This window comes from Diabrotica virgifera, chromosome 7 (assembly GCF_917563875.1).
Source record: "Diabrotica virgifera virgifera chromosome 7, PGI_DIABVI_V3a".
In the NCBI taxonomy this organism is placed as follows: Eukaryota; Metazoa; Arthropoda; class Insecta; order Coleoptera; family Chrysomelidae; genus Diabrotica; species Diabrotica virgifera.
In genome coordinates, this window is record NC_065449.1 from 15,650,212 (window position 1) to 15,879,652 (window position 229,441).

The window sequence follows — 229,441 nt, forward strand, 5'->3', positions numbered from 1 at the left end:
GATGAACTAACGGATGAAGGGAAAAGAAGGAGAGGATGATGAAAGTGATCCATTTAAAAGAAGCCGCAGAGTAGAGCGGTCTCCAGAAAAGACGGAAGATGACAGAAAAATGGACAGGGTTATGAAATTGTTGGAAGATTTAGCATCCGATGTGAAGGATATTAAAAGGGAACAAGGAATTTATGCAGAACTTAGAGCATTGAGGAAAGAAAATAAAAAAAATGTGAAAGAAAACGAAGAAATAAAAAAAGAGAATGAGCAAGCTAAAGAGATGTACGAAATTTAACCAGTAGAGTTGAGTATTTAGAGAAAGAAAGCAAAAAAGACAACGTGGTTATAACCGGTGTTAAGATAGATACGCATGACTCAGACATTTTAAAAGAGGTGATGGAAAACATGATTGAGAAGACTGAATATAAAAGTGGATATTAAAACAGCTGTAAAATTAGGAGAGGAAAAATATTTACTGCACTTGGAAACCGCGGACAAGAGGAAGGTAATGCAAAATATGAAAAAACTAAGGGATTTTAAGGAAGAACGGATTTATATAAATGATGATCTAACAGTAGCAGAGATGGAAATGAAGAGCGAATTACGGAAAAAAGCTCAAGAAGCTAGGAGCGGGGGCAAGGCAGTGAAGCTGGGGTTCAGGAAGCTCATAATAGAAGGAAAAACTTGTGAGATGAAACAGAAAAGGCGGAAATTTGGATCAACCAAGACACTAGAGGAGTCCGCGTGGAGGGGACAACAAGATGACAAAAAAAAACGCTATGAACAAGGATCTGAGAGAACACACGAATGACAAAGTAAGAGGGAAAAAACAGAGAAACAAAGAGCCCATTCTTAGAATAGGAACGTGTAACATGAGGAGTACATATAAAACTGGTGCTTTGAAGCAGATAGTGACAGTGATGAAGCAGTATAAGTTGGATGTGTTAGCAATGTAAGAAACGAAGCAGAAGGGTGACAGTGTGATAACAGTGGACGGTTACAGTTTTTTCAATAGTGGAGGCGCCGATAGAATGCTGGGTACAGGTTTTGTGGTGAGTGAGAGGCTGCAGAGGGCCGTGGTAGCCTTTGAAGGTGTATCAGAAAGGAGCTGTATGCTGAGAATCAGAGGTAAGACTAGAAAGCTAAGTTTATTAAATTTGCATGCCCCTTCAGAAACCAAAGATCAAGAAACAAGAGATGAATTTTATGGTATTATAGAATGTGTTTACAATAGAATACCAAAGTATGATGTTCAAATAATTGAATCGTTTATTTCAGAAAGGAGTCAAGTCACAAAAACCCGCTTTTGAGAAAAACAAAAAAAAACGTGTTTACATCCAACAAAATTTTTATTTATATAAAAAAAAATTCTCTCTAATAACCTGTAGTGTTTGTCAAAAAGTATCGTATTTTTCAAAAATTTATCTTGTTAATTTGTTTAAGAAAAAAATAAATAATTTGTTGCACTTGGCCCTTTTCTGAAACAAAGTTGGTGTTTACATTCAACAAAAATTTTATTTATTATATAAAATAAAAATTCTCACTACTAACCTCTAATGTTTGTCAAAAAGTATTATATTTTTCAAAAATGTATCTTGTTAATTTGTTTAAGAAAAAAATAAATAATTTTTTGCACTTGGCCCCTTTCTGAAATAAAGTTGGTGGTTACACAATTTTTAAGCAAGGAGTCATGCGTTGCGTTGTTGCATGGCTCCTTTCTGCACTAAACGCTAATTTCTCTGCGCTGCCAATGCAACACCAATGGCAGCAATTGATTCCTTTTTGCAACAAAAGCTGTATTTACGTTTAAATTAAAAAATTCCACCAAAAACTCATTTTGTCAAAATTAGTCACTTGACCCCTTTCTGAAATAAACGATTCAATTATAGGGGACCTTAATGCTAAAGTGGGTAATGAGAACAGGTACAGGAAGACCACAGGTGGAAGGAGTAAGCACCAAGAAAGTAACGACAACGGCAAGATGCTGATAGGCTTTGCACAGGAGAATAATGAGTACATACTTTGATCATAAGGCAATACATAAAGAGACATGGATTTCACCAGATGGCCAAACAAGGAATCAAATTGACCATATTTTGATTGAAGCTAAACATGCGAAACAGATAACAGATGTAAGAAGCTATCGAGGAGCTGATATGGATTCCGACCATATATTGTTGATAGCAAAAATAAGAGAAAGTATGCCGAAACCGAGAGGTCAATTGGAAAGTCGAAAAAATACGATGTTGCCGAATTGAACAACGAGGACATTGCAAAGAGCTTTGAAGCAGAAATTACGGACAAGCTTAGAGGTAGGCAGTACCATGACAATATAGAAACGGAGTGGACAGAAATTGAGGAATCTTTGAAGGAATCAGCAAGTAAGCACCTGGGACAAGTAAGAAGAAAACAGGAAAAAGAATGGTTCGATGATGACTGTAGAAAAAGGTTAGAGAAAAGGAATCAGGCACGACAAAGAATGATAGATGAGCCAAGTGAAAAGAATAGAAATAAATATGAAGAAGAGAGGAGAAACACAAAAAGAATGTGTAGATATAAAAAGCGGGATCACATGAGTAAAAAGCTTGAAGATATTGAGCAACACTATATCAACAAGAACATTAGAAATTTCTACCAAGAAGCAAAAAGAAGTAAAGAACGGGAGGCGCATTGAAAAAACAGACAGAGCCATGTCGATACAAAAAGAAGAAGAAGTTGTATTGTTTTTAAAACGAATATATACCACTAATAATTATTAATCTACGTAAGCTTAAGTTGTTAGCTCTCTGCTTATAACAAAACGCCGCACACTCTCCTATAACCCTTTAAAATATGTTACTGTTTTGCTAGCTAATTAGCGATAACGCTAATTATAATTTATATACATTACACATTTGTACAAGCACGCTTGACTTAATCGATATCCAACACGATATAACATAAACATATTTTGCAACACCACCAAATGTTGAATGTTCGACTCCGTAATTAAATCATTAACTACCAAGGCCGTCTGCCAACAAACGAAATAGTGCAGTGTATAAAGGTAAAAATCAACCATTAGCTCCGATTTTGGGTGAACATCCACCGATTTTCATGAAAATTGCTTGCGCTTTTACCCTGGGGTGAATGCCACTCCTTCTCTCACCCATTCTCTATTATGGTAGGGGAGCCCAAGCGAAGCGGGGATTTTGGGTGTCGGAAAATAACATGGGGAGAAACCTTGTAGGTACCCTGTAAATGTAAACCTGCCATATTAATGGACTCTTAATACAGGGACGTGCGTTGGGAGCAGAGATGGGGTCGTGGGTTTTACTTATAATCTTAAAAATCAACTATTATCTATAACCTCCATAGATTTAAAAAAAAATGGTGAGTGATTAGAACATACCTCAAGAAACAAAAGTAACATGGTGCCAACTTGCTCTTTTACCCTGGATGAGGTGGATGCCACCCCTTCTCGGGGGTGAAAATTATTTTATTAAAAATAGCCCCATATAATCGATAGAGGGACAAATTCTAATCAAATTTTTTTATATGAAATTTTCAAAATAAATCGATAGGTACCTACTTTTTGAGTTATTAAAGATCAAAGATTTTGATTTTTCGTGAAACAATGCATGTAAGCGGTTTTTCATAACTCAAAAGATATATTTTTTAAATTTTTTAATAATAAATTCCTTACTTGAAAAACGTATTAATATAAATTCAAAGTAGTACCTATATACTTGATTAAATGTACCTAGGTATATTTTTATTCATCGAGTACCTACCTACTCAAATTTAAGTGCTTAAATAACGGGAAAACAGAAAACTATGCATTTTGTAACATATAGGTATTTACTCAACAGTTGCCAAAGTACTCAGAAATATATATCAAATAAACACCAGAAGTTGATACCACCAAAATTTATGCTCCAAAAAATTTTCCAAAAAAATTTTATGGTTTTTTATTAGAATAACTCCGTTAATTTTTATGATATTAGAGGTTCATCCAGAACATTTGAAATGTAATTTCAAGGGCTAATACAGTCGAATTATTATTTTTATGCTTTGAAATCCCTTATTTTTTAAAGATAAAAGATTAAAGGGCCCCAGTTACAAATGGTTCTCGCAGTAAAATTTTCTCGTACTTTCCATATCTGTCTGTCCTTGGCTGCGCTTTTCCAGTGAGTTCCTGCAGCTTTTATAATGTCGGCCTTTCATCGCATCTGAAGTCTTCCTCTTCCTCTTCTTCCTGTCCATGGTCTCCAGTTTTGTATTTCAGCATTCCATATTTTATCTTCCTGTCTCGCATTGTGACCCGCTAATCTCCACTTTAGCCCTGTTATATTATTATGTTCAGTTACATTTTCAACGAAAACATTTCGTTTATAAATTCGCAAAAGTGTGTGTGTTATTGCGTTGTCACTCCTGCAATACTCAGATCAGATTTATCGATGGATTCTTATGTAGTTTTTTCTTCTGAATCCAAATCTGAAAACGGCATTTCGATATTTCTAACCGTCTTCGAGATAATCGACCTCAAAGTACTCGAGGTCTAAAATGTGACGTCACAATCGTTTTATTTTCTGCCGACACACTTACTACACGTCCAGCTGAAATCGTTGCTATTAAGTATAGCCCAATAAATGACCGTTTTGAAGTGTAATTTCCAGGGGCAACTCCGAATTGCATGAAAATTTGGATTTAGGTTCTACTTACCCTCCACTTCAAAGTTGAATTTGTGCCGTTGGTTGCTTTTACTTGTGGGGTGACATTTACCCCTTCTCGGGGGGTGAAAAACGCGTGTTTAAAATAAGGCCAGAAATAGATAAATTGACTTATTTTAAGCGCCTTTCCTTCTATAAAGTTTTTTACGTAAGTCATTGTTATTCGCGATTTAAAATGTTGATTTTTCGACAAAAAAAACTACGTTTTCAGACGGTTTTTCGCAAATAACTCAAAAAGTAAATATTTTATCGAAAAAAATACTGTTAGCAAAAGTGTAGCCTATAAAAAACGAAAAAAATGGTGTACCAGTAAAGTCTACAAATTGAGTAGAAGCAAAGTTGTAGCTCATGAAAAATACGTTGTTATTCGTCTAATTCCAAATCGAATAATTCAAGGCGAAATCACCGAAGAAAGAAGCGTTCTTCGGGAAAACCTTATTAACATTTTTAAAGTATTGAAAAAAAGCTTATTATTTGTTTTTTACAAAAGTTTACAGTGTCAAAAATAAACGAGTTACACTGAAAAAAAAAGTTGGCCCCTTTTTTTTGGTAAAAAAATCGTGAAAACCTCCCTCTATTTAGCACCCTAAATGAAATTAATCGTTTGGCTTTACCATCTATTTTAACTGTATGTGTATTGTTTATATGATCTGTAAGTTTGATTGGTTTGAAGTGCTTATTTTTGAAAACATTTGGTTTTATAGTAAAAAAAATTTTCTACAAATTTTTGAAAAATTTCATTTTTTCAAAATAACTTAAAAAGTATTAGTGATAAGAAAAATCTTAAAGTGTAAAAAAATGTAGGTTTTGCTATTATAAATATGCTAGTTTCATTTTGTTTCTCCGTAAGACAAAAATTGGTTAAGATATGGCTGTTCAAAATTTGCATACACTCGTGATTAGTGACCCATTCAAGCTTTGTCAATTATAACCCTTTCAAAAATAAACACTTTAAACCGGTGAGACTGACAGATCATATAAAAAATAGATAGGTAAGTAAATTGTTTGTAAAGCGGTAGCGATTAATTTCATTTGGGGAGCTAAACACGGCGAGATTTTCATGATTTTTTACAAAAAAAAGAGGGCCAACTTTATTTTGAGCTTAACTCGCTTATTTTTAACGCTAAAACTTTTGTTAACAATTAAAACAAAGCTTTTTATAAACACTTTAAAAATGTTTAAATGGGGTTTTCCCGAAAAGTGCTTAATTTTTCGGTGATTTCACCTTGAAATATTCGATTTGGAATTAGACAAATAAGAACGTATTTTTCATGAGCTACAACTTTGTTTTTATTTGATTGATAGACTTTAGTGATACACCATTTTTTTGGGTTTTTTATAAGCTACAATTTTGCTCAAGATATTTTTTCGACAAAATCTTTACTTTTTGAGTTATTTGTGAAAAACCGTCTGAAAACGTAGTTTTTTTGTCGAAAAATCAACATTTTCAATGGCAAATAACTCAAAAGTATTGACTTACGTAAAAAACTCTATAGAACAAAAGTTGCTTAAAATCAGTCAATTTATCCACTTCCGGTCTTATCTTGAACGTATGTTTTTTCACCCCCTAGAAGGGGTGACTGTCACCCCCCAAGTAAAAGCAACCAACGGCACAATTTCAACTTTGAAGTGGAGGGTAAGTAGAACCTAAATCCAAATTTTCATGCAATTCGGAGTTGCCCCTGAAAATTACACGGTATCGCCGAATTTGCCGTTCATTTACTGGGCTAGTAGGCTAGTTTTTTAATCTCGATTTGTTAAGCAAAGCATAGGTTATTTACATTTGAGTTTGACACTTCGTGAATGTCAAACTAAATTTTAAATTAAGTATTAATAAAACATCAATGACATTTGATAGTGAATTTAATTATTATATAAAATAAATAAGATGTTCAAAAATACAATTTGAGTATATTTTAAAAGCGATAATTTATTAACAGCTTTAAAAAGATTTATACGAGTATACGGCCTCCCCTTTATGATAAATGGACTGTTCCATTTACTATGGAATTAAAAAATAGTCGGTTTGCTAAACTCGACACAACTGGCTAGTGATGTTAGTAGGTAATTTTTTTGTTTTTTGCGAATTTTGCCAAAATTGGCAAAATTACTAATTATTTAGTAATTATTAACTAATTATAGTAATTATTTTTTTTACCAAATTGGCAAAATTATTGACTAAAATCACTAACCAGTTTTGTCTGAGTTTAGCGAACCGACAATATATGAAATAATATTGTTTGGTATAAAAAATTATGGTGTGATATGAGCAATATACATCCTTCTAATGGAAAACAATATTTGAAGATTTTTCTCAAATTATGGATACCAACAACATTTTCATTTATAACTCTTTTATTTTTAATTTGACGAAGAAAAGTTATTCTTTATAAAAAGCTCTTCATGTTCTAAGATTTATGATGCAACCATCATAATATGTAAAATTTTATTAATTTTATACGAGGTACCTATATAAATAATATGAATTTCGATCAAGAGTAAACTACCTTCATAGTTCATAACATTTAAATTAGAATGATATAATTGCACATTAAAACATAATTATTAATTCTAAACTACTTTTCATAATAGCTATTTTCCATATATGAATTAAAATACGTAAATAAACAAAGTTTTCGTTATGATAAGGCTCGCATTTTCAGCTTGTTTACTGTTGTTTTCTCTCTTATATCCATTTGTTTACTCAAACAAAGAACTCAAAAAACTCAAAAAGTATTGATTTATTTTCATAATTTGATATAACAAAGTTTGCTTAGAATTTGCCCATCTGTCGATTTATGGAGTTATTTTAATAAAATAATTTTCACCCACGAGAAGGGGTGGCATCCCTCCAGGATAAAAGCGCAAGTTGGCACCATTTCACTTTTGTTTATTTAGGTATCATCTAACTCACTCCTCACCTCAATTTTCATAAAAATCGATAAAGGTTCAACAAAATCGGAGGTGAAAACCTTCTGTGACTGCACTATCTGCTAACAGTGAAAATATCGATTTAACTTTTTAATTTTTTTAGCGCATTTTATCACATGTTCCGTTACTGAAATTATGTTTCTATGGAAACCCATATTGTGATTAATATTTCAGTTTTTATGACACGTATAAACACCAAATAACATTAAAAAGCGTTTTATATTTATACAGAATATACAGATATTTAAATTGCCAAACTTTGATTATATTTATGGCGAGAGCTCCTAGAGATGGCATTGGAATATTAACGAAGTTAAACGATTGCACTACTTGTGAAAGCATACAAAATATAGCTCCTTCCCCATCTCCTTGTGAGCTATCGCGCTCTGAAAACTTCAACACATCATCGCAAAATATAGAAATCAAAGACGCAAGTGACAAAAATGACTCGTCTATCGTTAGTGACAGTGATAGTGAAGAAATAAGTTACGATGATGATTTCGAGCCCTTAGAAGCAGACGATGATGATAAAGGGCATGGAGATTCTCGAAGTGTCCGAAGTATCAGTTCGCAAAGTCAAAGTTCGTTCTGCGCGTCTACTACATTAAAACTTCCAAATAGAACATTCCCTGATTCAGAAATACGAGAGATTGAGCGCCAAAATGACATTTTGATGAAGAAAATTCTTTCAAATAACAGAAGACCCAATCAATATAAACCAAGATCTACTGACTTCAGATTGCCTTCCAGTGCAGCTGTTAACCGCAAACGGCAAGAAGCGAAAATTGCTAGAGAAAATCAAATTTTATTAAGGAAAATCCAAACTGTTAAGTCTTCTTTTCAGAAATAAAATGCTGTTAGTATTACTCATAATGTTTTATTTTTATGCACTATATTTGGAAAGGTAAGTTGAGTACTAGTTTTATGAGATATTTGTGTTAAGGTCAACATCCATGGCTCTTGAAGGTATCCGATTTTGAAAAAGACGCGGGGATGATCTTGAAGTTAAAGTCAGGTTTACAATAGGCTAATATCCAGTGATAATCATTCTTGATCTAGGTGATATTTAAATTTTAAATACACATATAAATATATAAATATTTAAGCTAATAGTAAAATATGTAATAATTAATCTAAAGACCACTGCCATGCAAATCAAAATCATTTTTATTCAAAATTCATTGTTTGAACTATAATTGTGCACTCAGTTGCATACTTTCGGGCAAAACCGCTGCATTGCCAAACATAAAAATATCTTATTTCCGTTTAATTTGTCCTTTTTTTCTAAACAAAAAGCAAGTGTTTTTTTACAGTTGAAAGTGTTAAATGTGGTAATTTTTATCATTGTTAAATTAATAAAAGGAAAACTATTGATTCTTAATTTTAGAATCGGCAGGCCGCGTCCCACCATCAAATAATTTGATCAAACTGGTTTGAGCAAACGGAAAGTGACAGTTAGTGACGTCACATCCTGAGTGTTCATTGTGGATAATAATGAAAAATTTTAATTTTAAATAAAGTACAAACAAGTTAGACAACTCAATACAAAAAATTTGATCAAACTAGACTGATAGTGAGAGCACAGATTTTTAGAATTTCAAAAAAACTGCAATTGTGACGTCACTTTGACGTACTTCCGGAGTTTGCTCAAACTGTTTGATCAAATTATTTGATGGTGAGACGCTTAGACAAGGAAAGAGAGAGGACGAGTAATCCTATGACCAAAAGTGAAGCCAAACCGTCACCAGAGATTTTGATCATCGACGTATCTTTGGGGTATTGAAATGAAAACATGAAATGCATTTAAAATGAAAAATTGGTGTACGGTAAATGTTTTATTAAGTTGCTCATATTACGTACATATGTTTCAATACATACATATGTTTTTATTACGAATTTTAGATGAGGATTTACTTTATTTTTTATGAAATTTTAACCTTCAACGAACACCCACCACTGGCAACCCATTGTTATATTTGACGTGACTGCCATGTTTTTGGTGACAAACAAACCAAAAACTGGCTTCACTTTTGGAACATGTGTATTAAATGAGTGTTAAGACCGCGTCCCACCATCAAATAATTTGATCAAACTGGTTTGAGCAAACTGAAAGTGACAGTTAGTGACGTCACATCCTGAGTGTTCATTGTGGATAATAATGAAAAATTTTAATTTTAAATAAAGTACAAACAAGTTAGACAACTCAATACAAAAAATTTGATCAAACTAGACTGATAGTGAGAGCACAGATTTTTAGAATTTCAAAAAAACTGCAATTGTGACGTCACTTTGACGTACTTCCTCAAGTACGTCAAGTTTGCTCAAACTGTTTGATCAAATTATTTGATGGTGAGACGCGGCCTTTACCCGTCCTCTCTCTTTCCTTGTCTAAGGTGAGACGCGGCCTTTAGGAACGTAAAATGATATAGTGTATTTTCTGTTGCATACTTTAAGGAAAATGATTTCGGTTTTAGAACAGTTTTTTACTTTTAACACTTTTAATAAATATGACAAAAGATCGTCTTATTTTTGTGCCTATATAAATATTTTATGTAATAATTCAAAGACTGAAGACCAAAAATGAGTTGTTCTTGGAAATCTTGAGAAGACCCGTTCACACCGCTACAACAACATCGTATTCCAAAACTGTCAACCTCAACCTTGACAGTTTCAGTCAGAGCAAGTGGTAAAATGTCAGGATAAAAATTATAAAAAATATTATGATAATAAGTTTTGGCTCTAATTTATTTGTATATTTTATAAAAAGTTTCGTTCTGCGATAATCTTGCTTAAGCATGCACTCAAGGGGCCTTATTTTTTGGATAGTTTTTAACGTGTACCTCAAATATGTATCATCAAATGAATACAGTGTTCCCCAACCTGCAGATACTGCTAGGACTAGCGAAAATTATAGAAGTAGTTATTATTCGGGAAGTGCGGCTTCAGTTTTCGAAGGTAAGTTAAATAATTTCCATAAAAACCCAGGATAAAAGGCTTTTATTTTAGGAAAGTTCGATACCTGCAATGAAGAAGATTTTGCTTGCTTAGCGATGGCTCAAAAGGATAAACTAGGACTTGAGGCTATAAAACAGTTGCACAAGCAATTGGACGACGATAAAGATGGGACCATAGATCTATCAGAATCTGATGATGTAAGTAATAAAAAGTTCATAATTACAATTATATTTACTTATAAAGCGGACAATAAATATTAATAGTGATAATTAATGCTATGTATGGGTTCAGGTGTTAATTTTACCTCCCATGAGGAATTTTACTTCTAAGAAACAGTATCGTTAATAATAAAAATACAGCTATTGTACATGACATATCTTATAACAGGCAATGTAAACAGATGAAACCTAGGAAATGTAAAAAAGGATATAATCATTTTCGTATAAATCTTTCATCTACTTATATCTAACACTAACTACATGATGTGTATCTATATATCGTCGGTATACTGCAAAAACTGACCAAGTCAAATTTTGTCAGTTTTGAGTTAACTTGACTAAGTCACTAAGAAACGATGTTAGTTTTACCAGAAAAATCGACCAAGTCGTTTAAACGTAATACAACAGTCAAACAAAACTCGTCTATAATGACTATGTGCATAAGACAATTTTTTGTTACATACAAAACTGACTAAGTCAACTTAGTCAATTTTGGCTGTCAGCAGATTGCACTTGTCCGTTTATTGCGTATCGTTAGTTTATGATTCAGAACTGTTTAGACTTTAAAAAGAGTACGATATTTTATACTTTAACAGTAAGATTTATAAAGTATATTGCAAATACCACCCTCTGATGTGCCACAACTATACTATTCTTTTAAATTGTGTGTTTACAACTTTACAATCTATGAAGCGGCACCTTCAAATAATGCGCAATGTTATACTTGGACAGAGATTAATGGTCAACGTGGAAGCTCTGAAATTGGAATAGCATTGATCAAGTGGATAAAAACTCTGCAATCACATGATCAAAAGGCATCACAGAGATCAGTTTATATTCTGACTTATCAAAAATTTTTATATTCGTTCATTGCCGCATTAATTTGTATGTTGTTGTAACACACACATTAAGATTTTGTAGCATAATTTTATGGAGAAAGGACATTCGTACATGGAGGTAAACTCAATGCACAGTGCCATATAGTGTGTTAATAGAAATGTTGCCATTTTTACAATAAACGATCTGTTGAATATTTTCAAGCTAGCCCGTTCTACAAGACGCAACAAAAAGAGCGGTGATTACAGAGTTGAAGAATTATTACGGTTTTCAGACTTTTTCGATCTTAAGCACAGATGTTCTTAAAAAACAGACTAAGATTAAAATTTAAACAAAATATCGTGATTAAAATTAAAAGTTATGCATTACTCTTAGAGTATGTGGCAAGGTCAGACCAGCTGTTATTCCTAAGAACATTCCAATGTTATACAAAAGAGTTTTGTCTATACCAGAGCAAAATAAAAACAGCCTCCTTGCGTAGAAACAAAATTATTCCGCAAGAGTTCCATGAGTGGTATAAATCGATTCCAGTAGTCAAAAAAAGTTTTCATACCTTAACCAGCTTCTTCTGAAAGCAACGACACAGAAACTGATTAGATTTTAATTTTTTTTTATGTACAGACCGTAGTTAATAAATATAATTTCCTAATACGGTGTCGCTTATATTGACCAAGTCAAATTTCTAATTATTTTCGACAACAAAAAGTGACCAAGTACAATTTTTTTTTAATTGTTCAAAGTCCACAATGTTTAAATATCGTGGTTAAAAACTAAAGTTTCTAATACACAGGATATCAAAATTGCAGTCATAAATAGCTAATATCCGATTTTATAAACAACTTTCAAGTTAAACTTTAATTTCTCGAAAACAGTAATTTTTGACTTGGTCAGTTTTTGCAGTATACCGACGATATTTTATACACATCTCTTATTCAAGTAGTGTCTGAATGGGATTCTAGTTTTTTCATTTCATTCAATGGGTGTATAGGTAAGTACAGTGGAACCTCGATTATCCGTCTCTCCAGTAACCGTCACCTCTGTTAACCGTCAGGGTACATACATAAGTTGTATTGACTACATAAGCAAAAATTTTAATGTAAAAAAATAAAAAAAGTTTGTTTGATTTGTGATGAGGACACAAATGGATATCCATTGCTGATAGATAAAGAAATCGTTGAAATGTCAACAGAGGCGGACCAAACAGATTCAGAAGCTGACACAGACTTGGAATTTAACTGTAGCTATGTTGATGAACCTATTGTAACTGACAAAGATTTGCGTAAATAATCTAGAGAAGCTGCATCGCATATGCCATGCAATAATTCATCTAGTGGTATTCTCAACAAGAAGAAGCCAATAAAGTAGATTGCATGATTTTATGCTGATTAAGATATTCAGCCGTCGCAAAATGTGAAGCAACAGTAAAACAAACACATATTTCAGAATATTTTAAATTGATTCTACTGTACGAACACAAATCCCTCTTATTTATTTATTTTTATTTATTTATTTATTTAACCTCCTTTAATACACAAAATAATTGTTATTACATTAAAAGAGTGCTTACTACTGCTAAAAACTCATTCCTATATTAAGTACTAAACCTAAACAGAATAGAACAAGTAAAAACAAGTAAAAAAACACTACAAATACATCTAGACAAATAATTACATCTAAATACAAATAAATACATCTAAATAAAATTTTACGACAACAACTTTTATGGACTAGAAATTTGTTTCAGAAGCAACTTTTATTTGTTTCACAGAAGAATTTAAAAAGTCTATATCACAGTCGTGTATATCACAGAACAGTCGTTTGTTATTAATTCTTAAATGTGTTTTTGGAACATGAAATTTAATATTATTTATAAAAAAACAATCTTTATATTTAATGTGATTTACAACATAGTATATAAAAAGGGCTGAATGAAAATGTCTTCTATTATCCAGTCGCTGAACTTTAAAACAAGTTAGCATAGCATTATAGGAAATCATGTAGGGATAGATACCAAACTTTCTGACATAAAGAAACCTCAAGAATCGTTTTTGAACCTTTTCAATCAGATCAACATTGAATTCGGCTTGTGGTGCCCATATAATAGAGGCATACTCCAAGTGAGGTCTTACCAGTGCATTGTATATGGATATTAGAGTTTCAGTTCTTTTAAAAAAGTTGAATTACGAATTATGAAGCCAAGATTTCTGTATGCCTTTCCAATGATGATCCGATAATGTTCACTAAATCTCAAATTTTGCTGAAACATTACTCCAAGATCTTTGCAAGTGTTCTTTCTTCCAAGTACAGTGTTAGAAATTTTGTATTGGTTCTCCACGTATTGTGTTGTTCGAGTGATAGTAAAAACATGACATTTAGAAGTGTTTAGAAACATTTTGTTGTCATCAAACCATTGACTTACTGAGTTCAGATCACATTGCAGCATCTCAGAGTCCTGTAGAGTTGAAATTTCTCGAAAAATCTTAAAATCATCTGCAAATAGCAGGCTTGCCGAAAACTTCACACAGTGAGGCAAATCATTGATAAATATAGCGAACAGAAGAGGACCCAAGTTGCTACCTTGTGGTACCCCTGATGTTGACATAAATGGCTTAGATAAACTGTTCCCTACTTTGACTTGATTTAACCTATCAGAAAGGTATGACCTCAGAAACATACATGCTTCTGAATCAAAATCAAATTTGCTTAGTTTTTCAATAAGTATAGAGTGATCAATCTTATCAAAAGCTTTGGTGCAGTCGGTAAAAGTTACTTCCAGCTGAGTTTTATTATTTATGGCCTCTGCTGCAAAACTTGTAAAAACACACAAATTTGACACAGTGGACTTCCCTGGTAAGAAACCATGTTGTTCTGGACAGAACCTATCTCCAAAGTAATTTAAAATATTGTTATAAAGCACGTTCTCGAATATCTTAGCAATTGAATTGATGACAGATATAGGCCAATAGTTCTCAATGTTACCAGCATTACCTGATTTAAATATAGGTGTTATAACTGCATGCTTTAAGCTATCTGGAAATTTACTTTGCTTTAGGGACAAATTAAAAATTAGTGTAAGAGGGACAGAAAGGGCCTCTGCTCAACCTTTAAAAATGTATGCTGGTATATTGTCCTTACCTGTGGCTTTTTTTGGTTTTAGTCTTTTGATGCTTTGGAGAACATTCGTAACTGTTACTTTTGAAAAGTGAAAAGCCCCCTGATTCAGTGTACTATTTAGACTATTTGATCTTTGTAATACAGAGCCAAAATATTCTGCAAAAACATTGGCAATATCATGACAGCCACTTATGTCCACACCCCTATACTGCCGTGCTAAGCCCAAAGGCGGTAACTGATTTTTTATTGAAAATGAGATTGTTGTATTTCTACGTAGATTATAGGTATTTAGAATATTTTTACCAAGTCCTTAGAGTTGTAGAACTATTATAATGGGTATCTAGAATATATTTACAAAGTCTTTGGAGTTGTAGAAGCATTATAATATAATCAAACCTACCTAGAAATACAAAAATATCATTTTCGATAAAAAATCAGTTACCGCCTTTCGGCTTAGCACGGCAGTATAAGAGACCTCTGTTGGAATTTTATTATTTACACCACGGGATTTTATAAAGGACCAAAAACTACTAGGGTCAGTTTGTACATTATTCTCAATATTTATATTGTGACACCTATATGCTTCCCTACTAAGCTGTTTCACTTCTCGTCTCAGTGATTTATATTCATCCAAAACCAAAGCATTTGCAGATTTATTTACCTGCCTATGAAGACGATTCTTACGTTTAATCTTCGATATAAGTTCCGAAGTAAAGAAGATTGGATACCTGTTTGTTGTTCTTAATACATTCCTTGACTGTTTTTTGGGTATTGACTGATCAATACATGCATACAGCTTTTCATAAAACAACTGCATACATACATCCACATTAAAGCACCCCTCCAGCTCTGTCCAATCCATATCTTGAATGAGGCCATACAAAAGGTGAAAATCACCCTTTGCATAGTCATAGAAAAATGAATTTTTGATACAATTCTCGGTTGAATCTAAAAAATTAAATGTGACTATAAATTCAAGACAAGGATGATATATGTCCTCATTAACAAGTGGTACATTGCATTTTATTAAATTATTGACATTCATGTTTGAAAATACTAAATCTAACTTTCTTTGCATATGATTATACACTGAGTTATGTTGGGTAAGGTTATGTATATCAATAAAATTAGTTAACAAATCACATTTTGCACAGCCCCTGTTATCATATAAAGGCAAATTAAAATCACCTAACAACAAAAAATTTACATTAGTACCCAAAATATCATCAAAAATAGATAAAAACTTTACATAATCATCATCACATGTATTAGGAGGCAAATATGTAAGACATAAATAGAAAAATACATTTTTAATTTTGACTTTTAGTAGTAAGCACTCAATATGACAACTTACATTAATTTGAACTGGTTCGACCCTAAATTTCTTCTTTACTGCCAGCACGACACCACCACCCCTGGTTTGGTCATTACTCCTGTCTTTCCTAAATACAGTATATCGTTGATCTACCAGTTCAGTATCCTTTATCCCTTCTGTCAGCCAACTTTCAGTTATTGCAATAAAATCATAATTTTCTACTGCAACTGCAGCAAAAAAATCGTGGCACTTCGTTCTCAATCCTCTGGCATTTTGATAATAAAACTTTAGGTTTCTGTTGGAGCTATTACTTGATCCACTTCCTGAGGGTCCGTGCGAATTTGTGTACTTATATTGTCAAACAAACCATACAAATGAAATTTAAGAGTTGTACTATGAATTTTTAATTTTTTTTAATGTTCTGTTAACCATCTTTTCGATTATTCGTCATACCCTTGGTCCGGTGCCCTGACGGATAATAGAGGTTCTACTGTACATATCTCACTAAAAGTCATCATTATTCTTCTTTTGGCATCATAACCCTGTATGGACCTTTGCCACTCTGGCTATGTCCTTCCATTAAGACCTTTTTTGTGCCCTTTTCCTTGATTGTTACATTCATAGATTTCAGATGATCTTCCATTCTTAGCCTCCTTTTTTTCGTCCTCGTATCTGCTTCTATTTTAATATTTTCTTTGTTGTTTTTTGTTGTATCTTGCCGCTGTACATGTCCTAGTCATGACAGTTTTTGACTTTTCATAAATCTTACAATATCGTACTCTTCATTTAATTTAATGGCTAAAAAGGACAGACTAGTACTTGAAGCTATAAAACAGTTGCACAAGCAATTGGACGACGATAAAGATGGGACCATAGATCTATCAGAATCTGATGATGTAAGTACATACATAAAAACTTCAATATTATAATATAAATGTAAGGTAATGCAATTTTTTAGAAACAAACATCCGATTTCATTTGAATACCATATTGGACCGAATATTTTGGAGGTAATCACAACATTTAAGGATCTTGGGGTAATTTTTGACCCTACAGTAAGCTTCAGGGACCACTTTTCTTACGTTTCTAATAGATCCGTGAAACTTTTAGGTTTCATGAAACGTAGTCTCTCTGAATTTGATATTTATTATCTCAAAAATATCTACTGCTCCCTTATTAGATCGGTATTAGCAATATTTGGTCTCCGCATTATAACTGCTACAAAGATCTATTAGAAAGAGTACAGAGAAAGTTCTTAAGATTTATTGCTTTTAAATTGAGAATACCTGTAAACGAAATTGAATACATTGTTTTACAATCTTTACGTAAATTGCCTACTCTTGAAGAAAGGCGAATATTGCTAGATGTAGCATTTATATATAAATTAATACGAGGAGGCATTGATGCTAGTGCTCTTTTGGAAAAGGTTTACTTCCTTACTCCCTGTAGAGACACCAGATCCCAAGACTTATTTTATTTAGAATTTCATAATCGAACTTATACTGTAAATAAACCCTTACAGAGAATGTGTAGAAATGCAAACAAATTTAATAATTATGATTTTTTTCATTTATCACTAAGTACTATTAAGAATGAGATCGAAAATACCTTTTTATGTAATCACAGTGTGCTTTAATAGTTTAGTTAAATTTAAGTTGATTTGTAAAAATGGCAAGTCTGTAAATAAACATTACATTACATTACATAATTATTTTCACTTATAAAGCTGCCAATAAATATTAATAGTGATAATTAGTGCTATACTGGGTTCAGGTGTTAACTTTACCTCCCATGAGAGTATATTAAAAACACAGTATCATTAATAATAAAAAATACATACAGCTTTTATCTGTTAAATCATCATATAACAGGCATTGCAAACTGACGAAGTGTAAAAAAGATATTAATAGTTTTCTTATAAAACGTTTATATTTTGACTTACCTGTTCTTTGTTTCATTGGCCAAACTTCACTGCCATATGTGATTACACTTTTATGATCTGTTTGTTCGCTTTAGATATTGTTTTGTCCTACAGAATGCCATTTATCATAGATAAGTCTTTTCTACCCTGTATCTTTCTGTTTTTTATAGTAGTATAGAGTGTTCCATCTTATGTTATCTTTATGCCCAGGTACTTGTATTCATTACAGTATTTAATTTCTACTGCATCGTCTAATGTAATGGACTGCTTTGTCCGTCCAGTACACATGGCTTGTGTTTTCTTAATGCTAACTTCGAGACCCCATTTGTTATATTCTTCCATTACCTTTGGCATCATATAACTGAAGTCATCATGATCCTGAGCAATCAGAATTTGATCATCAGCAAAACATAAATTTGTTAGATTAGGTGTAATAAAACATATTTTTTTAATATTAATATTTATCATTTTTATATTGCCATAATGAAAATAAAAAATTAGTCTTTATTCTCACATGGTGAGGCATTACGACATTTAGAATTGCACATTACATTAGATCTTTTAAATTTACATAATTTTGAAGAGAACTTTTTATTGCAATAGAATTTCAAAAAAAAGTTAGGAACTTCTAGGTTTGAGTAAAAACATTTTAGTCAAAAGCCAAAAATAGAATTTATTTTGGGGTTTACCCAAAGGTTTTGGTTAAACCTAGTATAAACTAGTCATACCAAGAAAATACTGTATATTGAACTTTGACTATAACATATACATCTCCCTAAAAGTCATCATTATCTTAAAAAACTACTACTATTGAATACAATATAAATAATCTTGGTGTTTTTTTGTATTTATCCATTAACCATTTTTTTATCACTATCAAATATTGTCAGTAAAAGCTGATAAGCCAATCTTAGATTACAATACTGCATACTCATTGAATTAACTAAATTTAGTTGCGATTTATATACATTGACTGACCCAGCTCAGCTTCGCTGTGGCTTGTGGCTTGGTTATTATACAATTATTGATATTACATTCAAATCATTTAATACTGTTAAATAAATATCATGAAATCCATTCCTAAGATCTTTCAAGAGATTAGCATCAAACAATAAAATTTGTGATATTGGCATCAAAAAATTTTGATTTTTATAAAATTTGTTATTGGTTACTTTAATATGAATTAAATTCCATAAAGGAGGTATCAAAAGGTTGATTTTTACTCCAAATAAAAAAATATACCTATATACCTATATTATTCTAAATTATACCTATTAACATTAACAGAATTAACCAATCTTTCCGATTATTTAAGGGAAGTGGATGGGAAGTTTTGAAATTGTTACTCTGTATATATTTTTCATTATAAATTGTTTAGATTTATATTTGGTGTATGATTAAATGAACATCTTTTCACCACATGCCAAGAAAAGTATAATAAAATAATATGATTACAACTTTGTAGCATATTTAGTGTTAAAAAAAACTAAAAATTGTAAATATCCAATATTGAGTTCGTGAATGAAAATAAAAAGATTCATGTATTTGATAATTTGACCTTGACTGATAGTAGAACAGACTTGGCTATCAGGCAATATTTCTAAAGTTATGTTGATATGCTTTTGAGTCTATTTCCAGGTTTTCTTATTGATTATTTCTCCAATGAGTACCTATAGTTTGAACAATTTGTTGCATCCCAGTTTTTGAACAATTGTATTTTTATTCGACTTTGAGGGTTTACACACAGGGTGTCCAGAAAATCTCTTGACAAACTCAGATAATTTTAAGACAATTTAACCCAATTCAACTAGTCCGCAAATGCTTCCTAATGGAGCTAGAGCTCTTTGACGATGGCATCTTGTAATTAGTTTTTTTTAAATACCTCCAGAACGCTTCTATTTAGAAAAACAAAAACTGCATAAAAACCTACATATCTTCCAGAGATAAATTGATTACTTCAATTGAGAATTTCTATGGTCTGTTTTTAAACAAAGAGTAGTCATTCAAATTTACTGTGTCGTAATGCTTGTTTGTAATTGGTCCAACCTCAGACAAGTGTACTCCACTGTTATGAAATTTTGACACTAATGACATTTATGTTTTTACACTACTGACATTTCATGAGGTTAATTAAATTATATCGGCGATTTTTTGTGTTTTCTGCATTATTCCTTTAATTTTTAGATTTTTAGTCTACTATTATAAAAACAGTTGTTGTTAGAACTCTTTAGCGACGAAGGCCGATATGATCAACCAAAAAGAAGATATATTTGGTGATTTTTCTAGTGACTTTCTTGGGTGTGAATCTGTCTTTTAGTTTACTCCTGCTGATTTAAAAACAAACCATAGTATCAGTCATAAGGGCCTGTTTTAAGTAGGGCAACGGCTATTTTATCGCATACCTTTTTTGTCTTTAACTTTTAAGCATTTTTGACGGTGAAATATTAAATTGTAAGGAATTTTACTACTAAAAGGTACTCTTGCTTTAAGTCGGTAGGATACATCGTTTTTTGAGAAAAACCGATTTGAGAATTTTTCGTTTAAAAAATTTTTGAAAAGGATTAAAAAAAACGTTCAATTCTATTGGAATAATCTCCTTCCATCTCTTTCTAGTTATTCCAAATAGTCTCTAACTGTTTTCTATTTTTTTTTTCATATATTAGTGGTTTGTTTGAATATTATACTAGGGATCTAATATTTGTTTACAGTGTATTAATTATATTCTATTTGTAAGTGTATACTATTGTCTATTTGTAATTCTATCGTCGCGTCCCTTGTATTTTGAAAGTGTTTCTGTTTGTTATTGAAATATGTGTTATTAATTCTATAAATACACTAAATAAACAATTTAGGAGACAGAATACAGTTCCATTGCATAGTAGCAAAAAATAGCTGGTTTTTGAATCATAAAAAGATAAACTGTGTATATTTATGCAGCTAGATTATAAAAGATACAGAATTTTACACATTAAAAGCTTTTATTTGAATTGTCGTTGCTCATAAAGAACAAACAGTTTAATATTGTTTGAACTAACACTTATTTTTACATTGTTGTTTTTGAAAATTTATGTTAAAACGAACAAAACAGGTGCGGCGTATCACATAGTTTATAATTAATTTAAGAATTAAGTTTGAAATGGATCCATCAGTATTAAAATAATAAAGATATTGCAGCAGTTAATCAATGAAAAATGTTCATGTTTAGACCAGTACAGTCGTCAGAGATTTGATCTCTAAAAACGAGACGAACTAGCTGAATTTTGCTGATAATGTAATAGTCTAAGAGCTAGTGAACCCTCCGACTAACGGTCTTCCTGTAAGGCTAGAAATTTGTATAGTGATAAAGTGATAATTCATAGCACACCAAGGCTAAAAACCATGACCTGGCAGGCATCAGTCCTGCACGTGTATCTACCAGGTGAATCTAAAAGTGCATAGTTTAGGGGTAAAATAAACTTTGTCCTGCAAGGTTTAAATTTAAGCATGTGTTTGAGTAAGTCATTTAGAAGAAATGTGTACAATGACACAGGCAATTCTGAATAGCATTAGACCTTGCCAGGCGAGGGGAAAGATTGGGGTTTTTTCCTAAAATTATTTTTTTTGCATCGAATAAAGTTTTTAGGTTTTTTGTATCGTTCCAAACAGAAAAGGTCTTTAGTGACTTTTCTCTTAGGTTCATAGTTTTTGACATATAAGCTATTAAAAAGTTTAAAAATTGCGAAATTGGCCATTTTTAACCCTGAATCGGACATTTAACTGAAAATTTCAATGTTGACAAGGTAGGCAGATATTCTTTAAACACCGTTTGATGAAATCCCGAAGAGTTTTTTGCAATAAAACATCGAAAACCCCTTTGTTTTTTAATTGCTAATCAAGCGGGCGCGACACTGTGGTATAAGTGAGGAATTTTGAGTTTGCGTAAATTCATTATCTCGAGAATGGGCAAATTTAGTGACGTCATCCATCTGGGCGTGATGACGTAATCGATGATTTTTTTGAATGGGAGTAGGGGTCGTGTGATAGCTCATTTGAAAGGTTATTTAATTCTCTATTCAGTAATATAAAAGTTAGCATCATTATTTATACAGGGTGTGCAAAAAAATTTTCTTTTTTTTTGTGTAAATTAATTTAATAAAAAAATGTTTTTTTTGTACACACTGTATAAATAATTATGTTAATGTTTATATTACTGAATAGAGAATGAAATAATCTTTCAAATGAGCTGCCACACAATCCCTACTCTCATTTAAAAAATCATCGATTACGTCATCACGCCCAGATGGATGACGTCACTAGTATTACATATACACCAAAAAGTCCTAATTTAAAAATAAAAATCGACCTGTCTGAGGATTTCTCTTCAAATTCGCCCATTCTCGGGAGAATGGATTTATGCAAACTCAAACGTCCTCACTTATACTACAGTGTCGCGCCCGCTTGATTAGCAATTAAAAAACAAAGGGATTTTCGATATTGTATTGCAAAAAAATCTTTGGGATTTCATCAATCGATGTTTAAAGAATATCTACCTACCTTGGCAACATTGAAATTTTCAGTTGAATGTCCGATTCAGGGTTAAAAATGGCCGATTTCGCAATTTTTAAATCGCTTTTATGTCAAAAACTATTAACCTAAGAGAAAAGTCACTAAAGACCTTTTCTGTTTGGAATGATTCAAAAAACCTAGAAAACAAAATAATTTTATGAAAAAACCCTAATCTTTCCCCCCGCCTGGCAAGGTCTTATGCTGTTCAGAATTGCCTGTCATTGTACACATTTCTTCTAAATGACTTACTCAAACACATACTTAAATTTAAACTTTACAGGAGAAAGTTTATTTTTCCCCTAAACTATGCATTTTTCGATTCACCTGGTAGATACACGTGCAGGGCTGATGCCTGCCAGGTCATGGTTTTTGGCCTTGGTGTGCTATGAATTATCACTATACAAATTTCTAGCCTTACAGGAAGACCGTTAGTCGGAGGGTTCACTAGCTTTTAGACTATAAATTTTGGGACCCCAAAAAAGTTTGTCACATTTACCCCTTGGCTTCCACCTAAACCTACCCCTAGTAGGTGGGGGAACATCGATTTACAAAGATTCTGTACTCTGTAGAAAAAAATGTTTCAAACAAGAAATGTAGCTGAGATAGTTTTGAACAAAAATGTTTATTAGCACCTTTTGTGTAGAATAAACCGTTCTCTCAGAAACAACGCTTGAAGCAGGAAGCAGTCGGCGATTTTGAATGTCATTTACGCACGCGAAATTAATTTTTTAAATAAAACATATCACCTCGACGGTAAAAATTCTTGCATTTTGCTACAAAGCAGGTTCCATAAAAGTTGGTAAATAAATAAACGTTGCACAATTTTTCCATTTTGTACTATTCTCATCAGATTAATACAATTTATCACTTCCATTGACCGGTCACCGTGAAATTTTCATTGTTAGACCTAATCTTCAAAATTTAAATTCAAAGTTTAAATTTTTGAAAAATTTAAACGCAAAATGAAAGATTACATTATTACCGAGGGCCGAAAGTCCCTTAGAATAAACAAAAACTGAAATATAAGACGGCTCTTGTTTCGTTTTACAACGAAATAATTATTTATTTCCCATTTTTGTTTTCAGTAAACAAAGCTAGCTAACAATGCCCTTTCATTAACTTTCTAATAAATTTTCCAGAGTTTGGAAAATCGATACGAGTTACAATCATCATTTTCTTTACCTTATCCCTATGCGGGGTCGGCTTCCCTAATTGCATTTCTCCACACAATTCTATCTTGGGTCATATCAATATTAATCCCCTTTAACAACATGTCCTGCCTAATCGTCTCCCCCCACGTCTTCTTTGGTCTTCCTCTCCTACTCCTTCCAGGAATCTGCACATCAGCAATTCTTCGTATTGGGTGATTAGCGTCTCGACGTTGAACATGACCAAACCATCTTAACCTATGCTCTCTCATTTTGGCATCAATTGGTACCACACCTAGACTTCTGACTAAAATACTCGTTTCTAATTTTATCCTTTTTTGTCACTCTACTCATCCATCTAAGCATTCTCATTTCCGCCACATGCATTCGTTGTTCTTCTTTCTTTTCCACTGCTCAACATTCAGTTCCGTAAATCATAGCCGGTCTTATGGCTGTTTTATAGAATTTTCCCTTCAACTTCATTGGAATTTTCCTGTCACATAGCACACCACTCGCTTCCTTCCACTTGATCCATCCAGTCCTAATTCTATTGCATGCGTCTCCATCTATTTCTCCATTACTCTAATACCGATCCTAGGTGCTTAAAACTATTGCTTTTTACAATCAGTTCACCATCCCAACATACCATTTTATCTGTAGTAACTCCATATTTAAATGAACATTGCAAAGACTCTGTATTTGTCCTACTAAGTTTTAAACCTTTTTCCTCCAGAGCTTGTCTCCACTCTTCCAGTTTTTGTTCTAAGTATCTTTCACTACTTCCTACTAACACGACATCATCAGCACGGCTTCAACTCCGTGGCTATGTTAGTCGTAGCCCTGAAAGACAGGGTCTTCTGACATTTTTGTCACAAATTGTCGCATTGCTCCTATAGTAGTGATCCTTTCCCAAGTTAATTTGCTATTTTTGTTTAACTTGGCTACACGTACTGATAACGATGAACTAGTCAGAACTATGTATTTAAGGTTGCCTTCCACCTTTTTTGTCTATTTTTCTTTGTATTTACATTGTGATATTTTTTGCTAATGATTTTTCCTTCTCTATGTTTCCATGTATATATTATATATATTTAAGTAATACCTACTCCACGTTTTTATTGAGCATTAACGGAAAAGGGTAATTAATGCCCAATATATAAAGATAACCTTATCGCTAGCAAATGAATAAAACTCTCTTGCCATTGTATATGTATCAGTATTTGCAAATTTTGGGTTTATTCACGTTGTGCTCGTGTGCAATGAAAAAATCGTTTTAATCGTCTGGTTATTTCTTATTTCATTATCCCTCACGATGTGGCCAAAAGTGATTGTCGGATTATCAGTGAAAATGTACTTTAGGAAAGTACGCAGGCAAAAAAAATGTGCGAATTTCGATTGAACGGTGCATTAGGGTTATCTGAATGGAAAATTGACTTGCTATGTCGATATATGTACTTGTGATAAAATTGTTTGCGATGTTAATTGTCGGTAGCAACTGTGATGTGTCCTTAATGGAAGAGAGAAGGAGTTTAATGCAAAAGGTAATGTTTTAACGAATCAAATGGTGTACCTACGTGGTTATGATTAGCAACAAATGAACAAACTAGGTACCATCAGGTACAAACATCTGTTTCATCTTATGCAACAATGTTTCAATAACAGTAAGGTCTGTATTGTTCGAAGGCCATTCTTCTTCTTCTTTATGTGCCGTCTTCTACCGAAGGTTGGCGACCATCAAACGATAGGTTTCTCTGTTTTGTGCCGCATGTATTATGTTCGCAGCTTCTGGTATTTGAAACCATTCTCTCAAGTTTCTCAGCCAGGATTTCTTCTTCCTGCCCAAACCTCTTCTACCTTCAATCTTGCCTTCGACGATAAGCTGTAGCAGACTGTACTTATCATTACGGAACACATGGCCCAGGTATGACGCTTTCCTCCTTTTAACAGTTGTTAACAATTCCAACTCTTTACCCATTCGTCTCAATACCTCTGTGTTGGTCACTCTGTCTGTCCAAGGAATTCTCAGTATGCGTCGATACAGCCACATTTCTAGAGCCGCTAACTTCTTTATAGTTGCTGCTGTTAACGTCCACCCTTCTACTCCGTAAAGTAGCGTAGAGAGTACATAGCATTTTGTGGCGCGCCATCGGAGGTTAACGCTTAGGTTGCGGTTGCTTAAGAGCTTTCTCATTTTTATGAATTTGGATCTTGCTATTTCAATTCGGATCCTAATCTCTACGTCTGGGTCCCACTTATCATTTACTGTATATCCCAGATATTTAAATCGGTGTACTCTTTCAATACGTTCGGCTTCAATATTCAGGTCGATATGTTGAATGTTCTTTTTACTGATCACCATAAATTTAGGCTTATACCGAAGGCCATTACAGAACTTTAATGTTTTTGCCTCCAAACCATTTTTAGTTACAAGTCAAAAGCTTTCAACTTAATAAAATATTTAAAAATATTTAAAATAGTATCAAATTGAAAACTTATTGGACAATTTTCCTGGTAACACCTCCACAGCTTTTACAATTTGCAAGGGAATTCTACAATTTGCAACTCACAACCCCGTCTGTTCAGCGTGGTGAATTCCAACGGAAAATAGACCTATGTTACTCTATTAGGAATGGACCTTGTTACTCTCTAAATAGGTCAATTTTCCGTTGGAATTTACCACGCTGAACAGACGGGGTTGTGAATTGCAAACTGTAGAATTACCTCGTGTCTTTTTTACTTCAGCATCCATCTGGCTTGCAAATTGTAGAAGCCGTGGAGGTGTTACCAGGAAAATGGTCCAATAAGTTTTCAATTTGATATTATTTTAAATATTTTTAAATATTTTGAAAGCTTTTGACTTGTATCTAGCAGGTGCCGCCAGGCACCTACTACCATCACGTTAGTTGCAATGCGGGACTAATAGACTGGGTGATTTAAGCTTGGTTCAGAGATAGCAACTTATGTATTCTCTGATGAGCCACTAAAAAAAGGCGAAATCGAGGATAAGAGTGCTGGTTGCGCTCTCTGAACTAAGTAAAAATTATAGTCCAGGGCGCATCTGTTTTGAGATAGACGTTGAGAGGTGACTCAATTTTTTTTTTTGCAGAAATTGCTTGAAAATAACTCAAATAATAATATTTGAGTTATCCTCCCACTCAAAATTGTCCGGAACATTGTTTAAATTATCAAAAGGTCAAAATATGAAGGAACAATTCGATTTTTTTATTGGTTTTTTGATTATAACTTTAAAACTATTCATTTCTGAGAAAAGTTGTACTGACATAAAAGTTACGTAATTAAATTTGCCTCAGTATAGAATTGGTTAAAAATTTAAAAAATAGTCACCCTTGTTGCAAAATAACAATAATTGCGAAAAAACCATACAAAAACAAGTACATATTCGCATTTTACGCTTTTCAACCCCAAACCATACATACTCATAGACGTTTCACGACCATGTTAATCTTTCGGATCGAATTAACGCCATCTCTTGATTGGAATGGGAATTAAATTGACTAATTTTAGTTACGTGGGAATTTCAAATTATAAATTTTGGGGGATTTTTGATGAAATTTCGCAGGAAATTAAAACAACAGAAAGACAATTCAATGTTTTATTCAATATTTTCCTGAAAACTTCAAATATTCCAATTTGTTTTCAAAATGCTAAACACTACTGCCATGTGTCACATGAAAGCACTGATGTGTAATATTGAGTTGAATGAAAATTTTTGAAAGAATCTTGTAGGATGATTGTTTAGATAAATATTACCTTATAATCTTTTACAAACTTCCAAAAATATATAGGCCCGAAATGTTGATGACACACTTGTCTATTAAAATAAATTGCTTCAGGATCTATTATATTGTTTTTTTAAATGTGGAGAAACACAACACGGGATGATCAATGTACACTAAAAATTCTATTCATTAAAACGGAGAGGAGGTTAATACAATTGATTATTGATTAAAATTGTGATTAAATCTAATTAAAAACGTAACACCACTATAATAAAATAATTAAGCCACAAACTGTAAAATTAAAAGTAAATAACAAATTAATTTAATTGTCAACTGTCAGTTGTTAAATTTGACAAGAGAATTGACTGACAGCGACATCTCTTGATTGGAATGGTAACTAATTTGCTGTCTTGACCTTGACAATTTACGTGAAACGTCTATGAGTATGTATGATTTGTGTTTTCAACCATTTATGCTAAATTTAGGACCTTCCTATTTTACCCAGAAAAACTTTATGATATAGTAAAACATCACTGTAAATTTCATTAAGATCGGTTTAATAGATTTTGCAAAATAAATTTTGCAATTCAGCTTTCGCAAAAAAATTCATTTTTTTTAAATGTTGCAGGACTGAAAATAAAGCAGATAGAAAGTTGAATTTTTTTTTGCTTATATAAGTGTACTGTACCTTTCATTTGCAATTTGCAAAATTAAAATCCAATCCAATTTCTTCCAATCTTTATCTAATATATTATTTTCTTACTCTATATTTTGTTGTATTTTAATATTTTAATTCCACAAAAATCAAACTAATTTTATTATTGTTTGTGAAATATTGTTTAAACAATTGCATATGTTTAAAAATAATAAACTTTTATTCTCTAAGTTAAAATATGTATATGACCAAAGAAAGTTTTTGCTAAAAAAAGTGTTATTTCAGAGGATAGAGTATGTGTTTTTATTTTGCAATAAACAAATTTATTTATATCGAAATGTAATAAAAATCAAAATGTATCAATCATTATCAAAGGTGATTGGAATGCCCAATCAGAGCAAATTATCCGCTGTCTTGCGCGTAGCACCAATAATTAATGTTTATTTAAAAAAATTCCTGAAGCCGTCGTAGTTTATCGATTTTAATTTTGCACATTGCAAATGAAAGGTACAGTACACTTCTATATGCAAAAAAAATTTCAACTTGCTATCTGCTTTATTTTCAGTCGTGTAACATTTTGAAAAACGAATTTTTTTTGCGAAAGCTGGATTGCAAAATTTATTTTGCAAAATCTATTGAACCGATCTTAATGAAATTTACAGTATTGTTTTACTGTATCATAAAGTTTTTCTAGGTGAAATATGAAGGTCCTAAGTGTAGCATAAATGGTTGAAAAACGTAAAATGCGAATACTGGTTTTTGTATGGTTTTTTCGCAATTATGGCTGTTTTGCAACAAGGGTGACTATTTTTTAAATTTTTAACCAATTCTATATTGTAGGAAATTTAATTACGCAACTTTTATTTCAGTACAGCTTTTCTCGGAAATGAATACTTGTAAAGTTATAATCAAAAAACGAAGAAAAAAATCGAATTTTTCCTTAATTTTTTTGACATTTTGATTATTTAAACAATGTTCCCGACCTTTTTGAGAGGGAGGATAACTCAAATATTATTATTTGAGTTATTTTCAAGCAATTTCTGCAAAAAAAATTTGAGTCACCTCTCAACGTCCAAATGTACTAATATTTTTACAGATGCGCCCTGGTCTATTAAGACAGTTTTGGCTTCGCATTGCAACTGAATAAAAATGGTATATATTTTTATTTTTCATTTTTTAGTTGTTTTAATCGTATGGCATGCAGCACCGTTCTGTTGGAATATAAAAAACAGGTCCGAGTAGAGATCATGAGAACTTGATATAAGATTATTTTTCCAAATGTCTTGATACTTTGCTGCGTTAATTGTCGTCTTCCACCACCTCATATCTTCCTAGACCCGCTGATGACGTGCATTCTTAAACCATAATTCCTTTGGAAAACTTTACAGTTCTTTTGAGGCAATCTTTATGGAATGCTTCATTTTTACTTCTGATAATCCGTTTTCGAAAGCCCCTACGCAAACATGAAATTTCGATTCGTCACCGAATATTACTCTGGACCAGTTATCAACGGTCTATGAAATCTTTTTGCCCAATTTAAGCGATTTGTATTTTGCTTCTCTGTTAGTAGATGTTTTTCTTTCGCCTAAAACTTATGAGTAATGAAAAAATTACGCATTCAATAAAAAATACGATTCAACCTTATAAAAACTGAGTATAAAAAATAAACAGACTAGTTTACTATCATGTACAAACAAAAATTTATTATTTGTTTAATTTTTATAATCTTTCATTTTCTCCAGCTTCTTTTGGACGTTTCTCTGCTACTTTTTCCAAGTTGTCAGCATTTCAGGAGTCTTTTGTATAATCCATTATGTTGACCAATCTTTATACGTAACGGCAAGATGCTACAGTGGTGATATTTTAAACAGAAAATCATATCTTTTGGTTTTTGGTGAACTATAGCGCCATGTTTTTTAACATTTTGTTTTTTTATTCATTCGCTTAGGTTGGATAATAAAAAAGTTAGGTACTTAACAACTCTCCATGTTCGTCAACACTACAGGGTGTTTTCTAAATAAGTGCGACAAACTTTAAGGGGGCAATTCTACATGAAAAAATAATGACCGTTTGCTTTATAAATATATGTCCGCAAATAGGGATTGCGTACATAAACATGAATTATTTAGTTTTATGTAAGTGATACCTTAAAAACATAGGCCTAACCTACTTCGCACAGAACTGCACATACAGTTGAGTCCGCGAGTCTTTACCCGTGCGTCATCATTTAAAGCATACGAAATAAGTCGGAAATCTATTTCACCCAACAACAACTGACATAAAGTGGCTACTGCTCCGATTATGGGTTTTATTATAAAATTTGACGTTATCAAATATATAGAATGTCAAATGTAAGTTTTGCTTCAAAATTTTTGTGCAGAATTACAGCTATATTTGAAGTAGCTTAATAAATTCTTTTATTATTATTGATTAATAAATAAATAAACAATTGATAAAAAAATTCAATAACATATTTTATTTTTGTTATTTTATTCACTTTGACGGAAATCTAAACACAATCATTTCTTTACTGTGTGAATGACGTTAGCTTTGTATGTTTTAAATATTAATTGCCAAAATATAATTATTTACCTTAAAATTTCAAAGCCCAATATAAAATTAGTTGTGAAAACAACTGTTTGTGTAATATAGAGAAACTTTAAAACGCAAAAATTCGACAAAACCCGCAAAAAATTCAACTGACTGACAGCCACAAAGGTAAACAAAGCAGAAACGTCAAATAAATTGTGCTAAAATATGAAAACATACCGAATCGTCTTTTTTTATACCTATCTCTTTTCAATGCACTGAGTCTAGATGGTTCATAAAAATAACATGTGTTTTTACTTAATAACAAACGGCAGCTGGTTTGTCATGAGTTTCATGCGTGGAAGAGAATGATGCTAGATAAAAAGTATGTGTTTTATCTCGCCAGGTATTAATGACGCACGGGTAAAGACTCGCGGACTCAACTGTATAGCAGCCGGTTGCGGAGAAAGCCCTTCCGGCCTCTGTGCTGGTGGTTTTAAGGTCATCAATCAAATAGTCACAGACCATTGACAAACTATCGCCTTTCACTCCTTCGGGCTCATAAACCGCCATATCCTTTTCCAAAATCTTTTCGTAATCTTTTTGAGAATCAGTTTTTTGACTATAAATGTTTTCTGTTTCTCGTTTCAATTCAATCTCAAGTTCTTGTTCCAAAGTAAAATTCATAGGCTCCGGATTAGTTGTTTAGTCCTTCGTCATACTTTTTTTGATTTTGTAAATACACTAATGTACCTGTAATCTCATAGATACGTCGTTTCGTGATTCTGTTGCGTAGTGCTTCCGATAGATCGGCATTAAGGCTAAAGTCCTGGCTATTTAGTTTGTCTAAGACAAATTTCATGGTTGTGTCGGCCGTTATCAAAGTGGAATCTATTCTGTAAAGAGCATCTACAGCCGGTTAAAAGTGGCGATTAACTCATTGATTATTGACCACTCGCCTGCAGAGAATTTTATCGCAGAGTCAATGTATATCAACGCTTTATCGATGCAAACCTTTAAGCTACAGAAACTTTCCAGCATACTGAGCTACTGCCAGGGCGATAGAATGGCAAGTTGCCAACTCACGGCTTTGAATAAAGAGACTAATGAAGACATTAAGTAACTTATCTCGAATTTTACACGTTTGCGGATCCGCGCTGCTGGATGCAGCATGATTTGCTGGATCCAGCTGGATTGCTGGATGCTGGATCCAGCAATTGCAATCTCTATCCGCAAATGCTTCGTTTCCGAGATAGGGGGTGATGTTTTTCTTACAAACTGACGATTTATTTATTGCTCTAAAACCGGTTAAGATATGCAAATGAAATTTGGTGGGTTGTAAGTGGTAGTATGCGCGCCAATGGTGAATATTAAATTCCTAATTCAGTGGTCGTTTGCCAAAAGCAGATATGTGTCCATTTTTGGTACTTTTCAGGAGAGCAAATTCAAATTTCCACGACGGCCATAAAATTACAGTTTTTTCTTATATGTCAACTCACATGAATAGATGTATAAACATTAAACTCAAAACCAAATATGATATTTCTAAAATTGTGATTTTATGGAGATCATGGGCATTTGAATTTGCTCTTCTAAAAAATATCGAAAGTGGACATATCAGCTTTTAGCAAACGGCCACTCAATTGTATATAAAAAATGCACCGGTTGCATATCTCAACCGGTTTTAGAGCAATAAATAAATCCTCAGTTTGTAAGAAAAATTTCAAATCCCCCTATCTCGGAAACGAAGCATTTGCGAACATACGATTATAAAGCAAACTGTCATGATTTTTTCATGAGAAACGGTAATGAGACCCATTAAAGTTTGCAGTGTTTATTTAAAAACACCCTGTATTGACGAAAAACAAGATTAGTTGTTAAAGTACCTAACTTTTTTATGGTCCAACATAAGCGAATGAATCAAAGATAGTATGGTATAGTTAGACCCAAACCCAGACATCCAAAGTGAAAGTTATCCTCCAACACCAAATTGTTCTATATGGTCCACATAATGTTCAGAAAAAAGTCACACCATTTTGAGCGTCGGGTTTGGGGGGGGGGGGAAAGAGGGGAGAAATCTGCAAATTCGTAGTTTTTTAGGTTTTTCGTCAATATTTCTAAAACTAAGCTGTTTAGCACGAACAACCCTCTATACAAAATTGTTCTTCATTAAATTTTAAACAAAAAAGGCTCTATGCATAACCCTTCTAAAATGAACGGTTCCAAAGTTACGGAGGTAGTAGAGTATAATTGGTCCAAAAAAAGGCCCAACTCAGACATCCAAAGTAAAAGTTTTCCTTCAACACCAAATTGCTCTATATGGTCCACATATTGTTCAGTAAAAAGTTACGCCATTTTGAGCGTCGGGTTTGGGGGGTAGAGGGGGGAGAAATCGGTAAATTCGTAGTTTTTTAAGATTTTCGTCAATATTTCTAAAACTATGCTTTAGCGTAAGGAATGTTCTATAGAAAAATGTTCTACATAAAATTTAAAACAAAAAAGGTTTATACATAATTGTTATAAAATCAACGGTTCCAGAGTTACGGAGGGTGAAATGTGGAGGTTTTCGATACTTTTTATATTTACCGATTTCTCCCCCCTCTCCTCCCCAAACCCGACGCTCAAAATGGTGTGACTTTTTTCTGAACATTATGTGGACCATATAGAACAATTTGGTGTTGGAGGATAACTTTCACTTTGGATGTCTGGGTTTTTGGTATAGTTATATCATAAATATTGCCCAAAAGATATAAAAAGTATCGAAAATCTCGACTTTTCACCCTCCGTAACTCTGGAACCGTTGATTTTATAACAATTATGTATAGAACATTTTTTGTTTTAAATTTCATGTAGAATATTTTTGTATATAACATTGTTTACGCTAAAGCATAGTTTTAGAAATATTGACGAAAAACGTAAAAAAACTACAAATTTACCGGCTTCTCTCCCATCTCCCTCCTAAACCGGACGCTCAAAATGGTGTAACTTTTTACTGAACAATATGTGGACCATATAGAACGTTTTGGTGTTGGAGGAAAACTTTTACTTTGAATGTTTGGGTTAGGCCTTTTTTTGGACCAGTTATACAATACTACCTCTGTAACTTTGGAACCATTCATTTTAGGAAGATTATGCATAGTAGGGTTACCATACGTCCGGATTTCGTCCGGACAGTCCGGATTTGAAAGACATGTCCGGATTGGTGTCCGGATATGAGAAATGTCCGGATTTTTTTCTTTACTAAAAAAAAATGGAAAACACTTGGTCCAACGGTGGGAAATTTCATTCTGCGATAAATCAAATGCTTAAGGCTACAAGGTGATTCTACCTGGAAAGAGATGGAAGAGAGCGCTTTAACCATAGTCAGCATTGTACCGAATTCTGTCGATGTGGATGAATTATTTGATGAGCACTCGTCACTTCTCCAAGTTCTAAAAAAGCTGAAACCTAAATGAACCTACCTAAAGAAGAAACCCCAAACACTCATGACAAATGACAAGAAATATTTGAAGCATTTTCTAATAGTAGGGGAGGGAAGTATGCTAAATTTGCAGTTACTCGAGCGTTATGGAGACCTATTGGGTTGTGAAGATTAGGTCCTCAAACCAAAAAAAGTTAAGTAAAGTTTTCCATTTTAGTGGGAGCTTGAGGGTGTAAACAATTATCAAAAATGTAAAAAAAAACAGTCACATGGAAATACTCGAGCGCGTCAGATTTTCATAGTGTATACCCACTATGTCTTTCTGATAACCAAAAGACATTAATCTGACGAGTAGTGAGGGGAACGTTGACGTAAAAAGAGGAAGAAAAAAACAAAAAAAAAGAAGTTATTCGAGCGTGTCAGATATTCAGAGTGGGTGTTAAGTGAACTCAAAAAAGTATCTTATTCAAATATCTGACGATTTGGACGGGGCCAAAAGTCATGGCCGATTTTTAAAGATGTTAAAAAAAAATGCGACCTTGAAATACTCGAGCGTGTCAGATTTTCATACAGTTGGTTCGACTTGATGTCCTAATCGTCCTTAATAATAATCTGACAATTATATGGAGGACAATTGTTAATCTGACAATTTGAAAAAATTTATTTTTGTATTTTTTTATTACTGGATGTTGAAAATAATATACATATATATGTACAATTATATTTTTATTGATATAAAACTAGGTGAAGAAATGTTAAAATTAAGTATTTTATTCTTCATCCTCACTGGATTCGTCTTCGAAGTTGGTTTCCATTCGGTCACTTTCTTTGTAATCTCGTGTTTCTGTAATCAGGAATGTTTATGAACTTATGAATAATTTTGTATTTATTTTATTGTTGTACGTCGCCGAACTCTGGGAAATATACCAAAGAAACAAATTAAAGATTAAGGCCATGGAAATGAATTATTGTAGACGACGTTCCGGCTCACTAGACTTGATAGGATGAGAAGCGAAGATATTACAAAAAAAATGGAAATTGATCTAGATAATATAATAGACACGATCGAAGCCAAAAGAATTAATTGGTATGGACCCCTTCAGATAATGCCTGAAAATAGTATACAAAAAAATGGACTCCGCCCACTAGAAGTCTTCACCTTTTTTGTTAATAACTCCGTTAATATTTATTTTACGGTAAAATGTTACCGGAGTAAAGCTATAGAGAATTCCATTAGCACCAAAAAACAGTGTTTTGTAAAACCAACAGTTTGTAAGATATAAAAAACATTTGCACCCCTTTTTTCATGATGGCGGCAGAGACTGGTGGCTACCCAGTGGCGGTTGAGTTTAAAAAATAAAACTGTGTTTTCTAAAAAATGCAAACCTAAATCCGATTTTTCAATGTGTTAATCTATTACACTAACACTTGCTCTTCTACTGTTGGTCTAACAGTCTGCACTGTGGATGTGCTAGAAATTGATTTTAGGGATTTTCTTGAGCAAGTTCTGGTGTATCATCACATTTCTCTGCACTTTCTGGTGTAATTCCATTTTGCCTTTGAAAATCGGGCGGCATTTTTATAGCCGTAAACAGTTTGTAACAGTGGGAGGGAATGATAATAGCTATTAAATATAGCGTTTAAAGATGTTTCGTTAGAAAATCGACCGTAGCATAAGCGTCGCTACAACTTCTTTAAACCGGTTTCACTTTACGATACTCCAAAATAGTTATACATTTTTTTAAAGTTTTCGGTGTAAACTTCTGAAATTTTTCACACGTTTCTTCTCCACAAAATAGACATTTCACACCTACATCACTCATTATTGTGATGCATACAAAACTTACCGCATTAAATTCACAAAGTTGTGTTGATAGACAACAATCAAATTTATTGAATTCTCCCTGACGACGCATTACGTTTACAGAAAAAAAAGCTGTCCGTGATTATTTTAAGTACATAGAAATTTTATGTAAGTATTCGATGACGGGTAGTTTTATATTAAAACTACTTCAACTTATGGATATATAATGGGTTGACGTTTATAATACGCTGAATAAACAGCCAATAAATGATACAAATAAAGAAAATTTAATGCAACAGTACTTTCCAGGAGACGCAGAATGGAAAATGCAGTTCTCGGCAGCTGTACGCTCCCCTTTATTTATTGTTTTAGCTACATCGCCCCATGAAAATCGTCAGATTATATTTTTTCCCTAATCCTTAAAGGGTTTCCTTCAAAATAAAAAAAAAATGCATGGCGCTCGAGTATTTCAAGTTGACGTTTTTTTTTACAACTTTGTGACTCGCCCATTTCGTTAGGTCCCGCTCAAATCGTCAGATTATTAAAATATACACTGTTCTACATGTACTTAACTTACCTTATCTTAATCTGACGCGCTCGAATATTTCGGAGGATAAATTTTTTTTACTAATCTGACGGACTGCCCTCAACGTAGTCCCCTGTATTAAGAGTCCATATATGGTAGGGGTACATTTAGAGGGTACAATGTTTCTCTCATATGATAATCTGACGCGCTCGAGTAACTGCAAAAATCCCCGCTTGGGCTCCCCTACCAAAAAGCAACGTTTCTTTTACGAATATTTTTAAAATAGAAGAATTCATCTTTTGTCTGCCTGGTACATCGGCTCCTACTGAACGTATCTTTTCAATGATGAATTTTATATGGACGGCTGAAAGAGGAAGATTATCTCTGCCTGTTATAAAGGAGCTTCTATTAAAGTAAATTTTGTTAAGTCATGTTCCGAATTCCATGACAAAATAAAAAATGACAAGCCACTTTTGAGAAAAATTATGTCTTCTGAAAAGTATGAAAGAAGAACAGATGAAGAACATCCTATCCCTGGGCCCAGTACAAACTAAGCATTTTGCATATGTAGGTACAATGTAGGGGTAGCAACACAGTCAAATTCACATTTTACATTTTCTGCAACCCCTTGGACTACCCCTGTCCGGATTTGACCTTAATAAATTATGGTAACCCTATGCATAGGACCTTTTTTATTTCAAATTTAATGTAGAACAATTTTGTATAGAGGGTTGTTCATGCTTAACCGCATAGTTTTAGAAATATTGGCGAAAATCTTAAAAAACTACGAATTTACCGATTTCTCCCCCCTCTACCCCCCAAACCCGACGCTCAAAATGGTGTGACTTTTTTCTGGACATTGTGTGGACCATATAGAACAATTTGGTGTTGAAGGATAACTTTCACTTTGGATGTCTGGGACTCAGAGGCGGCTCTAGCCCATGTAGCGCCCGTGTGCAATTGATGCCCTGGCGCCCTTTTAGTCCTTGGGCCCGCACATAAAATTAGTATTAATGACCACACCGTCGAAACTTTTTGTACTTGTTGTTTGGGTGGAGTGGGACAAATTTGGAGCTTGGCGCATTATGGTAGTGGGGCGTTTGTCTGTCAAGCTGTCACGAAGTTATCAATTTTATACAAGAGAAAAATTTATAACCACATTGGTCATTTTATTTTAATCAATGGTTTTTATCATGTAAACAGCGAAAACAATTTTCTTTTTATTCTTCTTCCTCTTTATAAGCAATGTTGCTTGTTCATTGGCGGATTGATGGCGGATACCTCTATGGAAGGTTGTCACTCCATCTTTTATGCGGTCGGCCGATACTTCTTCTACCGATTGGTGATTTATCTCGTGCTATTTTGACCACACGTGTCTCCCCAATTCTGGTTATGTGGTTGTTCCATTATTTTTTTCTATTTAGGGTCCATTCGTTTATACACTGTACGTTACATTGTCTTCTAATATCTTCGCTCCTCTTTCGATCTCTCAGTGTATTTCCTGTAATTCTTCTTTTCTTCGAAAACAATTTTGTCGGACAAAAATATTGGGCCATATGACGCGTCAGACACGCTAAATATGTCAAATTTATGAAAATAATAAATTTATTATCACATGGCTAATTTTAACACAATCTACCATAAAACATATTTACAATAATGTGGTAACCTTGTCGGACAATATTCACGGGGCATATGCGCAGTGGGAAATGCCGAAGGTGTCAAGGTGCCGAAGATGTCAATTTCCTGGATTTTTTTCTTTAGTACCACAGATGTCATTTTTATTTTGTACTGTTTTTTTTACATGAGTAATGCATATTGGATCACTTATCGAACAAAAATAATAGGTCCAAAAATTTTAAAATTTTTTTCAGGTAAATCGATTTAAAAGTAACCGAGAAACACTGTTTTAAAAATTTTTTTGACAATGCCTCCTCTTAATGGCATCGATAACCTAAAAGAATTAAGTTTTTTGTTCGTTTGCCCCAACATTTTTTCAGACAATTACATTTTTTGTTTAAGAATATAATTATTTGTAATCTACTATTTTTGTCGGAAAAATGGTTGTGAAGATAAAGGACGCACGAACTCAGCATAGACTAAAAGTATAGTTTACTAATAAAAATTAAATTTTTTGTCCGGCTGTTGATTTGTCCCAATATTTTTGTCGGACAGTTAGATTTTTTGATTTAGAATATAATTACTTATAACCTCCTATATTTGTCGGAAAATGGTTGTAAATAAAAAAATCCAGGAAATTGACATCTTCGGCGCATGCGACTGCGCATAAGCCCCGTGAAAATGTCCCGACAAGGTTACCACATTATTGTAAAAATGTTTTATGGTAGATTCTGCTAAAATCCGCCATGTGGTAATAAATTTATTATTTTCATAAATTTTACATATTTAGCGTGTCCGACGCGTCATATGGCCCAATATTTTTGTCCGACAAAATTGTTTTCGCTGTTTGTATGATAAAAACCATTAGTTAAAATAAAATGCCCAATGGGGTTATACATTTTTTTCTTGCATAAAATTGACAACATCGTTACAGCTTGACAGACAAACGCCCCACTACCATAATGCGCCAAGCTCCTTTGTCCGACTCCGCCCAAATAACAAATACAAAAGTTTCGACGGTGTGGTCGCTAATAATTTTATATGTGGGCACGAGGACTATTTGGTAGACGCGCAGTCAAAATGGAATAGTCGAATGTACCTACCTAGTACTAGTATATAGGGTACAGGGGGTGTTATGTACGCTTATAATGTACACAAAAATCCAGATGCAAATAGTGCAATATAAATGATGTCGGGAGCCAATATGTATTCATACCGTCAGAACAACCTACCCGAATCTAATCTACGATAAACTACGTATTTTCAGTATTACTAAAAAAACCAACAACAAATTGTTAATACGGATAATTTTTGAGAAGTTCTGACTCCGCTGAAAGTCGCAATAATTGTGGTACCTAGTAATAAAAGAAAATCTTCCTTTTAAATAATTTTAATCAAAAGAAAAGCCGCTTTACTTTATATTTACATGTTAACTTAAATATAATACACAATCCATTCCGTTAACGCTTATTTCGCAAAATTACCCCGCGACACGTGTACAAACGCCTTTAAAAACGCCCGGCAATTCCCAAGCAATTTGACCTTTATAGGCTCCACAACCTATTTCGAAATCATTGTCGATATGTCTTCAAACGAATCAAAAGATTGCCGCCCGTTCATTGGAACGTTGGACGGACAGACGGGCGGGCGGCAATCTATAAATCGTGCCTAATTGCCAAAGTAATTTTTCACTAATCGTTTAAAAGCCTATTTTATGTTGAATCAAAGTAAAGGCTTCGGCGCTCGGCGCCCCCAACATGCCGGCGCCCGTGTGCACCGCACACCCTGCACAATAGGTAAAGCCGCCTCTGAGTCTGGGTTATGCCATCCTTTGGATCAACTATACTATACTAAGAACACAGGCCCGGACTGGGCCGCCGGCCCACCGGCCCACGGGCCGGTGCGCCTTTTGCCTTGGTTAGTATCTATCCATTAAAAAAATTAAACGCTGAAAAAAAACTTTTTTGAACCTTTACACAAAAATGATGCAGCTATCATTCGCCTAAAAAATGTTTTTACTTGCTTCTGATTTCGCCGTTTGGCACGGAAGGCGCACCAGAAACCTACATAATAAAGCCAGTGGGTACAACAAAATACCAGATATCAGATAATCAAATAGCTTAGATACGATACGCGGCGCCCTCGAAGACCATTTTTACTATTCGGGCGCCTTTCGTAGGTTCAATATCCGCTGTTTATATTGTAATAAAATAGCTTAGATTCGACGCGCGGCGCCCTCGAAAACTATGTTTGTGATTCGGGCGCCTTTCATGGGTATCAATTTCCGCTGTTTCTATTATAAAAATAGCTTAGATGCAACGAGCGGAGCCCTCGAAGACCATTTTTACGATTGGTGCACCTTTCGTGGGTATCAAGTTCCAAAGGCGCCCAAATCGAAAAATGATCTCCGAGGGCGCTGCGCGTCGCATCTAAGCTATTTGATTATCTGATACCTGATACAAAGAGTGTTACATTCCATAATTGGACTAAAATATACAGGTTTGGTTTTCAGTGCTCCAAAACCACATTATACATGCAGGATTGTTGTGTCCCAAACTCCTAAATAATAAAGCCAGTGGGTACAATAAAATACAACTTGTATAAGGTATCAGATAATCAAATAGCTTAGATGCGACGCGCAGCGCCTTCAAAGACTATTTTTATGATTCGGGCGCCTTTCGTGGGTATCAATTTCCGCTGTTTCTATTATAAAAAATAACTTAGATGCAACGACCGGCGCCCTCGAAGACCATTTTTACGACTGGAGCACCTTTCGTGGGTATCAATTTCCGCTGTTTATCAAATAATGGATATTTATACGCGAAAGCACTACGCGTCGCATCTAAGCTATTTGGTTATCTGATACCTGATCTCTCGATCAACTCCTTCAAATCCTCGCATATCGGACCAATCAAGCCAAGAGTACCCAGAAAAGCTTCCTGATTTGAAAATCTTTTTAGATCGATATCTTCATCTTTCCGTTTCTTCCTTTTGCTCCTTAGTTCAAAACTCACATACTTATGTAAGCTGAGCGATTGTTCTTCCAAACCAGTCCAGCTTATGGCACTGTTTAGAAGTGATGTTGAAACCTGCGAGAGGTCCAGAAAGGATTCACTATTACTTCTTAAGAACGTAGGTCATTTAGCACGGTAAGCCCCATGGCGTGGATCCATTCTGATAGGTATTCCCCTCTCGAAGCGGGACGTTTGGTGAAACATAACAATTGTACGCCAAGCGGTCTACAACTTATGCCTTAACATACCTATTAACATTCTTAACAGAGTGTCTGGTGATTCCAATACCTCCGTTCACTACGTATACCGTCACGTCAAATCCCCTATCTTTAACGATTCTCTGTCGAAAGACCAAATGTCATACCTTTCCTTCGTGCGAATGCCTCTGCAACGTCGTGAGCGGCCCTCACCCTTCCCTCATTTATTTAAAGGAACTGCGTATTAGATGGTTCTTATCTTTCTAACTTACTTACCCATACGCTGTCTGATTCCTGGCCCTAGATGTTTTCACCCATCCTTTTCTCATCGCTTGTGGCAGGATGTTGTCTCTTGAGGATCCGCTTTTCCAGGATCAGTTTTTTACACTCCGGGCACTGTGACCGGATTCTTTAAAAGTGAGGGAAAAAGTCGTCTCACTACTGCACTCTCGTGACTGTTGCCCCCTCCTTATCATATATGTAGTAGGAGTCCTCCCTGTTTTCTCTCTTGTAGTCCGTTTTACTATGCCTGAAATGCAGGCATCTAAAGCACACCTGGACACGCAGTCTCTCCCGTATCTTGCATGAGTTCCAGCCAATAGGTATATGTTCTCTTTCCAGTGCCTTCTTGGCTGCGATACGTGTCAGTCCAACCGTGACGTTTGTGTTCTCTATTTTCCCTTATACAAATGAGTTTGACGTCGTCAGGCTTCCTGCTGCCGGTATACCTCCGAACTTGTCTCAGGATTTCTACCTTGGGACTCCTCCGTCTATATCAAATAGGTACACCTGGACCTGATAGCCCCGGACAACCTCTACTGCGTTTCTCTCCGTACTCCGTGCGGGCCACGAAAGTCTTCTTCAGGCGCTCGGTCTGTTCTTTCCCTGTCACTTCGAGGATGAGGTCCCCTCTTATGCCTTCTTTAGTGCTTTTAACGCTAATCCCCTTCTTAAATTAATTACTTAAATTAATTAAATTAAATACTTATCCATATAGTTCCCACGAGTAGGGGCGAATTATACTGTCTGGCGAGGCAGTGCGCCCTTGCCAACGCTTAGGCTTGAATTACAAAGGAGTTTCACCAGTTCTCCGAGGGCTTCGTTTGCGACCGTCTGACGTTAGGCCATTCACCACTTAGGCACGGATCGCCTGACACCGTGTGTGGTTGCGGATTTTTTATCGAGGTTTACTCTTATGCTATATGGAATTTAGTAAAAAATTTGAAAAAATTCAAAAGGTGACTTCTATTGAACACAAATCATCATGATTTTTGTTAAATGTTTTTGAATCAATAGATTCTTTTGTAGTAGCAAGTGAAAATTACTCACACTTTTCGAAAATTGTTTTGGAGTCTTCAGAGAGTATCAAAGACGGATAGTGGGAAACTGAAGCTATATTGTTGTGGAATCTTAATATAATTTACTATTCCCAATAAAAATAGTAAATTATTTTATGGATTTAAATTAAAATTAGTAATATTGATTTACACGCGTTAGGATTTCAAAAAAGTTGATGTCAAAGCTTAAGAGGGAGGTCTGGCGCCATTGTTTAGATATTAGGTTGGCGCCTTTTTTAGAATTTGGGCTGGCGCCTTTTTTATAATTTGGGTTGGCGCCTTTTTTATGAGCCAGTCCGGCCCTGTAAGAACAGAATGTTAAGAAAACATGAGGGTATAGTTATGTTTTAATTTCAGTATTTTATAAATGCTAAAATATTCCATATTGTTAAAGAATAAGGCTATAACATGTTAAAACAATCACTTAAATCGGACAACAGGTTTAGGAAATTCCAGAGACATTAAAAATATCCAAATTTTAAGGTGTTGCGTTAATTTCTTCAAAAAGTGTAGTTCTTAGCGTCTTTTTTTATTTTTTCTCGTATACTAGTGTAATACGCTATGATTCAGTGAATTTGTACTCTACGAGCCCCCTAGTGGGAAAGTTTTGGGGTAGTTCTGATTTCTTTCATTTTGTATGGATTTTGGGCTGCTGAATCCGAATCTGAGGTTTGCGGACAAAATTTCGTGACGGAACATTAAAAAAATCACGAAAAATGCGAAAAATTCCTGCTTTTTCCCGCTTTTTTGCTTAAGTCTCGAAAACTATTAACTTTTAGTAAATGGTGTGTTAACAAAAATTAAAGTACATAAAATTCTCTACAAATATCAGTATTTACTTTTTTTTCAGATGAACCGTTCGGTCTAAAGTGCAAGTTGAAAATTGCTAATTTTCACTCGCTCTGTAAAACCCACTTTTTACATTCCAAAACTTTATTTTTTATTAAAATGCTGTCATTTGATACATTTCTGCTAGTTTTCTGCACAAGTAGTTAAAAAGAAAAAAGTCGAAATTGTACAAATTCAGTATCACAACAGGCCAGACAGGGATTTTTCTGGCACATCTTTTACAATATTTTTACATCATTAGAAAGAATTACTGTTCTGTCTAAGTTGAACAAGATCTCCTCTAATTGATCCACCATTGTTGATGATAGGGCCATTGACTTAATCACTATTTTGGCCAGAGTTCTGTGAGCCAACATATCAGCTCGTACTGCCCTTGTGTTAGCGTGACCAGACATAATTTTTTCGGTTGATTTTGCCACATATATGGTATTGAAAAGTTCAGCCAATCCACCACCTTGCATAATGTAACCAATTGCCCCCATGAAGGACATCAATAGTGAAATCCATCGAGCCTTATAACAACATTTGACAGATCAGGATCATCGGGACGACTAACAAGGATGTCTCTTGCCTTGAGGTAGAGGGGTTGGTCAAATGTCACCAGACATGTAACTTGCTTCAAGGATTTAGTTTTCTCTACTCCGTTCAACAATTCTGTAAATATTGTATCATAATCACTTGGAGGAGCGTTGATAAATAGCTGGTAAACAATAAATGTTAGTTCATACGGCATGTTTCTTGTGAGAGCTTCCATGAATCCATTCCATCCTAAGAGGCCGGGAATATTTCTACTTTTCCCATAGAGCCACAGAAGATCAGGCACAGATGGAGTCACAGTTTCAGTTGGTGTGAACATTCCCTTCGTATCTATCTATTATCTTGATTTCTGATAAACCTTGAGGTTTTGTCCTTTCAAAATGAACTAGTTGAACAGCTCCCTGACTTGCATACATCTCAGGCGTGAGTTTCGTTTTTAACCGAGGAATGGATTGGTTAGGTGCTACTGCATGTTTTGGTGCAATACAAGAAATGCCACCCATGACGTGAAAAGTGTTGTATCCGTCGACTGTATGTACTTTAAAATCAGTGTTATCGTACACCTCCTGTGTAAAGCACGGCTGGTCAATTTTCTGCGGATCGCCTGCGATTGCTGATTTTTTCAGACAAATAGCTTCTTTATAGGATGAACAAAACCCCAAAGAGGAAACTACATCAACCAATTTTCTTGATCCGTATTTTTTGTAGAGCAACACAGCCAACCCTACAAGGACCGGTGAGACGAATGATCTGGGCCTTACCGCCGCTACAAGACTATGAGCAAGCGCGTTGCTTTTTTTCTTCCAGATTTCATACTCTCCACGTTTTTTATGAAGTACAACTTTTTCCATAAATGTACGTAGTGTTTCAGGAATTAGTTCTTCATTTCCTTCTAAAAACTTATCCGGTGGATGGTGGGGGGTATTCCTGTGTCTCATAAACCTGGCTCCGGACATCCTCAACAATAATGGCAGCAGCCGTCTGAACAATCCGTAGTCTTTCCTCTTTTTCATTTTTTAACGCTTGTTGGTACCAAGCGTCGTTCAAGATTTTGTAACCTGTGTCTTTGAAACAAACGACCGACTTCTTGTTTCGGGACATGGTAATAATTATATCGCTTCCGTATTTTTTGAGTAGATGAGCTTTGGCTGTCTTTTTGTCAGGACGATATTTACCCTTGATTTGGTCGATCAACTCATCGAGCAAAAATTGGCACTCCCATCCCTATTCTCTAAATATTTGTAAACATCTTGCATTGCTCTTTCAAGATCATTGGCAGATGGACCCGATTTTTTAATCTTTTTTTGAGTGATTGGGCGATTTTACAGTTTTCTCATGCATAAACTATGATACCGGCAATCAGAGGCTACTAAGTCTGAGACAGGAAAAAGGCGTTTGATTATGGCTTTGCCATACTGATCATCACGTTCTTTTGCTCGTTTTATAACAGTTTCTTTAAATTTTAAAACTCGAACCTGATACACCATATTGCGGTAGGTTGTCTTTTTACTTTGCTGTTCTATAAACTCAAGTGTTATGACGAGACCACACATAAAACATTGAGTTTTGAAATTAAAAGGTGGTGCAGTAGAACGTCTTTGAACTTGCTCCCTATCCTCCTCAACTTTCTTTAAGTAAGCGCTAATCATTTTTACATCATTGTAATTTTTACGACCTCACGCTATTAACAGCTTAATTAATCTTACTCTGTCATTAAAAAAAGAAGAAATATTGGAAATGATTCTTATTTATTTATAAGTAGTAGAAATGTGTTATGTATTTATAAGAATCTAGGAGAAATTTATCAAATGACAGCATTCTAATAAAAAATAAAGTGGGTTTTGCAGAGACCATTCAAAATTCGCAATTTTCAACTTGCACTTTAGACCGAGTGGTTCGTCTGAAAAACAAAGTAAATAGTGATATTTGTAGAGAATTTTAAGTACTTTAATTTATGTTAACAGATCATTTACTAAAAGTTAATAGTTTTCGAGATTTAAGCAAAAAAGCGAGAAAAACCAGAAATTTTTCGCTTTTTTCGCGATTTTTTCAATGTTCCGTCACGAAATTTTGTCCGCAAACCTCATATTCGGATTCAGCAGCCCAAAATCCATATATAATGAAAGAAATCAGAACTACCCCAAAACTTTCCTAGTCAAAACACAATTTTATTGAATCACTAATAAATTATCAAATCAATACCAAAATTTGTACAAATAACAATTATGAATAGCATGTTAATAGAACTTAAATGTCTGAAATACCAGCCAGTCGAAACCATTCTAAAATTGGCAACTAATTTGTAAGCACAACTTATGAAAAAAAAAATTCTTTTGAACTGGTTCCAATGTTGTGAACTGTTCGGCAAACTGTAGACCCAGACTTGTTTTATATGAATCAGATTTATTTTTCTTTTTTATTAGCGGTGCTATTCACTTGTTCTACCGTGAAAATGATAATGGGCGTCTATAAAAAGAATATACCAAGACGGTATTATAGACCAGGACAACACCAGAAATAAATCGATTTTTAAATACAGCGCCTAAAGGTAGGTACATGTATTGATGTCGTTTGTTATTATTCCGGTAATAGTCCAGGGCGCATCTGTTTTGAGATGGACGTTGAGAGGTGACTCAAATTTTTTTGCAGAAATTGCTTAAAAATAAATCAAATAATATTTGAGTTATCCTCCCTCTCAAAAAGGTCCGGAACATTGTTTAAATTCAGCGGTTCTCAATCTGTGGTACATGTACCACTGGTGGTACATATCACTATTTGAGGTGGTACACAAAACACACGAAAAATTAAAATAGTAGTACTTAGTAAGTCTTGGTAATACAATCTAATCATATAGGTCAGGGGTTCTCAATCTGTGGTACATGTACCACTGGTGGTACATATAATTATTTGGGGTGGTACACAAAGCACAAAAACACAGCCAAAATTCAGCATATTTATAGTCAGTTAGATTACCTAGCTCGACAGATATTTCAGTTAGGTGGTACCAAGAATAATTTTAAAAGGATTTGGTGGTACATGCCTCAAAAACTTTGAAAACCACTGATATAGGTGATACCAAAAATAATAAAAAGAACTGTAGGTGGTACATGACTCAAAAAGTTTGAGAACCGCTAGTTTAAATAATTAAAATGTCAAAAATTAAGGAAAAATTCGATTCTTTTCTTCGTTTTTTGATTATAACTTTAAAAGTATTCATTTCCGAGAAAAGTTGTACTGACATAAAAGTTGCGTAATTAAATTTCCTATAACATAGAATTGGTTAAAAATTTAAAAAATAGTCACCTTAGTTGCAAAATAGCAATAATTGCGAAAAAACCATACAAAAACAAGTATTCGCATTTTACGTTTTTCAACCATTTATGCTACTTAGGACCTTCATATTTCACCCAGAAAAACTTCATGATACAGTAAAACAATACTGTAAATTTCATTAAGATCGGTTCAATAAATTTTGCAAAATAAATTTTGCAATCCAGCTTTCGCAAAAAAAATTCGTTTTTTCAAAATGTTACAGGACTGAAAATAAAGCAGATAGCAAGTTGAAATTTTTTTTGCTTATAGAAGTGTACTGTACCTTTCATTTGCAATTTTCAAAATTAAAATCGATTAATTACCACGGCGTCAGAAAATTTTTGAAATAAACAATAATTTTTGGTGCTACGCGCAGGACAGCGGTGTTCGATTCACACAAGTTGATTTCCACCAAATTTTCTTCCAATCATTATCTAATATATTATTTTACTCTATATTTTGTTGTATTTTAATATTTTAATTCCACAAAAATCAAACTAATTTTATTATTGTTTGTGAAATATTGTTTAAACAATTGCATATGTTTAAAAATAATAAACTTTTATTATTTAAGTTAAAATATATGAACAAAGAAAGTTTTTGCTAATAAAAGTGTTATTTCAAAGGATAGAGTATGTGTTTTTATTTTGCAATAAACAAATTTATTTATTTATATCGAAATGTAATAAAAATTAAAATGTATAAATCATTGTCAAAGGTCATTGGAATGCCCAATCAGAGCAAACTATCCGCTGTCCTGCGCGTAGCACCAATAATTAATGTTTATTTAAAAAAATTCCTGACGCCGTGGTGTTAATCAATTTTAATTTTGCAAATTTAAAATTGCAAATGAAAGGTACAGTACACTTCTATACGCAAAAAAATTTTCAACTGGCTATCTGCTTTATTTGCAGTCCTGTAACATTTTGAAAAAATGAATTTTTTTTACGAAAGCTGGATTGCAAAATTTATTTTGCAAAATCTATTGAACCGATCTTAATGAAATTTAAAGTATTGTTTTACTGTATCATAAAGTTTTTCAGGGTGAAATATGAAGGTCCTAAGTATAGCATAAATGGTTGAAAATCGTAAAATGCGAATACTTGTTTTTGTATGGTTTTTTCACAATTATTGCTATTTTGCAACAAGGGTGACTATTTTTTAAATTTTTAACCAATTCTATATTGTAGGAAATTTAATTACGCAACTTTTATGTCACTACAACTTTTCTCGGAAATGAATACTTTTAAAGTTATAATCAAAAAACCAAGAAAAAAATCGAATTTTTCCTTCATTTTTTGACATTTTGATTATTTAAACAATGTTCCGGACCTTTTTAAGAGGGAGGATAACTCAAATATTATTATTTGATTTATTTTCAAGCAATTTCTGCAAAAAAATTTGAGTCACCTCTCAACGTCCAAATGTACTAATATTTTTACAGATGCGCCCTGGTCTATAACAAAAATTGTTTGCTTGACATTGTATGGGGGTGAATGGAAGCGTTGTATTTTCTCCTAACTTTAAAACATTCTGTGGAAAAATAGGAGAGCTGATTTTGTTTCCTTTTTATTATCCGAATATATTTTTTCTTGTAAGAGCTGTAAATAAAAACACTGCTTTGAAGGTTTTTTTAATTAAAAATATCAAACGCACTAAATTAACAAAGCAAAATAAAATTAACAACAAAACAATTCAATAGCGGATATGTCTACCTCTTGCAGCAACGACTGCTGGGAATCTTTTTGGCATCGAATAAAGATGTGTTATCCGTGCCTGAGGAATGGCCCGATATTCCTCTACCAGGGCCATAACTGTACCAAATTTTCTGGAGGCCTAAGATGACGGCGAATAGCTTTTTTTAAATTCATTCCATGAATGCTCAATAGGATTAAGATCTGGGCTGCATGCGGGCCATTCTAATCTTATCAATCCAACCTCTATTTTATGAGTCCATCTGTGTTTTTATTTACAAAAAATGGTACAGTTCTTACAAGAAAAGAGATATTCGGATAATTCAAAAAACAAAATTTTAGTGATGCCTCCAGGATAATATGACAGGACTATGAAACAAAATCAGCTCTTCCATTTCTCCACAGAATTTTTTAAAGTTTGGAGAAAATACAACGCTTCCATTCACCCCTGTATAATGCCATGCAAGCAAAAATTTTTTTGTTACCTGAATAATACCAAACGATACCAATACATGTACATACCTACCATGTATGGCAGCCACAATTTTACTAAAAAAATTATTTTATTAACGTTTCGACGCCCAAATCGGGTGTCGTTGTCAAAATACAAAAAAAAATTTGTGGCTTATTTCCCATCAAAACTAGTTAATTATTAATAACTTTTCTAAAAATGCACAAAAAACATCAAGTTTCACTTAAGGGGGTAGGCGCAAAATCTTGGTCCAATGCTATTTAAATGCATTCATTTTTTTCGAATCCTGAGAAAACTAATTTTTGAAAAATTTAAACGCCGAATGGAAGACTACATTATTACCGAGGACCGAAAATACCTGAAAACTTTTATAATGTTTATTTATTTATTTATTTAATGTTTATTGCGGTTACGTGGCAGAGCGCTTCTTAGCTGGTGTTTCTAGGAACATCATCTAAGAGCGAACGTCGCCTTTTGCTTTATTATAATTATTACTGTTTGTCTAGTTTGTATTTTTTTTTTTGAAAAAAAGCAATAAAGTCATTATTATTATTATTATTATTATTATTTTAATAAGTTACAGGGGTAAAAAAAAGAGAAAATTTAGTGTGATTTTAAGTTTTACATATTTCATACCAAAGAAACTTTTTGTTTGTTCTAAGGGATTTTTGGCCCTCGGTAATAATGTAATCTTTCATTCTGCGGTTAATTTATCAAAAATATTTATTAGTTTTCTCAGAATTCGAAAAAAAATGAATGCATATAAATAGCATTGGACCAAGATTTACCTATCCCCTTAATAGTTATTACAAAATTGAAATTGTTTATCCCAAAACAACTTTTGTTTGTTTATACCAAAACAGCTTTTATCGACAACGTTATTATGCGTATGCCTCGAAGACGTTTATCACAGCCTCCTACAGGTAACTGTAGGAGGCTGTGCGTTTATATATTGTTCAAATGCAACATATTGTGGGGTGGATCCACGTTAACGCAACGTGAAGTGGCTCAACGTTTGGGTTTTTCACAAAGTTTCACAAATTGTGTACCCTCATATGTTCATGGTGGAGGGCAACAATGGAGTACCAACCCTGTTGAACGATATGTGCGAATTATTACTATTGGGACCGTGCAAGTTCGGAAAAACGACACCTGGTTTCATAGCTCAGCAACTTTTTTCGCACTTTTAATTGTATTGGTCAATTGCATTAGTCCTGGTTGCTGGATAAGTGTCAAGGCCACAGCCCAAAAACGTTATAAGAAGAAAAATTAAGACTGAGGTTATGTTATTAAAAGGTAAACAATTGTATGTAGTAAACAAAATTAATTATTAATCCAGTACTGCAAGCAAAATACAATTAATTAAATCAAATTTTATATAATATTTGCATATCATATCAATATTGTGGAGCAACGTATAATTTTTCTTCTTCAATGACAGTAGGTATGAAATATACGTCAATTTGACAATTTCAATTGACAATATGAATTATTTATGAAAGTTGCAAGATTTCTCCGCTATTCGCGCACGATCGTTTCTCGTATCCCCTCCAAGTACTTGCACACCGCGAATAGTTACGATAGCAGATGTCGCTACGATATCCGTGACATTTCTTTCTTTGCAATCTGGGAAGGCACAGATCGAGGTACCTGGTTGAATTGGAGAGAAGAGGATATGGGACTACTGATGAGGGGAAAAAATCCCCGAAACCGGTATAGACTCTTCCTGCACTCTCCGATTTAAATGTTTATACATTTTGAAAAGGTTTATACATTATTACTATAGTGTTTGTCACTATGAGAAGTCAGTACAGGTTCTTACAGCTTAGTCCGCAACCTCAGTTTATAAACAGCGCTAGAGAAGCGGACCGGGTTAAATTCTTGTATTTAAAAGCCACCTCTGGTGCCCGTACCAATTATGTGGCAACACGGTTCCTTCACTTCTCATTTGAAAAGCATTGCCTTATACAAGCTGTACTGGCAACTTAGAGTGACAAACACTATAGACAGAACCCAACATACAGTGCGGTGGAATAAGGGTTGCCCCCCCCCCTGTTAACTTGTTTATTTTAAGAATATAAGCAAAACGCTCGGACAGGTTGATTTTTAAACTAATCATAGTATATCATAGCATCAACGTTTCGAACTTTACGCGATCCTCTTCAGATGACAGGCATAACTTTGATTTTTTTAAATGGTAAAATACATCATGTGACACCTCATTTACCAGCTTTTAAAATACTGATTTCAAAAATGTATAATACTTTAATCCTTTTTGAGATCGCAGGCCAAAAATTTCGGTCGGACTCTTTTTAAACGCATTTATTTTTTTCGAATTCTGAGAAAACTAATAAGTATTTTTGAAAAATTTAAACGCAGAATGAAAGATTAGATTATTACCGAGGGCTGACAGTACCTTAGAATAAACAAAAAGTTTCTTTTGAATGATATATTTGAAATTAAACATCACACTAAATTTTCTCTTTTTTCCACCACTGTGACTTATTAATCCGGCACCTGCCACGTGGCTTTGCAAGGCGCCAACTGCCACGTGGGGTGCTCACAGCACCCCTTAAAAATTTTCTGTGATCTACTTGTTTAAAAAACAAAATAATGTGTTGAGTAACACAAGAATATAAATAAACATGTTTTATTAACTTATTAGCCACTAAAATGTTATAAAAGTTAAAAAATAAAATGAAAAAGGTGTTATAAGCAAATTAGCAAGTACCAAGCCATAATAAATGAAGTCAAGTAAAATATCTAAAAAAAATTAAGATTTAGTGAGTATAGAGTCTATATTAATAATTTAAATCAGTTATTTCAATAAAAAATGTAAATTTGACCTGTTTATCAAAAATACAAAAAAAATTTAAAACTTAAAGTGCCAGATGATGACACCCCAATTCGACTTTAGAGCTATAAGTTCAGAATGACACTAAACCACTTCAGACACTAACACATATATGCTATTTAATATTATAGAAAGCTACTATGACGCACAGCTCGGTTACCAAATTTGAAATACCAAATATTTGATAAAAATGTGTTATGGGGTGGTAGCACCCCACGTGGTAGGTGCCGGGTTAAAATAAATATTATAGGAGTTCTCAGGGACTTTGGACCATCGAGAATACTGTAATATTTCATTCTGCGTTTAAATTTTTCAAAAATATTTATTAGTTTTTTCAGGATTCGAAAAAAATGATTGCATTTAGAAAGAATTCGACCGAAATTTTGCGCCTACGCTCTCAAACAGGATTAAAGTATTACACATTTTTAAACTCAGTATTTTAAGAGCTTTTAAATGAGGTGTCACATGATGTACTTTCCCATTTAAAAAAATCAAAGTTACGGCTGTCACCTGAAGAGGAATCGCGTAAAGTTCGAAACGTTGATGCTATAATATACTATGGTTAGTTTAAAAATCGACCTCTCCGAGCGTTTTGCTTATATTTTTAAAATAAACAAGTTAACAGGGGGGGGGCAACACTTCTTCCACCGCAGTATATTGCTTCTTGCATCAATAGAACATTACATAACGCCTCCGGAAGAATAATTTCAAACCAAACCATTAGAAGAAGGTTGCATGACTGGCTTAGGGGCAAGAAGACGTTCATATCATCCAGAACGAACTAGGAAACATCGCGGATTGAGAAACCCATGGGCTTGGGATGAGGAACAACGCAATTGGACAATCAACGAATGGAGAAACTGTTTATTTACATATGAGTTTAGGTTTCGTATAAACAATTCCGATGGTAGTATTTTGGTTTGGAGAGAACGAGGAGAGAGGTATAACGAACATTATAGGGCGTCTACAACTGTTTTTGGGGGAGGCTCTATTTACGTTTGAGGTGGTATTTGATTTGGTGTTTCTTACAAATGCTACGATGAAGGCTCAGAGATATAAAGATATGGTTGTAGAACCAATTATTGTATCATTTGCGGGTGCAATCGGAGAAAGTTTTGTCCTTATTGACAACTATGCCCGTCCCCACCGTGCAAGAATTGTGAATGAAAGATACAGCATCACGGTATTGACAGAATGGAGTGGCCAGCCCGGTCACCAGATATTATGAACTGCATAGAACGTGGCTGGGCCGCTATATCACGACAACTAAATTTGTTAGATAATCCTGTGCACACGCTTCAACAGTTAAGTGAAGCTGTGAAGCACATATGGACAACTTTGGATCAAAGTTTTTGAATGCATTAATTGAGAGTATGCCTAATAGAGTAAGAAGTTTAATTCGTTCATGAGGAGGTCCCAACAAAATATTATCATTTTTTATTTAAGTTTTGTAGGCCAATTATTTGGACTTGGAGAAAGAAATGAGCGAGGAGACCGACTGGGTGAATTTGTGGCAGAAGAAGAGTTTGTGATTACTAACACTTACTTCAAACTCCCTTACAGAAGATTATATACATGGAAATCACCTCAAGACACTCCAGGCCGCATAGTGAGAAATCAAATAGATTACATCATGATTAATAAAAGATTCCGTAACAGCATAACATCAGTCAAGACATACCCAGGAGCTGATATCAAGTCAGACCATAACCCACTGATTGGCAAAATTAAGCTCAGGCTAAAGAAGGTTAGACGTAGTGTCAATCCAAAATTCGACATAAGGCTATTAAAAGACCAAAACACAGAACAGAGTGTAAAACGGTATATACAGAACAACTTGAATACCGTTATTCAATCGGATGTAATGGACCAGGAGATAGAAAAGTTGCATACAGTTTCACAAGACATACGTGTGAAATTCCTCAAACCACCAAAAATAAAGAAGAAATCGTGGATGACAAACGAGATTTTAGATATGATGGAAGAGAGGCGAAAGTCCAAAGATCAGGACATGTCATTATACAAAAGAATAGATAAAGATATCAAAAAAGCAATTAGAATAGCTAAGGATACACGACTAAGAGAACAGTGTGCGGAAATCCAGCAATTGCAACATAAACACGATTCATTCAATATGCACAAAAAAGTTAAAGAAGCTGCAGGCTTATACAAACCTAGAAGAGTTGGGTGTTTGGCAGATAACCAAGGCAAACCACTGTTAAGTGTGGAAGAAAAACTAGACACGTGGAAGAAATATGTGGAAGTAACTTTTGCAGATGAAAGGCAGAATACCATTGAAGACATTGAATGCCAAACAGGACCCCCGATTACCATTGAAGAAGTCACGTCAGCTATTAAAACAACTAAAGATGGTAAAGCTGTAGGGCCTGACCAGTTTTATGTAGAATTCCTAAAACTTATGGATGAACAAGGAATAAAATGGATAACAACCGTATTCAACAAAATATACGTAACTGGAAAAATACCCCAAAGCTGGTTAAAGTCGACCTTCGTAACTTTACCCAAAAAAGTAAATGCCAAAACATGTGAAGACTACAGAACAATTAGCCTAATGAGCCACTTACTCAAAACGTTTCTGAAGGTGATACATGGCAGAATATATAAAAAATGCGAACAACAGATATCATGGACGCAGTTTGGATTCCGCGATGCCTTAGGCACCCGAGAGGCTCTATTCGCTGTCCAAGTGCTTATGCAAAGATGCAGGGATGTTGACTGTGAAGTGTATATTTGTTTTATCGACTACAAAAAGGCGTTTGATAGAGTAAAACATGATAAACTCATAAACATCTTGAAAGAAGCGGGAGTAGATGATAGAGACTTGAGAATCATATATAATTTGTATTACAACCAAACTGCCAATATTAAAGTGGAAGACCAATTAACAGAGGCAGTCTCCATAGATAGAGGAGTGAGGCAAGGATGCATCCTGTCCCCGGTGCTGTTTAATATATACTCTGAATGTATCTTCGAGCAAGCGCTGGGAGAACTACAGGAAGGCGTATTAGTCAACGGAGTGCGTCTGAACAACATTAGATATGCCGACGACGCTGTAGTTTTTGCAGACAGTCTAGATGGTTTGCAAAGAATAATGTCGCGCATATCAGATATAAGTAGAGAATACGGACTTGATCTCAATACGAAAAAAACAAAGTATATGGTAGTCAGTAAGCGCGAAATATTAAATACACAGCTTTTGGTTAACCAACAACTAATTGACAGGGTCGACAGCTACGCATACCTTGGTACCAACATAAACAGCCAGTGGGACCACTCAAGTGAAATAAAACAACGCATAGGAAAAGCGAGATCAGCGTTCATAATGATGAAGTCTCTTTTCAGAAGCCACGATTTACCTCTTGCTACCAAAATCTCTATCATCAGATGCTATGTATTTTCTACGTTATTATACGGAGTAGAGGCGTGGACACTTTCCGAGGCTTCTTTGAGAAAACTCGAGGCATTTGAGATGTGGTGTTACAGGCGCATTTTGAGAATTTCGTGGGTGGATCGTGTGACTAATATTGAGGTTCTACGTAGAATAGGCAAGGAATGCGAGATTATTAACATAATCAAAGAGCGCAAACTAGAATATCTTGGCCATGTTATGAGGAATGAACAGAGATATGGCTTGTTGCAACTCATTCTTCAAGGCAAGGTATTTGGAAAGAGAGGACCAGGGAGAAGAAGAATATCTTGGCTTCAAAACCTGAGAAAGTGGTTTAATACATCGACAACCGGACTATTCAGAATAGCAGCAAGCAAAGTTAGGATAGCCATGCTGGTCGCCAACATCCGGAACGGATAGGCACCTTAAGAAGAAGAAGAAGGCCAATTATTTCGTTATTCTTGATTTTGTAGAACACAATGTTATGTTAATTTATTTCAATAAATTATTTTGTTAAAATATTTTATTTTTGCATGTGATTAATTTGATTTCTGTAACCAACCAAAAAATACTACGACGTGAACAAACTTTTAAAATATTTGAAATAATAATTATGATCCTTATCAATCGTTGAACAGTGTATGATATTTCTATTACTGATAAAATTTACTTAATGATCGGAATAAAAAAAGTAAACAATGATCTTTTTTTACAGTTTTTGAAAGAAGAACTGAAGTACAATTCGGGCGCGGAGAAGAGGCAGAAGAATTTCCACCGAAACGACGACTATCACATTTCTGTCAAAGAATTATGGGAAGCGTGGCTGAAATCAGAAGTCCACAACTGGACTGTGGAGCAAACTTCGGATTGGCTGACGACTTGCGTGGAGTTACCCCAATACGTCCCCAAATTCATCGAATTTAGAGTTACTGGTGCTAATTTACCAAGGTAAGTTCATATTTGACTTTATTGTACAAATCAGTAGATTGATCCATGATTCTTATGAATGTCTTATATTGCAATTTTTATTTTTCTCTTAATTTATTTAGTTTTTTTTTTATTTTAATTTATTTACACTTATTTTTTAATTTATTTGTATTAAAATATTTATACTAAAACATAATTTATATATAATACATTTATTAAATTCCCGACTTAAAACCTCGTTCAATCAATTCCGGTGTAGTATTCAGACTTTACAAGACAATGTATCTATTCAGACTGCCTGAACGTTTCAAATTATTATGTATTTATGGTTACGATTCTGCTTCCCGAATATTTATACAGTAATACATTTTATAGTTTTTAACTGAATAAATTCAGAATGAGGGGAGGATTGTCTCAAGTTGGCCATTCAGAATTCTGTATTTTTCTAATTTATTAATTTCCTCAAATTTTAATAAGGATGGCTACTGCTCAAACATTTTGATCGAACAATCCTAAGAAGAATATATGGAGGGATAAAAGAACAAAGTTTGTGACGCAGACGTTACAACTTTGAGTTGTATAGAAGTTTTGGAGAACCTGACGTAATATTCATTGTAGTCTAGGCCCTAGGCGCCAAATAGAGGTCACCGTGTCCTATTCAATTCTGATGGACAAACTCAACGGCTTCTTATGAATTTTTGGCTGCTGATTACGAATTTAGAGGGTGGATTTCGATCCGAGTGGTCAAAAAATTGTTATAAACAATTTAATTGTTTATAAATTGTTTATAAGTCTCTAGTTCATAAACTATAAGAGATAAAAAAATATTTCAAATAAAATCTGTTCCTTAATAAAAAATGAAGAAAAAAAACGTTTACTAAACTTAAATCCGACAATTAGAACTCAAGATATTGTAAAATTAGTGCACAATGCAAATTGCAAAATAAGTAAAAAATGATCGTAACTAGGCTTTTACGCATGCAAATGAGCCTTAGAAGGTCTCATTTTAAAGCTTCATTAATAGGCTTCCAAGCAAAGTTTGTTAAATTACTTTATTTTCATTTGTTTTAAAGCTATACTCGTTTGAAATTATAATTTTCTTAATAAAATGTACAGGGTTATTCACTATATTTTGACCCCCCTGTAAACTGCTTTATTTGCAGAATTAGAAAAAAATATTAAATGCAAAAGTTATTCGATTTTTAAATTATGATTTTTGACATATATATCATACTAGTGACGTCATCCATCTGGGCGTGATGACGTAATCGACTATTTTTTAAAATGAGAATAGGGGTCGTGTGATAGCTCATTTGAAAGGGTATTCAATTCTCTATTCAGTAATATAAACATTAAGATAATTATTTATACAGGATGTCAAAAAAAAAAATTTTTAATTAAATTAATTGACACAAAAAGAATAATGTATGTAATTTATTTATTTCAAAATATCTTCTACTGCTGTTAGAAAACAGAAATAAAAGTTTATTGCACAAATAATCATTGCTTTTTGCTTAAATTCAATGTTTAAACTGCCAAGAGGCAGATGGGTGGCAGCTTGAACATTGAATTTAAGTGAAAAGTAATGTTTATTTGTTCAATTAACATTTATTTCTGTTTTCTGACAGCAGTAGAATGTATTTTGAAATAAATAAATTACATACATTCTTCTTTTTGTGTCAATTAATTTAATTTAAAAAAATTTTTTTTGACACCCGGTATAAATAATTATCTTATTGTTTATATTACTGAATAGAGAATTGAATAACCTTTCAAATGAGCTAGCACACGTCCCCTATTCTCATTTAAAAAATAGTCGATTACGTCATCACGCTCAGATGGATGACGTCACTAGTATGATATATATGTGAAAAAATCATAATTTAAAAATCGAATAACTTTTGTATTTAACATTTTTTTCTAATTCTGTAAATGAAGCAGTTTACAGGGGGGTCAAAATATAGTGAATAACCCTGTACATTAATTTGTTTATAAGGGTTTCAAGCAAATATGAGCTATAAACATTTATACTTTAATTAACAATAATGATAGAAAAACTTAAAAGGAACAATTTGAGATTACGAAAATGTTCGTAAGTTTATTTTTGACTAAGATACCAATATTTTAATGGCGTGCTATGAGGCGCAAGATCGGCTCACCACGTAAAGTTTCAGGCTTCTCGATGCAAATTATAATTTCTACGTATATATACGATATCTTCATTTTTCATTTTTGAAGATCCTAATCAAATCTTAATAATTCTTATAATTAAATCATCATATTGTACCTCGTATCACCTTTCATTCTATTTACTTTCTCTTCTATTTTTTGTACTAAACGAGAAAAAAAACATTAAAAACCAATATTTCAAAAATATAACTAAAAAGTAAGTTGAAATTATTTATTAATACTATTTTTACAAACATTTTCTTTCATGCATCTGCATCGAGATATGCAGGGAATCTCAGATTTTTTAGATCTGCATAGCAGTTTTTGTGCTTACTGCACATTAGAGCAATTTTTACAGTTCCATGGTGGTACTAACTCTATTCTTGTAGGCAGTAAAACTAAAACTTTTTGGGGCCTCAGAGTCTAATTATCTATATGATATCCATATAAAGTGGATCTAGTTCTTTTGCAGTATCATCAAGGCACGTCAATTGTGTGTATGCCGCCACCGCCACATTATATTGTGAGTCAAATGCTCGTTTTATATGCAATGATAATGCTGAAAAAGAACTCGATCCATTTTTATATGGATATCATCTATTGGCTCATTTGCCTGTGAGCAGATCTTGCGCCTCATAGCGCGCCATTAAAATATCGATATCTTAGTCAAAAATAAACTTGAACATTTTCATAAGCTCAAATTATTCCTTTTGAATATTTCTATCATTATTGTTAATTAAAGTATAAATGTTTATAGTTCATATTTTTTTGAAACCCTTATAAACAAATTAATATACATTTTTTTAAAGAAAATTATAACTGCAAACGGGTATAACTTTAAAACAAATGAAGTTGAAGTAATTTAACACTTTATTTGGAACCTATTAATTAAGCTTTAAAATGAGACCTTCTAAGGCTCATTTGCATGTGTAGAAGCCGAGTTATGATCGATAAAGCTTCGAAAAATACTTATTTTGCAATTTGCATTGTGCACTAATTTTACAATATCTTGAGTTCTAATTGTTGGATTTAAGTTTAGTGACCGTTTTTTCTTCGTTTTTTATTAAGGAAAAAAATTGTATTTGAAATATTTTTTATCTCTTTTAGTTTATGGGCCCAGAGCCTTATAAACAATTAAATTGTTTATAACAATTTTTTGACCACTCAGATCGAAATCCACCCTCGAAATTCGTAATCAGCAGCCAAAATTCCATAAGAAACCGTTGAGTTTGTCCATCAGAATTGAAAAGGACACGGTGCACAGTGTTCAAAATTGGTCAAAACGTGATCGAAACTAAATTTGTTTAAACTGTAAAAGTGATCCGGCTGAAAACTTGGAATATTTGAGGTATTATACCGTATAACGAGTACATTATAACAGGGGTCGTTTTTTTTTAGTTTTCATCCCTTCATTAGGGGGTGAATTACTTAAAAAATATCGTTCTACAGGGTGTTTCATTAAGAATGTCCAATTTGATTTGTAGATTCTAGACCTCAAAATATTAGGATTTAACCCAAATCACTTAAATAAAATGTGGCTCGTTACAGGGTGTTTTATTTAAAAATTTAAAAAATATGTTTGCTCATTGGTTTAAACTATTTGACGTATCCCTTTCATACTTGTCAAAAAGTGTGGGTACTGTACACTCTATAAAATTATGTTAAACAATCGTTTCTGCCTATTACCAGAGGCGTACGACAGGGGACAGTGAATGGTTGAGCCTTCCCAAATTCTACGCTACTGCGGAAATGCCATTTTAGCACAATTTTTCGATTCTACAATAATATCTATGTAAATAACATACACTTCATTCGCAACGATAGTCATCAGTTTTCGAGATATTTGAAGTTAACATGTAACGGCACAGATATTTAATTAATGTATTGTGCCGCTTAATTTTAAACTTCAAGTATCTCTATTACCAATGATTTTATCGTTAAGACTGAAGAGTATATTATTCATTATTAATGATAAAATCATAAGTTTTCGAGATATTTTAAAATTAAGCGACACAATACATTATTCAAAATATCTGTGCCGTTACTTGTTTAAGTTCAACTATCTCGAAAACGAATAATTTTATCGTTAGGTGTGAGGAGTATGTTATTTACATAGCGAGTATTGGAGAATCGAAAAATTGCGATAAAATGGAAATTCCGTCAGTGGAGTAGGAATTGGAAAGGGTCAACCCCTCACTGTCCCCTATCTCATACGCCTCTGGGACTAACTAGAAACGAATATTTAACATAATGTCATAGGGTGTATAGCACCTACACTGTCTGTCAAGTATGAGAAGGATACGTAGAATAGTTTTAAAATACTGAGCATAGTTTTTAAATTTTTAAATAACACACTCTGTAACTCTGTAAGGAGCCATATTTTATTTAAGTGATTTTGGTTAAATCTTAATATTTCGAGGTCTAGAATCTACAACTCAGACATTGGACATTCTTAATGAAACACCCTGTATATATATTTTTAACAGTGTTATGAGTGGTAAGAAATACTCAATACTTTTAGAAAAAAAAACAGTATTATTGGTGCACCCGGTATACAATGACATCTTACCCGTCTAGCAACAATATTATTACGGAGATATTGTTAAAGAATAAGGCTATAACATATTAAATAACTTAAATCGGACAAGATGTTTAAGAAATTCGCGATATCAAAAATGTCCCATTTTACAGGTGGTGCGTTAATTTTGCTGCTTAGTGTATTAATATACACGGCTTATGCGACAGATTATGACGGAAGCTCGAAACAAATAAGAAGCGTTGAAAAACCCTACAACGTATCTGCGAGTAGAGCTAACAATTTTTGATGAATCCGCGCACATTTACATTTACTCCAAATCCCAACATTTTTCCCAATCGCGCCTAAAGAAATATAACTTCAATAAATTGTTAATATAGCTATTTATAAAACTAATTTACAATATATTCTCTATTAAGCAAAAACACTACTTCATAACGCGCGCAGCGCTCGATGCAATGCGCCATGTACTCAGTTGCGCAGTTTTCCGCAGTTTGTGTTATATATTTTTTTATTCCTTACATTGTAATCTTTCATCTAGTGAAGGATTTAACGTGGCACAAGATGGCACAATAAACGTAATACGCTGTCAAACATTAATTTTATCAAAAATTGTATAGGTTTTTAGACAGCTGATTATATCAAAATTATAATCACCTTTCCGTGAAGCTAACTATATCATTTTAATCTTTAAAGTATGTATTTTTATCTCCAATAATTACTTTTACATTAGCTATCCACAGAAATGAAGTAATAATCAAAGTAAAATGCATATTCTGAGGATATAAATTTGATGTATAAAATTATATTGAATTTTGTACTTTTGATCATTAATACATCTGGCCCTAACAAACTTAAAAAATAAATTTTTGCTGAAAAGTTGCATCATGCGTAGTACAAACAAACCCCTTAATTTCGGCATTCTCAGATTTATTTTTTTTTTGGATTTTCGATCACGTTTCCTTCAATTTTGAACACTGTGCGGTGGCCTCTGGCGCCTAGACTATTAAGGTAGCACGTCTTAGGGCCAATTTCTCATATCGAGTTCAACTCCAGTTTAACCTGAACTTCTAGTAAACGTCAGTTTAAAGTCAAAATCGTCTTTCTCAATTCGCACGTTCAACCGATGGTAGTCTAAACTTGAACGATGCTTGAACGGTGGAATTCCGCAGTTTAAAGATTTCAGAACTCAGTTCAGATGATTTCATGGACTACGCATGCGTTGTATTAACACAAACGCTGTCATAATATAAATATATTCTATTTTATTATATTAAGCCTAACGATAAACGATAACATTATTTTTGTTTTTATAATATTTATTTATAATTATTAAAATGACTATTTGACTATAAATACTTCAATTTAACTTTATCCAAAAACAGCATAAAAACGGTAGTTCAAAATGGCGACAGTTTTTTACCTTTTGCCATCTATTGGCATTTCTCGAAAGCTGTAAAACGAGCACTGACATGAACGTGCAATGAGAAATGCATTCCAAACAAAACCGAAGATCACCGGTGATCCTGGTTCAACTGAACCATAGATTACCGAAGGTATGAGAAATCGACCCTAAGCAAGTTGATGAAGAAAATACAAGAATGAATAACTGGAAATGGATTCTAATAATTCAAGCGAACTGACCGACTGACCGTACGTTCATGAGATTTATCGTCACGAAGGCGATAACGATGAAACTAAGCGCCAATGCTGCGTAACTCGTTTCATTATTAGATTTCAATATTTTTAGCAAATTTTCTTCAAAGTTGGAACACGCTTTTCTCGATTATTACTGGACACAGAAAGGTGAAAAAAAATCAACGATTACAGAAAAAAAAACTCTTTCAAGTGATGGGAGTAAAAAGTTTGGTTATAATAGAACGTTAAACATTATAATCTAATTTTTCAACAGAATTTTCAAAAAAATAAAAAAAGTAAAACCATCATTTTAAAGGCAACATAATTTCGAACAACGTGTCCAAATTTCGAGACATTCTGTCGGTAAATAACAGAGAAAACACTATCCCTAGGTTTTGGTGCACCGATAAAACAGCCTTAGGCTAAGGCTCCACGGGCGAGAAATTCACGCTAGCAGTAGCCGTAAAACGAACTTAAGGTTCCACGGAACGGAATAGGAATAGCCGAACTGAACCGACTACGCACAAGTCCTGTAGTCGGTACAGTTCGGCTATTCCTATTCCGTTCTGCGGAACCTTAAGTTCGTTTTGCGGCTACTGCTAGCGTCAATTTCCAGCCCGTGGAGCCGTAGCCTCAAGGTAGCACGCCTTAGATGGATAAGGATTGGCTGTGAGTTTCGACGGTAGCGCTATCTCGCGGTTTGAAACTTATACTTTTCTGATAAAATTTATGTATGTGAAATATACAAAACGAGAAAAATAGATACTTATCTAGAAAGACACAAATTATGAACTGAAATATTATTGTAACCTGATTACTAAACGAATACACAGAATTAATAGTAAAATTAATTATGTTTTTTTATTTTATTCATTATAATTTTAATATTTAATATATAAGTTCGTGAGACTGGATGACTGCTTACGCAAGAGACCATTGAGAAAACCTCTGTTTATTTTTGTGTGCTTACTGCTTTGATTATTAAAATTTGCAATTTGTATGAATTGTAATTTGTTTGAATTCTATCAAAATGGATATTAAACATTATACTGGATTCAGTCTTATTTCCCATGATATCCAATTTCAATCAGCAACACCAAAAAAGAAAAGGATTTAGTTGATACAGGACATGTACGCAATGTTTCCGAATATAATAACTGCATCCAGTACTGTTATATTCAATATTTTTACATGAATCAATACAACAGCTGCAATATCTTGTTTTCTTTTTTGAAAAATCCATATTACCCGCCATTTCAGTTTGTGAAGTTTATCAAATGCACAAAACAAAACTGCCAACTGCCACTAACACAGCGTTGCCACATTTTATTTAGAAAATCTACTGTAAGTTTAGCTTACTAAAATCTACTTATCAAAAACTAAAATATACTATAAAACTTTATTAATATATTTGTATATAATTTATGACTTTTTATAATAAAAATAACAGCTGACTAACTAGAAATTTTTTTTATTTAGCTTATGCCTCGACAACTAATGGGCATTGGCATGGTGATGGTACAGTGGATTTTACCAATTAGGTAGCTAGTGTTAAGTCGACTTTACATTACATGATTTATCATGTGATTTGTCATATGATTTGGTCATGGAGTAAAATTTACATGTTTACACTGTGTGATTTGTCATATGATTTTGCCATAAGCATTGTGTTTTATCATAAGCATTGTCATGCGGCTCGTCATGGGCAAAATCATATGATAAATCACGTGATAAATGTGTGTGTGTTTATGTTTTATTGGCACTGGTTTCATGTAGTGTAAAGTAGACTTTATGTGTAGTGTGTGTGTTGAGTAAGTGTCTTGTTACTTTGGAAAGTCGATGTCATTGTCTTTGCAGAGACGCTAATTGTATCCGAACGTCTGCGGTCCCTCCGGTGGGTACCGATCCCCCAAGGATAGAAACTATTTTCATTTATTAATTTATAATAAACGAAAAATTCTCTACCCTGGTGAAATTCAAACTCACGACCATTCGGACCTTTCGATCCAAAAGTAGGCGCTCTTACTACTGAGCCACAGAGGGAGTTTAACTAGAAATTAATATGACTGTTTGTAAACAAAAATCAAACTTTTTTATATTTTAACTGGGGAACAAAATGACCAACTATAATTAATTTTTATCAGTTTCATATTTAATATTTATATATAATATTTTGTCATCCACTGATTTTAACATCTGCATATCTGGATCACATTCTTCAAACAATTATTTCGCATTTTACATTAGAAACACGCAAACACAACATTTGTTGTTTTGCAAAGTTACATATATTATAATTAGGCCCGGTCTTTTCACCTCCGAATAAATATTTATTAGGAAGTTTATCCGGCAGATTACATGTAAATATGTCAAATAACCTCCGAATAACTTTTATTCGGAGGTGAAAAGACCGGGCCTTAGATATTTTAGTTTTCCATCGTTAGCTTCTAACAGGCTCACCGACCACCGAATACCAGAACTCTTCAATAACACCTGAAATAGGTACTGATTGCACTGCTACTTGAAATCTGCAAGTTTGTTACACCAGAATCCAGTTTCATTTCTGTTTAATATTCATCATCTACGTCCTGGGGCTAGATTCCGTGCACTGTAGATATCTACACTTCGCTTTCTATCGATGTCAATTGTCGTGAAATTATTTGAATTTTTATTTTTAATTGAATTATTTTCTAGTTTTGCTAGTTGATGCTGAAGTGACACTTGTAAAACAAGAAAATATTTGAATTAAAACTAAAAATTCAAATATATTGACATTGATAGAAAGCGGTCGGCGGATTGTACACAGAATCCCACCCCTGAATCTTATTTTCGGTAATGACATTGGGAAATTGTAACAAAATGTCTAAAAATTAATTTAGAAATGGGGTAAATACTATTAAAAAGCAAATTTTATTTTAGTCATAAGAAAATGTTGAAATATACCAAAAATCTACTAAAAAATATTGCCTACTATTAGAATTTTTTAAAAAATATCAAAAAACTACCAAAAAAGTAGAAATCTACTAAATGTGGCAACGTTGCACTAACAGCTGTGGCGAAAACCGTCAAATCCCCTCTCCTCTACCCATGGCGCGCCATTTAAATTTATCAGATAAATGCACAAAACTGCCACTAACAGCGCTGGAGAAAGCTGTCAAATCCCCTCTACCCATCGGCTCATGGCCAATAGGGCATGTAATCAGGTGGAAGAAAGATGCCATAGTTAGAAATGTTTTTGGCCGAAGAGGGCCGATAGGACAACGAGCAAGAGGAAAACCGAGACATCGGTACCAAGACAACATAGAAACTGATTTAAAATATATTGGAATTAGAGCATGGAGAAGAGTTACCAGAGACAGGGGCCAATGTAAGATTGTTCTGAAGAAGGCTTTGGCTTATAAAGAGCTGTAACGCCACTGATGATAATGATGAAGTTTTATATCTATGGAAAAATTTTCAGTGATCTATAAATAGAACGCTGCCCTATAATGGGTTAATTTGTTTTAACTGAAACTGTAAGATTTGTGAGCAATGTAATTCATATACTTAGCAACAACATTTTTGTTTACTATTTTGTTTTTAGTAGTATTTTGTATTTTGACAACGAAACCGGATTTGGGCTTCGAAACGTTAATAAAATCATTTTTTTGGTAAAATTGTGGCTTATTCCCATTAAAAATAGTTGATAGGTACGATATAAATAAATTTCATAATTTATAAACTATTTTTAATGGAAAATAAGCCACAATTTTACCAAAAAAATGATTTTATTAACGTTGCGAAGCCCAAATCGGGTTTCGTTGTCAAAATACAAAATACTACTGATATTTTTTTGACAACGAAACCCGATTTGGGCTTCGAAACGTTAATAAAATCATTTTTTTGATAAAATTGTGGTTTATTTCCCATTAAAAATAGTTTATTATAAAAATGCCACAAGGAAATAGCTTCAGAACAGCATTCATAATTTATAGCAAATATCCCATCAATCTCTAACGATAATTTCTGGCTTTTCAAAACGTATTTTTAACGATTTCAAAGATTTTTAAAAGCACTGGTAATCCACTTGTCTCACGAACTAAACAATCAAACAATAAAATAGCAAAACTCATTCAAAAGCATTAACAAACAATACCAAGTTTAACAAACATTCATGTCATTTTTAATTAAAGTCAGTATCATTTCATACCCACACAATTTTATTACAAGACTCAATTTAATGAGAACTATTAGAAACATTTAATTACATTGTATGTATTATTCGGAGAATATAAAGAATTTTGAATTTTTACGTTCTTCTTTGGAAACCAGCAACCATGCCGTAAAATTTGTTTGTTTTATTAATAATATATTTTAATACAGTATAATGGATTACGTAATTGCGTCATTGACATTGGGTATTAGATAATTGTTTGGATTAGTTTCGAATTTTTTATCGCAGAGAACATTATTAGACTGGGTAAATTGGATTCACGTTAACAAAACGTGTTAGATAAATGGGTTTGGAGAGAATTTTCGTAGAAATAACACATTAGGAGGAAAAATAATGTTGTAGAACTAATTAAGATGCCTCAACTCAGCAGATGTAGGTAGCGACAATAGCCTAGTATTATGTAAAATAGGAATCATTATAAAATATTTCATACCTAAGAGGGCAGCACCAACACAAACAAAAATTAAAGTCGAAGGACTACATACGGAATCCACGGAATACTTATACAGGAAAAGAATATCAGAGAAGATTACTGAGAATGGAATATTAGAAAACGATAACATCGATCAAAGCTGGCAAAAACTCAAAGATAATATAATCAACGCTGCAACAGAATCACTTGGAGAGAGAAATGTAACGAATACTCACATATTAAAGAAGAAAACCCCGTGGTTTAGAGAGGAAGTTGAGATAAAATGCGAAGAAAAGAAGAAAGCCTTTTTACAATACAGAACAAAACAAACACAACAGGCATACAACCACTACAAACGAATCAGAAACGAAACGAATACTTTAGTGAGGCAAATAAAAAGGGAGCACTGGCAGAGTTTCTCAAAACAGATGGAACACGACTTCTACAGAACACAAAAAGAAGTATGGAGAATGATCAGAGGGCAAAGAAAGGAGATGAACGAATTAATAAAAGCGAAACACACTCAGAAGGAAACATGGGCAGACTACTTCCGATCTCTATTTGCTAAAGGCGACGATAATGAACCACCAACACCTGAAGTTACGACAAACGAAGAAATAAACATCGAGGAGGGAGAGGTAAATGAAGCATTAAGAAAATTAAAAAATAGAAAATCTCCAGGAGAGGACAGAATATCGAACGAACTCCTAAAGTACGGAGGACAAGATCTAACTAAACAACTATTAAAACTAATACAAAAAATAATAGAACAAAACAGAATACCACAAGAATGGAGATCAAGCATCCTAATACCTCTCTTCAAAAAAGGACACAAATCAGACTCGGAGAATTACAGAGGGATTAACTTATTAAACAGAACATTAAAATTAACAACAAAAGTGATAACAAACAAATTGAATGAAATTATAACATTACCAGAAGAACAACAAGGTTTTAGGTCGGGAAGGTCATGCACTGACGCTTTATTTATAATGACGCAAGTTCAAGAGAAATCGTTGGAATACAACAAACCGGCATATTTATGTTTCGTAGACCTTAAGAAAGCATTTGAGGTGGTCACATTAAAGGACGTTCTCCACTTGTTATACTCGAGAGAGGTACCTCTGGGAATAATTAAAACGATAGAAAACATCTACCAGAACAACACAATAAAAGTAAAAGTGGAAGATGAACTAACTGACCCAATTGAAGCCGGCAATGGGATAAGATTCCTTGAGTCCTTTATTGTTCAACCTGATCATGCACGAAATAATAAAATAGGGCAGTCAATGAGGGTATGTGGCTCCGAATTCCATCCTACAATATGGATTTACGTGATATTGTCACAGTAAGTAGGGAATAGCCCAAGAAACAAAGTCTACCCTATGCCGATGTGTGCTTTTGTCTTGGGGGAGGTTCCCACCCCTTCTCGGGGGTGGACATTTTTTTGCTTAAATAACTACGGAAGTTGCTAGAGAACCTAATACTAAGCAAAAACTGTTCTATAATTTTTTTTCGAAAACTCAATACTTTTTGAGTTATTCCTAGTTGAAAATTGGCCATTTTCGTTGAAACATAACACCTTTTCAAACGGTTTTTTGCGAATACCTTAAAAACTATGCATCTAACTAAAAAAACCATATAACACATTTTTGTAGCTTATAAAATAACAAAGAGATTCATTCCTTTATGAATCTTCTAGTTGTAACACAAAAAGAGATATGGTAAGTGAAAAACTTGTTTTCTTGGTGCATGCTCAAATCAGTGTATTTAACTTGAAATAACAGAGAAACGGTCGACTTTAGGTGTATAATGCTACCAATAACTTTTGTTGTACTTGAAAAGACCTTTAAAATAAGCAATATTAAATGTTGATTACATTCAAACTATGCGAGATAAACTGTAAAAAATTTGATAACTAACGTATTTTAAGAAAAAAGTGAGAAGTATATTTAACCCCTCATCCACAGGAATTTAAATGCATCGTTTTCCTTCTAAAATACATTTTACTATAGTGTTCTTTTTATGTTCAAAAAGTTGGGCGGGTTTAAAATGAATGGTTTTTGAAAAAAATAAGATCAAATTATTGAGCGCATTTTTAAATTTTCTTAAAAATCTTCCTATTTCTCCATGGAACTCGAAAATGATAAGAGATGCCAAAAAAAAAGATGCCATACAAAAATGTAGGTTTCTTCTAGATAAACATTTTGATTTTATTTTTTATAACAGTGTCTCTTATCATTTTCAAGTTACATGGAGAAAAAGGAAGATTTTTAAGAAAATTTAAATATGCGCTCTATAATTTGATCTTATTTTTTTCAAAAACCATTCATTTAAACCCGCTCAACTTTTTGAACATAAAAATAACACTGTAGTAAAATGTATTGTAGAAGGAAAACGAAGCATTTAAATTCTTGTGGATGAGGGGCTAAATGTACTTCTCAATTTTTTTCTTAAAATTCGTTAGTCATCAATTTTTTGAAGCATATCTCGCTTAGTTTGAATGTAATCGATATTTAATATTGCTTATTTGAAAGGACTTTTCAAGCACAATAAAAGGTATTGGTGGCACTATACACCTAAAATCAAGAAATCAAGTTTTTTCACTTACCATATCTCTTTTTGTGTTATAACTAGAAGATTCAGGAAGGAATGAATCTCTTTGTTATTTTATAAGCTACAAAAATGTTTTATATAATTTTTTTAGTTAGATGCATAGTTTTTAAGGTATTCGCAAAAAACCGTTTGAAAAGGTGTTCTATTTCAATTAAAATTGCCAATTTTCAACCACGAATAACTAAAGAAGTAGTGATTTTTTGAAAAAAAATTATAGAACAGTTTTTGCTTAGAATTAGGTTCTCTAGCAACTTCCGTAGTTGTTTAACCAAAAAATTTTCCACCCCCCGAGAAGGGGTGGGAACCGCCCCCAAGACAAAAGCACACATCGGCATAGAGTAGACTTTGAATAAGGAGATATTTTCAGGCTATTCCTAAAATTTCATTAAAATCCATGCCGTAGGATAGAATTCGGAGGTAATAACCTGTTCTTGCTCTCATTGACTGCCCTAAAAAAAGTAAGAACTAAAAAAGGATACCAAATGGGAGAAAAACAACTTAAAATAATCTGCTATGCGGACGATCCAATACTAATCTCTCAAAGTGAAGATGATTTACAACGTATGCTGCACCAATTCAACATAATCGCCAGAAAATTTAACATGTTAATTTCCTCAAAAAAAGACAAAATGCATGGTTATAACAGCAGATCCAATAAGATGTAAATTGGAGCTGGAAGGTCAGCTAATAGAACAAGTGATGTAGTTTAAATACCTAGGCATCACACTATCTAGCTACGGAAGGCTCGAAACAGAAGTGGAAGATCAAGTGAATAGAGCAAACAGAGAAGCAGGTTGCCTGAATGACACAATATGGAGAAATACAAATATCGGAAAAAAATGAAAGGCAGAATTTACAAAACAGTCATCAGACCAATAATGACATACGCGACAGAAACACGACCCGACACAGAGAGGACAAAAAGATTGCTCGAAACAGCGGAGATGAAAACCCTTCGAAAAATCGATGGTAAGACTCTATGGGTCAGAGCTAGAAGTACAGATATACGACGGAGATGCAAGGTGGATAACATTAATAACTGGGTAAGAAACAGAAGAATAGAATGGAATGACTACATAAGCCGAATGACAACAAATAGGGTAGTCAGGACAGCGAGAGACGGTTCCCCAATAGGAAGACGATCAGTGGGAAGACCACGAAAACGATGGAACGACAACTTACTAGAGGCACATTGAAAAAACAGACAGTCATGTCTATACAAAAAGAAGAAGAAGAACTAATTATGGAATTTCAGTGATTAGATCTTGAAGTGATTTTTGCGATATAGGTTCTTCTCTCTTTTCTGAATGGACAATTGTTTTCCTAAGTTCTGAGCTACTTTTTCGGCAATTTTCTGTATTATAATAGGTATATCGGTATAAGCTTTTCTTACTGTTACCTTGTAGTCCTTCCCTACATAAATGAAAGTAAGGACTGCAAGGTAATAATCGTGTGCTGAACATCGACGTAAAACACCGAAACTAAACCAAAATATCGGAGAGGACCACAAAAAGAGTGGTGGATGTTCAAAGACGACAAAGAAGCTCTATTCGGGGCAAGAATAGTAGAAACAAAGTGTTGGAACATGAAAGGAATTCCTAATACAATTTGGAGGAAAATGGCCAGTATCATCAGAGACACTGCTATTGAAATACTTGAAAAAACGTCAGGAAAGAAGTTTCAAAATATATAGACCTGGTGGTGGTCAAACGAAGTTCAAGAAAAAGTAAAAGAGAAGAGGAAATTATATAAACCGTCTAAACAAGAGAAAATAGGTCTGACACCCATCTTCAAAACCATGCAGTCGCCAAAAAGGAAGCGAAAGAAGCAGTAGTAAAAGCTAAAGGAGAAACGTATACAAATGTATAAATATGGTAAACTTGATACCAGGGAAGGAGAAACAAAGATATATAAAATAGCCAAACAGACTAAGAAATATCCGAGATAAAAATAATAAAATACGAATGCACGAAAAGATGTCAAAAAGAGATGGAAAAAGTACTTTTGGTAGTTTGTTAAATGAAGAATTCGACAGAAACTCAGTTGAGTTAACGAAGTTAGTATGGTTTGTTCAACAGTAAATGGTTTGAATTCAATTAGTGCGGTCGTAAATATTATTAAATTTATCTGACCTGGCCCATTGTTAAGACCCACCCGGAGCGATAAGCCACCGAGGTAGACAGAGTTGGTATTTTGCAATTAACACTGACTAGACGGTACTCCCATAATAAAGCCTAAAATAAATTTTACCTGAAACCGGGCCTTTTATACTATTATCGGTTAATCCGGGCTGTTTATAGTGGTAACTAATTGAACTTAACCATTTACTGTTTAACATACCTTAACAGTAATGATAACCAACATAACAAACAAGGAAGGGCTACGAGCACTTCCAAAAATAAAGGAATCAGATGATATTCCTGGGGAAGCAATAGAAAAGACAGCTACAAGTTGGCTAAGATGTTAATTTAATAGAATTATGGAGGTTGGACAAATGTCAGATGAATGGAGAAGCAATATTGGAAGAGAGTAATTGGTAGACGGATAGTGAAGAAACCGAACTATCAGATAATCAGTTTGGCTTTATGCAAAGCAGATCAACAACAGTTGCATCATCATTCTTTTTGCCTTATCCCTATGCGGGGTCGGCTTCCCTAATTGCATTTCTCCACACAATTCTGTCTTGGATCATATCAATGTTATTCCCCTTTACCAACCAACAGAACAACATCAGATGCATTTTCATTATAACTGTGATTGGAAAGCAGTTTTCTTTAATCATTACTTAAAAATTATTATTGTCTCTAAAGACTGTTAAACATTTTAAAATGTTGAGTTTATATAGGTGTGCGAGTACATCTCGTATTTCTGCCGTATTACAAATCTTATATTTATTTCCTTACAAATGTCAGATGAATGGAGAAGCAATATTGGAAGAGAGTAATTGGTAGACGGATAGTGAAGAAACCGAACTATCAGATAATCAGTTTGGCTTTATGCAAAGCAGATCAACAACAGATGCATCATCATTCTCTTTGCCTTATCCCTATGCGGGGTCGGCTTCCCTAATTGCATTTCTCCACACAATTATGTCTTGGATCATATCAATGTTATTCCCCTTTACCAACCAACAGAACAACATCAGATGCATTTTCATTATAACTCTGATTGGAAAGCAGTTTTCTTTAATCATTACTTAAAAATTATTATTGTCTCTAAAGACTGTTAAACATTTTAAAATGTTGAGTTTATATAGGTGTGCGAGTACATCTCGTATTTCTGCCGTATTACAAATCTTATATTTATTTCCTTCGTTAGATCTTGAGAATTGAAGCCGGATTCAAATTAAAATAATAAAAAAATGCGTATAGTAAAAAAAAGATGTATTGAGTGTTCATTTGTATTTTTAAATGCCCATCAAATATAGTAATTTGTTGTGATTTCAACGGTAACAAAATAACAAACAACATGACAAACAAATTACTATAATTTTCTTACCGTTTTCCGTTCTTTTTCAGATTAGCCGTCAATAATGCGGCCTACCTAACCGTCCTGGGCATTAAAGACCCCATCCACAAACAAAAAATTGCCTTGAAGGCTATGGATGTTGTCCTTTTCGGACCACCGAAAGGTATGATCAACGTTTATTGATAATGTGTTCATTAGTGTGTATGTTATGATTTAGGCTAACTTATTATGTTGTTTAAATACCATGAAAAATATATACCTACATACATTACGAGGTTCGCTCATAAATTTTTTGCATGTATAAAAAGTATATGAATATATAAATTCATATACTTTTTTTGGGATTTCTAAAATAAAAAGTAGGTACTGTGCCAAAATTGTTTTGAAAATTTGCATGAGCATTTATCATAAAAAGAAGTATAGGCAAAACAATTTTCATAAAAAAATATTAAAAATTAAACGATTTATGCGCCATCAACTGGCACCGTGAAAATAAAAACATAGCTCCACTGCTGCAGTAATTGGGACCAATAGAGATTCTGAAACATAAAATAAAATTTTAAAGTTATTATTGAAATATCAGTTACTTCCTATACCATCAACTAGGGGTTTTTTGATCGGATAAAAAATGTCAATTTGGCGGTTTTTGAAACTGAAAATACTTTAGCTAATTTAAAAAAAAATTTCAACAATTCATTTTTCCAAATTTTAATATTTTTAAAAAATTCTAGTTGATGGTATAGGAAATAACTTATTTTTCAATAATCACTTTTAGTCCAGAAAGCCACTGCACATCCGCTAGGAAAAATATTCTGATTCGGATTTTTTGCACAATCTTACTCAAAAAGGACCCCTTTTAACAAATTTGCATGTTGCCAGGACCAAAAGTGGGTCAAAAATTTTAAACGTTTTGTTTTTTTTTTGTTTTTTTCCTAAAATAATTTTTTTTGCATGGAACAAAGTTTTTATAGGTTTTTTGGATATCATTCCAAACAGAAAAGGTCTTTAGTGACATTTCTCTAAAGTTGATAGTTTTTGACATATAAGCGATTAAAAATTGAAAAATTGCGAAATTGGCCATTTTTAACCCTCAAAAACTATGTGAAAAACTGAAAATTTGAATGTTGCCAAGGTAGGTAGATATTCTTTAAACATCGATTGATGAAATCCCAAAGAGTTTTTTGCAATACAATATTCAAAACTCCTTTGTTTTTTAGCTAATCAAGCGTACGAGACACTATTTTCCACCGACAGTATGGAGCAAATGAAAGGAATACATTCGTTATTTCGTAAACCGGCGACTTTAAGGAAAAATCCCGAAACAGGTCGAATTTTATTTTTGAATTATGATATTGTGGCATATATGGTATACTAGTGACGTCATCCATCTGGGTGTGATGACGTAATCAATGATTTTTTAAATGAGAATAGGGGTCGTGTGCTAGCTCATTTGAAAGGTTCTTCAATTCTCTATTCAGTAATATAAACATTTATATAATTATTTATACAGGGTGTCCTTCTACTTCATTTTTTGGACACCCTGTATAAATAATTATGTAAATGTTTACATTACTGAATAGATACTTGAAGAACCTTTCAAATGAGCTACCACACGACCCCTATTCTCATTTAAAAAATCATCGATTACGTCATCACGCCCAGACGGATGACGTCACTAGTATACCATATATGCCACAATATCATAACTTAAAAATAAAAATCGACCTGTTTCGGGTTTTTTCTTTAAAGTCGCCGGTTTACGAAATAACGAATTAATTCCTTTCATTTGCACCATACTGTATACACATGCAACGGTGGAAAATAGTGTCGCGCACGCGTGATTAGAAATTAAAAAACAAAGGAGTTTTGAACACTGTATTGCAAAAAACTCTTCGGGATTTCATCAATCCATGTTTAAAGAATATCTACCTACTTTGGCAACATTCAAATTTTAAGTTTTTCACATAGTTCTTGAAGGTTAAAAATGGCCGATTTCTCAATTTTTCAATTTTTAATCGCTTATGTCAAAAACAGTAAGAATAAATAAGAAAATAATGCTTCATTTTACTCAAATTTGTTGTCATTGGGCAATAGCCACACGAGCCCTGCGGGCTCTCGTGTCTATTGCCAGACAACAAATTTTCGAAAAACTGTCGCATTATTTTCAATTTATTCTCACTCTCTTGTGATATTATACCCGACAATTGTTTTACATATACTTCTTTTTATAATAAATGCTCATGCAAATTTTCAAAACAATTGGTAAGTACAGTACTTTTTATTTTAGAAATTCCCAAAGAAAGTATATGAATTTCGTACTTTTACACGGGGATAGCCCCTTAAAAAGCTTTTTAGTCCTTTGAAATGTTACATTTTTTATGCCTTAGCGGCCTTAGCATTTTTCGGAGAACTCTGATTTTATTTTTATATGTGTGTGGGGGGGGGGTAAGTGTAAGCTTAAGGTGGCTTAAGTTTAAGTTTCTGGGGTCGCCACCTTTGTCCTCCAGCCACCATCTTGGAAAATAGGGTGCAAAGGACAAATGTAGAAACAAGTCTGAGATTTTGCTTGTCTGCGCAGATGAACGAATGAAATAGCATTCGAGGGAACAACGATGCACTTTTTTATATTCTAGACCTCAACTTGTGGATTTGTCTTGTTGGTTAAACAAATCTTCTGGTATTAATTAAAAAAAAAAAGATGGATTTCCTTTGTAGTTTTTGTTTAAATCTTTTTCCTTCTCTTCTTCTGTTGTGTAGTGTTTCTACATCTTGCTAATAAGATCCACTCTGGATAAAGCAACCGTCAAAGCAGGAGCATGGGGAGGTTGTCTATAAGGAATAGTTCTGTCACCTCTAGTTTGGGCAACCTTCGTAGATGATCTCAAAAATCTGTCCAGAAAAGACTTTTACTGTCTAGGACATTGTGTATTATGACATAAATACAACTCCTGCAGTGGTGTTGGAAGTCTTACTGAATCTGCCACCACTTCATATCTTTATACAGAGCATCTGTCATGCACAAATTATTACATAGTCAGCATCACATAAGCCAGGCGCATAGGGCTGACAATAGTCAGTAAGTCTATCTAAGGATGTCACAATTTCTCAGGGAGAAATGACATCAATCCTTCACAATTGTCATCTTCACAGATACCCAGGCAGCGCTTAAGTATGAGTTAATTCTAAGCTAGTATGAGATTTTGTGGGTGCCTTAAATAAATTATAAGACCTTAGCAAGGTTCTGAGGCTTCACATTGTTTCTAGATCGAAACAGAAGTAGATGATCAGGTGAATAAAGCAAACAGGTAGCCTGAATGGGGAAATAAAAAATCGGAAAATAAGTGAAAGGCAGAACTTACAAAACAGTCATTAGACCAATAATGACATACGCGGCAGAAACACGACCTGATACAGAAAGAACAAAAAGAATGCTAGGCTAGAAATAGTAGGCAGAGATGAAAACACTTCGAAAAATCGATGGTAAGACACTATGAGATAGAGCTAGAAGTGCAGTCACTTGCTGCCATACTGTCAATATGTGAACGAGTTCAACCATAGCTCAGATGTTACCTGGTAGGCTATTGATTATATTCAAAATAAGATAGCTAAAAGGAACTACAACGTTAACGGGGTTTTATTATTTCATATGGTCAATGAATCTCTATATATGAAAAAACCGCGGAGTGCTACCATTTAAAGGGGTGCGTTTTTGAGAAATGGGTGAATTAGTCCCTGGGCACAGGTTACATTAGGGTGAGTTCTATGCACTTTTGGTACAAACATATCTACATAAAAATTGTTCCTGGTTAAATTTCCTATCTAAATATCACTTTTTAAAGTCAATGATACTTTTTTTTTACAAAAATATCTTCAAAAGAAAAAGCACAAAGAAACCCAAAAAAAAGAAATTTTGTTTTCTGTCCCATAACTTTTGTCCACGAGGATATAGATATAGACATTGCTTTACAGAAAAGAAGCCTATATATTTCTTCTTTAAAATGTTGTTTAGTAGAGGTAATTAGGATTTATAGTTTTCGAAATATGATTTTTCAAAGTTCGCCACTCACAGCAATTTTTTTAAGACTAACATTAGTCTTAGAAAACATAACTTTAGTTAAAATTATTTAAACGTTGTCATTTAAAAATTTTTTAAAATCAAAGTCCATCTCTTCGTTATCATTAGCTTCAATATGTTCCTCTGACACCTCAGTTATCTTAGAGTTCCCACAATTAGTACCATTGCACATGCACCCTTTGCAGAATATTGAACAACTAATTCCTATCTTCCTACAACCGCAGTTTTTTGTACATCCTTTGGTACATTTACATGCTATTTTTTCAAGCAAAGCTTGTAGTGCAAGAGCTTTTACAGTAAATATTTGAATTAATCCATATTTTGAAGTTTGCCCGGCAGAGTCAATTGGATCCAAGATCCAAAGTGTTACCTATAAAAAATAAGATTCAATCATAACACACAATCACATAAAAAAGTTATAATGAGGAATTTAAAAAATAATCCTAAAATCAAAAATCGTTGCAAGTACTTATTACATTTTGAAAAAGCATATCTTATTCAAAAATAATCCTAGAATTTTTTATAACACACCATTTTAAAGTAAACAGAATAAGCTTTCTTTTTATTATATAATATATACCTAAATGTAGAAGAAAAAAAAGTTATAATGGGAAATTTAAAAAATAATCGTAAAAAATATAAAAACTCGTTAAAAGTATAAAGTCTTGAAAAAGATAACCACTTTAAAAGAAGTCGTACAACTTTATACAGTAGAACATTTTAAAGGTAATTGATTTCTATTCCTCTTACATGTACCATTGCATATGCCTAAAGTTACGTAGAAAAAGTTACAGAACAATATTTGCGAAATAACAAGGAAAATTACCCAAAATTGCTGTGAGTGGCGAACTTTGAAAAATCATATTTCGAAAACTGTAAATCCTAATGACCTCTACCAAACATCATTTTAAAGACAAAATATGTAAGTTTTTTTTCTGTGAAGCAATGTCTATACCTATATCCCCGTGGACAAAAGTTATGGGACAAAAAACAAAATGTCTTTCTTTTGGGTTTCTTTGTGCTTTTTCTTTTGAATATATTTTTGTAAAAAAAAGTATCTTTGACTTTAAAAAGTTATATTTAGATCGGAAATTTAACCAGGAACAATTTTTATATAGACATGTTTGTACCAAAAGTGCATAGAACTCACCCTAATGTAACCTATGCCCAGGGACTAATTCACCCATTTCTCAAAAACGCACCCCTTTAAATGGTAGCACTCCGCGGTTTTTTTATATATAGAGATTCATTGACCATATGAAATAATAAAATCCCGTTAACGTTGTAGTTCCTTTCTATAGTACATAAATCAATAGCCTATGGAGCCTATTAACGAAATATTTCTAACATCCATGCTTAAGTTAGCATTTTTAACCGATGTTTCCTTGACGGATCACTTGGTAAAGGGCTATGACCCACATATTTTTGTAAAAATATATCTTGGTGGTTAGCATGTAAATTTCACGTAAGCACTGATGATGATTAGTCAACCAATCGAAAACTAGTTCTGTGATGTAGCCCTTTTTAGTGATTTTAAATATATACCTTTTATAAAGGATTTTATTGTTTTTTGTTTAAAAAAAATTATTTTTCCCTAACTATAATGAAAATCAAGAAGAAACCCTGCGGCAATTAATCACAAATAGGTGGCTGATTTTTTGGTATATGTTTCATTTCAGGGCAATTGCCCATTTTTTAATTACAGAGTGTTATATTTTAAAAAACCCCCTTTTATATCATATGAACCGCTTATGCTAGAGTAAAAAAACTTTCAGCGATTACCCATGTGCAAGCATTATTTACAAATTTGTATAATACACCCCCATATTTTCCCCGGAACCACCCCAATAAAAAGGAGAATTAATAAAGAAAATAATAAAAAAATTATTTTGGGCCACCCCTGTGGCTTTATGGTGCAAAGAAAGTAAAATACGAATAAGTCATAATGTGTAGCAGACAGTCTGTTCTTTTATTTTCCATAAGTACGTTATCAATAAAATAAATAGGTGACGAAAAAAAAACAAAAACTGGAGCCCGCCAAAGCATTTCTGAGGTTTACGGCGCCAGTGTGCCGTAACGGTTGCTTATACGAAAGAAATGCATAGGATCTTATTTGTAGAGCAAATAGTGATCTTTCTTCTTCTTCTTCTTCTTCTTGTGCCACTCCTATCGGAGATTGGAAATCATCAAGGCTACCCTGACTTTGTTTACAGCTGACCTAAAAAGTTCATTAGTGGTGCAGCCAAACCACTCTCTCAAATTCCGCATCCACGACATTCTTCTACGGCCTGGATTCCGTTTTCCTTCTATTTTTCCTTGCATTATATTTTGAAGTAATGCGTATTTATGACCTCTCATCAGGTGACCCAAATACTCGAGTTTTCTTCGTTTTATCGTTAATAAAATTTCTGGGTCTCTTCCTATTCTTCGTATTACTTCAAGATTTGTGATTCTTTCAACCCAACTTATCTTCAGCATTCGACGGTAGCACCACATCTCGAAACTTTCAATATTTTTTATGTTGTTCTGTTTGAGAGTCCAGGCCTCTACACCGTATAATAGCGTGTTAAATACGTAGCCACTTAGCATTCTTAATCGTAGAGGGATGCTTATATCTCTGTTGCAGAAGAATTTTCTCATCTTTATGAAGGTGGCCCTGGCAATTTCGATACGTCTTTTTATTTCATTGTTTTGGTCTCCAGTTTCGTTTATTAAAGTTCGTGATCTTTAATTCTGTATAATTGTTGTTTCAAAAAAATGCATAGGTAACGAGAAAATCGTAAAAACATGCTTGCCAAGGGATAGGAGTAGTTTCTGCAGTTTATTTTCAAGGATAGGGGTAGTTTCCGCATGGATGTTGCAATAACAATATATTTATGAAAAACCCTATTGATGGAGCATTGCAAACCCTATTGCAAAACGTACAGGAAGGGCTACGTTTCGATAAAACCACAAATTACCCCCTTTAAAGCGATGAAAAGGGGGGTTCCGGGGCGAAATTTTTTAAGAAGAAGTTAGTCTCATAATAAGCACCCTTGATATACCAGAAAAAAAAATAAAACCGGACTTGTGTCCATTTTGCGAGGTTCAACCTCTGTTTCCTACACTAATTGAATCATCTATCTATCTACATGGACTACATGGTGATTTCGGTACCCGGCTTGTCATATAGCAACTGTTTTGTGTTGTCAGCTCGCTTATTAAAGTTTTCCTTCTAGCTGAGATCCAATTTTATGAACTATCCTCGTATTTTAGTTTTTTTAATACCTAAATATTATGTTAGATATTGTGTAACAACACTCTTTTGTTTAATTTCGATGACACACATCAGAAGCAATGGCGAGAGAACCTATGTAGTGTCGATAATGATTTTTTGACGATTAAAAGAGATTTGTGCGATCTAGCAGTAAAATATGACGGATGCATGGATTAATGGATGCATGCTATTAATTTTTCTAAAAGCATATTATGAGCTGTGTCTATGAAGGTTAGTTGAACAATAATTAATTGGTTATATATCAGGTGTGTACACGTATTTAAAATAATAAATTGCAAGGACACCTTCAAATCATGTTTAATAGTTTTTGTAAGTTAAGTGCGAAATATACACCATATTAGAGATACTATTCATAGTTCATAGAAACAATATTATTCTGGAAGTTCTACTCTCGTTTTAATGTATCATCCAAATACTTGAAGTAAGTAAACAAACCATGGGGTATTATAGTTAAGAAATGCCAAATCGTTTCAATAATTGAGTTTAAAATGTCATTATCTAGTCCGTCTAGAAAGTATCCGGAAAAAAGAAAGCAGAATCATAATTTTACGGTATTTATTTCTATCACTTGAAATATAAAATTTCAACAAATAATTCATCTTACTTACTTATACAACCTCCATTTAAATCTTAGCACTTAACTAAACGTCCAGGTACACCCGAAACTAGGTCAAGGCCATAATTTTCGGTAATGGTGTTCCAGGCCTATAAAACTGACCGAATCAAACCTTCTTTATCTCGTGGCGCTGCTCGTTCCACTTCAATATTCATCAGTTCCCATATGTTTTCAATGGGGCTAAGATCTGGAGATGCTGCTGGCCACGGAATTGTTGCCAATTCGTGTTCTTGGATCCAAGCTTGAGTATAAGCAGAAGTATGGCATCTTGCATTATCTTGCTGAAAACGCCACCCCTCTGGATATAAAACATGAGCCGTTTCAAGAAGAAACCCATTTAGGATGTCACAATATTTCGCACTATCAACAGTACCATTAACTATACAGAGAGGGGTAGCACCATGCTGAGATATTGCTCCCCAAACCATTATTTTAGTGGGAAATTTGGAAATTTGAACGGTAACATTTTCTCTTGATAGGGCTTTTAGATGATTTCCATCAAGCTGGAAAAAACTTTCATCAGATATAAAGACATTATTAAAATTATCTTCTCGAAAAAGTTGACAAAAATCTATTCTTCGTTGCCGTTGCAGAGGTGTCATTGTAGGGATTTTTTTGGATTCCTCGATATGTAGCCTTGCTTTTTCAGTGACATGCGGACATTTTCTGGGCACACTTTTATTCTTCGTTGATTCCCAAATCTGTTCGCTAATTTTCGAAATCCTAGGCGCGGATTTTGTCGTCCTAAAGCCACTAAAGCATTTAAATTGTTTCCGCGAATCTTACGCGGTCTACCCGAAACTGGTCTATGTCTCATCTATGCCATTTTTTATCTTCTTTATTGTTTCATACACTGCACTGTTTCCGAGTTCAGTCAATTGCACTAATTTTTTAACGATTCGGACACTCTATACAAATTTTCCACCACTTTTCTTTTTTCTGCTTGCGTCATTATTTCACAAATCTTAAGTCTGTTTACAAACAACAATATTTGACAGATGGTGTTGTCATGCGATTTTGTCCATAACCTACTATCGGCACAACCTACTTGATGCATTACTTTTGTCTTAAAATGTTACAAAAAGGAAATCTATTAAAATTAGGAAAAATATAAAATTCCGGATACTTTCTAGATGGACTATATATGTAGATGACGTGAAAAATCCAGGGTTTAATAATGAAAATTGACATTGTTGTGTAAAAATGACACTCATTATATCTGAAACCTTCATACACTTCACTATTTGTGGATCTATTATCTGCTTCATGTAATTCAAAACGTTTTCAGCCACAAATTTCTAATTTAAAAAAGAATAAGTGTTGGGAATAACTCAAATCGCCAAGAGCTAAATATGGCGAATGAGAAGGATCTTCTAACCATATGTATTTCAATTCCACAATTTTACTATTGCCAAAGAGATTTTATTTGTTAAAGCACTGTCCTGGCGAAAGACCATTGTCCTTTTTTGAAACAGGTCCGTTCTGTTTGTTTTTGAAGTTATACTTCTTTAGGCGCGATTGGGAGTGACTTTTTCTGCGCGCATGCGCACACAGACAGTATGGAGTTCGTTGCTAAATGTTTTAAGTTATGTATGTATTAGTCCCAAAAAAAGTGTGGAAAGAATATATTAGTGTTTTTAGTAAATATATTTATTATAATTTTTGTATCTTTGGATTTGTCTACCTCGGGAATAAGATAATAAGTAATATTTAAAGTATTTTTATACTTCACTTGGTCTATTTGACACTATGTCTGAGAAATCTTGTAGTCGGCATCCGCACAAGCAAAAGGAGTATAGCTCTTGTGGTAGGGCGTTCGACTGGAAATCAAGAGGTCCCCGGTTCAAATCCGAGTGTTTTCTATTTTTTTTTAATTTCTGGTATTGTTTTAATAAAAATTTTTGGAAAGTGCTAAGTAAAAATTAGTTGAATATTTAAATAAAATATAAATAAACTGTTCGAAAGTATATTTATTTCGTTGAAATCATAATAGAAGTATAACTTACGTGCGTACAAAGTACACACACATTCTTTTTTTTTTTTCATCCAACTGGCCAAAAGATGCTCTGTAGTATTCTCCAATCATTGTCTGATGCTCTGGTAAAAAGTCAATTAAAAAAATATCGGTAAGTCCTCATTAAAGTTCCAATGGGTGTAATTGTCTCTCCTTTGTTATAAATGTTAAAAATAAATTGGGTTTTCTATTGGCAATCTTTCTCGAACCTGAAGACATTCTTTTTAGGCTATTGATTATGTATTATAGAAAGGAACTACAACGTTAACGGGGTTTTATTATTTCATATGGTCAATGGACATCTATATATGAAAAAACCGCGGAGTGCTACCATTTGAAGGGGTGCGTTTTTGAGAAATGGGTGAATTAGTCATTTGGCACAGGTTACATTAGGGTGAGTTCTATGCACTTTTGGTACAAACACGTCTACATACAAGTTGTTCCTGGTTAAATTTCCTATCTAAATATAACTTTTTAAAGTCAAAGATACTTTTTTTTATAAAAATATATTCAAAAGAAAAAGCACAAAGAAACCAAAAAGAAAGAAATTTTGTTTTTTGTCCCACAACTTTTGTCCACGTGGAAATAGGTATAGACATTGCTTCTCAGAAAAAAAACTTACATATTTTCTCTTTAAAATGATGTTTGGTAGTGGTCATTAGGATTTACAGTTTTCGAAATATGATTTTTCAAAGTTCGCCACTCACAGCAATTTTGGGCAATTTTCCTTGTTATTTCGCAAATATTGTTCTGTAACTTTTTTCTACGTAACTTTGGGCATATACAATGGTACATGTAAGAGGAATAGAAATCAATTACCTTTCAAATGTTCTACTGTATAATGTTGTATGACTTCTTTTAAAGAGGTTATCCTTTTCAAGATTTTATACTTTTAACGAGTTTTTATATTTTTTACGATTACTTTTTAAATTTCCCATTATAACTTTTTTTTTCTACATTTAGGTACATATTATATAATAAAAAAGAAATCTTATTCTGTTTACTTTAAAATGGTGTATTACAAAAAATTCTAGGATTATTTTTGAATAAGATATGCTTTTTCAAAATGTAGTAAGTACCTACTTGCAACAATTTTTGATTTTAGGATTATTTTTTAAATTTCTCATTATAACTTTTTTATGTGATTGTGTGTTATGATTGAATCTTATTTTTTATAGGCAATACTTTGGATCCACTTGACTAGGCCGGGCAAACTTTAAAATATGGATTAATTCCAATATTTACTGTCAAAGCTCCTACACCACAAGCTTTGCTTGAAAAAATAGCATGTAAATGTACCAAAGGATGTACAAAAAACTGCGGTTGTAGAAAGATAGGAATTAGTTGTTCAGTATTCTGCAAAGGGTGCATGTGCATGGGTACTAATTGTGGGAACTCTAAGATAACTGAGGTGTCAGAGGAAGATATTACAGCTAATGCTAACGAAGAGATGGACTTTGATTTTGAAATTTTTTTAAATGTCAACGTTTAAATAATTTTAACTAAAGTGATGTTTTCTAAGACTAATGTTTATGTAATTTTTGTAAAAGAAATAATTTTAAATAATACAGGTAAAAAAATATCAAAGAATCACTCGGTTTCCATTATTTAAATATAGATGATACACCATTTTAAAGAACAGAAAGTAAGCCCTCTTTATTGAGCAATATATCAATATATTATATTATAGTATATTCATGTACAAGAAAAAAAAGTTATAATGAGATATTTAAAAAATAATCCTAAAATCAAAAATCATTGCAAGTACTTATTACATTTTGAAAAATAATATCTTATTCAAAAATAATCGTAAAAAATGTAAAAAATAATATTTTTTTATATTAGGTATTATATAATATATAATATATTATGTAATAATATTATTTGATTTTTATATAATATTATAAAAAATCGTTAAAAGTATAAAACCTTGAAAAACCATAATCTCTTTAAAAAAAGTCGTACAACGTTATACAGTAGACCATTTTAAAGGTAATTGATTTCTATTCCTATTACGTGTACCATTGCATATACCTAAAGTTACGTAGAAAAAAGTTACAGAACAATATTTGCGAAATAACAAGAAAAATTGCCCAAAATTGCTGTGAGTGGCAAACTTTGAAAAATCATATTTCGAAAACTGTAAATCCTAATTACCTCTACTAAACAACATTTTAAAGAAGAAATATGTATGTTTTTTTTCTGTGAAGCAATGTCTATACCTATATCCTCGTGGACAAAAGTTATGGGACAATAAACAAAATTTCTTTCTTTTGGGTTTCTTTGTGCTTTTTCTTTTGAATATATTTTTGTAAAAAAAAGTATCATTGACTTTAAAAAGTGATATTTAGATAGGAAATTTAACCAGGAACAATTTTTATGTAGATATGTTTGTACCAAAAGTGCATAGAACTCACCCTAATGTAACCTGTGCCCAGGGACTAATTCACCCATTCATTCACCCATTTCATATATAGATGTCCATTGACCATATAAAATAATAAAACCCCGTTAACGTTGTAGTTCCTTTTAGCTATCTTATTCTGAATATAATCAATAGCCTATTTAGTCTTTGATGTAATTTGTGTTGGAATGACTTCCAAGATCAAGAAGGTTTTCCATCAGACGGTGGCAATTTGTATCTGATGTGATTTGTTGATTCTTCTTTTGTCCGTTCTTCCTTCATTATCGGAATCTACTACGTTTCTTGCCATTTTTTTGACATCCAGATTTTTTTAAATTCCCTGCATTTTTTCCTAATGATTTTTTGAACTTATTTTAACCAGTTTCGATTTTTTTGCATTATTGTTTCCATTTATCTTTGACGTACAACAATTGTTTTGTCATTACGTTAACGATTAATTTAATATTATTTCTAACACTCTAAATTACATAAGTTATTTGTTGTTTTTTAACCTTTGACGTGCGATTTTTGATAATAGGAACCGCTATATTTTTATGGTGACATAATTGTGGTAAAATTTTTGTTTTTTTCTTTGTTTCCGCAAATTATCTCGGTACTTAAGATGATTATTAATATGTTTTATTACTCATAGAAAATCCCACAAAGCAAGAATATAAATTTTTAGCAAGTAATTTAGCAATGTATTTTCAAAAATTGCATACAGAGGCAATGAGATAAGTTCTGTAAGCTTAGAATAGAGTGAATTTGGAAAAGTATGGAACAACTCAATATTTTCTCTGAAACAGTTCGCACGATTTATATAAATTTTTATTTGTAAAAGTTCTGTAGTATGATCGATCCTATGGTAGTATTTACATTGTTGTCAAATTTTCAATTTTTCTGGAAACTATTTATTATTATTATGTGTATTATTACACAAGCAATTTACAATCGACGTTAAAATCACAGAAAAAGAAACTATGCTGTTAATGGTTTTTAGAAATTAGGGTAAGGGGCCCTTTTTATCTCGATCGCTTATCGAAACAGCAACAATATTTTTGAAGCAATCCAGTAGTAAACTAAGACCTAGCGCACACATACAACTTTTAGTCGACCAACTATTTAGTTGTGTATCATAAGTCTACAGGGTGTTGAATTGGAAAACGGGCCATAGGAAACTCAATGTAAAATTCTAAACTGTTGAATTCTTGCTTCCCTAATTATTTTACATCAAAAGACATTAGAAACTATTTGTAGAGGATTGAAATCTGTATTGTTCTACGAATTAAACATATTCCAAAATTTTGTAAAAATGTAATACATTTTTCGGTTTTCCAGCCCAAAATTAGGCCACACACAGTGCAATAATGTGTCACAATGAAGTTATTATTTTCACATGTTTGAACTGTCAATATTTTTATTTTATCATTTATTGTTTGAAAACAATACAGTTGATAAGATACCCTCAGTTGCGGAGAAAGTATTAATAATAAAGATTTTTTATTCAGTCAATGGTGTGCGCACTGTCAGTCGTCAGTTAAATAGTAACGTGTGGCCTATCTTCTACACACATACCTACTGTGGCAAATGTATCATATTTTTCAAAATTTTGGAATGCATTTAAATCGTAGAACAATTTTAACTTTTGATTTTAATACAGATTTCAATTCTCTACAAATATTCTCTCATGACTTTCGATGTAAAATAATTAGGGAAGCAGGAATTCAACAGTTTAGAATTTTACAATAGTAGTAGTTTCCTATGGCCCGTTTTACGATTCACCACCCGGTATAGGAATATATTGAAGTACTCATACTGTCAACTCGATAGTTGCTCAACAAAAAAAATCAAAAGTCCTCGATCGCCTTTTGACTGAAAAGTCTCACAACTATAATATCTATAAACAACTCAATTTCCATGGTATTAGAGGGCCTCGTGCATACACTGGACTCAACAGTTTGACGATCGTTCAGTTGGGAGTAGAGAAGGGCTTCTATTTTTTTCAGTTTTTTAGATCTTTTTTATATTCTCTATTCAGTGACACCGAAAGTTTTTATTTTGAAGTGTCCCTTGGCAGACCAAAGTTTATTTTTTTATTGCACCACTTTACGAGAGCTCGGACTGACACCTATAAATAAAAATAAAAACAAGACTAAGTTTTTAATCTAATAGCATATAAAATAATACCAAAAATATTACTCTACATCCCACCAGTTTAAAAACAATGGGAACCTTCTCTGGTTACACCTTCGAGGTTTCTAAAATTAGCAAGCCATAACGGATGCTGAGACTAAAGAAGATGAGGGAATTTTACAATTTATAATTCACGTCCCATCTGCTCAGCGCGGTAAAGTTCCAACGAGAACCATTCGAAGCACGAAGGGAACCATTCTCATGGTTATGGCTCAGTATCCGTTATGGCTAGCAAATTTTAGAAGCCTCGGAGGTGTAACCAGAGAAGTTTCCCATTGTTTTCAATCTGGTGGGATGTAGAGTAATATTTTTGGTATTATTTTATATGCTAATCGATTGAAAACTTAGTCTTTTGCTAGCAGTTGCCGCTAGGGCATCCCTGCCATTTGGTTCGTTGCAATCCGTAACTGCACGCAGGGGTTTGTCCTGGTTGGGTCAGAGATGCCTCCTGATGAGAGCATATGTGCCTCCTGATGAGAGACTAATAAGTTTTGAAACCGGTAGAGGTGCTTGCTGCACTCTCTGATTGAACTAGTATATGATGCGGCTAGTTTCGTGTTGCAACGAAATTGAAAGTGGTTATTCATTTTTGAAAATAAAAAACATTTATTGCCCTAATAATATTTGAAGAGTACAGGGGAAGAACGGCAATAGTCCATTTCGATTTATTTCGAGCATATCGAGCAATAACTTATTATAAAATCAATATAACATACTAATAAAATCTAAGTAATGTAAAGGTTCACTATTGAAAGTGCTAGACACAGTTCATAATTCAGCAATTAGAATTGCACTGGGAGCACACTACACAAGCTCAGTTGAGAGTATGTACAGTCCCTGGCCATATTATTATGACCACCTATGATTTTTTACAAAAATCAACTATTCCACTAGGTAAGTTTTGTTTAAAATATTATTTTTAATTTTAGTTTTGTTATGCAATGTTAATGTTATGCATTAACTATAATATATTTAATAATAAACAACAATATTTTGTTGAACTTCTGACCTTAATCAGATGGAAAATATTTGGGAGCTTTTAAAACGAGAAATATCCGATGAAAAGGTCACTAGCGAAATTGTTTTGATTAAAAACTAATATATCAAAGAAACCACAATGACAAATTAAAGCAAACAAAATTTAACTGCATTCAAAGTATCCCAAAATATTTAAAAAATGCAAATATTTGATATTTTTAAATGGCTTATTGTTGTTTATTATTAAATGTATTATATTTGATAATAAACATCAATAAAACATTTAAGAATATCACATATTTTTATTTTTTCAATATTTTGTTGAGCCCCCTTTAACTTTGATTAGCGCTTGTATCCGTCTTGACATACTCTGAATGTTGCTAAATTTTTTTTTGCTTTAATATGTCATTGTGGTTTCAATGATATATTAGTTCTTTAATCAAAACAATTTCGTTAGTGACCTTTTCTTTGGATAATACTCGTTTTAAAAGTTTCCAAATATTTTCCCTCTGATTAAGGTCAGAAGTTCAACAAAATATTAAAAAGTATATAAGTATGTAATATTTTCAAATGTTTTATTGGTGTCCAATAACAAATATTCAGAATTCATATCCGATATTGAACAGAATAATTATATCACCCAGTAGATCGCACGAATTTATTTGTTGTTATATTCACACATGTGGATTATTAGTTTAGATACAAATTGGTCAATTATCAACAATATAATTTGGAAATGATACGAAAGTGCTGACGAAAGTAGAATTATTTACCTTGATTAGATATACAAATCACGCGGGCATCGTGTCACCGATGACCCAATTTAAGCTTCTATAAAACTAACAAATCTCGCCTAGAGAGAGAGTCTTCATCAGTCTTCAACTAAACGCGTTCCGGTAACGAGTCAGTGTTCAACAGTTTTCCCGGGGTACAAATACCCTAGTGTCGGTTCTCTCAATAAATACCTTTATCGCTATTTGGTGTTTCCATTAGACAATTGGTGTTTATTATTAAATATAATATAGTTAATGTATAACATTAACATTATATTACAAAATTTCATTTAAAAATCATATTTTAAACAAAACGTAAATAGTGGAATAGTTGATTTTTGTAAAAATTCATAGGTGGTCATAATAATATGGCCAGGGACTGTATGTTGAATCAGGTGAACCATCCCTTCAACTCAGGAGAGAATACCTTAGCCTCATGTATGCCTCAAGAGTATCAACTAACCCAAAGCTACCTGTTTATAAAAACACATTTACAGATAGATTTCCATCGACATTTAATAGGGGGAAAAGATTGATCCTCCGTTTTATCATCGAGTGAGAGCAACGTTACAAAGCTTAGACACAATAATTCCACCCACTTACAATATTTTTAAAGTCAGTCAAAGCATGGACAATTGCTCTCCCTGATTGTAATATAAACCTATCTGCATTCAAGAAATGTGACACACCAGCAAAAATATTCAATCAGAAATTATTAGAGATATTAAATGGTTTTAATGATCACATCCAGAGTAGGAGCGGCTTTCACAACAGATAACTATAACCGTTCCTACCAGCTCCCTCCCCAAACCTCCATATTCTCAGCTGAACTATTTGCTATCCTCCAGTCACTAACGTTTGTTAACACACATGCCATAAAATTCTCAATAATCATTAGCGGTTCCCTAAGTGCATTAACAGCCTTAAAGCAAGTATTCCCCAAACATCCTGTCCTGCTTTTAATTAGGGCGGAACTCTTGATATGCCAACAAAATCAAAGATTAGTTCAGTTCCTCTGGGTACCTTCACATTGCGAGATAAGTGGAAATGATAAATCTGACACATTAGCAAAAAATGCGAGTGAGAATCCGTTAACAGACATCATAACTACTTGCGATCATACTGATCTAAAGCAATATTTTAAGAACAAGATCATGACAAAATGGCAAACAAATTGGAACAAATCAAACTCTACATTAAGAACAATCAAACAAAGTGTATTACCGTCGAAACATCCTACTAAGAGAAGAGACCAAGTGCTCATGTCCAGATTGCGACTTGGTCATACGAAGATCACCCATGACTTTATATTAAAGAAGGAAGCCCCTCCAATGTGTTATGTGTGTGATAGTGAACTAACAGTGCAACATAATAATAGACTGCCCCCTCTACGTTATAGAACGACAACGATTGTTTAAGTGAAAATAATTCATCCAAGACTCTCAATTTTTTACGTACTATAGGACTCATTAACCAAATTTAATACTTTGTAAAACTTTGTAATTTGATGTCAATACAGTTCATTGCTAATAACCCTTTGTGGTTGAAGCAAATTGTAAATAAAAAAATAAAAAAATCTAAGTAATTATTTTGTATTTTTACAACGAAACCCGATTTGGGCTTCGAAACGTTAATAAAATCATTTTTTTTTGGTAAAATTGTGGCTTATTTCCCATTAAAAGTAATTGATTTTAAAAATGCCACAAGAAAATAGCTTCAGAACAAAATTATTATTTTATTATTATTAGGAGCAATTAATAAAATAATTTCATTGAAGCTTGGTTCGCTCATTAGATAATACTGAAAAAAATTTCCATTTTTTTAATCTGTCGCTTAGTATGGGATGTACACAGAATTTTCTTTTCCTTTTTTCATTATCTTCCACGTACATGCACAAGCAAGTACTTTTTTGTTATACGACATGATGACACACTGAAATCTCCAATGCAATTATCGACTGTATGCGCACCCTACACAACTAAATTGTTTATTCGAGAACAAATCGCAATACCGTCACGGTTGTATGTATGCGCTAGGCCTAACTTACAACCGAAAATAGTTAAAAAAGAATAATAATTTCTAAAATAATTTCAAATTACGGAGTAGCTGTAATTTTATGCTCCGCAGTGCATATTTTTCGAATTATGTATTAAGTTTACTCCTTCACTAACCCCATGTTACACGTTTTTAGATGTACCCCATTGGAAGGATCTAACGCTAATCTTTCTGACCATCGCCGGCGGTCTGGGAGCGTGGTACTACTACCAGCAAAACAAGAAGTTCAAGATCCATTTGAATCGAATGACGAAGGATATGGATAGCCTCCAAAACGCCGAAAAAGCTTTGGAGAATCTCCAGAAGGAATTGGAGCAGGCCAAGCAGGCTCAAGAATCTGTGATAACCGAAAAACAGGACTTAGAAAAGAAACTACAAGATTCCAGAAGTGAACTTAACTCGTTGCCTAGTTCCTATTCGGATTTAGAAGTTACGCAATTGAAAGCGGAAATAGAGGTAAGCTAGATTTCTTACAAATAATTTTATTATTGTAGTGTTATCACTCATTACGCATGATCATTTTTCTGGGCGTGCCTTCTCATTCTTCTTATATCAGGCCAGACTCGTTAGTTACTTGCACTTGGTCGTAAGGCCTTTGTACCATACCTTGTTTTTTTTCTTAAACTGTAATAAGTCTTGTGGCCTCAACGAAGGACAACAATTTTCTTATTGGTAGTTTTAGGATCTCTTCTGCTTAGCACATCGTAATGGCATAGTATTTGTATGGCAGTCTCATGGTTCATTAACCTTAGGTACCTGGTTTGTATAGGTGGTGTCTTAAACGGCAGTGTGCAGTCAACATTACAGTGACAGTTTTGATCTATTGTTTATTGAGGTTCATCAAATTGTTCGAGGGGTTTTTATCAATATCCTTGATTATTTTTTTGTCTCGATTTGCCCTTGAGTGCCACTTTATTGACTTTTGCCAGGTTGTTGAGAAGATCTTTGCAGTTACTCACCAGTTTTGATTTCGTGAGTGAGTTCTTAACGGCCAGACTAGCCGCTGGGCTATCTGTGTAAATGTTGATTCTCTTAGCTTCAGGGTCTCCATCTATGATTTCATCAATGCAGTCCACCAAAGCAAAAATTTCAGCGTGGTACGTAGTTGTATATTGACCTAGGCTGTAAGATAGTATACCTATCTAGGTGATGAGATCTAGGAAGACCTAGGTAGTAAGATAATTGCATGTTTGCCCAAAGTCTACTGATCCAGTACCATGGAAAGTTTCAGATCCATCAGTTAACCATATTAAGTCCCCATTAATATTTGGACATTTTTGTTCTTAGTCCTGTCGCCAGTAGGGGTACAACGGCCTCCTTAATTCAGATGAACTTACCCAAGTTTTCTTTATGTATTTTCACCCGTAGAACACGAATTTTTTGGGTAACAGTCGATCCGGATGTCGATAAGATTGTTATAAACAAAGAACTTGAGGAATCACATAACAGCGATTTTTCGCAAAACAAAACATGTTTTTGTATTCTTTGGGTCATTCTAAGCAAAAAATTATTTTACAAGTTTTTTGGTAGGATGCACAGTTTTCGGCATAAACGGGGTTGAACTTTCAAAAAATCGAAAAATTGCAATTTTTGAACCCGAATAACTTTTGATTGAAAAATAAAATAGCAATTCTGCTTACCGCATTTGAAAGTTCAAGTAAAATTCTATCGGTTTTGATTATTTTCATTGCTAGAAATTAATTTTTTTATTGTTAAACAAAGCTATCAACACATAGTGATTGAATGATGTTTTCAATGCATTTCTAATTTGAAATCGAACGAGTAGGCGCGCATACAGAATTTCTACATACATTACGTCCATTAAAACGCATGCATTGGGCCCGGGAAACACTATGTGTTTATACCTTTATTTAGCAAATAAAAACTTATTTTTTAGCAATGCAAATAATCAAAACCGATAGAATTTGACTTGAACTTTCAAATTCAGTAATCAGAATTGCCATTTTATTTTTTAATCAAAAGTTATTCCCGTTCAAAAATTACACTTTTTCGATTTTTTGAAAGTTTAACCGCGTTTATCTCGAAAACTACGCGTCCTACGAAAAAACTTGTAAGACCATTTTTTGCTGAGAATCACCCAAAAAATACAAAAAAATATTTTGTTTTGCGAAAAATCGCTGCTATGTAATTCCTCAAGTTCTTTGTTTATAACAATCTTATCGACATCCGGATCAACTGTTACCCAAAAAATTCGTATTCTGTGGGTCAAAATATATAAAAAAAACTTGGGTAAGTCCATCTGAATTAAGGAGGCCGTTGTACCCCCCCTGGCGACAGGACTATCTCTAGACTAGATGGTATAATTGTGTTAATTATAGCAGCGCTCCACAGTGTTCAAAATTAAAGGAAACGTGATCGAAAGTAAAAAAAAAATAAATCTGAGAATGCCGAAATTAAGGGGTTTGTTTGTACTACTCATGATGCAACTTTTCAGCAAAAATTGATTTTTTAAGTTCGTTAGGGCCAGATGTATTAATGATCAAAAGTACAAAATTCAATATAATTTTATACATCAAATTTAAATCCTCAGAATATGCCTTTTACTTTGATTATTACTTCATTTATGTGGATAACTAATGTAAAAGTAATTATTGGAGATAAAAATACATACTTTAAAGATTAAAATGATACAGTTAGCTTCACGGAAAGGTGATTATAATTTTGATATAATCGGCTGTCTAAGAACCTATACAATTTTTGATAAAATTAATGTTTGACAGCGTATTACGTTTATTGTGCCATCTTGTGCCACGTTAAATCCTTCACTAGATGAAAGATTACAATGTAAGGAATAAAAAAATATATAACACAAACTGCGGAAAACTGCGCAACTGAGTACATGGCGCATTGCATCGAGCGCTGCGCGCGTTTAGTCTGAATTAATTGCATTCGTACGTATTGTTTACATGTATGTATGTCAAACACATGATATTTGTTGGGGTTGCGAAAAGAGATTTTAGTTTTGATGAAGTAGTGTTTTTGCTTAATAGAGAATATATTGTACATTAGTTTTATAAATAGCTATATTAACAATTTATTGAAGATATATTTCTTTAGGCGCGATTGGGAAAAATGTTAGGATTTGGAGTAGATGTAAATGTGCGCGAATTCATCAAAAATTGTTAGCTCTACGCGCAGATACGTTATAGGGTTTTTCAACGCTTCTCATTTGTTTCGAGCTTCCGTCATAATCTGTCGCATAATCCGTGTATACTAATACACTAAGCAGCAAAATTAACGCATCACCTGTAAAACGGGACATTTTTTATGTCTCGAATTTCCTAAACCTCTTGTCCGATTTAAGTTATTTAATATGTTATAGCCTTATTCTTTAACAATATCTCCGTAATAATATTGTTGCTAGACGGGTAAGATGTCATTGTATACCGGGTGTACCAATAATACTGTGTTTTTTTCTAAAAGTATTGAGTATTTCTTACCACTCATAACACTGTTAAAAATATATATACAGGGTGTTTCATTAAGAATGTCCAATGTCTGAGTTGTAGATTCTAGACCTCGAAATATTAAGATTTAACCAAAATCACTTAAATAAAATATGGCTCCTTACAGAGTTACAGAGTGTGTTATTTAAAAATTTAAAAACTATGCTCCCTATTTTAAAACTATTCTACTTATCCTTCTCATACTTGACAGACAGTGTAGGTACTATACACCCTATGAAATTATGTTAAATATCCGTTTCTAGTTAGTCCCAGAGGCGTACGAGATAGGGGACAGTGAGGGGTTGACCCTTTCCAATTCCTACTCCACTGGCGGAATTTCCATTTTAGCGCAATTTTTCGATTCTCCAATACTCGCCATGTAAATAACATACTCCTCACACCTAACGATAAAATTATTCGTTTTCGAGATATTTGCATATAACTTAGACAAGTAACGGCACAGATATTTTGAATAATGTATTGTGTCTCTTAATTTTAAAATATCTCGAGAAAACTTATGATTTTATCATTAATAATGAATAATATACTCTTCAGTCTTAACGATAAAATCATTGGTAATAGAGATACTTGAAGTTTAAAATTCAGCGGCACAATACATTAATTAAATATCTGTGCCGTTACATGTTTAACTTCAAATATCTCGAAAACTGATGACTTTATCGTTGCGAATGAAGTGTATGTTATTTACATAGATAGTATTGTAGAATCGAAAAATTGTGCTAAAATGGCATTTCCGCCAGTAGCGTAGAATTTGGGAAGGCTCAACCATTCACTGTCCCCTGTCGTACGCCTCTGGTAATAGACAGAAACGATTGTTTAACATAATTTTATAGGGTGTACAGTACCCACACTTTTTGCCAAATATGAAAAGGATACGTCAAATAGTTTTAAACCAATGAGCAAAAACATTTTTTAAATTTTTAAATAAAACACCCTGTAACTCTGTAACGAGCCACACTTTATTTAAGTGATTTGGGTTAAATCCTAATATTTTGAGGTCTAGAATCTACAAATCAAATTGGACATTCTTAATGAAACACCCTGTATAACGATATTTTTTAAGTAATTCACCCCCTAATGAAGGGATGAAAACTAAAAAAACGACCCCTGTTATAATATACTCGTTATACGGTATAATACCTCAAATATTCCAAGTTTTCAGCCGGATCACTTTTACAGTTTAAACAAATTTAGTTTCGATCACGTTTTGACCAATTTTGAACACTGTGCGCTCCCCGTACAGACATAAGGCCTTAAATGAAAGAAGGAGCGGCCTGATTCCCCCAGTCGACCGTGTGAGACAGTTCAATTTAGACACACAACTGCCATGCAGATCTGGGCACAGTACAAGTACACCTTTACCTTGTGTGTTAGAGGATGTAGGTTTAGTGGGAAAAATTATGAGGGAGGGATAACCTTTTGTTGGCCATATGAGCAGTGCCGTAGACTGGATATGTGGTAGTGAAGGCCAGAGATCTTCTACTTGAATTTTCGCCGAGGGGGGGGGGTGGTAGAACCAGATAGGGGTGGGTTAATATGGCTAGGCTGCTTCTTGGTCGCTGAAAAAGTTTAACCATATCTAATCTTTCGACTACCTAAGATAGATTTCCAGATATTCCAGAGAGCTAAGTCGTGACAGGGTCTGCTCTAGCATAGACTGGGTGTGCTCTTTAATAGGGTCGTTGAAACAAATCTGAAATAGAGCTGAATAGAAACGTTTTTTACCATATTATCACAATGTTTACTCTATTACAAAACTATTTATTCATTTCGTTTTATTTTATAGATGCTAAGGACTGAATTGCAACTTGCTGAGGGCGAACTGAAAGACAGGTGCTGGGCGCCACCAGTAGCCCTCCAGCAGTGGTTGCAGTTAACGCATGAAATTGAAAATAAGTCTTACCTTAAGAAGAAGATCCAAGCTGAGAAGCAGTTGCAACAAGCAAGAGAAGCTGTAAGTATAATATATTCTAATAGTCCACGTTTCAGGTAACATTTCACTTATAAATGTCATGTTCCACGTAAAAAGTAATCTTCTACTATAAAATGTGACATTTCTTTTCACTTAAAATTTCACGTAAAAATGTAATTTTCCACGTAAAATGTCGCCTTCCACGATAAAATGTGACGTTTCTCGACAAAATTTACGAAAAACCTACTTTTTACTTAAAATTTCACTTAAAAACCTCATGTTTCACGTAAAATGTCACCTTCCGTGATAAAATGTGACGATTTACGTAGTAAATCACGTTGTACGACAAGTTTCACTTAAAAATGTCATGTTCCACGTAAATATTGCCTTCCACGATAAAATGTGACATTTTTCGACAAATTTCACGAAAAATGTCACGTTTCATTCAAAACTCAAGTAAAAATATAACGTTTTTCGTAGAATATCACGTTCTACATGGAAATATCTAGTTCCACGACAAATTTCACAAAAGACGTCGCATTTCACATATAATTGCACTTAAAAACGTCTTGTTCCACGATAAAGTGTGACGTTTTTCAATAAATTTCACGAAAAATAACACGTTCCACGTGTAAATGTCACGTTTCACGAATAGTATCACTTTTCACTGTAAATGTCATAGTCAGTAAACGTTTCTGTTATTTCAGTGCGAAAAACTGAGGAAGAAAAGATCGAGCCTGGTAGGAGCATTCGTTTCCACACACGGAAAATCTATCGACGAGGTGGACAGAAGCATAGTCGAAGCCAGAACGGCACTGAACGAAGTAACTCAAGAATTACAAGAACGAGTCCATCGATGGAAACAAGTGGAAATGTTGTGCGGCTTCAACATTATGAATAACAACGGTTTTACTTTCTTAGAAAACGTTCTTTATAGGAATGCCAACGGTCGTGGAGTAGGATTAAGGGGTGAGTATTTACGAAATCCTTTTGTGATAGTAGTCCATTCTTTCACGGTTTTTGCTCTAAATTTTAAAGAACCGCTTGGATTGACATGAAATTTGGCACACGTATAGCTTACATGTCAAAGAAAAAAAGTGATATTGTGCCGATGTGTGTTTTTGCCGTGGGGGTGACTTTCACCCCCTTTTGGGGGTGAAAAAATATATGTCCAAAATAAGTCCGGAAATGGGTAAACTGACTAATTTTAAGTAACTTTTGTTCTATAGAGCTTTTTCGCCAAGTCAACACTTTTCGAGTTATTTGCGAGTGAATATGTTCATTTTTCAACCAAATAACCACATTTTTAGGCGGTTTATCGCAAATAACTCAAAAAGTAAGTATTTTGTCGAAAAAAACGTTCTTAGCAAAAATATAGCCTATAAAAATGTAAAAAAAAATGGTGTACGCGTTAGGCCTCTGGATCTCGTAGAACCAGAGTTATAGCCAATGAAAAATAGATTCATATTCACCAAATTTCAAATAGAATATTTCGACGTGAAATATCTAAAAAATTAAGCACTTTTTGGGGAAAACCCCTTATAACTTTTTTAAAGTGTTTAAAAAAAGCTTTATTTCTGTTTTTACAAAAAGTTTCTAGCATTAAATTTAAGCAAGTTACGCTCAAAATAAAGTTGGTCCCTTTTGTTTTGGCAAAAAAAAATCGGGAAGACCACCCCCTAATTAGCAACTTAAATGAAATTAATCGTTACCGCTCCACAAATTATTTTACTTATGTTGTGTTTATATGATCTGTAAGTTTCATTGATTCAGAGTGCTCATTTTTGAAAATATTTGTTTTCAAAGTAAAATATTTAAAAAATTTAATTTTGAAAAATATGCTTTTTTTCAAAATAACTTAAAAATTGTTAGAGATACCAAAAATCTCGAAAAACAGAAAAAGTCAGATTTGCTTTTATGAATATCATGTATTTTTTTGTTTTTCTGTTAGCCAAAAATTGATTAAGATTTGGTGTTTCTAAATTTGCATACATTCGTGATCAGTGACTCGTTCAACCCCTTTTAACTACAGCCCTTTCAATAATAAGGACTTTGAACCGATGAAACTTACAGATCATATAAACAATATATACACGAATCAAGAAACTTGTGAATTGTAACGATTAAGTTCATTTAAGATACTAATTGGGGGGTGATTTTCTCGATTTTTTTACCAAAACCAAAAGGGACTAACTTTATTTTGAGCGTAACTTGTTTAATTTTGATGCTAGAATTTTTTTTTATAAAACAAAAATGAAGCTTTTTTTAAACGCTTTAAATAAGTTGTAATGAGTTTTCCCCGAAATGTGCTTCATTTTTGGTTATTTCACGTTAAAGTATTCCATTTGGAATTTGACGAATATGAACCTATTTTTCATTAGCTATAACTCTGCTTCTACTAGGTATAGAGACGTGATATATACACCATTTTTTTAAATTTTTTACAGGCTATATTTTTGCTAAGAATGTTTTTTCGACAAAATACTTAGTATTTGAGTTATTTGCGAAAAACCGTCTAAAAGCGTGGTTATTTTGTTGAAAAAATGAACATATTCACTGCCAAATAACTCGAAAAGTATTGACTTAGTGAAAAAACTCTATAGAAAAAAAGTTACTTAAAATTAGCCAGTTTATCCATTTCCTGACTTACTTTGGACGAATATTATTTCACCCCCAAGAGGGGGTGAAAACCACCCCCAGGGCAAAAGCACATATCGGCACAATATCACTTTTTTTCTTTGACTTGTTAGCTATGTGTATGCCAAATTTCATGTCAATCCAAGCGGTTCTTTAAAATTTAGAGGTTTTGCAATATTTTACCGTTAAAGAACGGACTATAGGTTTTGCTGAAATTTTTAATTGGGAAGCTTGTTTGATGGGTTTGTTTGTATATTTTGTTTATAAGAAAAAAATCCTTTAAGAGGTTATAGACCAAGAGGCAGCGCCGAAAAATCTCTTTGAATTTACTAAAGCTAGATTTTTCACAGTTAATTACTGTGAGTGTGTAGAGAAACATACTGCGGTCGGTCAAGCGAAACGTAGAACAGGGGTTACTGAGAGGGTATCAAAGTTGCTTTCCTACGAAGGTAATTAAATCCATTTACTAAGGCTGAAAATCAGTACACACATTCTAAATTAAATATAAATAAAAGTTATTATAGTCGGTCAGCTTTATGACGGGACAAAACCGGTCGGTCGGCCCCAATAGTCGATTGAGGAAATGAAGCATTTTGGCTCGCAATTTTTTCGTCTAGCATGGATTTACTTGAAATTTTCACAGAAGGTAGGGAATAGTCCAAGGATCATTTTATATATCATGCCGTTATCATACGCTAAAACCTTGGGGGTGGGAATTTCTTATTACATTTTAACCATGCAATTCGATGGAAAAAGTGATTCTAAGAAAAAAATGTTTTTTACATTTTCTTCGTAAAACTAATATTTTTCGAGTTATTCGCGCTTGAAAATAACAGTTTTTCCACGAAACAATCGACTTTTTTAGAGGGTTTTTTGAGAATACCTCGAAAAATATGCATTTAATCAATATGTAGATATCAAGATTGTATCTTTTAGTAACACAAACCAAATTCTTTTCCAATAATATCTTTAAGGCCAATACAAACCGAGATACGGCTTATTAAAGGTTAACTTTTTTCGTCAAATGCATAATTTGAAATATTCAAAGCCAAATAATGGGAAAAATTTGCATTTTTCGTGGAAAACTTAAGTAATCTTTTTTCAAGTATACAATTAGACCTTTAAAAAAATAATAATAAAAAGTTTCTAGCATGAAAATTTTTCTCTACGAAAAAATCAGTGAAAACAACCCCTTAACTACCTTCCTTCAAAATTGGTCGTCTTCACCTTTCTGTAGTTCCTTTTATATTTATATTATTAATACACTCAAGAAGTTTGACCTATTTAAAATGCCTAATTTTGGAAAAATTGGAGTTTAAAGAAAAATTGATTTTTTGCAATTTGGTATTTTTCACCTTTTACTTCAGAATATCTCCGAAAATACTGAAGATGCGAAAAAAATTATAAACTACTAAATTGTAGCATTTTTAATGACTAAAAGTACCCTGTGCAAAGATTTTCATTACAATGAATAGTTAGCCAGATACAGCTGTTTAAAATCTCTATTTACCAGCAAACACCCCCTTATTCGAGCCCTTTAAACCCGCCCCAATTAAAAACTAAGGGATCTTACGGAATTTAATTTACAGTCTTATAGCTCTTTAAAAATCCTACAAAATAATTTTTGAAGAAACTTCTTATCGCCAAAAATATATAGAATATTTTTCGAGGTATTCTCAAAAATCCCTCTAAAAAAGTCGATTTTTTCGTCGAAAAACTGTTATTTTTAAGCGCAAATAACTCGAAAAATATTAGTTTTACGAAGAAAATGTAAAAAACATTTTTTTCTTAGAATCAATTTTTTCATCGAATTACATGGTTAAAATGTAATAAAAAATTCCCACCCCCAAGGTTTTAGCGTATGATAACGGCATGATATATAAAATGATCATTGGACTATTCCCTACCTTCTGCGAAAATTTCAAGTAAATCCATGCTAGACGAAAAAATTGCGAGCCAAAATGCTTCATTTCCTCAATCGACTATTGGAGCCGACCGACCGGCTCTGTCCCGTCATACAGCTGACCGACTATAATAAATTTTATTTATATTTAATTTATAATGTGTGTACCGATTTTCAGCCTTAGTAAATGGATTTAATTACCTTCGTAGGAAAGCAACTTTGATACCCTCTCAGTAACCCCTGTTCTACGTTTCACTTGACCGACCGCAGTATGTTTCTCTACACACTCATAACCAACTGTGAAAAATCTAGCTTTAGTAAATTCAAAGAAATTTTTCAGCGCTGCCTCTCCATCTATTAGGTCTTTGGTCGTTTTTAAACTGATGGTATGGTACATCGGGGTAGGGCCCACTTGTGAGTTCTTCAGACACTTAGACTTAGACCAGATAAGAACCTGGTCTTCGGGGTTTCTGGGGCTCAGGCTGCACCGGGCTCCCATGTCTGTCAGAATCTGCAGGGTCTACAAATCTGCCGATGCCACCCCAAGCGTCTAATCACCCAGAAACTTATGGCCTCACAGAAAGTCACTAAGAGGCAACTCCCTCACCTGGCTCGGCTGCGTAGCTGTCACCTCTGATAGGCCAATGCCGGGTATTCCCAGAGGACATGTGAGGAGGTTTCCTCCTCCTCATTACATAAACGACACCGTGAGTCATCCGCCAATCCAAGCAGATGAAGGTGCCGTCGGAGTCTACAGTGGCCGGTGAGCATACTGACCACCAGGGAGCTTCTTCTATGATCTAGAAGAAGCAGTTGGGCTGTCAGACTTTTGGATGGCTTCACCATGTGGGGCCTAGCCTGCCTAAAACCTCCACAACTGACCCAGGAGTCCTGGGACCTCCGCAGAAGTAGCTCCCTGAGACTACCCCGACCAGGGGCCTGATTCTAATTCATTTCGATGTCGCAATTTAATTTCGACTCCGCCATGACAGATGCAATTTATAGTGATTCTTATTCATTTCGGTATTAGTTTCAACTGGGGATATTAACGTTATCACTGCTCAGAATTTGGGTTGGTCCTCCTGTTTATTGGCGAGGAACCGCAAAGTGGGCGACGCCTGGTGACGAATTTGAAAAGCATCAACTCTAGGAAAACATTGAGTTTGTCATTAATTTGTGTACTTATTTGCGGTCTATGTTGTAATTAACAATAATTTCGACTTAAAAACACTATTGCAGTGTTCCTCAGTATTCATTCCTATTATACTCTACATAATGACGTAAACTAACTAATGCCAAATCACACATTTCGTTAATTTAACGTTTGTATTATACATAGTATTTTTTAATGTTTAAGCGACTGCAAAATTAAACAAATAAATAAAATGTAGTATATATTCTGTACATAGAATGTACATTGTTATGCAAAATATCCCGACCACCTCGTGTAATTTCGAGAACACAATTATTATAAAATAATTTCACCTACTTAGTTTCCAGTTTTAGTCTAGGCGCCAAATAGAGGTCATCGTGTCATTTTCAATTCTGATGGACAAACTCAACGGTTTCTTATGGATTTTGGGCTGCTGATTACGAATTTCGAGGGGGGATTTCGATCCGAGTGGTCAAAAAATTGTTATAAACAATTTAATTGTTTATAAATTGTTTATATAGTCCAGAAAGCCACTGCGCATCCGCTAGGAAAAATATTCTAATTCGGATTTTTTGCACAATCTTACTCAAAAAGGACTTCTTTTAACAAATTTGCATGTTGCCAGGACCAAAAGGTGGTCAAAAATTTTTTAAACGTTTTTTTTTTTGTTTTTATCCTAAAATTATTTTTTTTACATGGAAAAAAGTTTTTTTAGGTTTTTTGGATCATTCCAAACAGAAAAGATCTTTAGTGACTTTTCTCTAAAAGTGATAGTTTTTGACATATAAGCGATTAAAAATTGAAAAATTGCGAAATCGGCCATTTTTAACCCTCAAAAACTATGTGAAAAACTGAAAATTTGAATGTTGCCAAGGTAGGTAGATATTCTTTAAACATCGATTGATGAAATCCCGAAGAGTTTTTTGCAATGCAATATTCAAAACTCCTTTGTTTTTTAATTGCTAATCAAGTGTGCGCGACACTATTTTCCACCGACAGTATGGTGCAAATGAAAGGAATAAATTCGTTATTTCGTAAACTGGCGACTTTAAGAAAAAATCCCGAAACTGGTCGATTTTTATTTTTAAGTTGTGATATTGTGGCATTTATGGTATACTAGTGACGTCATCCATCTGGACGTGATGACGTAATCGACGATTTTTTTAAATGAGAATAGGGGTCGTGTGCTAGTTCATTTGAAAGTTTCTTCAATTCTCTATTCAGTAATATAAACATTTACATAAATATTTATACAGGGTGTCCAAAAAACTTTTATTAAATTAAATTATTTGACAAAAAAAGAAGTAGAAGCACACCCTGTATGAATAATTATGTAAATGTTTGCATTACTGACTAGAGAATTGAAGAACCTTTCAAATAAGCTACCACACGACCCCTATTCTCATTTAAAAAAATCACCGATTACGTCATCACGCCCAGCCCAGACAGATGACGTCACTAGTATACCATATATGCCACAATATTATAACTTAAAAATAAAAATCGACCTGTTTCGGGATTTTTCCTTAAAGTCGCCAGTTTACGAAATAACGAATTTATTCCTTTCATTTGCACCATACTGTCGGTGGAAAATAGTGTCGCGCAAGCTTGATTAGCAATTAAAAAGCAAAGGAGTTTTGAATATTGTATTGCAAAAAACTCTTCGGGATTTCATCAATCGATGTTTAAAGAATATCTACTGACCTTGGCAACATTCAAATTTTCAGTTTTTCACATAGTTTTTGAGGGTTACAAATGGCCGATTTCGCAATTTTTCAATTTTTAATCGCTTATATGTCAAAAACTATCATTTTTAGAGAAAAGTCACTAAAGACCTTTTCTGTTTGGAATGATCCAAAAAACCTAAAAAAACTTTTTTTCATGCAAAAATAATAATTTTAGGAAAAAACAAAAAAAAACGTTTAAAAAATTTTTGACCACCTTTTGGTCCTGGCAACATGCAAATTTGTTAAAAGGAGTCCTTTTTGAGTAAGATTGTGCAAAAAATCCGAATTAGAATATTTTTCCTAGCGGATGCGCAGTGGCTTTCTGGACTAATAAGGCTCTGGCTCATAAACTAAAAAAAATAAAAAAAGTGTTTCAAATAAAATTTGTTTCCTAATAAAAAACGAGGAAACAACCGTTTACTAAACTTAAATCCGACAATTAGAACGCAAGATATTGTAAAATTAGTGCACAATGCAAATTGCAAATTGCAAAATAAATATTTTTCGAAGCTTTACCGATCGTAAGTCGGCTTCTACGCACGAAAATGAGCCCTATAAGGTGTCCTTTTAAAGCTTAATTAAGAGGCTTCCAAACAAAGTTCGTTAAATTATTTGATCTTCATTTGTTTTAAAGTTATATCCGTTTGAAGTTATAATTTTCTTAAAAAATTGTACATTAATTTGTTTATAAAGGTTTCAGGCAAACTTGAGCTATAAACATTTATACTTTAATTCACAATAATGATAAAACAACTCAAAAGGAACAATTTGAACTTACGAAAATGTTCGTAAGTTTATTTTTGGCTAAGATGTCGATATTTTAATGGCGCGCTATGAGGCGCAAGATTGGCTCACAGTCAAGTAAGTATGTATTCTTCGACGCTTTATCGATCGTTACTCGGCTTCTACGCATGAAAATGAGCCAATATGTGATATACATATAAAAATGGATCGAGTTCTTTTGCAGCATCATCATTGCATATAAAACGAGCATTTATAATGTGGCGGCATACACACAATTGACGGGCCTTGATGATGCTGCAAAAGAACTAGATCCACTTTATATGGACATCATATAGATAATTAGACTCTGAAGCCTCAAAAAGTTTCAGTTTTACTGCCTACAAGAACAGACTTGTACCACCATGTAACTGTTAAAATTTCGCTAAGAACTTATGCAGATGTAAAAAAAGCTGATATTCCCTGTATATCTCTATGCAGATTTGCAGATGCATGAAAAAAATGTTTGTAAAAATAGTATTAGTAAATAATATCAACTTACTTTTTAGTTATACTTCTGAAATATTAGGTTTTAATGTTTTTTTCTCATTTAGTGCATAAAATAGAAGACAATGTAAATAGAATGAAAGGTGATACGAGGTACAGTATGATGATTTAATTATAAGAATTATATGATAAAATTTTATAAGGATCTTCAAAAATGAAAAATGAAGATAACGTATGTATACATAGAAATTATAATTTGCATCGAGAAGTTAGCGCGTGAACCTTTACGCGGTGGGCCGATCTTGCGCCTCATAGCGCGCGCCATTAAAATATCGACATCTTGGCCAAAAATAAACTTATGAACATTTTCATAACCTCAAATTGTTCCTTTTGAGTTTTTCTATCATTATTGTTCATTAAAGTATAAACGTTTATAGCTCAAATTTGCTTGAAACCCTTATAAACAAATGAATGTACAATATTTTTAAGAAAATTGTAACTTCAAACGGGTATAACTTTAAAAGAGATGAAGATCAAGTAATCTAAATTTAAAACGACATATTCTAGGACATATTTGCATGCGTAGAAGCCGAGTTATGATCGATAAAGCTTGGAAAAATACTTATTTTGCAATTTGTAGTTTGGATTGTGCACTAATTTTACAATATCTTGAGTTCTAATTGTTAGATTTAAGTTTAGTGAACGGTGTTTTCTTCGTTTTTTATTAAGGAACAAATTTTTATTTGAAACATTTTTTTTATCTCTTTTAGTTTATGAGCCAGAACCTTATAAACAATTTATAAACAATTAAATTGTTTATAACAATTTTTTGACCACTCGGATCGAAATCCCCCCTCGAAATTCGTAATCAGCAGCCAAAAATTTATAAGAAACCGTTGGGTTTGTCCATCAGAATTGAATATGATACGGTGACCCCTCTGGCGCCTAGACTATTTTTATTTGATTAAAAATTGTTATCTGTTGGTGTAAAATAAATTGTAGTGTACCTATTAACTAAATTAAAAACAAAATTAGAAGTTCTAAGATAGATTAATAATTTTTAAAACACTGTGTGATTATCAGGGGGCCAGATTTTTTATGAAAAAAAGGTAAAAACAAATCAGTAGTTAGCATCAAATTTTAATGAATGCATACAGATGAAACATAATTTTGAGTCGTCTTTATATCAAATTTATATAGATTCATATCAAATTTATACAGACGCATCAAAAAACAAGGAGGGAACAGCCTGTGCAATATATGATCCACAAGTTAAGTATAAAAAAATGGTAAAATTAAATATAAACACAAACATATATTCGGCGGAGTTAATAGGTATACTAGAAGCCTTGAAGTATTGTCAACATATTGTCACAAATTCAGAAATTGTTATAATAAGTGACAGTAAAAGCGCTTTGTCAAAAATAAAGCACCTGAAGATAACTTCCAAAGTAAATTATATTATTTTGGAAATAATCAAAAATATTAACAAATTAAATACAGATTTAAAAAAAATACGGTTAGTGTGGGTCAAAGGACATAGCGGAATTATGGGTAATGAACTGGTGGATTCCTTAGCTAAGCAGGCTCTAAAAGAAGGGATATATATATTGACTACAAATGTACACCTGAAGAAATTAAAAATATTAGCACTAATATATATAAAACAATCTGGAGCAAAGAATTTGAGGAAATTAAAAAAGGTATGTACTATAAAGAAATCCAATGTACAATACCATCAAGACCATGGTTTGCAATGACAACTCTTCCAAAATACGCAGTGAGACAAATATGCCGGTTAAGATTTAACCATGCATTGATTCCAACATATCTACATAAAATTCATTTAAGAGACAATCCATATTGTCAATGTGGAGAAATAGGTGATGCTGAACATATGATTTTAAATTGCCCTCTAATACAAATAAAAATAAATATGTTTATAAGTAAATTATACAGTTGTAAAAATATAACACACCCAATAAATTTAACATATATATTATCACAAATTAATAATACAGAATTAATGCAATTATTTATAGAACATATTAAAAATAGAAATAGAAATAGAAATTAAAGAATGCATAAAGGAACTGATCGCCGAAAATGGAGAGGAAATGATGAAAGAAACAAGAGATCTAATCAGAGAAGTGAAAGAAATGAATCAGATGTATAAGGATGAAATAAAAAGACTAATAGAAGAAAATTTGCAGATGAAAAACGAAATAAAGGAAATACGAGCTAAAATGAACTACATAGAGGAAGTAGAAAATAGAATAGAAACGAATGATAGGGAAAACAGGAAAAACAATATAATCATAAATGGATTGGATATACCAAATATTAACGAAAAAGAAATAGAAGACCATGTCAAAAACTTCGTCGATAAGGAATTAAAAGTTGCAATAAATAATGCAAAAGTAAGAAAAATCAAGAACAAAACATACTTGGTCAAAGTAGATAACTTCCCAAAAAAATTGGAAATAATGAAAAATAAAACACTACTAATGAGAGGAGAACACAAACAGGTTTATATAAATAATGATCTGACTGTAAAAGAAAGAGCAATCCAAAATAAACTCAAAATAATTGCAGAAAAAAAGAGAGAAGAAAACAAGAAAGTAAAAATAGGATATCAAAAATTAATAATCAATGGAGAAAAATGGATATGGAGTACAAAAAATAATGAATTGATACAAGAACAAAGAAGCAATAACACGCAAACAAAAAACTGGCTACAATAACCACATGGAAAAGAGATGGCAAGACATCAACGGAAACGACGAGGCAAAGAACAGGAAATGAAAATGGTAATGGTAATAAACAAACAATTTGGAGACTAGCAACGTGGAATGTGAGAGGACTAAATGGAAAAGAGGCAGAATTAAGCTATGAGTTTGATAGAAACAGAATAGAAATACTAGGAATAACAGAAACCAAAAAGAAAGGCAATGGAGAAATGTATTTGGAAGGTGGACATATTCTCATATACAGCGGTGTGCCAAACGAAAAAAGAGCAGCAGCGGGAGTGGGATGTGTAATACATAAAGACAGAATAAAGCACATACAAACATGGGAAAGTTGGACAGAAAGAATACTTACAGTAGAGATGAAGGATGAAGGGGAAGAAAACCTAACCATAATCACGGTGTATGGCCCAGATGAAAATGAGAAAAAGGAAATAAAGGACAAATTCTGGGAAGACCTCAACATAGCCGTAGAAAACAGTAAAGGAAATATATTTATTATTGGAGATTTTAATGGTAGAGTAGGAACCAAAGATATGTCGACATCTGATGTAATTGGAAAATATGGTGAGGAGGTGAGAAATAACAATGGAAGAAGATTAATAGAATTTTGTGAATTAAATAGCCTAATAGTAACAAACACACATTATGAGCACAAAAATATTCATAAATTTACAAGACAAGGACCAAGAGAAACGGAAAAATCAATAATCGACTACATACTGATAGAACGCAATAATAGAAGGGCACTCCAAGACATAAGAGTTAGAAGAGGACCGGAAATAAGCAGTGACCACTACTTATTAGAAGCTAAAATAAAACATAGGATAGAACCCCAAACTAGACCAGCAGAAAATAGAAAAAAGATTGAGTTCGAAACAATTAAAAACTATAAGCTTAGAGACAAACAAATGGCTCAAAAATACGAAGAACTGACAAACTTAAAAATAACAAACTTGATGAGATCAATACAGGTAAGCAATTTGGAACAAAAATGGCAACTACTCAAAGATATATTAATTGAAACGGCAAAAGAAGCGTGTGGGGTGTACAGGAAAAACAACAAAACTAAACAAACGAGCTGGTGGAATGATGAAATCAAAAACCATGTAAAAATGAAGAAGAAAATGTGGGAAAAGTACTTAGGGAACAAAACCGAGGAAAATTACGATAGATACAAAGAAGAAAGAAAGAAAGTAAGAGACATGATAAAAATAGAAAAAGAAAAGACCTGGATACAATTCGGACAACAGATGGAATACAACAGTAAAGAAAATCAAAAACTTTTCTATCGAACAATGAAAAATATAAGAATAGACAAACCAACAAGAGATACAAGAATAAAAAACACAGATGGAACAATAATAACAGACGATCAAGAAATAATGGAACGATGGAAGCAACACTTTCAAGAACTACTAACTAGTAATGAAGTAAACAGAGAAGAGAACAACGAAGAAAATGAAGAAAGAACAGAACAGGAAGAAAACACAGATGAAATAACAAACGAAGAAATAGAAACAGCAATAAAGAAACTTAAAAATGGGAAATCTCCTGGACATGATAGAATAACACCAGAAATGCTGAAGTATATGGGACTGGAAGGTAGGAAATTGCTCAGAGAAATATGCAATGAGGCATGGAAGAAAGAAGAAATACCGTCGGACTGGGAGATGGGAGTAATACTGCCCATACATAAGAAAGGAGATATCAAAGAATGTAACAATTATAGAGGAATTACACTATTATGTACGGCACTGAAAGTATATGAAACAGTATTAGAACAAAAGCTGAAGAATATAATAGAAACGACACTAGAAGAAGCCCAGAGTGGTTTCCGGAAAGGCCGAGGGGTGCAAGATCACATATTCACAGTGAAGCAAATAACAGAAAAAACACTACTGACTAAAACCAAAGCGTACATGGCCTTCATCGACCTAGAAAAAGCATTCGACAGAGCGAAAAGAGAAACAATATGGAACAGTCTAATTAGAAGAGGAGTTGATAGAAAACTAATAGAAGTCATCAAAAGTCTATATAAAAGAAACACGAATTACATAATGCATAAAAATATGAAATCGCAACAATTTAAAACATCTGAAGGCTTAAGACAAGGAGGAGTCATGAGCCCTACACTCTTTAACATCTTCATGGACGAAATAATCAAAGAATGTATACCACAATTAAAAAAGCTACATGTAGGTTACCGAAACCTAGAAAGAATAGGAATATCAGAATGTGCATTTGCTGATGATGTAATTGTCATGGCAGATAAAGAGGAAGATCTAAGAAATAATCTACAAACATGGAATGAGGTATTAAATAGGCATGGGATGAAAATAAACACACGCAAAACAAAGATTATGGTAGTAGCACAAGAACAACCCGTATTAAACATACAAATCAATGGAGAAACAATAGAACAGGTAAACTACTTTCAATACCTGGGAGTAACAGTGGAAAACAACGGAAAACAACACAAAGATATAGAAGAAAGGATTAACAAAACGTCTAAAATATTCCACGCAATTAACAACAAATTTTTAAACAAAAAAGAAATATCCAGAAAAACCAAAATAACTGTCTTCAACACGATATACAGACCAGTACTTACATACGGGTGCGAGTCTTGGGTATTAACAAGAAGTATGAAGAGTAAGATCCAGGCACTGGAAATGAAATACCTAAGACGAGTAAAAGGAGTATCAAAAAGAGACAGACTAAGAAATATAGATATACGAGCGGAGCTCAAAACTAAACCCCTCCTAGAATACATCGAAGAAAAACAGCTGAGTTGGTGGGGCCACATGAAAAGAATGAGAAGAAACATACCAGTAAGGAAAGTATGGGAAGCAAGAATTCAGAAAAAAAGAAACAGAGGAAGACCATCAGAAAACTGGGATACTACAATTGCGAAGATTATCCAAAAGAAAGGGAAAACCGTAGCAGAAGCAAGCAGACTGGCGCAGGATAGAAAACAATGGTCAAAGTTTGTGCACACGTGAATAGACATTAGTCCCGACACTGAAAAGTAAAAGGGACTTAAAAGACTATATATATATATATATATATATATATATATATATATATATATACAAATAGTATCTTAATTGACTTATTAGGAAATACGAATTTCTCTATTTTTGGGTATAGAAGTCAAACTGGGGCCTTAAAGTACACTATTAATAGTTAAGTTATATTATAATAAGTTACTCATTAATATTTTTTATTCTTTCATACATATGTTCTAAATTTTATCTTATTGCATTGTAGAAATTCTTGAGAAAGGAAATAAACATTTCCGAAAGCTTGAATATTGGATAATAGTGTACTTTAAGGCCCCAGTTTGACTTCTATACCCAAAAATAGAGAAATTCGTATATATATATATATATATATATATATATATATATCATTGTCTTCTTAATATATATATATATATATATATATATATATATATATATATATATAATCAAACAGATGAAATATATATATATATATATATATATATATATATATATAGTCTTTTAATATATATATATATATATATATATATATATATATATATATATATATATATATATTAAAAATATAAAAATCAAATTATAAACTAACTAACGTAAAGACCGAAATTAAAATATATTACAATATATAAGTAAAACTGTGTTTTTGCCTGATGTGGTATTCCCACTGCCCTGTGGTCATTCCTTATAAAGTATGTAGAATAAGTAGGATAGAAAATGTTGAGTAGATAAGTATAGGAAAATATTATTGTAAAATAAATGAGCAAAATTGGTGAATCGGCGAATGAGCTTTGAAGGGCCCGTAGTCATACAACTCCAAAGAAAAAGAGAAAAAAAAAAAAAAAAAAAAACCTATAAGATGTCTTAGTGGCAAAACTTAGTGGTTACTTTGGCAAAACACTCGTGTAAATGATTTTAATTTAACGTTTTAGAACTGTGAGGTCAAATGACAAAATGAATTGTTTTCCTAGAGTTATCGTCCATCTTTGAAATTTTGAGCGCCCTCTGTCGGAATTTAATTTTGCGAATTGGATTTATTGGCTATGCAACCACCGCAACGTTTGTTGATAGTCTGGGCAAATTATCGAAAAAATGTCATTTTGGGAAAAGTTATTTACCAGCTATTTTATTGCTAAAATCGAATCTTAAGATTGCATATATTAGTAATATGGGGTATGACAAGTCCGCAGAAAGTGTTGTTATATTTTTAAGTGTGTTTAAACAAATTAGCACTCCCAAATCTTCTTTTTTTTTTCAATTAGTACTCTGTAATTTCTAAGATTTTTCCTTTAAACCAAAAACACTCGAATAAAAATTCCCCGCAATCTATTTCTGTACAAAGTTATTTTTTTCCGATTTCCTTCAACAAAAATTTTACTCGGAAAATCAAAATTTTAGGAAAGTAATTATTTATCAAAAATTAAATTAATTGGTGACATGAAAGATTTTTTATACCTAGTAGATTATACAGGGTGTTTCATTAATAATTGTCCATACAGTAACTGGAGAAACCTTAGCACAAAATACGAAGATTTAACCTAAAACTCTTAAATAAAATGTGCTTCGTTACTGAGTTACAGGGTGTTTTATCTAAAAATTTAAAAATTATTTTTGCTCAGCATTTTAAAACTATTCGACGTATCCTTTTCAAACTTGGCAGGAAGTATAGCTGCTATACAAACTACTAAATTATGTTAAACAAACGTTTCTGGCTATTACCAGAGGCGTACGACGGGGGAAAGTGAATGTTTGACCCTTTCCAAATTCTACGCCACTGGCGGAATTGCCATTTTAGTTAAATTATTTAATTCTACAATACTTTCTATAAAAATAATATACTTTTTATTCGTAACGATAAAGTCATTAATTTTCGAGATCTTTGAAGTTAAAAATGAAACGACACGGTTATTTTGATTAATGTATTGTGTCGCTTCATTTTTAATTTCAAATATCTCGAAAACTAATCATTTTATCGTTCCGAATGACGAGTATATTATTTACATAAAAAGTACTGAAAAATCAAAAAATTACACTAAAATTGCAATTTCGTCAGTGGCGTAGAATTTGGGAAGGGTCAACCAGCCACTATCCCCTGTCGTACGCCTTTGCTGGTGGTAGCTAGAAACGTTCATTTATCTTAATTTAGTAAGGTGTACAGTACCTACACTTTTTGCCAAGTATGATAAGAATACGCCAAATAGTTTTAAAGTACTGGGTACATACAAATAATTTTTAAATTTTAATCTTATGAATCATATCATAAATTAATCAAAATAACTGTGCCGCTTCATATTTAACTTCAAATATCTCGAAAACTAATGACTTTATCGTTACCAATGAAGAGTATATTATTTACGTATAAAGTATTGGAGAATCTAAAAACGGCACTAAAATGGTAATTCCTCCAGTGGCGTAGAATTTGAGAAGGGTCAACCATTCACTGTCCCCTGTCGTACGCCTCTGGTAGTAGTTAGAAACGTTTGTTTATCATAATTTAGTAGGGTGTATAGCAGTCGCACTTTTTGCCAAGTATGAAAAGGATACGTTGAATAGTTTGAAAATGCTGAGCAAAAATAGTTTTTAAATTTTTAGATAAAACACCCTGTAACTCAGTAAGGGGCCACATTTTATTTAAGTGTTTTAGGTTAAATCTTCGTATTTTGTGCTAAGGTTTCTCCAGTTACTATATGGACAATTATTAATGAAACACCCTGTATATCAGGAGACCGGCGACAATCTAACCAATAGTTTAGCAATAATTAAAATGTTAATTAAAAAATTTCGGTCGAAATAATAACCAGAAAGATTATTATACACCAGAATAACTATGATTTTCGTATAAAAAAGCTCTATACCTATTCAACGTACTTTACAGAATTGAAATTGGACTATTTGAGCGGTCTCAGGAATGTTATAAAGAAACAATTTTTTGGCTTATAAACAAATGGAACCCCTCAGAAAATATCAGATTAAATTAAATTAAGTTAACGCTGTTGAAAACGGCACGGCTTCTTCTTCGAAGAAAAAAAAATCGAATTGAGTGGTTCCAGGTATAACCGGTCAAATTTGATCGGCTTTTGCGACAGAGATATAAACAACAGGATTTCAATATTTGAACCGTTACCTTTTTATTCCGGTCCTCTTTGTACATACAAATTTTCATATCTTCAAGACACTCATAACAAAAAAGATTTATGTCACCAAGTTATTTAATTATTGATAAATAATTACTTCCCTAAAATTTTAGTTGAAAATTAAATATTTTGTTTGGAAATCCCGAATTTTCCGAGGAAAATTTCCGCCGAAGGAAATCGAAAAAAAATATCTATGTGCAGAATTAAATTACAGTGAATTTTTATGTGAGTGTTTTTGGTTTAACGTTAAAATCTTCTGAGTTACAGAGCAACAATTGAAACAAAGATTTCGGAGCGCTAATTTGTTTATAAACCAAATAGCACACTTTCTGCGGACTTCGCATAGCTATATTACTAATATATGAAATCTTAAGATTTAATTCCAGCATGTCCAGCAATAAAATAGCTGGTACATAATTTTCCTTGTTTTATACTAATTTTCCCAGATTATTACGTTACATCTTTCATTGAGTTGATAATTCACGTTGTGAACATTCTTAATTATTATATTTCTAATTTAATACGATTCTATCTAATTCCTCCAAAACCAGCAAATTTCCATAAAACCCAGCCATATGAATACCTTTTGCTTTAGTTTTGCTTGCAAGAAATAAACAAAACACATCTCCTAAACTAAACCTAACCTCGCTTTCGGCCATTCATTCATGTCCGTGTCACAATAATTTCAACTCGAAATTATAATATCAACCACTTTTTTGGAGTCGCAATTAATTTCGATAAGTCGCTATTTCATGACATCATTTCGTTAGTTCAGCTAAAATCCACAAGGCTCGCACAGTCACATTTCAACGTCGCCATATTGATTGCGACTTGTTTTGAGTCGAAATTTGAATTAGAATCAGGGGCCAGTACTGAAGGGCACCTCAATCACAGGTTCGGTTTCCACAGGCAGAATGGATGACCCCAGTCTTGCCAGTGCGTAGCCCGTTCGTTGCCTTCCACACCTGTGTGTCCTGGTAACCGTACTAGATTAATCCTGTTAATCAGCGCAACATCATTCAGTGCTCTCTTGCACTCAAGAACTAGCTTCTTGGGTTTTCCAAAGCCCTTAACGCTGCCTGTCTGTCAGAGCACATAGAGATGGTGATTGTAAACTGATACAATGAATAATCTTTCTATTTTTATGACTCTCATTTTCTTTTTTATTATTTTACATTGGTATTTATTCAGCTATGTCTCATACTTTAGTGATAAAATTGATTACTTCATTCATATGGACCAGATCAAATCACTGCTGAGCTACTTAAACTTTTGGACGAGGAAAACATTACCTACTTAACCACTTTCTTTAACAAAATTTACAATGAAGGAAAAATACCAGATGATTGGTTGGAGTTAATGTTTATAACATTACCAAAGAAAAGCAAGCCCACCAAATGCAGACCATATACTTCAGAGGACTTTATGAATTATACAAAACCGGCTATTCCTTCTGTGTGAAAGTAGACTGGCTAATCAGCAATTTGGATTTGGAGAAATGGTCTAGTACCTCGAGAGGTACTATTTTGTATGCGTGTTCTCTTACAAAAAAATTGTGAGTCCACTGCCTGAGTACACCAGGCCTTGAGCACTACGATATAATACTGCTAAAATACTTATATTACAATCAAGTAGCCTCTATACAAGTTGGAAATAGTCGTACTGAAAAACTACTCATCAAACGTGGAGTATGACAGGCTTTGTTTTGCCACCCAGTCTTTTTAATCTTAATCTATACTCGGAAGAAATATTTAGAGAGGCTTTGGATGACAGACAAGAGAGAGTAAAACTAGGCAGAGAAGTAATCAACAATATCAGATAGGCTGACGATACAGCCGTTCTTGCAGAAAATTCACAAGATCTCCAGACAGTAAAATTAACATTTCAAAGACAAAGTGGATGGCAGTTGAAAAGGTTAATACAGACCAAGGTTTAATGGAGAGGATAGAATGTAGACCATGTAAATCATTTGGCAGTAAATTGTAACTCTGATGAAGAAAAACTAACCAGGATGGAAATATCACTTAAGGTTTTTATGACCTGGAAACCAATTTTATGTAACAGAAACCTGTCGATGCATATTAGCAAGAAAGTCCTGAAATGTTATGTGTGGTCAACCCTATTATATAGTTGTGAGACATAGAAGTTAAAAACTTCAATTTTTGACAAATTAGAAACATTCGAAGTGTGGTGCTATCGATAGATCCTAAAAACATCGTGGGCTTCGCACACTTCCAATGAAGATGTTCTTAAAATATGAATTCAGAACGTCTGCTCATAAAGATCATAAAGAGGAGAAAAACAGAATACTTCGACCATATATTAGAGGGAAAGAGATGGATTGGCCGAAAGAAACTTTCATGGCTGCGTAATATTAGACAATGGTGTGTCTATACGAAAGAAGAAGTTCTATACGAAAGAGATAAAAGTTGTATGAGATATAGCTAACAGTGTAGACATCCTAGAAGGAAAGGTGTAGCACATTTTGTACGAAAAACTCAAAGAAGGAGAAATGAGAAAATTGATGGATTATAAACTATAAATTGTTAGATCATCCTCTCTATTAACCAGATTTGGCTTCCTCTGACTTTCATCTATCCCGAAATCTTGGAAATTTCTAATAAAATCGAATATGGTTCTGATTCAACGGCAGTCATTGTTGCAATCTCTGTAAGAGTTTATTTGCTCTTTCTTTTATCACAACACCTATCTTTCTTCTTTCTGGAAACCTTTTAGGTTTGTTCGCGGGTAGAGGTGTACGAAAACGATTTTCCGATTTTTTTTGTTATGTTGCACAAATTTGTTGTTTTCTCTGTTTCTGATACGTTCTTTTTTGTTTTTCTCTAAAGGACGCATGAGCAGTACTGACGACTTGGACGACGACACGGGGTCTGTCTATAGCGCCTTCCCAGGTAAGACAGTATCGTTTGATGATGATTCCAACTCTGAATGAACACTTTTTGAGTTTTTAATAACGGTTTTGAGCATCAGTACCGTAGTCTAATACTAAAGTGTCTACTTAATTTTGTATGTAGGTCGTTTAATTTGGAATTAGCTTTAGTGAACGTATGTTTTAATATTTTTTATTTATTTTCGGATGTATACCTAAATAAGCTACGGCTGGATGTCTTTGTTATGCGTATATATTAAGCTTGAGAATGATTCAGTATTAAGTGAACCAAAAATATTAAAATTTAGAAAATTATAACACCCAATACTCGTTCCTATAAAAGCTAATGTTAATATTATTATTAAAATATCATTTTCCCAGTGGTACTGCGCCCATTTGACAATGTTGAGCTTTCGACTCCCTTTTTGGTATAATCTTCAAAACTTGGAATTTATAGTCATGTACGCGAAAGTTATTTAAGAGAAAATATATAAAAGTAATAAACTAAAGTTTTTGAACATGTCAAAAAGCGATTAAGCTCTTCCAAATTTAGATATACATACGTTTACCATAGGTTGGTAAACTTACTTCTACGATGCTCACAGCTAGTAGTAGAATATATCTGTTGGTTTATGAATTATTATTAGTCATCACCAGTGTCAAGCCTATCTGTGATAGATAAGAATATGTTTAAACTTGTCTTTTTATTGGTCCTTCGAGCCGGATTTCAACTATCGAGTGATTTTTTTTCATCATCCTAAGCTGAAGCCAAAATCATCTTTAAACTGGTTTTTATACAAAATAACGCAAGTTTTAGCGTCTGAAAGACCAAACTCAGTAGCTTCATTTTAATAGAACGACGTACTCAGTTATTAAAGAGTAGCTAGAGCATAAGTGCTTTTATGACGTGTTGCAAATTCTAATTTATTGAATCTATTATATATAAGTATGTTTATATGTAAGTTAACAAGATAACAGTACAATCATTTTGAGGCGCAGTACTGTATTTTGGCATTATAGCATGATTTAGGTATGCATCTAGCTTAGTGTTTGTGTGGGGGTTGTCTTTGTGTTTGTAGGGAATTGTCTACTTTTTTTGAGGGCTGTTTTATACCATTAGTTACCAATTATTGTTTTAAATAGTTATACTAGGTTTTAAAACAATATTCTTTTGTGGTAGTACTGTCAGTAGTCCTACTATTAAACAGAGTTGACAGTTCATCTCAAACAACTATTAGAAATTTCATTATTAATTAAATGTTCGATTCAAATATGAAATATTATAATACACTCGGTTTTCTGAAGAATTGATATATTTTTTAAAATGCTTTCTTGAATATATTTTTGCGTCTAAGTTTGGTTGTAAAAAAATAACTATCAACTTTAGGTTGTACTAATCAATAGGGCTTTTCATCGATTGTCATTTGTTTCGGGCTTCTGTCATGTGTCACATAATATTAATATATCTACGTCATACGTCTTTGGTTTGTATTATTGTATATACCAATAACGTATGTCGTAGATATATTAATATTATGTGACACATGACAGAAGCTCAAAACAAATGACTGTGAATGAAAAGCCCTATGGGACGATATACTTAATAGAATTCAACCGCCCTGTGATACACAACTAACAAAAGGTGACATAATCACTAACGGATGACGTACAATAAATGACAGAGGTCCTGTGAACACAACCAATCACAAATGACAGCAATCATTGATAACGTACAATAAATGAGAAACTCCTTTTGACAGATGATATAACAACTAGTGAAAGACATACAATAAATGACAGATGACACGGGATAAATGGCAGAATGTAAGTTCTATCATCTCTTTCACATAAAACGCTACCTCCCCCTTCCTCATACTACAATATGTATGAATTTTCATATACTGATCATATTTACACAGTCTTCTTTAGACTTTTGCTTTCGTTTATTCGATTTTGATTTAAGTTTAATGAATGTTTCGTACTTAGTTTAGTAAATTTCACTTGCTGTCTTTTTCTAATTTATTTTAATCTGGAATTTCTTGCTCCATCTAGCTCTTTTCGTTTGCATTATACAGTTTGAGAAATAATTGACATCCTCACAAAGGTTAACTGTTGTTCTTGCGTATTTAAAGGAGATAAACGATATGTGAAGTGAGGCTTCCGTACCGTATTTTTGCTTTAATTTTTGAAATGGTCACGTTTTAAAAAGATGTTCTTTATAGTTGGTTTTTAAAAACGTGATAATTATGAATATACCCTGTGACATAGAACTAATGACATATTATGACATAAAAATTGACGGATGACGTATAGTAAATGACAGATGACAGGGAATAAATAACGGAATGTGAGTTCTAACTTGTCGTGCAAACAAAACGCAAAGCTTTAATTTCTTGGTCCACCTATTCTTTCGGTGTTCCCGAAAACCAGTCCATAGGCTCCAAGTAATTAAAATGGAGTTTCAATGTAATTTAATACAGTTATTAACATGAATGTTATTGTTGTTGGGCTTTGTTTTTATTACATCAATAAACAGCGTCATGAATAATTATAATGCCATATTACTGTGCTGTGCAATCCAGAGTGGTGGAGAAAGGGGACCTAAAGCAATCTTTGGGTCTCGTTTTTCCACAAATACTTTTTATAACATATTTTAAAGCGTTACATATTTTAAAAAATATATTCGCCTTGACGAAAATTTAGTTTGAGGTGGCTGTCAATTGACAAAAAGAAATTATTTATCGCACTTATTCTGATTGAAAAATGGGAAAAGTTAACACAAAAATGTATGGGGTTACTTCGACAAATCAGTAATTGTAAGAATCTCATAACGAATCTTAAATAACATCTATTTTTGCTACTAATATACTATTAAAGACTTTATACGATATTCATTTTTTACTAATACCTAATGATTCTCTCTCTTGTACATTTTCATTGTAGATATTCTTTATTTATAAATATACAAAGGAATTACATACAAATCGTATTCATTTGATGACCCATTTCCTTATTTTTCAATTTGAATAGTTGTTTGTGCACAGGTAAGATACTACGTGAGATCGTGTATGGAAATCTGAGTTAATACTATCGTGGTCTATAAAAATAAGATGAAATATACTTTGAATATAATTTTAAATCAGTATTTGTAACATAATCTCCATGAAAACATCAAAGAATTAGTAATCCGGTAATAACTCGACTTACGCTACACCGACGTCGATTCGTCTTTTGAGCATCACACAATCTCTTGATTATCGATGATGGACTTACCTCTTACCTCCCCACACTATTGCTCAGCCACTGTGCCGGGTGTCCCAATAAAAATGGCTCTCGGTCATATCTCAGGAACCGTTTATAGTACAGCTTTGAGAAAAAAATATTTATAACAAAAGTTGCCTCGAGAAAAGCCTGGAAATTATTTTCATAATTGTAGGTCCACCGCTAGAGGGCGTAATTGAATATCAAAAATTAAAAAACCTAAATTTTACAAAATTTACCTAATGAAAGGGCACTGGAAATCCAATCATCGTATTCTTCATAAAATTCTGCGCATATTTGATTTCACAAGTTTAAGTCTACCTTTGCAAATAAGAGGTGGGGGTGAGTGGGAACCTTCTTCTGAAGAAATGGCTGTAAGTCCGGTTCTGCTAAATCGAATTTTGCATACTTGGTCTTGTTGAAAACAGCAGTAGAAAACATTTTCATCAATGTAAGAGTCTTATTTTCGAAATAGCCTAATAAGTAATATGCCAGCTAGTAGGCCTTATTTAATTATTTTCGGAAATCTACTTTTCTTTGGAGAATATTAAATACAAGTATTCATTTTTAATCCTGTATTACAAAATTAGACTAAATTAGCAACATAATACCGAAAACCGCATGTCGATACCTTTTTGCTATCTCGAGATATTTTAAGAAACGTAAATTTTAAACAACTGTTAATGCCACCGGTAAACGAAGTTAAGGAAAAGTAGTGTGCTATGGAAAAAACAAAGAAACATTTTCCAGATGTAAACGTATATAATTAATTAAAAAACAATAAGACAAACAACACTATAAAATATAACAAAGAAATAAAAGCAATTACTTACTTAGTGATGACCTAAATGTTCAAACTGTTGCCTATCATTTTAGATGAAAGCATTTACTCTTTCAAGAGTAGATTGAACAAGTCTCAATTTCTGCTTTCGCAATGCTTTGAATGGCGTTTCGTATTTTCTAGATCATGTTTCCTCGAGTAGTGGGCCTAGCGGCAAAAACAAGGTCTTTAATCCGTCCCCATAAATAAAAGTCTAAAACAGTTAAATCTGTTGCTATTCAATCTACTCTTGAAAGAGTAAATGCTTGCATCGAAAATGATGGGCAACAATTTGAACATTTAGGCAGTCACTAAGACTAAGTAAGTAGTTGCTTTTATTTCTTTGTTATATTTTATAGTGTTGTTTGTCTTATTGTTGTTTTAATTAATTATATACGTGTACATCTAAAAAATGTTTATTTGTTTTTTTTTTTCATAGAACACTACTTTTCTTTAACCTCGTTTACCGGTGACAGTAACAGTTATGTTTAAAATTTACATTTCTTAAGATATCTCGAGATAGAAAAAAGGTATCGACATGCGGTTTTCGGTATTATGTTTCTAATTTGGTCTAATTTTGTAATACATGATTAAAAATGCATACTTTTATTTAATATTTTCCAAAGAAAACTAGATTTCTGAAAATAATTAAATAACGCCTCCTAACTTGCATATTACTGATTAGGCTATTTCGAAAATAAGACTCTTACATTGACGAAAAAGAGCTGTTTTCAACAAGAGTAAGTATGCAAAATTCGATTTAGCAGAACCAGACTTACAGCCATTTTTTCATAACAAGGTTCCCACTCACCCCCACCTCTTATTTGCAAAGGTAGACTTAAACTTGTGAAATCAAATATGCGCAGAATTTTATGAAGAATAAGATGACTGGATTTCCAGTGCCGTTTCATTAGGTAAATTTTGTAATATTTTGATTTTTTGATATTCAATTACGCCCTCTAGTGGTGGACCTACAATTATGAAAATAATTTCCAGGCTTTTCCCGAGGCAACTTTTGTTATAAATATTTTTTCTCAAAACTGTACTATAAACGGTTCCGGAGATATGGCCGAGAGCCATTCTTATTGGGACACCCGGTACATTTATACAAAATATTAAGTAAATTTGAAACACCGTCCAAACAAGTTAAACCGGATTAATTGGACCTATAGGACGGGGCGTGCACGACACGAGCCGTAGAACAATAGACGGCGCAAGTCCCCGTTGTCGCTCCGGCCCGTTGTACGATAAACTAGCCAATGCTTTTCATAACAGACAATTCTTCAACGTGCTACGTACGACAGCCGTAGATACAACATGAGATGACAGATCCATTTCAAATAACACAAGGATTAGAAAAGGGTAGTAGGCTGGCTATGTTTTTTGTTTTGTTTAACCTTTGTCTAACAGATTGTGGCATACCGGAAACATGGAACAATGCTGTAACAATTTTACTACACAAGAAAGGAGACAAGGCGCACCTAGAAAACTATAGACCAATCAGCTTATTGAACCACATCTATAAAATGTTTACCCGAATAATTACGACAAGACTAGAAAAAAAGTTAGATTTCTACCAACCCCGAGAACAAGCTGGATTCCGCTCAAAATTCGGAACAAACGATCACCTACAAACAGTAAAAACCTTAATAGAAAAGTCGATAGAATATAACAGACCACTGGTACTTATCTTCGTAGATTTTCACAAAGCCTTCGACACTGTGGAATTAGACAGCATTATAACGGCCCTGAACAATAGTAGAATAGATTACCGGTTTACAAAGTTAGTGCAAACATTATACCAAAACACCACAATTCGTGTAAAACTACATGATACTACCAGAGAAATTCATATCAAGCGAGGTGTGAGACAGGGCGACACTCTCTCACCTAAATTATTTATAGCGGTCCTCGAATACGCCTTTAAAATGCTAAAGTGGAAAAATAGAGGAATAAAAATAGATGGAGAAATGCGCAATCATCTGCGTTTTGCCGACGATATAGTACTTATTACCGAAGATCTGGGTGAAGCACAACAAATGCTACTAGAATTAGAAAACGTATCTTCAACAATAGGTCTAAAAATGAACATCAGTAAGACCAAATTTATGACAAATTTAGTTCCCAGCGAACACCTAACCATCCAAAATCAAGTGGTAGAATTGACAAAAAAGTTCATATATCTCGGTCATGAAATCAGAATAGGACAATTTCAACACTTGCTGGGGCGGCGTATGGTTCACTAAGAGACATCTTTAAGAGCAACATCCCGACAGCTATGAAACGGAAGACATTTGACCAATGCGTTCTTCCAATTATGACATACGGAGCAGAAACTCTCACGCTCACAAAAATAACAGCACTAAAAATGCGAGTGGCACAAAGGCACATGGAAAGATCGAATCTCGGCGTGACAAAAAAAGACAAAATAAGGAACCAAGACTTAAGGAACAGAACAGGTATCTCTGATGTCGTTGAACGTATAGCCAAGCTGAAATGGAATTGGGCAGGCCACATAGCGCGACTGAAAGACTCAAGATGGACCAGAAAACTAATTAACTGGCGCCCAAGAGAAGACAAACGTAGCAGAGGACGACCACCAACACGCTGGATGGACGACATTAACCGAATATCCAAGAAATGGCAACAAGAAGCACAGAACCGTGAAGAGTGGCGAAGAATGGGAGAGACCTATGTCCAGCAGTGGACAGAAGAGGTTGCATGATGATGAGTAGGCTGGCACCAACACACTTATCAGTAAATCAGTCCAACTAGCAGCATATGCAGATGACCTAAATATCATGAACAGAACCAAATCAATGGGCGAGAATACGTATCTGCTGTGAGCTCATAGGTAGAGGAGATAATTGAAAGTTCGTGAGCGCCAGTAGTGACAAGTTGGTGAACTTCGGTTGGAAATTTTACATAAATGTGAAAGTGAATAATTTAAAACATTGAAATTAAAAACATTATAGGAAAAAATATTAGTTGGCCAAAGCTGTGGCATATATTTTTATTTTAAATACATATACTTTAGGTTTCAAATAGTAAAATTTTGTTTTTTAACATTTTATAATATAATGAATCTATTAATCTAGCGCCATCTACACGATAATTATTGTGAAACTATTGGAAGCAGAAAAGAAGTAAACTAATACCTATTCCAGCATTAGTTGAATTACATAAAATACAAATAAAGTGTTTAAAATAAAAATATGTCGTTGAAATCATATAATAGACAATAATTATTTGCTTTTATTCGCAATACTTTTCTCATTAAATTTCCAACCGAAGTTGCACTAGTAATCCGCTAGTTGGCGATACCAGCGAAGCCCACAGCGAATACGGAACTTAAATCACATGCTAAACAAATAGGTCTGTCAATAAACACAAAAAAGACTAAAACCCTAGTATAAAGCCCATTCTTTGCTATGAACCAGATATTTAAATCATGAGACGTAGGTACACCAAAGGACTAAGATATAAATCTACAAGACCATAATCCGACTGATAGTGAGCTATGGTTGTGAAACTTAGATTTGACTCATAAATCTGTAAACCACATTGACAACTTTAAAAGAAAGATACTGAGACGAATACTAGGCCTTATAAATGAGAACAACAGGTGGCGAATCGGATACAATTATGGAATATATAATATACTAGCTGACCCGGCAGACTTCGTACTGCCTCAATAGATAAAAAACTTTTGTATACAATAAACTTAAAATAAACAAAAGGAATTCGTAATTAATAAACAAAAAATGCTCGATGTGAATGAGGTTTTATTATTATTTTTAATTAATTACACATGATGTTTGAAGTAATAAAGTTTAGTTAGAAGTAACAAAAAAAGTTTGTAGTGCAACAGTTACAATCTTAAATTTGTTTATCTTATAATGAATATAACAGCTTTATTTTATCTACATTCAAAACAACCCTGTATTTGATTGGGTTCGGGGTGGTTCAACTCTATAGGTGTTGATTAAATAAAATAAAATTAAATAAAATGAAATAAAATTTCATAAAATTAAATAAAACTAAATAAAAGTAAATGAAGTAAATTAAAATAAAATGAAATTGAATAAAAGTAAATAGAAATAAATAAAACTGAATAAAATTAAATACAAATAAATAAAATCATATTAATTTAAATACAATTAAATAAACCTAAAAAAATTAAATAAAATTTGATAAAATGAAATAAAATAAAAATAAATGGAATTAAAAAATGAAATAAAATAAAATAATCGAAAAAAAATAAAATACTTAAATTAAATAAAATTAAATAAAATTAAACAAAATTAATTAAAATTAAATAAAATTTTATAATTTGCTGCTTGTTCTTTTCGTGTGTTCAGAATTTTTCTCCTGCTTACGGTTCGTCAGAAAAGTTCCGTTTAGAGATATTTTTTGAAAATTTCGTAAGATTAAAAAATTCATATTTTGCTCAATTTGAGTCCCAAAGTTAAACTGTTCCACTTCTTTTCTATGAAATTTGTTGCTCGTTCTTCTTCTGTCCTCAGAATATTTCTACGGCTTGAGATAATGTATTTCGGACACCGATTGCGCTAGAGAAAAAAATTTAGTACGGTTCTGCTCGGAATTCAGCAAGGAGTCTACCTACTTAACTTCGTATTTTTCACTTCATGATTGTGAGAGTTATGACGTCATGGGCAACCCCCTTATGACGCACGGCTATGAAAAATTGATAACAACCTACTCCCAGTCCGGTTGAATATACCTGGCAAATTTCATAAAAATCGGTCAAACCGTTTCGGAGGAATATGACAACTAACACTGTGACCAGAGACTTTTATACATATAGCTGTAAATATTTTGGTGGCTACTAAAATGACTAATATAAAACCGTATAAACCTTCCCTGAACTTTTACAAACAATTCAACATCATAATTATCCAAATCGGTCCAGCCATTCCTGAGTTTTAGCGAGACTAACGAACAGCAATTGATTTTTATATATAAGATGTAAAAATTTATATGGCTATTAAAAAATAACGGTTGGAGATAGAAAGGTGAAAATTTAGGATTGTGTTAACCTTTGCCTTCCACATCATACAAAATTAAGAAAAAACAGTCTGCCCAAAAAAATAAAAAAATATATTAGGGGGCAGCCTCCGTTATGACGTACGGATATGAAAAATAAATTTTAACTATGTATTTATAATGGGAAATAAGCCACAATATTATTAAAAAATGATTTTTATTAACGTTTCGACGCCCAAATCGGGTGTCGTTGTCAAAATACAAAATACTACTAACATAAACAAAAATGTTGTTGCTTAGTAAAAAAATTCTTCTAATAATTTATTTAATTTGACTCATTTATATCGACAATTCAGATACATAATAATATGATACATTTTAAAGTAGAAGATTTTAAAATGATATTGTCAATATTTATGAGTTGCGTTCCTGGGACGACTTTACTGAAAGATAGTTCATTCGATTACATGAAATCAACCCCAACTCAAGAATATCCGTCACAAAAAAATCATAGCATGTGATCTGTCTTTAAAAAGACAACCACATGCAACGGTGACATTAAAATTCTCGCGTTAGAGATCTCATAGTAAATCACAAGGGAAAACCAGGAAAAACCTCGTGATACTATCCCGACATCGTAAGTATTTGGTCTTACATTTAATTTACTCTCAAAATTAATACCAAATTCTGACTTTACTATAATTTTGTTTAAATTATAAATAATATCAATAATACATGGATATATAAGTAATACTAAAATATAAAATATGTACTAACTCGACTATTGACTTACTAATTGTGGTATTTTCTTTCTATTGACTTCCTCTTTCAGTATGGGTATCCACATCCTACTGCATTATACTGAGGAATTTGCGACACAATTGGTTTCGTTTAGCATAATTAGAGCCGGTTCTTTGATTTTTCTCTTTTTACTATCTGTTTCTTTCAGGACTATACTTGAATCTCTCCACTGAACTCTATGTTCATTATCCCATGCGTGTTGACATATTTGAGATCTATCAAATTCTCTATTTTTAATATAAGATTGATGTTCACTTATTCTAACGTTTAATGGTCTTGATGTTTCACCTATATAAAACTGTTCGCATTCACAAGGTATTTTATAAATACAATTCTTTGTCCTTTCTTGTTCACTGTTAGGTTTAGTTTTAGATAGAATAGATCTCAATGTGTTGGTTGTTTTGAATGTTGTTGAAATGTTGAATTTATTTCCTATTGTTTTAAGTTTCTCGGATAGTCCATTTATGTATGGTATTGATATTTTCCTCGTATTATTTCTTGTGAATGTTGTAGGATCCCGTTCTATGTTGTTCTGTTCCATTCGATCCAATCTTGACAATTCCTTATTTATAAACGATAAAGGATAATCATTTTTTAATAAAACAGATGTTAAGAATTATTTTTCTTCTAAAAATGAATTTTCGTTAGAACAAGTAATTTTGGCTCTATCATATAAGGATTTTATGATTCCCTTTTTAACGTTGATGTTGTGATTTGATTTGTAATTGAGATATCTGTTGGTATGAGTTGGTTTTCTATACACTTGAGTCTCATATCCAGTATCCTTCTTTGAGACTAAAACATCGAGGAAAGGCAGGGTGTTATATTCCTTTTCCATTGTAAATTTTATTGTGTCTTCTTGATCGTTTATAATATTCAGGAATGTATCCAACAATTCTGATCTATGAGGCCATATTGAAAACACATCATCTACATATCTCCACCATACAGTGGGTTTTGTTTAGAAATGATATTAGTTTCGAAATCCTCCATAAATATATTAGCCAATAATGGAGATAAAGAGGAGCCCATTGCTAGACCAAACAAAATTTTGTTTATAAAATTCATTATTTAGTTGAAAATAGGTATTATTAGTACATAATGTCAATAACTCCATTATAGCTGATACATTTAGTCTTGTCCTAGTTGTCAATGTATCATCATTCTTTAATTTCTTTTTGATTATGTTTAAAGTTTTATCTAATGGCACATTTGTAAATAAACTGTTTATGTCAAAACTTACTAAAATATTATTTGGATTAAACTCAATAGTTGATAATTTGTTTAAAAAATGTTTTGTATTTTTTATAAATGTGTCATCATTATTAGCAAATGGTTTTATAATGTTTAATAAAAATTTTGATAGTTCACTACAAGGAGAACTGATGGTACTACAAATGGGTCTAAGTGGTATGTTCGCTTTATGAATTTTCGGCACTCCATAAAAATGTGGTGACTTACTGTAATGAGGTGTCATTAATTTTCTTTGATAGTATGTTAGATCATTTTTAAATTTGAATAAAGTTCTATAGATTTTGTTTTCCAGTGTTTTCGTTGGATCCTTCGTTAATTTGGTATAAGGCCCATTTGTAATTAGATCTGTAATTTTGTCCTCATATTGTATTTTATCCATTATTACAGTTGCATTTCCTTTATCCGCTGGTAGGATCGTTATGGAATCATCATTTTTTAAAGTTTTTAAAGCTTTCATTTCCTCTTTACTGATGTTCTGTTCAATTTTATTTGTCTTTTCCAATTCAAGTTTACATAGTACCCTATACTGTTCTTTTTCATAAGTTGGTAAACACTGGGATATTTTTTCCACTGAACTAATTATGTCTAATTTTGGAATAGATGGATGAGTAATAGCATAGTTTAAACCCTTTGACAATACCAAATTCTCCGTTGCATTTAACTGTCTATTTGATAGATTGACAACAGATATAAATGAGTCAAATTAAATAAATTATTAGAAGAATTTTTTTACTAAGCAACAACATTTTTTTTATGTTAGTAGTATTTTGTATTTTGACAACGGCACCCGATTTGGGCGTCGAAACGTTAATAAAAATCATTTTTTAATAATATTGTGGCTTATTTGCCATTATAAATAGTTAAAATTGTAAAAATGCCACAAGAAAATTTTCAGAACAACATTGAAAAATAAATATCAACCTATACTCAGTCCGGTCGAATATACGTGTAAAATTTAATAAAAATCTAAAAAATATTTAAATGGCTATTAAAAAATAATGGTTGGAGATAGAAAAGTGAAAAATTAGGGTTGTATGTATCTTTACGTTCCACATCATATAATATTAAAAAAAGGGTTTGTCCGAAGAAATAGAAAAAAATATCAGGGGGCAACCCCCCTTATGACCTACGGGTATGAAAAACAGATAACAACCTATTCTTAGAGCTGCCGAATACACGTCTACAATTTCATAAAAATCGGTCAAACCGTTTCGGAGGAATATGGCAACTAACACTGTGACCAGAGACTTTTATACATATAGCTGTAAATATTTTGGTGGCTACTAAAATGACTATATAAAACCGTATAAACCTTCCCTGAACTTTTGCAAACAATTCAACATCAAAATTAGCCAAATTGGTCCAGCCATTCCTGAGTTTTAGCGAGACTAACGAACAGCAATTGATTTTTATATATAAGATTATGTAAAGAACCACCTTTATCTCAGTATGTCCACCTACAGCGTCTTCAATGGACAGGCCATGTATTTATGTAGGATGGAAGAAAACAGGCTTGCAAAAAACTGTTGATTGCAAGAATGCATGAGAAAACATTGGGAAAAAAAAAAGTAATAGGAGGCTTATGTGGATGAGGACACGAGAAATCTTGGCAGTCGATTGTGGAAGAGAAGAGCTGCAAACCTTATGGAAGGAGAGATTTGAAGAGGCAAGTCAGGGCTCTAACTGGGCTGTGGAGCTATAGGATGTAGTAAACCTACGCAGAAGCTTCTTCTTCTTCTACGGCACTACAGCCCAAATTGAGCCTTGGCCTCCTTTATTTTTTGCCTCCAGCCTTCCTTGTCTGTGACTGCTCTTCTCCATACACGGACTCCTAAAAGGGCTTGTGCGTCGCTGTTTACTGTGTCTTCCCAGCGCTTTCTTGGCTTTCCAACCGATCTCTTTCCCTGCATTCTAGCATTCAGTGCTCTTTTTGGTAGCCTATCCTCTCCCATTCTTATCACATGTCCGTATCGCAATCTTTGTATTCCTATGAAGTCTGACAGGGGTGCTTTCTTATAAAGTTGATAAAGTTCGTTGTTGTATCGACTTCTGAAGATTCCGTTTTCCCTCACAGGTCCTAGTATTCTCCTCAGTACTTTCCTTTCGAATGTGTCGAGTTTGTTTTTGGATGTTTCTTTCAGGACCCAGGTTTCACTGCCATATCATGTTATTGGTCGAATTAAAGTTTTATAGATTCTCATCTTTGTATTTCGGTGGACACTTTTAGACCGAAATATATGGGAGAGGGTAAAATAAGCTCTGTTTGCCTGCTTTATTCTCTTCCGTATTTCTCCATCTTCTGATCCGTCGGCATATATTTCTACTCCCAGGTATGTAAACTTTCCAACCGTTTCAACGTCATCTTCATGTATAATGTTTTGTGGGACTATATTTCTTCTCGTCTGAGTCATTATTTTTGTTTTTTCTGTGTTAATTTCCAAACCTAGCAATTTTGTTTGTGTTTTTAACTCTGCGTATGTTTCTGTGCTCCTGTTGATGTTCTACTCATAATATTAATATCATCGGCATAAGCGGCCAGTTGAACGGTTCGGTTGGTCAGTAGGTTTCCTCGTCCAGTTTGCATTTGCCTAACCGCATACTCCAGTGCCAGGTTAAACAATGTTGGGGCCCCTGCTTTAGTCCCTGCGAACTTTTGAAAAAGTCTGTCCGGTGGTTTTGTATTCGTACACATGCCTGAGTTTCATCCATTGTGGCTTTAATGAGTCTTAATGGGCTCGCAGAAGCTTAGCTACATCGTTTCTGTAATTTTGAAATGTTTTTATCCTAGATAAGAAGGGAACGTGATCTATGAACCCTCATCCTTTACCTGAATTTTGAACCAGTGATCGACCTAACGAATTATACAGAATGAGACTGGCTACGTAATTTTCTCTTAAAGCGAAAAAGTGACTGATATTTAAAAACAAGTACAGATTGTGATACAGACCTGGAAATTCGCCGCAAGAGACTATGGACCAAAAAATGAATGGGTCATAGCTCTAATAAATGTAGAGAACCAGAAGAAAAATTAAAAACTTATATTTTTTTACCATATTTACTTGTTGCACAATAAAATAAAAAAATCTTAAAAACAGGTTTAAGACACTGCTCTATTCAATGTTTACAATTATCTTCATTATTAATGTTTGCGTGTCGTTAGATAAACATTATTTTTTATCTTTGTAATGTGGAACCCGAATAACAAATATGAAACAATTGCGTCAGATGTAATCTTCAAACAAAAACGTAACAATTTACATGTTGCTTCACTGATTATGGAGAAATGCAAAATATATCTTTATGAATGATGAGTTTATTAAATTTACACCCATAATCGTATTACTCGTAATTTTGAGGCAAGTTTTTCGACAATAGATACGAAAAAAGAAAAACAAAGACTATTCAATTTTGCATGATTAACAACATGAGAAAAAACATGACCCATGGCGGAATTGTACACATAATAGTTTATACTTTTAGTTAACTGACCTTCACGGTTAGAATAAATATTTAAATAGTATAAACTTGTGATTTTTTGGTAAAAAAGATTAGTACTGAATGTATAATTAAGAGAACCGCGTTAGGTAAGTGTAATATTCAATTTTTATGGTAAATAAGTGGAGCGAGTAGCATAAAACATCAAAATTCAAAATCATTCGATACTTGATGACTAAGACAGTGGACAGACATATAAGAGGAGAAGTATACTGTTTTTGTAAATAGACGCAGTAGTTTAGTACATCACCGCTAGGATGCGCAGTTTAGTCGATTTAAACAGAAAATAATATAAGAAAATGATTGTTTTATAATTTTCTTCGATTAGTACTGTCAGAGTTGAATAACCCTTCTTGTAAAATTTGTTGATAATGTGAACATTAATATATAAAAGTATTTTTTCTTGTTTCTTAATCCTAGTTTGTATTTTTGTCATGATTTTACATACCTAAAGTTGGTAGTAATTCTGAAGCCTTGCCTGTCAAGTTTTGATGTTATGATTGGTAGTTTTTAAATGCGAAACAATTAAATAGGCCAATCAAAGAGGGGTTAAATTTTATTTGATAAGAATTGAGATGTTGAAGTTTAAAGTTAAACATTCATAGAATACTTTTCTAAATCATATACATACCTATATAACGAGTAACAGATGTCGCTATTAATTATTATAAATGTATTAGCACATTCACTGAATAAAATAAAAAATAAAATAGGGAATAATCTGCACAGTACAAGTAATCAAAGATATACAGAGTGGGCCAAATAAAAGTGTCCACTTCGATACTTGGCAGTATTTATTAGATTTTAAGGAAATGACGAAACAGGTCGATTTTTGATCTACAGGGGACACATTTTTACGGTACATACATCTGTCATTTGTCAACCCCCTCCCTTCCACATCCCCCACACCTTATTTTTAAATAGAGAATAGGGGTCTTGTGCTAGCTCATTTGAAAGGTTATTCAATTTTCTATTCAGTAATATTAACATTGGCATAATTATTTGTACAGGGTGTCCAATAAAAAATTATTTTAAATTAAATTAATTGACACATAAGAAGAATGTATGTAATTTATTTAACTCAAAATACATTCTACTACTGACAGAAAACAGAAAAAAATGTTTATTTGATGAATAAACATTGTTTGTTGCTTAAATTCAATATTCAACCTACCAAGAGGCAGATGGGTGAAACATTGAAATTAAGCAAAAAGCCATGTTTTTTTATCAAAAAACATTTTTTTCTGTTTACAGCAGTAGAACGTATTTTGAATTAAATAAATTACATACATTCTTCTTTTTGTGTCAATTAATTTAATTTAAAAAAATTCTATAAAAAATTATGTTTATATTACTGAATAGAGAATTGAATAACCTTTCAAATGAACTAGCACACGACCCCTATTCCCTATTTACAAATAAGGGGTGGGGGATGTGGAAGGGAGGGGGTTGACAAATGACAGATGTATGTACCGTAAAAATGTGTCCCCCCTAGATCAAAAATCGACCTGTTTCGTCATTTTCTTAAAATCTAATAAATACTGCCAAATATCGAGGTGGACTCTTTTCTTTTTCCCACTCTGTATAATTGGAAACACTAACACTGAAAATTAAATCCAAACAGAAGAGAATGGCTATTTTAGGAGGCACATGCTTAACAGTGGACGAAACTTTCTGGATTATAATTTCACTTAGTTCTTTATTTATGTTGTAGATCATAAACCATTTTCTCAGAAAAACTTTTAGGCATCCTATTGGTTTCCCTTGCTTTCCTGCCTTTTTGTAATGTATTCCTGATTTTACCTTGTTTATTCCTTTCGTTGATGATAAATACAAGTTCTCTAATGTAGATGTCGGATAATCTAGCATCATAAAACATAATTTTTCGCCATATTCAGCAGAAGTGCTTCTGACACTAGTTTCGTACTGTTTAGCGTTCATCATCTTCAGGTAGATAAATACACATACTTTCGAGAGAAAATGGAGAAGTATATTTCCGTTAAACGCGTATTATAGTCGGTTCGCTAAACTCAGACACAACTGGCTAATGATTTTAGTCAGTAATTTTGCCAATTTGGCAAAATTGGCAAAAAAAAATAATTACTAAATAGTTAATAATAATTACTAAATAAATGATTTTATTAACGTTTCGACGCCCAAATCGGGTGTCGTTGTCAAAATACAAAAGATATTAATGAATTAAACAAAAATGTTGTTGATTAGTAAAAATTATTAGAAGAATTTTGTTACTAAGCAACAACATTTTTGTTTAATTCATTAATATTTTTTGTATGTTGACAACGATTCCCGAAACGTTAATAAAAAAATCGTTTTTTTAGTAAAATTGTGGCTTATTTCCCATCAAAACTAGTTAATTGCAAAAATGCCACAAGAAAATAGCTTCAGAACAAAATTACTAAATAATTAGTAATTGTGCCAATTTTGGCAAAATTGGAAAAAAAAAGCAAAAAAATTACCTACTAAAATCACTAGCCAGCTGCGTCTGAGTTTAGCGAACCGACTATACACCTAAATTGCGAATTATATACCTAAAAAAATAAAAATAATTCTAATTCTCTGATGTTTGAATAGTTTAAAAAGAATATGAAAAAAAATAACATATTTCTAATATTTTTAGTATGCACTAAAAAATCAGAAAATAATTTATAAAATTGATTTTGTTGTTAATTATTCACCTAAAATTATCGTTTTTAAAATTTGTATGACAATAATTTACTCGTGAAACCTTTTTCGTTTTTTTTTTGTAAATTGAATTTTACTTTAAACCTTTTTTTACTTATGTAAATTGAAAACTTTAAAGATTTGCTTTATGTGCTACACTTAATGATTTACATACGCTAGTAATACTGGCAATATTAACAAGAAACATAACATATTAACGCTATTATGTACAGTTAATGGCTAACAAAAATATTTATCTATATATAGGGTGAGGCAGATAACTGGCCTATTAGAAATATCTCGAGAACTAAAGGCAACAGAATCATGAAAATTGGAATAAAGGGGTTTTGAAGGATGATCTATTAAATGTTAAAATATTTTCATCTCTTTGCAACTTCCGGTTATACCGGAAGTTGCTTATAACTTCGTTTTTTTAAATGGGACACCCTGTATATTTTTACATTTTTGGATTCACTTCGATGTCTTCTTTCTTAAAATATAAGGTTTTGTAATATTATACAGGGTATTTTAAAAGATAATTACGTTTTTTTATTAATTTCGTAGTAATATTCACACCCTGTAGAATTGTAGTAGTTTGACATCTAGACCTCTACTTACGTTCAAATGATTTTTAATATACTCTACTATTGTTAAGAATCGTTAGTATAGCTAAATTTTTAATTTTAGTATACAGGGTTGGTCGAAACTCGGAATGAGTATTTTCTGAGTTTTCTTAAATGGAATACCCTGTATTTTTGTATTGTAGTGAAATGATATTTTATAGTACTTTTTTATTTCTTAAGCATTCCCTATACCTAACTGCTTTAATTTGTGAGTTATTGGTGATTCAAGCTAAACATTAATTGCAACAAAAAATACGTAAAATTTTATTAGGTTGGCCGTGAAAATACTCAATCCCAAATAATTTTTCAGAAATAAATACATATTAATCCAGACTGGTCCTTAAAATTACCAATAATGGTTTAGCTATCGAAATACCTACTTAGTTAAGATTGTTGGTGCGATTAACAATTAAGCCCAAATTAAAGCAGTTAGGTATAGGGAATGCTTAAGAAATAAAAAAGTACCATAAAATATCATTTCATTACAATACTAAAATACAGGGTGTTCCATTTAAGAAAACTCAGAAAATACTCATTCCGAGTTTCAACCAACCCTGTATACTAAAATTAAAAATTTAGCTATACTAATGATTCTTAACAATAGTAGAGTATATTAAAAATCATTTGAACGTAAGTAGAGTTTTAGATGTCAAACTACTACAATTCTACAGGGTGTTAATTTTGCTACGAAATTAATAAAAAAAACGTAATTATCTTTTAAAATACCCTGTATAATATTACAAAACCTCATATTTTAAGAAAGAAGACATCGAAGAGAATCCAAAAATGTAAAAATATACAGGGTGTCCCATTTAAAAAAACGAAGTTTTTCCATTCCGGTATAACCGGAAGTTGCAAAGAGATGAAAATATTTTCATTTAATAGATCATCCTTCAAAACCCCTTTATTCCAATTTTCATGATTCTGTTGCCTTTAGTTCTCGAGATATTTCTAATAGGCCCTTTATTTGCCTCACCCTGTATAGGTCTGGATCCCGCGTATGGAAAAAAAGTTGATTAATAGCAAGCTGAAAATTTGTTAATAGCTTAAGGGTGTCTAGTCGGACAAACTTTGATATATGGGAACACTGGAACAGGGGGAAGTTTTAATTATTGTGAAACAGATTAAAAATTTGGAACGGTCAGACCACGAAAACGGCATAGGTCTGGATCCCGCGTATGAAAAAAAAGTTGATTAATAGCAAGCTAAAAATTTGTTAATAGCTTAAGGGTGTCTAGTCGGACAAACTTTGATATATGGAAACACTTGAACAGGGGAAGTTTTAATCGTGGAACAGGTTAAAAATTTGGAAGGGTCAGACCACGAAAACGGCACATGTATTTTGTCCGACAGAACAGACTTAAACTCTCCGAATAGAGATTAAACTCTCTTGCAAAAATCAGTCTGCTATTTATCACCAAATGGACGTTTTAATGAGTGGAACATGTAGAGTATGTCAAATGACAGGAATTATGACAGGTGATAAATAGCAGTCTGATTTTTGCATGAGAGTTTAATCTCTGTCCGAAGAGTTTAAGTCTGTTCTGTCGGACAAAATAAATGTGCCGTTTTCGTAGTGTAACCGTTCCAAATTTTTAACCTGTTCCACAATTAAAACTGCCCCTGTTCCAGTGTTCCCATATATCAAAGTTTATCCGACTAGACAACCTTAAGCTAGTAACAAATTTTCAGCTTGCTATTAATCAACTTTTTTTATACGCGGAATCCAGACCTAATACAATAAAAATAAAGATATTAGTTGTGAAAAAATATTTGTATAATAAAAATGACTTTGAAAATCACAAATCGGTGCAATATTACAATTAGTTCAGTCGTCACATACAAAAATACCGCTGAACCTGTAAAAATCATACGAACAGGCTGAATTTTGGGATTCTAAAAAATATGCAAAAAAGTTTGCCATTCGTAACCTCGAGCCTTCCTCTAAAACCCCTCGCTTCAAGCGTTGTTTCTGAGAGAACCGTTCCTTCTACACAAAAAGTAGGTACATACTAATAAACATTTTGGGTCCAAATTTTCTCAGCTACATATGTTTGAAACATTTTTTTACAGTGTACAGATTTCCCATTCCCTACGAGGGCGGTTTAAGGGGGAAACCCGGGGATATACAGTGCGCCCATAAAGTAACGTATAAATTCATTATTTTGTAAACCAGCAACTTTCAGTAAAAATCCCGAAACAGGTAGATTTTTATTTTTAGATTACGATTTTTTGGCATATACATCACACTAGTGACGTCATCCATCTGGGCGTAATGACGTAATCGATGATTTTCTTAAATAGGAATAGGGGTCATGTGATAGCTCATTTGAAAGGGTATTTAATTCTCTATTCACTAATATAAACATTAACATAATTATTTGTACAGGGTGTCCAAAAAATATTTTTTTCAAATTAAATTAATTGACACAAAAAGATGACTGTATGTAATTTATTGAATTCTAAATACATTTTACTGCTGTTAGAAAGCAGAAAAAAATTTATTTGAGAAATAAACATTGATTTTCGCTTAAACGAAATGTTCAAACTGCTAAGGGGCAGGTGGGTGGCAGCTTTAACCTTGAATTTAAGCGAAAATCAATTATTTTGTCAAATAAAATTTGTTTTCTTTCTTTTCTGACAACAGAAAAATGTATTTTGAATTAAATAAATTACATGCATTCTTCTTTTTGTCTGAATTAATTTAATTAAATTTTTTTTGAACACCCTGTATAAATAATTATGTCAATGTTTATATCAGTAAATAGAGAATTTAATACCCTTTCAAATGAGCTATCACTTGACCCCTATTCTCATTTAAAAAAATCATCGATTACGTCATCACGTCCAGATGGATGGCGTCACTAGTATGATATAAATGCCAAAAAATTGTAATTTAAAAATAAAAATCGACATGTTTCAGGATTTTTCCTTAAAGTCGCCGCTTTACGAAATAATGAATTTATGCGTTACTTTGTGGACGCACTGTACAACAGACATTCTCGTTTTTATACAGTAACAACACAACAAAATCAGTTCCATTTCATGGATCTCAAGTAATGACGTAACTGCATTTTTAACGTAAATACACTTGATTTGACGGTTGTACAGCCATGTTGCCACATCTAAAAACGTTTATAACAACCGGAAATAACAATTAAACATACTAACTGATACATAACACTTTTTATAATAATTTAATAGACTAAATCGGAAAAAATATGTGCCTTACGGGAAAAACTGCATGTTATAGTACTAACAGGGTGGTATAGACGGTGATGTATCTGTGCAGGGTATTATGGTAAAGACGGGGATTCCTCCAGTAGCGAGACCAGTAAGCAGGAAGACGAAAGCGGTACCAGTGACGCGAAAATCGGGAGCAAAAGCAACATCCATTTTTCTGTCGGCGATGAAGGGTAAGTTTTTGTTTCTTGAGCTATTGATTTAACTGTTATATGTGTGGGTTTTTGTTGTCCTGTTCTGTGCAGATTACAAGTAAACGAAATCAATTGTCAAACGTATAAATAGAAGACAATTCTTTATGTTTAGATTATTTCACAATATTGCATCATTTTATACCGTTTTAAAAGATGAAGCCAAAAATAATGACTTGACCAAACTTTGACAGTTCTTGGTAGGGGCCATTTAAAATTGCCTAGTCCTACTATAAATGTATCACTCCTCTATCGACCAATTTAGTAACCTTCTCCAATATTTACTTATTTTGTTAGTTCAGTGTAATACATCCAATGTTTTAGTAGTGTGTTAGTCCAGTAATGCATCCAATGTTTTGGTAAAATCTAAATAGAAAATTGTGTGTTATTCTAGAAAGTTGATTTGAGATTTGTTTAACATTGTAGTACAGTAGGAATGCAATTTGGTTTTAATCGGATTATTAAGTTTTTCAACAGTTCTAGGTACCTAATTATATACAATGATGAGTTTTTAGTGTGGCATTCGTCGATAATTCTGTTACGGTACAGAATATCAAAAAAAAATATTTAGAAAAAATGTAGGCAATGATATTCTCCAGACTTGAACAAAATATGCCGAAATCTACACTTGTTTTATCTAGGTTCATGTTTAACCCTCCGTTAGTCGCGCGGTCTACAATCGTAGACCACTCTCCTTTAAGTGGTCGCTATTTGCAGAAAAGTGCACATAATCCCCCATCCCGCTTAGTAGCTGTCACTAATACTTCCAACTTACTCTTCAGTTTGCTAAACGCCGCCGATCTATTAGCATTATTTTTTTACCATTATTCAAAGAGCACTGGTCTACAACCGTAGACCGCGCGACTAAGCGCGTTCCAGTTTTTAGCTGTATATATAAAGCTAATATGTAGCCTGCTGTGTATATAAAGCTAATAACATGAATGAAAAAGTTTCAAGAAGCGACTTCATTGAAAACTTAGCATGGGAACTAATCAAACCGCAAATTGAATATGGATCAACTATACCTTCCCTGCTAAGAGAACTTAGACGACGAGCTCGCGTACTGCTCGGAGTTCAAAAAGTCATACTTCCTCCCCCTAATATTCCAACAAATTACGTGGGACGATGTTGTATTTGTGCACGAATTTGCAATATGTCAACAAGAACGGCAAGTCAAAGATGTGACAAATTTGCAAACAAGGATCATCTCAGGGATATTTGCACTGAATGTTTGACGGACTAAAATTGTGCCACTTTTAGCATTTAATAGTTTTGTTATTTTTTTAATTTTTAGTTGTATTCTTTATAATTCATCCCTATTGTTCATTCTAGAAGTTCAAAGATAAAAAATATTTGTGTTTTTTACTAGATTGAGCTTATTTTTGTGACCATTTTCATTTACTTGCGAATAAAGACCCAAAAAATTATGACCTCGTTTTTAATTTTACCACTGTCAAAATGAGAAAAGCCAAGGAACAAAACATATCTAATATCAAAGTACGGACATAAATAAACATGTTATTAACCATGAATTTGTTAATTTTGTCAAAATCCGGTATTATACGACAAAAAACAATTTGTCTACAATCGTAGACCGCGCGACTAGGCTCGTCAGCAATAACCGCGCGCCTAACGTAGGGTTATGCCCTAATCTATGCATGCTGCATAAACTTCTTGAACTAGTTTCTGTAGATCATCAATATTCTCCGATATAAACACAGTATCGTCTGTATCTTTCCGCCTAATTTTCTTCTACTATTTCTAAAGATGTCTTATCTGAGTCTTCAATCTATAATTATTTAGTCATCCATTCTTGAAGGATGTTGTTTTAGTTGTAAGTTTTAGGGTAGTATTTAACACTTTTATGCTTCTGTAGTTTTCTGACTAGTTCGATCCCTTTTTTTAATAATAGAATTAGTTCGCTCGTTCTCCATTCTTCCGGTATTTTCTTATGTTTTATGATTTTATTAATTAATATTGTTAATTGTTTTATCATGGCTGCTCCACAATATTTCATTAATTCGTTTGGTAATCCGTCTTTACCTGCAGCTTTTCTGTTCTTCAGTTTTTTGAGTGTTTTTCTAACTTCTTGTGTATTTATATTAACTTCTTCATTTGTAGATACTTCTGATGATTCCGGTTCTGGCGTCATTTGTTCTTCCTCCACGTAGAGCTTTTTTAGATAGTCAATCCATGTATCCTTTTTTATGTGTTTTGATTCTATTAGTTCCTTTACCTCCGTTCTTCTTTCCTCTATGCAGCGCCAAATTTTTTTTGTACACCATAAAAATCATGTTCCATTTCTTTCGGAAAATGTTCCCAATGATAATTTTTTTTATTCTACTTTACTCTGGGCTAATTAGCAAAATACAAGGAAAAGTTATTTACCAGCAATTTTATTGCTTTAATCGAATCTTATTATTGTATGTATTAATAATATAGATATGCAAAGTCCGCAGATAGTGTGCTACTTTTTTTATAAACAAAATGCCGCCAGAAAATAGTGTTTTTTTCAATTTTTGCTCTATAACTCCAAAGATTTTAACTTTAGACCAAAAACATCCAAATAAAAATTCACCTCAATTAAATTCTGCATAGAGACGTGTTTTTTCCGATTAACTTCGACGAAAACTTTCCCCGGAAAAAGCGGGTTTTTCCAACAAAATCTTTAATTTTCAACTAAACTTTTAGATAAGTAGTTGTTAATCAATAATTAAATAACTTGGTAACGTAAAGCCCTTTCCGTATATATTATAATTCCAGAAGTCTATTTAAATTGAATGAACAGTTTAGCAGCAATTAAAATGTTAATTAAAAATTTACGGTCGCTATAATAACGACAATAATTATGATGCATAAGAATAACTATGATTTTTTCATAAAAAGACACTATACCTATCTAATGTACTTTACAGAATTGAAATTGGACTATTTAAGCGGCCTCAGGAATATTTTAAAATTATAAACAATTTTTTGGTTTATAAACAAATAGAATATCTCGGGAAATTTTAAACTAAGTTAAATTGTGAAAACGCTATTCAAAAGACAGCGGCAGGACGCTTCTTTTAAAAGAAAAAACGTTTAATTATGATGAGTGGTTCCTGAGATACAACCGGTCAAAGTTGGCCGGAATTTACGGCAAAGATATAAACAATAGGATCATAATTTTTAAGCCATCACCTTTTTATTTTTGTCCTCTTTCTCCACACCAATTTTCATATCTTTAAAATCCTCATAACATATATTATTATAATAAAAACTATCGATAATACGTGTGAAAATTGCCAAAAATAGCAAAATTCCAATCCAAAATTAGGTTGGAGAAAATGTAACCCTCAAAGTTCAAAATCGGTATACGTTAACAAAATGCATTTTCTCGGCTTCCCATGGAGCAATTTCCTTCATTCTTTTTTTGTTCCCTAATAACTCGAGTAGAGCCATCGAACTAATGCATTATTAAATGTCAAACTTGCTTTTGTTTTGTTATAATAGATTAATTTATTTATAAGAACAGAAAATTACATATTTTTTCCAGTTGTAGGCTTTTTTTTTAGATAAACTTACTACAAGTGTACCTTTTAAAGTTAAAAACATAAATATTCTCATTTGAAAGCTGTATAATTATTTAAACAATTTTTATTTAAACAAATTAAAATATTGTGTTATAATAAATAAATTTATTTATTATAACAAAACAAAAGCAAGTTTGACATTTAATAATGCGTTAGTTCGATGGCTCTAGTCGAGTTACTTGGGAACAAAAAAAGAATGAAGGAAATTGCTCCATGGGAAGCCGAGAAAATGCATTTTTTTTAACGTATACCGATTTTGAACTTTGAGGGTTACATTTTCTCCAACCTAATTCTTGATTGGAATTTTTGCTATTTTTGGCAATTTTCACACGTATTATCGATAGTTTTTATTATAATAATATATGTTATGAGGATTTTAAAGATATGAAAATTGGTGTGGAGAAAGAGGACAAAAATAAAAAGGTGATGGCTTAAAAACTATGATCTTATTGTTTATATCTTTGCCGTAAATTCCGGCCAACTTTGACCGGTTGTATCTCAGGAACCACTCGTCATAATTAAACGTTTTTTCTTTTAAAAGAAGCGTCCTGCCGCTGTCTTTTGAATACCGTTTTCACAATTTAACTTAGTTTAAAATTTCCCGAGATATTCTATTTGTTTATAAACCAAAAAATTGTTTATAATTTTAAAATATTCCTGAGGCCGCTTAAATAGTCCAATTTCAATTCTGTAAAGTACATTAGATAGGTATAGTTTCTTTTTATGAAAAAATCATAGTTATTCTTATGCATCATAATTATTGTCGTTATTATAGCGACCGTAAATTTTTAATTAACATTTCAATTGTTGCTAAACTGTTCATTCAATTTCCATCGGCTTCTGGAATTATAATATATACGGAAAGAGCTTTTACGTTACCAAATTATTTAATTATTGATTAACAACTACTTATCTAAAAGTTTAGTTGAAAATTAAAGATTTTGTTGGAAAAACCCGCTTTTTTCGGGGAAAGTTTTCGCCGAAGTAAATCGGAAAAAACACGTCTCTATGCAGAATTTAATTGCGGTGAATTTTTATTTGAGTGTTTTTGGTCTAAAGTTAAAATCTTTGGAGTTATAGAGCAAAAATTGAAAAAAACACGATTTTCGGGAGCCATTTTGTTTATAAAAAAAGTAGCACACTATCTGCGGCCTTTGCATATCTATATTATTAATATATACAATCATAAGATTCGATTCCAGCAATAAAATTGCTGGTAAATAACTTTTCCCAAAAATGGCCTATTCTCCGATAATCAGCCCAGACTACTTACAAAGTGCATGTGTTTCGTTTCTTATTGTCTTGTAATTATCGTATACCTCTTGTGTCTTGGTTGACATATATTTCAGGTAAACTTTTTTGTTCTCTTTACACGCCATTTCCTTCACTTCTGTACAAAACTCTGGAGTTCGTCGCTTTGTTTTCGACAGAATAATTTCAGAGATCCGCTGATCCTTGAGTAATGATTCATTTGCATACTTTAAGTAATTGCTCTGTATCCACTGTCAATGGTTTTGAATTTTTTTTGTTCTTTGTTTTAGGTTTGATGAAATTCCTTCACCACCTAGACATGTGAATAAGTTAACCACGTACCCTAAAAGCATCAGCCACAGCCAACTCAACGTGACTGTCGCCAATCCCATCAGCAAAGTGATGACGAGATCAGTATCGTCGGAAATCTCGCCAGTTTACGAAGCCAAATCCAAATCAGTGTCCGAGCCTAGTTTAGAATCCGCCAAAGTAAAGTCTTCCATACGGCAGATGACGATCAAAGAACAACCTGCGTCGTCCGTAGAAGATGACATCTGTTCGACCGACTCGTCCATCTTAGACGATGATATTAAAAAGAAGAAACGCAAATTGAACTTCTTCACCAAAAAAAGTAAGAACAAAGCGGACTGATGAGAACCCCGTTCCGATTTAGTGAAATTTGTTATCTAATTTTAAGACCAGTTGTCCGAGTACTACATACACCTTGATCTGTTTATTTTTATTATAGAACTACGCAGTTTCTTTAGTTTGTGCGTACATTGTGGTTCTTTGGTGCTATTTTCGGAGTATTTATCGTCATTCAATGTTTATACAATGTAATGAATCGAACCACTCTGTATATATTGATAATTTTTGATGAGTCTCATTAGTACCATGACGAGATGTTTGGAAGTAGACTACAAAAGATACTAAGCAAATAAAAATATAGTGTGCCTTTAGACCTCAATTTTGATGATCGAAAGCTCAAACTGATCGCACATTCAGTGGCGTACCAGCGAAGCGTTAGTGTTGCCTACCTTTCAGACAAACTTGCGCCTTCCATTGTATAATTTACTTATACAATGGACAGCCTAAGTCTGACGTCACAAAATTGGGAGGAGCTTATATTGACTCCAAACAATTTTGTTTGTAACGTTAAATGGTCATAAGGAATTTTTCATTTATGTGCTTTGTGTGGCAAAATAAGACTTCATTTAGGTATTTCGTTAAAGAAACGTGTTAATTAAGAGATTTTTATTCGTTTTTGCTCAGGTGGTTTGTATTACTTAGTGGTTGAAAATAAACATAACCTCAAAACTGTTCACGTTCTAATCATTGCATTAAATTAACTCACCTGGGCAAAAACGAATAAAAATCTCTTAATTGACACGCTTCTTGAACTAAATACCTAAATTAAAAGTCTTATTTTGTCACACAAGCCACGTAAACAATAAATTAAAAATTCCTTATGAGTGTTTAACCTTATAAACCAAATTGTTTGGAGTCAAATATAAGCTCCTCCCAATTTTGTGACGTCAAGACTTAGGATGTCCATACCGCCATAGCCACCTTTACTTTACAAGCCATGAAGAGAAAAAGGCAACGTCGCAATTGATGACGTCCGTAGTCCGACTTTCGGACTACCGCTTTCGAAACTACGATTTTAAAGTGCAAATTCTGGTAAAATTTATAGTATTTTTTGAGTCGAATAAGAAAATATTATTAATTAGAAGTTTGTACAAAATAATATTAAAAGTAATTCCTTGTAAGTAACGTTTATTATACAAAAGAAAAGCAATAACAAGAATATAAACGGGATTCATTTTTTTTCGAATCCTAAGAAAACTAATAAGTATTTTTGAAAAATTTAAACGCAGAATGAAAGATTACGTTAGGACCGAGGGTCGAAAGTCCCTGAAAACTTCTATGTTTATTTTAATAAGTTACAGGGGTGAAAAATTAAGAAAATTTAATGTGATTTTTAGTTTCAAATATGTCATTAAAAAAACCATTTTATTCATTCTAAGGGACTTTCTGCCCTCGGCAATAAAGTAATCTTCCATTCTGCGTTTAAATTTTTCAAAAATACTTATTAGTTTTCTCAGGATTCGAAAAAAATGATTACATTTAAAATACAGGCGTCAAAATTTTACATTTTGTTCCTTTCCACTTAAAGTTTGTCGCACTTATTTAGAAACACCCTGAATTGATAAAGAACAAATCTAGTTGTTAAACATAAGCGAATTAATCAAAAAAACAGAATGTTAAGAAAACCGGAGTCTATAGTTGGGTTTTAATTTCAGTATTTTATAAATGCCCGGTACACCATAAAAATTTAACTGGTTAGCAACAATATTATTACAGCGGTATTTTAAAAGAATTAGGCTATAACATATTAAAAAATAACTTAAATCTGCCAACAGATTTAGGAAATATAAGACATTAAAAATGAAAAAAAATTTAAGTGGACGGATTTCTATATGCACGCAAGTTTATATAAAAATATATTATATTGAACTAAAATCATCTTAATAACATACCTTTAAATGTTCTTTATAATTTGGAGCACGAAATATTGTAAAATATTTCAGTTTCTCTGTAAATACAGTGAAAATTATTTAAAAACAAATGAGAACTGTCAGAATTAATCGGTCTACCAGTAGATGTTGCCAAATTTCAACTTCATGGCTTGTTAAGTAAAGGTGGCTATGATACCGCTCAAATCGGTCGTTTTAGCGCCTGCGCAATGAAAATTTACAATATTTGGCGTGCTACACTCGGAATGTAAAAAGGAATAAGGAATTAAGAAACAGCACGAAATACTTATATTGTTTTGAGTTGTCACTTTTTTTATTATTGTAATACTCTAATTATTTACTTTAACTTATTTATATCGACTTATTCATCTAAAACTATTATGTGATGTCTTGAACCTGTTCTTGTACTTATATAAACGAGTATTTACAAAAATGTTGACTTTCGTAAGCTGATATTCAGTGTATTTGTTTATAATCTCTGTAGTCTCTTTTGGTATATAAATTGGCTATTTTACAATATATTAGATGTCCACACAAACCTTTTAATAAATATTTTAGTTATTTATTAAATTTTGCAATTAAAAACGAGAAATAGATGTCATCTGTCTGTCATGTCAATGTCAAATTCATGTCGTTTATCAATTGATATGTCAATTGTATTGCATTCAACAACAAAAGATTTGTGTGTATATCAGTATTTACTAGCTTCTTAAAACGTACTTACATAATGGAGAGTTAAATACGACCCAAATAATTTTTTTTACATATTTTCTATTATATTTTGTTCCAGTCAGCAATGTAAAAACGCACTTTGATAGAGATGATTGAAACGTTTGTAACAGTTCCTATTACTAATATTTGTTTTATTTACTTAATATTCGATTGATTTTATAAGTTTATCTTTTAGGAATAGTAAATATTATTACTTAAAAGAAAGCTAATAATATTAGTCCTATAAATCACTGCAAATAATGATAATATGCAATTCTAAACAATATTCAAACATTTACAGAAAATATCATCTCTATATGGTAGGTGTAGCTTTGACTCAAGATCACATACAGTAACCGCCACGCTACTAGACACACGGGTACATTGAGCTAATACAATATTGGACCCTTCACTTGTTGCACTCTTTACTTTTATGTCTAGAACGTGAGAAAATGTATAGAAACCAATATAAACATAAAAAGTTGACACATTATAGAACAGTTTTATTTGAAGTTTATAGTTGTCATTGTGTTAAAGTTGTAAAAATTACAAAGTATTGGTATATTGTTGGTATTTTTAGAGCAAACAGTAGCAATCAACAGGTAGCAACTTCGGGAGATAGTATCATACCCTTTTTCCTAAGGTCTGCGAAATTTTGGCTACGGTGGTAATCGACATTATCTAAGAATAATATTTTGACAATTTCACTCATAGGCGCGCCAAATGGAAGTAATAGAAAACAATTTTGATATTAGTAAATAAATCAAACAAATGAAATAGAGAATGTGGAAAAATCCCCTTACGAACAATTCACACATCCACCATTTCGGGCTGGGAAAATTTTTTGAATAGAATCAAAGATCCAAACACCAGTTCTTAGAAATGTGTTTCGCCCTCTTCAACCTCTCTGGGCTCATCGGTAAAGATAAGAAGTTGAATATCTTTAGACACATTCCAATCAAAAAACAACATTCGAGTTCTAGACATCGCGTAAATCCCTAGTAAATAAATATTTATAAAAATAAACCAAAATGGGTGAAAATTTTATGTTAACATAGGTATTTGCACGAAATATAATAAATAATAATTTCGTTGTCGAACAGCCCTTCAACCCTTCTTAGGGTCTCATCAGAGGTGCATATTTCATTCTCTTTGAACTACTAAAATTCGGGCTACCGTTATCGGTTCACAACCAAATGATGGCATGAATGCCGTGGCGGTATCTGCTAAAGACGAACGAAAGTTTTACTTCAAATATTAACAATATCAAAAATAAAAATAAAACTTGTCAGAACATTTTTTGCTTAGAATGACCCAAAAAAACACAAAAAAATGTTTTGTTTTGCGAGAAATCGCTGTTATGTAATTCCTCAAGTTCTTTGTTTATAACAATCTTATCGACATCCGGATCAACTGTTATCCAAAATATTCGTGTTCTACGGGTCAAAATACATAAAAAACTTGGGTAAGTCCATCTGAATAAAGGAGGCCGTTGTACCCCCACTGGCGACAGGACTTTGAATATCTACCTAAAAAAATTGGCATTTGTACTGTAGTCAGGATTTCTGTACCTAAACATAGATTTATTACAAATTTCATTTTCATGGGAAACAACTTTTCACACTTTTTTTATTTATGCCAACAGTAGATTACTTCTCATAGGTACTTACATTATTAAAATTTGTGGTGGCTCCAATTTCGATGTTCTCATAATTTTGGCACGCTTTTTAATGGACTTTTTCTTGGAAGGATACGCTTTATTTTTCGTTTGATTAACTTTTCCCATTTTGTTAAACTATTGATAATATTTTTAGAATTAAAAATCCTTCTAAAACTTTATATACTCGCATTAGAATTCGAAATATTTTTACGTAAAATATACTTACCTACCTACATATAACTAAAACTCACAATTAACAACAATCTATTTTCAAAAAGGCCAACAACTTATACAACAACAACAAAATATAATAAATCAACTATCAACAAACACACTTTCCTATGAAACAACAATAACGAATTCTTAAATTAACACACTACTGCACTGAACAGATATCGATAAAGATGACAGAACAGATTAGAGAAAATCTGACGCAGGCTATGACAGTGATAATTTCTCTATGTTGCCTAATTAGTTATTAGTTATATGTTCGATTTCTTGTTAGAAATAAAAAAATTTAGTAGTCCCAAGATTACACAAAATCTAGGAATGGGATAAAAAAGTTTATTTTTTTGTTCTTGTTAATGGCGGTACAGGCTCGTTTTTTAAACGCTTTTCTTTACTTCAATAGTTTGCATCAAATCTTTAGACGTTAATTTGACTGACTTTTCTTCAATGCAAATGAATGAAAATTTGCAGACATATGCATTCGCGGAAATAATACACGAATAATCAATAAAAAAAAATTTATTTTTATTAATTGTTTAAATAAAAAAAAGATTTTAATGGAAAATGCTTAAATACTCTTGTTTTTTACAATGTAGAAACTTGAAACTTTTACGGATTGTAGCTAATGATATGAACTATACATAATTTCACTTTTTACGTTATTTGTTTACGTTATGCTTCATAAATAAACAATAAAGTTTCAAATTTTGAACGCTCATATATTTGTTTATACATATATAAATCGGAGTTTATTCGTGTCAAATTTCAATACGATACGAAATAAAACTTCAATCAAAACTCGAATTCAAAAATTTCGTGTTTTTATTGTAGTCTTAGAAAAACCACCGGTAGAGACGTTTTGTGCTACAATTAACATTAGAATTCGTTTTGTCGTATAATCAATTAAACGCTTTTCTTTAGTTCAATCGTTTGGGTCAAATCTTTAGACGTTAATTTGACTGCCTTTTCTACAATGCAAATGACTAAAAATTTGCAGACATATGCATTCGCGGGAACAATACACGAATAGTAAATAAAAACATTTTTTGTTTATTATTGTCTAAATAAAAAAAAACGATTTTAACGGAAAATGCTTAATTTCTCTTGTTTTTTATAATGAAGAAATTTGAAACTTTTACAGATTGTGGCTAATTATATGAACTATACATACTTTCACTTTTTACGTTAATTGTTTACGTTATGCTTCATAAATAAACAATAAAGATTCAAATTTTTTGCCGATTCCGACTACTTTTCATGTTTGTACATCATATTTTTTATAGGTACATATTTTAATAAACATGACGATATATTTTATTGTTTGAAAAGTGCAAGACTAAAAGTAAAAAATAAAAAAATATGAAAAAAAATTTTTTAAGAAACGCTTTTCCTTAGTTACGAGTGACTAAAATTAAACATATAGAAAAATCAACTAAAAAGCAAAAAATAAAAAAAAGTGAAAAAATCTAACACATTCGTTAAAGTTGTTCTGAAGCTATTTTTCTTTAACATTCGTTAAAGAAAAGTGTGGTGCGAAAACCGTTTATTCGATGAAGACGCGCCATGCTTTTCTTTGACAAATGTGTTAGATTTTTTTTTATTTCTTACTTTTTGGTTGATTTTTTATAATATGTTTAATTTTAGTCACTCGTAACTAAAGAAAAGCGTATCTTAAAAAATTGTTTTTCATATTTTTTTATTTGATATTGTATTTAATTACAGAGTAATTTCCACATACTAATATATTTCTCAATTTGGGCTCTGTACCGCCATTCTTTATTATATTACGAATATGTGTGCCAAATATCTCGACAAAATATTCAAAATTACAGCCGCAATCTTGGAACGCGTTTGTTGCTACCTGTTGATCGCTACTGTAGCCACTGAATAAAGTTTTTTTAAAGCAAGGTAACAATAGTTTCATGACAGTCACAGGTAAGAACGGGCCGGATTAACCCAAGCCTAGCAATTACGTACCCAGGCCCGTGCGCAGAATTCGTTTATGGGGGGGGGGGGGGTTTGACATATGTGTATCATGTTAGGTTATGAAGTTAATAAAAAATAATAAGAAACTTTTCTTATAAATGAAGACATTTTATTGTGTCTTGGTCTTGACTTGATATTCAGTTATTATATAATAAATTAACTCTGCGAGGTGTAGAAAAAAACTTCTCCAAAACTCTTTGCGGATCGACCTCGACATCGCGATGTATATTGAGCGAAGCTAATCCGTTCAGCCGATCTTCAGACATTGTTGACCTGAGGTAAGTCTTGAGGCGACGCAATGTTGAAAAGGAGCGTTCATTCGTTGCTGTCGTTACAGGCAGAACTGCCAAAATGCGAAGCATTTGATGTACATTTGGAAACGCATCTCCATTGCACACATCGAGTGCTTCAAGCGAATTTTTAACGTTCTTTCCGGCGATGCGTTGACGCCAAAGTTTGACTTCGTCTACCCAGATGTCTACCCAGAGTTAATAGACTTTTTTATAATGATTTGTCTTTATGTTATTTATAACGTTCATGGATTATATTCGTTTGTATGTTATTTCGTTCGGTGTAAATAAAATTTGTGTATTATCTACCTATTATTGGTTTTTATTTTAACATTTTAACCTGAAAATGGTAGTGATAATCGGAGGATCTTGAAAATTTTGTCTGTCGAAACAATGCATTTTTTGAGACATATTTCACAAAAATTAACATTAATTTTATAAAAGTCAGACTGTCGGTCTGTAGTTAATTTACATATTATATTTTTATTAACTAAATTTAAACATCAGTTAGCCCACAAACGATGCTTTGCGTTTCCACTCCTTCTTACAGGTCTCCATAATCGATACTATCGATGGTTGCATTCACAATGACACTGATAATAGGAGGTAAAAAAGGCGGGAAAATTCAAAAAAAACGTGCACAAGATCGAGAAAGTTGAGAATGTCGAAACAAAAATTGACAACAAAATATTTATTATCAAGTCGGTTTGACTTTCGTAGAATAAGGACTATTGCTAGTGGAAAATTATGTGGAAAAATTCTCGATGGGGGGGTTAGAACCCCCAAACCCCCCCCCCCTGCGCACGGGCCTGTACGTACCCATGTGTCTACTAGCGTGACGCTTACTGTATAATCGAAACAGCATCAAATTTCCTTCACGTGACTCTTCCAGAAGGCATTTAACGTGTCTTGTTTTGGTTATTTCTACTGCATCTCGATTTTAAATTAATTTAGTATAGGTAGAAATCAAACGGTCAATATTGTTTCACATTGTTCAATATAAAAAAATAGTATATTTGTTATGAAAAAGTGAAATTATTTATAATTTTATTAATTTCAACATAACTGAGACATTCGGCAACGCTGCTTGACGTTTAACAGTTCTAAAATATCGGTATCATAATGTAATCAATACGAAAATGTCATTTAGCCGGTTTGATTTTTGGTTAGTGGTGATTTAATTTAATGAACTAATTTGTTAATATTATAGGGAAATTATTTAATTTACTATAACTTATATTAAGATTTTTTAAGTGAAATTTTATATATTTTTAAACTATTTCAGAGAGAATGATGCCCCTATGTGATATTGTGATTAGCTACAAAGGTTTATTCAACCACTAGCTTCTTCTCTTTCAAATAATGCATGAAAGAACTTTTGGTAAAATAATGCAACCTTTTGAATTTTGATCAAGTGATGGAAAACCTATATCAAATTGACTATATTCTGTGAACATAATTTGTATGGCTTTTTGGAATAAAATATAATAGTTGAAAATATATCAACTTTTTCCTATATTTCATACATTTTTTTTACTTTTCAAACCGAAAATCTTCAAAATTGATATGTTGGGTGCGCCACATGATACAATAACCAAAGATATGACACGCAGCGTTCCTAATTTCGTTCAGGTCGCGCATGACGTCACGTTGTGAGTAGATCACATTTCGAATGCATTGCCATTATGATTTGGGGATTTTAGCTTTTAATATCAGTTGTGAAATTTTCGAGAAGTGCTGTTTTGTTTAGTATGATTAAATATAATTATTGAGAACATAATCTAATAATAGAAATCAATTACAAACATGAGTTTTTATTATTAGGCAAGATAGGTCTTATTATATATTATACTGTATAATACACAGCGTTGCTCTCTACTGTCGTTCTGAAGCTATTTTCTTGTGGCATTTTTGTAATTAACTATTTTTAATGAGAAATAAGCCACAATTTTACCAAAAAAAGGATTTTATTAACGTTTCGATGTCCAAATCGGATGCCGTTCTTAAAATACAAAAAATATTAATGAATTAAACAAAAATTCTTGTAATAATTTATTTAATCTGTGTCATTTATATCGGCAATTCAGACTTAATATATTATACATTTTAAAGTAGAAGACTTTAAAATGATATTGCCAATTGTTCCAGGAAAAAACCTCGTAATACTATCATGACATCGTAAGTATTAGTTCTTACTATTATTATCGTAAGTATTATATTAGAATCTGGTATTAGTTTTGAGAGTAAACTAAAGTAAGACCTAATACTGACGATGTCGGGATAGTATCACGAGGTTTTTTCCTGGTTTTCCCTCGTGACTTACTATGGAATCTCTAACGCGAGAATTTTACTGTCACCGTTGCATGTGGTTGTATTTTTAAAGACAGATCACATGCTATGATTTTTTTCTGTGACGGATATTCTTGAGTTGGGGTTGATTTCATGTAATCGAATTAACAATTGGCAATATCATTTTAAAGTCTTCTCCTTTAAAATGTATAATATATTATGTCTGAATTGCCGATATAAATGAGTCAGATTAAATAAATTATTAGAAGAATTTTTTTTTACTTGGCAACAACATTTTTGTTTAATTCATTAATATTTGTTGTATTTTGACAACGGCATCCGATTTGGACGTCGAAACGTTAATAAAATCATTTTTTAGTAAAATTGTGGCTTATTTCCCAATAAAAATAGTTAGTTGCACTCTACCAGAATCCACTTTGCCTTTTCCCGCTTTGGCTAAATTTTGGGATGAAATAGCTTCTTTTTGTTAAGGCATCGAAATTTTTAGGAGAATTTTTGCATTTTGCGTTTGTTAACGTTGTTTGCGTTTTGTTAACGTTAAAATTTTCTGCACGTTTACGTTTACATAATTGTTTTCACACACATCGCACTTTTTTGTCTTTTGGGAAACTAAAAAACTTAATATTCGTATCGAAATCTTGTGATTGATTGTCCACATTACAACCAAACACGGCACACCTCATTTTTAATAAAAGTTTAACAAATTATAAGTAAAATTCACCTTAAACAAAAAATAAACACCGTTTACTATACGACAGCACTGAATTTAATGCTGTTCTACTCACAGAGTGACGTAGCTACATATGCCCCGCCCACCGACTCCATCTCATATCTTCAGTTATTGTATCATGGGTGCGACAGGTAATAAGTTACTACAAAAAAGCAACACCTTCATTATCTTTTTGGTGTCAATTGTGCCACGCTTAAAATTAATAGAATTAAAATGAGTTTTTATATGAATACCAGCTTTTTGTATTATTTTTCAATTGTTGTGTGTCATATATCATCTATTTTACACCTTGTTGTCATGTATTGTGATTATCTTCATGTAATGTTTGCATTTTTGTTCGAAAATGACTATTAAGCTTGTCACGCACGGGGAGCTATACTGTAATATGTATATATTATATTATATCATATCGCTCTCTATTATAGTAATGAGTGAGCCTGCATACACGGAATATTATAGTATAGCTCCCCGTGCGTGACAAGCTTTAAACGTCATTTGCCATCTTTAACAAAGCTGACAAATTATGTTTCTGTCATTTGAAATTTATGTCCTGCCTTGGAGCAATTCCTATGTCACCTGTCAATTGTATGATGCTTAAAAGTATTAAAATAGATTTCTATGTGAGTAGAAGCTTTTTATAATGCCTTTCTTTTGTAGTGACTTGTACAATCACCTATTTTTCTTCTCTGTTAACACTTTATATGCATATAACATCTGTTCAGTCACTTGTTATTTATTCCTTTCATGGAGCAATTGATGTGTCAGCTGTCAATTGTGCCAAGATTAAAAAATAGCTTTGTTCGCAGAGACAGTACATGACTGGTTTCTGACAGATTTGCTTGCACAGTTCCGTTTTCAAGCGCTTGAAAACGGAACTGCGCATGCGAATCAGTGAGACATCAGTCATGGACTGTCTGCCAACAAAGCTATAAGATAAGTATATAATAGAAGCTTCTTACACATCTACTGTCACTTATTGTGATTAAATTCAGGTCATGTCATGAATATATACGAAAATACCTGTAAAGAATAAAATATTCATTCAATATACAGGGTGTCCTCGAAAATAGTGCGTTCCTTAAAGGTATAGGTAGAAGGTACAATGTAGAGCAAAAAAGTCCTATAACATTTTTTTCTAATTGATCCGTTTGACCAAAAAACGAAAATATATTTTGATATGCAAATTAAAGTCTGGCAACAACGCGCAACTCAAAAATCTAGGTAGGTCAGTTGCATCTGGTAGGTAAAATAATGTAAATATCAACCAAACCCATATCCATTATTTTGCAGGTAGGTACCTACGATGTCAACAACCCCAAAAATCGCACCTCAAAGTAAATAAACAAGGGGTTATTAGCTTAAATTTCCACAGTCACAGCAAGTTCTTCTAGGCTACGTTGCCATGTCATTAAAATTTATGAAAATAAAAATTCACTTATATGGAGAGCAATGTAATTTTTTTCTTGGAAACGGTCAACTTTAGAAAAAAATGTTATAGGACTTTTTTGTTCTAAACTGAAGGGGTATAACCAGGATGATCCTAAGGGGGGGGTTACATTTACTTGAAGGTCTCTGGGGGGTATGGAATAATGGTGTTAAGCGTATAGAGCTCAAAGTACATCCAAAAGGGGGGGGGTTATAACCCCCAAAACCACCCCCTGGTTACGCCTATACTAAATTGTGTATTGTATCCATACCTTAAAGGAACGCACTATTTTCGGGGACTTAGATTTTCTAAATAGTAACTTATTCCTGTCGACCGGATTTCTAATAAACTTGTTACATTGTTATCTACACTTATACCAACCAATAGGTATTAGTTGTCGTCTTCCACAATAATATCCTCGTTTACAAAGGAGTGTTTTATCCTCTCCTATAATATAGCGACATAACTTATTCCATTTAGTACTTAAAGACATTTTTTTGGTAGTACCTTCAGTTTTTTTATGCTTAAGTCTGATATTTAACAAAAAAAAAGAATATTCGGAACTTTTTGACAGAATTGTACCGCTGTATTTTAATCGCACTCTCGTTTTCAATTAGGAGCAACCATTGGACTGTTTGAAATATTTTTAGTACAGTAAACGCAAAACAGATGTCGTTTTACGTCATATTTCACGTCAGCAACAGCATCATACATTAGGATAACGAATGTCTATGACGTATGACGAAAATTGTTTTGCAGTTGATGATTTTTTGCACCCGGAATATAAGTTTTCTTTTTAAATTTTTTGTACTTTATTTTCAGTTTTATCCGTGTATAACTTGTGATAAAAAAACCTTAGCAAATTTATAGGCGTTATGGAAGAAGTACTATTGTACTTCAAAGTACCTCCTAGAAGCCACTAGAATCAGAATACTTGAAACATACATAGGTCAAACTAGTTGGTATAATAATTGTATAAATATTTGCAAAGATAGCCGTACGAAATTTTGAAAGTATCATAGAATTCTCTAATAGATCAAATCTACCGCTGCTAACTAGCCTTTTATAGAGAAATTCTAGTATTGTCAATACTACATCCAGTTTTCTAAAAACGTAGATTATAATATATAAAACATAAATCATTCGTATCATGAAACATAACGTCGACAAACACAATTGCTGCAATTGTAGGCAACCGGTAACACACAGTGTATTGGTTGCCACACTGTTGTACAATTATATTTATACACAATTTACAGTAACTTTTGTATTTTGAAGTATTTGATTCTTGTGAAAAATATACTAATAAAAGTGTGATTTTTACCAAGGTCTGTCAGCTTGCATGTACAGTTTGTTTTTGAATCATTTTCAAAGTTTACATGTGCAATAATATATTATGACAGTTAGGAGGCAAGCTGAGAGATTAGTGATTTATTAAAAAATTTATGTACTATAACCTAGTGATGTTACAAGTCATGTGCTTAACGAAGAAACAATTTACTTTTATTCAACTCCGGCAAATGATTTTAATCAAATTAGATAGGTAGAACAATCAAGATGCAAACAAACGGATAAAACAAAATGACAAAAATCAAAGGACAACAAAATGATTAACTACCACTAAATATTCTTTCTCCTTCCACCATGAAGGGGATATTGATCCCTGTCTCTCGGACCTTCAGTATGATTGCTTCTGTCTTTTGTGAAGCATATTTTAGATATTATCTGTTTGCTAACCAAACATTAACCCTTTTTTCTAACGCATTGTTTGCCGAGTTCATGATAAGCAGGTTATCATACTATTAAATCATCTGCGTATGACACGGCCTGTATCCCTTGTCCTATAGATCTTCTAGAATCTAGAATGTCGTTATAAAAGATATTGCAAAACATCGGTTTGACAACCGAACCCTGTGGCACACCGTGTGTCTCCATTATATTGCCCTTTGCTGTGCTTATTTGTCTTTTTGTGAAGTATTCCTTTACTAAATTTTGAAGGTATGGAGATACTTCCTAATATCTTCATATATTTATTATTGTTTTCGAGCTTGCACAATTAAAGGCATTTTTAATATCTAAAAAGAAGACTACCATTCCCCTACTTCTACATGTGGCCGTTATTTCTATTACTCCTCCCACTGAGTCTATTGTAGATTTCCCTTTCCTAAACCCATATTGCCGTTCAGATATTCCTCAGTTTTCTGTTACTTTTTACTATTTTTATTAATATTTATAGGTTCCTGCCCAATAGGACTTTTCAACGCTTCTCATTTGTTTCGAGCTTCTGTCATATGTCATATATTAATATTATAATATATTATAATATATTGGAAAGTCCTGTGTATTTAGTAGACACATGTGCCTAAAAGTCTCTTGTTAATCGATTTCTTTGCCAGGTTTTGGAATGAGTAATAGGTTAGCTAGTTTCCATTTTTTAGGGAATACTTGTCTTCTTAGAAGATCATTCGTGATTTCTTTTTATTCTGGTAGGTATAATTTTGTCTGGACCTGGTGCTTTTCCAGCTTTCAATGTGTTTCATGCTACCACAATGTCTTCTGTTGAAAATCCAGTTATTGGTGTTCTTGTTTGTGATGGTCTTATAGCGATACGCTTTAATTACTATTTTTGCTAATTTAATTTTCTTAATCTTTAATAACTTTTCTCAAAACGAAATAACATTAGTCATTTAAAATTCACAAACCATATGCCAACAAGGGCCGTTGATTTCGAGAAACGAAAATGTATCCCCAAACAGATTGTAGAAGATTAATGTTTTTTTCAAGGAAACACTAATTGATTACAATGCCAGATTGCCACACTCTTCATGTCAACTTCTTAAAATACAAAAAGGTTCTCATCTTTTAAAAGGCAGATGCAGTAATTTATGGCTCTTCTGGCCATTATCGCAAAACCGCAAACCAGTTGACATAATAGTTGGTGGTCCGGCAAAGTCAGTCTCTACACAGCATGCGAACGATTCAGACACACCCTCGCTCTCGCTAACAATACCCTTTCGAGATATAAGCAAAACACCACGCTTGTTTACCCAAAATAAATAAATATATTACTGTTCGTTGTTACACTTATTTTTAATTAATTCCGTCAACACACACCACCGGAATAGTCTAAAATTAATGATTTCTCTTTTTCGAAATAATCCCGCTGCTAGTTCTTTTCTATGGCTTTCTTCAGTTTTTAGAATTTTAAAATTATTTAAATATTTTATTCATTTAAATCATTTTAAACCGTCTCTGTGATTTAATCTATTTGTAACACTTATAGAAGATCATGTTAGAGAAAACAGCGGATTTGCTAAGAAAGTATTTTTTTCTAATCATAACCTCAAAATAAAAGCGTGACGTAAAATTAACATGGCTTCCATGATTCTAGCAAATAAAATGTATGACTTGTGACATCACTACTTAATAATTTATTGGAGAAAAATGACCTAAAAGTGATTTGTAATTAATTTATTTTAACGGTAAATCCAAGTATGTAATTTAAATAATAAAGAATATATTTTATATCTTGTTTTGTTGCTATTCGATAGTTTTTCGATTTAAAAGGAAATAAATGGGGATAATAGTCGGGTAAGTTTGCCACTACAAACAGAAAACGTGGTCGTTGTTCTCTGCTACAAACATAAAAGGCATGTTATAACAAATCCTTTTTTTATTTTTATTTAATTCCAAAAGAAATAAGAACTTCTTAATAATAAATAGTTGCTGGAATGGACGAATTGTCACGATAAATATATTTTTCACATGGTCCTAATGGGTCTACCCTAAAATCACGACAGGCCAGAACCCCGACAAATTAAAAATCCTGTCAGATTTTCAAAACTATAATACATAGTATTCATCTATTTTTGTTACGTTACAGTATTATTTTAAACATGGAATTTATTTATATTATTTATATTTAGCTAATTATACTAATATCACCTACATACTTGGAAATAAATTAAAACTGATTAATTCGCGAATAATTTTTCCATTGTTTTCACTAATTTTGAAAAAATGTGAAAACTTTGAATTATCAACGTCCGTCCGTCTGTCTGTCCTTCCGCAAACACAACTCCTCCATCATTATACCAGGTAGAATGACATTTGAGGTGTCAAATGAAAGCTTGTAATGCAAGGATGGTACTAAAGGTGAGAAATTTAACATATGCTGTCTGTCCGTCCGACCGCGAATATAACTTCTCCGTCATTAAACCAGGTAGAATGGCAAATGAGGTGTCAAATGAAAGCTTAGATGGATACTATGTATTATAGTTTTGAAAATCTGACAGGATTTTTATGTGTCGGGATTTTGGCCGTCGGGATTTTGGCTGTCGGGATTTTGGGCGGCACCGGGACCTAATAATTGGATTTCTGAGGGTTCTACAACAGTCACATGGAGAAAAAACAGCGGAGGCCTAACGAACAGTGGCGGCTAGTCAGGGTCGGCAGAGTCGGCAGTGCCGACCCACACATTTATGGACACATTATAGATTTTTTTGAAATATATAAGTTAATCAGAGTTGATGATATTCGTTTCTGTGAAATAAAAAAAATATCTGTGAGATAATACAGATTAAATTTTATTCATTGTTTTTAAAAGAATTCGAACGATCTGATACGTTAAGTGATCCCTGTGCGCTGTGCGTAAGAGACTTTTCAAATTAAGGATCCTAGCCAGCCATACACCCGACTGCGATTGTGTGAATTCATGGCCCGCTTCGGCTAGCCGTACCCAGTTGAGCATTTGCTTGTAATAAGACGCTATGGAATATTAGCCGATAGGCAACCAATTATACATTCCCCGTATTTATTTGAATGACAAGTATGGCAGAAAAACAATCTGCCGAGCACAGCGGTGATCTGCAAACGGCAACAAAACACGTACTTGGACGTTGAGATTTAATTTGGACGTTGAGAGGTGACTCATATTTGTTTGCAGAAATTGCTTGAAAATAACTCGTATAATAATATTTGAGTTATCCTCCCACTCAAAAAGGTCCGGAACATTGTTTAAATAATCAAAATGTCAAAAAATAAAGGAAACATTCGATTTTTTTCTTCATTTTTTGATTATAACTTTAAAAGTATTCATTTTCGAGAAAAGTTGCACTGACATAAAAGTTGCGTAATTAAATTTTCTACAATAAAGGATTAGCTAAAAATTTTAAAAATTGTCACCCTTGTTGCAAAATAGCAATAAATGCGAAAATATCATAAAAAACAAGTATTCGCATTTTACGTTTTTCAACCGCTTATGCTACACTTAAGACCTTCATAATTTTACCCAGAAAAACTATATCATATTATAATAAAAAAATACTGTGAATTTCATAAGATCGGTTCAATAGATTTTGCAATCCAGCTTTCGCAAAACAATTAATTTTTTCAAAATGTTGCAGAACTGAAAATAAAGCAGACAGCAAGTTGATTTATTTTTACGTATAGAAGAATACTGTACCTTTCTTCTATATGTAAAAAAATCAACTTGCTATCTGCTTTATTGTCAGTACTGCAACATTTTGAAAAAATTTATTTTTTTTTGCAAAAGCTAGATTGCAAAATGTCGATCTTAATGAAATTTACAGTATTGTTTTATTATATCATAAAGGTTTTCTGGTTAAAATATGAAGGTCGTAAGTGTTAGCATAAATGGTTGAAAAACGTAAAATGCGAATACTTATTTTTTATGTTTTTTTCGCAATTATTGCTGTATTGCAACAAGGATGACACTTTTGAAAATTTTTAACCAATCCTATATTGTAGGAAATTTAGTTACCCAACTTTTATGTCAGTGTAACTTTTCTCAGAAGTGAATACTTTGAAAGTTAAAATCAAAAAACGAAGAAAAAAATCGAAGTTTTTCTTAATTTTTTGACATTTTGATTATTTAAACAATGTTCCGGACCTTTTTGAGCGGAAGGATAACTCAATTATTATTTACAAGGAATTTTCAAAATATCTATTAGACAAGTTCATTAAAAATTATCCATCATTCTTTATTCAAATAAAATAAGAAAATGGATTAACAGTTTTATATGCTGATCTAAATGTTTTCGGAAGGTGGGATAAGTTACAAAATATGTTTAATTTTATATACTGCAATTCATTAGGTACAACAAACTGTTCCCGAATTTAATAAATTATTGTGCTCAAATATGGGCAAACTCTGCCTCAAATGAACGGGATTTCTCTTGTCTCAAAAAAGTCAAAACGTATAGGGCTTTTCTTTCACAGTCATTTGTTTCGAGCTTCTGTCATGTGTCACATAATATTAATATATCTACGTCATACGTTATTGGTATATAACAATGATACAAACCAGAGACGTATGGCGTAGATATATTAATATTATGTGACATATGACAGAAGCTCGAAACAAATGACAATCGATGAAAAGCCCTATTATCGAAACACCATAAAACAAGAGATAATGTCAAACTTGTCTCAAATGTCAATAGAAAAAAACTTTTAAAACCTCTCCAAAACAATAATAAATTTTACAATGACGTTATAACCCATTTTGCTACTTCGAAACAACATAGACTAGAGTTAATTTATAAACAGGTTTACAAAAAAAAAAATAAAAAAAAAACAAAAACCAAAAATTTTCTATGAAATTGAAGCCTTTTAATTAGATGGCATACCTATCTGAGGAGACAAAACCTTGCCGACCCTGTCCCTAAAGCCACGAGCCGCCACTGCTAACGAAAGAGCTTAGAGTTTCATCGACTTGTTCAAGGTTTCGACGATTGTTTCTTACCATGTAAAAAGTATTACACATATTGATTACTTGAAAAAAGGTCTCGCAAAACTGTTCTCTTTATTCAAGGCTACGCATCGACTCACATAGTGACCGCTGCATAGCGAAAATTAGAGCAATTCGAATACGAATTTATCAAACATCCACCATATTCCCAGATTTAGCGCAATGTGACTACTTCATGTTCCCAAACATAAAAAATGGCTCGGACGACGACAATTTATAACGAACGATGACAAAATACTTATCTGAAGGTGAAAAAAAAAATGTTATAAAAGCATTGTGGCTAGTACTTTGAGCAAAAAATGAGTCTATGTTGAAAAAGAAATGGTAATAATATTAAAAATTGCAGTTTTTCATATTTTGACCAGATTAGGGTCAAATCATCCTCAAGTAAATACAGAAAACAGTCTGTTGTTTGCCAAGAGTGAATATGCAGAACCTCCTGGCAGAAACATGCCAGGAGGCACTTAAAAACAGATTGACAGTGTGACGTTTGCAAAAAGATAGATGTAACCAGCTTGAAATAAGACGTATAGTACATTTGCCCAGTCTTAGACGATGCCATGCTTCTTAGAAGAGCAAGAAACCTTTTTTGCTTATTACCTTTTCAATTAATCTCGTATGCATATTATGAACAGCTTATTTCAGAAAGGGACCTGAGTCAGTTTTTTGTTATTTTTGAAGTTATACTTCTTTATGCGCGTTAGGAGTAAATTTATATGTGCGCGAATTCATCAAAAGTCTTGGTGCTGGGTGCAGCTTAAACGTTATACGTCCTCTGATTGGGTAATAATTACAATGACCTGTCAACAATTGTTCAATATGTCGGTTATTTTATTAATACGTCAATGGTTATAGGTAATTAAATTGTGTGTAGGTACCTTTATTAGTTTTTATTGTTGTGAGAACAGAGACAAAAAGCAAGTTTATAATTGTAGTGACTTTTTAAATAGTTTTTAAAAGCAACAGGTACGTAATTATTGTAAATGTTTCAGTATTGCAATAAAAAATTACATACCTATTTGGAAAATGTACCTACCTGGCTAGTAGGTAATGCTTTGATTTACATAAATTGATTACCAACAAAATTTCTACCAATTTTCATCTAATATATTGCCTTTTTAGTCTATATTTTGTTGTATTTTAATTCCACAAGAATCAAACTTATTTGATTAAACACGATTAAACTAAGAGAATAAGCAACTGTCAAAAAAGTTTAAAACGTTTAGTTGCTATATCTTCCCACATCATTCATATTATGTCTCGGTAGCTAAATTCTGCGTGTGGTGAGTTCAAAATCTAACAACCTGATAGACGCAGGTTCAATCCCCAATGCAATTTTTTTATTTTTTTTATAGGTACATTTTATGATTGTAAGTATATTTATTAAATTTTTTTTCAGAAAATACGTATTTAGTTGAAATTTTTGTCAACAATTATTGTTTAGAAATCATTTCTTTGTTTCATTTTTCAATGTGCTTGCGTGTGTTTTATTCTTTTATTTTTTTTTATTTTTGGTATTTTTTTAATAAAAATTTTTGTGGAAAGTAGCAAGTATTAAAATTAGTTTAATATTTAAATAAACTGTTTAAAGTATATTGATTTATTAAAAATAAAATTTTTATTTTATTTTTATATTGATTTCATTGAAATCATATAATAGAAGTATAACTTCTTACGTGCGCACAAAGTACACACACATTCTTTTTTTGTTAAGACTGGATTCATTCACTAAGATGGTTGACTTTATTGGAATTTATTTCTCTACTATAATAGAGAAATAGCATGGCGTACTTTTCGTTTACTACACAAAAGGACCCGAATCTAGACAGATTTTTGCATATTTCTCGAAAGTTAGTTAACATGACTCGAGTCTCTTTCTGAAATAAGCTGTTCATATATAATAAAAAGTTCTAAAATATTTTACAGATAACAGTTCTTATTGTAATATAGATTTTTCCATGTTTCTTCAAAAACCTCTTCACTAAATGGCTCATTTTTGCCCACTAGCATTTTTAGTGCCTTAGACTGACACCTGCCTATATCCCAATGTTGATCCCACGTATTTTTTTCAGTATCTCTAGGAACTGGTTTGGGACAATCGTAGATGTTCATATTTCTTGCTTTAAAACTTCGGTTTTCGTGTATTTGAGTACAAACGTAACACTCAAACTCTGGTATAGGATGTTCTGAAAGAATTTCATTCTTTAAGCGTTCATTACTGATTTTTTGTGAAAGTTTATGTTCCAAAAAGCTGGAATATAGTGTATCATTTGCATTAACTTTTTTTATAAAATCAGCAAGTGATCGCATATCACTAAAATCCTCTACCAAAATGGCTGACAATTCGTTGGGAAACCATTCCTAAAAAAGTTCAAAATGGAAATCATTCACATCTTATGGAAAATATAATGTTATGCAAATTAAATAAAATTTACGTACATGAATAGATTCGTCTCGAAATTACGATCATTTCATATCATTGCGCCAAGTCTGAATTTTGATTAATAAAGGCGTAAATTGATATAAATAAATCTAAAATCAAAAATCAAAAATATACGTGAGTCAAAGAGAGAAAAAGGTTTTTAGTGTAGGAAACAGAGGTTGAACCTCGCAAAGTGGACACAAGCCCGGCTTTATTTTTTTTCTGGTATCTTTTCCGATCCCCCTTTTCATCCCTTTAAAGGGGGTAATTTGTGGTTTTTGAGAAACGTAGCCCTTCCTGTGCGTTTTACAAAAAATTTACTTAATAGTAAAATGAAGAGGACTATATTTCCCGACAGCATATTATGTCTATCACACACTGTTTAGCGGGGGTAGCGCCCCAAAATTGACAAATTTAAAAAAATATTTTTCCCTACCTGTACTGAAAATTAAGAATAAACCCTGCGGCAATTAATCACAAATAAGTCGCTGATTTTTTGGTATAGGTTTCATTTCAGGACAATTGCAAATTTTTTAATTACATGGTGTTACATTTTAAAAAACCCCTTTTTATACCATCTGAACCGCCTATGCTAGATTAAAAAACTTTCAGGGATTATCCATGTACTGGTGTTATTTACAAATTTCTATAATGCAGAATGCACCCCCATTTTTTTTCCGGAACCACCCCAAAAAAGGGGAATTAATAAAGAAAGTGATTTTCTTGGAATCATTCACACACCATGCCCTTTATTAAAATGATTCATATATTATTTTGTGCACGTTCTTATTACCCATGCATGGACACCAAAAGCTATTTCTTGATGCAACCCCTGTAGCAAAAAAAATAAATAAAGGGGGGCTTGAAAAAATTTTTGAAGTTATACTTCTTTACCGGCGATAGAGGGTAAATTTTTATATGGGAAAACCTAGCGACCGGGCGCATGCGCATTATAACTTTGTTCTGATTGGATGTTCAAATGACATGTCAAAAATTATTCAATATGGTGGCTGTGGCACAGCTGTAGTTAGATTATTTATGGTTGTTGCGTTTTAAAATTTGTGTGAAAAGAAACAACAAACAAAAGTTAGTTAATAGTTATACTGCCTTTTTAAATAGTTTTCATATACCTATATTTTTGGACTTTTGGACTATTTTTGACAAGGAAAACTCATTCTAATTTGGTAAGTACCTAGTTTTTATTATAATCATATTGTAATTATACATTTGGATTAGGTTGAAATACATACGTTTATTTTCTCAAGAATGCGGATTTTAGAGAGAAATCCCAAATTAGGTTCGATTTTTATTTTTAAATTATGATTTTTTGGCGTAGATTTATTTATCTAGTAGGTATGTAATGCTTTGATTTACATACTTAATTTGATTACCAACAAAAGTTCTACCAATCTTCATCTAATATATTGTTTTCTTACTGTTTTGTTATATTTTTATATTTTCTTCCACAAAATTTAAACTACATAATTTTCAAAACAATTGTCAAACAGTAAAACGTTCAGTTACCGTATTTTTCCACATGATAAATAATGTGCGATTGGACGAGTGAGTCTACGCTTCGATTACGAGTCAAAGCGGCACGAAATTCAAGGGTTCAATTCCCGATGGAAGTTTTATTTTTTTATGCATATTATGATTGTAAGTATATTTGTTATATAATTTTTTTTTCAGCAAATGCGTATTTAAAATTTTTGCCAACAATTATTATCGTCCAGAAATCATTTTTTCTTTGTGGCATTTTTCAATGTGTTTGTGTGCGTTTTATTCTTTTATTTTTTTAAATTTTTGGTATAGTCTTAAAAATCACATAATATGTAGTAGAAGTATAACTTCTTACGTGCGTACAAAGTACACACACATTCTTTTTTTTTTTGCTTTCTGGCCCATATGGACATAATAATATGCTCCATCAATAGGGTTTTTCATAAATATATATGATTATTGCAACATTTCTGCGGAAAGTACCCCTATCCTTGAAAATAAACTGCAGAAACTACCCCTACCCCTTGGAGAGCATGTTTTTACGATTTTCTCATTACCTATGCATTTTTTTAAAAGAAAACTTATAAAGAATTAAATACCACTATTTTCTCTAGAAATAAGGTCCTACGCATTTTTTTCGTATAAGCAACCGTTACGGCATAGTGGCGCCGTAAACCTCGGAAATGCTTTGGCGGGATCCAGTTTTTGTTTTTTTTTTCGTCACCTATTCATTTTATTGCTAACGTACTTATGGAAAATAAAAGAACACACTGTCTGCTACAGATTATGACCTATGCATATTTTATTTTCTTTCACCCTAAAGACACAGTGGTTTGGTGGCAATTTTTGATTATTTTCTTTATTAATTCTCCTTTTTTTGGATGGTTCCGGGGAAAATATGGAGGTATATTATACAAATTTGTAAATAACACCAGTACATGCATAATCGCTGAGAGTTTTTTTACTCTAGCATAGGCGGTTCAGATGGTAAAAAAAGGGGTTTTTTTAAAATGTATCACCCTGTAATTAAAAAATTTGCAATTGCCCTATACCAAAAAATCAGCCACTTATTTGTGATTAATTGCCGCAGGGTTTCTTCTTAATTTTCATTACAGTTAGGGAAAAATATATTTTTTTAAAACATCTTTTTTAAAAATTTGTCAACTTTGGGGCGTCATCCCCGCTAAACGGTGGGTGATCGGCATATGCTGTCGGAAAATAAATAGTAGGAAATATAGTCCTCTTCATTTTACTATCAAGTAAATTTTTTTGTAAAACGTACAGGAAGGGCTACGTTTCGCAAAAACCACAAATTACCCCCTTTAAAGGGATGAAAAGGGGGGTTCCGGGGCGAAATTTTTCAAGAAAATGTTAGTTTCATAATAAGCACCCCTTAATATACCAGAAAAAAAAATAAAACCGTACTTGTGTCCATTTTGCGAGGTTCAACCCATGATACTATAAATAACATTGTTATTTATAGTATCATGGTTGAACCTCTGTTTCCTACACTATCTGTAAATCGACAGTTTATAAATCTTTCTTCAGGCATTAAGGTAGAAGCTTATTTTTATCTTAATAGATAATAGTAGGTATAATTTAGTTAGTCGTACAAAAGCATATAGTTCCTCTAATCGGCTTAGCTCACGCTGGGTGACCCACTAGACTAATATTTATAAATGGCAGTTTTATGGACTTCAAAAAATGTGATTTTGATCAATTTTAATTACAATTTAAGCCGTTATTAATCAAAATTCAGAGTTGGCGCAATGATATCAAAATGATTGTAATTTCGAAACGAATCTATTCATGTAAATTTTATTGCATTTAAGTGACACTACATTTTTCATAAGCTGTGTGTGTTGTCTTTTAATATTGTCCCACTTTTAAAACCTACTTTAATGTTAGTGGCTCCAAAATATATGGGTATGCTGCCCACTATTAGCGGCCTCCAAAATTTTTCAGATATATAATCTTGACATGCTGCATTTTCAATTGAAATTATGAATTTGTATTTTGATATAAACTCCATGTACTTTTCGTTGTAAACATCTAAAGGATATAGCTCAGATAATCTAAAAAAATATAATATATAATGTATAAAAATTTATGGTTTCTAGAAATATTTAAAGAATTGTTTTGTAAACCAATACAAATTAATTTAACACAGGCTGTATCATTGGCCTTTATGCTCCATATTTATATTGCCATTTGTATGAAAATGATATGTTGTACATTTCCAGAAGCTTTTTTATAATCAATAAAGTCAAAACGTCACTATCTATTGAGCATTAGGTGTTAATTGTAACATGTGTTCCACATTTTGTTAGACGAGACTCCTGGTATAATATGTATATTAAAAAAGGTAGCCTTTTTCTAGCTGATTAAAATGCATCACTGCCTTGATTTATTTACTGTTGGTGTTTTTTGGTTACTTTTATATATTTTAAAATTTCAACATGTGCTGCATTATTTACAGGAAGATACTAAAGAAAAAATCAAATGACAGTTGACAACCGGCATCACTATCTCAACATTGTGATCCAGGGTTGCCATGAATATAAATCCAAGGTTGTCAAATAAAGAATTTCAATACTTTTGTTAATTCTTTTGTAAATCCTAAGTCTTGTCTTATCTCAGTCTGGTAATTCTCTACTGTGGTTCTAGTTCTTCAGGTAAGCATTTTTGTGTAGGCTGAATCTTTGTGTCTGGTTACATTATTGCACTTATCAAAAAAAAATTATATTTCCAGACATGTTTCTAGATTCCAGCTTAAATAAGCTATATAATCATCAGTAACAATTGGTGCCTACATTATAGTAAATATATAGTAGCTGACACGTTAAAAAGCATAAAAGGCTTAAACTATGAGTGTAAAAACAAATATTTGGGAACAAAAGCAGATGTATGATAACATATAAACAATAAATGGTTCTCGTTTAATCTCCACAACATATTGTTTTTCTATATAGAAAAAACTGTATACTTATATAGGCTGATATACAGGGTGAGTTTTTAGTGGGATATTGGATATAAAAAGTTATTTAGATGATATGTAGGCAATGATATATATTATCCAGGCTTAGAACATGTCGAATTTTACAAGGTAATTAATAACTATGTAAATCTGAGAAAATATACAGGGTGTCCTATTTAAAAAATTGTATGTTTGCTTGACCACACAGTATTCATCTATAGAATTCGGCATATTTTCCAAACCTGGAGAATATCCTTGCCTACAGTTTTTCTAAATAACTTTTTTGGATATTTTGTACCATAATGGAATTAACGACGTCTAAAACTCACCCTGTGTATGTAAAATTATCATTCTCACCCTGATGGAAAGTCCTTATTTTTTAAACAGCTGCCATAACTATCAATTTGAATATATTTGGATAGTTCCTTAACCAAATAATCTCTTCCTATAGGTGTATCACAGTCGGATTGTATATATAATACTGGAGAACTATTTTCTAACAATTTGTTCTTATTCTTCAGGGGGACAAAATATCTTTTGTCTAAAAATATGAAAAAAGTTTCAGTTTTAGTGAAATAAAAAAATCATACTACTTATACAGCAAACAAATAAATATTCAAAGTAAGTTATCAATCGAAGTAGCACAGAAAACGAAAATAAATATCGTCTCCATACCACCACATTGACAACAGGTGGAATACTTTCTTTGGTTACACCTCCTGAGATTTTCAAAATTTATAAATCCAACAGGATCCCGAGGAAATTAAGATGAGAGAATTTTAAATAATTCACAACTCATCTGCTCAGCGTGGTAAGTTCCAACAAGAAAGATTCCTTAATACTCCTACAAAAGAGTTAGGGCCGGTTGTTCGAACGCTAATCAACAATGATCACTATCAAATATTTAATTACTGTCACCAAAACTGTCAATGTCAACTTTTATTGGGTTGCTGAAGACATAATTGATTAAAATTATGAGATTAGTTAATCAATTAACATAACAATTATTAACATAATTGATTAAGTAATTTCATATTATGTTTTCAGCAACCCAAACAAAGTTGACATTGACAGTTGGTGACAGTAATTAAATATTTGATAATGATCATTGTTGATTAGCTTTCGAACAACCGGCCCTAAATGAATTAAAAATGTATAAACATTTTCAATTTCTTTGCAACACGAAAATTCAGCAGCTGCATAATACTCTGGTTAAATCGGAGAGTGCAGGAAGAGTCTATACCGGTTTCGGAGGTCTTTTCCCCCTCATCAGTAGTCGAGTCCCATATCCTCTTCTCTCCGATTTTTCTAGGCATCACACTTTGGGCCTTTCCGAATTGCAACGAAAGAAATGTCACGGATGAACTAGAGCCATCTACCGAAAAACAAAGTAAGTTATCAATCGAAGTAGCACAGAAAACGACAATAAATATCGTCTCCATACCAACAGATTGACAACAGGTGGAATACTTTCTTTGGTTACACCTCCTGAGATTTTCAAAATCTATAAATCAAACAGGATGCCGAGGAAATTAAGATGAGAGAATTTTATATAATTCACAACTCATCTGCTCAGCGTGGTAAGTTCCAATAAGAAAGATTCCTTTACCCTCCGTTAGTCGCTATCGGTGTCACACACCGACGACAGAATTAATATATCGCCATTTTCTGTACCTCTTCCTATTAACTAACCTCGTGTTAGTATACATTCTTACTTACTTGGGTACAGTTGTGCGAGTTTTATAGCTATTTTCGGTGCAAGACTCCGTAGCGACTAACAGTGTGGTTATTATTTTATTGGCATAACTTGCAGTTCAGGTAAAGATTTAGCATCTTATTATTGCATTTTATCGGTAAGTTTTGGTCAAATCTTATTTATAGATGTCCTTTGAAGCCGAACAAAAACGTTCGTTGGAATTGTGGGAAATGGTTCCTAGCGAATATTTTTATATTACAAATAACAATATGTATATTGTTATACTAGGGTTTTTCATTTTATATCTGTTGTTTTTCAATAAAACATTTTCAAAAATATTTTTCAGTCATTCCTATACACAATATAAAATATTTGTATGAATTTTATAGCAATGACTATTTTTTTAAATTGTCGGTCTCTGACACCGTAGCGACTCTTGATGCTACGTTTATCCTAGCGACTAACGGAGGGTTAATACTCCTACAAAAGAGTAAATAAATTAAAAATGTATAAACATTTTCAATTTCTTTGCAACACGAAAATGCAGCAGCTGCATAATACTCTGGTTAAATCGGAGAGTGCAGGAAGACTCTATACCGGTTTCGGAGGTCTTTCCCCCTCATCAGTAGTCCCATATCCTCTTCTCTCCGACTTATCCACGTATCATACTTTGGGCCTTTCCGAATTGCAAAGAAAGAAATGTCACGGAAGAACTAGAGCCATCTACCGAAAAACAAAGTAAGTTATCAATCGAAGTAGCACAGAAAACGACAATAAATATCGTCTCCATACCACCAGATTGACAACAGGTGGAATACTTTCTTTGGTTACACCTCCTGAGATTTTCAAAATTTATAAATCATACAGGATGCAGAGGAAATTAAGATGGGAGAATTTTAAATAATTTACAACTCATCTGCTCAGCGTGGTAAGTTCCAACAAGAAATATTCCTAAATACTCCTACAAAAGAGTAAATGAATTAAAAATGTATAAACATTTTCAATTTCTTTGCAACACGAAAATGCAGCAGATGCACAATACTCTGGTATAGACTCTTCCTGCACTCTCCGATTTAACCAGAGTATTATGCAGCTGCTGCATTTTCGTGTTGCAAAGAAATTGAAAATGTTTATACATTTTTAATTCATTTACTCTTTTGTAGAAGTATTAAGGAATCTTTCTTGTTGGAACTTACCACGCTGAGCAGATGAGTTGTGAATTATTTAAAATTCTCTCATTTTAATTTCCTCGGCATCCTGTTTGACTTATAAATTTTGAAAATCTCAGGAGGTGTAACCAAAGAAAGTATTCCACCTGTTGTCAATCTGGTGGTATGGAGACGATAACTTACTTTGTTTTTCGGTAGATGGCTCTAGTTCATCCGTGACATTTCTTTCTTTGCAATTCGGAAAGGCCCAAAGTATGATACGTGGATAAGTCGAAGAGAAGAGGATAATATGGGACTACTGATGAGGGGGAAAAAGATCTCCGAAACCGGTATAGACTCTTCCTCTGCATTCTCCGATTTAACCAGAGTATTATCCATCCATCCATCCAATGTTACTACAGCCCAAATCGAGCCTTGGCCTCCTTCAACAAGCTTCTCCAATCATTTCGATTTACCGCTGTTCTTTTCCATGAACGCGTTCCCAGGAAGTTCCTGGCATCCTCATCGACTTCGTCTTCCCATCTCTTTTTAGGTCTTCCAACAGGTCTTCTTCCCTACATTCTTGCATTCAACAATTTTCTGGGGATTCTATTCTCATGCATGCGGACCACGTGCCCTGCCCACCGTAATCTCTGCAGTTTAGTGTATTGTGCTAGAGTTGGTTCGCTATATTGCTCGTATATTTCTCTATTATACCTAATTCGCCAGTTGTTATTTTCACTTATTGGGCCCAGTATCCTACGTAATATTTTCCTTTCAAACACATCTAATGCATTGGCAGATTTCTGTGTCACCACCCATGTTTCGCAGCCATAACTTACTATGGGCCTGATTATTGTTTTATATACCCGGAGTTTTGTTTTCCGGTGTACGTCTCGCGATTTGAATATGTGGCCCATCGCGAAATAGGCTTTATTTGCCAGCACAAGCCTTCTATTTATTTCCGGTTCTTCTTCATTGCTTGCAACCAGATCCATTCCTAGGTGCGTGAATCTATTCACATGTTCTATATCGTCAATAAAGTGTTGTTGCGCCGGTCTATTTGATCTGGTTTGTATGAGTAGTTTTGTTTCATTTGTATTTATTGCTAGCCCTACTGCTTCTGCATTCTGTTTCAACTCAATGTAGGTTTCTTCCGCTGCATTCATTGTTCTGCTCATTATGTTTATATCATCTGCGTATGCTGCTAATTGGGTAGATTTGCTTGTAAGTATGTTATTTCCGCTCACCGTCAACCGTCTAATTACATATTCAAGAACAAGATTAAAAAGCGTTGGAGCCAGTCCGTCGCCTTGTTTCAGTCCTTGCGTTATCGTAAACGCATCAGTGATCTGTCCTTGAATACATACCTGTGCTTCTGTTTCTGTCATTGTCATTTGCACTAGTCGTATTAATTTTGATGGTATGCCAAATTCTTCCAATATTTTAGGTAGAATTGTTCTATCTATTGAATCAAAGGCTTGTTTAAAATCTACAAAAAGATTGTAAACGTCCATGTCATATTCCCATGCTTTGGCTAGTATTTGTTTAACTGTAAATAGTTGGTCAATGGTAGATCTATTTTGCCTAAACCCTGCTTGATATTCCCCGATGATTTTTTCCGTGAGAGGTTGAAGTCTTCGATTAAGGATGTTTGTGAATATTTTGTATCCCGAACAAAGTAAAGAGATGCCCCCATAATTCTGACACAACAGTTTGTCTCCTTTTTTATGAATAGGGCAGATTATACTTTTCTTCCATTGTTGGGGGATTTCTTCTTCTATCCATATCTCTCGTATTAGCTGGTACATCTGTTGTGTCAAATTACTTCCTCCTTGCTTGAGTAGTTCTGCCGGTATTTTATCTATTCCCGATGCTTTATGGCTTTCTTGTATGTGGATTGCCGTTTGGACCTCATCTAGCGTTGGGGGTCTAGTTAATTCATTTTCTTCTCCATCTTCCCCCAGCTCTTGTTGTTGTACCTCCTGCCGTGCCTGCTGCTGCCTCTGCTGTTGTAATGGTGGTTGTGCCCCTTTGTTTAATACTTCCTTAAAATATGTCATCCAGGTTATCTTCGTCCATATCGCTAATGATTTCACCCTTCTTATTTTTGCAGAGGCTAGTCTTCGGTTTGTATCCCTGTCTTAAATGTTTAATAAGTTGGTATGCACTACGTGTTTCGTTTTCCTTAAACTCCCTCTCTATGTTTAGTATCCGTTGGTTTTCGTACTTTCTTTTTTTCTGCCTGCACAGTTTATCTGCTCTTCGTCTTTTGTTCTCAAAATTCTGTTTTCTCTCTCTAGTACGTCTGAGTATATAATTCTTATGTGCTTCATTTCTTTCCTGTATAGCTTGTTTGCATTCTTCATCGAACCATGTTTCTTCTCTCCGTTGTGTCTTTGTTCCTAGGACTTCTTTCGCTGTGTTTAGTATGATACTGCTTATGGTGTTCCATTGATTTTCTTGTGTGCTCCATTGATTGATTTTTGAACCAGAGTATTATGCAGCTGCTGAATTTTCGTGTTGCAAAGAAATTGAAAATGTTGATACATTTTTAAATAAATATTCTTTGCTACTTATGTAATCACCCAAGTTCTATTTTGCGCTAAGGTCTTACACATCACTTTAAGACTTTCCTTAACCTCATATCTCATCCATGATTGATCTTCTTTAAGTTTGTGCTGGACAACCACTTTTTCCTTGGGGATTCCACTCTAGGGCAGTCTTTGCAACACAGGAGCTATTTTTCCGAAGTGTGTGACTCTTTCTGGACTTTATTTCATTTTTTACCCTCTTTATTCAGTCAGGTGTAGCAGATCTTCGTTTCTGATGATGTTAGGTCAGAAAATACGAATAATTCTTCGCAGGTATTTGTTAACTAATATACTACATTCGCTCTCGCGAGATTTTTTTTGACACTGACGTTAGTAATTTCTTTTTTGAAAAATTCAGTTGTCAGAAGTGACTGGAAATTACTACAAAACCAACGCACCTGCTCATATCCAATATTATTAATAGTAAACAGACATAAAAATAACATAAACCTTACGCCAATCAATATTTATTTATTTAAAACATTATAATGTATTGATAGCAAATGAGAAAATTATTTATTGTACAAAATAAAAATATTTTATAGAAATAAACTTCACAAAATTTTATGAGATTAGTAGACACTCCCACTATTTCTAATAATTCTTCTTTTTTTAATGAAAGATTAAGTTGATTTGAGTTGATTTTAGCAGTTAATAGTGTGAGGTAGGAATTTTTGTGTTGTACGTTTCCTATTCCGAATGTCTCAAAAAAAATCTCGCGAGAGCGAATGTAGTATACCTGCAGTTTGTCTGTAAGGGTTTTTGTCCCTTTGCATATTTCACATCAACTGTAGAGTAGAACAGACATGATATTTGACTGAAATATTTGGATCTTTGTCTTTGTAGAAAACATATAAAAAAAGTATTTTTTATACTGGCTAGACCTTCAAACAGGATTGAGCATGCTGACTGCTTGTTGAGCTTTTCGTATCCTCATACAAATATCGTCTTCTGTACATCCGCTTTCTGTTATGACACTTCCAAGATACATAAAATTTTCCACATTTTTAATCTGCATTTCAAACATAGTCAATAGTATGTTGTTTTTGCATCTCTTCTCATGGATTTGGTTTTATTAATATTAATTTTCAAACCTATTTTATTTGCTTCCGTGGAAAGTGATTCCAATTCATCAGCAGCCACACCTTGGAACCTTTGTCCTAAGAGGGGCGGGTTTCATCAGCATATTCTAGATTTACCTTTTGTTACTAATGTGCAAATCCTCCTTAATCCTATATTGTTGCTATTTCTTCAGATCATTACCTCCATTCTGTCTATCAACTTAAAAAATCTGATTCAATAGACCTCCACAGACCCACATTCACATGTAAAATGGTTTTTCATAAAGATAAATTGGTATACTAGCTCACTAAAAGATGATGTGTCTCTGTAATTCAGTAAATTTGTACTCTACGAGCTCCCTAGTGGGAAAGTTTTGGGGTAGTTCTGATTTCTTTCTTATGTATGGATTTTGAGCTGAATCCAAATATGAGGTTTGCGGACAAAATTTCTTGATGGAACATTGAAAAAAAGCGAAAAATTTCTGCCTTTTTTCCGCTTTTTTGCTAAAATCTAGAAAACTATTAACTTTTAGTAAATGGTCTGTTAACAGAAATTAAAGTACTTAGAATTCTCTACAAATATCACTATTTACGTTTTTTTCAGACGAACCGTTCGGTCTAAAGTGCAAGTTGAAAATTGCCAATTTTTAACGGTCTCGGCAAAACCCACTTTTTACATTCCAAAACTTTATTTTTTATTAGAATGCTGTCATTTGATAAATTTCTCCTAGTTTTCTGTACAAATAATAAATGTTAGTTCATAATATGAATATGGTATGTCTCTTGTGACAGCTTCCATGAATCCATTCCATAAGAGGCCGGGAATGTCTGCTTTTCCCTTAGAGCCACAGAAGATCAGGCACAGATGGAGTAACAGTTTCAGTTGTTGTCAACATTGCCTTCGGATATGTTATCTTGATTTCTGATAAACCTTTTTGTCCTTTCAAAATTTATTGTTGAACAGCTCCTTGACTTCAATAAACCTCAGGCGCGGGTTTAGTTTTTAACCGAGGAGTGGATTGGTTAGGAGCTACTGCATGTTTTGGTGCAATACAAGAAATGCTACCCATGACGTGAAAAGTGTGATATCCGTCGATTGTATGTACGTTAAAATCAGCGTTATCGTAGACCTGTTGTGTAAAGCACGGCTGGTCAATTTTCTGCGGATCGCCTGCGATTGCTGACACTTCCAGATAAGCAACGCGCTTGCTCAAAGTCTTATAGCGGCAGTAAGGCCCAGATAATTCGTCTCACCATTCCTTGCAGGGTTGGCCGTTTTCTCTACAAAAAGTACGGCTCAAGAAAATAGGTTGATGTAGTTTCCTCTTTGGGTTTTTGTTCATCTTGTACAGAAGCTGTTCGCCTGGAAGTGTCAGCATTCGCAGGAGATCCGCAGAAAATTGACCTGCCGTGATTTACACAGCAGGTGTACGATAACACTGATTTTAACGTACATACAATCGACGGATACCACACTTTTCACGTCATGCATAGGTGGCATTTCTTGTACTGCACCAAAACATGCAGTAGCTTCTAACCAATCCATTCCTCGGTTAAAAACGAAACCCGCGCCTGAGGTTTATGGAAGTCAGGGAGCTGTTCAACTAATTTATTGTAAAAGGACAAAACCTCAAGGTTTATCAGAAATCACGATAACAGATCCGAAGGAAATGTTCACACCAACTGAAACTGTGACTCCATCTGTGCCTGATCTTCCGTGGCTCTAAGGGAAAGGCAGAGACATTCCCGGCCTCTTAGGATGGAATGGATTCATGGAAGCTGTCACAAGAGACATACCAAATGAACTAACATTTATTATTTGTGCAGAAAACTAGGAAAATTTTATCAAATGACAGCATTCTAATAAAAAATAAAGTTTTGGAATGTAAAAAGTGGGTTTTGCCGAGACCGTTAAAAATTGGCATTTCAACTTGCATTTTAGACCAAATGGTTCGTCTGAAAAAAAAAGTAAATATTGATATTTGTAGAGAATTTTAAGTACTTTAATTTCTGTTGACAGACCATTTAATGAAAGTTAATAGTTCTCGAGATTTAAGCAAAAAAGCGAGAAAAAGCAGAAATTTTACGCTTTTTTCGCTATTTTTTCAATGTTCCGTCACGAAATTTTGTCCGCAAACCTCATATTCGGATTCAGCAGCCCAAAATACATATATAATGAAAGAAATCAGAAGTACCCCAAAACTTCCCTAGTCAAAACACAATTTTATTGAATTACTGTTCTTCTCTTCTTTCCGTGCAGTGGTTGTTTTCAAGCGTTGCCTATCGTCGTATTAACAAGCTGATGAAATGTTTCTCGGTCCGCAGATATATGAAATAATTATTCCTCGACCGTGCGGCCTGTCCGTTTCTAATGTTACAAGCCAGAACAGTGGTTTTCTTCCACTTCCAACCCAATGTTTTCCTTCGATTTTGCCCTGAATTATCAACGGGAGTAAGCGATATTTAGGTCCTCTCAGTATAAGGAGGAAAATAAATTTTTGGATATAGTAGGCAGCATTGCCCACTTCTTTAGAAGCAGTAGGTGCCCAAATGTCACCAATAACTCTTGACACATATTTAACATATTTAGTACACTGTGTGTATGTATGTGATAATAATACCTTCATGCAGAATTTACCTTTTAAATTGCTGACATTTTTTAAATACTGCAAGGTTACGGGACGGTCGCTGTATTGGCTAAACGTAGAAGTAATGTTGAACAAGTCTTGTGTCTCCTTATACAGAAACGGTGCATAATTTTTTGGTGACTCCTCATGAAAAACAGCCCAAGGCACTTTTTCTTTTTTTGGTAATGGAAAATCATGATTTAAGATTTTACTTCCATAGAATAAAAATGCCTGAAAACAAAAATATAATGTTATGTAATATGTAATAAGATTTATTTTAGTTTAAAGATTAATATTAGCACAAAAAATAGGAATAGAGTAGATATAATACAATAAAATAGTCAAATAAATCAAAATAGGTAAATGGAATTTGAAACAAAAAACAGCTTATAAAATTGGGAGGTTGTCAAATAGACATAAAAAAGAATGTGTGTGTACTTTGTACGCACGTAAGAAGTTATACTTCTATTATACTCTGGGCTAATTAGCAAAATTCATGGAAAAGTTATTTACCAGCAATTTTATTGCTGGAATCGAATTATAAGATCCTATATATTAATAATATAGGTATGCAAAGTCCGCAGATAGTGTGCTACTTTTTTTATAAACAAAATGGCGCCGACAAATCGTATTTTTTTCAATTATTGCTCTATAACTCCGAAGATTTTAACTTTACAACAAAAACACTCAAATAAAAATTCACCGCAATTAAATTCTGCATAGAGATAGGTTTTTCACGATTTGCTCTGACGAAAATTTTCCTCGGAAAATGCGGGTTTTCCTAACAAAAACTCTAATTTTCAAATAAAGTTTTCGGTAAGTAATTATTAATCAATAATTAAATAACTTAGTGACATCAAAGCTTTCTTGGTATAGATTGTAATTCCAGAAGCTGGTGAAAATTAAACGAATATTTTAGCAACAATTCAATTGTTAATTAACAATTTACGATCGCAATAATAACCAAAATAATCATGATACGCTGATCAAACTTATAAAGATTATAAAGATGAGATGCTTATTTAATATTTTATCGACAAAATATAAATTTTTCTTTTTTTTTTGCATAATCTTTAAATTTTGAAAAAAAAAATAGTTATAATACGCTGGTCTAATTAGTAAAGTACAAAGAAAGGTTATTTACCAGCAATTTTATTGCTGGAATCGAATGATAAGATCCTATGTATTATTAATATAGCTATGCAAAGTCCGCAGATAGTGTGCTACTTTTTTTATAAACAAAATGGCGCCGACAAATCGTATTTTTTTCAATTATTGCTCTATAACTCCGAAGATTTTAACTTTACACCAAAAATACTCAAATAAAAATCCATCCCAATTTAATTCTACATAGAAGCATGTTTTTTCCGATTTGCTTCGACGAAAATTTTCCTCGGAAAATGTGGGTTTTCCCAACAAAATCTCGAATTTTAAAATAAATTTTTTGGGCCAGCAATTATTTATCAATAATTATATAGCTTAGTGAAATAAAAGCTTTCTTGGTGTAGATTATAAATTCAGAAGCCGGTGAAAATGAAACGAATATTTTAGCAACAATTCAATTGTTAATTAACAATTTACAGTCGCAATAACAACCAAAATAATCATGAGACATTGATCAAACTTAGAAAGATTATAAAGGTGTGATGCCTATTTAATATTTTGTTGACAAAATATAAATTTTTCATTTTTTTGCATAATCTTTAAATATTTAAAAAAAATTGTGATAAAAAAATTAACATTTGTCAGAAATTGTTTATTATATTCTAATTTTATAAAATACTTAAAATGCGTATTTCATAGGTCTTGAAAATGAATGCTTTAAAAAAATTTTCCAACCATTTGCAAAAAAGTTATGAAACAGCAAAGTAAATATACGATTTCTCCGTTATTTATAATTTGTTTTAATTGTTTCAAAGCTTAAAAGTGAGTCTATGGTACAATTTAATTACTCACAAAGTATGTAAAAAATTAGTGCAATGGTTATATTTTAATCAAAGATTAAAAATACTTTTTTTTGTAATTTTTAGCGCAAAAGTAGGCCTGATACAGAGTCGGAGCTAAAATGTTCACTCGAAGCGACTGACACGCAGCATATATTATTTATAAAAGTGTACGTCTCGCGCGGCGGGTCGTCGCTCCGAGTGAAAATTTTAGCTACAGTATTATTCTACTTTCGCGTGTGTAAATTGCAAAAAAAATATTTATAATCTTTAATTAAAATAGAACCATTAAACTGATAATCGATATTTTTTGTAAATAATTAGCTTGTACTTTAAACTCACTTCTACGCTTTGAAAGAATTAAAAAAAATTATAAACACCCTAGTAATCGTATGTTTATTTTGCTGTTTCATAACTTTTTTGAAAATGGTTGCAAAAAAGTTTTAAAGCATTCATTTTCAAGAAATTTGAAATGCGCATTTTAGCTATTTTTTAAAATTACAATATAATAAAAACTTTCTGAGAAACGTTAATTTGTTTATAACTATTTTTTTTAAACATTTAAAGAATATGCAAAAAAACAAAAAATTTATATTTTGTCGACAAAATGTTAAATAGGCATCTCATCTTTATAAGATTTCAAAGTTTGATCGGTGTATCATAATTATTTTGGTTATTATTGCGACCGTAAATTATTAATTAACAATTGAATTGTTGCTAAAATATTCGTTTAATTTTTATCAGCTTCTGGAACTATGATCTAAACCAAGAAGGCTTTTAAGTCACCAAATTATTTAATTATTGATAAATAATTACTTATTTAAAACTTTATTTGAAAATTAAAGATTTTGTAAAGAAAACCCGCATTTTCCGAGGAAAATTTTCATCGGAGCAGATCGGGAAAAACACGTCTCTATGCAGAATTTAATCACGGTGAATTTTATTTGAGTGTTTTTGTTGTAAAATTAAAATCTTCGGAGTTATAGAGCAATAATTGAAAAAAACACGATTTTCGGGCGCCATTTTGTTTATAAAAAAAGTAGCACACTATCTGAGGACTTTGCATACCTATATTATTAATATATAGGATCTTATAATTCGATTCCAGCAATAAAATTGCTGGTAAATAACTTTTCCCAAAAATGGCCTATTCTCCGATAATCAGCCCAGACTATTATAATATAATCTAACTTCATATTATGATTTCAACGAAATCAATATACCTATCTACTTTAAACAGTTTTTTTGTATTGTATTTAAATATTAATCTAATTTTAGAAAGAACAAAAAGAATACCAAAAATTAAAAAAAAATAAGGATATGACTTTGTCAGGATTCGATCAGGGGACCTCTCGATCTCTAGGCGAATACTCTACTGATCAGATACCACAGCTTTTGTATTCAGTCGATCATTTCTCGGACATATACAATCACGGTGACAGATACATTAATATTGAAAATAAACATTTTCAATAATACTTATAAAGAGGAAGACAAATCCACAGACATAAAAATTATAATAAATATATTTACTAAAAACACTAATAATATATTCTTTTCACGCACACCTTATTTGCGCTACATAACTTAAAAGATGTAGCGACTAAAACCATACTGTCGGTGTGCGCATGCGCCAGGGAATGTAAAAATTCACCCTCGTGCCCTAAAGAAGTAGGTATAACTTAAAAAATTGAAAAAGTTGCTAAAAAACTAAAAGGGGAACGAAAGTTTAGAGTTTAACTTGAACGATTATTAAATCAACTTAACTGAACCTAACCAAATGTCTGATACAGAAACTGATCCTGAAATCTGTAAAATGTTCCCCATTATTACTGCCCATGCTAAGCATAAGCATAGACATATAATACCTAGACAGTGCGCTGCAATCTAAAACTGTTCCTCCAGTGTAACAGGGAAAAATGTAGGCAGGATATGCATCTCTTTCTAATTGAAGGGGTTCAGAAACTGAATGGAAACTGATACTTGTAATGTTACTTAGAATGTATTTCAGTTTTAAATTACCATTTGAATAATACATGTAAATGTTAAATAAAAAAAAGAATGTGTGTGTACTTTGTACGCACGTAAGAAGATATTCTTCTATTATATAATAGGTAATTTAAACGAAGTAAATATACTTAAAAGGTTATTTGTACTTATTTTATTTAAAAATCAAACTAACTTTCTTATCTACCACTTTCAAAAAAGAAGAATATCTTCAAAAATCATATAATAATATACTTACAATCATAAAATCTATAAAAAAAATAAAAAAATAATAACTTGCTTGGGGCTCGAACCCACTTCACGTCTACCGCGCCGTACGAAAGTTGACGGCATTTCAAACTGCACCACATTCGCGTGTACGTCATGTGGGAATATACTCAAACTAAACATTTACACCATAAATTTATATGAATTTAATAAAATTATTAGTTTGATTTTTGTCGAAATAAAATACAACAAAATATAGAGTAAGGAAACGATATATGAGATGAAGATTTGTAGAAAGTTTGTTCGTAATCAGATTATGTAAATTAAAGCATTGCCTACTAATAGGTAACTACATTATTTTGTTTACATTTTCCAAATAGATAGGTACTGAAACTATTAGGTATTTCCAACTGAAACATTTAGAATTACGTACCTGCGGCTTTTCAAAACTATTTAAAAAGTCACTATAATTATAAATTTGATTTTATTTCTGTCTACACATCAATAAAAACTAATATTATACAATATTTTTGTTTACCGATAACCTCCATATTGAACAATTATTATTGACAGATCATTTCAAAATTTCAACACCCAATCAGAGCCCGTATAACCACTAATACCATACTGTCGGTGTGCGCATGCGCGGGGATCAATCAAATTTTACCCTCAATCGATTGGCCGCTAAAGAAGAATATCTTCAAAAGTTTTATTTCTGGGGAAATAAACACTTCTATTAGGACCAGATTCTGGTTACACCTGTGACCTGTATTCGTGGTTTCTACTATTCGCAAACCAAACAAACGATGAATGAAAGAAGACTCAGGGAAGTCTACAACTTCCACTTCACTACCTGTCTATTCATCAAGGTAAAATTCTAACGAATTCTTGATCCATGTACCCTGATAGGAGTGAATATAGAGTGAAAATAAGACATATTTTATTTCAATTTGTTCAGACGACCATAAACCCTTTACGTACATTTTACCCTCATTAGGGATCATGGTAGGAGTATCTCTGAACGAATTGAAATATAAGATGTCTCTCATTTTCATTAAAAGGAAAGTTGACTCAGTATTCCTCCAGAAATACTGAACATAATTAATATATCTCTGAATCTCACAATATACTAGGTATATACAGGGTGTTAGTAAATAAGTATGAAAAACTTTAAGGGGTTTACATGAAAAAATAATGACAGCTTGCTCTATAAACGTACGTTCACAAATGCTTCGTTTCCAAGATACGGGGTGTTGAAATTTTTTTTACTGCGAATTGTTTTATTGCTCCAAGACCTTTTAAGCTATGAAAATTAAATTTGGTGGGTTTCAAGAGGTAGTTATTGCGCATTTTTTGGTAAACAAATAGCAATTTTGTATTCATCATTGGCGTGCCTAGGGGTAATGGTGTGAATTTTTTTAAAGAAAAAAATAGTACACCACTGAGATATTTCAAATTAAAAATTATTTTTGTATTCCACGTTTAATATATGATAAAAAACCTTTCTTGTCTTTTTTTCATATGGTGCACCGTTTTTATGCAAAAAAATAAAATATCGTCGCGCGTATTTTTCATTTCGTAATGCATTATCAAGAACTCTCCAATATAATAATGCCAAACTAGAACAATAACAGAAAATATTTCTAAAAAGATTTTAACTATGTGCAAGGCTACAACAAATGTTCACAATTACCTCCTTTAAAGGTGACAGAGTAATTTTATATTCACCATTGGCGCGCGTACAAGTAATGGCCCGAATTTTTTAAAGAAAAAAATAGTACGCCACTGAGATATGTCAAATTAAAAATCATTTTTGAATTCCTCGTTCAGTTTACGACAAAAAATCGTTTTAGCCTTTTTTTATATGAGGCGCCGTTTTTATGCAAAAAAATAAAATATCAATATAAAATAAAATATCGTTTACAAAGTATTTGAAATTTTCTATGCATATGGAATCTACCTCGAATAATTTGTAAGCGTCAAGATGTTTTATTTTTTTGTATAAAAACGGCGCCGCATATTTATGAAAAAAAGAAAAGAATGATTTTTTGTCGTAAATTGAACGAGGAATTCAAAAATGATTTTTAATTTGACGTTTCTCAATGGCGTACTATTTTTTTTTTCTTTAAAATATTCAGACCATTGCCTGTACGGGCGCCAATGGTGAATATAAAATTATTCATCCTTTAAAGGAGGTAATTTCGAACATTTGTTATAGCTTTTCACCTAGTTAAAATCATTTTGGTAATATTTTCTGTTATTGTTCTACTTTGGTATTATTATATTGGAGAGTTCTTAATAATGTTTTAAGAAATGAAAAATACTCTCGAATATGTTTTATTTTTTCGCATAAAAACGGTGCACCATAGGAAAAAAATACAAGAAAGGTTATTTTTCATAAATTAAACGTGGAATACGAAAATAATTTTTAATTTGAAATATCTCAGTGGCGTACCATCTTTTTCTTTAAAAAAATTCAGACCATTACCCGTAGGCGCGCCGATGATGAATATAAAATAGTTATTTGTTTGCAAAAAATGCGCAATAACTACCTCTTGAAACTCACCAAATATAATTTTCATATCTCAACCGGTCTTAAGAGCAATAAAAAATTGGCAGTTTGAAATAAAAATTTCAACACCCTGTATCTCGGAAACAAAGCATTTGCGGACATACGTTTATAGAGCAAACTGTCATTATTTTTTCATGTAGAGTTATCCCTTAAAGTTTTTCATACTTATATACTAACACCCTGTATATGGGCATTTTATATAATTTTGAAATACAAAAAAAACTTACACCCAATCTATGATCACTAACATATTCTCGTTTGCTACTTATTAAACATTTATATTCTTTCTTATTGCATTTAATCAGTCTGTCATGTTTTGGCATAAAAGGTGTCCACCATAACAGTATCTTTGTACTCGTGTCATAATTGTATGCCTAAAATTAATAGTTTTTTTAAACTCAACAATATACACTCCTCACAAAAAGTATCGCATAAATGTATTAAGTCTAGAAGTTTTGATTAGTATCTCCTAAATGTTTTTGGAAATACCAACGAATGAAACGTAGGAATATTTAACAGTGGTTTATTCCTATTCCAATAAAATGAAAAATCAGGGACTAACTGGCAAAAAAAATGAAAATAACAATTATTCAAAATAAATGAAAAATACAAATATATGAAATAAGGAAATTTCAAGGAAAGTACAAATTGAACATTTTAGTATCTGTTATTAGCACCTCTGGCTGTAATGATATCCTGCGTCCTCATTCTCTGTACGACTGTATGTACTCCAAATCCAAATTTTCCCATTCTTCCGTTAAAGCATTTTCCAGTTCATGAAGGTTATCTGAAACGATGATCCGTCTCTTATGCGTTCCAAGGTGGAACGCAGGTCTAGGTTCTAGGTAGTTCCAATACCAACCTCTTAAAGATATTGCATTGCTATTCTGGCAACGTGTGGGTGAGCATTGTCTTGCAGAATAACGAAATTATGTCCAATAATTGGAACAAAAGGCAAATTTTCTTCAATAACCTCTCTTATATACCGATCAGCTATCAAGGACGAAGGACCCCTACAAAACACTGTTAATTCTGTGTGACCTGCAAAGCAAATGCCTCCCGATATCATAATCGACCCACCTCCAGAATTTCTAGCTGCTGTTATGTTTCGCTGAGTAAATCGCTCACTGACGCTTCTTTAAACTATATTCGTCTATCAGATCCACAAAGTGCAAATTTTGACTCATCAGTAAAAATAGTATTAGCCCAGTCGTTAACATCCCAATCAACATGTTCTCATGCGAGCCTTAAACGTGCTATACTGTGTGCCCTCGTTAACAGTGGAGCAGTAGCAGACATTTTGGCTCCGACTCCAAACTCCCTTAATCTGTTTCTAACCGAATTGACACTTATTTGAACATTACGGATTGTGGAAAGATCATTTCTCAGTTGCCTAGCTGTAACATGACTTGTACGCAAAGTCTGCAGATGTAAATAGTAGTCAGCTGCGGGGTTCATGCACCTGGAACACCCTGGAACTGGTCTTTTTGTGCAACCTCCAGTTTCTCTATACCTTCTTAAAGCTCTTGAAACTCTAGATTGGTGGATCCCAATAACATCAGCAACATATTGCTGCAATCGTCCATCTCCAATTAAAGCTAAGATTTGGGCTGCTTGTTCCGACGTTTTACTCATTTTGGCAAGAATGCACCTCCTCATTGAAAAATCAAGCAGACAGTGCACAGATCAAATTCTCGAACACAAAAGTCCAAAAAAAATATTCCTTCCGATCAACGTTTTGTTTACTTCTTTGACAAAAATACCTTTCAAATTCAAAGTTAAAATTTTATGGGTTTGTAGTATTTGTAGACACCTAAAAAAGACTATAGATGAGCATTATAACATTCTGCTAAAAATTAAAAATTACTTTTAAACTTTTTGTCTGTTTTAAAAATTATGCCATACTTTTTGTGATTAGTGTAAATAGATAAAAAATAACCTCATAAATATAATAAAAAACCACCAATGAAAACAGAACATAGGACAGCCTAATTAGAGTTGATAACCTTATCCTGCATAGGTATATCAACATCTGTGGGTTGTGGTTGATTAAATTTGGCTAGTGATCTAATTTTAACATTCCAAATTTTTTATTGCACTCCGCACTTCCTAGACCAAACATGATACACATTCCACATTCCCCAAGTTCAAAGGCCTTGAGACAGGTCATTTATTCTGATTAAAAAGAGATGATTCATTTAATAAAAAAAATCATATTTTTGCGAGTTATTCGTTTAAATGTATACCACGTTTATGTTTGTATCATTTACATGAATAACAAATAAAATTTGAAAATTCATCGTTAAAATAAATTTGGGACTAATAAAAACTACAATATTTTATTAAATTAATAATTATTTTTTCAATTTCAAAACCGCGCCATTCTTCACCATGTGTTTATGTCAATGTCACAGCTGTCAATTTTAATACTAAGCGCGGTTGCCGTATCGGTCAGCGTTTAAGATATTTACCGAATTAAAAAAGTATGTCAAGACGAATTTCACATTAAATAAAGCTTCCGTAATAAATACAACATAACATATTACGTACAGCATTAATTTAAACCGTATTTTTTTTATTTAGCTAATGCCTCAACAAATAATGGCCATTGGCATGGTAGGTACGGTAAATTTTTACAGTTAGGTACCTAGTGTCATCTGTAGTGTGTGTGTGTTGAGTAAGTGTCTTGTTACTTTGCAAAGTCGACGTCATTGTCTTTGCAAAGAGACGCTAATTGTATCCGAACGTCTGCGGTCCCTCCGGTGAGTACCGATCCCACAAGGAGAGAAACTATTTTCATTTATTAATTTATAATAAACGAAAAATTTCTGACCCAGGGCCCAGAGCACGCCAAATAGAATTCTATTTTGCTGACGTCACAAAATAGAATTTCATAATGGGAGAATCGACGGTTGCTAGGCAACGTGACGTCACTAAAATAGAATTCTATTTGGCGTGCTCCCGCACCTGGTGAGATTCGAACTCACGATCTTTCGGATTTTTCGATCCAAAAGTAGGCGCTCTTACCACTGAGCCACGGAGTGATATGGTCAACAAATATATAGACGCATATATGCGTCTAAATTCGTTTATATGGTAGTCTCAACAGAAAATATTATACAAATGCGAAGTTAAAGTTAGTATTTGTAAAATAATTTGGTTATAAGTAGTTTTATTCAAAAACGTATCATCATTGCTAAATTTGAAATTAAAATATATACCTACACTAGGGATTTCCACTGTTTTCACTGTATTCCTTTACTCAATGGTTCTCTCCAGTTCTTTCTGTTTTGCCAGTCCCCTTCCTACAAATTTCTTCTTTTCATTTCTTCATCTACTACATAATCTCTGAAAGATCTTCGGGGTCTCTTACTTACCTCTCTTACTTCTTCCTATCGGGCTCCACTCTGTTATTTTATTCATCCAACGTCTTTGGTCTGCTCTTCTGACATGTCCGTACCAGGTTAATCTCTTCTGTTCGATGTAGTCTATTATGTCTGAGTTCACTCCCATTCTTCTCTTAATCTCTATGGTATAATATTTATTCTATCTCTCCTTGTTACTCTGCAGCTTCTCCTTAGGGATTCCATCTCTGTTGCTTTTATTTTATTTTTGGTTTTCTTTTATTGTCCAATTTTCACACCCATAAGTGAGGATACCTACTAATTCTTGCCATCGTATTATATATTCTTCTTTTTGTTTTTATGCTGATGTTCTTATCCCACAGTATCGGGTTCAATTTTCGTATGCAGTCTCTTGTTTGTCCTAGTCTATTTTTTATATCTTCCTCAGTTATTATTCCTTTGTTTGATATTATAAAACCTAAATACTTTGCACTTATCTGTTCCTTTGATTTGTTTACCTTCGTCTATTTCCAGTTGTTTTATTTCTGAATTCTCCGTTGTTAGGTATTCAGTTTTCTTTAGGTTTATTTCCATCCCATTCTTTGTATATTCCTGTTCCAGTTTTCTCATCATAAAACTGAGGTCATCTTCGTCTTGTCCGATCACTATTTGGTCGTCAACAAAACTTAGGGTATACCTACAGCTATTCGTTCCTTACTGGTATACGTATACCCATTCCTTCGCACTTTCTTTTCCATGGTTTCAGGGGTTTTTCCAGAATATTTTGAACAGGGTAGGGGATGTGGAGCAGCCCTGTAGTAGTCCCTTTGTCGTCTTAAATGGACTATGCATATTCTATTGCCCGTTTTGATAGCTACTGTGTTATTCTTATAGAGTGCTTTTACTGCTGTTATTAATCTTCGTGGGACTTCGATATCTTCCATTGCTTCCCATAGCTTGTTCTGGTCCTACGCCTCCTTTATGAAAGCCAAATAGAGGGATCTATTTTTGGCCATTCTTTTTTCTGTTAGTTGTTCAACCGTGAATATGTGATCTAAGCATGCTATCCCCGCTGTGAATCCTGCCTGGTCTTCTCCGATTTTATCCTGTATATGTATACATTTCTAATTTTTTCTTTTTCTTTTTTCTCTGAAATTAAAATATTTGTCCTACTAGTTGTTTGTTCCAACACGACCGAGAACCGTCACGAAACGGTAATGCTCCTGCGCAGTAAACAAAATCCGTTCCAACAAAAATATGATCGTCATCGGATCGTCCTTCCCACTGTTCCAACAAGAATTGTGATCTTTCGGTGACGGTTTCGTGATGATCATTTCAGTAATCGGGCAAATGCATAATGTGCTGGTTGGACTGACTTGCGCACTGGGACTTAATTCTTTAAAGTTTTTGAGCCTTTGATCGACTAAAAGCACACAAGCGGTCACCAATAAAAATGGCAAATATATGATTACCGTCATGGGACAATAACTGGGCGATACAATTACGAACATGCGCACAACAAACGGTACAAGTATTTAGTTTCGTGACGGTTTCTGGACCGTCCAAAAGTTCATGTTGGAACAAACCTTTAATAGTAAATATTTTTTTGCGATAAATCTGGCACTGTGGTCGAACTACCGACAGCTGACACAGGTTGACACATGCGCGATGGCATCTGGAAGACGAAGTTTTTGTTAAATTCAAGGACGAAAGTGGGGTCAATCCGAATTTTCTTTCTTCCATTTGCCGCCTTTGGTACTGGTGCAGCTTGGTTAAATTATCAAGCATTTCGGCTAAACAAAAAAGGTAAAAGCTTAATTATATACTCACATTAGATTACTACAATATTTGCCACCATTTCATAGGCAGTAGGCTTTACTAATGGCAGTAGTTTTGCAGGTTTTTTGAATTACGTCTAAGTTGATTGAATTTTGATTTGACATCTTAGTTTTCGGTTTTGTGCACGTGTACAGCAGAGTTTTTCAAGTTTAATAGGTTCAAGCTCGATTTTAAACTTTAAAAAGTAAGATTTTTGAGTACATTACTTTATATTTGCGTGCTGAGGGGTTTACCAATGCCTCTTTGCTGATGTGTGATGGGTCCTCATAGCACCTACCTACCTACTTCTCTAGAATACCAAACTCAAAGCAAAATGAATATAATTATTTAAATATATGTATAGATACAGTGTTTTGGGCTCAGTTTAAAAAAAATCACTGTTTTTCAGAAAGTGTTCACATTGGCATAGAAAAATGTCATCCTTCATAAGAAGTAAACATGTTGTGAAATTCTGCATTATGGTGATGTCCTCATCATATTTTCCGACTCGAAAATATTTTACTGGTTACATTCATTATTCTACATGGTTCTTTTTTATCCAGTTTCTTATATTCCTTATTTTTACTGATGTCTTTTCAAATATTAAAAATTTGTATACATTTGCACATATTTACATACATATTCCTATATTTCTAAAAATATTTTTGAAAATAATTGGTTCAATGTTTCTTTAAAATATACCTAGTTCAAAAACATATTTGTCAAACCAAGTTATCAGATTTTTGGGTTATAGTTATGCAAATAGTATATCGATGGCTTAGTGTGAAAACCTCGTATCTCATTAAATTACAATTTTACAGGAGAGGCAAAAACTGATTTTCTGCATAATATAACCCAAAAACAAAAATTACGTTACGTATTTTTAATTTGAGCACAATGAGACAAAATATCTGATATTGGCACAGAGCTAAAAGTGTTAAATGTTGCTATTAAATTGGAAATACAAATATTAACTATGAAAAACACGTAAATATCCTTGCAGTATATAGAGCCTTTGCCGAAGTAACTATATGATAACCTCGTATATCTCGATATACGTGTTTTTCATCTCAAATGAGGTTGTGTTTATTATTATTTACGAGGTTTTCATTTTTCATAGCTTATTGCACACCTCCAAATACTTGGTCCATACAATACAAATCTTTTGATTTAAGGTTCATAAAATGTTACTATATGCCGGACTACCTTTTTTTGTTCACAAAAAACATTTCTGCAAGTCGACTCTTTCAAACAAACACTCCAAATTAAGTACCAGATTCTGGGTTATAAATATACGTGGTATTCACACTAAATCAAGAGAGCAATTGATATACGTGGTTTCTTTTTTCGGCTGTAGAAAATAGTCTAGTGTATTTGGAATTTTTCTAACAGCTGTAAATCGTGAGATACAAGGTTTTCAAACTAAAACCACCAAAATGTCATTTTTGAAAAAAAAAAAAAAATGAGATACGAGGTTTTCACACTAAGCCATCGATATATCCTATTTATACAGTATACTCTCTCTACAATGAACATGGGTATTACAAGGTTCCGCTTATAACGAGGTACATTAGGTGTCCCATGAAATTCCTATTGAACCATAACCCTCTATAACGAGGCATATTTGGTTATGACGAGGAAAAATGAGATCAAAGAACATGTTTCTTTACTTGTTTTTGGCGTGGTGATGGCTATAAATAAAAACCCTAACTGCTTGTTTACAAAAATGCCTAAAATCTGTGTGCTTATCGAGGCCAGTGATGTAATAAACTCCACCACCTGTCAACTTCTTTCTGTTTATCTACCGACTCTTTTTCAAAACCTTCATTGAAATAATATTTAGCATCTTATATTGCTTGGAATGGCTTCACTATAGGAAGTTAATCTTTTAGAAAACTGCATATTCATATGTATGCACAATATTATTGTCTAATACAGTGATGAGCACGCTAATAACAGGCAAAATAGCACAAAAGATGGAAAACGTATTAAGTTGTGAGATAAAAAGAAATGAAACTAGTCGAGCTGGGAAATTTAGTGATATTAACCTTTAAGTTTACATTCTACTTATTGCTTCCCACCTTTACACGTATCGGACGAGTTTGGTAACTGCCACTGACAGTGACAATAATTGTAGTTGACATACCCCTCTGATACATCTAAAGGTGGGAAACAATAAATAGAATGTAAATTAATAGGTTAATATCGCTAAATTTCCCAGCTCGACTAGTGTCACTTATTTTTATCTCACAACTTCATATGTTTTCCATCTTTTGTGCTATTCTGCCAGTTATTAGCACGCTCATCACTGTATAATGAGGTAATTAGCCTGCCATTTCAGTTCTCGTTATAGAGGGGGTCTACTGTATAATAAAAAATTGTTCAGGCTGTATTTTAAAGTAAAATATAAAATGATGGCATGGTCTTGGCTGCATTTATTGTTTTCAGTCTTTATTTTCTTTGCTACTGTCCATTGTTTTATGTAGTTTTTTGCACTCTCTGTAAAGGTTTGCTTTTAATTTGCTCTTGCCAGATATTCTAGATGAAAATAAAGACATATTCAATATATCCACTAGCTCTTCCATACATTCACTTGTTCTGCTGTATCTACTCATATTCAATTTATTCACTGCTCTAGATATGTGTTCATAATCTGATAACCTCTTTTACAAGCACTTCAAAGGTTCATCTTTTTTGATACCTTTTAGAAATTTTGATAGACATTCTAAAAATAAGTAAATTATCAATGTAAAAATAAATTTTGTTGATATTTCATAATAATATATTAATATGCAGTAATGCTTGAGATTCCTTGAATTTGTCACTGTTTATCTAGATAACATACTTCTGTAGACAATTAAAAAATATTTTTGAAGTATATCCACCCTTTTAGCTGTACAAAATATGTGTCAATAAATTCCATTGGAATGAATCATTCAAACATAGTATACACTATGACAATTCTTACAAGACAGTGATTCATTATCACTCCTCATTAAGTTTTAATTAGGGTACTCTGCTATGGATTCTTGTTAAATAAGCTTAATTTCTCACTCTATACTACATTTACAATCAAGATGCAGTAGAAATAAACAAACCAAGACACATTAGATACTACTAGGAGCATTTCCGAATCATAATTTACAATGTATAAACTTTGGAAATCATGATTTGGGATTTACAATGTAGATACATTGTAAATTATGGTTCGGGAGTGCTCTTAATAGCCTTTAACGTGTCTTGGTTTGTTTATTTCTACTGCATCTTGATTGTAAATTTATTATAGTTTCCTTGTGGCGATTTTCAAAATAGTTTTCTTCTTTCAGCATTTATATCTCCCATTTCTTTTTTATATTGTTGCCTATAATTAGTTGCTTGTTGGATGCTGTTGTTAATCTGTTCTACAGTTGTATCCATTCCTCAGGATTTGTCAATGAGCCAGATAAGTTTGTAGTCCTTTCTAGTAGTAATTGAAATTACTAGCCCAATCTGTTCCTTCATTTTTAGTTGTGGTGGATTTTTTTGTATATATGATAAACGTCTCTGATGGTATGATATGATAGATATATTTATTTTCCAAATAGGTAACCTAATATACAAATTTTTAACTTAAATACATTTTTTTACATATAAACGAAAGAAAATCAATCAATACAATGATTCACAATAAAAAAAATTCAATAAAAAAAATACAAGAAAATTGTGTACATTCACTGCCATTTCAACATAACTATTTATCCCAAGGAAAACCTTCAATTTATTCTTAAAATTAATAACAAATTATAATCAAAATTAATAACGAATTATAATCAAATTAACAAGTTCACCAACCAATAAAAGTTGATAAAAATAAACAAAAAAATATTGTGCATGTTCTCTGCCAATTCAAATACTACTTTAAATTTTTAAGGAAAACCTTTAATTTATCTTTAAAACTTTTAACTGTCCTACAGTCTTTTAATTCGTTAGGCAATTCATTAAATTCTCTGAAACCTCTAAATATTAAGGCCATGGGTACATAATTCGCAAATATTTTAAGGCTATCCCTACTTTTTCTGTTTTTACACGGCAAATTACGTGTAGTGAAATTCACACTGGTATGGATATGTTAACATTACTAGAATGTCATTCTACTTGAAAATGTCATCATTAACTTAAAGAGATTGCTTTTGAATGTTCTTGGATTAACTGTTGTTTGTATACTTGCAAATTATTCATTCAGTTAATAAATGTGATAATTTTTTTACTAACTATGTATTCAGTGATTGTAATAATTTATATGTACAACAAAAAGTAATACTCAATGGAGAAAAGAGGGAAAGTGTGAAAGTGATTTTTAAATAATACACACACCGGCAAAATTAGCCGAACACCTTAAAAATAGGACATGTTTGATGTCCTATTTAGTATGTTATAGCCTTATTATTTAAGATTATCGTTGTAATAATATTGTTGCTAGAAAGGTAAATATCATTTTATACCGGGTGTACCAATCATACTGTGTTTTTTTCGTAAAATTTGTAACACCCTGTGGAATAGTTTAGCATATGTAAAATATTAGAATTAATACTCGATTGTAGACTTAGGCTTGCTTAACATTTTCCTTTTTGATTCATTTACTTATGTGAGATAATAAAAAAGTTATGTGCGTTAACATCTATCCATGTTTTTCATCAATAAATCCTCATAGTAGGGGAGGAAAGTATACTAAATTTGCAGTTACTCTAGCGTATGAGGACCTATTGGATTGTGAAGAGTATGTGCTAAAATCAGAAAAAGGTTAAGTTAAGCTTTCTATAAAGTGGGGGACTTTTCATTTTTTAATTTAATTTTCCATTTGAAACAATCATTTTTCTCCGATTAGGTATAGCGCTATCTATCCATAATTCGAAAAAATGTGTCGAATAAAAGTTGCTTATTTTTACGTAAAGAATCCAAATCTGCAATAAAAATTGGGGGCTCCTATTTCAAGATTTTAAATTAAATCCCCCACCCCACCTCCGTGTCTCCGTGGGTGCTCGTGACAGCCCACGGAGAGTGGTGGGGAGTAAATTAAAAATTTTAAATACGATATTTCGCGAAATTAACATCAGATCGTAAAACTGCAAAAATACACATATTCAATATTTTTCAAAAATCTACCGAATGGCGCCATACACGACCCCCCACGGAGGTGGGGTGGGGGGTTACTTTAAAATCTTAAATAGGAACCCCCAATTTTTATTGCAGATTTGGATCCTTGACTATTTGGATCCACAAATATTACACAATAAATAACTTTTTATTAAGTTCACGTCTTAAATCAATTATTTATCAAATACACTATATATTAATATTATTTAATCAACAACTCAAAATATTCCCGATGCCATGTCAAATATTTAAAATTGTCACTGTCTAACTGACAATATGCTGACAATATTCTATTCGACTAAGTGCGTTGTAAGACAAAGATAGATTTTTGACTTATGTAAATACTTTGTATATTGACATCAATAAACTGAATTGAAAATATTACATACCACCGACATTGTGTTCGTTTTTTTCAAATCCTGAAAAAACCAATAAATATTTTTGAAAAATTTAAACGCTGAATGAAAGACTAAATTATTACTAAGGGCCCAAAGTCCCTTAGAATAAATAAAAAGTTTATTTTGAATGAGATATTTGAAATTAAAAATCACACTAAATTTTCTCTCGGTTTTTCACCCCTGTAACTTATTAAAATAAACATAATAGAAGTTCTCAGAGACTTTCGGCCCTCGCTAATAACGTCATCTTTAATTCTGCGTTTAAATTTTTCAAAAATACCTATTAGTTTTCTCAGGATTCGAAAAAAACGAATCCCCATTTGAATAGCATTGCAGCCGAAAATACGTACCCATCCTCTTAATGAATTCATTGAGCTGCTATAATTCATTTTAGAGAAGTATATGTTATTTTTATTTCGAGTATCGTGTATGTGTGTATTAAGAAAATTAATAAATTGCTGAAAATAATCGGGAGCTATATTGTTTTTAATTTTATAAACCAAAATCAATGCAAAATAAGGAAACTAGAGCACAGAATTTATATCCCATGCTTCTTTCATTTGTTTCTAGTTAGGCTCAATGGTTTTTATGACATTAGAATGACATATCCAAACTTTTTTTTAAAATAGTTGATATTTTTCCATCATTTTTTATTTACATAAATGTTGTCCCAGTTTTCTATTTGATAATTCTACTTTATGTACCATTTTTATTATTGTCCATAGAAAGAGTAAAATGATTGTATTTTTCTTTATGTAGACACAACATTTTGTATAAAATATAAATATATTTGCATAATAATTATTAAAGAAAACAAAATAAAAATTGGTAATTTAGTAAATATATGAATATAAAAAATATCACACTGTCTAGTGACCTTCAATTGTTTTATTCAAATTATAAAAATAGAAAATTATCAAGATCAACAGATTGATGAATGTGTTTTCATTAATGTGTTAAAAATGTGATAAAATAGAAGGCGGAGGTTTTTGGATGTGGATTAAATAAATCAAAATTGGACAGACAGACCTTTTTAACGTTTTTGCATCCCTAAAAGAGTTTGGAAATGTTTTCCAGAGACTGATTCTATTTCTCTTGGGGTTTATATCTTCCTCTTAAATTGCGCATATATTTATACGCTTTTCTTATAACGTTGTTTTGAAGATTTTTTTCGATTTTCTGTATATTATTGTTTTATATTTTCTTTTCTCTGTTTGACATCTTTTATCGACCCTCTGTTTTTCTACTTAGTAGATTTCTCTTGTTTCTCTAGTTATTCGTTCCATATAGTTCTTGCTGTCTTGATTTTTTTTCTGTACAGCTTCTTTACACTTGTCATTGAACCATTATATTTTTATATGATCTTTCTGACTGCGTCAATTACTTTTGTTGTAATTTCTTCCCAATGTTCCTTATGCGTAGTCTCACAGTTGTTTTGATAACTTGTCTCATTTTTTTTATCTAGTTGTTCTGTCCTTTTGTTTCTGTTTGTTGCTCCCGTTTCTCTGAATTATGCATTTATACTTTATCTGTACTGGGAGATGGTCAGGTCTGCAACATGGTCCTCTTCAGCTATTCTTATCTTCGGTATATCTTGTATCCATGTTGTGGCCCTTTGGTCTATCAAAGGCTTCAGATTTTTTGTGGAATTTCTAAAAGCCCGCCTTCTTTTGTGTAGTTAGTCACTTTCACATAAGGTAATCGAAATAAGGGCTTGGTGCAAAATTTCGTGCCAATGTGTTTTAAATGCATTTATTTTTTTCGAATCCTGAGAAAACTAACAAGTATTTTGGAAAAATTTAAATGCAGAATGAAAGATTACATTATTGCCGAGGGCCGAAAGTCCCTTAGAATAACCAAACAATTTCTTTTGAATGAGATATTTGAAATTAAAAGTCACCCTAAATTTATTCTTTTTTTCTTCACCCCTGTAACTTTCAAAATAAACATTGAAGTTTTCAGGGACTTCCAGCCCTTGGTAATAATGTAATTTTCCATTCTGCATTTAAATTTTTCAAAAATACTTATTAGTTTTCTCAGGATTCGAAAAAAATGAATTAATTTAAAACACATTGGCACGAAATTTTTCGCTTACGCCCTTAAAACACGAATTTAAATAAAATGAGATCACGTGAAGTCATTTTGCTAATATTTAATTATTTTTTATTGCAGCAACATGGCAACTGAAAACGAACAAGGAGACTGTCCTGACGATTTGGAATCTGTCGAAGAAGAGGAAGTTGATGGATCCAAACAGTTGGATTTCCCTAACGTTTATGCTGCCCTTCAAAGTCAGAGGAATGCTGCGATGCTTGCACTCTTACCTACCTCAGTTAAGAGAAGAATTAAGGCTCTAAAGAGAATCCAATTAGAGGCAACTAATATTGAAGCTAAATTCTTCAAAGAGGTAAGAAAAGACGTTCTGATCAATTTTGCTTGATATTTTGTTTAACCTTCACAGGATGAACCTTAAAATTTTAAGAAAAGGACGGGTCCAGTAATAAGCTATATGCTACACTACTTTTAAAATTTGTCATTCAAAAATAACTATTATGGTTTTATTATTATACCTTAAAATCCAAATAAACAGACAACAAATGGCAACTAACTAAATATCTACAGTTGTTATAAAGTTAGATAATAGGATGGATCAGGGTCTAAACATTAAATTCATGATTTATCAAAGAAATGAATAAATTGTAGATATATGCCAGTCAATGGAAGTAAGATATTACCTCCGAATTCTATCCTACTGCATGGATTTTAATGAAATTTTGGGCCTAGCCTCTACTTATCTCCTAATTCAAAGTCTACCCTATAGTCCGTTCTTTAACGGTAAAATATTGCAAAATCTCTAAATTTTAAAGAACCGCTTGGATTGACATGAAATTTGGCATACACATAGCTAACAAGTCAAAGAAAAAAGTGATATTGTGCCGATATGTGCTTTTGCCCTGGGGGTGGTTTTCACCCCCTCTTGGGGGTGAAAAAATATTCGTCCAAAGAAAGTCAGGAAATGGATAAAATGGCTAATTTTAAGTAACTTTTGTTCTATAGAGGTTTTTTACTAAGTCAATACTTTTCGAGTTATTTGGCAGTGAATATGTTCATTTTTTCAATGAAAAAAAACCACGCTTTTAGACGGTTTTTCGCAAATAACTCAAATAGTAAGTATTTTGTCGAAAAAACATTCTTAGCAAAAATATAGCCTGTAAAAATTTTTAAAAAATGGTGTATATATCACGTCTCTACACCTAGTAGAAGCAGAGTTATAGCTAATGAAAAATAGGTTCATATTCGTCAAATTCCAAATGGAATACTTTAACGTGAAATAACCAAAAATGAAGCACATTTCGGGGAAAACTCATTACAACTTATTTAAAGTGTTTTAAAAAAGCTTCATTTTTGTTTTATAAAAAAATTTCTAGCATCAAAATTAAACAAGTTACGCTCAAAATAAAGTTAGTCCCTTTTAGTTTTGGTAAAAAAATCGAGAAAATCACCCCCTAATTAGTATCTTAAATGAACTTAATCGTTACGACTTCACAAGTTTCTTGACTTGTGTATATGTTGTTTATATGATCTGTAAGTTTCATCGGTTCAAAGTCCTTATTATTAAAAGGGCTGTAGTTAAAAGGGGTTGAACGAGTCACTGATCACGAATGTATGCAAATTTAGAAACACCAAATCTTAATCAATTTTTGTCTAACAAAAAAACAAAAAAATACATGATATTCAGAAAATCAAATCTGACTTTTTTTGTTTTTCGAGATTTTTGGTATCTCTAACAATTTTCAAGTTATTTTGAAAAAAAGCATATTTTTCAAAATTTAAATTTTTAAAAATTTTATTTTGAAACCAAATTTTTTCAAAAATAAGCACTTTGAATCGATGAAACTTACAGATAATATAAACTCGACATAAGTAAAATAATTTGTGGAGCGGTAACGATTAATTTCATTTAAGTTGCTAATTAGGGGGTGGTCTTCCCGATTTTTTTTTTGCAAAAACAAAAGGGACCAACTTTATTTTGAGCGTTACTTGCTTAAATTTAATGCTAGAAACTTTTTGTAAAAACAGAAATAATTTTTAAACACTTTAAAAAAGTTATAATGGGTTTTCCCCAAAAAGTGCTTAATTTTTTGGATATTTCACGTCGAAATATTCTATTTGAAATTTGGTGAATATGAATCTATTTTTCATTGGCTATAACTCTGGTTCTACGAGATCCAGAGACCTAACGCGTACACCATTTTTTTACTTTTTTATAAGCTATATTTTTGCTAAGAACGTTTTTTTTGACAAAATACTTACTTTTTGAGTTATTTGCGAAAAACCGTCTAAAAATGTGGTTATTTTGTTGAAAAATGAACATATTCACTCGCAAATAACTCGAAAAGTGTTGACTTGGCGAAAAAGCTCTATAGAACAAAAGTTACTTAAAATTAGTCAATTTACCCATTTCCGGACTTATTTTGGACGTATATTTTTTCACCCCCAAGAGGGGGTGAAAGTCACCCCCAGGGCAAAAGCACACATCGGCACAATATCACTTTTCTTCTTTGACATTATAGCTGTGTGTATGCCAAATTTCATGTCAATCCAAGCGGTTCTTTAAAATTTAGAGCAAAAACCGTGAAAGAATGGACTACTATGCCGATGTGTGCTTTTATCTTGGGGGTGGTTCCCACCCTTCTCAGGGGTAGAAAATTTTTTGGTTAAAATTACCACGGAATTCGCCAGAGAACCTAATTCTAAGCAAAAACTGTTCTATAATTTTTTGTTGAAAACTCCATACTTTTTGAGATATTCTTGGTTGAAAATTGGCCATTTTCATTGAAACAATACCTTTTCGAACAGTTTTTTGCGAATGCCTTAAAAACTATGCATCTAATTAAAAAAACTATATTAAACATTTTTGTAGGGTATAAAAAAACAAAGAGGCACTTGCCTTCATAAATCTTCTAGTTATAATACAAAAAGAGATATGGTAGGTGAAAATAGTTTGTTTTTTGGTACATTCTCAAATTGGTGTATTCAACTTGAAATAACAGAGAAACAGTCGATTTTAGGTATATAATGCTACTAATACCTTTTGTAGTGCTTGAAAATACCTTTAAAATGAGTTATATTAGGTCCATTACATTAAAACTAAGCGAGATATGCTGTAAACAAAATTGATAACTAATGTATTTTAAGAAAAAAATGAGAAGTAATTTTAACCCCCATCCACCAAAATGTAAATGCATCGTTTTCCTTCTACAATACCTTTTATTATAGTGTTATTTCTATGTTCAAAAAGTTGGACGGGTTAAAAATGAACGGTTTTTGGAAAAAAAAGATCAAATTATAGAGCGTATTTTTAAATTTTCTTAAAAATCTTCCTTTTGCTCCATGTAACTTGAAAATGATAAGAGATACAATAATGAAAAATAAAAAGGAAATTTTAATCTGAAAAAGCCCTACATTTTTGTGTGGTATCTTTTTTTCGTATCTCTTATCTTTTTCGAGTTACATGGAGGAAAAGAAAGATTTTTAAGAAAATTTAAAAATGCGCTCTATAATTTGATCTTATTTTTTTCAAAAACCATTAATTTTAATCCAGTCCAACTTTTTGAACATAGAAATAACATTATAATAAAAAGTACTGTAGAAGGAAAACGATGCATTTAAATTCTGATGGATGAGGGATTAAATATACTTCTCATTTCTTCTTTAAATACATTAGTCATCAACTTTTTTGCAGAATATCTCGCTTAGTTTGAACGTAATCGACATTTAGTATTTATTGCTCATTTTAAAGGTCTTTTCAAGCACTACAAAAGTTATTAGTATCATTATACACTTAAAATCGACAGTTTCTCTGTTATTTCAAGTTTAATACAGCGATTTGAGCTTGCAGCAAAAAAAAACAAACTCTTCTTACCTACCATATCCCTTTTTGTATTTTAACTACAAGATTAATTTTTTTATGAGGTACAGAAATATTTTTAAAGTTTTTTTGTTAGATGCATAGTTTTTAAGGTATACGCAAAAATCGGTCCAAAAAGGTGTCATTTTTCAATGAAAATGGCTAATTTTCAACCACGAATAACTCAAAAAGTATTGAGTTTTCAAAAAATACTGATAGAACAGTTTTTGCTTAAAATTAGGATATTTAGCCTCTTCCGTAGATATTTTAACCAAAACATTTTTCACCCCGAGAAGGGGTGGGAACCACCCCCAAGATAAAAGCGCACATCAGCAAAGGGTAGACTTTGTTTCTTGAGCTATTCCCTACTTACTGTGAAAATATCAAGTAAATCGATATAGTAGGATGGAATTCGGAGCCAAATACTCTCATTGACTGCCCTAATAGATCAACACTTAAAATTGCATATATGTAAAGATATAGTATCAAATTATGTAATGGGGTCCAAAAGGGCCCCGTTCAGTCCTATGAAGGTTAAATATCTCTAGATCCTTCCATGCTTTTATTATTATAACTTTTCTGTCATTGGATTTGGATATATTTAGAAGCTTGTAAGTGTTTTAACTGAACCTAATGTAGCCCACAATTTTTTAGGTACATAATCTAGAATGTAAATACCACAAGTTGTACCAGCCTCTTTATGAGAAAAGAAATACCATTGTCAGCGGCCAATACGAACCCACTGATGAAGAATCTCAATGGTCGTCTGATGATGAGTCTGATCTTCCAGAAGCCATTAAAGAAAAAATTAAGTTAGACGATTCTAAAAAAGAAACAGAACCTCAAGACGAAAAAGGCGTTCCTGATTTCTGGCTCACAATTTTCAGGAATGTCGGCCTACTGTCTGAAATGGTTCAACCTCATGATGTTCCAATACTCAAACATTTGAATGATATCAAGATTATCTGCAAAGAGGATCCAATGGTGAGTGCTGTTTTGCTGCCTTTTATGTACTAGTACACTATTCGCTGTTCAAAGATTCTTAGGAAGTTCTCCACTGATAGCTAAACATGACATTTCGTTATTGCCGCCTCTCTTCTTGCTATGATATCGATGTCATCCATAATAGGGAACTTGCACATTTTTTTAATACATAATAATGTTCAGTTTTGTATAAAAATCAGATTTCCAAAATTTCACGCTTCAAAACCTCATAATAACTTAGAATAGACGAATCAATAAAGCACTAAAATCAATCTTACCTCCGAAAAAAAAGGACAAGACCGATCTTAATAATTCTTTTTGCATTCGATTCGTGAATGCTCCAGGAAACTTTGTGACCCGGAGCCATGATATAATATTGAAAAACTGCATACAAAAAATGCATTCCTAAAGTGCATCTCAAACAGACAATAAAAAAAATTCAGAACTCGTCAATTATCGGCGGAAATGAGTTCAATTTTGTTACTCAGGGGTTTTTGGGGTCGCTGAAAACGAATATGACGTCAAAAGAGAGCTCCGGAGTACCTGGTGCCCAGGGTACCTACTGTTTACCTCGTCTTGTAAAGTTTTCGACAAATTCATTAAAAATTAGTCAAAAATCATTACTCGGGGGGTTTTTGGGGCCGCTAACGACGAATATGACATCTGAAGTGATTTCGGAGTACCTGGTGCCCAGGGTGCCTACTGTTTACCTCTCTTGTGGAGTTTTCGGCAAAAAATGTATTAACGACGTTCTACACCTTCGGCAATGAATTAAGGATTCGCATGAAATTTTAGTATGTTATAGTTTACTTCAAAAAACTAAGACTTGATTTTTTAAAAATTGTTTTACCGTGCCGTTTAATTACTATTAAGGTTCAAAGTTAAGTTTTAACATGGGCTCTTATGGGAATTCTTAAAAAGTTAATAACTTTTGACCAAAATTTACGATTTTTAATTATTTGTGCTTAAATTAAAGGTTTTCTTGTAAGGAATAACATATTAAAAAATGAGAATTGTTTACCGTACCATTATTAACTTACTTACTTACTTACTTACTTACTTACTTACTTAAGCCGTCCTCTTGTACCTTACGGTGTCGAGGTAAGTGGAGAAATGAGACGTCTCCATGCCTTTCGGTCGGTAGCTAGTCTTTCTGCTTCTCTCCACCCAATATTTCTTTTTCCGCAAGCCTTTCCAATATTTGCATTCCACGTTCTTGCTGGCCTGCCTCTTCTTCGTTTGTTGTCAGATGCCGCTTTCCATACCCTCTTTACAGTTCTACCTTCACTCATTCTCGCCATATGTCTGAACCACGATAACTGTTTCGTTTCAAGTCTGTCTAAGGTCCTTCCAACACCGCACCTTTCACGTATGTCTTCATTTCTTATACGATCACGTCTGGTCACCCCGGATACCGCACGTAAATATCGCATTTCGCATGCTTGGATTTTACTACGGATGTTGTCGTTCACTGTCCACGTTTCACTACCGTAGAGTAGCACCGGCTCGTATACGGTTTGAAATATCAATTTTGTTTTCAGGCTTACTTCTTTCTTCCTAATAAAACTTTTATTTAGTGCATAGTATAATTTTGTTGCACTCATTACCCTGCTGTTTATTTCTGGTTCTATATTTCCTTGCCCATTCATTGTTGATCCTAGATACTTGAAGTCCTCAACTTGTGTAATGGTCTCATTATTCAACTTAACATTTATATTTTCTTGTGTTTTCGATATTACTAAAGCTTCTGTTTTTTCAATATTTATTCTCATCCCAAATTTCTTAAAGGCTTCATTCCAAACATTCACATTTACTTGCAAGTCTTTTTCTGATTTTGCCACAATAACCAGGTCATCGGCATATATCAACTCTGACACGCAAACTTGTTGAAGTTTATACACCCCAACCCTAGTTCTTTTTACCTTAACCCTGCATTCTTTTGCAATTTCGTCCATTAGAGTGATAAATAACAAAGGACTCAGAACACCACCTTGTCTTACACCTGTCCTTGTGTAGAATTCAAGACACCATTATTAAATAAAAGTGAAAATACTGTTTCGAAAATACTGTTTCGCTCTTAAAAAGTTAATAACTTTTGACCCACATTTAGGATTCTTAATTATTTGTGCTTAAATTAAAGGTTTTTTTGTAAGGAATAACATATTAAAAAATGAGGATTGTTTACCATACCATTATTAAATAAAAGTGAAAATACTGTTTCGAAAATACTGTTTCGCTTGCATATAAGTGTCCCCCCCTTTCCTCTGAGAGGCATACCCCGCAACGAAGGTGTAGAACGTCGTTAAAAATTAGTCAAAAATAATTACTTGGGGGTTTTTGGGGTCGCTAACGACGAATATGACATCGGAAGCGATTTCAGGAATACCTGATGTTCAGGGTACCTACTTCTTATGGAGTTTTCGGTATATTCATTCAAAAATTAGCCAAAAATCATTACTTGGGGTGTTTTTGGGTCGCTGACGACCAAGGACCGGATTAAATGCAATCTGCATATTTTGCATATTTTGCATATTTTTGCATTTTTTTTGATAAATTAGAAAATGTTGCATTTTTTCAAACATCTTAAACATTTTGCATTTTTTCTTGATAAATTCAGAAAAGTTGCATTAAATCGATATTTTAAATCTCGCTTAAGGTTCACTTTCACTTCCAATTAAAAAACTATCAGTCGTAAATTCAATAACTGTATAATCCATTTCTTAAGAAAAATGTTTAAATCAGGTAATATTCTTATTCTATTATCTATTTTTGGGACTAAGCCGACTAATCCCTAATATAACTTGGTCGGTAGGACAACAATTAGTTGACATAGGTTGTAAAAACCTGTTTGCTCTTTGTAGGGGGATAAGCAGGTACAGAAATTTAGATTTTAATATTTGTTTATAAAAGCTGAAGTTCATTTCGTGTTTTGATTCGCAGTGCGTTTTTGCGTATTATTTTTGACATAGTTTAAATTGGGTAATGAATAATTTTTCGCCAAAATGCCGAAAGTGACAAGTATTAAACATTTTAATATTGCATTTTTCATAAAGGCTCTTGCGTATTTTTCACAAATCAATTGCATTAAATAAAATGCGCATTTTTTGGTGCATTTTTTTGGTGCGTTTTTTCTGGTCCTTGCTGATGACGAAGTCCTAGGAGTAGCTGGTACCTAGGGTACCTACCTCGTTTTCTGGAGTTTTCGGCAAATTCATTAAAAAATTAGTCAAAAATCATTTTGGGGTCGCTAAAGACGAATATGACATCGGAAGTGATCTACGGAGTATCTGGTGCCCAGGGTACCTACTGTTTACCTCGTCTTCTGGAGTTTTCTGCAAATTCATTAAAAAATTAGTCAAAAATCATTAGTCACGAGATAAACAGTAGGTACCCTGGGCACCAGGTACACTGATCACTTCCGATGTATTCGTCGTCAGAGACCCCAAAAACTCCAGAAAACGAGGTAAACAGTAGGTACCCTGGGTACCAAGAACTTCGTAGAGCACTTCCGATGTTTTATATTCGTCGTCAGCGACCCAAAAACCCCCGAGTAATAATTTTTGGCTAATTTTTTAATGAATTTGCCAAAAACTCCATAAGAAGTAGGGTACCCTGGGCACCAGGTATTCCGGAGATCGCTTCCGATGTCATATTCGTCGTTAGCGACCCCAAAAACCCCCAAGTAATTATTTTTGACTAATTTTTTAATAATTTTTTTGCCGAAAACTCCACAAGACGAGGTAAACAGTAGGTACCATGGGCACCAGGTACTCCGGAAATTACTTCCGATGTCATATTGGTCATTAGCGGCTCCAAAAACCCCAAAAAAGTAATGATTTTTGACTAATTTTTAATGAATGTGCCGAAAACTCCACAAGGTGAGGTACACAGTAGGCACCCTTGGCACCAGGTACTCCGGAGATCACTTTTGACGTCATATTCGTTTTCAGCGACCCCAAAAACCCCTGAGTAACGAACTCATTTCCGCCGATAATTGACGAGTTCTGAATTTTTTTTATTGTCTGTTTGAGATGCACTTTAAGAATGCATTTTTTGTATGCAGTTTTTCAATATTATATAATGGCTCCGAGTCTCAAAATTTCCTGGGCATTCACGAATTGAATGCAAAAAGAATTATTAAGATCCGTCTTGTCCTTTTTTTTTTCGGAGGTTCAGTACTTTTTTGCTTCGACTAGAAGTACAAATTTAAAGTCTTCTGTATTTTAAAATAGTTCAAACGACCCGTGACGTCACATAGTTTAACTATATGGTTCCGTTTATGGTTATATTTATAGTCTGGGCTGATTATCGGAGAATAGGCCATTTTTGGGAAAACTTATTTACCAGCAATTTTATTGCTGGAATCGAATCTTATAATTGTATATATTAATAATATAGGTATGCAAAGTCCGCAGATAGTGTGCTACTTTGTTTATAAACAAAATGGCGCCCGAAAATCATGTTTTTTTCAATTTTTGCTCTATAACTCCAAAGATTTCAACTTTACACCAAAAACACTCAAATAAAAATTCACCGCAATTAAATTCTGCATAGAGACGTGGTTTTCTCGATTTACTTCGACGAAAACTTTCTCCGGAAAAAGCGGGTTTTTCCAACAAAATCTTTAATTTTCAACTAAACTTTTAGATAAGTAATTGTTAATCAATAATTAAATAACTTGGTAATGTAAAAGCCCTTTTCGTATAGATTATAATCCCAGAAGCCGATGGAAATTGAATGAACAGTTTAGCAACAATTGAATTGTTAATTAAAAATTTACGGTCGCTATAATAACGACAATAATTATGATGCATAAGAACAACTATGATTTTTTCATAAAAAGACACTATACCTGTCTAATGTACTTTAAAGAATTGATATTGGACTATATAAGCGGCCTCAGGAATATTTTAAAATTATAAAGAATTTTTTGGCTTATAAACAAATAGAATATCTCGGAAAATAATAAACTAAATTAAATTGCAAAAACGGTATTCGAAAAGCAGCGGTAGGACGCTTCTTCTAAAAGAAAAAACGTTTAATTATGATGAGTAGTTCCTGAGATACAACCGGTCAAAGTTGACCGGAATTTACGGCAAAGATATAAACAATAGGATCATAATTTTCAAACCATCACCTTTTTATTTTTGTCCTCTTTCTCCACACCAATTTTCATATCCTTAAAATACTCATAACATATATTATTATAATAAAAACTATCGATAATACGTGTGAAAATTGCCAAAAATAGCAAAATTCCAATCAAAAATTAGGTTGGCGAAAATGTAACCCTCAAAGTTCAAAATCGGTATTCGTTAAAAAAATGCATTTTCTCGGCTTCCCATGGAGCAATTTCCTTCATTCTTTTTTTGTTCCCAAGTAACTCAAGTAGAGCCATCTAACTAACGCATTATTAAATGTCAAACTTGCTTTTGTTTTGTATAATAAATTAATTTATTTATTATAACAAAATTTTTAATTTGTTTAAATAAAGATTGTTTAAATAATTATACAGCTTTCAAATGAGAATATTTGTGTTTTAACGTTAAAAGGTACACTTGTACTAAGTTTATCTAAAAAAAGTCTACAACTGGAAAAAATATGTAGTTTTCTGTTCTCATAAATAAATTAATCTATTATAACAAAACAAAAGCAAGTTTGACATTTAATAATGCATTAGTTAGATGGCTCTACTCGAGTTACTTGGGAACAAAAAAAGAATGAAGGAAATTGCTCCATGGGAAGCCGAGAAAATGCATTTTTTTAACGTATACCGATTTTGAACTTTGAGGGTTACATTTTCTCCAACCTAATTTTTGATTGGAATTTTGCTGTTTTTGACAATTTTCACACGTATTATCGATAGATTTTATTATAATAATATATGTTATGAGTATTTTAAAGATATGAAAATTGGTGTGGAGAAAGAGGACAAAAATAAAAAGGTGATGGTTTGAAAATTATGATCCTATTGTTTATATCTTTGCCGTAAATTCCGGTCAACTTTTGACCGGTATCTCAGGAACCACTCGTCATAATTAAACGTTTTTTCTTTTAGAAGAAGCATCAGGCCGCTGTTTTTCGAATACCGCTTTCACAATTTAATTTAGTTTAATATTTCCCGAGATATTCTATTTGTTTATAAGCCAAAAAATTGTTTATAATTTTAAAATATTCCTGAGGCCGCTTAAATATACCAAATTCAATTATGTAAAGTACATTAGATAGGTATAGTGTCTTTTTATGAAAAAATCATAGTTATTCTTATGCACCATAATTGTTGTCGTTATTATAGTGACCGTAAATTTTTAATTAACAATTCAATTGTTGCTAAACTGTTCATTCAATTTCCATCGGCTTCTGGAATTATAATATATACAAAAAGGGCTTTTACATTACCAAGTTATTTAATTATTGAGTAACAATTACTTATCTAAAATTTTAGTTGAAAATTAAAGATTTTGTTGGAAAACCCCGCTTTTTCCGGGGAAAGTTTTCGTCGAAGTGAATCGCGAAAAACACGTCTCTATGCAGAATTTAATTGCGGTGAATTTTTATTTGAGTCTTTTTGGTGTAAAGTTAAAATCTTTGGAGTTATAGAGCAAAAATTGAAAAAAACACGATTTTCGGGCGCCATTTTGTTTATAAAAAAAGTAGCACACTATCTGCGGACTTTGCATACCTATATTATTAATACATACAATAATAAGATTCGATTCCAGCAATAAAATTGCTGGTAAATAACTTTTCCTTGTATTTTGCTAATTAGCCCAGAGTATTAGGTATATTCTTCTTTAGTTTATTGGCCTCCACCTACTTGTACTTAGTAAACCTTTCTTCTAATAATTAATTTAATTTGCAAAAACTTTTTTGTTTATAAACATTTTTTAATTTAGACAATCTCATTTTAAAGAGCAGGTATTTTCAAGAAAGTCGACTGTTGAATGTTTTTACAGAATATAATGTATAGAAGTTTTGTTTAGTGGCACGTTCGTAAATGAGTGAGTTATGTCAAAACTAATCAAATGTTAAGATTGAAATTTATTTCTGACAGTTTTTGTTGATCTTTTAAATCAAATTTTTCCTGATTTTATCCTTTATAATATACATTCAATACAGTGCGATGGCAATATTTTTGTTATACAGTATGTAAATCATTCAGCTGGACATAGGGAACATACATTGTCATTGTATATATTTAGATACATAAATACATACATTTTATTATATTGAGATAATTGTAGCAACTGAGCTCTCTCGATGACAATATAATGTGTGTGTTCACGGTTGTTAGCATTAAGAGGCATTAACCTCAAAATTGATAAATCATTTCGACTGACACAATAGTATGGTATAACTAGACCCAAACCCAGACATCCAAAGTGAAAGTTATCCTCCAACACCAAATTGTTCTACATGGTCCACATAATGTTCAGAAAAAAGTAATACCATTTTGAGCGTCGGGTTTGGGGGGGAGAGGGGAAGAAATCGGTAAATTCGTAGTTTTTTAGGTTTTTCGTCAATATTTCTAAAACTATGCGGTTTAGCATGAACAATCTTCTATACAAAAATGTTCTACATTAAATTTGAAATAAAAAAGGCCCTATACATAATCCTTATAAAATGAACGGTTCCAAAGTTACGGAGATAGTATAGTATAATTGGTCCAAAAAAAGGCCTAATCCAGACATCCAAAGTAAAAGTTTTCCTTCAACACCAAATTGTTCTATATGGTCTACATATTGTTCAGTAAAAAGTTACACCATTTTGAGCGTCAGGTTTGGGGGGGAGATGGGGAAAAAGTCGGTAAATTAGTAGTTTTTTTAAGTTTTTCGTCAATATTTCTAAAGCTATGCTTTAGCAAAAACCATGTTTTTTACAAAAATGTTCCACGTGGAATTTAAAACAAAAAAGGTCCTATACATAATTGTTATAAAATCAACGGTTCCAGAGTTAAGGAGGGTAAAAAGTGGAGGTTTTTGATACTTTTTATATTCTTTGGGCAATTTATAAAAATTTTCTTTAACAGGATTGTGTTTTGTAAATAAAATTTGCTATTTCAGTGGCCGATGATAGGTTAGTAATAAGCCCTTGAAGAAACGTCAACCGCGCCACCCAAAATCATCATCAATTGCCCAGATAATATAAAAAGTATCGAAAATTTCCACTTTTCACCCTCCGTAACTCTGGAACCGTTGATTTTATATCAATTATGTATAGGACCTTTTTTGTTTTAAATTTCATGTAGAACATTTTCGTATAGACCATTGTTCACGCTAAAGCATAGTTTTAGAAATATTGACGAAAAACGTAAAAAAACTACTAATTTACCGACTTCTCCCCCATCTCCCCCCCAAACCGGACGCTCAAAATAGTGTAACTTTTACTGAACAATATGTGGACCATATCGAACAATTTCGTGGTGGAGGAAATTTTTTTACTTTAGATGTCTGGGTTAGGCCTTTTTTGGACCAATTATACTATACTACCTCCGTAACTTTGGAACCGTTCATTTTAGAAGGATTATGCATGGGACCTTTTTTATTGCAAATTTAATGTAGAATAATATTTGTATAGAAGGTCGTTCATGCTAAACCGCAGTTTTATAAATATTGACGAAAAACCTAAAAAACTACGAATTTACCGATTTCTCCCCCCCCAAACCTGACGCTCAAAATGGTGTGACTTTTTTCTGAACATTATGTGGACCATATAGAAGAATAATTTGGTGTTAGAGGATATCTTTCACTTTGGATGTCTGGGTTATGCTATTATTTGGATCAATTATATCATACTACAAATAAACATCAAAATATGACAATGTAGTAGCTACATATTTTTGGCCTAAGGGAATGGGAAAACTGTTTAGTTTTGAAATTATGTAGTTTTTAAATAAAAAATATTTTAAAAATTAAAGTAAAATTATTAACTCATTTATCATAAACTTTGTTTTTGATTTATTTATGGACAGCCTTGCTTCAAAACTCATTAATTCTATTCGTTCTAGCAGCTCTATTGTACCAAAAACTCATACTCGAACAGAAACTAACAGGTTAGCGCAGTTTCCACAATTCTCTCAATGTATATTCCCTATGTCCAACTGAACGATTTACGTACTGTACGTGTTCTGTAATTTCATTTATCAACATGTATTTTGTTTTTCCAGAAATTCATTCTTGAGTTCCACTTCTCCACAAATGAATACTTCACTAATACCGTGCTCACAAAGGAATATGATATGAAATGCGCACCAGAAGATGATGACCCATTCAGCTTCGAAGGCCCCGAAATATTTAAGTGCGCTGGCTGCATAATAAATTGGAACAAGGGCAAAAATGTTACCGTCAAAACCGTCAAGAAGAAACAGAAGCATAAGAGCAGAGGCGTGATACGCACAATTACCAAAACTGTCCAAAATGATTCGTTCTTTAATTTCTTCAGTCCGCCAACAATTCCAGATGACGCAAAGGAAGAGGACGTAGATGAAGATTTAAGGAATTTGCTTACCACCGATTTCGAAATCGGCCATTATATTAGAGAAAGAATCGTTCCACGAGCTGTTCTCTTCTTCACCGGAGAAGCGTGTGAAGACGAGGATGATTTCGAAGAAGAAGAGGAGGAAGACGATGAGGAAGATGATGGGGACTCAGATGATAAAGAGGTTGCTGCACAAGTTAACAAAGATGTGCAGAATTGTAAACAGCAATAAGATTATTCACCGCTGTGGCTTTAAATTCAATGTTATCATCAATCTTAACATGGCTTTTTGATATAAATTATTAGTTTCTTCCTACGTTATGTAAAAAATTGTTAACAGTCTTTATTATAGAATCATGTTGAAGTGACAGTTTTTGTAGCGTACCCAAATCTGTTATATTTCCAAAATTTGTTTTGTAAGGAGTATATAAGTAAATCATTTCGTACTATTTTGTTTTTTAATTAATACATACACTAAGCATCAAAATTAACGCACCATCTTAAAAATGGGACATTTTTGATGTCTTGTATTTCCTAAACCTGTTGTCCGATTTTAGTGATTTTTTTAAATATTTGAACTATTTATAATGGGAAATAAGCCACAATATTATTAAAAAATGATTTTTATTAACGTTTCGACGCCCAAATCGGGTGCCGTTGTCAAAATACAAAATACTACTAACATAAACAAAAATTTTGTTGCTTAGTAAAAAAATTCTTCTAATAATTTATTTAATTTGACTCATTTATATCGGCAATTCAGATACATATGATACATTTTAAAGTAGAAGACTTTAAAATGATATTGCCAATATTTATGAGTTGCGTTCCTGGGACGACTTTACTGAAAGATAGTTCATTCGATTACATGAAATCAACCCAAACTCAAGAATATCTGTCACAAAAAAATCATGTGATCTGTCTTTAAAAAGACAACTACATGCAACGGTGACATTAAAATTCTCGCGTTAGAGATCTCATAGTAAATCACGAGGGAAAACCAGGAAAAACCTCGTGATACTATCCCGACATCGTAAGTATTTGGTCTTACATTTAATTTACTCTCAAAATTAATACCAAATTCTGACTACTATAATTTTGTTTAAATTATAAATAATATCAATAATACATGGATATAATAATATAAGTAATACTAAAATATAAAATATGTACTAACTCGACTATTGACTTACTAATTGTGGTATTTTCTTTCTAACGAAAATTCATTTTTAAAAGAAAAACAATTCTTAACGTCTGTTTTATTAAAAAATGATTATCCTTTATCGTTTATAAATAAAGAATTGTCAAGATTGGATCAAATGGAAGAGAACAACATAGAACGGGATCCTACAACATTCACAAGAAGTAATACGAGGAAAATATCAATACCATACATAAAAGGACTATCCGAGAAACTTAAAACAATAGGAAATAAATTTAACAACATTCAAAACAACCAACACATTGAGATCTATTCTATCTAAAACTAAACCTAACAATGAACAAGAAAGGACAAAGAATTGTATTTATAAAATACCTTGTAAATGCGAACAATTTTATATAGGTGAAACATCAAGACCATTAAGCGTTAGAATAAGTGAACATCAATCTTATATTAAAAATAGAGAATTTGATAGATCTCAAATATGTCAACACGCATGGGGTAATGAACATAGAGTTCAGTGGAGAGATTCAAGTATAGTCCGGAAAGAAACAGATAGTAAAAAGAGAAAAATCAAAGAAGCGGCTCTAATTATGCTAAACGAAACCAATTGTGTCGCAAATTCCTCAGTGGAATGCACTAGGATGTGGATACCCATACTGAAAGAGGAAGTCAATAGAAAGAAAATACCACAATTAGTAAGTCGATAGTCGAGTTAGTACATATTTTATATTTTAGTATTACTTATATATCCATGTATTATTGATATTATTTATAATTTAAACAAAATTATAGTAAAGTCGGAATTTGGTATTAATTTTGAGAGTAAATTAAATGTAAGACCAAATACTTACGATGTCGGGATAGTATCACGAGGTTTTTCCTGGTTTTCCCTCGTGATTTACTATGAGATCTCTAACGCGAGAATTTTAGTGTCACCGTTGCATGTGGTTGTCTTTTTAAAGACAGATCACATGCTATGATTTTTTTTTGACGGATATTCTTGAGTTGGGGTTGATTTCATGTAATCGAATGAACTATCTTTCAGTAAAGTCGTCCCAGGAACGCAACTCATAAATATTGGCAATATAATTTTAAAGTCTTCTACTTTAAAATGTATCATATGTATCTGAATTGCCGATATAAATGAGTCAAATTAAGTAAATTATTAGAAGAATTTTTTTACTCAGCAACAACATTTTTGTTTATGTTAGTAGTATTTTGTATTTTGACAACGGCACCCGATTTGGGCGTCGAAACGTTAATAAAAATCATTTTTTAATAATATTGTGTCTTATTTCTCATTATAAATAGTTAAAATTTTTTTAATATGTTATAGCTTTATTCTTAAAGAGTATCGATATAATAATAATATTGTTGCTAAACAGATAAGTGTCATTGTATAACGGGTGTAACAATGATAGTGTGTTTTTTCCTCAAAGTTTGGAACACCCTGTGGAATATTCTGGCGTATATAAAATATTGAAATTAAAACTCAACTGTAGCCTTAGGCTTTTTTAACATTATGCTTTTTGATTCATTCACTTATGTTGGGTAATAAAAAAGTTGGTACTTTAACAACTAGCAACGTTATTCATCAATACAGGGTGTTTCTAAATAAGTGCGACAAACTTTAAGGAGTAATTCTGCATGAAAAAATAATGTCCGTATGCTTTATAAACATATGTCCGCAAATGCTTCGTTTCCGAGATACGTGATGTTGAATTTTTCCTTACAAACTGACGATTTATTTATTGCTCTAAAACCGGTTGAGCTATGCAAATGAAATTTGGTAGGTTTTAAGAGGTAGTATTGCGCATTTTTTTGCATACAATTAAGAAATGCACAATAACTACCTCTTAAAACCTACCAAATTTCATTTGCATATCTCAACCGGTTTTAGAGCAATAAATAAATCGTCACTTTGTAAGGAAAAATTCAACATTACGTATCTCAGAAACGAAGCATTTGCGGACATATCGCCTGGTGAGAACAATAGTGACGAAACTTCAAAATGAACATTTAGAGATAATCGTATTTGAAGTTTTGATGAAACTGCTAAACAGTATAACTGACTTATAGGTAATCATTTTGCAAATTTTTTCTAATAATGTGCTTTCTAGATATGTAAACCAATTAGTAGAAGTAATTTTATTTGAAGAAAAGATGGATATTGTACAGTAAAACCTGCCATATCCGGATCAATGTGGCGACAGACCGATCCGGATATCAAGACCACTACTTTTACAGTCTCTGAAACGTTTTCTCCTTTATACATTCCAGTAATCAACGCCGTCAATAACTTTCGTCGATAGATACGTTTTATAGATTCTATAATACATTATTTCGCCATCTTTTAGTGCGTTGTCCAACAGCAGGATTGTCTTTCTCGGTAGATCCGGACGTCGCAGAACCGTCCGGATATGGGGAGGTGCGGATATGGCAGGTTGTACTGTATTTATTTTTGATTTTTTTTCTGCGTTACGCCATTATTGCATTATCGAAGATGTTTAATTTGATGTTTCGCCACTATACTTTAATACTACTATACTACAACAGTTTAGTTTCTGTTTTAAATAATTAAAAAATTTACTTTTAAAAATAAATTAAACGCATCAAATAAAATATTTTATTGTACACACCAGTTATGCGCAAAATAAAACTAAAGTACAATAGAAAAATAACAAAATAAGATCTTAAGTAATAATTATGAAAACGATAAACATGATAAAAGATAAAAAGTAAGCAAAAGAACTATGAATAGTAAAATTAAATTCATCATTTCACTCACGTATGTTTCGTATTTCAAACTACTAAAGAAATGATTGTGGGTAGAAGGAATTGATTTATTTTGTAAGACTTCTTTTTAGAAATGAATATTGGTTCTCGATAGTGTGGAATTAAACAATACTGATCCAAAGTGGATAGACGCTTTATTGATTTGCTATTTCTAAGTACCTAAGAACGATTGAAACTGAGTTTCTCTGTAATAGCCACTTTGCACCATGCAACTAATTGCACAATTTCTTGCAGCAATAGAAATTGCATCGTGTCATACGCGAATTGCACAGAAAAGAACTTCTTGCTGCAAGAAGTTGCAGCTGAATAGAACATGTCCTATTTTTCATGTAATTTTTTCTGCAATTCGGTTATATTTTTAGTAACTTTTAAGGCTACACTGTTTGGTTTGACATTCTGTCATCTTAAATTTCAAACTAAACAATTTTTGACAAAACTACAGGAACTTTTTACCAATTTCACGCTTCACAGATAACATTCTGGTGGATAACTTTAATTATGCAACATAGGGATTAAGGAAACTATTTATTTCTATTTCTTTTGTATTTAACAACTTGTTTCCTTTTGTAAATGAATAATGTATTATAGGTATACTTGCATTAGGTATTAATTGTATTTGTTATACATAATACATATTATAATTTTCTCAAATCATAATCTAACATTTACTAATATATCTGATAACTCTAGTCAAAAAATTACATTTTTAATTTATAAAGACAACATAACCTAAAATTTATGGTATGCCAAAATTTGTCGCCAATGGCTTATTTTTCAATATTTTTGATTGAATTTTTTCTTAAATATTCTTTGAATTGTACTTAATGTGTTTATTTAATTTAAAAATAAAATAATTCTACCATAGTTTCGAAAAGAATTCACAAAAATGTGCTTGATATGTTGATTTCAAACCATACCCCCTCCTTAATGCATCAAAATATTTGACAAATTCACAATACCATAAAGACTTGTAGGCGCCCTCTAGTAATAAGGAAATTAAATAATTGTTAGCCGATGTTGCACATTCTTCTTCTTCTTATGCAATCCACTAATGGATGTTCGCGATCACGTTTGACCATTTTTCTCTATCCCTTGCAGTATGTATTAGGTCTCCTATGTTTTTTAGTCCTGTCCATTGTTTGACATTACGGAGCCATGACATTTTCTTCCTGCCCACTCCCCTTCTTCCTTCGATCTTTCCTTCAATTAAGGTTTGCAGAAACTGATATCTTTCATTTCTAATTATGTGTCCCAGGTATGCCGTTTTTCTCTGTTTAATTGTGCACATCAGTTGTCGTTCTGTACCAATTCTTCTCAGGATTTCTTCATTTGTTATTCTTGCGGTCCAGGGAACTTTAAGGATTCGTCGATAGATCCACATCTCAAATGCCTCTAGCTTATTCATTGTGTTTATTTTTAAAGTCCATCCTTCCATGCCATATAGGAGCACCGACCATATATAGCATTTTGTGAATCTTAATCTTAGGTTTAGGTCAAAGTCAGAGTTCGTAAAGACGTTTCTGAATTTCATGAATGCACTTCTGGCTCTTTCTATCCGACATTTAATTTCCATATCCGACATCCAGTCTTCACATAGCCAGGTTCCCAGGTACTTAAACTTTCTTACGCGCTCTACATCTTGGTTGTTATATGTTAGTCTTGCATTTTGATGTTGACATAATTGACGGCTGATTATAAGGAACTTCGTCTTTTTTATGTTGATACTAAGTCCCATGTTCTCGCTATGCTCTCCAATTTTATTAAGAAGGTTTTGGAGGTCTTCTATATTGTCTGCTATTAAGACCGAATCATCCGCATATCGTATATTATTGACCCAGGTACCATTCACTTTGATGCCGCTTTCGCATTCCTCAAGAGCTTCCTGGAAGATACTTTCTGAATATAGATTGAACAGTAGTGGGGAGAGAATGCATCCCTGTCTTACACCTCTGAGAATTTTTTGAGCTTGCGTTGTTTCATTGTCCACCTTGACGACAGCTGTTTGATTCCAGTAAAGAGCCTCTATGCAACGAATGTCTTTTTGATCTATGTCGAGTTGTTTCAGTATATGTACGAGTTTATGATGTTGTACTCGATCGAAGGCTTTTTCATAATCTATAAAGCACATCATTACATCTTTCCTTTGATCGTAGCAGTTCTGAGCTAGCACTTGGGTTGTAACTAGTGCTTCCCTGGTACCCAGGCCTTTTCGAAATCCAAATTGTGAGCAACCAATAACCTTATCGCATTTTGTGGAGATTCTGTAGTGAAGAACTTTGAGGAATATTTTTAAAGAATGGCTCATCAGACTTATCAGTCGGTGCTCTTGACACTTTGTTGCGTTGTTCTTTTTTGGCAAAGGGATAAAGGTAGATACAAGCCATTGGACAGGGAATTTTCCTTTTTTATAGATTTGGTTGAAAAATCTTTGGAGTATCGTAATTCTCTCTTCATCTAACAATCTGAGTAACTCAACAGGAATTTTATCAGGTCCAACTGCTTTCCCGTCTTTCGAGGTATTTATTGCTCTAGTAATTTCTTCAATTGTGATCTCGGGACCAGATAGGTTGTTAATATCTATCACTTGTTCCTGAACGACTTCTATCTCAGGCCTCTCGTCTGCAAAGAGATTTTTGATGTATTTTTCCCATATGAGTTTCCTCTCTCTATCATCTTGTGCCATTTTTCCTTGTTCATTTTCTAAGTTAGAAAATTTCTTTTTTCTGTATATTCCAGCTACCTCCTTTAGTTTCTTATGTAGGTTGTGGTCATCATGTAGTTTTTGTAACTGTTCCATTTCCTCACACTGTTTCTTTAGCCACTTATTTTTTGCCGTTCTTATCTCTCTTCTTATGCGTTGTTGTTGTTCTCGATATTTGTCTCGGTTCCCTTGGTTTTTATGTTTTCTTCTTTCTTCGAACATTGCCAGGATTTCGTCGGTCATCCAACTTTTCTTTTGTATTTTTTGTTTATAACCTAATTCTTTTTTAACTGTATCCGTCATTGTTTCCTCTATGGCTCTCCATGTGTTATCCAAATTAACTTCTTTTTCTAGTTCTACTTTTATATTCTTTGTTAGTTCTTTGTTTAATTTCATACTTAATTCTCTTCTGGTATTCTCATCTTTAAGTTTAGCATAGTCTATTGTTGGTTCTGGTTTAGGTCTCCTCATATTAGTGATTTTTATTTTTATTTCTGCTAAGAGAAGGACATGGTCTGATGGAACATCGGCGCCAGGGTATGTACAAGTTCTAGTTATTGATGATCCAAATCTTTTGTTAACCATTATGTAATCGATCTGGTTTCGAACTATACTCTCGGGGCGGTCCGCTGGGGCTTTCCATGTATATAATCGTCTAGGTGGTAGCTTGAACAAGGTATTAGATATTTTCATATCTTCCTCTTGGCAAAATTGATATAGTCGTTCGCCTCGGTCATTTCTCTCTCCCAGGCCGTACGGGCCTATTAAATCGTCGTCTCTACCTCTACCTATCTTGGCATTAAAGTCGCTCATTATGAGGTTTACTTCATGTCTCTTCACGTTACTAAGCAGTTGTTTAAGTTCTGCGTAGAACATTTCTATATCTTCTTCTGTTGAGTCCGATGTTGGGGCATAAACCTGAATTATGTTGATATTGACTGGACTGGCTTTCAGTTTGAGTAAGGCCATACGGTCTGAGAGTGGGAAGAACTGTATTACCGATGCAGATAATTTGCTCGTGATTATTATACCTACTCCCTTTCTGTGGTTTTTATCCTGGTTTCCAGAATAGTACATAACTGCCCCTTCGACAGCACACCTTCCTACATCTGGCCACCATGTTTCTGCTATCCCCAAGACATCTATCTTCAATCTCTTTACTTCTTGGATTACGTTAGTCAGCTTTCCAGCTTCATACAAACTTTGCACGTTCCATGTTCCGATCTTCATTTTACTTCGTAAGTTCAATTGGGTTAGGCTTTTATCATTTAACTGCGTTCCCCCCGGAGATCCGATTGGGGAACTGTTTATAACTCCGGAAATTTTATAATTAAATGACGTCATTGTGATTCTCTTGGGATAATAAGTAATGAAGGTGGTATCCCGTTGCCTTCCTTCATGCCATTTCTTGGCTTGAGTTTCGGCCGCCCACTCTGGGTCAGACGCCGTTTGTAACCGCCCACTCTGGGTACAGACGTTACAGTTTCACCATATCTGGTTACCCTCACTTAGTTTAGCCTGCAGACCAATGCAGTTGCCCGGGGTGTGGCACGTGGAGCCATAAGTGAGAGTTAGGTGTCTTGCGAGGACCAGTTATCAAGAACCATCTCCTGTCTATGACACTCGATGTGGTCGTTCCGATAAAAGGTACTACCTCTGCAACACAACCCTACAACCCTTATGTTGCACATAAAAGAGGGCATATTTAGATGTCGATTGTTGGACTAACTCAAAAACGTTCATTTTCGAGTTTCGCCACTATTGTTCTCACTAGGCGATATGTTTATAAAGCAACGGTCATTATTTTTTCATGCAGAATTACTCCAGTTTGTCGCACTTATTTAGAAACACTCTGTATTGATGAACAACGTTGCTAATTGTTAAAGTACCTAACTTTTTTATTATCCAACATAAGCGAATGAGTTAAAAAGCCTAAGGCTACAGTTGAGTTTTAATTTCAATATTTTATAAACGCTAGAATATTCCAAAGGCTATTCCAAACTTTGAGGAAAAAACACACTATCATTGTTACCCCCGGTATACAATGACACTTGTTTAGCAATAACATTATTTCATCGATATTCTTGAAGAATAAAGCTATAATATACTAAAAAAATCACTCAAAATCCAGTTGGCCATTGAAATCCAATATGTGAGGTTTTCTCCAAAAAGATTCCAACCACGTGGGAAGAGTCCTGTGATGCCCTGGGTAACATCCAGGCATATCTTTAACATCATTTGAATTTTATATAAATATGTAAAACAACATAATCGTTTACATTTAAAGGGTTTTTACCCAATACATTTTGGTGGCTCAGGCATGAAATTTTTGGCTTTTAGAACACTGATGATCGATTTCTTAATCCGAAAACGTTTTGTATTATTGTGACCCTTAATTAGGACACTTTAAAATATACCTTTTACAACAAACCTGGTATTTTGTGATTTATGGTATACAGCCAGCTACAGGAAGTTTTTCCTCGTGGATTTTGTAATATGTTGTTGAGTACTTTGTGGTTATTGCTATAGATTCGTTGTCCATTAGTTTGAGTACTATATGTTATCGGGACCTGCTGCGTTGCCATCCTTTCGCTCTGTTATTACAGAATAAACTTCCTGCTGTCCAGAATTATTGGTCCATCACTTAACTTTTCTTCTAGCTCAAACGTAATATCTCTTTGGTTTTCAAATAGTTTCTCTAGGTATTCTTTTCACATTCTTATTTTACTGTCAAGATGATGTCTCCATCTTAGTCCACCTGTGAGTTCTTTAACTTTCCTATGTAGATCGTGACTATCGTACTTTGACTGTAGAGTCTTAATTTCTTCGCACCTTCCCATTACTTTTTTTCTTTTACTTCTTATTGATATTTATCGGTTTATATTTGTCTGAGTCATTTTTGGCTTTTCTTCTTTCGTCCATTAGTTTCGGGGTCTCATCTGTTATCTATTTTATTATCATATTTGAAATGAAAAGGAAGGTCTGTTTTTTTGCTTTTATAATCTCGTGGTAACATTACGGACTATCAAAGAATATTCGAAGATAACGACACTTGTTAGAAATGAGCTTCCTCAGTCTCATTACTTTTTTTTTTCAATATAGTTTGTACATATTACTGAAACATGGGCGTTGACTTTAATTATTAACAGATGTACAACTTTCAATAAATTAATATTTTTGAAGTTATACTTCTTTAGGCGCGATTGGGAATGAATTTTTATTCTGCGCGCATGCGCACACAGACAGTATGGAGTTCGTTGTTAAATCTTTTAAGTTATGTATGTATCAGTCCAAAAAGGGTGTATTTAGTAAATATATTTATTATAAATTTTTGTGTCTTTGGATTTGTCTTCCTCGGAAATAAGATAGTAAGTAATATTTAAAGTATTTTTATACTTCACTTGATCTATTTGTCTGGAAATCTTGTAATCCGTAAAAACAAAGATAGTATAGCTCAGTGGTAGAGCGTTCGACTGGAGATCGAGAGGTCCCCGGTTCGAATCAGTGTGTTTTCTATTTTTTTTGAAGTTATACTTCTTTACCGGCGATAGAGGGTGAATTTTTATATGGTAAAACCTAGCGACCGGGCGCATGCGCATTATAACTTTGTTCTGATTGGATGTTCAAATGACATGTCAAAAATTATTCAATATGGCGGCTGTGGCACAGCTGTAGTAAGATTATTTATGGTTGTTGCGTTTTAAAATTTGTGTGAAAAGAAACAACAAACAAAAGTTAGTTAATAGTTATACTGCCTTTTTAAATAGTTTTCATATACCTATATTTTTGGACTTTTGGACTATTTTGGACAAGCAAAACTCATTCTAATTTGGTAAGTAGTTTTTATTATAATCATATTGTAATTATACATTTGGATTAGGTTGAAATACATACATTTATTTTCTCAAGAATGCGGATTTTAGAAAGAAATCCCAAATTAGGTTCGATTTTTATTTTTAAATTATGATTTTTTGGCGTAGATTTATTTATCTAGTAGGTATGTAATGCTTTGATTTACATACTTAATTTGATTACCAACAAAAGTTCTACCAATCTTCATCTAATATATGGTTTTCTTACTGTTTTGTTATATTTTTATATTTTCTTCCACAAAATTTAAACTACATAATTTAATTTTCAAAACAACTGTCAAACTGTAAAACGTTCAGTTACCGTATTTTTCCACATTATAAATAATGTGGGATTGGACAAGTGAGTCTACGCTTCGATTACGAATCAAACCGCCACGAAATTCACGGGTTCAATTCCCGATGCAAGTTTTATTTTTTTATGCATGTTATGATTGTAAGTATATTTGTTATATAATTTTTTTTTCAGAAAATGCGTATTTAAAATTTTTGCCAACAATTATTATCGTTCAGAAATCATTTTTTCTTTGTGGCATTTTTCAATGTGTTTGTGTGCGTTTTATTCTTTTATTTTTTTAAATTTTTGGTATTGTCTTAAAAATCACATAATATGTAGTAGAAGTATAACTTCTTACGTGCGTACAAAGTACACACACATTCTTGTTTATTTTTGGTATTGTTTTAATAAACATTTTTGGAAAGTAATAAGTAAAAATTAGTTTAATCTTTAAATAAAATACAAGTAACCTGTTGAAAGTATATTTATTTCGTAGAAATCATATACTTACTTAAGCCGTCCTCTTGTACCTTACGGTGTCGAGGTAATAGTGAGAAATCATATAATAGAAGTATAACTTTTTACGTGCGTACACAGTTATACTTCCATTATAATATAATCTAACTTCATATTATGATTTCAACGAAATCAATATACCTATCTACTTTAAACAGTTTTTTTGTATTGTATTTAAATCTAATTTTAGAAAGAACAAAAAGAATACCAAAAATTAAAAAAAAAAAGGATGACTTTGTCCGGATTCGAACAGGGGACCTCTCGATCCCTAGGCGAATACTTTACCGATCAGCTACCACCGCTTTTGTATTCAGTCGACCATTTCTAGGACATAATTACAATCACGGTGACAGATCCATTAATTGAAAATAAACATTTTCAATAATACTTATTAGGAGGAAGACAAATCCACAGACATAAAAATTATAATATATTTATTAAAAACACTAATAATATATTCTTTTCACGCACACCTTATATTTGTGCTACATAACTTAAAAGATGTAGCGACTAATACCATACTGTCGGTGTGCGCATGCGCCAGGGAATGTAAAAATTTACCCTCGTGCCTAAAGAAGTATAACTTCAAAAATATTTTAAGAGAATATTCATGTTGAGGTTGACAAATAATATGCCTGTACGTCATTCTATTAAATTCTTATAGGGAATAGAAAAAGACGTTATATTTTATGTTAATAGTATATTTATTTAGTAAAATTGTAAATAAAACGGTAAAAACCACATTTTTCACCAAAGAAATCTAAAATTTTCTCAATCATGTGAGAGTGACAATAAATAATCTTGCATGTCGTTCAAACTTCATCGACAGCATGTACAACATACCGCATAAAAATGTACACTATGAGAAAACATTAATAAAAATTACAAACGAATTTTACTATATAAATTTTTCCTGGCATTTTCTAATTTAACATTAACTTAAGTATCCCTCAAAAACAAGTATATCTAAGCCATCTTATTGAGCATTTATGTAAGCTCATCCAAGAAGACTCTGAACTAAAACTTGCATAAATATTGGACTAAATTTTCTGTCCAATCTATTTTCTTGGGCATATCTATAAGCTCATGATGACTGACTCTACCAAACGCATTTTTTAAACAAATATAAACAACAATATTTTAGCATCATGATAATTCTGAACTAAAAACTTGCTTCCAAATTATTCAACTATGTAGATCTTCTGCCAATCCGTCTTTTTGAGCATTTCTATACTAGACCAGTAAGGATCTGTTTTTAGGTGGATGTGAGAGGTGGCATTCAGATTTTTGCGGATGAAGTTAGGTGATAACTTCGTTAATAATAATTTATTTATGCTCCTTCTCAAATATGCCCGGAATATTAATAAAAAAAAATAAAATATTTAAAAATTTCGTTTTTTTTTTCTACTTTTTTTGCTTATAACTTAAAAACTATTAATTTTAGAACAAAGTCCTACAAGAATAAAACAAAGATAATTAAATTTTCTATCAGATGCGATTGGTTAAAAATGTCTTAATTTATCACCCTTGCTTCAAAATAGCAATAAATATAAAATAAGGGGCCAAAACAAGCCTGTCCTTATTCAATGATTTTCCATCACTTAGGTTACACTTGGAACCTTCCTAATTAGCTTAGAAAATTTTTTCAATGTGCTAAAACCGTACACCAAATTTCATTAAAATTGACTTACTAGATTTTGCATAATAATTTTGCAATCTAAACTTTTTTTAAAAATTAAAATTTTTTAAAATCTTGCACAACAAAAACTAGAATATACAAAGATTTGTCATTTTTTACATATAAAGAAGTACTCCACCTATCTAATGCACTTTACAGAATTGAAATCGGATTATTTATGCAGCCTCAGCAATGTTTTAAAGTTATAAACAATTTTTTGGTTTATAAACAAATTAGTGCTGTGGCCAGGATTGTTTTATAAACATTTTTTTGTATTTCTTGGGTAATTCTAAGCAAAAAATGTTCTTACAAGTTTTTTCGTAGGATGCATAGTTTTCAAGATAAACGCGGTGGAACTTTAAAAAAAATCGAGAAATTGCAATTTTTGAACGCGAATAACGTTTGATTAACAAATAAAATAGCAATTCTGCTGACAGCATTTGAAAGTTTAAGTCAAATTATACCGGTTTTAATTATTTGCATTGCTAAAAATTAATTTTTTTATTATTAAACAAAGCTATTTGTTTATAAGCCAAAAAATTGTTTATAAATTTAAAACATTGCTGGGGCCCCTTAAATAATCCGATTTTAATTCTGTAAAGTGTATTAGATAGGTAGAGCACCTCTTTATATGTAAAAAAATTAGCCAACTTCTAAATGGTCTACTTTTTGTTCAGAAAGATTTTAAAAAGTTTGAACTTTTTTAAAAACATTTAGATTGCAAATTTATTATGCAAAATTTATTACGTCGATTTTAATGAAATTTGGTACACGATTTAAGTATGTTACAAAGAATTGCCTAAGCGAATTACTAAGGTTCTAAGTGCCACCAAAGTGGTTAAAAAATATTGAATAACAACAGACTTATTTTGCCCCCTTATTTTGTATTTATTGCTATATTGCAGAAAAGGTAATACCTTAAGACATTTTTTACCAGTCGTATATCATACAAAATTCAATTATCTTTATTTTATTTCTCTACGACTTTGTTCCAAAACGAATCGTTTTAAAGTTATAAGCAAAGAAAGCAGAAAAAAATCGATGTTTTTCGAAATTTTTAAATACTTTAATTTTTTTATTAATGTTCCGGGCATATTTGAGAAGGAGCATAAGTCAATTATGATTACTAAAGGTGTCACCTAACTTTATCTGCAAAAATCCGAATGCCACCTCTCACATCCAAAAATAGACGTTTTTCGCAGATCCTTACTGGTCTATACGTTCATCATGACTTCATCATCATCACACAGCTAAATTTGTCCACTGTCGGACATAGGAATCCTCAAGATGTCTCCACCCTTCTCTGTCCTGCGCAGCTGCAATACAGTTTGTCGCTATTCTTTTAACATCGTCGGTCCATCTGGTAGGTGGTCTTCCACAACTTCGCTTGTCTGCCTTTGGCAGCCACTCCAAAATCTTCTTTGTCCATCTGTTGTCTCCCTGTCTTGCGACGTGTCTTGACCACTTCCACTCCAGTTCTTCGCCGTATCTTATTATTTCGTATTCTGTTTCTCAAAGTTAGGCCAAGCATGGATCATATCATCATAATCATGACTTACTGTACCAAATTTTTAAACATTTAAACAAAAGAAATATTAACATCATGACAATGCTGAACTAAAACTTGCATGGAAATTACCAATATTTGACTAAATCTGTCCAATCCATCTTCTTGGGCATTTTTATATGCTCATAATTATTTACAGTGTCCAAAGTATTTTTTAACCGATATGAATAAATATTAACCTCATGACAACGCTGAAATAAGACTTATATACAAAATCGCAGTATTGGACTATATTCTCTTTAAACTATCTTCATAGTCATTTTAGTCTAGGCGCCAGAGGGGTCACCGTGTCCTTTGCAATTCTGATGGACAAACTCAACGGTTTCTTATGGATTTTTGGCTGCTGATTACGAATTTCGAGGGTGGATTTCGATCTGAGTGGTCAAAAAATTATTATAAACAATTTAATTGTTTATAAGGCTCTGGCTCATAAACTAAAAGAGCTAGAAAAGAATGTTTCAAATAAAATTTATTCGTTAATAAAAAACGAAGAAAAAAACGTATACTAAACTTAAATCCAACAATTATAACTCAAGATATTGTAAAATTAGTGCACAATGCAAATTGCAAAATAAGTATTTTTCGAAGCTTTATTGGTCGTAACTCGGCTTCTACGCATGCAAATGAGCCTTAGAAGGTCTCATTTTCTTGCTTAATTAATAGTCTTCCAAACAAAGTTTGTTAAATTATTTTGTCTTCATTTGTTTTAAAGTTATACCCTTTGAAGTTATAATTTTCTTAAAAAAATTGTACATTAATTTGTTTATAAGGGTTTCAAGTAAATTTGAGCTGTAAACATTTATACTTTAATTAACAATAATGATAGAAGAACTCAAAAGGAATAATTTGAGCTTAAGAAAATGTTCGTAAGTTTATTTTTCGTCAAGATATCGATATTTTAACGGCGCGCTATGAGGCGCAACATCTGCTCACAGTCAAGTATTTTTCGACGCTTTATCGATCGTAACTCGGCTTCTACGCATGCAAATGAGCCAATATGTGGTATCCATATATAAATGGATCGAGTTATTTTGCATCATCATCATTGATGCTTGGTGATGCTACAAAAGAACTAGATCCACTTTATATGGATACTATCCACTGGATATCTATATGATATAGATTATATCTATATCATATAGATAATTAGACTCTGAAGCCCCAGAAAGTTTTAGTTTTGCTGCCTACAAAAACAGACTTATTTGTACCACCATGTAACTGTAAAAATTGCTCTAAGAACTTATGCAGATGTCAAAAAAGCTGAGATTCCCTGTATCTCTCGATTCAGATGCATGAAACAAAAAGTTTGTAAAAATAGTATTAATTAATAATATCAACTTACTTTTTAGTTCTATTTCTGAAATATTAGTTTGTAATGTTTTTTTCTCATTTAGTACAAAAAATAGAAGACAAAGTAAATAGAATTGAAGGTGATACGAGGTACAGCATGATGATTTAATTATAAGAATTATATGACAACATTTTATTAGGATCTTTAAAAATGGAAAATGAAGATAACGTATATATACATAGAAATTATAATTTGCATTGAGAAGTTAGCGCGTGAAACTTTACGCGGTGAGCCGATCTTGCGCCTCAAAGCGCACTATTAAAATATCGATATTTTGGCCAAAAATAAACTTACAAACATTTTCGTATGCTCAAAATGTTCCTTTTGAGTTTTTCTATCATTATTGTTAATTAAAGTATAAATGTTTATAGGTTAAATTTGCTTGTAAACCTTATAAACAAATTAATGTACAATTTTTTTAAGAAAATAATTATTTCAAATGGGTATAACTTTAAAACAAATGAAGATCAACTAATTTAACAAACTCTGTTTGGAAGCCTATTAACGAAGCTTTAAAATGAGACCTAAGGCTCATTTTCGTACGTAGAAGCCAAGTTACGATCGATAAAGCTTCGAAAAATAATTATTTGCAATTTGCAACTTGCATTGTGCACTAATTTTACAATATCTTGAGTTCTAATTGTTGGATTTAAGTTTAGTAAACGTTTTTTCTTCGTTTTTTATTAACGAACAAATTTTATTTAAAACATTCTTTTTTATCTCTTTTAGTTTATGAGCCAGAGCCTTATAAACAATTAAATTGGTTATAACTATTTTTTGACCACTCGGATCGAAATCCACCCTCGAAATTCGTAATCAGTATCAAAAAATTTATAAGAAACCGTTGAGTTTGTCCATCATAATTGAAAAGGACACGGTGACCTCTATTTGGTGCCTAGACTATTTCAAACTGCTTCAGAGTAGGGTGGTGTTTTGACATGCCATTCAATGCGTGTCAAAATTGGATGAGAATCTTTGGAGAACATTAAA

General features: G+C 32.7%; 4 protein-coding genes across 8 annotated transcripts; 3 read left to right on the forward strand and 1 right to left on the reverse strand.

Moving 5' to 3' along the window:
• Positions 1-7,753: 7,753 nt before the first annotated feature.
• On the forward strand, positions 7,754-8,500 carry LOC126887971 (cilia- and flagella-associated protein 97-like). The gene has a single exon (XM_050655932.1). The coding sequence runs from the start codon at positions 7,906-7,908 to the stop codon at positions 8,482-8,484; it is 579 nt and encodes a 192-aa protein (XP_050511889.1). The 5' UTR covers positions 7,754-7,905; the 3' UTR covers positions 8,485-8,500.
• Positions 8,501-10,143: 1,643 nt separating this feature from the next.
• LOC126887968 (stromal interaction molecule homolog) lies at positions 10,144-159,465 on the forward strand. 3 transcript variants are annotated; one of them, XM_050655927.1, is made up of 10 exons: positions 10,144-10,589; positions 10,641-10,786; positions 56,373-56,605; positions 73,687-73,799; positions 92,158-92,477; positions 97,296-97,463; positions 98,129-98,390; positions 117,822-117,884; positions 139,098-139,221; positions 144,353-159,465. In XM_050655927.1, exons 1-10 carry the CDS (start codon positions 10,430-10,432, stop codon positions 144,711-144,713), a joined length of 1,950 nt encoding a protein of 649 aa, XP_050511884.1. In that variant the 5' UTR covers positions 10,144-10,429; the 3' UTR covers positions 144,714-159,465. The 3 variants fall into 3 exon arrangements, with proteins under 3 accessions (XP_050511884.1, XP_050511886.1, XP_050511885.1); XM_050655929.1 differs by lacking the exon at positions 139,098-139,221 and having other exon boundaries at positions 10,169-10,589; positions 144,353-144,638; XM_050655928.1 differs by lacking the exons at positions 10,144-10,589; positions 10,641-10,786 and adding an exon at positions 24,951-25,228.
• A 130-nt stretch (positions 159,466-159,595) lies between these two features.
• Positions 159,596-187,654, reverse strand: LOC126887970 (alpha-(1,3)-fucosyltransferase 10). Of its 2 annotated transcripts, none has more exons than XM_050655931.1 (6): positions 187,430-187,654; positions 185,694-185,840; positions 178,749-178,968; positions 169,969-170,152; positions 168,532-168,709; positions 159,596-165,073 (listed from the first exon to the last, which is right to left on the reverse strand). In XM_050655931.1, the coding sequence occupies exons 1-6, from the start codon at positions 187,496-187,498 to the stop codon at positions 164,633-164,635; spliced, it is 1,239 nt and encodes a 412-aa protein (XP_050511888.1). In that variant the 5' UTR covers positions 187,499-187,654; the 3' UTR covers positions 159,596-164,632. The 2 variants fall into 2 exon arrangements, with proteins under 2 accessions (XP_050511888.1, XP_050511887.1); XM_050655930.1 differs by having other exon boundaries at positions 187,406-187,651.
• A 2,785-nt stretch (positions 187,655-190,439) lies between these two features.
• LOC126888704 (nucleosome assembly protein 1-like 1-B) lies at positions 190,440-212,980 on the forward strand. Of its 2 annotated transcripts, none has more exons than XM_050657082.1 (4): positions 190,440-190,616; positions 198,332-198,566; positions 202,725-203,054; positions 212,221-212,980. In XM_050657082.1, exons 2-4 carry the CDS (start codon positions 198,336-198,338, stop codon positions 212,761-212,763), a joined length of 1,104 nt encoding a protein of 367 aa, XP_050513039.1. In that variant the 5' UTR covers positions 190,440-190,616; positions 198,332-198,335; the 3' UTR covers positions 212,764-212,980. The 2 variants fall into 2 exon arrangements, with proteins under 2 accessions (XP_050513039.1, XP_050513040.1); XM_050657083.1 differs by lacking the exon at positions 190,440-190,616 and adding an exon at positions 190,766-190,833.
• Positions 212,981-229,441: the final 16,461 nt, after the last annotated feature.

What these genes read in the sequence shown, in the direction of transcription:
- LOC126887968 (XM_050655927.1), top strand. Translation starts at nt 10,430, where the DNA reads ATGCACTCAAGGGGCCTTATTTTTTGGATAGTTTTTAACGTGTACCTC. An exon ending in ATCTATCAGAATCTGATGAT is followed by an intron (nt 10,787 to 56,372) that starts GTAAGTAATAAA and finishes CTTTTTTTACAG; the next exon opens with TTTTTGAAAGAAGAACTGAA. An exon ending in TGTCTATAGCGCCTTCCCAG is followed by an intron (nt 117,885 to 139,097) that starts GTAAGACAGTAT and finishes GTATCTGTGCAG; the next exon opens with GGTATTATGGTAAAGACGGG.
- LOC126887970 (XM_050655930.1), bottom strand. Translation starts at nt 187,498, where the DNA reads ATGTTGATATACCTATGCAGGATAAGGTTATCAACTCTAATTAGGCTG. An exon ending in TTTTTTATTATATTTATGAG is followed by an intron (nt 185,841 to 187,405) that starts GTTATTTTTTAT and finishes TATTAATTTTAG; the next exon opens with GCATACAATTATGACACGAG. An exon ending in TTAGTGATCATAGATTGGGT is followed by an intron (nt 178,969 to 185,693) that starts GTAAGTTTTTTT and finishes TTTTGTTTTCAG; the next exon opens with GCATTTTTATTCTATGGAAG.
- LOC126888704 (XM_050657082.1), top strand. Translation starts at nt 198,336, where the DNA reads ATGGCAACTGAAAACGAACAAGGAGACTGTCCTGACGATTTGGAATCT. An exon ending in AAGCTAAATTCTTCAAAGAG is followed by an intron (nt 198,567 to 202,724) that starts GTAAGAAAAGAC and finishes ACAATTTTTTAG; the next exon opens with GTACATAATCTAGAATGTAA. An exon ending in TCTGCAAAGAGGATCCAATG is followed by an intron (nt 203,055 to 212,220) that starts GTGAGTGCTGTT and finishes TTGTTTTTCCAG; the next exon opens with AAATTCATTCTTGAGTTCCA.
- LOC126887971 (XM_050655932.1), top strand. Translation starts at nt 7,906, where the DNA reads ATGGCGAGAGCTCCTAGAGATGGCATTGGAATATTAACGAAGTTAAAC.